Source organism: Nyctibius grandis, chromosome 7 (assembly GCF_013368605.1).
Source record: "Nyctibius grandis isolate bNycGra1 chromosome 7, bNycGra1.pri, whole genome shotgun sequence".
NCBI classification, from domain to species: Eukaryota; Metazoa; Chordata; class Aves; order Nyctibiiformes; family Nyctibiidae; genus Nyctibius; species Nyctibius grandis.
The window spans coordinates 52,405,604-52,658,224 of NC_090664.1; the positions used below are offsets into that span (position 1 = coordinate 52,405,604).

Sequence of the window (252,621 nt, forward strand, 5' to 3'; positions counted from 1 at the left end):
ATTAATTAAAAGGTTTCCATTGACCTAAAGCTTTGGGATGTGGTTGATGGGATCAAAAGATAAATTTAGCTCAGAGTTAAAGGCTGATTTTTCTCCTTCTGAAATTGGATACTATTAACTGTGGTGCCTAAAATAATCCATAAGGAGGACTTCTAGTGCTCCAGATAGTATTTTTTTCAGAAGAATGTGAGATGAAATACAGAAAGGTTGTCATATATTTGATTCATTCTAATTATTTATTTTCTTGGAGAACATTTTGTGGTGAGACTATGCCCTCTAAGTAAACCTTATGACTGTACTAGTTTTTACCCATAGATGGAGCAAGGAGCTCTCATTTCCAATGCCTCAGGGAAGGAATGGGGAAAACCCTGCAGGGTTTCAGGTTGCCACTTTCAGCTCTGCTCCCCTGAAGGCGTCCTGACTGTGGCTGATCAGTGTTAAGGCTTTTCTTCAAGCTTTAATTGGAAATTCATTTCCCTTCAGATTTTAATACGGATTTGTGACATTTAGGTAACGACTTGTAGTGAAGTGGGGTTTAGTCTGAGACAGGCTGTTGTTGAGGATCGGCAGCCGGGCACAGGCATTTCAAGTGTCGTTGGCTCAAGCTATTTCCCACCGTTACTCTTTAGGAATATCTTCCCGTAACACTCAGCACCATGCGACGGGCTGTCCTCCCTCGTGCCAGCTGCTGGAGTCTATATTTGGATTTTTCTTTGCTAAATCAATAAATTAGTCCCACAGTCTTGGACTCTCCCAGCCTTTGAACCACAGATGTAGAGAACCATCAATTACAACCTGCATCGGGATGCTACATAGCTGAGGCCACTTTCATCCTCAGATTTTCATCCATGTTCACAGTCCTCCTGCCTTCTGAACGGGCAGGTAGGTGGGATGCTGGAGGGAAAGGCCATGGGGCAGCTTTAATTTCTGTCTGTGACTAGCCTTGCCATGCAGGACAAGGGGAGCAGGCTGTGGAAGGACGGGGCTGCTTGGTCCAGTTGCACCCTGTGAGGGTGGCGTAGGCTCTTCCACCATCATCCCATAAAACCTAGGAAAGGAGCAGAGCCATTTGTCTTGCTTTCTTTTCCAGTGCTGCTGCGCAAAACCATCTAATCATAATTTTTCAAGCTTGCTTTGCCTGGAGAGGCAGGCAGGGGGACCGACACTGTTCACTTCGGTCTCATCTACACTAGAAAAATGACTTGTTGCAGACAACATGGGTCAGCACGGCTGCAGCTGAGCTGCTGCCGCACACAGCTTTGCATGGCGAAAGACCAGCCCTGTTGAGCACCGTTTCTCCTGCCAGTTACTGACATCTGCTATCAGCAGCAGATGATTTTTCTGGTTAAAATGTGCCCATGGTGATTTGTCTTAGTTTATTTGGAGATACCTTTCAATGCGCTTCGCATTTCACCTTAGTTTCTCATGGTCAGTGTTATCTGCATAGGTGGAGTACATCCAGTATGCTTTTATATTCTTTACTGCTCTTTCTAGGCAAGAAGGGTTTTTCAGACTATCTTCAAATTGCTAATGATTTACATGGAATGATGCAAAAAAAGGGAAGCTTTTCAGTCTCTAACTTTCATCTGTAGGGTATGGGACAGATCTGCGACCAGATTGATTCCCATCTTCTATCTCTTTCCTGGGGTTTAAACTATGGAACATGCTATAAATGATCAGACTTAAATAACAACCAAGTTATTATTTCTTGTGATGTATAGACAAGACGTTAGTTTTATATTTGTTCTTTTAGAGACTGCTGGTGGCATGCAGGGGAAATAGAAACTACAGTTTGAACATCTCCAAAGGTTGATGAACCCTGGTGGCCTTTCACTGCTGGTCTTCTTTCTGTCCTTTGATAAGGAGGTCTGCAGGGCAGTGCTCATGTGCAGGTGACTTTGTAGAAATGTAAGCAACAGTAAAGCTAAAGAGAGAGTTTTGAAGTCTCAAGCTGTCTTATCACAGGAAATAATTTGGAAATAACGTGTAGGGTATTTTTTCTGTGGTTGTGGGTTGGTTTTTTTTAAACCATCTGTAGTTTAAAAATCCAGGAGTACATGTAGAAGATTTTCAAACGTATTTATGTGTCCGTTTTCCATTTAGATCAATCATTTCAGAATTTGGTCCCTAAGCAAGTATTTAGTTATAAGTGCTGGAGAAATTCTGTTTGTTTTAGTAGGTTTGTTCACGTATGTAATATTAAGTTCACTGCTTTATCTGAATCTTGGTGAATGCTTGTCGTGATCCCATTGAAAATGCGTTGTGCATCTAAGCTCTTTTGATATGTGGTTAGAGTCTGAAGTATTATTAATCACTTAAGGTATCAGATCCAAGCTTTACAGATAACATGGGTTCTCAGCTTCTTAGATAAACTCCATGGAAAATGGGCTGAATAAATGTGGTAAATGTTGAATCAATCAGTTTTCTGATCTGGAATAACATGGAATGAAAGAACCTGATCACAGGGCAGAAAAATGCATGGTTTGGGGAATATAGTATCTGTAGTAGAGTAAGTAAAGTACAGTTAAATCCCAGGCTCGGTCCAGCAGCCTGTAGTTCTTTTGTAGCCCTTGTTGGATCAGTGTGAGTTTTGACTGAGCTTGGACTGAATGAAAACAATGATTTTAAGAAGAAAATAAAAAACGTCATAATGATGGTAAATTGCTGTTCATTGTGAGAGTCAATAGGGTGAGATGTTGATCACTCTCGTGTCTCAATTCATGGGCTTTGTGGAAATGAGCCTTTGCTTTATGCGGCCTTTGGGGCTGTGAAAGCATCTTGAAGGAGAGCCCTGGTGATAACCAGTGATTAGACTGAGAGGGTTTTAAAGACTTCACACGGACTCTGCTACTTGCCTGTGTGGATTACTAGATTTGTTCCCTGGTGTCACTTGTGTCTTTTGTTTTCCCATTGACTGTACAGCCAGCTGAAGAGAGCGTTCCCATTTGTATGGGAAGTAAGCATGGGCAGACACCACAGTCTCACAGCTGAGCTGGTATAAACCATCACATGAGCTTCCAGCATCTGCTTCAGCACCACATCCCTTCCAGCAGTCACTGGCAGAGTCGTGAATTGGGCAAGGAGAGCCTGTTACAGCCATTTTGATTCAGACAGGGGTTGGAGCACCTTACAGCAACTTGTGTAGTGATCATCCAGCTATGGAGTCATCATTGGCCCATTCAGTCTATACAGCAAATTTAAATGCACGTTGGTTGTCACTGGGATAAGGAGATGTGGAAAAGCAGAGAAAATATCTTCTACTATAAAGCTCTGCATGATGCCAGGTTTAGGACTTTTTTCCCCATTGCCATACTAAGTCAAATAAATATCGATCTGAATTAGGAGATCTAGCAAGAAGCCTTTTTGTACTTGCAGTTTGACAGAGGTGAAAGGGCTGTGGAAATGGTGTAATACCAACATTATGTTAACGTCACTGATCTAACAAATTCCTATGCTCCTGAATCTATGTAGTGGAGCTGAGTCTTTCCGTGCTGCTCTCCATTTGACTAAAGTAAGCTCACGTTTCCTTTCTCAAAGCAAAGGAGAACAAAGATGCCACTTTTTAAAATTAATTGGTTTAGGATTTTCTAGCCTAGTGAGTTAATTGATTTGGATTTTATAGTGCTTAAAATATTCAACACATCAGCTGGAGAAGGCTAGAAGTCATGTTCTTAGTTTAAAATAGGAGGACAGGCAAGGTCTTCTACTCATGTCAGAAAAAGAGTCTTGGGTCTAGTTTTTGGACACTGACCCGTGAATAGTTGCCATCCATCAGAACCTTTAAAGAAATTTGTTTGATAATATGTGTATCGGGAGCCACTAACTGTTATTGCAGGTGCTTTGATAGTCCAGCAAAATGTCTGACAACCTTCCCTGGCACAGTGTGGGACACACTGAATGATACTGGCTTGTATCAGCAATAGTGTGGCCAGCAGGACCAGGGAAGTGATTGTCTCCCTGTACCCGGCACTGGTGAGGCATCACCTCGAATACTGTGTTCAGTTTTGGGCCCCTCACTTCAAGAAAGACATCGAGGTGCTGGAAAGAGTCCAGAGAAGGGCAACGAAGCTGGTGAAGGGTCTGGAACACAAGTCTGATGAGGAGTGGCTGGGGGAACTGGGGTTGTTTAGCCTGGAGAAAAGGAGGCTCAGGGGAGACCTTTATTGCTGTCTACAACTACCTGAAAGGAGGTTGTAGTGAGGTGGGGGTCAGTCTCTTCTCCCACGTAAAAAGCGATAGGACAAGAGGAAATGGCCTCGGGTTGCACTAGGGAAGGTTTAGGTTGAGTATCAGGAAAAAAATTTCTTCACGGAAAGGGTTGTCAAGCATTGGAACAGGCTGCCCAGGGAAGTGGTGGAGTCACCATCCCTGGAGGTATTTAAAAGCCGTGTAGATGTGATGCTTAGGGACATGGTTTAGTGGTGGACTTGGCAGTGCTGGGTTAATGGTTGGACTTGATAATCTTAAAGGTCTTTTCCAACCAAAACGATCCTGTGATTCTAAGGACGACACCATGCGAAGGACCCAATTCAGGTTCATAAAAGGTTTTTATTACTCACAGGCACACACATGCATGTTAGCTGGAGGTCCAGATTCCCCAAAGTTTGAACTGGTTTTGGATTTGCAGGATGGGGGTTGTAAAATGCTTGGAAGCCCTATCTGTGCTGTGCCAGCTAGTGTATGAAATGGTTTGTGCTGCTAAGTGGGCATGTGTGGATGGTCCACAGAGTAAAGTGCAAAGGATGGGGCAGCAAGATGAGGATTCATGATGGGTACAGTGTGAAGCTGTGGTACGCAAAAATGTTGCAGTGAGTGTAATTGTCTCCTGAATAGTGACCTTTCTGAAGGGAAGATTTTAGTCACCTGTGCACTACTGGCAATAATCTGTAACCGGTATTCTCCACAGATTGCTTACGCTTTGGTCCACTTTCTGGATGTTAGAATTTGTTATCCAGCTAAACAGCTAAACCAGCATATCTACAGAGCATTGCTGGAAAGGTCCCAATGTCAGGAACTAACTGATTTATGACGATCCTAACACCAGCAGTGGTGGTTGACAAATGACAAACCTGAAGCCATCAGTGAGCTTACAAAGGTCTCAGTGCCTGGGATCTCTAGGATGGATCAATAGACTTAACCTCCCCTCCCACCGGGGATGGCTGATTCTAGCGTGGGCACTGAGTGTTTAATTAAATCTAAATTTTCTTATTTCAGCTTTAAAAGAAAAAAAAATGGGTTGTGGATTGTTTGGGATTTTGTGGTTGATTTTTTTTTAAATAAATTATTTTCTTTCTCTGTAGGCTTTCTGCTATACCCTTTTCTGTCACAGTTCAACTGGTTTTTGAAGACTCTATCTTTAAAAAATTCTTTTCTTAGGTTAAGGAAAATATTAATCTGTGTGTAGTTGGTATGCAAAACAAGTACTCGGGGTCTTTGATGATCAACCATCAAAACACCTCAGTTTCTTAGTTAAATTATTTTGGAGCTTGCCTCGGAGTTCCTATAAGCACATTTTATTGGTAGGCAACTGCGGCAGTTTGCAACGGGGTTTCTTTGTAGTTTGCTTCTTGCAGCATCTCCTGCTGCTTGTGGCTCTCAGAGCCTAGAATGTAAGTGCAGCTTTGAAAGCCCCACGTGGGAGTGTGACACAGGACTGCGGTGACAAGTGCGTGTGGGTGGCTACGCCAGACAGTGCTGCATGGTGTGAGCCCAAACTGCATCTCCCTGGGAGCTCCTATACAACTGTGAGACAGAGGTGCCCTCCTGTGGGCATCCTGCTGCTCCTCCGTGCTGTATGGAGGGGCTGGCATTGCCTTGCCTGCCTGGAGATGTGTTGGGTTAGGTTTTGAGCAAGATGCTAAGGACCTGTTATTATGCTTGCTTTTTTTTTTTTTTTGCTTCTAAACCCATTCAAACAGCGGGGGCTAAAAGCATCCCTCCCTCCAACATGTGTAACAACAATAATTTCAGCAGTTGTTCAGGAAACCAGCTTCTCCTCTCCTTGCCCCAGGAGGGTTTGCCATTGCCCTCAGGTCAGGATATGGCTCTCAATATCAAAACAGACATTTAATGGTGTTGACAAATGCACAGACCCTCATGCAATTCATTCCTGCTGGGGAAGGCGTGCGAAGGTAAGCCGTTAATCATATATTCATCAACAAACACCGTTATTTGGGAATCCTGAGCATTTTCTTTCAGGGTCACTGTGAATGTATCTGCTTCATAGCCTGCCCGAGCTGGGCAGAAGGTTTGGTGTCAGATTTGTTTGCTTAACCTCAGTATAAGGTTTCCATAGCTCTTCATGTTCACAGTCTTCACGGAGCTGTTTCATGGTGAGTGAACTGCGCTTGGCAACCTGAGCTGTAACTCCAACAGGATGATGCTGTTTGCAGGTACGCGGTTGCTCCAATTCCTCTCGCATGCTGACATGCGAGACATGTCCTGGAGGTGGGGGTCCTGGAGACAGAGGATAAAAAGAAGGCGGAGTTACTGAATGCCTTCTTTGCCTCTGTCTATACTGTTGGAGGCTGTCCTGAGGAGGCCTGGACCCCTGCGGCCTCAGAAGAAGTCAGGATAGAGGAGGAATCTGTCTTGGTTGATGAGGGCTGGGTCAGGGACCAATTAAGCAACCTGGACGTCCATAAATCCATGGGCCCTGATGGGATGCACCCGCGGGTGCTGAGGGAGCTGGCGGAAGTCATTGCTAGGCCACTCTCCATCATCTTTGCTAAGTCGTGGGCAACGGGAGAGGTGCCTGAGGACTGGAGGAAAGCGAATGTCACTCCAGTCTTCAAAAAGGGCAGGAAGGAGGACCCGGGTAACTATAGACCAGTCAGCCTCACCTCCATCCCTGGAAAGGTGATGGAGCAACTTGTTCTTGGTGCTGTCTCTAGGCACATCAAGGATAGGGGGATCATTAGGGGCACTCAGCATGGCTTCACCAACGGGAAGTCTTGCTCAACCAACTTGATAGCCTTTTATGAGGATGTTACCCAGTGGATAGATGATGGTAAAGCTGTGGATGTGGTCTATCTCAATTTCAGTAAAGCGTTTGACACGGTCTCCCACAGCATCCTCGCAGCTAAACTGGGGAAGTGTGGTCTGGATGATCGGGTAGTGAGGTGGATTGTAAACTGGCTGAAGGAAAGAAGCCAGAGAGTAGTGGTCAGCGGGACAGAGTCCAGTTGGAGGTCTGTGTCTAGCGGAGTTCCGCAAGGGTCGGTTCTGGGACCAGTTCTATTCAATATATTCATTAATGACTTGGATGAGGGAATAGAGTGCGCTGTCAGCAAGTTCGCTGATGACACAAAACTGGGAGGAGTGGCTGAGATGCCGGAAGGCTGCGCAGCCATTCAGAGAGACCTGGACAGGCTGGAGAGTTGGGCGGGGAGAAATTTAATGAAATATAACAAGGGCAAGTGCAGAGTCCTGCATCTGGGCAAGAACAACCCCATGTACCAGTACAAGTTGGGGGCAGACCTGTTGGAGACCAGCGTAGGGGAAAGGGACCTGGGGGTCCTAGTGGACAACAGGATGACCATGAGCCAGCAGTGTGCCCTTGTGGCCAAGAAGGCCAATGGCATCCTGGGGTGTATTAGAAGGGGTGTGGTCAGCAGGTCAAGAGAGGTTCTCCTCCCCCTCTACTCTGCCCTGGTGAGGCCGCATCTGGAATATTGTGTCCAGTTCTGGGCACCTCAGTTCAAGAAGGACAGGGAACTGCTAGAGAGAGTCCAGCGCAGAGCCACGAAGATGATTAAGGGAGTGGAACATCTCCCTTATGAGGAGAGGCTGAGGGAGCTGGGTCTCTTTAGCTTAGAGAAGAGGAGACTGAGGGGTGACCTCATTAATGTTTATAAATATGCAAAGGGCAAGTGTCATGAGGATGGAGCCAGGCTCTTCTCAGTGACATCCCTTGACAGGACAAGGGGCAATGGGTGCAAGCTGGAACACAGGAGGTTCCACTTAAATTTGAGGAAAAACTTCTTTACTGTAAGGGTGACTGAACACTGGAACAGGCTGCCCAGAGAGGTTGTGGAGTCTCCTTCTCTGGAGACATTCAAAACCCGCCTGGACGCGTTCCTGTGTGATATGGTCTAGGCAATCCTGCTCCGGCAGGGGGATTGGACTAGATGATCTTTCGAGGTCCCTTCCAATCCCTAACATTCTGTGATTCTGTGATTCTGTGATGCCCACCGTAGCACTGAGCAGCTGGAGGCCAAAACTGGCATTAATCCATGCAAAATAAAAAATCCACGTCTAAATACTGCGAAGGTCAAGACTTTCTGGAGAGGAGGTGAAAGAATTGTGCACGAACTAATGCTTAATACTGAAACAAAAGTAGCTACAGGTGGCAAGTAGTGCCCGTGTTATTTATTCTGTGTTTAGCATCTATACTAAATGCCTGCCTCCTTCGTGTTTCATAGAATCGTAAATGGTTTGGGTTGGAAGGGACCTTTAAAGGTCATCCAGTCCAACTGCCCTGCAATGAGTAGGAACATATTCAACTAGATCAGGTTGGTCAAAGCCCCATCTGACCTGACCTTGAATGTTTCCAGGGATGGGGCATCTACAGCCTCTCTGGGCAACCTGTAAAAATTAGAGTTTGCTAGAGAAGTGTTAAGCTTGGCCATGTTAGGTGCACCTTGAAGGGTTTCTGAAAGACGAGAAGCACAAACAGGGGCTGAAACATGTAGCCAGGTAATAAAAACGGGGTTTTGGCATAGGAGTCCTCAGCAGCAGTGCTTGGTTGCAATGCAGGACTGGCCTAAACTTGTTCAGGAGAGTGCACCTCAAAAATGAATCATAGTGAACATTTAGATGAGCGGTTAGCTGAATTTTTTCATCTTTTAGAAGAAAGTATTGCTCCTTCCAGTGAAGCTAATTAAAATGTGGCTTCTGCCTGTGTGAAGATCAAATTCTGCTGTATGATGTGTATTTAAACACATCTGATTTACTACATCTGACTTTCTCGAAGTGACACAGGGGAAGATTTCACCACTGGGCTCTGAACACAGTGGTACAATTTACGGACTTGGGTGCCTGACGTTAATAGCATAAATCTTTGCTGAGACACCTAAACCAGTTGACTTGGGAAAAGAAAGGACGTTCTTAACTAAAAAAAAAAAAAAAAGAAACAGAAGACAAAAGGAAACATTTTGGCTAATTTCAGCAATATTTGGTTGCCACCTCTATGAAAATGGTGAGCCATAAGGAATAGTTTCCTGTGTGGGCATCTAAGTGTTGGGTTTTGTCCTTCAAAGCCCATGGAAAGCCCTCACTGCCGATGCAATCAAAGGCACTCTCATTGACAAAAGCCTAATTATGACCCTTCCCTCCTTAAAAATGTAAATAGTAAGTAATGAGGATTATGGCCGATCTGACATCTTGTATGTTCACTGGTGTTCGCGGAAAGCTTTCAAGCAAATGTTGAGGATTAGTGCAAACCAGTTTGTACAGCTGTCTAGATCTTGTTGAACCAGAAGCCCAGTTTGCAGAAAAATATATGTATTATCAGCACATTCTTACCAGTGGTAAGGGAAGACAGGCAGGGATAGATGTTCTGAATTAAGAGAAATGGTCAAAGCCATGGCTATGGGGTAACTGACATGGACTCCGTTGCAGTAGTTAGGAACTTTTTTTTTTTTCCCTGGTTGTATTTGTTGTAGAAACAAAGACCAAGAAAGAAACTGAGATTTACAATTTTTCTTAATTACATTAATGTATTTAATTAATAGCCATCACTTTGGTATTCCTTTGTGATGGGCCATAATTCCTTCAGTTTTGCTTAGCAGAAGTGGATTTATGCGCTTGTATTATCCAGGCCGTTGGGGCGAAGACTGTGTAAAAATCATCAGGGTATGAAAATGCAAAAAAAATTACCATGTGTTATTTCTGCATGTTATGTGGAGCATCTCCATGTGACATAGTAGCACATATCCATGCAGTCAGATAAACGCTAAAAAAAAAGATTCCCCCCAATTTGGGGTGGTGGTGGGGTGGGGTGGAACTTCTGTGCAAGGAAGTTGTCATCAGGGCGGTTTCTGTCCTTGGCCCCATGGTGATGTTTCGCTTTTACCTTTAACCACAGAGTTCAGAGGTGATGAAGGGAGATGAAATCTCAGATATTTTTTTAGAGAGTAAGCCCTGTTGAGGACTCGAGGATGGTGGCTACTCTGGGATTGTTCCCAACCTTGGAGAGTGGTGCTGGAGAAGCATGTGCCATCAGAGAGGGTGAAATTCAGAGTAAGGCACCTTGTTACATGTGGCTGTGGCAGGGGCTGGAGGAGATCTGGGTGTCTGCAGCCAGCTCGGTGACCCACGAGAGTTTGTGCGGCACCGGGGGGCCACAAGTCAGAGGAGGGGGAGAGTGAAAACCCTTGGGAAACTGGCCTTAGGTCAGCTCTTTCTCCAACTGCAGTTTTTTGGCATGGGTTTTGTTAAGGCATGTCACTGCAATTAAATCGCATTAAAGTCAAACAAGCTGATGATGAACGCTGGTCAGAAGTCACGCTGCTGTTAAACTGACCCATCATTTTGGGATGAGCTTTGAGGCAGAGTGGCTGGAGCTTGGTTTGGAGTAGCCAGAAGCCACCGTGGCAATCACAGGAAGCCCCCCATATCCTCTCTGTTTGGAAAGGCGAGATATGAAGAGAGTGAACATTGTCGGTGGAGGAGCTTACAAAGCAGACAGCTGTGCTGCAGGATGGGAAACTTAAATCTGCTGCGTGCAACTGCTTCCCTGGGGAGCCCAGCTACAAAGCTTTAGCCATAGTTTGGCTCTAGTGTAGCCGAGAGAGCCAAGAGAGGGTCTGGCTGCCCTAGGTTGAGGGTCTCACCTGTGCTTGGAAAAATGACTTGCAGAGTATAATCCTCAGTATTCGCACCATCATTTTCACTCTTTTTTGCATTTTGTATTTAAGAAGAGGTTGGGAAGAGGTGAGTTTTTCTCATGCATTTGTGCGTGTTCAGTGTGAGCATTCTGGCACTGCCTCCACGCGCCAGCTTTTGCATCTTGAAACCATCCAAGTGTTCTTATGGTTCCCAGCCACAAGAGGCTTGTGGAAGGCAACAGCGAAAGGCATCACCACAAAACGAGCTTATTGAGTCATCTCCACCTTTCTTTCCATTGCATACCACTTTGTCCTTTCCAGTTTTAAAGCTGAAAAGAAGAGACGTGGTATTTTTAAGGGCTTGTTTCTGTTTCAAGCTTTCCATCTGTTTTTTGACAGCGTCAATAGTTTTTCCATGTAAATTTTTTACCAGTGGTTAAATTGCAGGATTGGGAGTGCTACGACAGAAAGGTATCTTCTCCCCACAGAGCTGTCGAAGCTGCCACAGTGTCCAAAATCTCATGTCTGCTACTGCTGTGATGAGAAGGGAAACAGAATTACGCTGTGTAGATGAACCTCACGCATTCACTGCTTTGTGGTTGGCATCAGTTGGAAGGAGTTACAAGGTTGTGGTACATGTTCTTGGTGCGTTCAAGCTTTATTTACTCTCTTGAAGTGATACTGTCATGATGTTTAGTGTTAGGATACATGGATTTTTTTTGGAGAAGCAATGCAAGGAGCAGGAGAGTGTGCCCTTTGCTTCAGCGTGGCTAAACCGAGTCATTCCCAGTGCAGAAGGGTTCTGTGGGAATGGGGCACTGGTGTTTGGGATGGGACTATAGAAAGAGAGAGTTGGCTGCTTGCTTATCCAAAGCCTATGACATTATTAAGTACATAAAGCAAGTGGCACTAAAGAAAGTATCTGAACAGCACGTCATTTCCTTTGGAAAATAACCCTGCGGGGCGCTGAACTCTGCTGCTGCAGAGCACCGGGATAACTGTGCATCATTCCTCACTTAGGAACCATGTCAGGGACCAGACTGGAAAAATAATCTGTAGTGGATTTTTTTTAATTCTCTGTCACGTAGCTGCCAGGAAAAGGAGTTTTGCGCTGTATTTTGTATATTCACTTTGGTCCTCTTTCTGTTTCTGCCTGAAGCTCGCTCTCAAGCCCTTCCAAATTCTTTACCATAAAAGATAATAAAACACAACAGCACTTCACTAAGTGGCATCCAGAACTGTTTCTTCAAACACTAAGGCACAAGTCAGATTGGGACCAAATGAGCAGTAAGGGGAAAGACTGGGGAAAATTCGCTTCCCTTCAGAGCAGCTGGATTTTTGCCATCAGTGAAAACCTGGAATCTACCCACTGTAAGGAAAAATTAGCAGGTGCTTAATAATGCTTTTTTTTTCTCAAGACTCCATGGACACCCACCAGTAATGATTTACTGTAAGCACTCCATGAAAAGCAATGTTAAATCTTGCTGCCTTCTGCTTTGGAGGTCATGGAGAGACAGCTGAGCAAACCTCGGCAGTGGCAAATGCAAAGCGTAAAACACTGCCATTGGGCCACGGTAAAGAAGGAGCCAAGTCTTAATCACATAAACAGATTCTCATATACTTTTCCCATACTATTTTATAAAGTGCTTATATAACTGAAAAGATTAACCTTGGAAAAAGAAGGCTAGAAAAATATTTTTATGGCTTCTTATTTATGGCTTTACTACGGTCAGGGAATTAGTTTGCATTTTACAAAGCCAAGAAGTGGGGGAGGAGAGAGGAGGAGGGATCTGAATAAGGAGAGATATTTGCACAGCTCTCAGAATATTCAAGAAAAACTAAAATCCCCAGGAGTTACCGCTGTCAAATGCAGACACGCAGGCAATTCCTAGGCTGGAGCGGGACTCAGTATCCAGGTGACATCGACGTTTTTTGTTAAGCTACCGCCAGCGCTGCTGACAGCTTTTGCCACTTTATGGTCACATTAGAAAAAGAAAGTGCCTGACATCACCAAAGTTCTTAGAAATTAATTTCTCCTCTGTCCAGCAGATGTGAGGGTCAGCAACACGTGGCACATGCACATCTTGCAAAAATTCAGAGGGAAAAAACCTTGGATGAGTCCATGGCCGGGAAGGTGTGTGGTTCCGTGTTTCTCTCTGAACCTGGCACTTTGTTCCCCCTGAAGTTTCTTATCCTCTGCCTTGGACACAAATAGTTACTGTGCATTAGGGAATGGATCACATTTGATTAAGCTGTTTAAAAGCAACTTCTGCCGCTGCACTGTAGGTTGCAGGATTAGAGGAGCCCCTTGCTGAGAAAGCCTCCAGCTCTTCTTTCCTAGTTCTTTTTACTTGGTGTAAAAGCCAAGTGGCTAAATGAGGTTAGGAACTTCATTAATATGCTAATAATGTTAATATATGAAGGGAAAAAGCCCTTGCATTTGCGGTCTTACAGAGGTAAGGTGGGACAGATGGATGCAGAATACGTAGAGCCCGATGGGCTCAGCACCGCAAGGCTGTAGGGACTGTGCTGCAGGGTAGGTAAAGAAAGGACACCAGTTTTCTGTGTCCACTTACTGAACTGCAAGTATTTTTGCGCTGGAAGTGTTAATACAGCAACGCTGAACCTTTTCTTGGAGCTGAGAAGTTAAAACTGTGTTGAAGAGCCAGCCTTGTTCTTTGCTGTGGACCAACGCAGGGAGCACTGAGTGCTCCCCAGGCATGGCTCCATGTTTTGTGCTCTTGGAGTTAAAGCAAAACCATCTTTCACCTTGAGAAGCGCCTTGTGGCAGTGACCAAGAAAAGGCTGGTAAGATGCACGGAGCTTCCCAATCATTAAGGTCAAGTAACAAAAACCCAGTAAAACTTGTTGCTAAACATGAAGGTGTTTAGTTTGCTGCTTGCTAAGAAGCTAAGCACATTAGGAGGAGATACAGGGGGAGCTGCTAAGCTGCAGGAAGTCCTTTGGACTCTGCTGGTGCCCCACACCTTCCCTCACATACATGATTTATACGGGCTGTGATGTGGCAGGTTTGTGTGGGCAAGGTGGGTAAAGGCCGGGGCAGGAGCATCCCTCTCTGCTTCTGGATCCCCCAGAGCTTCATGCATGACCCTGACCGGATCTTCTCCTGGTTTTGGTGAAGTACATTAATTCCTGTAGTTTAAGAGTGTGAATTTGTAGCAGGTGACTGTAAATAGGGCTGAAAGGTGCAGGGGGAATTTGAAGGGGCTGATTTAGGCTGGTGATGCTGAGGGCTGTCACTCGAAATAAAGACCAGCGGGACCTTCCTTGTCAGTGCTGCGCTTGACGCACGAGCTCATGTTATGTCTTTTAACATGTTGTGCAGGAAAAAAGCACTTGGAAATTAATATAAAGACTTCTTGAGAAGCTCAGTTTTGCTGGCAATGAGCCTGATTTTTGCTACTGAGGCCAGTGGGAGTTTGGTCTCTCGGACTAGGGGTTGATGCTCTTCACCCTGCCCTTGCATTGCCCCACTCCGGGCAATTCCTGGACACAGGGATTTTGCTGTTTGCCTTTGAACACATAGGCTTGTAATGGATGTAGGCAGCAAACAAACAGGAAGGAAAGCCAGAAACCTGTGGTCACAGTAAATATCTACTTCATCTGCTGTAGGTCTTTGTTTTCCCTGGTTGTGCAGTGGCCTGGTAGCAGAGCTGAGAGTAAAACCAAAGTCTCTAAACTCCTTACTCCACCCTATTTCAGTGTTCCTTCCTCCCCTCCTCTGCCCTATTAGTATTTTATTATGACTGGAAACAATCTACGTCGTTTACAGCAATATGTAGCTTGGAGCAATAATTTCTGTTCTTGTCTATTAGCACAGAGGTTTTAATATTTTTTTGCTGCAGTGACACACTTGCAAATAAGGTGACTGTCAGACTTACCAGACCTTACTGCTAGCTGCCAAGGTGATGACGGAGTATTTTTTTTCCACAAATATGTATTATGTAAAAATAATAAAAGCATTCGGTCTGTAGCACTGATAGGTTTTTTGCAGGCTGTTTTAGGCAACCTTGACTCCTACAGCCAGAATTGCACCAGGCTGCATTATGGAAAGCTCATAAGCTCATAGGACTGTGTTAGAAACATGCCCCTGAAAACACAGGCACCCGAGTGAAGGACTAAGGATGCAGGATGCTTTTGGGGTGGACCAAGAAATTAAAAAGTTGGGCTTTGTGCAGCTGGATATAACCAGAGCTCTGTAACCATAACACTTGAGTTTCTGCTTTGATTCTTGACGTGGAATTTAAACTGATTAATGATGTTAGAGCTACCTGGTAGAGTGCTCTCTACTTTCAGCACTGAAGCCACTGCAAGATGATGACCTTTGCCAAGATTTGGGGGTCTGATGGCACTGTACAACAAGTTCTGGTCATCTGTGATACTAGTTTAGATCATTTTCAAATGACTTTGCAAAGTACGAATAGTAGTGTGATTGGCCCAATACATTGCTAAGCTAAGTCACCACTAAAAGAGATTTCATGGTTGCAGAAGTCTCTCCTCAATTTGAGGCTTGATGTGTTTTGAGGAGGTGAACAGGGAAAGATGCTGGCTGCAAATTAAGTGTCGGCCTGAGAACTGTGTCGAGCTGGGATGTGCCTGAGCACTGGTACCTGCCCTCTGATTCACAAGGGCATCCTAAAATAACCAAGTGTTGTGCAAGGAGTTACTATGATGTTGGCAGGAGGGTTGGAACTAGATGATCTTTAAGGTCCCTTCCAACCCAAACCATTCTATGATTCTACTCTTCTTCCCCGATCTGTCTCTAGCTTTCATGCAAACCTTCCCCCCAAGGACGGAGTTGACAGCCTTTTCAGTCTCTTCCTTTATCATTAGCTGTTGTGAAAAGGGTTCAGACTATTTTTTCTCCTGCCAGGTATTGTGGGTGCACGCTGGCAGAGTTGGCTTTTCCAGGACTATTCTGTTACTGCCTTGGAGCTCCCAGGTTTCCAGCCCTTCTGTCATCTAGGCATAAAGACTCAAAAAGCTTTCTCTAGTTCATCTCTGTGTTGGTCCCACCCAGTTTCTGAGATTTTTCACACCATCTTAAATATAACAGCTCTGAACTTTAGAGTGGTGGGTGTTTTCACTTGCACGGTGAATGAACAGGGAGCTTTTTACCACCCAAGCTGGCCCACATGGTCCCTTGATTCACTCCCATCATAGGTTTGTGGCTCCCGCAGTTGCAGCAGCTTCCCAGCTGGGTGCTGTGGATGTGTCGGATGCTTTTTTCCAAGTTACCTGTCAGCTAGTTACACAAATTGGTAGAATCATCAAGAAATGGGAAATATCGGGGGTTGGATGGTTTCTAGCTCATTGTATACGTTAAAACAATACTAGTTTTCCCTTACATGTTCACTGTCTCAGTCTTTTTCCCTTCTGTACCCTGGCAGATTGCTAAGGTACCTCTGTTACCATCTCAGTAAGCTGCAAGGTCTGTCTTTCTCACTGTTCTTTCATATCTCTTAAAAAGTCAGTGAAGTTTCTTTTGCTAACAAAATTGCTATGTTCGATCTGGGTGCAAAAAATCTCAAAACAAAGAAACCCAACCCTAAAAACCAACCTGGAAAGAGAAACGAGAAAGATTTTGAATGATTTCTCTTCCAGACCTCATGTATGTGATAACAAGTGTTTCCTCCTCTATACTCCCATCTGCTCTGGCAGATCTTCTGTAATCTGGGTGACTAATTCTAGTAATCTCTTTGGAGCTGGGGCATGTGAGACAGCCACCTCACGCACATAGTGGTTTAACGCAGTGTGAACAACATGTCATGTTCTTGCAAAGGAAGGAGCAGAGCCGTCGAGTCCAACAGACCTCTGTCATCTTCTGTTCCTCACCAGCCTCGTGCCAGCCTGCTGCATGGGGACTTTAGGAAAGTCACTTTTCCCTGTGCAAAGAAGCTACAAACCATGGTACTTGCCTCCCTTCCGCTTAAGATGAAAAGGTGCTATATGAGATCTCGCTGGTGGTGGTTCCTGGGATGTTTATCTTGGGAAGTTAACAGAGCTGTTTTGCCAGTTGTTCACTTATTATGACATTAAAGTATGCAATGTACTTGGGTTTATTCCTTTGCTTACAACTAATGACATTTCAGAATCATTAATGTATGAGAAAAGCAAGGATAGAAAATGAAGGTAGATCTTGGAGGGGTTTTTGTGCGTGGTTTTTTTTTTTAATCCCTTGTATTGTTTCTTAACAACCAGATGAAGGTCTACTGTATTTGTTAGGGGTGACTTGAACAAATAGACCGAGGGAGCTGGCTGCAATGCAAAGAGGCTGTGCAAGGCATTGGATTTCAGTGCAGTCCCTGTCTGCGCACGGTGGATTCCTCCCTTTCTATTATAATCCTCTTGCTGGAGCAGTCCCACTTGTAATGACAATGCAATGTTGGGTGATCCTTTAGGAATTTCCCCTCTTGGCGTTACGCCTGTGTTTAGTTCATCGGATTGAGATCCAGTCCTGTGCGATGTCCTTAGTCATTCATGTAAACATACTGTCAGTGGCTATCTAGTAAGTAGTTAAAGCCCTTCCTATGGATACCCTGGCTAGTCACTGGGATTTTGTGAGCTTTGAGTTTGAGTTCAATCAACAATTCAGCTCACCACTGGTTTAATGCTACAAGACCCTGCTTTTACTGTCAACAAAGCAACGTTTGCAATTGTTAATGGAAAATGTCTGTTCTGTGTAAACACCTGCATTAGATACACCTATAGGTAACCTGACTGTAGGCCTCAGGCTCTCCTGCACCATCACAGCAGCTAAAAGCAGGAGAAGCACACGTATGCAAACTCCTTCATCCCTGAGCTTTGGCAGACTTGAGGTTAGGAGTTCATGAGGAATGATTCATTCCTCTGGAAGTTGCTGCTCTCTTGCAGCTGAACCAAATGAGGTCCCTCTTTCATCATGGAAGAACATTAGTGAAGTTGTTAGAGCCAGGAATGGGAAAGGCTTCTCAAGCATTAGCTAAGCATTCAGCTTTTCAAGGTGAAGTTCAGTTTTCTCTTCAGTCAGCATTTCTGTGTTGTCTCACATGTCTAATAGGATGCTGCTGGCCACTGTCTCTAATTTTCTGTGTATAATATATATAGCACATATGTCTTTATTATATCCACTGTGGCATAGGAATGGGTCATTTGTGGGATGACTGTCAACCCCAAAATTGCATTGTCAGCATTTTTTATTGTTAGGGAACACTTAAGATTATTTTCAACCAAAAATAGCACATAATAATAATACCAAGTCAAGAGAAGAGTCTCTTTGTCATCTTATTTTGTGCGCAAGCAAATTTCTTGGCTTTAGCTGCCAGATGCATCTGCGTATTGTGGGGAGCAGAGGGATATAGAACTTGAAATTACTTTGAAATCTCATCATCCCATCTAGATTTTAGGATGGCGGCATTGCTTCCAACATGCTTGTTGGTCACTAAAGTTGTATTTTTTGATAACCATGCCAGTGTGAATGTTAAAACTGCAGTAAATGTGTGTGAAGCTGTTCTACTGCTAATGCTCGTACTAGCTTCTGAATTGCAAATGTGGTGGCTATGGCTGTGCAACGAAGGGATGCTGGCTGGGTTGGTGTAGCGCTGACATCCGAGGACAGCTGAGGATTGCTGCAAACCGTTGCTAATTCAGTGAGTTTTCATCATCTCTCCAAACAAATCTCCTAAGGCAGGATCAGTGGAGTACTGTATTTCTGTAGAGTCGTGGTGCTCGGATTCTTAGTGTCCTGTACTTTGGGGGGTTCACTATGGGACAGTGATATGGCTTTCACTCTCAAGTACTGGCCATCCCTAATGTATCACTTTCTTGGAGTAACTTCTGGCTTTATTCATTTGCCATCATTCAGTTTGTGACCCATTCAGTGCTGGTTGAAAGACTTTTTCTTTAATTTAAACTGAAGGGGATATTTTGTTCAGCCCTACAATGCCCATTACAACTTTAACATCATTTAATCTATTCCAATCCTGCAAGAGAAGTAAGGAAGCGGGAAAGAAAGAAGAACAAGAGGAGGATGAAAAAGAGATTTGTGATGTTCCAGTGAATCCTATCTCCTTCTCAAGGTTTTGTGGATGGATATGGTTGAAAAACTTGATAGAAGCAAGAAGAAAGCGAAGCAAGAAGAAATGAGAAAAGCACAAGTGGAAAAATACTTCTAAAGAACTTTATTGCTTCTACTCTTTTTTTTGTAAAAGTTACTGCTGAGATGTTTTCCTTTAGCTGAGAACTTATTAAATTTTAGGAGTTGTGTTGTCACACCAGACATCCTGTACTTGTTGGATCAAATACTGTTTTGCTGTTTTTTGAGCACAGCCAGATTGCAGCGTATATAAGAACGGCTCCATTTTTCACATTATGAACTGAAATTGCTAAAGAAGTGAGTGCTGGAAACATATGCACCACAGTTTATTAGTAGGATGTGGGTAAATGATAAAATTGTAATTTGGGTAGGATCATAGTCATCAGTCCCAGCTTATTGGTCTTTTGGGGTCGGTGCTCTGAGCCTGAAATAGAGTGTTTTTCTTACTAGAAATCACCAATATGCCAACACTACCATCACCATTACTCCCATTCCTGCTGGTTCATATTACAAGCTCTGGAAAGGTAGGGTAGAAAAACATCACAAAGACGCCACGATGTAATTTATAAGTAATTTACCAAGAGTTCTGGGGAATCTACTGTGCACCTTTGGGACCGCTAAAAAGAAGTAAAATTAAACTTTCAGATTTTTCAAAACCAATTTAGAGCCAGCCTGACAGCTTCAGAGATTGAAATCTTTCTTAATGCACAGTGAAAGCAGCACGGAGTAGTATAAAAAAAGGGGATAAAACAAAAACTCATTACAGTGAAACACTTGGTTATGGTTATGGGAAGTAATTGAGCCCAGCTTGGAGTCATAAACTTGCAATTCTTTTATGGGGTGTGAGCTGGACTTGGACCAGATGGGAAAGTGGTAGTTTGTGTTTCCCTTTGAAAACGCAGGCTGCGTGCTCTGTTCAACCAGCCTGCAAATGGTGTTCGGGTAAAACAGGCTTTTTGTTATGGTGGATTGCATGACTTGTAGTCTCGAGCGAGGTTTTTTTAAAGCAAAGATCTCTTCTACATATTTATTTGTGTGTTATTTTGAAATATTTTCCAAGTTTGATATATGGTTGCAGTTAAAACTAGTCTGGTGTTGTGAGGCTTGTAAGCATGTCCCAGCACCACTGACAATGATAGAAAATGTTTAATTTTGCCAACATTGGTCTGTAGAATTGAGAAGGAAATTTAGAAAAATTCTAATTTAGGGAAATTTTTAAGGAGGACAAGGCAGAGAAATGCGATCCGTGTGGAAATGCAAACATGATGCCTGCTTTACCTTTCTAAGGGTGGATCTCAACTTCTTTGAGTAATGGCAAAAACAGAGGGAATTTTGAACAAGGAAATTCTCAGCAACGAGAAAGGGAAATATTTGGGTTTGCTGATTTGCAGTCTGAATCCAATTGAAGCGTTAATTGTCACTGGGGGGAAGCACATTCTTTTTAGCCTTCCTGTTTTGTGCTAAAAAAGCTCTTAAATTTGAAGGAGGAAAGCATTGTTTTTTCCATTTTCACACCACAATAAAACCTGATGGGACTAACTGGTCCTCATTGCCTGCCTCGCACTCTGCTCCTGCATTTGTACAGCAGGTTAAATCGCCTATTAAGAAGGCAAGTGAGGAAATGGTTCAAAACAGCAGCATTTTTTTCACCAGAGCACAGAATTTACACCTCCCTGAGACAGATGAACCAGTTTGTGTTTCAAAACTCCGAGAGCTGGGTCAGACACCCCGTGATGGCTGTGCTTGGTTAGTGCGACAGCATTTTCCATATTTCCATTTTCTGGGGACCAAATCTGAACACTCAACCCCCAATTCTACCTCGGAGAACAAATCTTCACATTGCATCCAGAGAAAGGAAGATTTTTGTTATGTTTCTGCCTGAAGAATCATGTTAAATCACTGGAGGGAGGTACAAAAGGTGCTTTTATCCTGAGAGATGGAAAACTGAAAGTCAAGAAGCATCAAGAAGAGGGAGCCCAGCCACGGATGGGCCTTTTTCAGGTTGGACTGCAGATGACTTCTGCTGTGAGACTTGTGTAGCCCTGTGAGTTAGTGAAAAAAATAGCAGAAGGAGGTTTATCTTTTCTACTTTGTGTCCTCCAGCCTCCCCTTTTTTTAAAAAAAAAGGTGGTTTAAGGGAATAGAGGGCTGGGATGAGCAGCGGAGGACATTGCTGGGTGGGTTAGGCACACAGGCAGCTGGTGGGATGAAGGCAAGAATTGGCATAAGGGAGATCTTCAGGAGATGTGGGTCCTTTTTTAGCTCTAGAGCCTTTTTTAGGCTCTGTTTTGGACTGGACACTAGGTCATTGAAGTAAAACTGTCAGAGAGACATTTGATTTGGGGCAAGGATGGTGAGGCTGGAGGCAGGTTGGCAAGTTGTCAGCATAGAGACTGTTCTAAGGCCATGAGACGGCTCAGGTCTGGCCAGCTTGGCAGATACGGCGGGACTAGGGAAGAATTTCGCACACATGCACAAATGTTTGTTTGCTCCTTCCCCCCCAAATAATTCTGAATTTTATTAAGTTGTCCAATGGTTGGTACCTCTCAGAGCAAGCCTGCGTATGGTTTTTGGAAGGGGATGGTGTTATCCTTATGCAGCTCAAGAAACATAATATGCTATAACTAATTTGTGAGACTTTAAAGTAGCTTGACAAGAGTCCATTTCATGGTTGTTTGAAAGGGATTTGTGTTTTCAATCTCCAGAACACAGATGGCCCCAAAGGAGCTCTTTGAAGCCCAGCTTTTTATTATTAGTTTTATAAGATCCTTCCACTGGAATCATTAAGAAGATGTAGTATCTGGTGTAAATGTGTTAGTATCTGTTAGACCATTAGCTGTGGGAGACAAAATGGTCATAGTCAAAGCACTTAGTGCCTTTTTTAACCAATTACTGTGAAAGTCAGTTGTTGAACAGCCTTGTTTCATTTTCTGGTAGCTCTGTGCAGAAACACTAGGGTCTTGCTGCTTTCCTTAATAAGGGGAAATGAGCCCTCCTGGTGCAATGGCCCTGCTTGAAAAGGTCATTGGCTACTATTTACCTTTGGCCTCTCTCAAAAAGGGGGCTGTTTCTGTGCTGAAGCAATACCAATTCTTATCTCATTAAAAAGGGATTTAAGTGTTTTGGTTTCTGATGACATTAAGTCATTCTCAGCAGTTCTTCAGCCACTGAAGAATGAGGAATGCTTTTCTAAGGAGGGGAAACTTGAAGTCCAGATTGCATTGGTGTTGTAGGCAGCATTTCTTGTGTCTTTGGCCAAGTAAAGACTGGAAAGGGAACTGGATAACTGTCTTCAAATATGTCGAGGGCTGCTCCAGAGCAGAAGGGAACAATCTGTTCTCCATGTGCATGGTGAAAAAGACAAGAAGCAGTAGGCTTAAACTGCAGCAAGTAAGATTCAGTTTTGCTATTGGGGAGCTGTTTTTCAAATGGGAAGGACTGCGAAAGTCATGGGTCTCATGGAAGTAGGTTGAGAACTGGCCCGTGACATGTACTTATGGGGAGAGCCAGAGCTTGTCCCACTACAACTACTGTCGTCTCAGTCATGGTGGCATTAGCATGGCAGAATGAAGGGAAGGGACAGTGAAGATGAAGCTTGCAGAGGTAAATGTGGTGGTCACACAAGGCCAGATGGGGTGTGAAGAGCTTGACACTTCCTACAACTACACTAAAACAAAGTTACACTGAGACTTTCCCCTCCCAATCCCTCAACACTTCTCATTGCTCCACCTGTTTCTTCTCTGAGCTGGGCGAACAATGAACCTCAAAGGAGGCTCTGGAGAAGGGGCTTTCATAAAGCACTGTGCTGACAGGCTGTTTTATGCAAAAGATTGCTATTTGTTGAACAGCACTGGGGTCTTCACTTGCAGAGCTGAAACAGGGCCACAAAGATGGCGGTAAAAGAAAGTAGGAGGACAAGTCAGGAGGAAAAAGGCTGGGAAGAGCCTTAAATGAATCATTGTGGTTCCTCACTTGGATCTCAGTGAGAGCCCTGTCTGGAAGGTAATTAAGTGTCTTGTTAATAATTTGATTATTTTGGTCATTAAGTGGAAGAACAAAGGTGCTCTCTGTCCTCCATGTTCTCCATAGTGGTAGCTGAGGGTGGCAGAGGAACCTGCTGTCATCTCTGCTCCTTCACTCGGGGTCTCTGAAGTCCTGGGACATCCTTGCATCGATGCCTTGGTGACAGACATCTGTCTGAGAGACCAGAGTTTGCAAGAAATCTGTGTTGATAAAGGTCTTTTCTGCAGTATTCATGGCTGTTTTTTCTTTTCCTTTCTAATGGTATTAAGTCCCAGGAGCAATCATGGGCACAAAATAAAAGGCATCCTTGTTTGGAGAGGAAAAAGGTGATATGACCTTTAATTCCTCCTAGGAAGTAGAAAGATAAGACCCTCATTACTCATACAGGGTTTGATTTTTGAAAGATCTGAGCCTCAAGTTCCAGTGATGTCCAGAGGAAGGGCTCGTGCTCTGTGACTTTAAAAAAAGCTTTTGATTTAACAGAACATTTACTGTAATCTTAAGAAGATTGTCTAAGGTAGTTTGACCATCCCTTGGTTTGTGCTTGCACCCCTTCCCAGCTGCTCAAGGTCTAGCCCATGCTGCTCAACCCTTTCCTAAAATAAACAGCTCTAAAAGTACAGACTCAGAGCCTAACATAATGCACGCCGGCCGGCTGGCATGAGCAACAGTCCTGTGAACGTTTGTCTCATTGAAAAGACCACGAGGTGGATTTCGATTGTGTTGCAAAGAGCTGCCTGGGTGCCTTTTGCTTTGCAGACAGCAAATTTGGATGGAGCAATCTAAGCAGAGCATATGGATGTGCGTAGCACGGGGAGGGCACGTCGCTAGAGAAAGTCCAGCCCATCGCTCCAGCTACAGTTTCCAGAAAGTATCAGCCTTCTTTTTATGAACTGGCAGAAGCTCGTTCCCATTAATCCATTAGTCATTAGTCGCAGAGGGCCGGGCGTTTCGGAGCTCATCGACAGGCAGCTGGACTATGCTGTCGCTGCGAAGACCCAGCACACATGAATCAAAATAGTTGGGTGATGTCATGTCACGGTGTGAGTGTGCCCGGGACGCTGGCTGCCAGGGATTGTCTGTCCAGGGGTGGTTTCCTTTTACAGCCTTTTTAAAGAGTCATCATGCCAAGCTGCACATGACAACTCCCTTCAAGAGGGCTTGTGGCTCCTTTGCATAGTTAGTATTTTTTAAATGAGGGAGCTTATCAGGCAGTTCCTGACCTTTTCCGCATGAGCTGATCTGCTGGGAAACGGTGCTTTGGTCTCCGAGGCTTCTGACGGCTGACGGATAAGAGCTCCATGGCTGCAAGCTGGGCAGACTTTGAACTTCTCCCCGTGTCTGCAGATACTTGCGGGCGAGTTACTGTATGCTGGAATTAAGACTGGAAGCGCCTGGCGTGTGCGGTTTGGCAGCCTGCTGTGGAGTGGCTCTCCACAAAGACAACAACCAAGCGCCTCGGAGCTGAACCACCAGCGAGCTGGACTTTTTTTGCAGCCGCACGGTCTTTCTAGAGCTTTATTTTCTCATACCTGGGCGTTTGGTGTAAGCAACACCTTGCCTTGCCCCTCGCGCTGCTTTTTTTTTCCTTCAGTCCTGGGCATGACCGACAGCTGCTGCCGCGCGAGTGCATGTTGCAGCTCATGAAGCGTTTTGGTAGCTTTAGAGGGATCAAGAAGAGAAAGGAGCAGTGCAAAAGCTCGGAGAGACGCCAGTCTGACCCTCGTGGCCTGTTCGGTAGGGACCCTCTGCGTTACCCATCCGAAAAGGGGGGATGTTGGTCTTTGGGAGAGGGCAGCGAGTGGGGGATAGCGAATAATTGCACAACAATTTTGTGCTTCCCAGTTTCATTGACTGAATCGTGCAGTTGTTGTGTGGAGGTTATTTCTATGTTGGTTTGTACCAGAGATGAACATCTGAGCTGACACCTGTAACACCCGTCAGATATAACCTTTAGGAAAAGAGTGATGTTGCAGGAAGGTTTACAGTAAACGCTCTGGAATACATGCAAAAGGGGCTGTTGACTAATGTTACTTTAATTGAAGAATAGTAGCTAAATGCTAAGTTAGGGCTAACACTGTATATTGAAAGATGAATTTTAAGTAGAGAAAAATTGCATATCAATCAGATAAGTAATGCATTTAAAAACATATCTTTCTGATGCTGCAGTTGCCATTGTAATTGTGTTTGAGTTGCAATTAAAGACCTTTCTCTCTTAATCAAAAGCTTTTCCTGGTCACTGAGCGTTAACTCTAGTACAAGTGCTGAGCTGTGTGTGTCGTTGTGTCTCTGTGTATCATGTAAGGATCAGCTGGCCAGGAGACAAGGGGTATTCCACAGAATCTGGCTGTTTTTCTTAAGAATAGTGGAGAAATAGAATGTTTAATGCATTTCTTATATGGACTAACGGTGGCTGTTTTACAACTCTGTGGTTCCCCGAAGACCATGAGTGCTGCGGAGCGATTCTGTCCCGTGACTAAGAGGTTTAAAACTGTTGTCACACTGAATCAGCTGGATAAGGCACCGTTTAGAGGGGCTGACTCGTACGACGGGTAGGCAAGTCTCTTTTTTACTCTCTATCAGTCAGGAGTCACTGCGTTAAATCCAGCAGAATGACGAAGGTATGAGTAGTGTTGGACCATATGGACGGTGTGGAGATGTACATACAGATTTAGTGATGGGGAGTTGCTATTGATGGCTGCCCAGAAAGCTTGTTTTTCTATTATTTAGCATTTTGCAATTTATTTAGTGGTCAGCTGTGTTGTTTTTAAGGTATCCTTCTTGTAAATGCTTCTCCTTTTGTTCCTGTTGTGTACAGTTAAGTGTTTTTAAATCTAAGGTACTGTGCCTTGTTCTGCATTCCCCTAAACCCATCTGAGGTTTTCTGCTGGAGTGGCAGTAAGGTCAAGGTGATGTGAATGAGATACGACCCATGTCTTCAGAGTTTCACAGTGTCAGCAAGATGCACAAAGACAGGTAACAGAGTTTATGCAAGAAAGGGGGAAAATTTAGATTATAGATTGCCCAGATGTAAAATTTATTCCCAGATTTCTAATTAAAAACCCTAAATTCTCACCGAGGCAGAAACCCATGTGTGATTTGTTGATTGAGTGATTAATGGCACTTTGAGCCGTTAATTCACCTTCTTCTTGTGTTTTCATCAATGAGATGGGAATAGCCCACAGCTGCAAAAGGATTTGCTGCTGGAAGCATCAAACATAGTGTTGCAAGTGTGCTTTCTCGGAGTCAAACTCTAAACCCCATCCTTATCTTCCTCCATGGAGAAAATAATTTGTTCTGCATCAAGAGTACTGGCTATATGAACTGTAATGTTTGTGACAGTTATAAAAAAAAGTTGCAAGTGTAATGTCAGAAATGCCAAAAAATGTGCTCCTCCTTATCCTCGTTCCCATTAATCCAGCTCTGTGACCCACTCCGGTGGTACACAGTGAGCATTAAGCAGAGTTTTCTGCACAGTATTTACTCTAGAGACTTTGCAGATGCCATTCGTGTAAGAGCATGACCAGGTCAGCTCCCTGCATTGCATTTCCATCACGAACAGAGCTACCAAGTCACGAGAGTGGGAAAAAGCAAACGGGATGTGGCTGGGTTATTGCCTTTGTAGGATACGCTGCCGCAGGGATTGCCTCTGCCATCCCAGCGGAGTCTGGATTCCTTTCGGGAAACAGGTTAACACTTGCAAATGTTTTTTTTTTTTTTTTCCTCAAAGGGCCTTAATTATTTTCAGGGAAATGTCAAAACAAAAGCTTTGCATTATTTGCTAGATTTAATCTGTATCTCGTAGCTATTGCACCTTACTAAACACTTTCTGAGCAGCTCTCAAGGGAACCGCCGGCGCTCAGCAGGTTTTACAATCAGTATTAGTGGTGTGCAGGAGTGTTGGTAGCACCAGATTCGGTGGCTCCTCAGGTTTGGTCATGCACTGGTACATCCCCTTCAGTTGCCATCTGTCATCAGGGATGAGAAATGAATGACGGCAATCCAACATGGGCTTTCCCACCCCACTCTCTCGGGGTGGCCGTGCTGCCATGGCAGCCTCTCTGTTGCTGAATGGGCTTCTTTTTGGAAGAAGGAGTGGAAAAAGAAAGATGAAGAAAAAGTCCTCAGATGCCCTGAAAAAGGATGCTCTGTCGCCTGGGCTAGCTGAATCCAGAATTCCTGATTTTTCTTGGCCATCTGGGAGGCGTTTTAAGTAAGAGGCCTCTGGTTGTTGTAAATAGGATTGGGCCAGCATGGCTTCTTCTCTTCCCAGGGATAGATACCATCAGGCCATTGCAAATACTTCTCAAGTAGTACTTTCTTTTGTGTATCAGTTGAGCTAAACTCCATCCTTCTTCTGCAGCGATGAAGAGGTTTGCTTACCAGTAGAGCAGTGGAGGGTGGCATTGCCAAGGATGGGCTTCTCTGTAGCTCCCTGGTTTTGGAGCCTTACAGACCTTTTATGCCAAGGGGAGACTGGAGCATCTCTCTTATGAGGAGAGGCTGAGACAGCTGGGTCTGTTTAGCCTGAAGAAGAGAAGACTGAGGGGGGATCTTATCAATGCTTACAAATACCTTAGGGGCAGGTGTCAAGAGGATGAGGCCAGACTCTTCTCAGTGGTGCCCGGTGACAGGACAAGGGGCAATGGGTACAAACTGAAACATGGGAAGTTCCATCTCAATATGAGGAGAAACTTCTTTCCTTTGAGGGTGACAGAGCACTGGAACAGGCTGCCCAGGGAGGGTGGGGAGTCTCCTTCTCTGGAATTCAAAACCTGCCTGGACACGACCCTGTGCCATGTGCTCTGGGTGAACCTGCTTTAGCAGGGGGTTGGACTAGATGATCTCCAGAGTTCCCTTCCAACCCCAACCAGTCTGTGATTCTGTGAGACATTAGTATGGCCAAACAGAAGCAGAGAGCCCACACAGAGGGGAAGGAGAAAAGCATGAACGAGTGCCAGGAGCAAATGAGAGCAGGGAGAACTGTGGGGCAAAGACAGTGAGCCCACAGCTTTGCTCCGGGAGAGGAGCAGCCAATAGAGACCTCAAAGCTTGAGCTATCCACCAAACAGCAGGGAAGCTGGTTTATGCAATATGATTTTGGCATAGCTGAGGACTGGGATTACCTCAAATTTCTCCAACCTCTGGATCACCACCGCAGAGTTTCCTCCTTCCTATCGCGTTGCTCCTTGCCTGTGCAGGGCTGCTGGCAGCTCCTCCGCCTGCCGGCTCTTGCTGTGGCCCGGTGTGTTGTAAATAGATAGGCTCTGTGGCATTTCTGAAGGGGACAACTTTTTGGCCCCAGTGAGGCTAATTGCTCTGCCCTTTAAAGGACACCATCTATTCCACGAAGGATTGAATGACACATGCAAAAGGTATAATGTCAAAAGTGTTTCTTCCCTACCCGAGCCATGAATGCCTAGCGAAGGAACTGCTCTGCAGCACGTGTGGCTGCCGTGACCCCCGACGCTGCCTTGTGCCCAGGCATTTAGCCTCAAACTGCTCATTTTGGAGGCTTTTAGCTGCATGGAAGTGCCCATGAGCTTCTCCTTGCCCGTGCTGCTCTTGGGGGATTTGTTGATGTGGATTTCAATTGGCAGGGGCTTAAGCTGAGCCCCAACAAGCCGGGTCCAAAGGGCTCCAAGCAAACCTTGGTGCTGCCCCTCAGCCCCAGATCTCTCCCACCTCAGTAACACTCACGAGGACCATTTCCCTTCCAGCTGCTGTAATTTAGGTGCAAATTAGGACTAAATTTGGAGTGAGCCTGCTGAATGAAATTGGACTCAAACCCCAATACATACACATGCAAACATGCTTCACCCCTGCCATGTAGATAAATCAGGCGGTCCTGGTGCAAAGGGCAGGGGCTTGTCCCCAAGTCGCTCCGTAACTTGCTGTAGCCACGCTGGTGGCACTCCGTGCACATGTTTTATCCCGTGTCCCTGCTAACTGCCCCAGGACAGAGGGCTGCTGAGGCTCTAGAGCGGATCTGGGAGATGCTGTATTTTAGAGTATATTTAAATACTCTACCTAAGGGAAAATGTCATCCCCTCTCAGTCAGAAAGGCATGGGGCTTCTTCCATAGCTTGCCATGGTCCTTCCCAGACCCCTGCAGCTGGGGGTGAGTGTGGATCATGTGTCAAGCAGAGAAATCATACTCTTCCATCCTGACAGCAGAGACGTGGAGTGGATGAGGGAACTGGGGTTATTTAATCTGGAGAAAAGGAGGCTGAGGGGAGACCTTATCGCTCTCTACAACTACCTGAAAGGGGGTTGTAGCGAGGTGGGTGTTGATCTCTTCTCCCAGGTAACAAGTGATACGACAAGAGGAAACGGCGTCAAGTTGTGCCGGGGAGGTTTAGATTGGATATTAGGAACAATTTCTTCACTGAAAGGGTTATCAAGCATTGGAACAGGCTGCCCAGGGAAGTGGTGGAGTCACCATCCCTGGAGGTATTTAAAAGGCAAGTAGATGTGATGCTTAGGGACATGGTTTAGTGGTGGACTTGGCAGTGCTGGGTTAATGGTTGGACCTGATGATCTTAAAGGTCCTTTCCAACCAAAACAATTCTATGATTCTATGTGGTGACTGCATCAGTGACCACCACATGGAGTTAGCATGCCCTATGGTACAGTCAGCTCAGACAGCAGTCCATGGGCAGGGACTTACACCAAACCAAAGAGCAGACAGCTCACAACCTCTCCAATTGCAAATGGAAACTCAGGGGATGCTTCGGCCTGGCTCACATCATCATTTATCAGCACAAGCAGGGTTGCAGATAGTTGCTCTGAGAAGGGACAGAAAATGTGTGGGAGGAGGATGAAGAAGCAATTGCAAAGGGATATAGGACTTGATCTCCTGCTCCTCAAGCCTGGGGAGCTACAGCTCATCTGGCGCTTTGCCCCAGAGTGGGTGATGCTGCTTGAGGATCAGAGCTGAGATATTTATTTTTTTAATTCTGGTGGGATGTTTCTGTTATGAGGCAGTGGGGGAGAAACCATGGTGAAAAAAGTTCTGGAGGAAAAAAAGAGAGTGAGGGGGTCGCTGCATGTTCCAGTGGCTGTCATAAACCGACTGAAAGAGCATAATCCTGTTGCTTCTGAAAAGCAGCTTAAAACTACCGGCGTCAGAGACTGGGCATGAGAAACTGAGACCGCTTCAGTTTGTTAATGATTTTCTCTACTGGTTTTCATGCTCTGTTGAGATGACAGTGATTTTAGAAAATGTGCAGCCCTGGCTGTTCAGTACCAATTAATCTTGTACTACAGAGCGCTCCGAGCCCTGGAAGCTGTGAAATTTCTATGGTTGGTTGGGAGGAAGAAGAAAACCAGTGATGAGCCTGATGAAATGATTGAGGCTTTTTATTTTGCCATTTTCTGCTTCCTTATAGTCACTGTGCTGCTGCTTTCTCACACATCCCAGCTTTGTGTGCAGCTTTGAAGCATTCTGAATGGGGGGGAAAGGACTGTGCCCATGAAGCAATAAAACCAGAAAGGTATTTTCAAGCAGGTATCAGTAAATTCAGATATTAATAAACCCCAGAAAACCTCCAGTGATGTGGTGGAAATTGAAACGGAGATATATTGAGCAGAGTGCTTTGCCCCGGACACTTTCCTTGCTCCCTCCCTGGTGGAGAGCCCAGCAGCATCGTTCCTCTGCAGCCCTTCATGGGCTTAAAGATGTAGACTCTTTGCTCTCACGATGAGTGACATCCAACAATGCAAATTCTCCAAGTAATTTATTTTCAAAGAAAGTTCTTTTTGTCTGAAGGGCAGGTTATACACATGAAAATACAATAGGTTCTCTTGAGGCACAAATTTACAGATTGGTGCTGCAAATGAATCTGCCCACCAACACTTCTTCCCAGTCCTGCTCCAGGCAGCTCTGGGCATCTCGTTGCAAAGTTTGCTCAAAAATACCTATATTACTATAAATGACTGAATTATTCAGCATTGACATGCTGTTGTCAGCACGTAGTAGTGCTTTAGCAGGCAATGTAGTGGGTGAGAGCAGCAGGGCCAGGCTGCCTTTTGGCAGGCTATTTTACAAACTCTGCAGGTTTTGGACAGGGAGAGCTCCCATCTGGGAGGAGTCCATGTGGTTACGGTCCTTGTTGGTGCTTGTGGGTGCAGGTATTTTTCCCCCAGACACAGCAGCAGCATAGAGACTTCAGTTTTTTACTCTCTTAAGGATACTTCCCTTTAATTCTGCTACTATTCAAATGGTGTTATTTGGAACAGTGGGATGAACGTTATTCCTGAAAGGCAGAGAAACTAAAAGCAAATCTTGGGATTGAATCTATGTAAAGCTGTGAAATGCAAGTATGAGGAGGGGTTCATTGAGGTGGAAAAGGACAAACTGAGACAGAAAGAAGCCGGGCACTGACTGTGAGTGAAAGCAGATGCAGATATTGCCTGTTTCTGAAAGCAGATGGTATTTATGTATTTATCAGAATTTCCTTTTTCCATCCTCCACTTCTGTTATCTTCAGGTAACAGGTCACTTCTGACATGTATATAAGGCTGGAGCACTATCTCTGTTACCTTGTGATATAATTAACTACCTAATTCATATTTGAGATGAAAAGAAAATAATGTAGATAAGGCTTCCATATGTGACACCTCAGTTTAATGAACTCAGCCAGGAGTGCTTTCATGATGGATGCTGGAGGGACACAACCTACATACCAAAAATCACTGGAATGATTGATTTCCATGCATCCTCTCTCATCCTTATTGCACCAGTTGGGAGTAGTGTAGGGATCATTTTTTTCCCTGCTTCTTTCACCTGTACTTTTCAAGGGCTCTGACTTTCAGAAGAATATCTGTATGAGAAGCTGTTATCCTAGACTGACTTTCTACTTGATTTGAATGTGCTAAGCTAGACCACAATTTATTTATACTCCCATGCATCTATATTACAAATCCTGTTGCCAGGCTTTAAAAGCAAATTTCAAGCCCAGATCTGTTTTCACAGCCTAAAATTCCACTTGACAGTAGCATTTAGGTAGGTGGCTATGTTTGTTTAATTAAAAATCAATGTTTTGGACTATTGACTCCTTGCTCAAAGTTTCAGTGAATTGCCCAGGAGGGCAACTTCAGAGATGTTGTTAAGGCAGTTTGTTTGTCAGGTTTATTGGATCAGCAAATCCTAGGAATTACCAGGATTCAGCTGTTTTCTACTTTCACCTTTATTCTTGTCCAACCTAAAAGCAGTTCAAGGACTTAAAAGTGCTAGGAGCGGTGAGATTTAACGCCTTGAAATTGTTTTAGCCATTTTATTGTCACTACAGAGTCACACTGAAATGTGAAGGCTTAGGTCTCAAGAGATGAAGGGCTGCCCTGTGAGATATCATTGTGTGGCTGGCAGGCTTGGCTTAGAAGTTTGAATTCTCCATGCCCGAAAGGTCATGGAAACCAGCCTTACTTGGTTTAAGGACGGAGCCCAGCGCTGCATCGCATGCTTGAACTGAAGAGTTCCCATCCTGTCCTTTTGCTGCTCCTCCTTTGATAAAGTTGGGGTGATTTAGCTGGAGGAGGGATGATCAGATTAGCTGACATTAATTAAGAGCATCCTGTTCTTTCTTCAGAGTTTTTTCCAGGCATCAGAAAACAGCTGCTTCCCAGTGCTGTGTTCTCCATGGGGTAACAAGGACCCTTTTGACATTCTCAGAGCTACAGTTACCGGATTGTTTAACAGATCCTGCCCATCTGGCACCGCGGTTTTATTTCAGCCAGTGCAAGAATTACAATAGCGTGCGCAGGATTCTTGCGACAATCCTGCCTTTCCTGGCGGGCGATGCTACTGGAGAGGAACAGATGATTTGTGACATCTCCGCTGCTTGTGTGTAGTATAATTAGAGATAATAAACAAGAATAGGGCAAGAAATCAATTTAAGAAGTATAAATGAGGGAGAAATGAGATGGAAAGTCAACTGGAGATGTGAGGGAGATGAAAAGTTCACAATGGAGAGGTTCTTGCTGCTATAGTGGCAACAAAAATCAGGTGGGCGTTCAGAGGCGAGGACTGTACCAGCCTCCTTCAGAGAAGGACTGAGTTGAAAGGATGAGAAACTGGAAGAATGTTGACATTTCCCAAGGGACATACCTGAATTTAGGGATGGTGAACACCCAGGGATCAGTATGGAGACTAGTGACATGGATGGTGGGGTGAGCCTGTACAGCAGTACACGCTGGGCACTGATGACTGACTCCCAGTGAGAAGGACTTGAGGGTTGTGGTGGATATCATCTGGAAAATGATACAAAAATGTGCTTCCATTACCAACAGGGTGAAGCACATACTGGGCTACATTAGGAGGAATAGAGCAGTACCATCAAGGGAGGTTATTATCCCCCTCCACCTGGTGCTGGTGGGGCTGCACCTGGAATAGGGTGTCCTATTGCTGGTCCCCTTGTCAGAAAAATGCGGGGAACTGGAGAGGGTTTCCCTGGAGGACTACCAAAATGTTTTGAGACCCAGAGCAGATGTTTTGGGCTTTGTGAGGAGAGGTTGAGAAAACTGGGCTTTTTTGGCCAGCAGAGAGAAGGCTAAGGGGCAATCTAATGGCAGCCTGCAACTACCCAAAGGGGAGTTTCAAAGGTGATAGAGCCAAACTCTTCTTAATAGTGGCAGATGGTAAAAAAAGGAATAAAAGATAAGAGTTTGTGGCTGAGGAGGGTCAGTCTGGATGTTAGCAAGAACTCCCTCAAGAGTCATAGGTAACCTAGAGAGGTTGTGGACTCTCTATCCTTGGAGTTTTTCAAGACTCAGCTAGCCAAAGCCATGGCTGACCTGGTCTTGCTTGATACCAGACCTGCTTTGAGTGGGAGACTGGAGAAGAGGCCTCCAGATGTCCTTTCAAACCAATATTTCTGTGATGCTCAGCTGTTCAGTTGCAAGGAAAGCTGAAGTTGCAAATATCCTAATTGTGCATCTTTTCCCACCCAATTCTCAATGCTGCCATACAACTGCTCTTCTTTTGATAAATTTTCAAGAACAGAGTGACTTCGTAGGTAGAGGCAGCTAGGGCTGCTTGTACAGCTGATTTGTATCAGCAGGCCAGTAGAAGGAGACCACTGCAAAACCCAAGACCAACACCAAAGCATTTATTGGGCCAACAAAGGCAGCGAGATGTGTGTTTCATACAAAAGGCACCCGGGCTGCCTTCTGGCCATTCCATATACATTAAGCATGATCTTGAGAGTCCTGGGCAGTTACTAATGCCCCGGCAAACCGAGCAGTGTCTGGGCACCGCCGGCCGCTGCCCCACTTTGGGTAGTGTTCATTCACCAGCTGGAGGAATTGCAGTGGGACTCAGTTTGTATCAGCTATCTGTCACTATAGCAACTCCTCACTTAACTCCCTGCACTAAAAATAGATCACCTTGATCTCAAGGAAAGAAAACCAAAGGAAATCAAAAGGGGCAGTGATAGCAGAAGCTGTAGAGTCAGCTGTTGACTGAAGGCTGGAGCATCTGAAAACTCTTATAAATAATCTATCATGTAAAACAAATATTCAAGGGGAATCTAATTCAGAAACCCCACAGTGTCAGTGGGTTTGAAGCTTTACCAAAGGGCATGCATTACTTTTTATCAGAGGGATGTGTTTGCTGTTATCACCCAGCACCCAGGGGATGCTGAAAACCATGTGGGATGTTGCTTAGATTGGTTAAGCCATGTAAGGGATCTTGTCTTTTGAGTAAGCAGATCTGCAGCTTTGTTATTAGACCTGATAGCCCTCTATGCTCCTGTATGTAAGTTATCAAAATCCCTACTCATTAATGAAATTGTTACTGGTATCTGCAGAAATCTGTGAGGGACCCAAACCTGAAAAAAGCTGAATGCTGTTAGCAAAGTCGCTGCTGTCTCATGGTGAAGTTAACGGGAGCTGAGTGTTTTGGCACCTGATGGGGACAGGGTCCTCTATAAGGAAAGTGCAAATGATACTTGATCTTATTTTTCCTCCAAACCCAGCTAGTGCTTACATCTGAAGGGAACGGAATAAATCCTTGTGAAGATAGGGCAGTAGGTGTGAAGGCAAAATAGCGACAAGATGAAAGCTTGTTAAAGAGCTACAGAATTAACTGGAAAAGCCTTTGATGGGAAAAGAACCGAATTTGCTTGAAGATGGCTCATATATCACAGGCAGTATGTGTGATGCTCAGGAAAGGGTTAAATTAGCTTCCAGAGATGGCTGGAATTAGCATCATGTTTTCAGCATTATCAGTCAGCAAGAGTTTGCTCTTGATAAAAGGTCAGATTATTTTAATGACTTTTTTGGGCTGACAATTTGCAGACATAGTTGATACTGAAATGTGTAGTCACTTAACTGCTCTTGCCCTGTATATTCTGATTCTTATTTTTATTTAGCATTATGAATTGTATTTTTTATGTTTAGTTCATCTTCCTAGAACTAAGACACGCAGCTTTTGATAGTGACATGCACCATCTCAGGAGAATATCTGGGCAGAGGGGGAGGGTGAGAGATACTGCTGACCCCCAACTCCCACCATTCTTTTCAAGCTTAAAGCATATTATTACAAGGCAAAAAAAAAAAAAAAAAAAAAGTAGAATTAGTTCTTATTACATTTTTTTTACCTTACTTGAGATCCACTGCTTTTACACCATCTGGAGATCTGACCCATATTCTTCACCTCTTCACTAGGTGCTCTTTTTAATCAGCTTTGGAGCTGTGAAGGGACTGCACTGCAAAGTAATTAGAAATCCTGAGCACATTCGCACACAGCGGGCATGGAGGTGTGAAAATAGAAATGTAGTCCTTTTAAACAGAAGAAAATCATTCATTGAAAAGGTCCAGGGATGCAAAGCCCATAGGCCTAGCCAAGACATAACTGTGGCCCTCTGACAATGTATTTTGGGGAGCAAAAGCTTCATCAACGTGCATGTTTGGCTGCCTGTCCCTAATATGCAGCCCTTAATGAGAAGGAGATGAGAGCAAATGAACCCTGGTCACTGTACATGCTCATTCAAAGACTTGTACATTCATAGCCAGCCGAGTCTCCGGGAGATGGCGATTACCACTACTGGAGGTGATAGCACTATATACACCAAAATGAAAAAAATGCCCCAAATTGCAGGAGTTATAGCCAGCAAATGGTCTGTTCAGTGCTTTTACTCCCAGCTTCATCCTGGCAGCAGATTTGGCACGGATACACAATTTGCTGTAGGAATGAGCAGAGTTCCTGGTACCAATATTCTACCTGTATGATGTTTTCATGACAGTAAACTGATTTTTACCTGACTTAGCTGTCAAGACGGTTAGAAGTGCTTCTTCTATCTCTGAAGAGACTGCTGCTTCCACTGAGCGGCAATAAAAATCTCCTTACCCCTGAGCAGGTGACAACTTTCTATTGCTGTCAGATTTGGGTTTATTTTCTTCCTAAGGATATCTTCCTTCCTAAAAGGATACCAGAGTTTTCTATCAGCCAGGTCTTTAAAACTTTATGGAGATCCTTCCTGGCAGCAGTAATAGGAAAACTAGAGACTGTGTGAAGTCTATTTGAACTTAAAACTGAAGGGTTGTAGAACAAGGGTCTTATTGTAAATCATTGCAAATTTTTTCCCAAAATAAACACCAGTCTGATACAGAGCACAAACCAAAGCAGCAAGTTCCCTACAAGAAATCTCAAGAGCATAAACTAACTTTGAGAGGTAGGAGACTAATACAGAAGAACTGTAATACTCAAGACTAATGAAACTAATCCCAACCAATGAGACTCGTAGAGAAATGATTATGTTATGGGAGTGAGCTGCCAGCTGAGGTGAAAACCTACTGCAAAAACCATGAGTGAGCAGCATTCTTTAAAATTTAATTACAAAACTGTCTGGGAGATTGAGAGATGCTGCTTCTCTGTTGAAGGGAGCTGGTGGCTGATCAGGACCTGGAATGATACGCTTGGTTCTTGCTCTCAGCTGAAAATTAGAACTATGAGGCTACATACATGGAGGGGAAAGTCAGTTTAAACTAGAAAAAAAGAATTAGACTGAAAAAATCATAACAGCGAAGGTTTTTTCCTCTGTGCAGGGATGGGGAATAGCACGAGTCTCGTTGCAGCTGAACAGCTGCCAAGGCACCTTCATGGCACTGCCTCAACCCTGGGTGACCATGGAGACATGAGTGTGCCTCTACTGCAGTCCCTACTGTGCAAAATAACTCTACAGAAGCCAACTTTAAATTAGCTAATAGCTAATTTAAAGGAGAATAGTAGCTTCCTAACTGCCCTGTAATGGAGTTCGTAATGTACTGTGCTTCCCAGGCGAGTTTTGCGGCTGTGCTGACACGGCTTATCCAAGTGTTGTGTTTAAAGGTGACTTGGATGCATCTTCTCTGCATTGCAGGCAGCGCAATTCCAGCTTGTTTTTTTCTCCCTACCTTTTTCCCCGGTAGGAGTCAGGAATCCACCAGGTTTGATCCTCTCACTGGTGTTGCAACATCTTGTAACCATCAACAGGCCACGTAGGTTTGGACTTGACTCTTCATACTTCTGAGAACAGCAGCCCAAGCTCCCCTGTTCTAGATTCCAAAATAAACACAAAAAGGAGGATTTGACCTCGAAAGGCGTTAAATACTCAGCGACGGTTGGTGCTTCTGAAAATCAAATTTAATGCCTGATGTCTTTTTACATCTTGTTTTAAGGCCTTGTCACAGACCCTTGACTATTTGGACTTGAGGACCAGCACATATTGACACACTTAGGTGGGTGAGAGGTTTTGGTTAATAACATGGGGGATTCGCTCAGTTGTAGATCTTGGAGTATCTTTACAAGATGGGCACCATTAGTATCATATTACAAATGGTAAAGTTTAGGCTATAGAAAATTAAGTGTTTTATCATAATCATAGTGTGGATGGCACTAGAATAAAGGCACCTGCTGCTTAGGTGTGAGGGTACATTACTATTTTTACTGCTTTGAAATTAATTTTCATTTAGAACACAAGAACAAATGTACCAGGTCAGGCCAGTTATCCATCCAGATCAGTCTCTTTTTATGCCAATTGCCAGTAACAGAGGTACAGGGAGGAGGATAAGAACAGAACAAGAACGTGAGAATGTTTCCCATTACACTCTCCCAGCCTCCAGCACTTTGTGGCTCACGTCCTGAGCTAAAGCTGGTGTTTAGTAGACCTTGACTGGTTTTTCTTCCATGATCTTGTGCAATTGCATTTCAAAACAAAACTTCTAGCACCTATAATGGCACCTGTTCTGCTGTGTGAGAACATAATATATCAGAAGTATTTCTTTGTATTTGTTTTGAGCCTCCCACTTGCTACTTCCATCTGATGCTCCCTTCCCTGTTTGCCATCTTCATCCCACCCCTGATTTTCCAGACCTCTGTCATATCCTTTCCCTGCAGTCATTTTTTCCTGAACTGAAGAGTTACTCCGTACCTTCGATCAAACTTATCACCCTTTTCTGCATCTTTTCTAGTTTTATTGAGTCCTCTTTGAGGTTGGTTAGTAGAAACCCATGGTCACCTATTGCAGTGTATGGCCTTCACTCGGTCTACACTTCTGTATTATGAGGCTGCCTTTCAGCACAGCCCATAACTGACCAGTTAGACACAACAAGGCCACCATTGATGGCACCCTGGGGCCTGACCAGAAGAGCTTGACCCAAAAGGATATTTTTATTCTGCAGCCCATCCGTTTGTCTATGTAGACTGTCCACTCTTAACCAGACTCCTCTGGCATGTAACCAGAAGATTTCTCTTGGCCACCCAAGTGGCTGCTTACCTGAAAAGAAGTGTGCTTGGCCTTTGTGGTGTAGTTTTCTCCTATACTGATTACAAGGAATGGGTACATGGCAAGGTGGGACATGTATATAAGGAGAAAAGCATTTCTTGGTCCACTGACAGAATTAGGAAGGTAGCTTTGTAAGAGCTGTAATAAGGATAGTCAAGAATAGTTCACTGTGTAACAGATGGGAAAATGATAAACTTGAAAAATATTATGATGGGATTTATCTATCTGGAAGATTTAACTCAATAGCTGTAGGGTTTTTTTGCTAAGAAAGGGCAGAGATCAAACTATGAAGACAAATTCAACTGTGCACACAAAAGCCTGTAGTAAAATAATTCTCTGAAAAGTGGAGTTGTGTATTTATTATTTCCTTGGCTTGTGTCTAACTATCTAATCAGTCTTTGTACATGTCAGCAGCACATCCATAATAAGAAAGTGCTGTGTGGATTGTGTGAACTGGAATTAGAGATGCGATAATCAGCCAAACCGTTGGAGACAATGTAAAGGCTGCGTGGCATTTGCATTCCTCTAGCCAAGGGAAAAAAACTTGTATGTGCAAACGGGTTGTTGGGGTTTTTTTTCTTCCTGATATGTTATAGCCATGGGCTAATTGCTCCAAGAGCAGTGCTTCCCCAACAGCATGCCACTTCACACTGGGGTGCTTCCATGCCTGGTTAGACCTGTTCCAGTACAGTGGTGACAGCTATGCTGTATTCAGTTAGTATGTGAAGTGATGTGGCAGATGATAGAGGCATGTAGATGTGTATATACCATGGAAAAAATTGCTGACATATAGGTAGGCCGACAGGTTTATGATGAAGAGACCACACCTGGGATGAGAAAACCTATTTTTCCATCTGTACAATTCTGATAACATTGATCCATCCCATCAAGATGTTGTGAAAGTAGCTAATAACTACAAAGGGAGCCTCACTTTGTGATCCTCATACTGCCTCAATGTTCTAAATTGTTATCGATTCCTTAAGTAAGCAATCTGCCTGTCGCCCGGTTGTTCTTCTGGCCAGCCTCAGGGTTTTCTGTCTAAATCCTCCTTGACTCTTATCTTCCCATATTCTGATTAGCATCACAGTTATCAAGGTATAAGGAGAGACTGAAAGCAAAAGGCTGATGTTGCAGAGGGAAGGTGTAAAGTGCTGAGCAGATAAAAGCAAGGTTAGAAGTGATGAGTAGGACAAGTTCAGCCAAGTCTGATCCTAAGTTTAATAGCAGCTCTGTGTGGCTACTATGTCTGTCCTGCCTGGAGGAGGAGGAAGGTGTGGGTAAGCCCCTGGTGTGTTGCAGTTCAGTCCCCGTGTTCAGCCCCTGCCCATACCCAGTGTCCCTTTTTGCTGCGGCAAGAAAATGAGGCAGAAATAGGTGAGAGCTGAAACGTAGAGCTTGTTCACTTTAAAGGTTTTTGTGACCAGAGCTGTTCTGACATACACCCTAGGGCAGACATAGCTTATCAAAACTATTCTTTAGCATAGACAGTTTTAAGAAGTGCCTGGAAAATAATTATCTCTGTTTATAAAACAATATTGTTGTATACATTGAGCATTCTCCTCCCAAAAGCTGTTAATCAGCTAAGTTGAGCTGGTACAAGTTTTGCATGTTTTAATCATTTGGATAACAAAAAGATAGATTTAGTGCCAGCTCACCTGCAACAGAGCAGACTTCTGTCCTGTGTTGGGTTACATGACCCAGCGCACAGACCCTCCTGCCGTGAAATGCTGTGTAAGTTCTTAGGACTACAACTTGAGAGAGGGAGATGGAAAAAATGTCCTATATGCAGGTCTAAAGGCGTATAGGACAGGTCTGCATCCCTTTTTCGGTTTCTAAAATTCAGGCTCATTACCCAGACCAACCCTACTCACTGCTTAGACCTACTAAATGCTGTCTCTAAGTGGCAGGTGTCAGAGCTCATCCCAGCTCAACTGGCACCTTGAAGAACAGGAAATACGAAGGGAGCTTCAACGCCTGCAATGTAGGAGACAGTCTGAAGAACACATAGTTAAGACACGAGAACACACTGTTCGTTGATGGATTGGAAACAGGAACTCACATGGAAATCTTGGATTTATTCCATTATCTAGCAGCAAAAGGAACGTTTCAGGACAAGAAGATGCAGGGGAAGCTGATTATGTTCTGTGCAATAATATTCTTTATCAAAGACACTGAGGAGATGCCGCCTTGTTACACAGAAATACGAGATGACAAGTATAGTAATACACTGAAAAAGTAACAAGCCTCAGCTCTGTGTTGCTTACTCGGGCGTTGTGAAGGATGAAACAAAACAGCTGAATTGTGTTCAAATGCAGTATTTTGCAGGAAAGTGATATGATGCTGCAGACTGGTTCCCTCCTTGCCCTCAGTCTCCTAGACCTTTTTGAACCTTCAGAAAAGACTTGACAAGAGAGATCTGACTGATGCGATTTTAAAATCCCTTATGAGAGGCTGTTCAGGAAAATGAGTTGTTACAAGAAGAAGAATTAGTGTAGCAGATGAAAATCGGAGTTGTCTGCACTGGTAGCTTGAGTTTCACTCCAGCTGACTCCCACTCCCATGCAAGAGTTTCTAACTTAGATTCAGAGATGCTTTAAAGCTGAGCTGCTTTGCTCTGCGGGGAGTGGGTTGCTGCTGACATTCAAACTGTAGCAGGGAGGGTGCAGCTAAATCACAGGGGTGCTACTGCTCAAGTTAGTAGGTGGTGGGTTTTTTTTGCTTTCATTCACAGGGAAGAAATCAAATATAATAAATCCTGGGTAACAGTGGCAGCGAAGACAGCCTCTACGAGAGAGGGCAAGGAGCACAAATAGTCCCTTTTCAATAGGGTAAGATGGTAACAAAGGGATGTTATGGGGCACTGCAGCAGGACTGGTGTTAGTAATAGGAGAGCTTGAAAAAGGCTACTCGATCTACACATAACAATTTTAGTGTTACTTATCCAAAACAATTTTTGCCTGAATATTCCAATTGGGAGGTTTTATTGTTGCAGTTCTAAAGGGTCTTTATGATCCATTTTCTCTATCTGCTATAATGTACCGTGGTCTGGGATAGCTATAGCATGTTCAGTCTTCATTCCACCTTTTTACAGAAGATGAGCCTGAACCACAGAGACATGAAGGAATTCAGCCAGGACGGATTCACTATCAAAACCAGAACTGAAATTTTAAATTTGCTGTTTCAAATTGCACTTCTCTGCTCAGACAAAGGGGACATTTCCACTGGCTGGCTCACCTTCGGCAGGATAGTTTGTCACAGAGTCATAGAATGGTTTGGGTTGGAAGGGACCTTAAAGATCATCTAGTTCCAACCCCCCTGCCATGGGCAGGGACACCTTCCACTAGACCAGGTTGCTCAAAGCCCCATCCAACCTGGCCTTGAACACTGCCAGGGAGGGGGCAGCCACAGCTTCTCTGGGCAACCTGTTCCAGTGTCTCACCACCCTCACAGTCAAGAATTTCTTCCTAATATCTAATCTAAATCTACCCTCTTTCAGTTTAAAACCATTCCCCTCGTCCTATCCCTACTTGCCCTTGTAAAAAGTCCCTCTCCCGCTTTCTTGTAGGCCCCCTTCAAGTACTGGAAGGCTGCTAGAAGGTCTCCCCAGAGCCTTCTCTTCTCCAGGCTGAACAACCCCAACTCTCTCAGCCTGTCTTCATAGGAGAGGTGCTTCAGCTTCTGATCATCTTCGTGGCCCTCCTCTGTACTCGCGCCAACAGCTCCATGTCCTTCTCATGTTGGGGGCCCCAGAGCTGAACGCAGTACTCCAGGTGGGGTCTCATGAGAGAGGAGTAAAGGGGCAGAATCCCCTCCCTCGACCTGCTGGCCACGCTTCTTTTGCTGCAGCCCAGGATACGGTTGGCCTTCTGGGCTGCAAGCGCACATAGTTTATGTGGAGCAAAGGCTCCTATTTAAGGTAGCGTTGCTGATTTCCCCCTTTTTGTTGTGCGCGTTTGTGTCATATAACTCATTTGCCCTACTTGTTGCTTGAGAAGACTTCTGAGGGTAGGCCAGACAAACTATATCTTCTACTTGGGTTACAAAGCATTTAACCCAGGGGATGATTTGCTCTAGGAGGCCTTCAACTGCATCAGTGTCAGTTTTCTGTCTGCATATCCAAAGACTGTATTTTGTGCTCAGTTATCTTTATCCACGTAACTGTCTTCAGGTCTCCCATCAGTATGTGTTCCACGTGGGCAGGTGCATTTGCAGACGTCTTTGCTCATTTTTCCAATTGAAATAGTTTTGTGAAGGGTAGAGGGACAAACATTGACTTCCTGCTGAGCAGTAATTTAGTGACTAGTGGTAATATTTTGGTAATTAAAAGGGTTTTTTTTAAATTTACCAAATATTTAATAATTATGTGCTTTTGTAAATAATCTTTCTAGCTTTACTCATTTGTGGAAAGGACATTCTTTCAAATAATGATGAACTACAGCATTAAATGGAGAATACCTTAGTTGGTTCATTTACTTTGTTCAGATTATTTTTGTCTCCCAACAACATTATATCGGTTCCGCTTTGTAAAACATCACACGATCTGACCCATTTGGTCCTATTAACCATAATAGGATTATGTTCATGTGGTTGGTCTGGTCCCAGGTGCTCAGCACCTTGAATGAGCATGGGAACATATATGGAAGAGGAACATATATATTCAGCAGTCCTATAACTCCAGCAAATTCACTGCGGGTATCCAGAGTTGAATTCAGATTAAACTTTTCGTGTCTGTGCAGATCTTTTCTGGAGACATTGAACACATTAGAGATTTGTGCAAGCCCGAGGTTGTTTGTCTCTGCATATTCATAAACCAGTGATCTGGCGCAGCCATACCTGGTACGTGTGTGTGTATGCACACATTCTCATACATGCACTGCAGCTTGTGTGCAGAAATAGTTACGCATACAGGAACTTCTCGTCGTTGATCAGCAGCTGAGAAAATTATGACTATTTCTGCCCATGCTGCTTTTGAGAAGGTAGAGGTGAGCACATGAGAGGAATGAGATAAACAGTAGAACTGACTTGCATGGTAATAGTTCATGTGTAAAACATTCTGCATGTGAAGGGTCAGCTCCTTGTCTCCATAAATGCGAACCTTCTCTAGATTCACATCCAGTGGTTTTACATTCCGGGTCCCTTATTGTTAGGCTCTTTCCCAGATATTCAGAGTAGAGGTTTTTCAGCATTTTGAAAAGACTGGAACATCTGGTTGTTCTAGATGCTCACCCAAATGCTTTGCTGTGTGTTGTGCTCTCGGCTGTATGGGTCTCTCCACACTCTGTTACTGAAAAGAGCTCATTTTTAGTGCTAATGCCTAATCCGCAGTCCTTGCACCAGTCTGAGGAGCTCAGCAGGAAGGACTGGAGAACCAGATGTCTTCCTGGGCCAAGGAGCCTAATAACTACAGTCCCACATGCAGCCTCTGTAAGGGATCTGAAACCTCGGAGAAGTTCTTGGGGACACTGTCCCCTACACAGCTTCTGGTGTCTCACAACACCTTCCTCCAGCTGCCCTGCAAGGACACAGGGAAGAGGACCTATCAGCCACCACTTTGCCCAGGCAGGATTTCAACCAGCTTTCCTTGTCGCTGTTAAAACATCATCGATAGTAGCTACGAAAGTTGCATTTCTTTTTTGCTCATCTCTTTCAGGAAATTTTTGAGCACTGGAGTGGATGAATCATGCAGTTAGAGAAAGATAAAGCCAAAAAATAATGAGGTCTCCCTTGAAATGAGAGCCCATCACTAACTCCAAGATGAGCTTGCATCTCTTTCGTCCTCGTAAAGGCCACCCCTACCTGGAACAGTCACTGCTGCTATCGCCTAGAAACATGTGTCTAGGACGGAAAGCATTAGCAGAAAGTCCATCTACCCCTTGTGACTTCATTGCAGTCGCCCATCTTTGACAGAGGGGTGCAGTGATTTCTGTGTATTTCACAATTAAAGGGACAACTTGGGGTCTAGATGCTCAGGACAGAAAAGCTGTCTCTGGTTGTGTTAATGGTTTCTAATCTTCCAGGTAATTTTTATGAGGGGTTTTCCCACTTTAAAGCTCCTTCTCTTTCTGAGTCCACACAAGCAAAGGGGAAAACCAGCAAGATTATTGTTGGGAAATGGGAAGAAAGTCCAGAATAAGAAAACTGAGAAAGCCTATTTCTCTGTACTAGCTTTTGGTTGTGACAGAAAGGAGAGGGGTGAGTAAGAGAAATTCAGGCAGAATGGGATTTTTGTGGGTACTGTATCCCTTTAAATGTGAGATTATATTTTGTGTTTGAGAAAACCAAATGGACACGTACAATAATCCTTAATTTTCCAGTGACAGCAGATATTGCTGAACACACGGAGAGGAAGCCAGCACATTTTTCATTCGCTTAGGTGGCCCACTCGGAGGAAATCTGATGGACTGTGTGAGCGCGCTTGTCTCTGACATGCTGTGATTACACACAGCCACCCCGCAGGTGTACAGAGTAGGCTTGAATTGAGTTACACCAGGTAACCCTGTGGCAGGGAGCTTTCAGCCAGCCACCTGCATAAATACCCCAAGGTGCTGGCAGGCTTGGTGGCTGTGTGGTTGCAGTTTTGTATCGCTCGGTTGCGGTACAGACATGCTCTTTATTGCAGTCAGCATGTTTTTTTTCTATTATGAGATTTAAATGGATGCTCAAGGAATTATGCTGCTGCGTTTCAGGTGACTAGGATTGCCATATCAGATGAGGTGGTAAGGCATATAATGCTTAGGAGAAAGGGGAAATGAAGATTTTAGGTTTTCTTCCTTGATCAGAGCTTGCTGAGTGATCTTGGATAAATCAGATAAAACCACTCCCATTGAGGTGCTGGCAGTTCACTTCCTAAAGCCCTGCGGAGATGCCAGAACAATTTTCAGTGGTACAGGGTGTCCTCAGCAACCCGTGAATCCAGTGAGCGCTCGGTGCCTTAGCCAAGTATTTAAAATAATACTATGGATTTGGGTGTCAGGTCCAAGTTTACAGTTCTTGCCTTAACCTCTCTGTTTACTCAGCTGGCAAAACCCGTGGAAGTAAGAGCTCCCTACTGCAGGGCTGCATTTGGTAAGAGCACTGAATCTTGAGGGAGAGCCTCGTTTTGCAAGAATCTCACTATATTCACCGTTACCACCAATCTTCCCTAATTTAATTTATCTAAACTATCACCATCTGATGCACATTAATATAGCATGATGATTTGAAGATTCATCGATCTGAGATGAATATGATATGCTGGTCGATGCATTGTAAATCTTTTGGAAAAGCAGCCGGTATTTGCTCTCCCATGTAAACCTTTGTTGCATCCCCAGTGAGTTTCAAATCATCCTGCAGTTCTGGGAGTGAGTCTGGAAACGCAGTGTCCTCTGCCGTAGGTATTTCCTTAGGTGGGGGCAGCTGTGCCAGAGCTCATGGACTTCATTTTACCAATGCAGTCACTGAGGGAGAGGCAGGGCATGCAGCCTGGAGTCCAAAAGTCAAAGGGGTGTTGATGCTTTCAGAAAGGAGGTGTTGGTAGCACGAGGAGTAATGCAATGTGTAACCAAACAAAAAAAGCCTACAAACCCAACCAAGAACAGGTTTTCTCCCCTAGATGACAGATTCCTGAGAGTTTTCTGAGAAGGAGTAAGGAATGTAAGGCTCCTGGAACTGGAAAGAAAGGAGCAAAAACTTTGAAAGTTGGGGGCGTTTTTTTTTTTGCTTTCTATTTCCCTGTATTCATGCTAATGAAATAATGGGCTGTGGAAGGTACATGGGTGAGTTCTCACCATCTAATCCACCTATAAAAATCTTAACTGGTCCTGTCAGTGCTCATTAGCTGACACACAGCTTCCACCATTTCAGCCTTTCATCTCCTGATAGAAGAGGTTTCCAGGTGGGGCCTCTGGGTTGGTTTCCTGTCCTGTCTTCTTCGGCACATATCGAGTGTGACTCTTCTAAAGACAGAATCAATGGGAATCAAGCTCGTGTGATGTTTGAGCGCTGGTGGGAACCTGAAATACATGAGCTATGGATCACAAACTTGTAGGCTTTCAAGCTCCTATGGTTTTATTTTATATATAAAATATATGTGATTAGGCTTTCCTGTTGTCAGGAAACTTTACTATCCCTGGCCATAACCTAGGTAACAACACACATTGCTATAGGAACCTAATGCATGCATGGAAAAGACCAACTATACTTAAGGAGGGGGAAAAAACTCAACACTGAACACAGTAGTTCAAGTTCTTTTGAACTTTAAAATATTGGGGAGTAAAAGTGGCAAACGCTGTGCAAGTCAGATTTGAACAACTTTCTTTAGAAGTTACTCTGAGGCAGGAACTGCATGAGAAGACACGTAGAGTAAGTTGCAAACTTATTTGGAGTCTTGGTCAAGTTCACTGGAAGTCTCTCTATTGATTTTTATTGGAAATTAGATCAAGGCCTTTGCTTGTGAGTGAAGTGAGAGAAGGAATCAATGAGAAACCATTTTCTCTCTCCTGAAGTACGGCTTCACTTATGAACAACAGTGATTGAACATATTAGCCTATTGCCACTTGTTCCATCCATTTTGAAGACGTGGAGCATGTATTTCGGTGTTGCTAAGATGACGTGACAGTCTGTTTTACATTTCCCCAATATTTTTCGTGTAAAATTCAAGAGGCTTCATACACATTCATGGCATCACATAGAAAGTCATAAATCACTGCTGTGTGTTAGGTAAGAAATGTCCCTGCCATTCACAAAAAGGGAAGGGGAATCAGAGGCATCAGCTTATTTGCTTGAGGAGCTGGTATCTTCTTTAATTTCCCTCCTTTTTATCACCTATACCATTATTTCAATTAAACATTTACAGGTATTTGTGATCAATGATTTTTGTGATCATAACTCATAAATACTTACTGGTTTTATGATCATATTATGTACAATGTAAGTCTGATTCTTGCTTTGGAAGTAGGTGCAAATCAGGAGTAAGCTGAGATATTTCTTTTTCATATGTGTGTATAAATAAGAAGAGAAAACAAAAGCAGTTTATGAATCAGTATTGCCAAGTCTAAATTTATTGCAACTTATTGAATCCGTAGTCTCTAATGTCCCTGGCTTCTGGAATCATGTTACTTTATAAAAGCTTTCATTTTCTTTCTTTAAAAAAAAAGGAAACAAAAAGAAAAGGGGTGTGGTGGTTTTTTTTTTTCCTTCCTTGGAATTTTATAGCCTCTTCTGGGTGCAGAGAAATACTGGGAAGACTTAATATCTCAAAAAAGAAAATGCAGATAGGAACCTTGACATTTATAGGTTTAAATACCGTGACACTTTGAGGGTTTAGCTAGTGATTTTTTGTGGCATTTGAAGCCAGTATTACTGACGAATACAATATGTACATCAAATGTTGTGTTCATTACAGTAGGACCATATGCATTAAAATAGCTACATAGTTACAACGTAATTTTGTGTGTTTAATCCTGGGACATATCAATGGAAAATCAGGCATCTAAATCAGAAGTTAGCTTCATTATCAGAGGTGCATTACCTTGACTTCACGTGCATAGCTTTAGGCATGGTACTTTGAAAATAATGGCTCTTGTTCTTGGTTGCGCAACATTCAAGCAAGGTAGCTGAGCTGCGTGGGATGCCAATAAATGAATGAGTTAAAATTGGATCGGCTTGGAAAACAGCTACGTCTAAGCCAGTGTTTTGGTAGTTCCGTTGTGGCCATATCAAGGCCACTTATAATCACAGAGCTATTGAAACACTGGGTTATATTTACATTCTAGATGAGGAACAGCTCATTGGTGTTGCTATACTGTACTGGGAGTGTGAGATGCAGCGTTTGTGCCAGTGGATCTGAACGTAACCTGAGCAAAACAAGGTATTTGGGAGTAAGTTCAGCTTGGCCACTCTATGGTGTTATGGCCAGCAGAAGCTACAGTACTCAGAAACGATGGGCTTCCCTTATGCATGTGGTGTATCCCCATAGCCTAAGAATCCAAGCCCAGATTAGTTGCATTGGCTTATTTATGTATAAATGATCCCTTGTGAATCCCAGAGGGAATTTTTTTGGAGAAGTGTTGAACAAGGGCAGCAGCTCAGTTTGGAAATCATAGAAAAATCCACCCTCAACTTGAGCAGAATGCCTGGGGAGATTTTTAGGCCTCCTCACAGGAGTGGAGATGGACCCCAGCATCCTCAGCCAGAAAGGGTAAGGTCTACATCAGAGGCAAGGCATAAAACTGGGGGACTGGAGCAGGGGGAAATTAAAATACCATACATGCTTTATTTTTGAACCATGTATGTTTTACAGATGCTAATGTAAGGAAGAAGGTTTCATGACATTTCAATAAAATTCAGACTGTCTTGTTTCTGTCTGCAGTGCAGACCTGTGCACTGCAGCTTCGTGCTCGTGCGGGAGACCTGGGGAGCCAGGCTGGCGCTTGGAGTAAGGGGGGGATCAAATGAGAATCTGTTTCATTATCCACGTGGGATGAAATTTATAGAAGATGGAAAGCAGATCAGATGTGAAATCTCCCTAAAGTGAGAAAGCTTGTTTTTAGGGGAAAAAAAAACCCAAACAAAGCCACGATTAGCCACATTACAGACTAGAGACATCCCATGTGCCACCATCCTGATAAGCATGTGCTTTTCCCGTGAATTTCTGTGCTACCTTCCATTTTACACGTTATCTCCAAGTTGGCCTCTTCTGAAGCCAAATATTTGAGCAGGGATCATCCCCATGGTGTTCGAGGGGTCCGATTAGCAACCAAAGTGCAAGCGGGGGCAGCTGAGTCAATGGCAGAGGTTGACCCCAGCAGCCTGCCAGGAAGGGGCAGCTCCGCATTCCAGCTCGGCACGGTGGGAACTCGGCCAGCCTGGGCTGCCCAGGAAAAGTCATGAATTAATGCATGTCTCTGCCGAGGAACTGGGACGTGCTGACGGCACTGCTGGGGCCTCTCGAAAAGGAAGGTAATGGACTAGTTTGTGCTTCTGCCCCCTGTTTGAAGAGCAACTTTTAACTATTGGGAGCATATAAATCACGGTTTAATAAACCGAGATGTGTAGGTTGTTATTGTGGTCTACACCTTATAGCAGATAATGCTCTATGTGTTTAATGTAAATGATACAATGGGTCTGACTCCAAAAGTGAGTGTGTAGCTCAAGGGATAAACTGCATGGGTGTTCTCGGGGGAATGAGAGATGCTGCTCTGATTAAGTCTAATGGAAGCTGATTTCTGCAGAGCCCCATATATTCTACTGCTGATGTCTTGCCTTTGTTGGGTTTTGTTTTACATTATTAATTAACCATACTGCTGCTTCCAAGCACTTGAGACCCCTTTGAAGTTGCAGTTTGATCAGTTGATATGCAGTGTGCTACAGGTATAAACAACATTATTGCATTAAACTGACACTTTAAGTAGTTCTGTGGCCAGAGAACTTACTTAGGAAGAACTTCTGAGTGCTGAATCATGACTCCACATTGCTTTAGCAAAGCCTCCACCACCGAATGTTGGCTTTGGCCTTTAAAAATGCCTGTTGTTCTGAGCAAATGTATTATCACTTTTAAGAGATAAAACATGTATTGCCACATGTTTTAAGGCAGTTGTATTGGCAAATAACTTTCTCCGTGGAACAAGGAAACTGCAGCCTGGAAGGGATCTATAGAGTGGTTAATAACCTGCTGTAGAAGAGCTCTGTCCTGAGGGTTCTGGCTATTTTTTTCTGCAAAGTGCTCAGTAGCTGGGGATGATATAGCTGCTCCATGGTACTACTGCAGAGCTGGATGGACATATTTGTATTTGATGCTGATTCTCCTGGGATCTGCAGAAATCTGGCTCTGTGCTTTGAGCCATCTGACATTCCCACACTTTGGCAAGCGCCAGCTCACGTGCAGGTGATGGTACCAGTCGCAGGGAGGGGGATGGTGAGAGCACGCTGTGCTCCTGCTTCCTCTTCCCCAGCAAATCATGGGAGCAGAAGCACCACAAGTGCCAGGATGCTCTCAGGAGAGGAGGGGAAGGAGGAGGTTTGTTAGCAGAGCCCAGAGTCTCCACGGGGATATAGGAGAACACGGCAAAGACAGCATTTTCAGCACAAATGGGCCCTGTGATCTTCATGAGGGAATGAAATCCCCCCAAGGACAGCACCTGGCTCCCAGCAAGGTCCTCGTGTCTGCTACTGATGTCATCAAAGACACTTGTTTTCTGCCAGTGCAATTGCATGATTATTTCCAAACTTAGACCTGAATTTGGGTCCTGTTCTTTGGGTGCTGGAGGAGGGATCGGCAGACGAGGAGGAGGGAGGGGGAAGAGAAGAACTGGGCAGAGTGATGCTCTGGGAAGAGTGGGAACAGTAAAGAAAAGCCTGCAGGCAGCAGGAGAGGGGACCCTTGCCCTCCTCAGCATCACTGCTCGGTGAAAGGAGGAAGGAAAGCTACCTGGGGAGCCAGAGAAAGCCCTTGGCTAAAGGTTGTAGATCTGCCTGAAATGTCTCTGTGAGAGCCCAGAGCTGAGTAAAGGAGGGATGAAGTGTCCGTGGATGGCTGTGAATATCGAGGCATTTCCTGCACCCTTCGCTTCATAGATCTTGCTGGCAGATAGTTTCCTTGTGTTCAGGCTGCATTTCTCCTGTCTTGATGTGATGTTATTGAGGTAAATCCCCTGTGTCAGCCAAACCAAATGGCTCCAAGTGCGAGAGAGGAAAGCCGACAGCTCCTTAGGGAAGGCGAGGAGGAGAGGAAGGAGATCGAGGGAAAGGACTGAGCCAGTTTTCCTTGATCACGTTGTGGCATGTGATGGGGAATCACAGGGTCCCCGGTTGCGTGTCCTCCCACCTACAGCAGCCGTCCACATGCCTGTCACACTCTGACACTGGATCTGCAGCAACCGTTGCTTCAGCTGGCTGCTGGCACGGATTTATCACCAGTGGTGTTGAAAGCAGAGCCAGAGCAAAATGTCATTAAAACTCCAGCTCTAGACATCAACAAGAGAAAAATGGGAAAGGATTTATCAGTGTGAATGAAAACAACACGGTATGTTTTTTTAAGCAGAGGTTTGGGATATTTTCTTTTGGATTTTGATTGATTTCAGGTGACAGATCAAAGGAATGAAACAAAATATAGTTAGTAATGTGTTCTGTTGTTCCTGCATGGATTTATTTCTACCCATTCCTTGCACGCTGCCATAGTACGTAGGTGTGTCGTGGCCGAGAGCACCTTCACCACTGGTAGAACACAGGACATGGGGAAGCGAGGTCATCGATTAGCGCCGTCGTGTCTCAGCAATGACAAAGTTACCTAATTATGTCCGTCAGGGATCCTTTTGCTAATGGCATGCTGCTGAGGGACTAGCACAGACTGTGCCTTGTTTACCTTGGCCATTTTAGTGGCTGAGCCCGCTCTGGTTGATATCCTCTTTGTTTCTGTAGCCCTCACCTCCTCCTGCGGCCAGCTGTGCCCGAGCCCCCTATCCAGGTCTGATTATTTTCCTTCACACTAAATAGTTTTGATTCCCTGTCAGAGCCCTTTAGTTTCATTGCGGCTTTGTTTGCTGAGATGAAGCAATGCACTCAGAGCACAGAGTAATACAAATAGTCATAATTTTGGTGAAACTGTCCCCTGGCTCCTGAACTCTCAACCTTCCTGCCCTGCCCAAGTGACTTGGCAGCAGCAGCACCGGTACACCAGCTCCTGTCTCTTCTTGGTTTAAACCTACTACGCTTCTTGCTGCTACCACACTTGAATGGAAGTAGGTGCCTTCTCCAAAATCTGTGTTTGCTAGTCTTAACCCTCTGAAGTTTCAAGTCTGTGTTAGGAGGGTGCTTTCACCCAAACCACAGGACTTTGTGGGGTGGCAGAACCTGGCACAATCTGTGCTTTGGAGCGGGGCTGAGCACTCCTTTTGCATCATCGGGATGGACAGGGCTAAGGCCAACGCTGCCAGAGATCCCACACTTGGCTTCACGTAGTGTGAATACTTTGGACATAAGCTCTGCAAGGCTAGTGGCCAGCCACGTGATGGTCCGGAGGTCACAGCTGGCCTGGGATGGTGTTCAGCTTGTACCAGCTGCAATCCAATACCGATACAGCTGAGTTGTTCCAAACTGGATCCCGTTCAAGTTCAACAGAACTTCAGGGTGATGCTTTGTGTTCAATCCTGGGCATGTAGTGATAGGACAAGGGGTAATGGTTTTAAACTGAAAGAGGGTAGATTTAGATTAGATATTAGGAAGAAATTCTTGCCGTGAGGGTGGTGAGACACTGGCCCAGGTTGCCCAGAGAAGCTGTGGATGCCCCCTCCCTGGCAGCGTTCAAGGCCAGGTTGGATGGGGCTTTGAGCAACCTGGTCTAGTGGAAGGTGTCCCTGCCCATGGCAGGGGGGTTGGAACTAGATGGTCTTTACGGTCCCTTCCAACCCAAACCATTCTATGATTCTGTGATTCTATGATCCTGCATCAAGAAAAAAGTGTCAGCTAAATGCCAGCTACCTTCCACAAAACAGTGATTGAATTGCTTTTACAGTGGTGAAGCTTTGGCAGAGTACATCTGTTTAATCAATGCAATAGTTTAAAAATAAAAAAAGCCTAGAAAAAAAACAAAAGCGTCTTGGGGCCACAGCTTTACAGTGTGATGGAACAAGTGGTCCAAATGAACTGCTGAAGCCCCCTCATGTGACAAGAGCCTGTGAGGATAAAACTTAGGGAAACATTTGGAGAGCCAGGAGCATTATTCAGTACTATCCTGTCCTCTCCTGAAATGAAAACATTGCAGAACTTCCTGATGTTCTTTGCAGTCAGTCTGTAAGCTCTTGGTTGGTAGGAGTTAATGATCATATGTTCATGCTGTCTCTGCAGTGTCATCTTCTATTTTTCTGGGGGTGTCAGGAACATAACCAGCTGTCAGAAATAATAGAGGCTCAGGAAAGCAAAGGATGTGGTTTTCTTGGCAAGTAGAGTCTCCTCGTCTTACGTCCTCTGAATCTGGACTGGAAGGACTAGACACCAGTCCTCTTTTTCGACTGGTTTTTGCAAGACCTGGCTCAGCTAATGAGCTATCAGCCATGAACCCTTATCTAGATGGCTCTTTAAAACCAGCTGGTCTTTCACCATCTGACTGATTCTTTCGTGGTGAGCAGCAGCAGATGACTCTCAGCATCAAATACAGTTTCGCCAACATTCAGTAAACTGGGATAATATATAGCAATTTGCTACTCGCAGAAGTGCCCGAAAACTTGTCACGGTCTGTTTGTGGAGGCAGGTTCCATCTAAATGGCTTTCTGAATGGGAGCCCTGGGTATCTAGGGGATATGCAGGGACTGGGGTAGTGCTCTTGTCCAGAGCTGCCCGTGCTTCGAGGAACAGGTTGCAGCACTGCCTCACTTTAACAACTGAAAACAACCAGCTTTCCAGTGCAATAGTTACTTGTTACAAGGAGAAAACAGCTCATAAGTTATTTTCAGAAATGAGGTCAAAATAATGCAGCTGGGGAGGGAAGTGACTGGCGCAGCGAGTTGGTAATGAGATACAAAGCCTTTCCCTGCTAGCTTAAATCCAACTTCAGTCAGCAGCAACTGAAATCTTTTATCATTTGACAGTTGTTCAGTGCAGCCTTTGTGGTGTTGGCTTTGCTCTGTGACGTCTGAGTCAGTACTTGCATAACCAGCACCCTGCTCGGCTGCCTGGGCATCGCACGGACCTGCACGGGGCACCAGGGCAGGGAAGCACCTGCTCCTCTTGCCGAGATCACACTTGTCCTGGGAAGAGGCCTCCTGCTCTTCCAGAGGTTTTAGGTTGAACGTACTTTGTTCCTGGTTTGAAGCCCTGAACCCTGTCTGTTTACAGCTGTGTGGGTGGACAGGGCAGTGGGGTGGAGGTTGTAGTAATCATCTGCTCTGAGTTGAAGAGCAGCACTAGAGCGGCTCTGCCAGTGCTGTTGCAGCAGCCTCACCAATTGCTCGATCTGGTCCTGGCTGGTGGAGCCATCCCTTCCCCAGGAGGTCTGGGCCAGCTCTCAGGTTCTCTCCTTGCAGCCTCCTCTGAAGCCCCTCTCCACGTCTGCCCCTGTGTGCACAGATTCTTGAGAGGTTAAGACCTTATATAAAAGGGCATAGGTGTCTTCTGTACATTTCCTTTCCTTGACCATTGTAGAATTACAGAAAACAATAGGGCAGACGGTCAGATCACTGCCCAAAGGTTGTTCTCTAATGCAGATCTTCTAGTAATGGATGTAGTTTTCTTACTGATCCACGTAGGGAAGGAGATACTGAGATCAGATATTTAAGACCTGTCCATGCTTTTCTTCTCTGGCACGTTAGCCAGTCGCAGTTGTTTCTGCTCTTTCCCCTTGTAGTATATGTAACGTTCATATCATAGACTTTGAGCTCTCAGATATTGCCTTGTCCTAGTCAGAGTGGTAGCAAACTTGGAGGAAGAGCCTCTGCAAACGTACCTGCTTGGAGATGCACTGAGCTTTTGCCTGATGCAATGGAAGCACCAAGCACTCTGTTCACCTCCTATGATTTTTGTGGCTGCTGGATTTGCTGAGCTTCTGCAGTTTGAAGTGCGCTAGTCCTCTGGGTTTGTCACTTGGCTGTCTTGTACGTGAATGGATGTGGCTCAGCCTTCCTGAAGTCTGAGGACTGAAGTGATGGCTGTGAAATCCCTGCCCTGCTCTTGAGTATGAACTTGAGTGTGAAATGAGGATAGTTGAGAGTGTCAGTGTGAACTGCCTGTCCACAGCTGATGGACCAAAGTCTCCAGGGACTTAGGGAGAGACCTGCAAAAGTGTGAGAACTGGTGTCATGGGAGGGAGAGGCAGAATGAAAGGGCAAAGGTAGATCTGCTTAAATAGATCAGATTTCCCCACTGAGTGAGGGAAATCTCTGGCATGAAGGTGTCCCCTGCTCCTCAGAGTCTGCTGTTTAGGCACTCACTCTCATCATGCTGAGTCCTTTTGGCTCCTACTGTTTTCATACTCTTTTAGCAGGATGACAGCTCTGAGGAGTAAAACAAGCCAGGAACGTGACTGCTGTCATGTGCTGGTGGCATGCTGTAATAGTGACCTGGGATGGGCTGTGGGGTGAAGCTGGGCTTGGATGACAAGGGAGGGGAAGGATTTCCTGGAGAGGAAAATTGCCTGGCCAGCCCTTTGGAAAATGTAAGCGTGCTCTGGTGAAGGGCACTTGTGCTCCTTCCTGCCAGCAGCTTGCAACACCACAGAGCTGGGTGTTGAGAGGAGGTATCAGCTGCAACCACCCTGTGTCATGCTTTTGGGGGCTGGTCTTGCAGGCACTCTGGTGAGTAGGAAAGCGGATGAGGAAGGTTTAAATCAGCCTCCAAACAGAAGGTGAAATAACAAGAAAAAAGGAAATGTGTGAGGAATTCCTCTAACTCATTCGAATAGCATCAGTCTCTAGTGGAACTGAAGTGCAGCGTTTAATATTTTAGCAGGAGGCATAGAGAGGAGAGGAGATGCTTGGTCTGCAGAAGAAGGAGGTAGATCAGGAATCAAGAAGGCATCTGTGGCTGGGAAGGTACAGGCCAACCTTGTATCGTGTAGTTGGCACAGAAATATCAGAAATGTGTGTGGTCAATATAAACACTTGGCAATAGAGATACAAAATCAGACCAGGTGTTGGTTGATCCAATCCATCACTGAAGTTTAGTCCCCTCCCATGAGTTTGAATTTTACTCATGGGCAGGTAAGAAGGATAAGATGATGGAGTTTAAGGAGACCTCCAAAATGACAGGATCATTGAGTATCCCAAGGCGAGTGTTTGTTCATTCCATGTGACGGTATTTATCCAGGTGTGTGTTTAAAGTTTCCTTTAGGCTTACGTTAACAAAGTAGGGATTCATTTCTGGCTGCACTCTTCCTTTAAGCAGGATGGGCTCAAGTGCTCATGGCTCTGTTGAGCATGTAGCATGCTTGCTAAGCATGTTTGACTCGCACAGTCGTGGCAACACCAGCATCTAAAACTTTGTAGACCTTTTAGTAACCTCGGATAGCATCTTGGGGTACCTCCTGTCTCCATCCTGGAGTTTCAAGGTATAGATGTGATATCGCTGTTCTTCAGCCTCATCTCATTGCTGGATGTCATGACAGTACTTATGTTAGTGGTAAGAATGTGGAGAATTATGGCAAGAGGACAGGGCTTCATTTGATTATTAAGCTTACCCAGCTTCTGTGCTGGGAGAAGAAAATAAGATGGTAATTGATTCCTCATATATGGGAAGCATGGACTCGCTAGTGGTAGATAAGTACATCCCAATCCAGGGCATATTTTAAATCTTTTGATATAGTTGTGGGTTTGGTACATGGCAGTGAAGCTGCCTTCTCCTGTTTTTTCTCCCTTGTGCCCTCAACCAGATCCTAGATGGACAACTCTGTTCAGAGCAATTGTTAGAAGAACTTGGGCTGTTGTTTTCTGTACACTTCAAGTGGTAGAAACCAGCAATGCCACTGTACAAAGGGATTCTGCTTTCTTCCTGGCCCCTTTCCCCCTGCCCTCATACTTGTGCCAAGACGAGCGTTCGACCTGCATTGGGAAACCAGTCCAGGTTAGAACTAACCAGAAGGACAGGGATCTGAGGTCAGTTGTAATCTAATCTACATCACTTTGAGATCTAATGGTGAAAGGCAGGAGGCGGCTGGTGCTGTGTGGATCATTTCACGGGAAGGAGAGAGTTAGTAGTCTCTGAGCAGGCTCGTGTCTAGAGAAAGCAGCCATTTACTGCACTAATGTTCAACTAAAAGCATGATCCAACACCAATGAAGGCAATGGAAATTATACTGCCAAGTGGCGTAAGGAGCAGGAGCAGGCCCATAGCAATTTATTTTCCATCAAACAAGAGCCATGAAGTCATTAGTTTTTCTTCAGGCAGCTTTGGTAGGTGTGTTGGAGAGCACTGTGCCGTCTCTGCTGTGCCATATGCGCACAAAAAGATTAATTCCCAGGTTAGCAAGACAGGAATGATGATGAGACAGAAGGCTGAGTCAGACACAGTGGGGAGAGGCAAATGCCACCGGCTGAAGCAGTGCTTGGACTCCTGTTGAATTTTGAAAAGAGCTAGAATGAGGGAGATTTTTTGTTCTTTTAATAAGAGAAGAACAGAGGGTTTGAAAAACATGCATTTCAGAAGCAAAGAAATTGCAAATTACAGCTTCATTCTAGCTACAGCTTTCCCGAGGATTTGGAGTACTTTGCAAATGTTTAATTACTCTCACCTCAGTGCCCTCGTAAGCATTGCAGAAAATAAACAGAAGTAAGCTGTGCTGCGAGACTTGCAATGCAGCGGTAACTCTGGTGCCTTTACTAGCACCTCTAGAGCGATTTTCTTCATTGTAAGAGTAGGGAAGTGAGGCTAATATAAGCTGATAAGTTAGAGAGCAGGTCCCAGCACCTGAGTCCTGAAGACTCTGCTCCGACAGCCTTACAACCTGCTCTTCCGAACCACAGAAAGCGGCCCAGGCTGAACGCTTGCCTTCGCGCCGTGTGGCCGTGGCTGTGTGCAGCGTTACAGTGTGCGTTCCCGGGGCACCAGCCCAGGAGCTTTCAAGTGTGTGCTTGTACGCAGGTGTCGCAGTGGTGTTTAAGGGCATTAGTATTCTCTCTCTTGGTTACACAGAGAGTAGATGTACTATGCAGATGAAATCACCCGCAGTGAGTTCAGTGGGGTTCTGCAGGCTCGCGTTTAGACTGTGCTTTTCATTAACTTGGACCTCTAATGACATATTTGTAAAATGTTTGGGGTTTTTTTCAGTTTCCACAGGGTGTTCCTCTGCTTTAGCATGTTACAGAAATAAGGCACGTGGTTAAGGCACCGATTTAGAGCAAGCAAGCAAAGAAAATATTTGCCTCAATTCCCTCATTTTTTAAATTTACGTAGGATGAGCATGTTATAAATCACAGGAGAGGCAACAACTTACCCTGTTCTGCAGCCCCCCAAGCAGCTGCTTTTGAAAAGCTGACATTTAGTGCAGTGATGAAGTATGAAATCCCTAAGTGTGAAATCAAGCATCAGAACAAGCAAGTAATTACTTCCAAACCTGTCTTTATATGTTGCGCATTCAACATCCCCCCTCCCACCTTTCCCTCATTAATTTTCCTCCTCTTTCCCTTTGCCTGTCAAAATGTAAACCCTTCGGGTCGGGGTCTGTGTTCTCTTCTGTTTGTGAAGCACGTTGCCCACAGTAGGTGCTACCAGAAGCAAAACCCCAAGGATGATGATGGTAACTGTGGTTCGGAAGCTTTGCTGTGCCACACCAGGGAGAGGTTGCTGGGGCAGAAAGCAGTTGTAGGAGCCTCTAGCAGAGGACAGGGTGATGGAGAGACACAGTGCTGGCCACTGAAGTGTCCCCAAAGACAGGCAGTTTGCAGCTTTCTGTAACGGCAGGGGAGCATTTAGCTCAGCTGGGCTCAAGACAGCGAAGAAAGCCGAGACAGGACAGCTGAGGTTAATGCGGAAAGAGCTGTTAAATGTTAGCTTTAGCAGCCAGCCGTCTTTGCGAAAATAGAAAACGAAAGTTATTTCATTAAAGCCTCTGAACACAAAGTCCTCTGTGAAAGTTTAAATGCCAGGTGGTGTATTAAGTAAATAAAGGAGCCCCGCTGTAGGCGTTGTTTCTCACAGGAGCCGGCTGTAACCAGCACATAGTACAAGTGACCATGTGAATCTCTGCCATGTGATGTAGTGCTGTGCCTGGCTAACATGCCGGTACGGGGCTGGGAAGTCAGAGGAGATTTTTCTTTCAGCAGTTATCGGTACGTTGATAAGGGCCAACTGTTGCACGTGGCTTATTTGCATGGATTGGCTGACGCTCGTTAGTCATCTGGTTTGGATCAGAAAAAGAAACTCGGGGTTTGCACAGATGTCATGTGTCTTTGCAGTGCAGTTTGAATGAAGAGGAGTGACTGATTTTCATTTTAGTGACTTTTTAGATTGGTATCACAGTAGTGTACAGTTAGCTTTTGTTATAACCCAGCGGTTACCCCCAGGCAGGGTTTGCAGAATGTCATATCCCACTGTCACAGAATCACAGAATCACAGAATCAGTTGGGTTGGAGGAGACCTCTGGGATCATCAAGTCCAACCTTTGACCTGACACCACTGTGTCAACTAGACCATGGCACTCAGTGCCACATCCAGTCTTTTCTTAAACACCTCCAGGGATGGTGACTCCACCACCTCCCTGGGTAGCCCATTCCAATGCCTAATAACCCTTTCTGGGAAGAAATTTTTCCTAATTTCCTGATTATGGGCAGTCCTGGCTTTGTGTACAGCAGGAGCCATTTGGAAGGTGGCGCTCCTCAACTCCTCGTGCTCTGCTGTTGGTGGCAGGATTGGAAAGTTAGCCCGGTGATTTGGAAAGTGAAAAGCTGGTATCGGGGAGCTTATTGACCCCACGCTCTGCGGGTGATGGACACACAGGAGGGTGTGCTTCTCAGAGGGGTGCATGCCCAAACCTCCTTCTTCTGCTTCTCGTGGTTCTACAGGATGTTTCCCCATCATGCTGTTACCTGATGAGGATCACTGTTAATACTTTACTCCTGTCATTGGCACCTGTGCTGGGCAAGGTACGTGTTGCCTGTGTTTCTGGCAGCGCGTGCTGGCCACAGCCATATGGTGTCTGGTAAAGTCTTGGTGCTGACTCTCTCAGTATAATTACCATGCTGAGCTAGTTGCACATGCCTGGCTCAGGCACTTATTCAGTGGCTGCCTCAACCATTACCAGGACCTCCTCATTTGTTGCCTGTCAGGCTGTCAAACAGCAGTGGGATGTGCATTTAGCTGTCTCAAAAAAACAACCAAACAAAGCCATTCTGTGCCATCAAGCTCGTGGCTGATCTCTGTTTCTGTGCTATGAATTATTTGCCCATGGTATCCTCTCCAGTATTTGCATGACAAAGGAGAAAGAGTGGCAGAAAATGGGGAGTCAGAAGCCAGGTTGGAACCTTCCTGCCAACGAGAACTAGAAAAATCCCACTGGGAGGGATGCTCTACGCCAGGATTTCTGGTCTCTGCTTGCTGTGTTCGGATCCCATGTAGCTATTGCTTTAAAAGCAACAGATTCATAATTGTAGACATGTCTGGATCCTATATACTACTTCCTACAGCCCTAAGAGCCCAAGTTCACAGCCCTTGACAGCCATCTCTCTCCTGATAACCAAGCCCCCTGGTCAACTCCTGTACTCTGACAGAAATTTGTTTGCTGATTAGAGGAAAAATTCAAGTCTGTTGAAGACAGGCAATGCAAAACCGAAAGTGAGGAAACTCATCTAGTTGTAGAGAATAACTAATAAAAACTAAGTGTGAAAACGCAGGCTCACTGTGGGGGTTTCAATCTCAAAAAGGTGCAAAGCTTGGGAGAAGGAGAGGGTAAAAACAAGCTGCTTTCACAGCAGGACCAGGGGAGCTCTGCAGGGTGGATCCCTGTGGCCGGGAGCCTGTCAGATCGATCCCACCTGATGGTGCAGAGGTGATGACTGCGTTGGTAATGTGGCCAGAACTTCTGAAACGACAAACCAACACAGAGCCGACCCCCCCCAAGGCCTGCAAAGCCCCCTTTGTCCGAGGTGCGAGGTGCAGCCTGCTGTTCCCGGGTGGTGGGTATTTGAAAGGCTGCTCTAAGGACATGAAGTACTATTTCAGTTACGTTTGTAAGCCATGCTGACATAACGTGTCAAGCCTTTCCAGATTTGTCAGGTACATTTAACAAATGTAAAATACCCAACGTATGATTCTGGGCAAGGTGGAAGATCCTCTGTCTCATCAGGAGAAATCTGCAGCAAACCCATTAAAGGATACAGCGCTGGGAAGGTGTTTCTCCTGAGCAGCCTTTCCTCATAAAGGGGCCTTGAGATGTTCAGAAGGAAGAACAATTCTCAAAACTTCACTAATTAAACTCTTCAGCTTCTGATTTTCTCAGTTTTACGAGAAGGTGTTACATTGCAGTATCGTTTAGACACGTAAATAGAGCACAAGCGGAGGAGAATGGGCTGAATCCTGGAAACTGATATGGCTTTGTCTAAGGTTTTACAAAGTGAAATAGCTTCTAAAGCAAAAGTTGGTGCTTCCAAGTTCAGGTTTTTCTGTGGCTGAAACCACTTAAGGAGTGGTTTCCTTTACTATGTTTGAACTAATATAAAGAAATTAGATTTTTACTGCAGAAGTGTACATTTCCCTGTGAAACTTTTCAGGCAGCATATGACATTTTAATGACTTAAAGGGTGTATTTTTCTCTTCCTTTGATTAATAAAAAAATCTGAAAGATGTTTTTGGAAACAAGTAAGGTTCCCATTGAATGATGTACCAGCTACATGAAAAGCCATGGAGTTGTTTCAATAGGATTGAAACAAATGTAGTTACTAACGCAGGTAGGATAGATGCTGCTCAGCCGGAACCAGGGAGCGTGGATGAAGGACTGGAGGCCTGGCTGTTACACGAGTGTCGCACTGTGATCACAGCTATAGGCTATAGGGTTCGACAGCAGAAGCTGTAGTATGAGGAGAGGCATCCTGAATTGGTGTGTAAGTGAAAATGCTAGGTATGGCAGGAAATTTCCTGGGCACTGTCTATCATATTTTTGGTACAATAACTCTTAAGATTACTTTTCAGGCTTAATTTTACTAATTTTTTTTTAACTAACAGGTATTTTACAACATTTAGTGTCAGTATCACGAGTACTATTTGAATAGAAACAGCCAGTAGCCAATTACCTGCTCATGGGTTCATAGTTTTACTGCCATTAAGCGGCATTAAACTTCATTTTACATAATTTGCATCAATTTGCTTATGTGTCAAAATTAACATGGTATTGTGTCTGAAGAGTGAATCAGCTTAATGAACAGCCGGCTCACCTCAGATTCACTTGTGCTGCTGACTACTTAAAATTCAGCAGCCGCAGCCTGCCGCCTTCTCTGTTTCACTGCCAGCTGAAGGGTGGAAATGAAAGGACAGTGTTGTCCTGGGAGGGAATCAGAAAAAACGTGTCACATGGAGCAACTGCAAATGGAAATTCTTTTTGTTTTTTTTTCCAAGAAGTTTCAGTCTAAATGATAAATGAATATATCCTTATATATAAACTTGAAAAGCGATTTTAGCAAGAGCTTTACGTGTTAGCAAAGGCATTATCTGCTTGACCAGGTACAGGATGAGAGAATACTGAAGTGTGATTCCTAGGAAGAGGTAAACTGCACAAGAGATTTATTTTTCATGGCCAGTAACTCTCACCAGTTTTAGCTACTTCATCTTAAGCGCACAAATACAAAAGTAAAGTTGGAGAGCAGGCTGCTGGCTGTATCCTTTGGGCCCTCAACGGGGGAGTGCCACTCTATGCCCAACCACCCGAAGGCAGCCTTTTGTACGGAGCAGCGGCACATCCCCGAAATCCCCGGCAGCATCATTTGTGGGCGGGTGGCTCCAAAGGCTCATGGGGGCTATTTTTCTTTCTGGAAAAGGGTTGATATAAAAGGGTGGCTTTGGCAGGAATGACTGGGCTGTGAGCATCCTTCCTCCCAGAAACCACCAGATGCATCCTGCCAGGGCCGGCATGAAATGTAGGTGACAGAACTAATTGTGGGTGTCAGCCAGGGAATGTAGGAAATGTAGGAGGGGACAGCCACCCTTCTTCCCTTGGGAGTGCGCGAATGACAACGTAGTGCTTTATCCTTTCCTGTTACATATCGGTAGAGGGCTGGTTTGGATCAGAATGCCCAAGTAGGTGGGTGGAGAACTTAATGCTGTGTAAAATAAGAGCTTTATTTAAAATAAGTAGTTGCAAATACCTAGAGAAACAAGTGAAAGTAGCAACATGCCCAGGGAAGTGGTGGAGTCACAATCCCTGGAGGTATTTAAAAGACGAGTAGATGTGGTGCTGAGGGACATGGTTTAGTGGTGGACTTGGTAGTGTCAGGTTAACGGTTGGACTTGATGATCTTAAAGGTCCTTTCCAACCAAAACGATTCTATGATTCTATGTTTATTTTTTTATGTTTGTGACCAATTAAATAGCAGTTAGTGTTGCGTGCTAACTTGGGCCAAAGTAGTGGGCTCTGCTGTACCAGCAGGACTTTCTCAGAGCTCTGGCATCCAACCTGTGATGCGTGGCTAGATCCCAGCTGAAGTTGCTCAAGTACAGGCACAGAATTGAATGTTGGGCCACCACTGTGGGCCACCAGAGACAACCCTGTCACGGGGAGAAGGCAGCTGGAGACGGCCTCATTTTGCTCAGAATTCAGGCTAGTGCTATTTAGTTCTGTTAGGATCTCACATACATATTCTGAGTAAAGTTATACTATAATACGAAAGCCATTTCTTTACATTAATGCAATTTTGCACCATGTTTTCATATATATTTATGAATATTCTTATTTGTATGCATATTCAATTAGGCAAATATCAGGAGTTATGATTCATCAATATGGAGAACACAAAGTTATCCTCTTTTTTCCCTCATTTTGGCCCCAGAAAGGAAATGTCAGAATGAATCAGAACAAAATACAACTCTTGGACTGTTGTAAAACTGGGCAGTGACAATCAGTAGAAAACAGGACACAACCTTGTGTTAGCTGGTGACACAGTAACTGATCTGCTAGACTTTTTTTTCTCTCTTTTTTATTTTTTTATCTAAAATTTTTGTCTTATGTTATGGAAAAAGGAAGAGCTATTTAGTTTCTTAACATGAAAATACCACATTTCATTATGCATTTCGTTGTCTGATGAGAGAAACATCAGCATAAGAGATAATTACTTGCCATGTTAGTTCATCTTGTTACCGGAATCAGTAGAGTTTGGAGCCAATCTCAAAGATTGCTTCTTCTCCCAAATCCTATGTAGATATTGAATTTTTTCAGCTTCATTATAGAAGACTTTAGAATTCTTGGCTAGTTTTCACTGCTTAATTGTTTTATACGTACTTTCTCCAAAATGAACTGTTTCCAACCATGGGCTATAGCTGTATCTTGTCTCTTCAATGGAATTCTTTTGTGGGAGAACAGGGCAGCTACTGCACCTACGTATAACTATCTGTTTACACCAATGCTGCCTGTTTTGATGGCAATCCAATAGGATTAAAGTTAATACAAAGTTCTGCTACTCCTGAACTGATTTTGGTCTTTAGTACAGATTTTCATTCTTTTATGTGGCAGGCTTTTTATAAGATCCTTTGTAGGGTTTAGGATGTTGAGCTGTATCACAGCAACCAAAAGTCTTTAATTTTAATAATCATAAAAATATTTAACATTTCCTATGGGATTATTCCTTCAGTCTCAGTATTGTACAAATGTACATAACATAGATACCACAATAATGCTATGCGGTAGGCTTTTAAATACCAAAGACTGAAAAGCTTAATTACATAATTTAATCAAATACCCTGCAAAATAATTATAATTTTCCCTCCACCTCTGTGCAGAAATGGAGCCACAGAAAAATTGAATTTTAAATGTATTAGGGTGTGACTCACAGTGAGTACTTTATGTTTTAAGTGCCTAGTTGAAACAGACAGTTGTGAGGCTCGGAGTGTTCCCAGTGAAGTTACTAGAGTCCCAGATCCATAAAAACTCACGCCAAGTGTCCAAGGCTGGCATCCAAAAGGAGACTCACCGCCAGCGAATGTTCTTATAAAATGGAAGCCACGCTGTCTGTCCTGGCTGTGCTGTTACACATCTATAATGAGGTGGCAATAGTTTTTGTAGGATGTAAGAGATGTTACTTCCTTGGTCTCCTTTGATCCACATCTTCCTGTGTCCTAAAGATGCCCTCTACACTTGGTAGGCCAGCCTCATTAGGACGGTGAATATGTGGTTTCCTTGTGTCTGGTAATAGCTCTTTCGGCAGAGCTTGTTGATAGTGGAAATGGTTTTTGTAGACTTGCTGAATACATTAGCGCAGAATGAACACATCCCAGCAGCAAGACTTTAGGATCTAATGGTGGTTTTCTCCCTTTCAGTGGTTTTACATTTGCATCAATTACAGCTACCATCCACCTCAAACTCCAGTCTGAGTGCTCAGGAAACATTTGTACATCCATAAAGACACAAAAGAGCAACTTCCCCAGAACTGTTTATCTAAATTTGTCTGTAAGCAAAAACTGACCAGCCAAGTTAGGTGTCCTTTTAATCCTTCAGGATGCGGAGCACTCTCCAGTCCCACTGAGATCAGCAGGAGCTGAGGACATTCAAAATACAAGGGTTATTCTTCCTGCCTCAGCCTGTGGCACGACACAAGCCAACATTTGTATGTACCTACAACACCCAGTCTCCACTGGATCTGTGGTTATTGCTGCTTGGCTGGCAGAGCTGCAGGTCTCTGTGAAATGAAATGGAAGTTCTCAGAGGGCAGCTGCAATTTTGGAAAAGGACTGAAGAGAGTGACTGAGTAGGAGGTCCTTTTTTGATTCCAGCAAAGCTAAAATGTTTAAGTGAGTGTTAGGATTTTCTTTGAAAGAAATAAATACATTACAGTGCAGCACTAAAACCACTACAAATAAAACACATTAGAGCCTAATTATTTGGCAGCTTTCTTGATGAGTGATTCTATTATCTTAAAGTTAAGTCTCTTCATATGTAAAAGCCCTCAAGAAAGGTTGTTTTCAATGAAGAATGGTGGCTAAAGAACAGTTACCTAAATTCCTTGTTAATGCCTTTAATCATAAGATGTGGTAACTTCCCCAGATATGTCAGGAGTAATAGTTTCTTCAAGTAATAGATCCCTCCCTGAGTTCTTGGATTTTTAGTCTTCTGAGTCTAGCATCTTAGTTATTACTGAGTTTTATTCTTACTTTCCGTCAATACAAACTTTTCTTTGAAAATACTGTCTGTGAGGTAAAACATGACACTGAGAGGTCATGAGTATACAGTGAGTTGTACTAATGCACTTTACCCCAGGTTGAAAGGAGGGACCAGTGGAGGCTGCACGTACACCAATGCAAAGGCTTTGAATGGGAAAAAAATCTCTGGTGCAGAAATCTCTGGTGGAGCCTTGAAAGGTCACACCGAGATGAGCTAGACATCCTGGAGATGCATTGTCGTGTCCTCAAACACTTGTTTGAATGCCTTGGGATTTTATGCTTACTAAATGCTATCTATCTTATCTGCTCTCTTTCAATGGACTTGAGTCCCCTCTGGACTAACTGACCATCTGCACAAATCTCTGGCAGTACAAGAAGTGAACCAAATTCAGAGATCATATAGGTGCCAGCAGCCCACTTAAAAATATGTAGCTCCGTTCAGCCTCACAGTTTTTATGTCTGTCCTGATTTATGCTGGCGTAAGAGAATCATCCTTTGTTTGCTGACGTACATATAGATATAACAAGAAACACAGATGTTGTAACTTGAGTTTTCTAATTGGATGTGGATGTCTGCTGGTTCTTAAATGGACAATAAATATAGCTTAAATAGTCTGTTTGATCACAATTCAGAACTGCCCTAAGAGCACAACCAAAAATACAGCTGGGGTAGATACGTGTGTCAAATAAAAACAGGATGCTCACGAGAGAAATGATCTGCTGCTGATACTGAATTTCAGCAAAAGATATGAATAAACTTTCTCCTCAAAGGCTGCTGAAAACAACTCTACTTTGTATAAAGGCGTTGCCAAGGGCCTTATAGAAAGCAGACTGAGGCTCATGGGAAATACACCCTGTTTCTTTTCGCCTCTGCTCCTAATTTTATTCTAACTGCTGGATGAGATACTGTTAAAATAATGAAAAAGAAGAAAAAGCAACCATTACAGATCTTGAGCCATTTGCCATGAGATAGCGGTAATCCTGAGACTCACAGGAGTATTAAAATGATAACAATAAAGTAATAGCAGTGCTGAGGATCATTTTAGAGATAAGCAATCAGACAGGAGGTTAATACAACACGAACCTCCAGCGCTCTCGTCTTGCCACTCTGCCTCCCTGTAAATGGATCAGACAGTTCAACCAGTTGAACGATTAAAAGAGTTTTAACGGCGAGGCGGAGCAATTGTCTTTCATATATGAGGAGGTGAGATACATACTTCTAGTCTGGGGAAATGTGATGAACAAATACAGGTTCACTGTAAAGCTGAGATTTGTCTGCTTTTCTTCTGAACTGATCTTTGGTAATTATTCTTGTTTACAGCCTCTGGCCTCTCCTCTTCTCCATCTACCCCAACCCAAGTGACCAAGCAGCCCACGTTCCCTCTTGAATCCTATAAGCATGAGCCTGAGAGACTAGAAACACGGATTCACTGTTCTTCACCTCCAGACACAGGGCAGAGATTTTCTTTGCCTCCATCTCAAAGCGCAGCCAAGCCTCCTATCATGACACCAGCTCCCTGTGCTACCTCAAAACCAGTAAGTAAAGCATGTGTCCAGTTTTCCACTGGGAGATGTCCAGGGTTGTGTGTTAACTGTTCGTTGTATTACAACCGATGGGCTAGAGCGTGTGTGTCCACACTGTGGAACAGAACAAGGACAATGTCGTGGCCTTTTACTTCAGACTTGTCTCAACTTTCCGAGTATTTGGCTGACAAGGCACTAGGAATCCAAAGGTGGTAGCTCCCCTTCTGATCTACCCAAATAGCAACTAATTTTTGCAGTACTCTCAAGCAAGTTTGGGAGTGGCTGCAGATCCCAGCATACACTCCTGAGATGCCACTTCAGAGGAGGATAAAATTTTATTTAGGACTGTCTTTTCCCTCCCATTGCAAAAGCTGATGAGAGAGCTAGCAGCCAAGGAGAACGTGTCAAAAAGAAATTCACAGTATGAGCTGCAGGGGTTTTGAGTTCCTGCTGCCTCTGGAGTCTGAGGTGACTGGGACAGCTGGTGACTAATGGCACTCATTGCTATCACACCTCCTGCCCCAGCTCAGAGAGCAGAGGAAGAAGGGCAGCATTACCAAGGTATTTATCCAGCCCCCCACATAGCAGAGGTGTCTACGTAAGACAGTTTCTTCAGCCCCTGGGAATGCATGAACTCAGCAGTTCCTGGGAATACATGAATTCCAGCCTCGGATACTCTCCACCGCACCACCCGCACTGCATGCCATTGTGCCTCCTCCCCTCTCCCTTGGCCAGCCTGACCCTCAGAGGCATTGCTGCTCTTCTCGTTTTGTGCTCCTCTGCCTTTCTGTCCCTTCTTTCTTTTTTGCATTAATTCCTTTGCATTAACTGTAGCTTTCCGTTCACCTTTCCCCTGCCTCAGGGAACTAGAGGACTCTGACCTGTCACCAGAGTTAACTACCCTGCATCTGTCTTTCCCAGCTTTTCTTCTCTTTTTTTTTTCCTCAGAATATAAAATCTTTGACATTTTCTGTATCTAGAAATCTAGAACTGTAAAGGACATAAAGGTTCATGAGATCTGTTTCCCTGTTGAACAACTACAAGTTCTGTTGAGTTCCATTTCTTAGTAATTTATTTAAAAGCAGGAAGTTTCCTCCCACTCACCCATGGGAAAGCTGTTCCAGGACCTGCATACGCTACCACAGCAGTCCCCAAACCTTTTTGCTTTTGTGTTAGGTACCTCCACAGCAGCACCAGCTGTTGTTATGCTGAAAGTGTTTAGGTACCAGATCAGTGTTCACATACTACTTTCAAGTCATTCACACACAGGCCCTGTTTTGGGGACCCCTTCTGTAATGGTTAGGAACTCTCTGATTTTTAACCTAATTTTTTTTCATGGACAGGTTATGACCATTTGCTCTTATAATTAATAGACATTTTCATTCATTGTTTGTTACATCCTCTTGTACCTGTAGCCAACCTTTGTTTTTCTAGATGAAGCAAGCCAAACTCTCCCTGCAAAATACAGGCTTTCTGTTCTGCTGCTATGCAAAAGTAAATAATTAAAATATTAAATAAAATAAATCCTACATTTATAGTTAGGGAACTCCAGCAGTAACTTTTCTCCAGCTAACTCACTGCCTTTCCATGTAAGTAGTAGTCTTGGGATACATAAATTATGAAACTCAAAGGCTTGTACGACACAAAAATATTTTTGGTAGGTTTCAGTCAGTCATATTATTTGCATATGAATGTGCTTATCTGTGTTATGCAGCTAGAGAGGAGTCTTTTGTGCCTGTTAGAACAGAAATGGGGAAACAACATAGTCTTAGCACGTTTCACTGACGGAAAGACTGAAAAGTTTGTTTTGTTTTTAATTATTTGCTGAATCGGACAACATGAAGTTGAGTAGAAGATGCCAGAATAAAGAAACAGAATTCTCTGCAAGTATTTATCAGCTGTTGTGGTTGTATATATGTACGAGAGAGAGTCTGGATGGAAATTCAACATGTTGGACTGATTATTATCTTGTTCAGAAGATACAGAAATACATAGGATGTATAGCTCCCGATTATCTTTGTTTGGTACCCTCTGTACTCATTTCTATCTGAGAACAGAGAGTGTGCAGGGCTGCCAGTGAATCATTAGGTTTTTGTTTTACTTGGGAACAAATGTCAGCAGCTTCAGATCTGTGAGGAACAAAGCCCTGGATGTTTAATTTTCAACAGAGATCAGAGAGAGAGATTTACCACGCTCTTCTAGTAGGAGAAACTCTTTGAGGAGAGAAGGGCTAAGTTCCTGCAGAAGGGCATGAATCTGCAGCTGATGGGTGTTCACTCAGGACTGTTGTGTCTTTCGATCCCCCTAAGTTATTTACCTAGCATTCCTTTACACATATGACAGCACCAGACCAACATTCTTGATTTCAAACATTTCATTTATTCTGAGCTGTGTGTTCATAAATACATGTTTTCACAATGCACGTGCCATAAACAAATCTGTAAAAGGCAAACTTGATTTCTTGTTTACTTAGATCACCATTTCGTGGCATAACAATTCCAATTATCTTAAAAACACACTATAAATTATAAGATAAATGGTTTCATAGTGGCCGTGCTGTTAGATGATCTGTTTAATGACACAGAAACTTCTGTGTTGACATCTGAAACGAGAAGATGACTCTTATCTACGGGGCTCTGTCAACTTAGATCTCATTTACTTATTACATTGTTTAACTAGTGATGATAATGTGTGAGATCCCAGATCTATTATAAATAATTCATGATTGCCATATATATTGCAGTAGCAAAGAGGAACCCTTGAACCCAGACCCGGAATTGTTATCAAAAAACCCCCACAGAACAGCAGATAACTATAAGAAGGTCCAGTATCAGAATTTGGACCTAATCTTAGCTCATTTTTGTAATTAACTGCATTTGAAACTGATCACGTACTTGTTTTAATATGTCTGAGACTGTGGTGCAGAATGGCGAAATCTGTTCAGTAAGAGAGAAGGCATGGAGGAAAGAATAAAAATATTTATTTCCCAGCAGATATAATCAAAATCTTTCATGTTTTAGTAGCACTTAGAACAGTGTATGTTTTTATGTGATTTTTAAGCCTTAAATTCTGGCAAGGGAAATAAAAAGTGGGCGACAGTTCCTCACAGAGGGAGATCCTCCTTCATCGAGTATCATCTCAACACAGTATACAAACCTAAGCAATTAACCTCATGCTAAATGAATGTCTGCGATAATCACTAAGGTCTGGATTTATCCCACCTAACTTTAGAAACCTATCTGAGCTGCTTAAGTTGGGAGTATTGTAGCTCTGGTTGTCTCTATATCCCACAGAGAGGCATTTGCAGGGGATGAATCTGATCTTCAGCGGGCTGAACAGCCTATTGTGCTGATGATAAAGGGAGTGACTCCGGGTGTTGCATTTCTAACTGAGGCACTTCTGTTAGGTGCCCAAAGCTAGATGTGATGAGGCTGTGACACACCATCGCAGCAGCTCTTACAGGCTTTCCTCTGGGCGTGTAGGTGTTCGTAGTGGTTGAGTGAGAAGGTTATAATGAGAAATTGAGCTGATAAGAGATCAAAGCTATGCCAAGATTACTGTGCTTTGCATTACATGGGGAAGGAGCAATTTGATTTTTCACAGTACAGTTCATGACTCTGTACTTTGGCCTTGTTTTGTTTGGACTGTGTAACCTTCAGGCAGTAAGTGGTAAATGATAACTCTTCTCTAATGTGACATTACTAACCACGAAAGGAATGTAGAGAGGTTGCAAATTCAATAACAAACATGTTTGCCCTGTTTCCGCTTTGCTGGTATTTTAAAGTGGAATGTAGTATGTTGAGCTTAATGTGGTTGGATCCTTTTCAGTTCATCCTTTCTTCTTCCACTGATGCATAAGACACTGTGAAAATAGCAGTATGCCCTGTTTCCTGCAAACACAAGCATTTTTGTGGTACATCATTTCCTGGCCTTTATGGGTTTACCCTTTCCCAGCATGAGAGGAGTCCAGGCCAGAGAAAGAAGATGCTAGCTCCAAACTGAGGAGTTGCCTTTGAGTTCTCTTTTGGTGAAAAACAAGCTTCCTCTGCTCAGAAGAAGTGACAAAGGCAGAACATGCTTACAAATGGCCCTTTCCATATGATTGTGTAGTTAACCACTGTTCTCCAAATAACTTCTGAGCCAAGTAATTTCTCAGAACGTTCTTAAAAAGAGGGCATCTCAGCCAGCAGGTAGTCTGAGGCTTACTCGTAAGCTTGTGTGAGCAAGTCCTGTTAAAACTGCAGATACAGCACACAGGAGGGACTGAACGAGCCCAGTCTGTATTCATTTTACACAGTCCTTGCTGCCCCAGCATATGGAAGAGAGACCTAACATACAGCTGGGACTCTCTCTTCCAGTCCCAGATACAGAGAGGGAAAGAAGATTGTTTCTGCAGCTACCTGCTTGCTAAACAGTAGCACTTCCCTGCAAGGCTATTCATGCTGTTTCTTAGCCAAAATGTAGTAAACTCAAAAACAGAGCTGTTAACTTGTTCAGCGTGAAAGGCTATTGCATCACACCCTGCTGCTGGCGAGGAGCCTGGGAACCAGGATACGTGCAGCAGGTCCTTCAGTTTGGCTCTCTCCAGAAAGCCATGCCACCTATCAGAGCTCCATATCTAGCTGGCTGACTGAAGAGATTTAAATCTGATGAAGAGAACAGAAAAGTGTGCTTTGATTCTGATGTTGTCTTAAAAAAAAAAAAAGCACAGGCTGGGGAAAAAAGGAATCCAGTCTGCAAATGTACAAGAACTCCCTATTTCAGCATTCGTGTGGTTTAAGGCAATATATTAGAGTGCCAAGACATTACTGTGATTCAGCTTTGATTTACACCACAGGAAACTGATCACAGAAATTAGAGCCAGAAAGGCTGTCATTTACCAGTGAAGAAAGCTCTTGCGGGTGGTGGTGTGTCCAGGCTAGTTCTAAGTGCTTTGATACCAGCGCCCCTTTTGGGAGATGATTCTGTTCTCTAACAGATCTTATGGGCTGTAACAAGCCATCATTGTTTAAACATTTCTCCCTGCTAGAACTGTTGCTGTCCCGGTGAAAGTGTGTTTAATTTAAAAATGGTATATATTTGTCCAGCAGTTGGCATTAACTAACTAGTTGCAAACCTAGTAAAGAAATAGCTTTTTGATGAACTACATAACAATGACATACAATATTAATGGAACAATGTTTTGAGCTCACCTTGATTTGATTTCAGTCTCCTTTGACAGAGCATCACGGTGGCTCCACTGAATTGAATACAGGCTCACAGGAGAACTATTTAAAGTGGTTGGAAAGGCCATAGTGAGATTCAGTGGGACATAAAGAATAAATTAACCAGTAAACTCACTTGGAACTGAACATTACAAAAATAGAAAGCTTCAGCTATACCACACTACTTCTTTTTAATTACAGCTCCCATTTTATTAATATTCTGTTCTCCCACTTCACCTTCTTCCTATTAGTTGTATCTTTTTGTGTCACATTTGGTATTTTCCTCTCCTTTTAGTATTTAAAATATGCAACAAACATCTTACTATCCATTTTCTACTGGTTAATTTGTTTTTTTTAAAGCTACTTATTTGGTTTAGAAGGAAACACATCCAGTCAACAACCTCCTGAAACACTGGTTTCCTAATGTATTTATATTCTGGTTGCAGTGTTCAGATTCACGGCAGTCAGTCTCAGGGTGCACGGAAATTGTACTGCATAGAGATGATTATTTCTGCCCTAAGGAAATGTGTGTCTGTGTCAGCTTGTGGCTTTTTCTGCAGCCACAGAGATAATTCAATCAACTATCTATGGATTCACTCAGTGGAGAATTTATTTTAATGGCATAAAGTCCTACAATTCCTCTTCCTCCTAGTCCTAGATCAAGAGGAGAAAGGCGAGGTGGAAAGGATGAATAGCCAGAATGCTGAGTCCAATCAATTCCCAGCTGCTTTGACAGCTCTCATAAGGCTATAAGTAGCTAAGGCAATTAAAACTAGAGCATCTATGAGTCTTTTTTAAGATACACATTGGTACCAAAATCATGACCCCAGCATCCTGAAGACAGAGTTAGTGGCTTACAGCTAAGTTACTTTGATCACCCTAAGTCCTGCACCATGCATGGTATAAAAAGGCTAAACCTAAGGATCTGGCCTCATGTGTCTATATAAATAGATATCTCTGGAATAAGTAACATGACGTAAAAGGGTGCTTTGACAGCCTGGTTTTACCCATTGAACTGACTTCTCATGGCACAGTTTGTTTCTGAATTTTAGACTTGTTAATTTAATCAGTATCCTGTTATTTCGCTAGAAGATCGGAACTTCTCGTGAGAGTAAGCTCTGTTAGCGATTAGAATCCGGATACGTACTCTCTGATTTAACGTAAAGCTGCAGCTTAATACAGGATCGCTGACAGACTCTTACCAGCTATATCTGAGCTATTTTGGAATGCAAAAATTATTTACCATCTAGGCTGTTTATTCACAAAGCAGTAGGGATTATAGACCAAAGTCTTTCCATGAGAATGGAGGAGAGATGCACAGTTTTGAACCTATTCTGTTGTACCATGCCTGCATATGTATTGGACTAGAGGGAAAATACAGCTAAGAATAAGCAAAAAATGCTTATGGGAGGGAACTCTATGAATTCCTCGCCATCTTTATCTCTCTTAGCCCTGTTTTGTCTGTATTGTATTTTTAGATACGCTGTTTTTAGTGGCCAACAGAGCTTCAAAGAATGCAAAAAGCTGGTTGATACCAAAAGGACATGGACTCCATAAAGCAGTGATACTCCTTTCTCACTTCCTCACAACATTCCCCAGTCCGTTTCTCTGACTGGATGAAATAAACTGTTGAAGTTGGGAGAAATAAGGGGGACATCACAAACAACACTCAACTTCTGTACGGCTTCTTTCCCCCAGCTTTCATATTTTTCAGTGTCACTACCTGCTTGTGCATGAGGAGAGCAATACCACTCTTTAAAAATGCAGCTTGTGCCTGTGTTTTTTTCTTTTAAGATTACAATCAAGCAAGTTTGGCCATTTGAAAGTCAGCTGCATGGGCTGCTGACTCAGAAGAGGACTAGATACCATCTTGGCAGCAGCTTGGAAAAATGTTTCCATTGTGCTGGTGAAATGAATGCAAAATATTTATTCTTTGAGCTTGTTCACAACAGCATTCTCAGCTGGAACTGAGGGTGGGGCCATGTGGAAGACATTTGTAAGAAGACAGTAATGATTTGTATGCATAATCTTATTTTACGATTAACAAAGGACAAGGCTCCTACCATATGGGGCTTATAAGCTGAAGTGTAAACCGGTGAAGTAATCAACAGAGAATAAAAGAGAAAAGGTAACGGAGGCAGAAGGTCAGCAAAAGAAGGAGAGGGGACAGAATTCAAGAGGGGAGGTTTTAATTTAGGCTTTTTGCACGTTTAAGGTTACAGGAAATTGCCAGTGATAAGGTTAATACCTTAGACTTGAAATTTTTATCTGTCATACTATTTCACTTACAACTGCACAAGCCAGGGCATCTGCGGTACGTAGAAAGTCGTCTTCCTTGTACCTCAGAACAAAAAGTTACTAATTGCTATTTTGTGGTATATAAGCACATATGATTCAAGCAGAAAAATAAACGTGATTCTTGCCCTGAGGACCTTATTGTCCAAGAGCCTGATCTAGCAAAACAGGCCAGGCAAATTCTAAAACCGTAAGAAAGCATTGGCTTAAACAGGATCGTTCCGAGGCACTGCTTCAGGTATATGCTTGCGGAATAGATTGTAAGTGTAGCCATAACACAGCTAGTAATGACGGAAGGCATTGAAGAAAGGTAACCTGAAGGTTACAGCACTGAGTGGGGTTGAGGTTGCTGTGTATTTATGTTGCTGAATCTCAGGTGCTGTTTTGTTTTGGTTAATGTCAATGTGATAAAGGCCTTGATCCAGGAAAGCACTTAAATGTGTGGTTAGTTTTAAGTATGTTGGTAGTCCTGTTGGAGTCAACAGTGCTAGAGCACTTGAAGCTATGTGCATGCCTTGTCACTTTGCTGGATCAGGGTCTTTGTACAATTTTTATCGTCTATTAAAACACAAATGACTAACACAAGTACTGAAGATGAGAAAGGAAGGTGATGGACAGACAGAGGATGGAAAAAAGAGTTGGGGAAAACATTAAAGGTTCAGAAAAGACTAAGTGAGGGAAGGAGCTTGGGAATCAAAAAAGAGAGCTCCTGGCGACAATGGAAAATAGCTAATCACTGAGTGGCAGGGAGAGCAGCAGCTGCAAGATTGCTATCTGCCTGCTGTTGTATGTTTGGCCTTTCAAGCTTTGCGTGTTGGGATTGTATTTACTTGGAAACACTCATGGTGTGTACTACCTCAGGATCCAGCTCCTTACTAAATGGAAACAGCTCTTGATGAAGACATGGCTTATGAAAGAAGATGACAGATTCCTCTCCTACCCCTTTCCCTTAAGCCTGCTGATAGTGACCACCCAAGAGTACATCCCAACAGACCTGCTGCACGCAGGGACAGGATGCTGCCAAAGCTGATTTCCTAGGAAGCACTGTGAGGAATAGTTTCCACAGAGTGTGCACAGCTTGCTTTCCTGGAATATGTCTTCAGAAAGAGACAGCAGGATGCCACTGAGCACCAGTTTGGTACAAAACGACATAATACCAACTCATCACCAAGTAATTTCTTCAATCATCCAAGATTTTACAGGTACAGAAGTTACATTTTGGAGAAAAAGATGCCTTCCTCAACCTTTCTTCTTTTCCTCATGGCCTCGAGCATTTGGCTGTTGCTGTTTTAAAGAAGAAATCTTGGAATTCAAAGAGCAGTTCAGTTGCAGAGTTTTTAAGGAAAACAAAAGTTTAGAGAGGAGACAAATACAGTGCCAGTAGCTAGGGCATGCTTTAGAGATCAGAGAGAGCTGGCTGCAACCATCTGCCATTCAGGGATCACCTGTGCGACTCTAAGTGACTTGGTCTCCCAGTGCCTCAGTTTCCCATTTATAAAAAAAAATGGGGTAACGCCTCTCTAAGTGAAAGAGATGCTCTGATAATAAGTACACAGAAATGTTCTACAGAACTCAGATATTTCTAGAACAGGAGCTGCAGGTGGCTTAAGATAAGTTAACCATAGATAGCACATGTTGTATTTAAAGTTTGTAGCAACTTTTACACTGCAGACTAAAATAATGTATAGGAAGCTAGCATGTTTTCAGAGCACAATACAGAAGTCTTCTAAAACAAGCTGTTGAATATTGAATGCAATGATTTATTTCCGTATTTTGAGAGCCTGTGATAAGCTACAACAAAAAGCCCTTGAGATGCATGTCAAGAAATCATTTCAGCTCTTTGCAGACATTTAACTACAGACTGAATCTGCATCTAAGCTTTTGTGCTTGTGAACCCAGTGTTTGCCATATCCACGCTATAAGCATCTGCTGCCCATGAATACACTTTTGTATCTGCATCTCCACAAGCTCCGCAGTAACATGAGCATGGTGGAAGGCTTGCTGGAGGTGTATCTCTGGTCCTTAGCATGGAACTAATTTGAATTTTTTTCAGTTCTGGTGCCTGGAATGCAGGGAAAAGCCTTACCAGTGTTTCCATGTCTCTTTATGATATTGTTTGTAGTCATAAAATATTTATCTCAGATACTTGATATGCTTCTTGCTTAGTACAGTCCTTCAGTCCTTCCAGACAGTGTCAAACCACAGAACCAGTATAGAGGACGATCGGGTTTCACCTGTAGTGTACCTGAAATGATGGAAGGATATAGTTAAGAGACTGTCAAAAGGGAAAGCATGCATGACAGAAGGAAGGTATCCACTGCATGTTGCTGTCATTGCAGATTTCTTTGGTGCATAACAATAAAAAACAAGCAGCACACAAAAAGTAGACCTGGAAGTAATTCAGGAAGAGGGTTAAGTTCCTCAAGCTATATAGATTCAGTGCCATCTGAAAACCAGTTTTTTTGTCAAAAAAATAATTTATTTGGAGATTACAGGTCAACCACAGGCACTGCGTTGAAGGAAGTTTATTAATATATTGGTTTGTCTACGCATAATAGTAGCTACTCTGAGATAACAGGCTTCACAAGCTTTAGTGGGGCCACTGATGGCACGCGTGCCTGGGGTTTGTCAGCTGTGGGGTGGGCTTGAAATCTAATGCAAACACACAGCCCCTGAGTGCTACGAGGTAGTCCTTCTTAGGTGCTTAATGTCCTCTTAGAACTGCACTGAAAAATACTTCATTATCTTTGCCTGTCTCTTTGAGATAGCTTTCAAATACTCCTTCTGGAGTCCTGTTAAGTATTGAGATCCTCAGTCATGAGAAGCTCTGCAAGAAAGCTATAGCTATGGCCACCTATAGCACAGCTCATTTGCTCCACGGTTCGCCTGCAGTTACCTGCTTCTTAGTGCAGCTCGTGCCGCAGAGTGCATTATTTGTTCAGTCCAGCTCTATGTAAATTTCTTGAAGAAGTTTTGTCCAGATCGTGGGTGATTCAGCTGTGAGCTGAAGGCTGTCTCTATTTTTCAGTAAACCACCCTTGTAACTCTGACCTGCATCAACCTGCTAACGTCTAGGCTCAACAGATCTGCTTCCAGCCTTTCAAAACCGCTGATGATCATGAAAATTACATTTTAACGGTAGGCTACTAATAGGTTACTAGAATTTTGCAGAGCTGAATTTACTGAAGCCTGAAATGTGGCATCAGTTAACTTCAAGCTTTGTTAGGGAAAAGGTGTTTCATTTTAAGTTTAAAAAATATCATCATTGAAAGCTGGTGTAATGTTTGCACAGTGAAGCCACTATCCATGACCAAGGCTTTGAAATATAAGACTAAGATGAAGAAAGCTAAATGGTGTACAGTAAATGTGTTTATTTAAATCAGATTTGGCTCTGAGTATTTTTTTTTAAATTTGTTATTCTCAGTGGCCTCTGTTCTGCACACTACTCATCAGTACTTTGGCCTCAATCCAGCTAAAGGACTTAAGTAAGTGCTTAACTTTAACTAACACAAATAATCCTGTATTCAATGCCACTGAATAAAGACCCATGTAAATGTGGGCTCACGCTTACTCTTATTTTCCATTCACTTTAAATTAGTGGATGCTTACCTGTTTTTTACCATTAGTATTATCTTAATCTGTTCTTTGTGGGTTTTTTAAATGTATGATTGTCACAACAAAATATCTATTGTAATCATGCTTATTACCTGATTACTGCAGCGCTCTCCTGCAATAATTTCCCCTTGCCCTCAACCATGCCCCTCAGTGTGATAAGAGGTAGGTCCTATTTCAAAGAGACTAAGGAGCACTCAAGCATATGCGTCAAAACAGCTAAAGTATATCTTTTTTGAGCATATACGATAAAAACTGAAGACAAGAACACTTAAAAACTCTGGAATAGATTAAAACAGTAAATGGCATCCCTGTGTTTGCAGAATCGGGTAGCACCCTTGTAACATCAGTATTCTTAACACACTCAGGTTAGTTCCTCACAAGTACTTAAAAACTTTTTTGAACTTTGTGTTCAAAAGGACAGAATTTAAATTGTTAGGTTGTTTGATTAATAACGTGTCACACTGATAATACTGATTCGGACTCCACCTATATTCTACATGAGTAATCTCAGGAAAGAATATTGGCCACGAAGGCTTACGCAGAGAATGCTTCTGATGATATTCTTGACTTGAAACTCTGCCTTATCTGAGTTGCAGAGTGATAGAGGATCAGACACACAGCTAGAGATTAGAGGTTATGTAAACAAATCCTGCCTCTACCACTTCTGCCTTGACTTCTCTGTAAGAATTTAGCTGGAGATCTAGACTATTCCTTGGTCTTTTACTTCCTTTGAAGTTTAGTTTTTAGAGGTGCTTAACTCTTCTGTCACTGGTAGCATTTTTTTTTTTCTCGAAGTGAGGTGCTGCAGGACACTGTTCGTGTATAAGATAGGTTCTTTGTTTCTGGTGTTCGATCAGAGGAAGATTTGTAAATCTATCCTGTTTCTCAATTAAGTCAGTGACAGAACTCACTGGGATCAAACTGCAAGTTCATTTCCATACAGAAATATTTAGGAAGGGCTCTCCACTAAAAATGTGAAATCACTCTGCACGTTCAGTTCACATGTCTTCAGGGTAAACAGATTTCAACACTCAGTACTGTAATTGCACTGAAGATTTAATAGAAATGCAAGGTGTCCATTTCATCATCTTTCCTAGTGCTGAATGCACTCCTCTATTCCTTTTTTTTTTTTTTTTTTAGGATTTGGCTACATTTGATTGTTGTTCCATTTATGTTATCCATTTAACCTACTAAAGATCCCCAACTGTGACTGCTTATCACTAATAATTAACTCTGTAAAGTAATTAATATTATAGCTACTGTTAAGTGGGAGTATACCTGCAGTGGGAGGCTAGTTACTAGTTCTAAAGTATAAAAGCAATCTATAGCTGATCTGTATTCCATGTCAAAAGACTCCTGCTTAGGACCACTGGGCAAGTTGTATTCTAATGCTACTGGGATGAAGAAAAAAAACCCTTTCAGGGTATAGTTCTTATCCAATGGCAAACTCTGAGCTGTTTCAAAATGAAACCATTAGAGCCACCTTTAACCTCACCATACAGTATTAGATACATAGAATATATGCTCTTGCTCCATCGCTTTCATACCTGCTGCAGGATAGTTGTGTCTCTAATGTATTGAGGGCTTTGCAGATCAGTGACAGAGCACCGAACTGACACCAGTAAGGATCCAGTGGAGAACATACAGTGCTGATACGGAGTGCATTTTCTGTGCCATGTTTTGTTATGGGATTTGGTTGCTGTGTTCTAAACAAATTGTAATCTCTGAGTTGTCACCACCTTCATTTATACATGCTACACATGGACATGATTATAGCATCTAATATTTCAAAAGCCTTTTAAGACTAGAGCAAATTTTATTGCATTCCTTCCAGGTACAGGAAGAAAAAACTTGAATCCAGTATTTTGTATGAGACATCCCCTTCCTTACTAGTTTGTTTGGTGCTGGAACAGAGATTCCTTAGAATAAAAGGTAGAAACTACAATTCCTGCACAGCTGCTCTGTTCACTCCGAGCTTTTCGAGATAAGGAGGACTTTGCATCTGAAGCAGGCCCAGAGCTCTTCACTGGGACTGACCGTGTTCTCTAACCACCTAACAGACCCAAGGACTGCCACCCCACCATCAGCTTCCTCACCATGCAGTTAGCGTTTTTAAATACAGAAGGGATCCAAGATGGGGTCCTAATCTGAGTGTCACTGATCCCAGTGTTCTCAGCTGTCGTAAATCACCGGTATCAGTTATCACACTCTAGCAGAAAACAAGTAGGAGTTTAATTTACAGTTTAGTGAGCAAGTGAAACCTTTGTTTTCCGATAACTTCTGTCTTTTTCCACTTCATGAACCAGACTAAATGAAACAAAAAAAAACCAGTAAGTGTTTTAAATTAATTTTGCACAGATTGCAACAAAATAAGCCTATCTATGACATACATTTGGAAAAAATCTAAATTGTTCATTGACAGCTCATCATGTTAACTACTTGAGTTGTATAGAACTGTAATTGTAGTAAGGAGCACTAGCAAATGGTGGGAAAATTACCATTTGTAATTTACTCTTGCATTCAAAATGGGTTTGCCTTGATTTGCATTTAGATGGGAATTCCTTCTTGTTGCTCTTCAATCCATTAGGTTTTATAAGGTACATAAGTAGCTTTTTTTTTTTTCTTCTGAAGTACTTCGAAGGGCATTCGGTTTTACTGCTGGACTATGAGCTGTGCCGGTGGCACTCCTCGCATATCGGTATTGTGTCACTGCCTTCATTGCTCAGAATGAAAGGAGGAGTAGAAAAGTCAGGAAAAGCTTTGAGACAGGCAGCTTTCAATTTACCTGGAAATGCCTATTTCTAAATAAAGCCCAGGTAACGTTTTTGTTGCAACGCCTGAATACGTCTGTTCCACAGAGACGTGTGATTTGCAGCAGCATTTCTTTTTTTAGGTTGTTCTTTCTATTCCTACCCAGTCATCAAAGACTAATACGTAATCTTTATTATTACTCAAACTATATTTGCTTTAGAATTTTTCTAATTTAAAATTAAGGCTACTTGGGTGGGGGGGCAGGGCAAGGCAAATTTACATTTGTATTAGCTTGTTAGTAAACTGGCTTTTGTGCAAAATACATATATAAAGACTTCTCATTGAATTCTCATACTAAGACTAAGTATATTTTTCTAAAGATTGGACAAAAGTATAAACAAAAGCAAATAAGTCTAGAAAGGACATTAAAAATTCATTTTCCCCCACAGCACAATCAACTATTATATAAATAATTCCCAACACATGTTTTTTTTAACCTGTTGCTAAAAACCTCCTGTGCCAGAGATTTTACAGTTTTTTTCAGCAAAGAATGCTGGTGCTTCACTGTTGTTACGTTTGGAAAGTTCTCCCAAAGTCCAACCTAAGACTTGCTTGCTAAAGGCTGAGTAGATAACTCCTTATCCCATAGCCAGGGGACACAGAAGATAGTTTATCACTTTCCTTCTTGCAAAACCACATCATATTTGGAGACTGTTGTTATATTTTCCTTCAGTCCTCTTTTTTTTTTTTTTCCCTAGACTAAGAAACCAGGAGGTTTTCAAGCCCTTCTTTACAGGTTATGTTTTCTGAACTCCTAGATCATTGTTGTTGCTTTTCTTTGGACTCTCTTAGTTCATTCTGGAGTTCAGTGCCCAAAACTGAATGCAGTATCCCAGCTGGCATCTAACCAGGGAATGGGTAGAACATTCTCCATGTCTTACCTGTAACACATTTGTAGATAGTGTGGGGTTTTTTTCTAAGAATCTGTCATTGTTGTCTGACATTTAGTTTCATTCTCAGGTCTTTTCCTTGCATGACTGCTGCAAGCCAATCCTTTCCCATTTTATTTTTGCATTTGATTATTGTGTAACGCGCTCTACTTACCCATATCAAAGTGCATCCTGTTTTTCAAAGCACTGCATCAATTCCCAAGATTATTTTAAGTTCTAAAGTTATCCCTAAAAGAGCAGCGTCTCTTAGCATTGAGTCATTTGAAAATGCGATCAGGTTATTCATTATTCTTTCATCATCAGTGAAAACACTGAATGATATTAGACAGAATGCAGACCTCTGTGGAATCCTCTCTTAAACCCTTCCAGTTAGATAAAGAAATCTTACTACCTTCCTTGTGAATATTGTTGTGACCTTTAGTGGTCGTTTCATCTAGACTAGCTGGCTTCCTTACATGAGTGTCATGCAAGATAGTGTCAGAAGTCCTGTTAACTCATGTTGCATCTGTTTACCACAAGACTTCTAGCCTGTTATTGAAGTGACTGAGATTGGCTTGGCATTGTTTATACATGTTGGCTGTTACTGATGATCTTTCTTTCCTCTAACTAACTACTTAAAATGGGTGTACTTGTTCTCTCATCCATCTGGGAATCAAAGTTACACTGACAAGTTTATAGTTTCTTGGCTCCCTCCCCGCCCCTTCCCTGACAGATAGCTATGCTAAGCAGAACGAACCTGACCAAAGGGAGATGTAGAGATCTAGTCAGTACAGTGACTGGAGTCCAGCATGCTTTTATCCCAAGTAGCTGTCTAAAATAGGCCACGTGAATGATGTCCTAGAAATGTTTGTTTCTCCACTGATTGCAGAAGCAGCAGCCTAAGGTAGCTCGTTCAATATGAAAAGCTACACAGTAGGTGTCTAAGCTCAGGTGAGATGAACCTCATTCAAAGCATTTTGATATAGTGAGTCTGATGACTGCCACTGAGAGATCCCTATCCCAATGGATGCATTCCTGCGAATTCAGGGAGGCAAGATGGCAGGAAACTACATCAAAAGTAATCTTCTGTGGATGTTAATTGCTGTTCATATCCCTGAATCGTCCCTACGATTGAAATACTTAGCGTGTTCCTATGAAAGTAATGGGATTCCTTCCACAGGACGTAGGACTAAAAGTACTCCTAGATTATCAGATAAGTTTTAACACATTCATTGTAAGTGGATATACAATTTACAAGACTGATTTTACTTCTACACAGTATTAGTAACTCCCTTTACCCTGTAAAGCTAAAGAAAACAGGCAGAGACAAAGTAAGCAGTTAGCTATTAAAATTTAAGTTCTAGCCTTCCCAGAAGTCCTAAAACCTCTTTTGTTTACATCCACCTTTTTATGACTTTTGCTGTTGTATCAACCTTGAGTTGTTTTACTTTGCCTCTACAGAGATTGCTGGCACCGCTGTATTAAGCTTCTGTATTAGCATTATGTTGTAGGTCTATGTTTTTTGGCCTAAGTAATGCCCCTGTAAAAACCAAATTGAAACCTAGCAAAGAAGAAATGTATTCAGGCAGTTTTGCTTTTGCATATATTTATCTTCTAAACTTTTATATATAAAATTTATTTTGCTTAGCAGTATTCAGTATACGAAGTATATACTGTCTCGTCACGTTGGGTATCTCAAACAGTCAAAATGGGTTACCTGACATGCTCCAGTAGCAAATATTTAAACCATAATCTAGACAAATCCCTTGCTTATAGTTAATAGAAACCTCCTGTGGCAGTAGAACAAAGAGTCACAATAAAGAGATATTGAAATGTTACAATATATAATATCATCTTAGTGGGAATTACAGGTCCTTTGAAAGACAGATCTTCTCCCTATCTTTAACCAATAATCCTTTTGTAAAATGGTAGGCAGAGTTTGTAGTGAGAGGTAATACCTAAGAGTGTTAAAAATATCTGCTAATTTGTCTAATGCTGTAGTAGTTCACAATGAACAAGACAGTGTTTTCACCACTGATTTAAGCAGACTTAAGAGTGGGTTGTTTCCAGAAGGCGTGGTTCCACTGTCACTCCTGCCCTTGGCACTCCTTGTGCCAGTGCTAGCTGGTACAACTGCGCAGTGAGTTGGATCAGGAACTGATCTGGATAAAAATCAATCTTTTCTTTTGGTCCGTTTGGTTTTCAGCTGCATCAGTTTCCTGTTCTGACTCACTGTGTTGCCTACAAGCCAAAAGGATCTAGAATGCAAAGCGAACACCATGATCAGCAGCTTGTTCCAAAATTGATTTAAACAAATTGTGAGACTGCAGGCAGAGTGAGGGATGGAGTTTCAGCCTTTACTTCTCAATTTCCTTTGGGGTTTTTTTGAGCAGTATGGATGGTAAAACATAGCTATAATGTTTTCATTACAAATCTCTGTTATATATTAAATTACTGCATTTTTATTATCTTGAGTTTCTCATAGTCTGGATGTAGATTCTGTCACTGTAAAACCCTGATCTTGCAGTAAGCTCTGAGGTTCACAGTGCAGTGTAGCTCATTGCATGAAACAGGCTTAACTGACAACTTAACATATCTGTGTTTTGTAGCAGGTGAAATGCAACACAGCTTTGAAGATTCAGTGTCACTTCTAGCTACAACCAACCTCAGTGTTGTGTGTCCTCATGGCTGGTGCTTACTAGATAATTATGGGGAGTAAATACTTGTTGTTTTAAAAAAAGGAAACAAAATCATTACAATTATTTCCAATCAGATATATCATCTTATTCTTCTCTTCTTTTGGCTAGCAAAAGAGGTTAAAAACTTTTATCAGTATCAAGGTACATGATAAGGAAGATAAATTATTTAGAGCTTTACAGATAGCTCCCAGGGATAATTAAAAGCTTCCAAAGCATTTTAATTAGTAGGCTGAAAATATTATAAATTAATGTGAACTGCTTTGGTATCTTCTGTGGCTGGTCAGTTTGAGTATTTGTTGAAATCACAGAAGTCTTTTAAAAAAACAACTAGGAATGAAATATTTTAGGATTTTCTTTCCAAAAGATCTTTACAGTAAAGAACTGGATATTGTTAACTTCCTCATCTATCCTTAAGTGTCCCCCAGAAACAGGCAGCTTGGGAAAAAGAAGCTGTCACCAGCAGTTAGTTTCCTCGCTTGAAACTTCTCTGGACTTGAGAAATGACAGACAGCTTTCTGTTTTCCCATAATTTTTGACTCTCTCCTCCCATCATAGCTTTAATTCCATAGAACATACTTTCCTATGTTCTATGAACATTACTGTGTTATGCTCGGTCTATTAACCTTCCTTCCTGGAAGGACTTGCTGAACTTTGGAAGCTTGAGCCTCTCCTTAGGGACCAATAGATTTTAAATGTTCTGTAATGGTTCCTGTGACTCCTTTGGAGAACCATGCATGCGTGTCTGCCCACAAGATCTGTTGCCATTGCCAAAGAAATAATCTGTTTATCCACCTCTACAGCATCCATGTCTGAACTGGTCCTGCTGGGCTTCCTAAACAGTGAATGGGGACCTATTCATTATAGTTAAGGGAGCCTAGCTATAGCTTACCACAGCTCACTGTCTAAATAAATCTAAATGATGAATCGATTTCAAATATTTCCTTGTTTCCATTGCTTCTGCTGTAGCCTGGCTTACAAGCTCAAATGCAGACTTGTAAAGCTGGGTGCAATGAATCTTGGTAAACAGAAGCCTCCCATGGTGTAAACTCCATCCCTCAGCCACTGTAACAGCAAGTGGTTTGGGCTGTCAGCATTACCTGCTCAGGTGCTTGAGGGCAAGCTCAGGGCCTTGCGCCACCTCGCACCCAGCGCGGCGGCGAACAGCTCTGAAATACCAGCCTGGAGTGACAGCGATGGTGGGGCAATCGCTTTTTTTTTGTTGTTCTTCAAGGGTGATTTTTAAAGTAGGATCACCTAGTGTAAACTGGAATTTCACTCATTAATCCCCGGGTCAAGTCCCGCCTAACTTCTGGCTGAGCTGGAGCACGGCACGAGCCGCAAGGCCGCCTCCCTCCTCCTCAGGAGGCTGCTCCCACGTTCGCCACCAGCTTTGGTGCAGGCGTCCGACTTACATGGAAGACGCCGACCTTCGGGCTAATCTTGAATTGTAACTTCTCGAACGTTTTAAATGGAAACGAGCGCGTCTGTTCCCAGAGCGGGTACCCCGGGATGGCGGCTCGGCCCAGTGCGGGAGCTCCCTGTCACACACCGGGGAAACCCCTCAGAGCACCCCCCCCCCCCCCCCCTCCGGAGGGCAGTGGAACTGTCGGCTTCCCCGCCGCTGCCTTGCAGGCGAACGCGCGGGACCATACCAACCCCTTCCCGCGGGGGGAGGGGAGGGCTTTCCTCCCCTCCGTCTCCTCTTGTACGGCTCTTGTCCAAAGCAGGCAGGAGAAGAGCCGAGCCTGCAGAGAGGCCTGCGAAAGGCGCTTGACTTGTCAGAGTTCTTGGGGCAGTAAGTGTCTCCCTCCTCTCCCTCCCTTTTGCGCACGGAAGTGGTAGTTACCTTCCCCTCCCGCTGCTGACCAACGGGCTTGACTGCAGCAAAATGGAACGTACCAATCCCTCCGCCGGAGGGGGGAGAGGGGGAGAGCCGGCGGAGAGGGGGGGCGGGAAGCGCTGTCCCGCGACACGGCGTCCGGCCTCCCCGTGCTCCTGACGGCCGCCGACGGCCGCTCCCTCCGTGCGGGGCAGAGGCGGCGCCTCGCGCCGGCACGGCCGCGGGGAGCCCGGGGGCTATAGGGTTAATGGGCTGGGCGCAGCCGTCGCGAAGGAGGGAGGAAGGGCGAGTCCCGGTTCCTCCCCCCTCAGTGTGTGCGGTGTGTGTGTGCGAGGCAGCGCACAGCGAGCCGTGCGTGTGTGCGAGGCCGAGGGGCAACCGCCGCCGCCCGGCCTCAGCGGCGTCCCGCGCTCCCTCCCCTCAGCGCTCGGCGGGAACCGCGCCAGCCGCCCCGTCAGCGCCGCCACTCCCCTCCGCCGCGCCGGGCTGTTCCGATGCCGCCGCGGGGCCGGTGAGTCCGCGCCTGGATGCTCATCTCCTTCTCCTCTCTTCCCTCCCGCAGGCGGCGGCGGCGGCAGCGGCGGCTCCGGCTCCCTCTCAGCTCCCGGCCGCCTCCGAAGGGATGCTGGAGAAACTAGAGCTCGAAGATGAAGGTAAAAATTCAAGGCAGGGGGGAGGGTCCGGCGGCGGGTCGGTGGACACCCGCACCCCCAGCGGGGTCTGGGCAGAGGGCAGGGAGCGGGGTATCCCTGACGAGGAGCCCGCCCCGGGGAGGGGGTTGTGCCATGCCCGGGCCGGCCGCGGTGCAGCCGCCAGCGCTGGCCGTGTCCTTGTAGGGCGGGTCACGACCTTCCCCTCCCCGCGGCCCGACCCCTCTGCGGTGCTTTTGTGCCGGTGGCCGCAGCCCGGCCGCGCCTGCAGCCCGCCCCGCACGCCGCCTCGGAGCCGAGGGCAGCACATGCCTGCGCCGCCCGGGCCGCGCGTGCTTCTCCGCAGCTCCAGCCAGCCGGGGTCCCTGGCGCTGAGGGGAAGGCAGCCTTCATGGCATCCCCTCCTCCCCCCTTTAAAACACTCATTCTCCTCGAATACGTCTGCGATACCAAATATAGACTTTGAGAGCGAGGTGCGAGAAATGACGGAAAGCTTTTTCAACTAAAGCTTCAACTCTTTATGGATATGCATACATCTGTTTAAAGCGGACAGCTGTAAACTAAATTTTCCTGCTGTGTCTGCTTTCTTACGTTCTTAGCAGTCCAACTCAGAGCCGCAGTTTTAACAGAGCGTGCTGTTCTTGATAGGGGAACTCCTGGCAAGTTTTTGTGTCGTGCAAGCACTAAACTGTGCTGTGGAGAAGCATGAATGTTTTGTCTCGAACTTGCACAAAGCGTTCGTTTACCTCTGAAAGATCCCTATTGAATATCTTGAGCTTTCATTTTCAGAAGGGATTAGATTAGTGGATGCAAATGTGGACGCATAGCTAATCTCTATGCTCAGTATTGTAAAGTGGCTAAGACTTCATGAGGTGTGGGGTTTTTTGTAGTTGGTAACTGCAATTGTAAAATGTAGGACAAATATTTAAGGAAAACTTTGAAAATAGTAGGCTGAGTCATTCTGTGAAAAATAATCTGAGCCGGTATGCTAATAAGCCAGCTTCGTGGTTACTAGCATGCTTTCTACAGTTGTGGGACTGATCTGAAAAAAGTAACATCTTTTATTTTAAGTTTCTGTGTGTGAGAAAAGGAAGCTCTAAAGAATTGGATTCTTTAAGCTTTTTTTTTTTTTGGAGTCCAGACAGAGTTTGAATTGCAATGAAATACTTGTACATTTGTGAATCCTGAGCATGATCAAATATGAATATTAGGTGCAAGGGATTTGTTGCTAACTAGTAGCTTTTTTTCCTCACAGTGTTTCACTGTTTTTAGTTAGGCCTTAATTTTATGCTAATAAAGAGTTAGAAAGTTACTGACGTATTTCTTTTTATATAAAGCTTGTTACTGCTGTATAGGAGATCTTAAAACCTGCTGAATCACTAATAGTTAAGCCATTCTAAAAGCTATTTTAAACTTGTTACTTCTTATAATTTTAGATATCTGAAAAGGGCACCTAGGTTAAAAAAAAAAAAACACCTCAGGTTTGACATGCCTTTGCAATTTTAACAGTGTAACATTGTATTTGCAGACACTTGCTTATGTTGAATGTGTGTGTCTTTTAAAACACGGCAATAAAATAACGTGAGTTCTTCAAAAAGTTTAATTTTAAAAAATTCTTTTTTCCTGGTTTTCAAGCTTCTGTTTAGCTTTTTCTCTCAATTCATTTAGCTTTAAAATTAAGGCTTTGTCTGTGGGTACTCAAGCTGGGTGAGTGAGAGCAGTTCAGGGATCTGTCAAAAGATAATGCCTAATAGCAAACCTGTGACCAGTTTAAAGGAGTAAGTGAATTTTCAAAGGAAGCAGTCACTTTACTAGCCTGTCAGACTTAATGAAAACCTACTTTTATGCCTAATTTTAAAGGCAAGTGGAAAGGATGTAGAGTGCTGTATTCAGAAGGTAAGATGTAAGTAAAATCAAGACTGTGAATGTCAGACCAAATCTTACTGTCCAGAACGTTTCTATATGACGAGGCATGTAGGAGTATCATAGAAAACTAAGACACAGGTGGAAATGCGGCATCTTACTTGGAGTACGTGCTTTATGACCTAAATTTTTGCACTAGTTGCTGTAGTTGTATTTGTGCTAATATTGGGGGTGGGGGAGTAAAATGACATCTGATGGTGTTCACTTTTGTTGTTGGATGGAAAGTGGTAAGTGCTCAGAAGTTGAGAAACTGCTTTGAAATCTTGATAAGATTTCATTAAGTGGCTGTAGCCACACTGTAACTGATGATCTTTTGTCAAAAAGTCTCTCCACTGGTACCTAAAATTGTGATTTAAATGAGAAATTTGAAACTTGTTTTGAAACTGCTTTTCTGACTGCCTCTACTTGTGAGTATTTCTTGCTGTCTTTCCAGTTTCTGTATCCATCAACAGTTGCCAACTATCTTGTGTATCAAATTATGCTGCAGTTTTCTTGAAACAGAGAGCTTAATAAAAAGAGCTGAAAAATAAGGCTCAATGTGTGCGCTGAATGCCATCCAGTATGCTGAAATGGATTTTTGTTTGTCATTCTCCCCAAAGGTTACACAAATGAGAATTTGAAAGCACAGAAAGCATTCATTTAATTTGGATTCTAATTAAGAGGGTTCAATTGAAAAAATGGTATGAGAAAGATTTATAGTCTAAGTAGTACTGTAATGAAATGTGCAGAGTCTAGCCTGATGATGTGATTTCTAAATAAAATGGTACTGTCAACTGAAGGGCAATTTTTTTTCATTATATACAAAGAATGTATATAAACTATTTTGTACATAATTAGTGTGGATGGTATTAGACATGATGTTATTGTTGCAGAAAGAAGTGCTGGTCATCTTTTTGGTCTGAAATGTCTTTACTTTGAATGTCTGGCTGGATTTTCTAGGATCAGTGCAACTTATTGGTGGGTCACTAGTTCTGTCTAGCATTGGCTTAATAATACCGCTGTTGTGATGTGTAAGAGCAAATCTTAGTGAGATGCTGTTAAACAGCATCAGTAGCACTACAGCAGGACAGGCTGTAGGCTGATAATGGGCACAGAGGAGAAGGACTGGATAGGCCAGTGGATATTTATTTTATTTAGGACTCCTTAAAGGACCTTTTTCCCAACAGCAATCAGAGGAGGAAAGTAAAAACTCTCATGTAAGAAGTCCAGAGTCTCTTTTTAACTGAAGGATGCTCTGTTTAAAAATAAACAGAGAACTTACTAGACTAAAAAATTCTGAACTCATCCTGCTCAGTATTCCTTTGATGGGAGTGACCTACCTATGTCTCCTCAAAAAATATGAAAGCTACCTGTTGATGGGTGTGGAGTTTCCCATTGTGGCCTGAAATAGATTAGTGCTGAGAGATCTCTCACGAATGTATATACACAATCAAAACCTGGTTATCTTCATACATATTGTGAGTTTGCTTTTTCAGCTCTAGTGTTTGTGCAGTCATGTTTCTATGTTAAGGTTGGTTCTGCTTCTGATCAGTATCAAGAGTAGTTTTGGGTTTTATCTTATGGAGGATACGATGAGCTTGGAAAAGAGCAAGGAGAAATTATTCTGAATATCTAATATGAGAAAAGGCTTTAGTTAGTGATTTACACTTACTACCTTTGATTTGTTAAGCTGGAATTACAGAAGTGGTTGTGTTCCAACAGCTACCTGTGCTGTGAGAGGAGAAACTGGGTTAGAGTAGCAAATGCATGCCTGTGAATTGTATTGATGTAATTGGTATAGTTTTAGCATGTTATTTAGGAAACTAGTTTTGTTGCAAAGTTGGCTCTCATCCATGTTAATCTCTTCCATTTGCTCAACTTAAGTAATAAAGTAGTAGCTACTGAAAGCAGAATTAACTACTTTTCTGTGGCATCTGCTAACTCGGAGTCTTTCCAAGGTATTTTCTTCAGACAGAGTTAAGTTAATTGGAGGGTTCTCCTGTATCTGTGCTCAATTCCTAGTCTGGAAAAAAGAATTTCGCAAACTGTGTGCAACGATTGTAGCATCAGCATCATCGGACTGATGCGCTTGCTCTTGGATGCTCTACTTCTCTGAACTGTCGCACAAAGCAGCGTTTAGACAGTTGTTTGACAAACAGTTTGCATTAGAGCAGAATCTCTCCCTAGTAATGCTCTGGCCTTCATCTCACTCTTCCTGTATCATCCATCTCTTCTGTCACCTGCTCGTGCTCGTTTCTGGCTGTCTCCTGAAATAGACTTTCACCAGTAATTGCCTCTCCTCTTAACTAATTGTTGTGTCTGGGGTCATTCCTTTCCTGCTCTGCAGATTTCCTTATTGTTTCTTATTAAAAGTAGTTTCTTGTTGAGCTCTTCCTGTCTGCCAGCCTCTGTCAACTGAATATGTGAATCAAGGTATGAAAACAGATGTCACTTTGGGGCCAAAAATAGAAGCAGATTGTTAATGTGCGTGCTAGATTCTGTTCAGTTCTTAAGACTGAAGGATCAAGTGCTCAGGTTAGGAGATAGTAAAGTTAAGGCATTCTTTTGCAGCTGTAATTCATTTCTATTAAACATTCATTATGTGATTGTTCAAGCTGATGCTCTCTGGAGTACAGAAACAGCATTTTGCCCACAAGATGTGCTTTGAGGTATCAGGGTACACAGTGATAGGGGATGTTTTACATGAACTTTTCCACAGTGGATTAGAATCCTAAGTGGACATGGCAAGAAATTATTAAGCAGAGATGGTAATTGGTATTAATAGACTTCATATGGTCTTAGAGTTTCGGATTATTTTCTCTTCCTCCATTAGAGTTACTTTGTGGTGTAATATAAGAGGCACAGTAGCAGATTCTAAAAAAATCTTATTCTTAGTGCTTTTTATCCTGGCTGTCTGATCTGAAGCGATACTGAACACTTGCATCTGAAACTACAGACAACTGCTTATTCCACTGCCTTTACTAAGCTTCTGTTTTCTGTCATTTCACAAGAAAGAATATCGAGGGCACAATGGGCTTTCCTGTGATGTACTTTCCAGAGTTGTTAAAGAATAACAGATCCGGAGTATTCAAATGTTCAGCTTTATTAGTTTACGCAAGAAATTACAATCAAGTGCCCCGCTGTCCTAGGCAACCTCATGTCCTTTGTCTGCCTGTTTGCTGTATAGTAACATCGTAGATTTTTTTTTTTTCTCCTGGAAGTTGCCATCTTCAACGTTGAAAGATGAAAATTATGTCTAAAATTATAAGTAATTGAAAGTATAAAACGTTAATTGAGCAGTGCAAAAGAATCTATTGGGAGTTTTGTTGTCTTAGATGAAGACTGTTCCTGCAGTACACACATACGTCTTTACCTTGTGCAAGTATTGCACATGGTTCTTCTGGTCAGCCCAGTGCTGACTATCTCCAGGCAGTCCTAACTGTTGTCCTGCTCCTACGTAAGATATGACTCTCTTATTCTTAACATGGTGTTTAGTCTTACAGTGAGGAAAGACCTGCTCTGTCTCAACTGGAAAATAATCAGTTTGTAGCAGCTGAAGCGTGCAGTCTCTCTCAGGAAACAAAACTTTTTAAGCCTTACCAATCTGGGAAGTGATGTTTTAGTGCAGAAGAAAATACAGCCCTGTTACACAGGGCGTGCTCTAAAACTCTCTGGTTTGGGTCTTGGGGGATGCAGGAGCTTCTTGATGGAAAAGCTCTCATAAAATTTTAATGCAGTCAAAACATTTATTTTCCCTAACTTGCTCTTGGAAACAGTGAAACCATTCTGGCTGAGACTTCCTAGAAAAAACTATGGAAAAATGCTTACCATGGGAATGAGTCCATGTGATTGCTTTGGCAAAGCTGCAACTGAAAACAGTTTTACAGGAAGTGTTGGGGCTGACTGTGTCCAGGTAGTGTTGCACCTGCATGATTTGCAAACATTATCTTCCAAGTGAAAGTCATTATTGGCCAGCAGCTGTCTGTGAGAGATATTAAGACAACTTGGTATTCTCCTGTGCTTGAAAGACATTACTGCATCAGGTGTATGTATACATGTTAGTGTCAGGTGGCCAATATCAGGTACTGTTTTACGATAACCTTTACTAGCCACTCTTGCTAGTGCTATCACTTTCATTTGCATCAGATGATGGACAATGTCAAGTCTGTTAATAACTTCCATGCAGAACTTCCTTGATCCAGAAGCTGTTTGGTTTGGTAGTGGTATATCAAGGTTGGTAAACAACTGCTTGATATAAGGTCGAAGGCTTTGGACAATATCATCTCAGCTTCCAAATGGCCTGAGAACCCCCTGATTTAGAGGTATTGAGTTTACAGCATTGCGTGCTTGATTAATGATGGACGTGGAAGGTGTGACAATATCAGCGCTGCCTTATAGATGACTACAAGATGCTGTTACTTGCATGTGACTGCTTTGAGTGTTAGCAGGATTGGGTAGGGCGACTAGAGTCCTTTCCTCAAGAAACTTCCTAGGTGGTAGTCTGCAATGTTCTGATAGACCTCTCCAATGCCCTGCATATACAGGGAGGATAGTATAGAAGAAACAATATTATTGTCTTGGTAGTTTGATAACCCTACCTGTTAAACGTGATCAAGTCAGTGCTCTTGGAAGACTTAGTGCCTTGGGGCATGACTGTGTAATAAGTGAGGGTGACTTGGTTTAAACTGAAGTAATGACAATGTGACAAGAATGATAGCAGGATATTTGCATAAGTTGGCTCAATTTAGCTGTTGCTAAAAAATTGTAAGAGATGTTTCTTACTAATCATCTGCAACAGATGTGACTGTCCTTTAAGACAGGACTTTTTGTAATGTGTATTGTGTTTTTGATAACTTGAGGATGGATGATCACAGGGCTTTGTTTGTGGAGTCTGTCTTTAAGGAGAGTCATTTACATCAGCAGTGCTTTTTGTTAGGAACTTGCCGTTTGGGTAGCATTTGAGCTGTCTGCAGTTACTCTGTTGATTTGAATATTTTGCCTTCCAGAACTTACTACTATACTAGCATTGCATGAGTTTGCTGAGAAGTAGGTAAGTCCAAAACATCTTCAGGCATGTAGCATTTCCAACATAAGTAGGAGAGTTGATGGTACTGCTTTGCATAACAGTTACTGCATCTTGAAACAAAATGTCCCTCTCCGTACTGAGACTGTTTGCCTTTGGATGCAGGTTGTGGTGGGCTTTACTATGGCTCTTCTATGAGTAGAGAAGACTGACTAAAGGAAAATCTGGGAGATTAGGGGAAAATCCTTCTGTGGAAGGGTTGCACCAATGACTAGTATTAGCATATAGCCAAAGCATAACTGTGTTAGAGCAAAGTTGAATTTGACTTTTAGGTGTCCAGCTTGGCATCTAGACGGAGCTTTGGAAAGCTTAAATAACCCTATCCTTCTCAGGGGGAGCCACATCTAAGAGGTTTTCGAATGTGATGTGAATATCTTCAAGGTAGCTTTTGAATACTGTTTGAATAAATATAACTTGTTTTTAGATTCTTTCCTCCTCTGCTGAATTTTATATGGATTTTGCTGTTTTATGTGAACCAGTTTGGTGAAGAATTCTGTTGCTAGTTAAAGTTTGCCAGTTTTGACTGTGGCAGAAATTAAATGGCACTCCTACCTTTTGTCTAAAAGCAGTTTTCATATGCTGTGGACCAGTGGTTTTATTTGTAATGCAATTTTTTTTTTTAGCTTTCTTTAGGGTTTTATTATTTTGCTTTTCTCTGTGTATTGTGACTGAGTATTTAGTTCTGACACTGGGCATTTTCAGAAACAGAATCAAACTTTCTTTTTTTCTACCATTCTCCTACGCTGTGGTATTCTTTGCTGCTGCTTAGTTTATTTGATGGAATTTCTACTGATGCAAAGACACAGAGGAAGAAGATATCTGATGTGCTGGAGAAGGGAGCAAACTGGTATAGACATGGAAAAGGGCCATTTATGAGACCAGGAATATGGAACTTGCATTAAAGGAGGAAACCAAAAGGCTTTGCTCATGTAGCTTAGTAAAAGGAAAGCCAAGAAGAGCTGTGATAACACCGCATGTATGAAAACATCCTCTAAGGGGTGGGAAGGGGTAAACACCAGGGAGGAAAATTGACTGAACAACATTGGCACACGAACAAATGGATATAAACTCTTCCTGTATAAGTTTTGAAATAGTATTCTAACTTCCAGGATAGTTACTATAGGAGGGAGTTTGTAGGGTAGACTTCTAATGCTTTGAATCACTTTAGGATGGCAGTGGATCATTCAGTGAGAAGGGTTGTGTGGTTCCCTTTAATAAAGACTCTGAATGCCATAGTGCAGAAGGAGAATGCTTTGCTCTGCCTTGCTTTACACAAGCAGTTGCATCCATCTCTCCTGCCATAGTCGTGCTTGAACTCCCTAGTATTTTTGAGTTAGTTCTTTAAAAAAACAAAAACCAACAACAAAACCCAAACAAACAAACAAAAAAACACCAATGGCGCTCTGTGTGGACTTCATATGAGTTCAGAGGAAGATCAGCTTTGGGTGAAGTTGCAGTTTATCTGTGGTATAGAGAATGGATCAATAGAACTTCTAAACTAGGTTCCAGAAAACCGTATCTGAATATACTGTACTGAGTGTGTGTTGGATCTCACCTACTGGAGTCAGGAAACTGCTAATTCTCTTTGTGTGTAGCTTCAAGCTATGCCTGCCATTAGGTAAATCTCTTAAGTGGTATATTGAAACAGAACACTTCCTAATCTATTAAAGTGTGCATACAGATTCATAAATTGTAATAAGAAATTGCAATAATAGCTATTTAGAAAATGTTGGCATGCATAAGGAAGGAAGGAGAAGGGGAGACTAGAGAGAAATGAAAATGTAAATACTGAATTATTAAAAGTTTCAAGTTAAGATATTGTAAGTGGTCATTCAGGATTTGAGACCAACAGTTTATTAGACCTGACAAAACTGTTTCTCCAGCAAACATAGTCCAAAGTCCTTAAAACTTAAACCCTGAGTTTAGATTGTTAGTCTTCAGAAGATCTCCTAAAGATCAGGTACTTGCCCTGTTCAGTAAGGATACGACTGTGGCCTGTGAAGATGCTGTGTACTCATTTTGGAAATGCTTGCCTTGTGAAAAGTACTTTGGTTAATCTGCTTGTTTAGGTTTGATCTTCAACTAATTCCTAAAAGACTTAAATGGCTATCTATCTCTTTTCTAAAGTGTGTGCAAACTCTGTATGTAGCAGGACTTACACTTGTTTTAAAGAAATAGCAAAAGTTCAAATTGTTTACCGATCTTCCAGTATAGATACTAAGGATACAGGCTGGTTCATTCTTGCATTAACCACATACCTTAAACCTTCCTTGAATTCAGCTCTCCAGTCTATGGCTCCTGATGTTAATATTCGGAGGCTTAATACCATTTTTAGTTTCTTGTTTTGTGGCCTGCGTCTCGAAATCTTGAAGAGCATGCCTGCATTCCAGACAGGCGACATCTTAAATTAGATCTTTGTTTGGGATGTGTAGGGAAAAATCATAGTGCTTGTTGTCAGGGGAAGATCCTGAGCATGTTTTAGAAAATTTTTCGGGTCAACTTATTCTTTATTGTGGTGAGAATCTTAGAAGCATTATTAGGTTATTAGCCTGAAGTTGCTACCTTTATTCACAGAACCACAGTGATGCAGCTTTCGTCGAAGTCCAAATCTTTAACTTTGACCTAAAGTTGATTTAAGTGATAGTGGGCTGTTGCAAAAGTATTCAGTTGGAGGTCTGATAACTGTTTACCAGTTAGTCCCTAAGGAAGGCAGCTCTTGCTTGTAAACAAATAAGTTTTTCTGCCTGCCTGGACAAGCAGCTTCAGAGTTACTATGATTAGCTCTGGAATGTGAAGTTTCTTAAGCTGCTCATCACTTTTTTGGTCAGCCTCAGATCTCACGTGATCATTTGCTTATCCACACTGCCAGTGGAGAGCTGCAGTAAAAAAGATGTGTTAACTTCTCAGCCCATTTACCCAGGACTTACTAACTCAAAAAATGAGGAACAAAATTCAGTGCAGGATTTTGAAGTGTGCTATGAATACAAGGAAGATTGAAAACACAATCTGAATCTTTATTGTTTCAGGCAGCTATTTGTATTAGTTTTCTCTTACAAGTCTTATCTGCTACTGAAGTTTAAAGAAGTGGAGATATTTAAGCCTCAAAACCAGAAAAGTGGATCTTTTGAAGTATTCTCAGGAACTGATAGCCTTTTTTGTTCTTCACTAAAGCAGGATGCACTTACACAGTTGCAGACGCTTGTCTCATTCCATGTTTAGAACCTTTAAGGAAGGAGGCTGTACAGTGTCCTAAGGTTGCTTTGTTCTGTCTAACCAGCTCCTGGAATGCCTTAATAGCTCTCTAACAGCTGTGGTGGTTTTTTTGTTTGGTTGTTATTTCATTTAAGCAAACTGTGCCTTTTCTTCACTGCTTCTGCTGTAGCAAATGAAATAACTCCCCTAATTTGCACTCATCCAACTGAGTGTTCCTTTCTGATTCTGGTATTCTCCGAAACATCATATTAATTCCAAACCACTTAGGAATTCAGTTTGAAGATATTGCGAGGTTTAAAGTTTTGCAACCATTCTAACTCTTACTGCAAACTCTTTGAAGCATGTTCTATTCCTGGTTTGAAGATTGCTAAGGAGAATACTGAATAAAATGAAGTCCCAGTCCTCTGAGACTCTCTTGCAATGTTTTCTCTGTGAAATATCAAGCTACTGGTAAAAGCTCTTCCAGAGTAACTTGCAGAAAACTAAAGACATGGTCAGAATGTCTCTTTTGTCACTGAAACCTCTTTTTCTTTCCATGTTCCTTTAATATTTCTTGGTCATGGTGATCAGGTTCAGCTTAATTTCTCAGAAATGAAGGCTTCAAACCAACCTCAGTTCTGTGAAGTTTTGTGAAAGTGGGAAGAGAGTGTTCTTCTTTAAACCTGACCTGTACAGAACAGCTGTAGCATGAACTTGCATGCCATTCTGCACTAGCTGATTTGCATAAGATGGGCCTTGCAAATGTTACAACTTTGAGAAGAGTTTGAACTGGAGCTCCTGTCTTCTTAAAAACACAGTTGTCATCCTGCCTTGCAAACCCTCTGGAAAAAAAAGACGTCTTACTAGTTTTGCTGCAGCTGGGATTGCTTGTTATGCAGCTGCCTTGTGGTGATTCTACTGTCTCTTTTCCGCATGTGGTAGTATCCAAGCTTGCTTTCAAATCACTGTCTCAAGCATACTGTGATTTTTTTATTCTTTTTTTAAATTTTTGTCCGCCCTGTTGTCTTCATCCAGTTGATCATTTTATCCTGAGTAAAAACTGATCAGACTGAACTGTTCTTGACACAACCATATTGGCTTTCTTCTTTGCTTTTGATGAGCTGCTTCTCTCGGTGCTTACAAATACACTGGTTTTAATAACTTGCTTCAATACATACCTAAGAATTCTGGCTGGGTTTGAATTTGTTTGGCTCTCCTTTTGGCTGGAATTGTATCTTCTCCTTCATGAACTTGCAGAGTTCAGGAATGCTTGTTTTTAATTAGGGTGACTCCTGTTTACACACCTAAAAACCTGCTGTCTCTGCATTAAGCAACCCCTCGTGACAAGGGGAGAAAACATCTCAATTACCTTAATGATCTAAAGTGACTGAACAGTTGCACCAACTCTAGAATTCAAAAGACATACAAAAATGAGAGCAAAAAAAGGTGTAGATGCAAGCAATCGTGAATATTTTGTTCAAAAGTGTCTTCAGCAATTATAATTCTTGAACTGAAATGTTTTAAGATGTGTTATGGTTTCTTTTAGCTTGTCACTATTATTAGAAATGATTAACCTTTTTCTGAAAACTTGAGCCACAAGACTGTGCACTTACTTCTCTATTCATTTTTATTTACCTGTTAATGTACCTAATCTCCCCTCTTATTTTGTGTTCCTCTAGACCCTCTTCCTATTTGTAGGATGAGATACAGTTAGCAGGGTAGAGCGAGCTTACTCTAATGTTGTCCCTGTGTGCTCATGCTTCTTTTAAACATCCTATTCTTCCTGTCACACCATGTATTCATGCTGTAATATGTAATTGAATTAATCTTGGATCACTGAAGAAGCTTCTGATACTGATCTCCAGATACGCTTCCTATCACTTCTTTGTATCAGAATATCTTACATCTGTAAACTTACTACGATCTTTCTTTAGGTGCCAGCTCATGCATTCCTTTAGATTGGGGTGGGAAGCATTCAATCTGCAACATCCATATCACATAGCCTGTGGCTGCATGAATAATGCTACCGTGTAACTTTAATGTGTGGTCTACCAGGATATTTTAAAGCTCTTTGCAGTTTTCAGAAAGAAAAAAAAAATCTTGTCTCTGTCACTACATCCTCTCTTTTTGGTTCCTTGCATTTGAAATCCTTTCAGCTTGTGATGGAATAGTCAGCTCCTATCACTGTCATCATATTAATTCCTATGTATTAGATTGTAAACCTGTTTGTTTTTTTCCCCTCTAAAATTGGAAGTAGTCCTTTGCTAGCCTTAGTTGCCCTCTCTGCAACAAAGTTGTGCCGAGCATGTTCTAAAAACTTAATGATGATTTATCTCCTGCCGCTTAGAGTAGGCATCCTTATAACCATCTCTTCCCACTCTTTCCATCTTTTTTTACTACTCAGTCTTAACCTGTGACTAATTACATGGGTAGTTATTTTGGTGGGGTGCGTTTTTTGCTGAGAAAAGTTTCCTCTTGAATAAACAGAATTCAAACGATACAGTACAACATCACTTCTCTTTTCTGTGCTTGCCCTTCTTAAACTGTGTTAGTATTCTTCTCCTACCAGGTCTGACATTGATTCAGCTTCTGGTGTCTTTGTTTCTTGACCACTGTTTTCAGTGTTCTTGGCTCTTCAGCAGACAGCTCAGCAGACTGAAAAGTCATGCCCTCTTACTGCATTATTCTGTGACAAAAATGCAGTTTCTTGTTCTTCTCTCTGTCTCTCTGTTCCCATGCTTTTCATGGGATATACCATGTACATTTTAATTTGTCTGTGTATCATTCAAACCGATCTAAAAAACTAACAAATTAGTCATATTTCTCTTACAGAAGGTAGGTTGAAGTAAAGCTGTTGCTCATGGTCACAGCAAGATGCTGTACGCAGTGTAGTACTGGATTCCTTTTCATAATCTGTTTCTGTCTGTCCCTTAGCTGAGGAATGCTGATAAAATCCTACCTGAACATTTGATTCCTGAAACGTTTTTCTTAAAACCCCACTTCTTCATTCAGATGCCTCCATTTCACTTAAAAGTCATGTTTCAGGGGCTGTTGGTACGCTTGTAGAGACATCTGAGGAACAGTTTGTAGTTCTTGCTCTGTAGTGTCACTGGTGCTCTTGGAGTGGATTAACTATATCCATTCTGGATGTTTTTTTGCAGATCTATGAGAGGTGTTGTGTTAATGACTTACTTGTGGGAGAGGTTATCAAGGCTATTCAGGAGCTCATTCAGTAAGTTCAGACTGGGGGTGAACAGAAACTTTATAGCCAGTTTTGGTGACAACTTTCAGATAAAAATGCAGGCAGAAGAACAATTCACAAGGTTAATGATGTCTTTTACCTATTGTATAATCTGCCAAGGGTTATCTATAACAGTAGGGAGAGAGGGTGACTCGTGCTGACTTAATTAAGTGATTAATCCCCCCAGTGTCTTCTGGCATCATTCGACATAGCTAAGCTGATCTAATGGCTAGCTGCCACAGCAAGGATGGTGTCCTTGTACTGTATAGCTTGTAGTGTAAGGGAAGGGCAGGCATAATCTGCTTGCCACGTGGCTGGATACGGGAGCTGAACAGACCTAAAACTGGCACTATCAGGGAGCTGATAACTTGTGACAAATTCAGCTTTTCCAGCCAACTTGTGGAACGGTTTTGTATGAATCCAGCAGCAGCGTGAGGGAGGGAATGGAACCACGCAGCAAGCGCAGAGGGATCAGTGGCTGCTGCTACTATGCGGTGCTGCTGCTTACGGTGCTGTGGAACCGCATCTTTAGACCTGGCCTTTGGAAAGGTAGAGTTATTCTGTATTTGCTGACAAAGGAGTGTTGGCTAGGGATGTGAAAAACTTACCTTTAAAAGTGGAGCTTAAGCCAGATGTACAAGAACAACTCTCCAATTCCTGTTTTCACTGTGATATGTTTGTCTGTTTTTTTTATTTCTATGTTAACAAAAGATTTAATTATTTTACTTGATTAAGTGATATGAGAGAATAGTGTAGAGTGTTTTTGTTGTTATAAAGCCTCTTTTAGTAAAGTTTATCAGTATAATTATGCCAGTAAGTGTAACCTAATGTATTGCTGTTGGATCAGTTCTGGAGTAAACATTGGGATGAAGTCTCTCTTGTCTCTAACTGTAACATTTTAATTCTCTGGCATCTGAAATGTGATATTCAACATATTACTTGACTTTTAAAACTAGGAGTGTGACTTGGAGTAACCTAAAGTACAGATATGTATGTGTGCAGGAACTGAAAAGAAAATTTTTTTTCCAGTAACTAGATTATTTAGTACAAGTGAGAATATCACAAAAGTACATTTCTGCTCCCTTCCCCATTTCCTTTTATCCACCATCTGAACTGGCCGAGGGGAGACGGTTATGCTGATAGTAGTCAAGCTGAAGAGTCTAGTGTTGAGTGCTGCGAGTGCTTAGCTGCTGCTGCTGTAAGAAAACTCTAAGCTTTTAAAGTTGCATAGTTTCCCAGGCCGGTTCTGATTAAAAATGAGGGGGGATGGTGGAATTATTGTGTGTATATGTGGTTTCTGTCTCCCTCTAAGTTGTTCACCTAGCTAGACAGTTAGCTGAGTATATTTTTACATACTGCTATCAGCTGTTTTTTTTCCCTGTGTTTTAGAGGGCTTTTAAAATTTGGCAGTTAACTTCATAGTAAACTTAGAAATGTCAGTCATACAAACAGTTGTTTAGGTCCATAAGAAGAGTTCTTTGTGTTCCTCAAATGTTTGAGTATTACTAGAGCTACCAGCTCTCAATCTAACCATGAGGAGCAGGGGTGCTATAGAGAGCTGCAGTGGCATGATTGTGGTCTGTGATGGAATTAACTCTTTAAAGCAGATGAGAGAAAACAGTCACTGTAGAACCCTGTGTCTTCCTTTCAAATGCTCCTGGAACCACAGACTGAACTTGAAACGTGGCGGGATACTAGAGCAGAAATACAAGGAGCGTAATATAGCTATAATGTAAAATATAATAGGAAAGGTCATGATTTTGTTTTGTTGAAATTAGGAAGCATGTATGGTCTTGTTGGGCCAGCCCAGTATGAATATAGTACAGAAATACAGCCTGTGGTTTGCACTAAATACTTCTGAGGAACTTTCTATAGGTTTTTATGTTGCAGTATTTGGAAGCTTTTCAATATGCGTTGACCATATGTGTTACTGTATGTTCCCGTTCTCCATCTGCAGGCGCTTCCTTTTTTTCCCCCTCTTCTTTTTCTTCTTTTGAAGGCCTTGAAATTCTGAGGGGAAAGCTACAGTAGAAACAGCACCCTTCATGGTGGCAAAGGTATGAGTGGAACTGAAGGTATCTGTTCAGTAGATCTCTGAGGAAATGGCTTCAGTAGTGCTGCAGAAGTTTCCCCTTCATTTATGAGGAGCATTTAGATGATAGTTCTACCTTAGAGCTCTCTAAATAGACAGTTATACTTAGTATCAAGTCCAACTGCAATCTCTGAGTCAGTATTGCTGAATAGTAAATCTGTTAAAAAAAAAAAAAAAAGGCTGTGATGTTTTTGTAAATAATACTGCCTGAAATAAAAAGTTAAAGCGTGTCTCATGTTACTGCGAAGGGTGGGAGAAAGGAAGGGAGTAAAAATCATTTGGTCTTAAGTGGATAAGATTGGGGAGTAGAGTGGCAGAAATACTTATCTTCCACTCTTTAAAGGATCCTACCAGTAGGAATAAATAAAATTCCGATGCAGAGAGAGAATTTACTCTGTAAAAGGCTGTATGACAAGGCTCTCAACTTCAGGTGTTAAACTGTCAAAGAATCTTGTAACTTTTCAGGTGACTTCTGTTTGTGCTCCATTAAAAATTGCAGAAAACAGCACTGGGGATTTGGATTTTTGCTTTCACCTGTGACTTGGGGAGAGGGGGTGTGCATGGAGAGCGTCGACATGCAAAATAACTTTCAGCTGAATCTTCAAGAAATACGCTTTTATGAGCAACCACCCACATGGAAATACACATACAGCTACTTATTAGTGGACTCTCTTCCTCCTCTGATCCTGCTCTAGATTAAGATGCCTCCTGCTGGGAATCTGCTCTGTCTGTGAGCCGAGTACCTTCCAGATCATAAGCTGTAGAAAGCTGAGGTTTGGCTGGAGGCAGTGTCCTCAGTCTTGGTCTAGACCTCAGCTAAGGTCCATCAAATGTAATTCATAAGGCTTATCTGCAACTGCCTTTGCCATGCCAGGGCAATTGTAATCTTTTATGGCCATTTCATCTTCCCACTTCTTGCAAGAGTTGTTGCAGAAGCAATACGAGAAAGGCATACGTTGGGCATCTGACCAAGGGAGAGGGAATACAGTTGACAGGATGTCAAGGACAGGTGGTGCTTAGCACAGTTGCGACTCTAGTTCAGCCTGCAAGGAGGAGAAGGACTTGATTAGGAAGCCCCTAATGATTAGGAAGCCCCTAATCTGAGAAGCTGGGCCATAGCATGTGGTCCTTCTCCTCTGTGGCCCATCAGCATGACACAGCTTAGGACATCTTAATCATTAAATTAGTGTAACGGGGGCTTCTGCAAATGAGGCTTCTTATGCAAATTTAGTTTTGGATACCTCAGTCACTTCCTCAAGCACAAGCAGAGATATTATGTCATCTCTTGTTCACATAGTACACCATTGTCATATCAACATCTGAATATGTTACTGACTTTGTGGTGAAAGAATGGTCAGTGTATCTTCATAGCTCCTGCATGTTGGGCGCATGATCTCCTGTGCACATCAGAGATGACATGCAGAGACGGAATGAGACTTTTAAGTCAGGCTGAAAGGCATCTGTTCTTGTCCACTGGAAGGGAGCACTGCTTGGCAAGTACTGGATAAGACTGCAGAAGCTTAATAATAGCCAGAAAGGATGAGCATTTATCAGAAAAACAAATAAGACTGGAACTAGAAAATAAGTAGGTAATAAAGTAGAAATATCCTAATGGAGATTAGGGTGTTTATATTTGATTATTTGTGTTTGCAGCACAGGGGTGGTTGAATACATCCAAAAGTAGTAAGTTTGTCCTCTGGAAGGTGAGAAGAACTGTAAAGAAGAGTATGCCCTGTCCACTTGTGCTGTGCAGGAAAGATGGGTGTGAGTGCACCCCTGAGATGTGCTGAGCCTTCAGCTTGAGAGACCTTTTCTCCCTTGAGCAGCTGTATATGCATAAAGCACAAACAATACCTGTACAAAGAATTAGGCTATGGCATCTGTTTAGTAATCCCAAGTAGTTGAAGGTTTTAGAATGTCTTAAGTATCCTTTCCAACGGATACTTGATGAAGTAATGTAGGACATATGAGTTAAATCAGTGCTGCTTATGTTTTGCATGTTTAGTTAGTAACTAATAAAGCAGTGCATTATACTTATTTATAGTAAAGGATCTTCTGTAGAAATAAACCTCAGTTCCAGCTGGACAATTGGATGCTTGTTCAGATCCTGCTGGAGTTTCCTAGCTATTCATATGGGTGTTCAACAGTGCTCACAGATAGCTATCTCATGCTTCTGAATGTTGTTAGTTGTAACTTTCCAGTGTCAGTCTGGGAAGCAGTTGCTTCGTGGTTCCTCTTCTGAGTTGGAAGACAACATAGGCTGAGATAGCACCTAACCTATCCCATGCACCCTAAGTGGGTGAGGATTGTTGAGGTCCAGTTGAAATTACGTGTTTGGAGAGTGGGAGTGTGTGGTGAGTGAGAGGAGAGTTTCCAGGCAGACCTTCACTGTGCTGATCAATACAGAGTTCTTAACTGTGGCTGCTGTTATCAGCCTTACCTGATTAAATCTGGCAACACATCCTACTTTGGAGTTACTGGGCTGGCTATTGTAATATATTAAAGTAGCATAATTGTTGGTAAGTTGGCAAGACTGTATTGATCAATGATGTGCTCTAAGAGTAGTGGGGTTTTTTTAGCTAAAAATAGTTGGTTGTTTTGTAGTTTATCAACTATTTGAGGTGTTCCTAGGCTTGTTTCTACCTGTAGCATACTTAATTGTACATAAAGTCACATTGTTAAGGCTACAGACTCAATAGGAAGTACAGATTCAGAATTAGAGTAGTAACTTCCCTGGCTGCGTACGCTTGTAGTAGGTTCTGGATACTTGGTGAAGGTTTTGGAGAACCTCTGTTTCAGTCAGCGTGGGGAATAGACTTGGTCTACAGGTGATTCAGAACTGTTGGACCACTGTCTTGCTTGCTGCAGCAATTGGAATGTATCTAATGAAAGAGGCAGGGGACTAAAACTGGAAGAAATTAGTTTTATCCTGTTCTGTAGGCTTACTGTTGTGGTTTTTGTAGTGCTTGGGAAAGATGTGCAGTGCAGTGTCTCTGTAATGGTCACTGTTCATGTTAGTAGCTAGTCTTATTTACTGGTGATTTAACTTACCATTTCAAGTGCAGTTCTCATTGTGTACTGTCCCATGGAAAGAGTTGAAATTAAGGTAAATAAGGACTTTGATACTGCACAGAGGGACTGCGTTTATGGTTGTAAAAGCATCTTTAACTTCCTAAAGACCACAGTTCTTGGTATGTCATCTAAATGTTCTTATAATATTGTTTTCAATGCTTAGTGTATCGTCCCCTCTCTGCTTCTAGTTTGTGTATTTAAAAAAACCAACAAAACAAAACCAAAAAACCCAACAAAAAAAACCCCACAACTCACTCTATTGCAGGGTCATTAAATTAATTTTGTACACAGTAGCTGTTTATGCTATTGCAGAAGTCAGGATGATAAGATGTTAGCGTATTATGGAGTTATAGAAAGGTTTCTCTGTTCCAAACTACCCTTTTTAACCTCTTCTGGTTATAAGTCAGTACCAGTTGCCCTTTGGGATCATCTCATAAAGGTTGCTTCCCACCAGCATCGTCCAAGTCTGTCTGCCTAGTCCTTTCCCTATCAGTTTGCTCACGTGGTTTTGTAATCTCTTATCAATTTTTCCTAGCTCCTGCTATATTTACTTCTGGTCCTGACCTTTATAGGAGCATAAATCCAACAATTTTTTTCTTCTACTTTCTCCCAGTTGGACTCTCTCTTCTGTATTCCTATGGAATGTCTATTTCACATTGCTTGTGTTTCAGTGGGGAAAAGGCTTTTTTTTAAAGAGTAATGAGAGTTGAAGATGAAGGCCTTGCTTAATACATAGAAGAGACAACCTGTATCCTAGAGCAGCCACTTGCAGAGGAGGTCCAGCTTTGATTCTGTAGAGTAGGACTAAAGAAGCTGTACTGAGCTATTGAGTGACAAATAATTTGAGCAAATGTAACAAATAAGGATTTTGAGTTTTTTAGCTTCCTAATAGGAAGTTCTTCAATGACTACTAGGTATTTCAAGGGTTTTTTCTTTGTTTTCTTTTTTCTCCAACTCTTCTAAAGTTTTTAACATCTGACCGAGTTTCTGTGCGTTACTACGGGGTCTAAAGGGTGCATATCTGATGGAGGGGTTAACCTTGACCAAGTTCTAGGTACCTGCTGTAAGGAACGGAGGGCCAAACTGCTTTAAAAACAAAAAGTTAACATGCTTGAGCAGATCTGAAGATTGTATGCATATGCATCTAAACTCTGACAAATGCAAAGTAAATTTAATTTAATATGGACTGGATTGCTTGTCCTTGCTACAGACGTGCCACACTGAAACCACTCCAGCCAAGTGGATCCTGATTTTAGAAATAACGTGTTGGATTCATGATGCTGTATGTGAAGTAGACTGAAGAGAATGGAACCAATTACATAACTTGCCTGTTGCCTGTTTAGAAAATACAAAATTACTATGTGAAAAGTAGACTGGACAGAGATGAGATTGGAGAAATATTAATTTAAGGAGCTTGAGTTAGTCAAGCCTGACACTGCTAAGGTTTCAAACCGGCTTCCTCTACATAACTAGAGTTCAGATACACATTCCAACAGTTTGCTCTTAGAAAAACAGGATTTTTTTAAATATAACTCTTCAGTATGGAAGTCCTTTCTCATCAAGGAAGAACAGTGCGTTTTGTCTTTGTTCTATTTGATTTGAAAGGAAAGATGAGTCTGAAATGCGAAGTGCAAAACTATGACTGTCTGTCCAGATCTGAAAGTGTGAATTTAAGTTTTGCTTTAGGGTTCCTTCTGCAATGGTGTTCAGTTGATTTGGCATGTTTTTTACTTTTTTTTTTAAGGTTACTTAAATAAAACAACATAATGTTTTTACTTGCAGCACTTGAAGAATCAGAAAGTGACATTTATGTGCGATTCATGAGGTCACACAAGTGTTACGACATTGTTCCAACAAGCTCTAAGCTTGTTGTTTTCGACACTACGCTACAAGTGAGTATTCTCCTTTCAGTCTGTCTTTGCTTGCAGTTCACTTTTTTTAAATGTTTCCTGAGTGTTAAATGAAATTTGATCTCTTGAAGAGAAACTCTCCCATAATGCTGTGCTTTGACTGTACAAACTTCTATTGTTTCAACTCTGTCTTTCATGTTATACTAGAGGAGGAGCTGGGGGAAGACTTTCTAGCAGAACAGAAAGAGAGGCTATAATTTGTTTTGCAGTTGGAATCACTATCTAAAAACCTTTCAGACAGCCCAAACTTATATTGGCTTCTTTGTGGGTACCAGAATTTACGTAAAGACATTTTATGTAAAGATTCTTGTGCAATAATAGTTAAAGAGTATCCAGGTGTTTTGAGCCTGTTCCCACTGTACTCGTAAGACAATTTAGGACTGAAATGGATGGCTTAATTATGCAAATTATTACATTCTCCAGAAAATTTTTGTTTTCGGTTTCTCATTTTGCTTTTAATCAGTAAATCATCTGCTAGACTCTTGGCTCTGTCTGAAGAGTTTGTTTGCCAAAAGAAGGCATTAGCTGCCTGCTATAGAAACAGGAGTAATCTGTTCTGCACTGTGGTAGAAAGCTGTGGCTTTCCTTTGTTTCCTGGATTTTGCAATTGGTGTTTTTTGGCTTGCTTTGGTTTTTTGTTTGTTTCAGTATATTTTTCCTTTTAAAGATGCTCCAGTTCTGGCTTAACTAAGCCCATGAACTAGTTTTGATCTGGAATGTACTGCTTGATTAGACTTCAACTTTCCACAGTCAGAGGCAACCATCTAATAGAGACTTAGTCCCAAAATGTTCACACTTGCATATCAGATGATCATATATAACGCAAGACTGAGTGCTGTGATCTAAAAGATGGAAAGCTTACATTGCGCAACAGGCAAAGTGATGGGATGGATCAAGATCACTGCACATGTATTAGACTATTTGTACAATGACCAACAGCATCCTTCTTGAGTTCTGCAGCATGGCTAAAAGCACTGGAGCTTCAGTTACTGCTCAGTACAAAAAAAAAGCAGCTTTGTAACATCAGCACTGGATTTTTTTGATTATTCAGGCATCTCACTAGTGAGGGTGTTTCCTTCATCTCTTGACTCTATTTAGGCTCTGAGCACACTGTGGCTTCAGTGTGTTGCCTCTGATACCTTGTCTGAGTCCTCAAAGGTAAGTATCCTATCCAGTACTAGTATTATGTTAAAACTTGAGCAGGGCTGTGGTTAAGATTCTGCCCATGTGCCAAAGAACCTTCTGCTGCTAATTGATCTGGTAGCTGAGAAGGCAATGCTGAACATAACGGTTAGTCACCAGTGTCTCATGTCAGGTTATTTCCTCTCTTACCTGGAAAGCCAGATTTCTACTTTTCATCCTCAAGCACCTTGATATCAATGGAACAGTCACTTTTATTTTCGTAGGGTTCTTCCACGTACTTTACTGGACACTGGATTTTGTAGTGAAAAGGCACCTGATGTGTGATTGGAGATGGAAAAAGGTAGCCTCTAGTCTTAGAGGAAGAGCTTTCAAGCACACAGACATCAGTCCTACAGAGTTTAAATGTTCACATTGTTGATTTTCTTTATATATTCCACTTCTTGACTGTTTTGATCATCTTTCAACTGCATCTGCTCTTGCATTTCACTGGTCACATGGACTCTGATTATGCAAGCACTGTAAGCTCTAATGAAGAGTATCTGTTACATTTAGGTGTAATACTAATGAATACTTCACCCTACTCTGTTTTGCCACATTCGTTTTTAGAAACTTATTTCTCTGTCTCTTGGAAGCTTGCTTGTTTGGGAGGTTGATTGTGTTGACTTTTTCACTGTCTCAGAGGGAAAGTGTTTTGCAGTTTTTCCTTCTGCTCAAAAGAGAGAATGACCGTCAACTCTGGACTAAAGAATTCAGACTTCTTTGACTTGAAAGGTCAAATTTGGGATGGCAGTATTAACTGACACTCTTTTCAGCTCTTCTCAAAGAGTATTAGCTTCCTTTTGATTCCAGAGGATACTTATTCTCACACTATGAGAGAATCTGTTGGGAGTTGGTACCTGCAGCTTGTTGGCATGACCCACAACCTGATGAGTTCTAAGCTTGTCAGTGGTCACCTGTGTCACTTTCCTGGATCTGTTTCACCCCTACTCAAATCAATGTTTCTCCTAATTTAAAAAACAAACAAAAAGCCTGGTGCCTTGAAAAAGTTCTCTAGAGATTTGAATTCAGGTTTTTAATAGTGCCAGAGCTAAAACAGAATATATAAGGGCTCACTTCTCGCCTCCCTTAGTGTAAACTAGTAAAAATCAATGGAAGAAGAAGAAAAAATGGAGCTGTGTTGTGTTCTAATGGCATCCTTAGACAGGCTCTGCATTGGATTTTTATTTGACTACAGTATCCCATCTCCCTCTGCTGGTCAGCAATCACAGCACATATCACATGCTTCTGCCCTGGAAAATTATTCATGAGATATTGTGGAAAGTATTTGAAAACTGTTGTTAGCTGTGGGAAAACTGGAGATGTCAACTTATATAGTGTGGCACAAGTCATACCACTGAACTAACATCTATTCATAAAAGTAAATGTTTAGTCTCAATGTCTTTGAGGGATTTAGTGTAAAGATTTGTAAGGAATATTGTTTTAACCCTGAATAAGACAGGAGATGGTATGGTGTCATTACATTGGAAACAGAAAGAAGGCCTTAAATAGCAGCAGTGGTAACTAATAAAGGGCAGGAATGGGCTGGCAGTCTCTTCAGTCCTGCTTATTTGTCAGTCATGAGGCATGGGGGCCTCTCAGTTCCAGCAGCTACCAAACGTCTTGCTGCTTCTAGTGCTAGCACACTGGTCTGCTCTTGCCTATCAAGAATACACCTGTGCAGCTGGCACCGACACTGGGCTGTTGTGAAAGCAAAGGTATCTCTCATGCTTCCGTTAGGCATCAGATCATATGGTAAGGGAGAAGTACGCTGTGCTTCAGCTGGAGAATGTGTCACTTGGCACAGACTTGAGCAACATCTATACTAAATAAATGAAATATTCTGAGCCAAGGTCTGTTTACCTGCCTGAGGCCAACTGGCACAGCTCAGTTTGCCTTAGTATAGCTTAGCTTATATTTCCCCCAAAACAGAGTATCTGCATCTAGTCTGCCTACCTGAAATGGTCCCTAGCCTGTACTGAACCCTGAGAAGTGGCAGATACTGCCTGGGAGAGTGCTAGCTGGTACAGTTCTCTTGATTTAGACTGACTGTGGAGTGTTCTTTCACCCTTTTATTTTACTAATGTAGATGTAGGCTGTAAGTATTGGCTCCTCATAAATATTTATAGAATCATATTGAACTCCAGTGGTGCGGCTTTCCTCTGCCTGTGACCCATGAATACCTCTTCTTCGTGACAAGCCCCAGCCTTTTGCTTTTCCCAGAGAAGATGCTATCTTTGCTTGCCGCACATTAAAGAAACTTTTTAAAGTCTGATCTGACCAGGAAGGGGAGTCAAGAGACAATTAAATGTTATGAGCTGTCCTGTGAAGTTTGGAAATTAGACTCTGTGGATGGTGGGGAAACTAAGCAAGTTGCAACAATGTGAAGCTCGCAGTGGATAAACGTTCTAATTTCTTGCATGTCTCCCAAGATGCAAGCAATAGGAGAACAAACACTTCACAGCCTCTTTGAGGGGGTTGGGAGGGTTGTCCCCCAAAGGGCTGCTCTGGGAATGAGCATTCCCTTATTGTTCTTCTTCATTCTAATTAGTCAATAAATGGATCTGGATTATCTTTATAATAGACTTCAGGAAAACACTGAGCTGAATGCAGATTTACTGTTTACCAGCTTGTGTCTTCAGCAAGTATCTGTGTACTCTACAATTGTTAGTGCATTTAATGTGGCAATGATCTGGGGAAATAAGGTGACATCCAGATCTGCCTTTACTTTCTGTTAGTTGGTTTTAATTTGTCTCAGGTACATACAGTGACACAGCAATCTGATCTTTTCTTTTCCTTTGAAACTTATATTAATGCTTTGAAGGAAAACAGAAACTTCAGTAATTCCTGTTTTAAATTCAAATCTTAACAAAATACAGCACGTTGTTCACGTTCTATCAGTCACATTACTCTTCTCTAGTAGCACTAACATCATCTACTAAAGTGATTCCACTTTTTTTCCTTGTTACTGCAGATGTTTGACTTTGTGATGTTTTCTTTAGAGACCCATGCATTTCCCCCCCCATCCTGAACTCTGAATTTTTAAAGGAAATGGCTCTTACCTACCTTATAGCAGTCTCTGAAGCTTAGCTCTGTAAGCTTACTTAAGGCCAGATTTTTGTCTGGCCTTCAAACAAATCTGTTACTTAATTTGTTTTGACTTTGCCCAGCCTACATAAAGATGAGGATTAGCTTATTTTGTAGTGCAGAGCAATTAACCCTCCAAGAGGAATGTAAAAGGTATAAGACAGGGACTGCCCTGCTCCATATCAAGCAGCAATCTGCAGTCCCAAGAATGGTATGTTAGCAAATGTAGTGGCTCTGTCTTGTGAAGTTTGTATAAGCTCTTGTGGGGTGAAAAGCTCTATCTAACCTTTGGCTAAATGATATGCTTGCCTGTTAAAGGTAAATTTATGTTTTAGTACTAAAACATATGTAGCTTTTGCTCATAATGACCTAGAAGCTGTTTTTAAAGTATTTGTCCAGCACTTCTTCATAAACTAATAAAAATCATGTTTATGTGGAAACAGTGATCAAAATAAGCTTTCAGAATCCTGAAGACTCTTTCCTTTTATATCCTGAAGAAATGTTGGACAATTGTGTGACTTGAAGGTTACGTTATTTAACCTTTCTGTTTAATGAAATTATCTAAGTCGGTAATGGACCAGATGTTGTTATCACTGCTGTAGGCTTTTGTCAGTAACCGTCACACGCTAGTAAGAGTTCAAATACTTCTTTTTCTACCACATAGCTAGAAAAATATTTGAAACAATATTCTGGAAATTTCTTTAGTGGTTTAACAAGCTGGAAGTAAATATAACTTCTAACTTCTGCAGAGCATGCAATGGATTCCACATTAGAAGAGTGGAAGAGGATATATATTTCTCTTCCTTGTGCTGACTCTATTCAGTAAGTGGATTTATTATTCTTGTTCCCTCCAGGTCATTCTTGACTGGGGTGTTGCCTCTCTCCAAGGTAATGAGAGAGACCAGGCTTCCAGGAAGAATGCTCTAGAATCTTTTGCTTCCAGAAACACACATCAGACTCTGGGTCTGCTGTCGCAACAGAGTTCTCACAGCTTTACAAAAGGATTGATTGTCTGTTCCTTAATGGGCTTTGAGGTTTTTAGTCTTCGAAGTTGCTAAATTTAAACTAATATACTGTCTGCATTTCTGAGGAGTGTGGACACCCCTCCTTGCTTACCCATCCCACAGAACTGTAAGAGAATAATGTAATTTAGCTTCTAACTGGCATGTGGGCTGAGGCAGTTGAGCAGGCCACATAAAAGCTCCCTTCACTGAGATCAGTGGATTCCAGCTACTGGAATCAGTAGCATAATACTGGAAGACTCTTGTGTTTTTTCAGAGCAGCTCCTGTTGCTTGTACACAACCAAGCATAGGAGCTTAATTCCTGCAGCTCTCAACCAATAGGAAGCATTCATTCTTGGATCTTGGAGGAGGATAATATCATTGTACCAATTAAGCAGAAATTTTTTGGCCTGCACAGGGTGTAGGTAAGGTGTTTGCACTTGGCCGAGTGAAAGTCATGCATCATTCTTCTTGCATTCCCTGCCCTTCCACTGCTTTTTCTGGTAAGATCTTAATCTGTGAAAGAATTTCTGTACCCTTCCCAATGGAGCTGGTCCCAGTGGCTCTGCCAATGAGGCTTACCTAATGTCTTACTCTTAGCCCATTGTGGCATGAAATCTAGCAGCAGAAATTCTGGCTTGAAGTGATTCCTCCTTCCCCCCCCCCCTCCAGAAAATAGAGCTGAGCTATTTTGTTTTTACTAGAGCGCTTAGGCTCCCCTCAAACAGCAGCTGGAAGTAACTGTCAGCAGAGTACATTACTGAGATGGAGTAACAGAATTGACTGTAATCACGGACCAGTGACTCTCTAGAAGAGGTCCTGATTAAATCAGCACATGTGTGGTGTTAGAGAAGGAGAGCCCTTAATTGTCAGCTATGGTATGGGCATATTGGCATAGACTATCAATTAAGGTCTTGGTTTGGTGTCTTTAGCTGGATTGGGACGTTTTCATGTGAACGTGATGTGGGGAAGGCTTCTGCATGTGGACATAGTACCTGCTCTCTGGAAAGAAATCTAGAAGATGTGTCTGCATGCTTTAACTTGAGGATAGGACGCTACCTGTTATTCCTGGGGTTTGGCTTGGGTCTGAAGCGTATTACTCCATCAGCTCTTAAACTTTATTAAGCACTCTATGGCCATTAGTATTGCATCATCTACCAGAAGTGGTCCCCTTCCATCTCCTGTGAATGGAAAAGAGAACTGAATTTTGATCTGGTTTCATGTAAGTATTCCAAAATTCATCCTGAGCTAGAGGAGCTGCTTGTGGATGTTTGTTGATTGGAGTTTTTCAGATGTTAAAGCAAATGTAGCCTCTCAGTTAATAACAGGTTTGTCCAATTCTTCTCTACTTAACTTGAGGGTGTGATAAGGTAAAGGAAGAAATTCTTCTCTTCAAGACCTGCTTGGCCCTTGCCCTAGGCAAAAGTCTTTATTGTTAAGTCCTTAAGTAGCCTTTTTTTTTTTTTAAAGGCATAGTCCTTCACGGAGGAAATGGTTCTACCAAATTCGTAGACCAAAGAAGAAAATAATTGGAAAATAAATTTGAATGCAATAGTCATCACACTGAGATGGCTGGTTGTAGTCTTGCACTCTGGTTAGTCCTCCAGGCAAGTCAATTTATAACAACACTGTACTATATATATGCACTACAAAAGAGGTTTTTAGCTTTTCAAAATAGCTCCTTTACCAGACTGTAGTTTTCTGTAACTTAAAAGCATGTCTGGGTTGGACATTACAGCTTTATTTGAAGAAAAAAAAATTGGAATTGCAAGTTAAGATTTAATATCCTTCCCAATGTTTTGTTGGCCACTTTTGGGGAAACATAAAGACAAAGCAGTTAATGATCCCCTAAAAAAAAAAGAGAGCAATTCCTGTGAGAACTTTAACTGTTTCCTGATAGTAGGTATCATCCCTAGATTACAAGTTAGGAGAAGTATTTTTCAGTTTCTTGATTGCTTGGAAAGCTGATGTGGAGATTCCCTGGAAAATTGGTTCACCTCCCTGAAATTTCTTTGCTTCAGATCTTGCATTTGTGAAGGATTACCTTCTTTCTCCTCAACTGAAGATGTTTAAATGTCATTGCCATCTGGGTGTGAATTGCTTCAAAGCAAAAATGCATGACGTATTCAGAGAATATTTATCTCGTACTGCTTTTGTATTATCAAGGTGATGCTCATGGGATCTGGGGGTGAATGCTGGAGTCCTTGATTCCAGTTTAGTTCACAAAAATTTTCAGGCCTTAGAAGCAAATCCTTTGAAGATGGTGCTGACAGTGTGGAAGAGGAGGGTTGCCCAAAGAGCTTTCTGTGGCAAAGTTGTATTTTCAACTTAGTATTGTGTTTTTCTTGTGTTCCCAAATACTGTATCACAAGCCAGTGTTAGGTGAAAATTGGGTGGTTGGCCTGCTCCAGTGGACCATATTGCATAACCTGGGATCCAAAGACTTTCAGTAGAAGCTGAGAGTGAATAAGGGGTAAAAGGCAGTGTGAGCACCTCCAGTCATTGTTGAAGAGTATTTTTCAGATAAGAAAATATTATAACTTGCTGGACATGAGTGGGCTTGCACCCTATTTGACACTGTGTTAGTATGACTCAAGTAGTTAGTTACCTTGTTTTGCCTCTTCGCTGGCTGCGTTGTCAAACAAGTACCCAAAACCAGTGATGAATACCTTGTATGAGAGCTGCCTTCCAGCCTCTGATTCAGGAGAAGCACTACCTGAAATCCTAGTGATGTGAGGGAGTAGCAGGGGAGACGTTATAAACCTGTCTTATTGGAGCTAGATCATCAGGTTTCCCTCTCCCTTGTACGCAGTAGTTCGGACTTTTCATTTTTTTTTAACTCTATTGTAGAGCTGCCAAGATTTGGGCAGCTAGAGAACTTGCCATGATACTTAATGAAGTATAGTCCTGTTTATGTTGGGCTAGAAACTGTTGCCCCATTCCTCACGTTTTCACATCAAAAGCGTTTGAGAGCCAGTGAGCTCATAAACACATTTAGACCAAGGGAGGAAAGTGTAGGTTGCACAGTTTTTATGTAGTACAAAGGTCACAGCAGAGGCCTGATGGTTTTCGTGTTACAACAAAGACCAGTTGTACTACTTCTGGTTTCTTACTTGGTAAGAACTATTGAAATGTTTTTAGCCTCTAAGAGAGAAGTCTTGGGATAACTTTTTCTTGTGCATTCTTACTCTAACAGTGGGAACAAAGACTGTATTCTAGAGTGACTTTGTCATATTTGCTCATATTGTGAAGATATATATGCTGTCACCCCTTGAAAATGGAAAACTTTTTCCCCTCTGCAAGGGACGCATTGAGAAGGGCACTCTGCCTTGCTGTTTCATACTTTCAGCATGGGAGTATATGGGCGTATGAGTTTAACCTTCTGCAGTACTTTTCAGCTGTTCTTACCCAATTTGCTAAGACTGAATGCCTTCCTCTTGCAAATTTATTTCAATTACATATCAAACTTTGTATTTTGTTATGCTGGGAAGGGTTATTGTTTCTTAGTGATTGCCTGAAAGCTTTGGGTTTGATACTGTGGTCCACATGTGAATTTTCTGAGGTGTGTGTTCCCTCGAAGTTTTGTAGCCCCTTAAAAATCATCATGAGGCAAGACTGGGATTTGTCAATTTATCCAGTGAAAATGACGATGAATGTTCTAGCTCACCTTTGAGCATCCATCCATCAGGAATCAGATGATAAGTGTCAAGAATCAGCTGGGTTTGGTACTGCTTTTATGGGAGTTCAGTGTTAAAAAATAACAAATGGAGCTTCTTCCTTTCTATTCTGATCTGATAAAACAGATGTGTCTTGGCATTACATCAGGGGCTTTTCAGGTAAGTAAAGCTAATGCCCTGGTGTTGGTTTATACAGTGAAAGATGAGGCAAGAGAGGTAACGCATTTATCATCTTGCCCTTGGATGCCAGCCATACCACAGAAGTTCTGGCAGATCTTTTAACACTGGTCTTTTGCATCATCCTCTTCCTTGATATCGGCAAATCTGAAGGTGTTCCGTAACTGTGTGTGTTTCTTCTGTTACCTTCCAGCTTTTCCAGGTTAACTTTGGCGTTGAGACAATGATGCTGAGTTGGGTGTCTTTCAGCACAGTAGCATTCTCTGCTCTACTCAGCACTTACCCTTTAGCACCAGAAACTGGGATTGCAACAGCAGTGATCACCCTCCATACCTTATGGGGTAGTCCTGGAAGACAAGTTTGAAACCCACTGATCAGTTAGGCGTGTAGTTACAGTTTTCATAACATAGTGTCAGGTAAAACAAGATAAAAGTGTGTGTGTGCACATGCTGAATTTTTGGAAAGAAGCTCATCCTTGGTTTTCCTTTCAGATGCTTCCCTCATCACAGATGTTTACTTCAGAGAGCATTTCCACGAGGGCTTGTGAGATTACTGGTCTGGTGTTTCATAATGAGGAGTGTCCATTTTAGTATTTCGTGTCAGTAAGGGAAAACTTTTTCTGTAATCTGGTGAAATTTTCTGTCTGCTACCACCGTTTCACGTGTTGCTGCCTGGTAATCAAGCTGTTTTGGAGCTCACTAACCATAAGGGACAAGGTTTTCCAAATACTCTATGACCTGAAAAACAGGACTTCCTGTGTATGGATGTAACTCAATCTTTCTTGGTAATGACTGTTACATTGGGAAAGGCTATGTCCTTCTTAAGACTTACAGTGGAAGTATTTGGGTGGTCTGCAGAAGCGATGACCTCCAGAAGTCCTGTCTAACCTACATTAGTCTGTTTGTTTATTTAGTGTATTCACAGTCGGTGTAATGAGTTCCTGTAGTAAGAAAAGCTTGTTCCTGTTCTGCTTGCTGTATTGTAATAGCACCTATTGTTGAGGTGATCTACGATTCATCTAGGATTTCAGTCGCTGTGTTCCTTTGCTATAATATGGCCCTTCTACTTAAGGGGCACAATGTTGGAGAAGACAAGTAGTCATATAAAGTGGGATTCCTCATCTAACTGTAAATGTCTAGACATATTATAGTCAGTGAAAGGGGAAATGGCATCTGTGGGATACAACTTAATCTCCATCTAAGGCTGGTGAGTCACGCCACAGAAATGACTGTTTCCTTCAGTTGGCTATGAAGACATGCGGTGAACGTGCAAGGTCAGCATACATGTCAGAACAGCCTCTAACTTTGAGTAGATAAATCCCATTCTTAATGGTTCATTGTGTTTGTTAGGACCACTACATGGTTAATAAGAACAAAAGAGCTTTGTTTAAAGAGTACATGGTGTTGAACAGCAACAATCTATGGGATCTGGCTGAATAACAATGGTTTTGTGAAGGTCAGGCCAGTCCAACACTCAAGATCAGAGAAAGAACAATGCTGGTGGGGTCAAGAATTAACAACGCTGTTGGAGGCCCGAAGATGGGACATGGTAGAAATCTTCAAAGGCTATAAACTATGTATAATCTGAAAGGAAGGTCCTTGTGGGTATTTTCTGCATGAACATCACTGAAACATCTAAATTTGCTGGACAGAAGCCCAGCTCCACACCCCAGTGCTTTGGCTGGCCACCAAGCAGTACTTTGGGCAACTGAAAATGGTAAACCAGAGAAACTGAAGGAAAGTGTTAGTGGAGGAGTATATGTTTGTGCTTGCAAGCAGTTTTAGCAAATAAAAATGAAGTCGTTGTTTTTTGCTTTGTAATTACCTTACTAAAGTAAGAGATCAACATTAAGAACTGATGGCATTGTTACTGTATTTAAAAGGTAACTGTATAACACTTTCTACTGTGAAACTGAAGAAAGCAATAGGAATGTCACTTAAGCTGTGGTCTAGGAGGAGAGCCTAGAGGGATGAGTTTAAGTATTTATTTATTAAACTTTAGTGATTTATTATGTCAAATGTTTAATATCCTAATACCCAAGCTGAACTTACTGTCTTTTATGAAGAATTTAAGTCTGAGCTATCGGAGTAGCTGTATCTGTTTAGCAGCCCTCAGTTTTTCCAAAAACTGTCTTTTAAAGCTAGACAAGATGGCATCTAACAGAAGATTCTTGAGATTCTTGGAGACAAATAACTTGCAAATAAATCAAAAAGAATCAGGACAAGAACTGATCCTTTGAGGAAACTTCCTTTTCCTTCTGGATTGTCTACAAGCTCATTTTCTTGCCTAGTACATCTTTGGAGTTGTCTCTCTCGGAGTATCATTTCTCAGTCTGTAATAATAGCTCAATTTTACCATCTCGCCCATCTAAACATTGTGGTAGGTGGTGTTCTTTGCTGCTACTGTGTCTGAGAAAGAAGTAGCAAGAATTTGGAGGTTGCCTGAAGTCTTGTAATTGGCTCTCCACATCCTTCTGCTGTGGGCATGCTTCTTTGCTAGGTTATCAGTTACAGACTTTGTAAACTTGCTTGAGGAGTTGCATGATCACTGTCTGGAAGAAAGCTGTTTTCCCCCCTGATTTTAATAGATTAGCTGTTACCTTATTGCTCTGATACAGCTTGAACATCTTACTCTTGTGGAAGACTTGGGACATGAGTTGACAGTGACTGTTAACTTGTGTGCTAGCTATCCTTATGGAAAGATATCAAAGGTGAAGGCTCTCAGTATCAGGCAGTTTGAGTGTACTTTCCTCTTTTTTGATGAAGAATGGTTAGAACAAACTTACTCTGCCCCAAGGTGGAGTTAGTCTGTGTGAACTCACGTCTGTCTCGTATGTGCTCCCCAAGTAGCTCACTGCTGTTAGCTTTCTCTGCATTAACTGTAAGTGTGATGCTGTTATGTGGGAAGACTTGATGTGTCTGCCTGGAGGGTTTCTTTGTGTTTTTGGTCTTCCTTATGAGTTAGTATGCTCCTGTGGTGGATTTGGTAATATTTGTTTTACCTGACTCCTCCCTGTGTCAGTGAAGTGGCTGAATACCTCTGGGACCTTTCTGTTTAACCATTTTCTAGATAATTACAACATGGTGTGTATCCTACAGTCCTATTTGTGGTCCTGGGTATTTTTTTCCCTGTATGGCTTCTTCAGTTTTAAAGCAGTTTATGGGTGGTGGTTGTTAAGCAGATCATTATTCCTGGTCATTGATGATACAGCAGAAGCATCTGCAAAGTCAGGAGGCAGCTTTGAGAACTGTCTGCTTGAGGTCAGGAGGGTAGATCTGCTTCTCATGGTCAGAGAGAAAGCAGTCGGGCTGCACGGATCGCTTTCAGAAGTCTAATCGTAAAGACTGCAGTTCATGTACTGTAGGATAACACCATGTATTTGAAACATTCTCTCCAAATTACTGAAGTGTAGGCAGAGGTGATCTGGTGCAGTTAGAAGTCTTACTGACTTTTAGAAATTTAAACTGCTGAGTCTAAATGGAGGGTCTGTCAAGTATCATGTGACACTGCCTATCATATGGATGATGGCGTTGCAAACTTCCAAGAAGGTTGTAGGTAGCAATGGCAGACTTACTTTTTATTTTTCCTACTTGTATTTTTGTTTGCTCTTACTTTTTTGGATGCTGATTCCATTGACTGTGAAGCCCTTTTATTCCTTAATCTGTTGTGGAGAGGAGCCCCTTAGCACATAATTTAAAGTAGACACTTAAGATACCACTGTGTAATTGTTTTCCTTTCAGATTGCAATCGTCAAGTGATTGCAATTGCACTTCTGTGTTATTTGGACCAAGGACCATTTTCACGGATGTAGAGATATAGATGGGCTATGTCCTAGTTTTGTGCCAGGTCAAGATCTGGACAAGAACCATCACTTCTGTACTGTGTTTTCCATCTGGAGATGTTGTTTTAGGTGTGTGGGCAGGGCAGGAACAATACGTGCTCAAGCATATCACCAAGAGATCAAGATTTTGAGGTGCAGTAGAGCATGACTGCTTCATGCTTCAGAGAACTAGTGTTCACAGGGAAGTTTTCCTTTTATTTTGAGAATGACACTGTAACCTTATAACCTCTGATTCAGAAATTGGGGAGGGTTAATTCATTAAAAATGAAAGAGTTTGGTTGCATTTCTTTAGCAGTAAAACAGGCCAGCTAGTCCTTTTAACTTTGTCATATGTAAAATAATCAAACATTCCCTTTTAATTTGTATAAATCCTGAGTCTAAAAGCTGGAGAGGAAATAAGACTTTTGTTCTTTCAAGTTAGTTTTGTTTTGGTTTTGTTTTGGTTTTTTTTAAATACAATTGTTGCTGTAGTGAACATTAACTAGAATATAGAACAATCTTCAAATGTTAAGTTGTACCTGTGAACTGGACACTTGTGATAATTCTGTCCATTACGGATTTATTTGATGTCATGATTTGGGGGATATAACTTTTATGGATAGTATCTAACAGGAATAAATTTGAGGTTAGCAAGCATACCTTTTCAGCTGTATCAGCTTACTTCTTAATCAGAGGCTTTCACATAAATGTTCACATAACAAAACAAAACCAGATCTGGTTTTGCTAAGCTTTTTTGCTAAGCTTTTTTACCATTTTAGAAGTAAAAGGCTTAAGGTTTTTGTTTGCGTGTAGTTTTTGTTCCGTTTTGAATACCAGCTACCTATTATACTGCATTTTTTTCCTACTAACTGGGGAAACCCTGCTGTTGGTGTCTGGTATGCTAAATGAAGAGCAAAGATTTGTTTAGTTGTTTATTCTTTTTGCAGGTAAAGAAAGCCTTTTTTGCCTTGGTGGCAAATGGTGTGAGAGCAGCTCCACTGTGGGAGAGTAAAAAACAGAGTTTTGTAGGTAAGTAGTTTGAACGTTATTCAGGATTACTTGAATTTCCAGGGTGCTTTACTGTTGCAGAAGGTGGTCTGGGGGTAGCCATGGCCTAACATCCTACGGATATACTGGCAAAGAGGGTTTCTTTTTCCTCCTTGCGAGGAGTGAAATGTTGCCAGCTTTCATAGGGTTGCTGTGCTTTGAGAATCATTATGATTCTTGTAGATCCTCACCTTCTGAAATTTAGTCTCTAATATGTGCGTTTCACTGTGTGTTTAAAAATAAAGGTAACGATCACAAAAAGGAAATTTGAAAATAGGAACTATAAAAAGAATTCAATGTTACAATATCCTAATATACATGCAATACAAGCATGTCTTTCTTTGCACGTTCTCAGTAAGGTGCACTGAGAAATCTTTAAATACCAGAACTAATGCTGAATGCTACAGATAGGCCCCATATTGGGAGGAAAACATTAGATGTATGTATTGCTTTTTAAAAATCATAACAATAATGTTCCAAAATTAGATCTCTGTTGCAGTTAGAAAACAGGGTCATAGTGGCTGTTAAAAATATTATTATGTGTACTTCTTGTGACCTGGAATGTAGATTGAGGATTCTTGGAAATGAATGGTAGATACTTTATAAAGCATTTGTTAAAATATTTTAAATCCAAGGGGGGAGGAGCAGTAGTTTCATGTAATACATCATAGCAATGCTGTGTGTCTTTTGTATTTCATTTCATTTTCTGTCTGTAACTAAACTCTAGTGATTTAAAGCTGACCTCTGGATTAATTTTTCCCTTCCCGATTTCTTAGTTTCTTCAGTTTAGATATAAGAGTAGTAAACAGTGGAGCAATTACATCTTCTCAAATTTAGAACTTGAAAGCTCAAAAAAGATTAATGTTTTCAGGTAACTAAACTAATCAATATTATATTACACAGTTTGGTGTTGGTGGTTAAAATGTGTATATTATGGATGTACTATCTCTTTTTTATTTTAAAAATCACATTTCAATACAGACATTGAGGATTACCGTGGAAATGATTGAAGGAAGTTCTTTAATAAGTAATATTAAAGAAAATGATTGAAGGAAGTTCTTTAATAAGTAATATTAAAGAAAATATTAAAGAAAAGTAATAATAAAGAAATGGATTATACTTTTCCTTTATTTGAGTGTGAGAGTCTGCCTGATTTGGCAAGTACATAATAAGAATGTGTCTTACTTGAAAAGAAAATGAAAGACAAGGATAGATCTCCAGCCTTTAAAGATGTTCTAAACACCCTCTTGTCTGTGCTTTTGGGGGTGGATGCAGTCTGGATTCCAGGCTTTCTTTGGATCAGAATGAAAGAAGAGTAGAAGCACAAAGGTTACAATTTTGAATTCTAATTCAGACATGTTTTTATTCTGAAGTATTGTATCAATGTGACAGTGAATATACATGGTTTTGGAATTCTACTGTTGATTAGTCCAATACAAATAGTATCTGACATGGATTTAATGTTTATTAAATTATATGTTGTGAATATAAATAGAGAAAATAGCTGGAAGTTCTATATGTTAAGTATATATCTGAAGAAATTTTTTTATCTATCACTTGTTACAGGAATGTTAACAATTACAGATTTCATTAACATACTGCATAGATACTATAAGTCTCCAATGGTAAGTATGATGTTAAGCTATACTTTAATCATTTGCCATACAGTACCGAGACTGAAATATCAAATTGAAAGATTAATGATGACTGTTATTATTATTTAAGTCTTTGGAAGCTTAGATACGTCATGGGTATACTCACTGTGGGGTTTTTTTTTTTTGAAAGAAAAGATGGCTTTGTGAGCAAGTTAATAGAATGGTATCTGGATATACCTGGGTTCAGTTCCCAGCTTTAGCCATGAAGGTCCTATGAGGTTGGGCAGGTAATGTAATCTGTCTGCTTCAGTTATACATATATAACCTGAGGAATTTCCTTAATGAATACAACCATTTATTATGTTTTGTGTGATAGTCTTTGTTCTGGATCTGAGGCTCCACTTAGTGTTGCAACTAATGAACTAGTGTTGCATTTGGGGTAAAGGACCTGGCTTAACATACTTACTAAAAACTAGATGTGATATAAAAAGTATGAAGGAAAATACTTGATTATTGATCACTGTATTTACTTGTGTTCAGGTTGTTTCAAAGCACGTATTTCAATAGTAATCAGAGCTCTATATAAATGGCAAATACAAACCAAAAAGCATTTGGGGAGGATGTCTTTAAGTTACATGAAAAAGTTCATTGTATTTAAAAATCAAGTATGTAGCTATGCATGGTTCACATGTTTATATAATCAACTTTGTCTCATAACTATGATAGAGCTGTTCCAGAAGGAGTATGTGGACTTAAGCAGAATGCTAGCTTACAGAGGCTTGGATGCTTTAAAAGGTTACTCTGTTCTTGGAGTGATGGTGTAGAATAAACAAGTTAAACTAGTTAAATATATGCAAAAATTTTAGTTACATGAGTGAGTTGCACAGTCAGTTGGAGATCTGTTGACTTCAATTAACTGTAATTTAAAATTCCCATTGGCAGTCAGTTGATGAAATTCTCTAGCTTGCATGTTCATACAAACATTTACATCCCTTTCTTGTTCGTGTCAAATCACAATTCCCCCTCTACCAATTAAAACATATGTGTTATGTTTTACTATCTAAAAAAATCAAGAACAGTTGGATGAAGCAGACATCTGATGTATTAGGCTTCTCAAAGCTCATATTAATCTTTAAAATTTATAGCAAAATTCTTGCCAGATGCCAATAGTGTGGTGCGCTGTCCTTTCTTCTTGTTAAAGAATTTGTCTTTTTCCCCTGAGGGTTTACAAGGGGTGAGGGGAGAAGCAAATGAAAAGTGATTGCACACTGGTAACTTCCTTAAAATGGTTTCCATATTGTAATGACCCTCAACCTCAATACTACCAATTTTTCCATGTAACTTTACCTAAAGGCTGACTGTTGTCACTCCTGTTTACATTGTCTAACACCCTATTCCATAGGTTGTGCTTAAAATGGCAGCAGTAAAGAGGAATAGCTGAGAAGTGGCAACATTTGACTTAAGTGATTGATGCAGTCTTCTATTTAAAAAAAAAAAAAAAAAAAAAAAAATGTTCCATCAGGGAATGCTCTAGTCTTAATAGGTAAAATTATGCTAAAAATATAGTTCTTAAGTATTTTAGTAGTTCTTTCTAAATGCATCACAACACATACAGTGTGAAACATGTTGCTGTTCATGTATTAGATAATATCTTTAAATGATCGATGAGGACCGTCCAGGTGGTTTCTCCCTATAGTGTAGTCCAAGAAGTAGGTTTAGCCTCATCTCATCAGCATCTAAAGCGGTCTTCTGTTCTTCTGATCACTTCAGTAGATCTTCTGAACTGCACTCCACCGTCTTAACTGCCTTTTTTGTCAAGTGCCCTAAAAGATTATTTAACCTACTTATGGAGGTATCTTTTATGTCAGCCAAAAATGGTACATTTGAGTACTCCGATTACAATATATCAATTTAACATTCCCTTATACTCTTCAAAGCATGCTAATTCCAGAGAGTAATCGAAGTGTAGTCTCCTTTAGCTCAAAGATAAATGTAGTAGGCTTTGTGGAGACTTCTGTCCTTCACCTATAAACTCTTCAGCTTCAGCAGTGTTTGCAGAGGTACCTGACAGAGGAGCTGTGCAAGGGATGACAGGCACCTTTGGCCTAGGCTATAGCGAGTGCAATTACTATTACAAGTGGCTGGCTTGCAGCTTTGATATCTTTAGGGAAAGGTAACCTTCACATCTGAAACGCTTTTAGAAAATCATCAGCAAGATGGAAGGAGCTACTGTAGGGACGTTATACAATCTTTTGGCAAAGAACTTTGTGAAATAGCTGCTGAACAGCAGGAAGTTGGTGATGTGACCTCATGTCTTCTTTGTTGTTCTTCTTGGTTTTTGTTTTTAAACTTCAAAGACTGGACTCTTGAGGGTGGCTTGATGTTATTTGTGATCTGATCTGGTAAGCTGCCATCAAAAGGTGCAGACTTGCTTCATCCTTTGTCCAGTATCATTTGCATGTCCTTTTTGTGAGCCAGTTAAGGAAGCTGAACTAGCAGAAGACTTAACAGTTTTGTAGCTTTTTTTGCCTGTTTGGTTCCTGGGACCAGCTGAACACAGGTCAGATGGACAACATTGCTGGCACAGCAGAAACTCTGAGAGCATGCATGGCTTAGGTGCAGTGTCCAAAAACATTTGCAGAATGTAACATTAGTAAAAGATGAAACTTGGGGCAGGGGGATATACAATATTCATTCTTCTGATTGAACTGAGCACTAAACCAAGTGCGCTTGCTTGTTTGTAATCAAGCAACAGTAAAAATTCATCTCTCAGCATTAAGAAGTCAAATGATCAGGGTAAGCTCTGTACTGCTTTGGGTGTGCAAGGAATCATCAGAAGGTTTCCTCTGACATGATTGCTTTAAGGTGACATAAATTACTGAGGAGACGCCTTTGAGTCTAAAAGAGATCTAGACTACAAACCTGGGCAGCTAAAAGACTTTCCTGTCACCTGAAATGATAGGTCCGGTAAGGTACTCTGCATTGAGCAGGATTGCACCCTTTCCTCTTGTTATTGCCAAGAAATGTTATTCTGGACTGTTCTTACTCTGTTAGATTGCCTGCAATGAAACGTAAGGAAATTATACAGATATTTGTAATATTTGTTAATGATTTGGGGTTTAAAATTAATACTTCAAGCTAAACTTTCCATCTGCCCATTGTAGGTTCAGATTTATGAATTGGAGGAGCACAAGATAGAAACCTGGAGGGGTAAGAATATTTACTACTTGGTTGATAACTTAAAACGTTCTAATATTTTTCAGTATAGTGGATTTTTAATCATAGACTTAGCTTGTCTCTCGCCACATACTTTTTAAGGAAAGCAGGAATAGTAAAAGCTTGTCCCTTGGCTCCTGCTGCTTACTTTTACTACCTGAAACAGTACGTGGTCTACAGTGATCTTGGCTATATACTACTTGGCCACTTGTTCATGATTAGTACCATCTCGCTCTTTGAGAAAGGAAAAAAAAGAAACTGGAGTATGGCAGCATGTATGGCTGTAGAGCTGATGAGTACATGTGGAATGGAAATGTACCTGAGCCAGGATGCAGAATGAATAGATGACCCCATATATTGAGTGAACTGATGAATGAGCAACAAGCTGTGCCTGAGTGAACTGCATGATGCGACTAGAGAGCCATACAACCTGCTGGGTGTGAGCAGAGGTGCTGAATGCAGGGAGGAAGCTTTATGTCAAAAATAGATGATATGCCATGAAATAATATATAGAAGAACTCTGTGCAGCAGACCCTCCCAGAAAAGGAGCTGGTAAAGAACGATTTGCTGTTGTTGCAGTGACCCCTGGTGATCAGTTTAGTCCTGCCTTTAAAACGTCTTTTTAATGGGAGTGTGGAGGAGTGTGCGTAAGTGGTAGCATATCTCAAGTAACTATATATATTGCTCTCTTTCTTCCAGTTAATTTTGTACAAATGAATTCATAAAGTGTTTTCGTTAAAAACCTGATGTTTTCATTTAAAGTGGTAACGGTCTATTAATTTTCTATACACAGAGCTTTATTTACAAGAGACATTTAAACCTTTAGTGAACATCTCCCCAGACGCAAGGTAGGATTTTGCTTTTCAGTGGGCTTAACTTGAGATAAACTAATTCCATCTCAACACTGAATTTAAGACTTCTTTATATAAAAAGAAACAATTTATATTGTAAACTAGAGTACAATAATGAAGGACTGCCTTTTAATATAATCGAGAAGCTGTGAGAGCTTTTTATTGCAAGTGGGGACTTTTTCTCATTATCCCAAATGAATTTCTAGTTTAACTTTTGTCATTTATCAGTGTAACTGTTCTGGTAAATAAACTAGACATGGATCAAAATTAATTGCCAAAAAATATGCAAAAAAGGCAACATGATGGCCCTTCAAGCTGGCCTGCAATTTATGTTTGTTTCATGAAAATCAAAAACTGTACAGAGCCTTTCAGCTGTCTAGTCCTCAGCAATCATAGTAATTGAAAGCTTACAGTACTTTTCAACGCAAGTAGCTTTGCTTGACTAAAGGAAAGACAATATCTGTGTGTTCTGTTCTGCTCTACTACTAGGTTGTGTTCCTTAAAATATAAATGACTGTCCTTCTTGATGGAATTTGAAAGAGAGAGTTTTTTAACTGCCATTATACCTTATTTACCAAAGGTAACTTGAGAGCAAGCTTTAATTGATGGCTTAACAACTTGAGTACTACTTAACCGCTGAACCAGAGAGTGAAGTTCTGATTCTTGCTTTCAGTTTGTGGAATAGGATTGCTTATGCCCTATTGAAGGCAACTGGTGAAGGGCCCTCTGGTGATTACCTTGAAGTAATTATATGCTGTATCCTCAATAGAATTGCCACTAAGTCATTAATAAGTCATTCAGTTAAGTCATAAGGAATGTATTTTGAATGGTAGCTGGTTGCAAAGAATATCATTAAGACAACAAAATAGTATAATTGTTTTCAGTCAAAGGTGCAGCAAGAGAAGTATTGCAATAAAGAAGATGCAGGGGGACATGTATAAAAGGATACAGCAAGTCAACTTGAGACCTGATCCAGAAATGGATTGGATTCTGTGACAGTCAGACTGCAGTGCTCAGGAGTAGTTAAATGCTTACTCCAGGAGTGGAGTCTACTGCAATGGTGGGAATCTTGGCTCCATGGATATCAGACGGGGGTAGTTCATCCCTGTAATGGACTCAGAACATATAGTTTATTGTGTATGGAAAGAAGCCTACTCCAGCAAGTAGGCGTTTATCAAACTTGTACTAACTTTATTACTTACTAATTTATTGCAATTGGTGGCCAGCTGTTTTATCATAGTCTTACTAGGACCAAGGGGGTGGGAGGAGAAGTGTTACTTGCAAGAAGAGCAGGCTTGCATAGGTTGCAGTATTGCTAAATTGTAGTCTGCAGTTGTCTGTAGGAACGTTTCAGATCTCCTGAGAATAACTTTTTGCCAACCCCAATGATAATTCAGTGAAATGACTAGGTACTTGTTTTGGCTTAATTGCATGTATGCACTTATCCATAAAAATACTCTTCCTAGAAAATGTTATAAAAGTTTGGGATTGAGGTGCATTAAGGGCAAGAACACTGTTTTTCACTATTTGTGTCTGAACAAAAATATCCATTCTGAGTGCAGGGATACTGTGAGCACAGCACTCACTGGAAAAACAATTTACACTTGTGCAGAAATCTTTCTGCTATTCTTTCTACCACAAAAACTCACTTTCCATCACATTTTCTTACTGGTTTTAGATGTTTGTGAGCATATTGTTGATCTTTTTTACCAGCTAGAAAAGTTAATTTGAAATCCCTTAACTTCTGCTTTCTATAACATTAAAGATAATACAAATAATTACTCATGATATGTACTTCATGGGGTTTCTAAATATGTGTATATATCACTTGACATTACTCATTGTCAGCTAGAATTCATTTTTAAAAAAATCAATGTTTTTCTCCTCAGCCTTTTTGATGCTGTATATTCATTGATCAAAAACAAAATCCACAGATTGCCAGTTATAGATCCCGTCAGTGGAAATGCACTTTATATACTTACCCATAAAAGAATCCTCAAGTTCCTCCAGCTTTTTGTAAGTATTCAAAGTTATGCTTTGCTTAACTGATTTTTCCCACCCCGCCCCCAGCAGACATCTTTAAGTAATTTAAGTCTTAGTGCAGAAACTTCTTGATAAACTTCCGTATTCATTGTGTCTGTGCATATCTTTTTTTTGATAACAGAAAATTAAAGCTTGATGTAGGACCAGTACATTACCTTTACTTTGTTTTAGTCATTTAAAGAAACCTAAACACCGAGGACTTGTCTTGGCTATTTCAGTAGCTTGCTGTCCTTTCTGGAAGATCTACTCAGCTTCAGAAGCTTGTTTAAATGGATAGAAAAATGAATTGTCTCCCAGAAACTAGATTATCATTACTCAGTGTAGTTTGTTAGTCACAGGAATGAGTAGGAGGCCAAACAAAGCAACAAGGGTTCAAAATAAGCATTCAGCATGCTGTATGTTTTGCTGTCTTCTCTCTCCAGTTTCAGTGGGAATGCCATAGCTTAGGATCAAAAGCTTTTAGTGATGGGTTACTAGAAAAATAAATGAGCAAAAAAACTTAGTTACATAGCCTTAATTTAGAGCTTGTCTGAACAGAAGTAATGCTTCTAGAACAGAGCTTGTTTTGGCTTTACATTAATCTAGTAGCAGATTGCTGTAGCAATCTGTAACAGTCGTTTGGCATCTGTAGATGAATGAGTGAATACAGATTTCCTAATGTATGTACCAATTATGGAAACATGGTAGGTGTAGAAAACTGCACTGTAAATACATTCATTCTGACTTTCCTAGATGTCAGAGATGCCAAAGCCTGCCTTTATGAAGAAGAATCTGGATGAACTTGGAATAGGAACTTACCACAACATTGCCTTCATACATCCAGACACTCCTATCATTAAAGCCTTGAATATATTTGTAGAGAGAAGGATATCGGCATTACCTGTTGTGGATGAGTCAGGTGTGTGTTGGGTCTTCTGTATACAAAAGTGTGGTAAGATAAATGGTGCTGAACCTTGGATTGATGTTAGGGGCAGGGACGGGAGAGGAGAAAGAATAAAAAAACCCTTTTTTTAAAAAAAAAGGTGGGGAGGAGAAAGGGAATATAAAGAAATATTTATCCAAGATGTAGGTTGATAGGCTTGGAACAACTTCATGGTTTGGTGGGTTGTTTAGGGTTTTCTTTCCATCTTTCCTTCTTGACCTGTCTGTTTTCTTTCTGTGTAATTGTAAGATAACAAATGAAAGCAGGAAGCAAGAAAAAATGTTGTATTTTAAGCACTTTATTAACTTCAGTTTTTCTTTTTAGGAAAAGTTGTAGATATTTATTCCAAATTTGACGTAATAGTAAGTATATCTCTTAAATTCTATTAAATATTTTATATGCAGTAAGCATTTGCAAATTAATTTGTTAATATGTCAATTTTGGCTATTTTGTTGTTCAGGCTTTGGTTAACAAACTGAATAAAACAGATTAAATTCACCCTGCACAGCATTTTTTTATTATTATTTTTTATTTAAGCTGTCCTTAGTAATACTACTTGCACACAGGCATCTACTGCTCTGGATGTTACCCAAAATTAGATCTGGCTGTACTCTTACAAAAAAAGGGCATAGGCTTTTTATGTGTGTTTCTATTTTTGAGATAGGATTTTCTTTTCCCAGCCACTGCCATTCCACAGTCTGTTTTCAAAGAGAATGCAGATTTCTCTGTGCATTCCGAGTACTTTGTACGACTTGACCTTCTCAGTGAATTAAAACTACTTGGCCCATTCGTCTGTGTGAGTCTCTGACTCCACAGTATTGTGTCTGTATTCCTTCTGGTTTAGATCTAGTTCAGGCCACTGTTTCTGGTTTTCCCGCAGGAGTTCAGCAGCATAGTCAGATTCATGCCATGATGCCAGCCTCAGAGAGCAAGGGCTCTTCTGTTCTTGTGGCCATCAGAAACTTGAAAAATAATTTAGTTTTTTTATCCCTGTCCCCTCCCAGCTGTATGCACCTGCCTTCTAATTGGAACTTCTGATAGCTACATTATTTTTTAGAGATGTAAGTGCCCAAGTTGCTTATTCTACCAGCCTGCTAGTGCTAATGAAGGATCCAGATGTCTGGAACGCTGCATAGAATGCTTTCAGAAATATGGAGAATAGTCCCAAATGGAAATACTTCAAGCTTATAAATATCTATGGCTGCAAACAGTGCTCTTAATACTGAAAATCTCATGATGCCGCTGTTCTTGCCTGTCTTCTCTAGGCATTTGTCTTCTTTGTTCTTTAGGATTCTCTACTGTGTTAAGATCTTGTTCTGCCATAAAAGCTGGTCAGGGAATAGGTAGTAGCTGTAGCGAGAGTGATCTAACATATCAAAGCCAATGAAATTTCACAGTTGGTGGGTTCAGTGTTTCAATTTATCTTGTAACTGCGTTAGACTTTGAGGCAGGACATGTTTCCTTTATTTCCCATTCTTATTCAGAAAGACACCAAACGGAAGAGGGCTCCTTATGTTTTTCACTTCTTTTCTCACTTTAAGTGATGGGGCAACAAAAATTACAGGATTTTTAGAGATGCTGGATCATTTCTTTGGAAAAATTATTTATTGAGATCAGGGGAAAAAAAAAACACACCACAAAGGCTCTAGGATATGATTGTTTGCTCCCATCTAGTAACATGGCAAAGAAAGAGTTAGGGCATCTATCGATTATTTGAGATTTTCCTCACATATACTAGTTTGCTTATTAAATAGAGGGAAAAAGATTCTATTCTTAAAGGATAATCACCTGAGGCTTCCAGTTTTTCATCAGTCTGCTTCAACCTGATCTTCAAGCTTTAAAAGAAGAAAAAAAAAAAATCTGAAATGTATAATCTAATCTTCTAATAAACATAGAATTTCCAAGATTCAATCGGTGATTTTTAACTTTAAACCATGTAGCTAATATGCTTAGTTAAATCAGTGTTTTAAGCTCTGCCTGTATATACAGCTGACTGAGTTGATAGATTTCTTTCATTTTAATAGAGTTCTGAATTCATTTTCAAGTTCTTGATGGGAAAAAACTGGGAATGGTGTGATGGTATAGAAATAGCTTTATATTACACTAGTTATTGTGTGCAGGCTGACTTCAGTTTGCAGAGGCTTTTTATGTTCTCCTAATGTCCTTCATTAGGAATTAAATGAGTTAACTAAAACTCATCGTATCTTCATGATCATCTCAAACCTATCTTTTCAGTTCAGTGTAATTCAGTCCAAAAACTTGACCAATCACAGCATATTCTAGCCAAAAATTAATTTAATTTTGTTGCTTGGTCCAGTGTTTTCATTTTAAAGGTCTGTCTTTGTTACTCCTTCAGTACACAAAATCAATAGGCCAGAATGTGCCAACATTATCAAAATACCGCTGTGGTCTTGCCTACAAAGAAAGCTTTTGCTGGTCTAGACAAAGTCCTCTTGCTACAAGCATGGTCCTGGTCTTAAAATGAAAGTTGAGAATGTCAGCTTTCAAACTTGTCTAATCTTCTTTCTTTTAGTGGTGGTGATGGGTTTTCATTTATATTATTTTTATAGCATATATATATATATGTATATATACACACACACACAAACTGTTGTCAAATGGCAGTGCCAGCACAGTCCAGGAGAGGGAGTTTGAGCCCACAAATAAAAACGGTGAAGAAAACCTTTAATTTGCTCTCTACTGAGATCTCCACTAAGATCTACTTCATAGGTGGCGTTCAGAGCAGTTGGTGTCCTCCCCTATCCTGTGAAAAACAAACAACAAATTATATATTCTTAAAGTATAGTCTGTATATTCTGAAGTTTGTAGAACTTCATCTTTACATTTTTTACTCATGGCAAAAGCAGGATGAGTGACATCAAGTCAAATACCAGACAGCAAAGTAAGGAGATTTTCCTTGGCCTAATGCATATCACAGAACAGTTTTATCAATTAACCCAGTCCGTCATATGGTGTTTAATGTAATTGCATGCTTGACTGTTTCCAGAAACTGAAGCTGAAGAGCATCTGCTTTGTTTAATATGTGACTTGGAATAGACTCAATTGACACCAGAAATGTGTATCTACTTGATGGCAAAATATTTACTTTCTCGAGCACTTTATTACTAAGTACTGAGATGTGTGATGTGCCTGCATGTTTTTTTTCAGAATCTTGCTGCTGAAAAAACATATAATAACCTAGATATCACGGTGACGCAAGCCCTACAGCACCGTTCTCAGTATTTTGAAGGTGTTGTAAAGTGTAGTATGCTGGAAACACTGGAGACCATTGTGGATAGAATAGTGAAGGCTGAGGTGAGTTCACTTTTTATTTTTCCCTTTACTATAAGTTATAAGTTGTATTACCTAGCTAATAAATAGTACAAATTTATCCTTTCTAAGTTATTTTGGTTATTTGGTGAAAGTATTTTTTTCATAACTACATGTGTTAGGTATCAGTTTGCTTTATAGACTTAGAGTATAGATGCTTATAGGGATGTGCAAAACATTGTACAGTACATCTGTAATAATACTCTGTTATTAGCATTTCTGTTTTATGACATTAACTGAACTGACTGCAAAGCCTTTTTGAAAGAATCAAGTTTCTTCCAAGCCTGCCATAAGTTCTGCAGACAAATAATTCTTTAAACTCCAGGATATAGTTAGGTTTATTGGCCTATTGTTCAGGAAGTTTAATGGGTACAATTAGTTAATGCATACAGAGACCTGCACTGCTCTCATAAAATACTGTGAAACAGGGCCAGAAAATAAATTCTTGTGAAGAAGCCTTCGCTAACTGCTCTTGTAAATAATTTATCTGTGTGCTTTCCAATCTTTCGGTGCTGTTTATCTTGTTTGTTAGTACGGGGAACTTTCTTATACACGGAGGTGAATGCGTATGTAGGTCTTCCTCCCTTGTTATGTTGCTCTGCAGAAGAAAATCAGCATTACCAGTTTCAGTTGTTTCCAAGGTGTGATGAACTCCATTTAGATGCTTTTAACTTCTTCAATTACAAGATTTTTTTTTTTAATCTTCAGGGCAGTAAGGATACATATACTCAACATGAGTAAAACTTCCACTTTGTCAATATCCCCTTAGAACCTCCATTAGGCAATTTTTACTGGTGACTTTCTGCATCTGCTTGAGCTTCTTCCTGAAATTGAATAATTTTAGCATTGCTGATATACAAATTTCAAATTTGGATAACTTTATTACTATCTTAAGAAGCTTTAGACGTTTGAGTTTTAAGAACAACTCATACCCTTTGGTTCAGTCTAAACATAGTGAGATTATATGTAAAAATGAGTCAGTCAAAACTACAAGCTATTTTTAGCTGCCGGACAAGTGCTTGATCTTACTGGAAATGAAACAGATGAAACAATTACATTGTCCATTTTCCTTTAATTCATTACACTGAGAGAAGAATAAAATTATTAAATATGTGCATATACAAAAACTAATAGCCCTATCAGAAATATCACCAACACAGTTTCATCAAAAAGAAAACGCAACAATATTTTCTCTCCCTTCCCCCCTCTTTTTCTTTCCATTCTGTGTCAAGTGGGTATGACTGTTCAAATAATTCAGAGCTCCTCTTTTGTTGTATCTGTCTAGCAACAAAGTGGTTGACCTTAACATGAATTAACACATCTGTTAAATCAAGACTGATGCAGCTTTCTTGCTATCACCTCTGTGAGAAGATGAGAAAAATTCTTTTCCCTTTCTTCACCATTATATCTGATTATTTGAACTTAAAATAGTGAAGAGAGAGAATTCACTTAGGTAAAAAGTAAACACGTAGTAAGCTCTCAACTTTTTGACAAACGCCCTTTTTAGGATCACTTCCTTACAAGCTGGTTCAGCTGTGATGTCCAGGTTATACAACTCCATGCAGCAGCAGAGGACTCCGGTGCCAGGACTGACGTTAGGGCACTCTCCGGGTTCTGCAGTGGTCTCTCACTGCTGTAGCCTGGTCTGGCCGATGAGACTCGGGATGTAGGAGGATCCACCTACTTTCCCCACGGTTAAAACAAAAGTTTTGTGGTATAAAATGTTTCCTAGAATAGATTTGTAATGATAAAATCATTATTTAAAAATACAGTCTTACTGTAGATAAATCTTTCTTCCAAGTTGTGCCCTTGTGTTTATTAACTCCACAGTGAGTTTGCACAGATAAGTTGAATCTCTTTTTCTGTCTTCATGCAAAATGAGGATTTTAAAACCAGTCTGGCACTCAGTTTCAGTCGTGTAGCACTACGAGAAAAAGTACATTAAAACCAACTTGGACATGTCAAGATACAACAAGTTTTGGTGCTGCGCCTCTCTCTGAGAAAGTATGTTTCAGAAGGAAGCCTCATTTTACTACTGTATCTTATTTTTTGAGAGGTGGGCAGAGCCTGTAAGTTGGGGAAAAGTATTTGATGTGAGTGCCACTTTTTGAGAGCAGAAGTATTTTAAAGACCTAGATCTGGGCTTAGCTGTCACTTCAAATCTGATTTTGTTGCCATGTCAGATAGCTGTGTGCTTTTTAAACATGCACCAGTCTTCATTTCTGTAGGGTAAGCATGTTTGTATTGCTGTGTGAGGTTGGTGTTGCTAACATTTTGAACCTTTTTTTTTTCCCCTACTTATCTTCATACTTCATTACTTCATGATTCTTTTTTTCTTTGCTTTAGCTATTACTAATGAGGCAAATATCTCTCAACATACTTTCCCTGCTTGCAGGTTCATCGTTTGGTGGTAGTGAATGAAGCAGATAGCATTGTGGGTATCATCTCCCTTTCTGACATCCTACAAGCTTTGGTACTCACACCAGCAGGTATGGATGTTGCCTTCTGACCTTTGCTATAAGTCATGTGGTAATGTGTACACCCTCCTGTTTTTAATTTGCTTGACAATGACAAACTTCTGATTTTCAACTTTTGTAACTGTTTGATCGTAGTTCTTACATACACTTTTCACTTCTCTTCAGGAAAAAGCTGACAAAATGTTAACTGTCAGTCTTTTGTTCAGTGAGGAATTCATGCAGAACCTTCATGAACGTCATTGCTGTCCATGTATCTTCTTTTTAGAAAAAAAGGCCTTGATTAATGTTTTAACAGGGAAAACAGGATGAAGTTGAATGTTTCATATATAGACAACATCTACAACAGGGAGCCTTCCTGAATTTCTGTACTCTGGCCAAGTGCTCCTAGTGTGGATGCAGCTGTGCTTTCCACTAGCTCTGCAAAACGACCTCTGCGGAGCCCTGCAGTTGTCCAGCTGTGCTGTGGGTTTTGGTTGGCACAGCTATGTCAGAGACGTCACCCCAGACCACCAAAATTATTTCAGTAGAAATCTCTAGGCTATTACTAAACATGATCAGGTTCCTTTTAACAGGAGTATCCAACAATAGGTTTATTTCTACTACTTTATGTTGGGGTTGGTTTGGTTTTGGTTTTGTTGGGGTTTTTAAGTTTTGCCCAAGTTACTAACCTGCTTTATGTTCTTAATTGTAACATAACTTTGACCACATAAATTACCTCAGTGTCACAACAACTAAAGCAAAGCCCTCTTTTGGCTTTGTCACGAAGACAAAAATATCTTGAGGATTACAATTTTGCCTCAAAAAATATCAGACTAAGCAAACAGAGCTGGATACGTCCTTCAAAAAAGAAAGTCTAAATGTGAGCTTAACTGGGATCTCTTACTTGCACTGAGAGATCACATGATAATGTAAAAGCCTTTCTCCTCTGTAGATTTAAAAAAAGTTAACGTAGCTTTTAAAAATAGTACGATTTCTCCTCTGAAAAGAAGTAATTGGTGATACTGCTGGAGGTGTTATGTCAGTGCATCTAGTTCCTTTTAATGACCTGGAAGAGCAATTAAGCCAGCTTTCTGTGAAAGGTATGGATGAGTATGAGAAATCAGGCCTGGGTCAAATGGGCTCACTGCCTAGAAAGAGAACAGAGGGGTGTATGTCCATCCTCAGAGGGAGATGTAAAGACAGGCAGACAGTGCCTCTCCAGGCAGAGGAGGTGATTTCCCCCATGACTGGGGGGTAGAAGGATCCAAGGAAGGTAGATATTACTATTAATGGAGCAAAGGTTAGACAGAAAAGATGAATCTGGATACTGACAAACCAAGAGCTTTGTTATACTGGAATTGCATGGACACTGAAGTTGCAACTCTGTGAGCTGATATAACAGTGGTCTGTAATTAAAAATTACAGTAATTAAAAAGGGCAGTTCTTGCTCCCATGCTCTGGGCTGTGAGCTTTGGCGTCTAGCGTGTGGCAGCACCCACACTATGAGATCCCTCTGTGAGCTGCTTTAACTCGTGGATCTAACAGGAAACTGAGCCAGCAAAAAAGCTGCAGAGTTGTGTCAGTTTGGCACACTAAGCTGGCTCACAGAAGAGTCTAGTGCTGCGTACAGGAGTTAGAGCAACAGAGGGGGCAGGGTTATGCCACCAGAAGAGATGAGGTGAGGGAAGGCATATTTTAGGAGCAGTTCCATGTTAGATTGCAGTTCCGCAGGCAATCGCCAGATTTTAGATTGGGATTTGTCTCATGAAGTGAGGATGTCTGCAATGTAGATCTAGTTTGTAGAGTCCAGAGTGTGATTTACCTCTTAAAGTGGATGCGTAAGAATGACCAGATAAATCATGCCCTAAAAGTGTCCATTTCTCTTCACAGACTAGAGAGGAAAATTTATTGACTGGCAGGAATTAAGACCAGCCTACGTTAGGGGAAAAAAAGTATCAGTTGTGATGAGAAAACTGGATGTGTTTAATGAATTTTTCAGTGGTTATACATTACAAGTAGTAACTCCGGGTTGCTGGCAAGAGATTCTTGCTCTCTAGAGTTGGATGCTGAAGCCAGACTCACTGTAGGGTTCGGTTGTTGCCCAGCATGTGGCCAGTTTGAGTACTTGGAGAAGAGGCAAGACGCTCTACAGTCCTGCTGAACAGGTCTCTCAGATCCCTACTGTAAGCAAAATCTGCCTCTGAGCCAGGAGAAATGGGTTCATCAACACTGTAGTTAAACTGAATTCTTAAATAGTTTATTCTCAAGCAGGACTTCATTTTTTGAGGCTATTATGATGATTAAGCTTGGCTTCTAAGCTGATGGACGGGTTTGGGGTGTGGCTTTTTGGTTGGGGTTTTTTAAATAAATTTTTGTGCTGGGGAGAATCTTCAAAGCCACTTTAGTAACTTCCCAGAAGAATTAATTAGACTACCTTGCCAATGAAGCTAGAAGCAATAATGGTCCCAAGGCCTTCCTCACTCTGTTTTATGTCAGCATTTAGCAGTCCTGCAGCATACGCTTTATCAATGGTGTCTGGTACTAAGACTCTGATAACGTGGTCAGACAAAGTTGCAGCATTCGGAACGAGCCGTGCTTTTTCAGAAGCCAAGTGCTATGTGCGTAAGGCAATGACGTGTGCTTTCCTCTTCTGTTAACAGGTGCCAAACAAAAGGAGAATGAAAGCGAATGACTGCTGTGAATGTATACACGTCTGTAGGAGAACTTGAACAAAGTTTCTGGGTCAAGTTTGTCTCAAGAACAGTGACTGCAATAGAACAGAGCAGGATGGTTGAGAATGTGTTTTGGGACTTAGTGATGGATGATGAGTCTATTCCCCCCAGTGATGTCACAAAAAAAAAAAGCAGCATGACAAAAGCTTATGTTAAAATGTAGGCTTGTATTTCCAAATGTCTTCAAAACATTTGCTGGAAGACTTCACCTGATGTCCTTCATTAAAATGCACTGTATTCTGAAACTTTCTCATTTTGTATTTGACAGAAGTCACTGGTCAGCAATGGATATATGTGACATAAGGCAAGTGTATGGCATATTCATATCATAGTGCCTTATGTCAGACTACAGCAATATGTCATCACTGTTGCCCATCACTGTCAAAGGAAGTATTGTGCTAAACGAGACACTGTATTTGAATGTGAAAGTCTTTAAACCTAAAACCAAATCAGTTTCAGTTCTCATTAGATTTGTCATAAAAGCTGTAATTTGAATATTGGTAGACTTCTTTAAAACTTTAATGACAGTTTTGTGTTAAATGTTGCATTCTGAACTGAGATGTAAAACAAGACTGATTTTAAAAACAGCTTTATTTATTTTTACTTTCATGACAATTTTTTACACATCCTTGGTGGATAGCTAAAATTTCACCATATCCATTAATAAACTGTTGATTGTTATACAAACAAGTGGTAGATTTTCTCATTATTTAAAACTTTGGAGTTGCAGAAGCTGTGGCCTGTCGACCAGTCCATGTTACTTGAGCTGAAGATTGCAGAAGCATGGATCACAAGTGCTCTGTACTGTTATACGAAGGCACCATGGAGGGAATGAGGTGCCAGAGAACAGTATTTTCATCTGTATTAAAGTGTAAAACAATGTTTGTACAACAAAACCGAAACTTTTTATTGTATATGATTTGTACAGAAGTGGAGGAGTGAGGAAAGCTGTGGGGTATTTGCTAATGTAAATGTACTGTAAAGTTTGAAGATGAGACTTTTATAATTGTAGATTCTTGTAGATGGAAGAAATTAAACCCTACAACATCAGTTTGGTTTTAGCAGTTCTTGCCAAGTTCTTTTTGCATGTATGGATGTACGTGCACTGTGATCAGTGTAAACTAGGTACAGAAGCATTCTTATTTTCCTTTGTCTGTAAAGGCGGCTTATGCTAATGGAATAATGCAGGCAGGACTTTTTACTGTGTTTCCAGCCTGAGTGCTGTACTGGAATAATGGCAGTAAATTGATTCATTTATTTTTCCATTTATAAACGTTGAGGTAAAAGGTTAACAGTTTTTGTGGTAGATGAGAACTTTGTATTAAGGAGAAGTGGGCAGCAGCGCTACCTGCAAATGCCACCCAGGCTGCATTGATGCAACTTTGTGAAAGCCCAGATACTGCTCCAGCACGTGCCCTGCAGCCTGCTCGAGGAGGGGGACACCAGGGAGCTGCTGAAATGCATTGCTTAGTCTCTCTCTACCTATCACTACTCTGCATGAGCATGTTCTTCAGCCCTGTGTTCAGGGTATTTCCAAAGATGATGAAGAGTTGAGCCAATGATATTGGGTTTTTGGGTTTTTTTTTAATACTTTGTGTTAAAAAATAAAGTCTTTTGGCCCTGTTCCGTGCAGACAGCTTTGGGCCTGTCTGCATAAATTAGTATGCAGAAAGCCAGAATGAATTTGCAGTTTTCAAACCACCATGTACAGGCTTTCTATTTTAACATTATTACAAGTGCTGTTGACATGTTGTGGACACAGGGCTAGCAAAATTATGGAAAGCAGCCTCCTCACGGATCCAAAACTGTGCTTAGAGAATTTCCACCCTTACTTTCTGGAATTCAGTTCTGAATTTGTGAGAAGCAGAATCGCAGTGTAACTCCCCAAGCAGGAATAAACAGCAGTGCTATCAAAAAGGCACTGCTTGTCCTGGCACAAGTACCAGTGCTGATGCAGTAAACAAAACTAAAGAAATCATGTCATTTTTAATACAGATCAGTTTACTACAAAGCTAGAAAAATGCTTGTAGCAGCATAAGGGAGGGACAGGAATAAGTAAATGGGGGTAGAGAAAGGAGGGGTGACTCAGCAGCAGTGCTGCAGGTACCAGGTTAAAGTGACAGTGCAACTAAAGCTTTGATCTAGGACTCTTCATGTGGCTTGTAGGAGGCCTCAGCCAGGAAAAAGAATGAACAAATTGCCATTAAGCTCAAGTTCTTGGAGGTTTTTCCCCCTGGCCAGGCAGCAAGCAGTACCTATAGATCTGAGACCGCAGCAGTGGCTCCAGGTGCTCCCTTGCTTTCCACAGCCAGGGCCATGCTGCAACTGGGGATGGCAGCAAAGCTTCCCCAGTGCCTGCTGAAAGCCTGTTCAGTCCTGTGGATGATCATCCGTCCTGAGGCTGCGAGACGCTGTAGAAATGGATTCTATTTAACGGGCAAGACTGTAAAACGTGATTGATTTCTGTGCTTCCCTGTGCATTTCCTTGGCCAGCAAGAGATGTCTGTGAAAGTTAATTATTCTAAAGTGCTTCTTGGCCTTGGAAGGGAGCAGATTACGTTTGGTTTTTACCTACTCTGAATGCTTCTAGCTGTTGAGGTGTAAGAAAAGACTTCAGCCCTCAATATTTTCAGTATCTAGAGATGCTGCGAACTAACTTAGGAAAATTATCCTTGGCTGACATGGATCACTTGACTGATGAAAACATTCTCCTGTTTTACTTGTGAATCCTTTCGGTTAAAAGGTCTGAGCTCTTTAGGCCCCCACAGACAGTATTTGCTGTTTACTAGGAACTGAACTGCAGTTGTTACGTATCTGAGGCCTATTCACCTTCTTTTACTAAGGAATATTATTGTTCTGGGACTGTGTGGGTAACACAGAAAGAACCAGCCTCACTTTCCGAGGCCTGAGCTCTTGTGCTCCCAGCAGACAAGAGGAACCTGACTGAAGCGGTTCCCAGACTGTGCGTTGCTTTGAGAACGCTCCTCGCCGTTCCGAGAGCACGGAGGGTAAGTCGGAGGCTTCCAGCTTTGGTCCGGCTAGAGGTGAAACCACACGCACTAATGCTGTCACACAGCAGGCTGCCCAGCTGTGCGTCCTGAGCTCTCCCATCCGTTCTATGAACTTTCACCCCTTATGCTCCTGTATTGAACACTTATTAGGGGTAATTTCCAGAGGAAAATGTCATTCTGAATGATGTAACACTACCCTTGTATCCTCAGAAAGCGTATTATGCAAAAAGAATGTGCTGCAGATGCTGCTCTTCGCTCTTAACTGCACATCTTAATTTAAATGTGGTTTTGAAAGTCACTTTCTGAGTCCCCATTTGTTATATGATGATTGCAGTCAGACCTGTTCCTGCTGAAGTGAATGGGAACGGGAGGTGACCTGTGCTTGTACATCAAACTCATTCCTTCAGAAAAAACCCAGCATCCCTGCCAGCTGCGGACCAGGACCTGCACGGCAGTAGCCTGGGATGTCAATAGCCCCTGCGGCTGGAGTTGCAGGTGCCATTTAATACTGAATTAGTTCCTTAATTGTTTTTCTACTAACATTTTGTCAGTGTTTGTAACTGAATATTGGAAAATACAATCACTGTGAAAATGCAGGAGGGAACAGGAACAAGTGTAAGATAGACCTGAAGGTACTCTGTAACCTCTGTGGGCAGCAAGGTCGATGCTGTACACGTGGAAGCGTGCCCAATGCAAACACTGGACACAATGCAAAAAACTCCTCAGGAAGGGCCTGATTTGCCAAAGGACAGAGCAGGTAATTGCTGTTATAGGAGCTGAATTTACAAGTCAGAGCTGTTCTGCATTTGGACTCTGAGCAGCAGTGTGGTCCTGAGGCTGTAGGTACTGTATTACCATAAAAATACTTGACTGTTACGTATGTTACTACATTAAATTCATCACTGTTTTTCCTCTATCACAGCAAAGCAGTTACAGGTAACCGATGAAAGACATGCTCCCTTTTCTCAGCCTCCCTCAACAGCTGTTCCTGACCCCGCTGCATGTACAGACTCTATCGGTACTTGCAGTTCTCCCTTGTGGTGTTTTCTCTTTTTCAGAAGCTAGGCCCTACCTAGGTTGTGTTGCATTCACTGATGGTGTCTGCTGTTAACTCATTTACAATAAAATTCATGTAATTTATCATCTGAACCGATACAAAGGCTACGTTTGATTTGAAGGAGTATCTGGTGAAGCGAGATATAAAGCAGGCCTGGAGTACAGCCAGTGTTTGGGTGTGTGGTGTACGGCACTTGTCCCAAAGTTCTCTGAACTCCTCTGTAGTTCACAGCACAACTTGCAAACCCTGTAGGAATGAAGAAGCTGGAGGAGGACTGTGGAATGCAAAGGCAAAGCCCGAATGCTACCACTGCTATGGAGCGCTGCACTGTGAAATCACAGCCTGAACATCACCCCTAGATTGTTTGAGGGGAGAGGACTTCAGCGAAGGGCCACCTGGTGAGTGCATGAAGCTGCTCCACCCCTAACATCTAAGCAGGAAGAGTTCAAATAAAGTGCAGTGCCCTGATGAGATGTTCCCAGCCAAAGGTGTGCTCTCCCTCTGCACCGGAGCACTCCAGGAAGAGTTTAAGATTAACCTGGGCAGGAGAAATGCAATAACAGCTTTATCACCATCCACATCATCTCATCTCTGCCTAAGCTGCTACTGCTTGAGGAGCAGTATCCCTGAGTGCTCTCAAAGGCCACTCAGCACTATAACCAAGTCCTAGAGCGTGGAGAAATGACAAAGTTCCCCGAAAGCTCTCTATTTCGAGTGTCCCAGTCAAGAGAGAGCGAAACACTTACGTGATCCTGATGGAATAAGGATGATTAGCCAATTCCTTCCAAAGAACCAGTGGAAGAAAAGAAAGTCATAGTTTTTCCTGCAAGTTTAAAAAACACGCGGGCCCAGGAAGGATGAGTTCTGTGTTCCTGCTGCAACAGAGGCTGAGCAAGCATGAAGGGTGTCCTACGGGGGGGACAACTCTTGCGATTAGAAGCAGTAAGCAAAGCAGCTGAAGGGTGCGAGCAGAAACCCTGCAGTAGTGAGCTCTCCTCAATGAGTACAGAGTGAACAAGTGCAAGTTAACAGAAACAAATAGACAAGGGTGTAAAAGGTGAGTGGGATAAGAAAGAGTAAGGGAGAAGACCTAACCAAGAAAAGTGGGGTGTCAAGGAGGGAGCAAACACAGAAACTCTCAGGAATCAAAAAATATTGGTGCTTACCACTCCCTGCTCTGAGCTTGAGTGCAAAAGAGAGAGGCTAGACATGGAGAGGGCACGCAGAATGACATCCACCACAGCCGTTGCTAACAGCACAGAACCCCCCCACTTTCTCATGAAATAACTGTCTCTTCATCATGTACCTATTCACTAAAGGCCGTCGCACCTTTTGTTTCAATTACCAGTACTTAGCCTTCAAGATCCTACAATCCAGAAGATGTAAGGTACAATCAGACCAAAAATGCAGATATGTCCTTAAAGCTTGTCTGCTTGTTCAGAAGCAAATAGCTTTTGTGTGTAGTTTTCTTTTGCTTTAGTTCCCTGCTCTCTTACCAGGTTAAAGGAATGCCAGTACATGGGAATGAATGGTTGTGATAAGGGAGGAGATGAAAACCCATCCCCCTTAACACCATCAAGCTGTTAGGTTGGTTTAGTTTCATTAATCAATTGTACCCCAGCATAACTGCATGTTAGATATATGAGTGTACCCCCCAAAAAAAGACAAGATGCACATAGCAAACATGATTTTTTACTTCTAAGTAATGTTCATTTTTCAATAAAATGTGAAACGGGTAAACGTTACCAAAAGTGTTTGCAAAGTAAGTAGCAGTATATGTGGGAAAAGGCAAGGTTCCTGTTCTTCTTGCCTTTCTCCCTCACGCTGCATCCATTCAGTGCTGGTCACCACCAGCACATGCAGCACTCGCTTTTTTCGAAGTCTAAAACTCACCACCGCACAGATCCCGTCGTTAACACTTTCCTTCCCCCCTCACCCTTCCCTTTACGTGCATTTGCCAGCACTTCGCAGACGCTCAGATCCAACGTTTATCCAGAACAACCAAATTTATCCGCGCGCAAAGGGAACGCTCCGAAGAGGCACTGAGGTGATTTTAAATAAACGCCGCAGCCCGCCGGAGTGACCCTTTCCGGGACAGGCGGCCCAGCGCCGGTCTCCTTAGAGCCCCCACGCCCTCCGAGCGCGGCCCGCGCCCGCCGGCCCCCCACCGCCCTGACAGGGCAGCCGGGCGCCGCCAACCGCCTGCAGCGCTCCGGCTCACGAAGCGACGCCTCCCACACACAGGAGCAGCGCCGGATCCCATTCACCGGCTCGTGGCGCAGCTGCCTTCCCGGGGAGGCGCCTCCGGGGCCGGGCCGGGCCGGGCCGGGCCGGGCCGGGGGGCAGCGCCCGGCCCCCCTCAGCAGCGCGGTAGCCGTTGGGCCCCGCGGCGCGGAACTCACCCCCAGCCCCTCAGGCGGCCGCGCGCCAGCGGCACTGCGCACGCGCGGCTCCCAGCCCAATCCGCGTCCCCGCTCGCCCTTGCTCGTCAGCCCCGCCCCTTTCTTTGAACGCCGTCTGTTACCGCAGCCGCCGCTCTCTGCCAATCGCCGCCCTCGCTGCCGCAGCGTCGTCCAATCGGCGGGCGAGGGGCGGGGCGGAGGGGTAAGGCATGACGCAGCGAGTTTTTCCCCTGGCGGCGCCTGGCGCCGGCTCTCGACGGCGGCGAGGTCGCCGCTCCGGCCTGTGACGCGTGACGCACAGGTACGTGAGGGGCTGGCGAGCCCGGCGGTCACGTGGGGCGGGCGCCGCCGCTGCTGCCAGGCGCCGCGGGTCCCGTGCGGTCGGCCCGCCGCTCCGCCGCCCCTGCCCCCCCTTCCCCCCCGCCGCATGTCGCTGGCGGCGCGCCACGCTCCCTGTCAGCCGCCCGCCGACCGCTGCCGCCTCCTACACCGCAGCCGCTGCCGCCGCCCTTGATGTGGTTCGGGGCCGGGCGGGGAGAAGATGCCGCCGTCCAAGTCCCGCAAGATCGCGATCCTGGGCTACCGGAGCGTGGGTGAGCGCGGGGCGCCGCCGTGAGGCGGGGTGTTGGGGGGGGTGTTGGCGGACCGTTGAGGCGGAGGTGCGGAGCCTTCCGCCCCTGCAGTACGCTCCTGCCCGTGGGGGAGCCCGGCCCGGCCCGGCGGCCCCCGCCGCATCGCCCGCCCTCGCGGCAGCAGGTGCAGCAGCAGCGGTGGGGAGGGAGGGGAAGGAGGGGAGGGCTGCCCCGCTTCCCGCCGCCGGGAGCGCGCAGCCGCCGCGACGGGCGGGCGGGCGGGCCCCGCCATGGCGGCGCCGCAGAGCGCTGCGGGCCCGGGGCTGCGGGGCCGCCGTGTCCTTAATAGGAAGTTTCACACCCCCCCTCCCCGCCGCGCTCCCGGCCGGGCCTTCCCTCACGGCCAGCGCTGCGGCGCGGCCCTGGAAAGCCGGGGCGGGGCGGGGAGTTTGGTGAGGGGGTTCCCGCCCCGCCGGCGGCTGTCGGTGTGCGGGCCCCCCCCGGCTGCTGCCCCTCCCGGGGAGGGGGGGTCACGGCAGGCGCTCTCGGCGCCGGTGGTTGCCCGCCCGTGGGACCGGTAAGGGATGTGGTGCGGAGCGGGAGCGCTGCGGTCCCGCTGGCTCGGGGAAGCTCTGATCTAACTCCCCCCAAACGCCCCTCTGTAGGATTTACAGCCCGGTTTTGAAATGCCGAGGGGAAACCGGGTTGATCTGTTGCCCATTTCTGGCTTTTTTTTTTTCCCCCTCCGTAGCGGTGCTTCGTATCCGCCTCAGCAGCGCGGCGAAGCCGGCCGTACTCATGGAGGCCGCGGGGTTGTATTGACTCTGTGGTGTCCCCAGCACGGGATCGTGTTGCTCTCGCACGGTGCTGCTGGTACAATCCAGCGCGGACTAATCTACGTGGAGGAACTTCCTGGAAGCGTCCAGCAGAAGTCTGTGGTAGCTGATAGGGGGTTTTGTTCTATAGCTGCCCACACCTGTATTCCTTTCTCCTCCTACGTTCACCATCTTTGATGGGAAAGAGTTTCAGAGGTTTCAGCATTCGGGTTCTTAAAACAGAGGGTTGAATAAGCCGTAGTACAGCTATCCCCATCGATCAAACTTAAAAGCGTAGATCAATGTTGATAATGTGCGGTTGGAAAAAAAAAAAGATGCTGCAGAGAGATACTACACTGCTGTAAAAGGGATTCTTACACTAAAGTAGTGGCTTAATCAGTAATCTATCTTTTGTTACGCACTCAGCAGAAAGAACCGTTAGAAGATTTTTTTTCAAGATCAGAAAAAGGCTAAATAAGCAGAGGTGTTTCTTAGATTTTATATGTGACTGCAGCCTGGCTTTGGGTTGGGGTGATGCTGAATTTGTATAGTCCTTAAACGGAACAGCGAGTAGTAATCAGTTTGCAGTAGTATATTTGACATCACTTGTTGCAGTCCGTTTCATTGTCTATCGTGTGTTGTGTTTTCTTTTCTCTTTTTTTCTTTGAGCGCTGGTGAAAACAAGCAATGGGCAGTGTAAGTGGGATGGAAGAATGCTTGAAATTCTGTCCCTTAGAGGTCCATGATGGGGACTGGGTGTACTGTTGAGCTCTGGTCTTTTGTCTGTTAACAATGACAAGCAGCAGTCAAAAAATCAGATGCTAGTAGGGTATATACTCAGTTGAGGAAAAACAGAAGAAATAGTGCAGTATTGGTAATCTGGTTGATGATATTTTGAGCGATAGCACTCATATGGAAAGGATTCTAGGAAGAGATGGGCAAAAAGTTACCTAACATCTGTTAAGACCTACTGCTGAACTTCTTCAACTAAAGTTTTCTGAGACTAGTGCTGTGTTAGGCTTGATGGGACAAGATCAGTTTTATTAGGACAGCTACAAGTTGTATGAACATGGAGTTAAGAGGGGGGAAAAAATCTAGTTTACTGTAGTTTTCCTTTTGTTGTCCTTGACAATTCTGTGTTGCAGCTTAGGTAGAAATCTTGCATGTTAAAATTGCAAAGTTACTGTTTTTAAATATGGGAGCATTAATTTTCTAGGCAAATACTTTTGTAGAAGTTAAAGCAGTAGAAACAGGTCATTGGGGTCTTACTTCCATCTTGTAAAGCTGTTAGAACCCAAGAAAGTTAAACTGTGAGATTTAGGTTGGGTCCTCTGCTTATCCAAGTATGCCTCCTGAAGTCTGGGAGGAGAGCGGCTTGGTTTGGCTTCGGAGAAGCTTTTGAGTAAGTCTGGCTTTGTATTATGATGGCAAGAATATTACGTGAACCCTGGGTAAGAAAGGATCTGATCTCTTCTGAGGACAAGCTTTTGGGTGGTAGAAAATGAAGAGCATTTCTTCTGGGGAAAATGCAATATTTGAGTAGAGCTAATGTTCATTAAGGTGGGGAATAACTCCAAAATCTGAAGGACTGGAAGGAAATGTTTTCTAAATTTCTTCTTATAATTAGATAACTACATTGCTTTGCCATTAACATTAATCTTGACCCTGGAATGAGGGAGGCTGACTCTGGTAAGCTGTTAAATGTTTACAGTTTTATAGGGTAGCATAAATGCTTCGGTGACCCGCTCTGTGAAGTTGCGTACTCTCCTTGTGATTTGTATGGTGTTTGAGATGAAGCTAATGAGAAAGCAGCGAGCTTTTTTTCCTCTGTCTCTTTCAGTTGCATGTTGAAATAACCAGGTTTTCATGACATATTTCAAGCAGTGAGCTGTTCCTTACAGTTGATGTTTCAACAATTTTGTGGATCTTTCAGGTTAGGAGCGTGTAGCAATGGGCAGGCACGTCCTCCACGGGGATTTGTGAAACGTAGTCTGAATCTTGTCCTGGCTTCATGCTAAGCCCTTGTTTCTTTTACTTGTATTAAATTTTATGCTTATCGCAGTGCTGTTGTCAGATAGACTAGAGGTTGGGAGTGGTATTCTGATATAATAGTTCTCGGAATAGAAAATCCAGGAGTCTGCTTGTTTGAATACACTCCCTCTATCTTTCAGCACCACCATGAAACTGGTATTCTTTGCTGATGGGAGAGATCACAGTGGAAGCCTCCTGAATTCCCAGGCAGACGTACTTTCTGAGATGCAGACAGAGTATTTGCCAGGAACTTTGGGACTTGTTTTTTGGTGAGGATGGCCAACTATGTGTGGATATAGCATGCAGGTTGTGGCATGACACTAGACAAAATCACAGAAGAATGTCTCCTTTGGGTTTTGATCAGACTTAAATCGGTCTAAGAAAGTTAAATTCCATTGTGTAAGTGTGCTTGTCTCAGTGAAGTTCTGAGAAGAAATCAGATGGGTTTCATCCCAAAATCTGATAGTTTCACAGTGGGAGGAACTTGACTTTGGTTACTGTTGTTTGATAAGTGAACAGAGTAGACCAGCTACTTGAGATTGATTCTGGAAAAAAACCTGTCTTATGCATGATGAAGCATCAAGATTTTGAAACATTACTGCCTTCACTAAAAAGAATCTTCATACTTGTGTTTTGGTTGTAATTTAATATATCCTGAATATAAGTGGAAATAATGGATTTGCATGGAAATAAATCAAGCAAGACTTAGATTTTTCTAAATCTCTTCAGAGTAACAGCCACTCTAAAAAGCAGCATATAGTTGTCCAAAATGCTTTGGTTCTTTTTTTGTTTGTAGAAGAAATATGTAAGTTCAGACTACAAATGCCTGCATCAAAGAAGAGGTTTCTTAGATCATCTTGTAAAGTAGCTTATTACTGGGGTTCTTGGTATTATTTGGAACTGATGGATTTAAGATCAGCAGGGAGGTGGTGTTTGCATCATCTGCTTCAGTCGTCGGTCACTATCTTCAGCCTGACTTGTTTTTTGTTGTTCGTATATCTCGTGCTGCTGGTATTACAGATATACTTGCAGAAACTGGAATTCTGTTTCTGAATTTTACACATTTGGACTGGTGATCTCAAAAGACTCTCCTGGCCCATTTAAATCCAGTTAGGTTAATGGTGACGTGCCTATTTTCTTCCCCAGCTAAATAGTACTTGGTGACTTTCAGGTTTATACATCAACATTTTTGTGTAGGTGGAGAGCAGTCCATACTGCAGGCAGGAGTAGTCACGGTCCATGACGGCAGCATGCGAGTAGCAAAAAAACTATGGTGGAACAAAATTATCTGCCAAGGTTAGATTATTATTGAAAGGCTTCCAGGTGGTTGTATTAAGCTAAAAAAACGCCTCTCCCCCCTCCACCTTACCTGAAAGCAAGAAAGGCAGAAAAAGCAGTACCTTTAATATACCTGTAAATAGTAAGAATAGTTGTTAGGACAAAACATAGTTAGTGGTTTTGGAAACATGAGTTATTTGACTGTTAGGAGGTCTGTGTTGTAAAATGGAGTTGAAGCTTTGCTTTTTGCTTCTGAAAGATGGCATCTGTTCGCACAGCAGTATACCACCCCAAGGAGGTGTCCCTTTGATATTGGACAGAGGGAAGTGGTAATTTTAGCAGGCAATAAATTGCCCGTGTAAATGTCAAGAGAGAAGGAATGGAGAAATTACTGCTGTCGTGTGCTGTAATTTGGTTTACAGAATTGGTTGTGTCCGCGACATTGGCAATCCTGGGATTGAACAGGAACATTGAGCGGTTCAGGATCCAGACGATACCTAAGGTTAAAATTTTGCCAAGTCCCTATTAAGTACCAAGATTATTTTCATATCACTTCCCTCGTCAGGACTGCGTTTGCTCTGCCGGGGTGCAGCAGTGCTGCTCACAGGAAGGGTAGTGGCTACCAGGGGACTGAGAGGAGGCAGGCGATGCCAGCTTTAATTGCGTTTCGGTGTGACTGGCTGCGCTGTTCGACAGTGAAAGTTGCTGCAGCACATTTGATAGCAGTAGCTGGAAGCACTAGAGGCAGCATGTTCAGCTGTAATATCAAGCCACGATGGGGTTATTTGAGGACATCGTTACAGCGTTAACTCTTAACTTGCCTACTCTGATCTCATTTAATGGTAACGCTTGCATTTTTTGCTGGTATATTTCAGTGTTTTGGTATTTCATTACTCAACTTAGAGTTAATGTCAACAGGAGAAACCAAATGAAACGTAGATCCTATAATTTATAAGCTATATAAAGCTGAAGCTCTTCATTTAGATATGCTACACTGCCTTAAGTGTAGGTTCTGGGTAAACCAACCACCTCTGCGGTACACACGGCTGCGGAAACTGAACGTAACCACGTGTGTGGGATTAGAAGAGCAGGCTAAAATGTGCTGAACTACCGATTATGATTAACTTCCTGTAGCTCTCCTGAAGGTGACATTCAAGGGCGTATTTTAAAAACTGCTCGACTTAATTGTGTATTCAAGCCAAAATCAAAACAGCTTCTCTGTGGGATGTTCATAATGCGCTCAAGCTCTGCGAATCCTGCATGAGTCAAAATTGCTTGGTGTCAACCCAAATTATCCTAAATCGGAAGCTGCAGACACGAAGCACGGTGTGTAAAAACACGAAGCTGCCCTTGTCGGTCACGGATCTGTCTCCTCAAGGACTTGAGAGGCTTCCTTTTGTTTTCCAAGGCCTATATTTAAAGTGAACGGTAAATTTGTTGTGAATTTGATACTTTGAGAAACTAAAATGTGCTTCCTGAGTTTGGGGGTGGTTGTTGCTTGAAAATTTCTGTCTTCCAATCCTGGTCAGGGCATGTGCTTTCCGATATGATTCTTGCACACTGATGGCAGCTGTCCTGCAAATGAGGGTATATGGGACGGCGAAAATAGAAGAATGTGGAGAAAGTCCATGTTACATGTTGCCTAACAGACCTCTTAACAAGATTTAAGATTATTAAGTTTATCAAAAACATATGAATGTACGCCATTAAAGATTGTATTCCCTTCTTGAGAAATACGAAGTACCGTGGGTGCTGAATTCTTTTTTTGGGGAAAAGATGCTTGTACTGAACTTGTAACAACAAAGTAAACTGAGGCAGTTTTTGAACAAAGTGCTGAAGCAGGCTTTCAGGTGCAGCTTTTCTCAGGAGGCGTCCCTGCCACTTCCTTTTTTTAATTGCCATGTAATGAAGGCAGATGCAAATGATCTATGTGGGGTGGGGCTTCCGTTGGCACAAGTCAGTGTAATCCTGCACTGTGGCTGGAAGTTACACCTCCCTGCGCCCACCTGGGTGCTGGCACTGGCATGCTGGAAGCATGGTCACCAGCTCGGGGAATTGATTTCTTTCAAAAGTAAAGCAACTGGAAGAAAAGATTTTCATATTGTTCAACTGGTCAGCTCTGCAAGTATGAGCCTGACAGAGGGAATGGAGTCAGGAGCATGAACTGTTTGGAGGAGAGCAGAGTAGGCTCTTGGTGGCCGTGCAGACTTTACTTCAGTCAGACCTGTTACGAAATCACATCTGTAAGTATTTTCCTCCACTGCTCCAGATAAGCGTGAATGCTTTTTTGTAAACTTTCAACAGCGGGCCTTTTGAACGTGAGTAGTTTTCTTGGTGGAAAAAGATAGCCTTGTAAAGGTGGTGAACTGTGCTTTAGGGAACCGTGAAGAAATCAAGTTTTTCGAGATTCTTGTTTAAATAACCTTCCGTAGTCAAATGTAATCATTTCATGCCCAATTGAGGAAAAGTAAGATGTGTGACCTGGGGTAAATCTAAACTTTGTTCTGAAATCTGCAAGTGATGCTTCAAGTGATATGATCTGGAATTTTCTGGAAACGCTTGGTAGTAAAGATGCTGCAGTGGATCAAAGCCAAAGCTCCAGACTACAATCATAGAATCATTTAGGTTAGAAAAGACCTTTAAGATCATGGAGTCCAACCATTAACCTACCACTGCCAATTCCACCACTAAACCATGTCCCTAAGCACCACATGTACACGATTTTTAAGTACTCCCAGGGATGGTGACTCCACCACTTCCCTGGGCAGCCTGTTCCAATGCTTGACAACACTTTCAGTGAAGAAACTTTTCCTGATATCCAATCTAAACCTCCCCTGGCACAACTTGAGGCCATTTCCTCTCATCCTGTCACTTGTTACTTGGGGTAAGAGACCGACCCCCACCTTGCTACAACCTGTACAACTATATAGTGAAGTGCAAGGCATTCAGAATCACTGATTGCCTCCCTACCTGGAAAACCAGTGGAAGCAAATCTAAAGGCTCTCTTGCTTTTCGGAGTAATCTTCAGTGTTTGCTAAGATAACCCTACAAAATGTTTCCTGCAAATACCGGTTGACTCCTTAACCTGTTTGACTCCCCCTTTAGTTTTAAGTATTTATCGACATGCTTACAGCATAGAGTTGATTCACAATTACTTCATCTGTTTAGATGCACTGGTTCTTCCTCAGTTTACTGTATGCACTTTGATTACTGTATACGCAAATTTTAAGTATAGTTATATGAAGGATGTGGAATGTGACGATGGTGAAAAAGGTAGTGGTATAAACAGATTATACAATTTCTCAAAAGTGCAGATTTTGGATTATCAAGCATGATGTGCCAGTCAAGATGAAGACAGGACAAGCAAAGAATAGCTTGAGCCTTGGGGGCTCCTGCAAAAGGAAAGTCTACTTGGAATTTCTTATGGGACTTCTTATGTGAATTAGAGAATTTATGACTAGAACATGAGGAGGAAAGTTATAGCAGTTTAATTTGGATGAAATCCTTACAAGTTTGTGGATAATGGCCAAAGATTAATCTCCTGAGGCATAAGACTAAGTGAACAATTTCTGAAGGCCTTTTAAGGAATGAAAGACCCTAATGTGTGACACTCGAAGACTTGTTCAGAAAAGTTGCAGTACTTTATATTAAATAGATATGAACTGAGGAAACCACGATTCTCTGATAGATTATGCTTTAAACAGTGAAATTTCCTTTCAGCTCTCTTTTAATATTACACTGAAGTCTTAAAGAACTTCTGGAATGGTTATCAGTATTCTTGCGTTTTTTAAATTACAGGAACCAGAACAGCGTGCATGACAAATCTTAGCTAGTTATTTGTATTCTGTGGAGTATTGAGTTAAATGAATTTTAATATGGAAAAAGAGGGAATATGTAAGCGGTCTTCAGTGTGTGGGTGTGAACATGTGCAAGTTTAATATGAAATTATGATATGAAAGTGTCTCTTGACAACATTGTCTCCTGAGTTAGTGGGATACATCTGTCTAGCTTCAACAGCTTGTCAGATGGTATTGCCAAAACTTCATTCAATATGTATGACCTCCTTTAAAGGTACTCTTGCTATATACAAAAGAGCTGGAATGCATAATATGTAGGAAAACTCCATTAAATTTGTCCTACAAACTGTCACAGAATCACATAATGGTTGGGGTTGGAAGGGACCTCTGGAGATCATCTAGTCCAACCCCCTGCCAAAGCAGGGGCACCCAGAGCACATTGCACAGGGTCGTGTCCAGGTGGATTTTGAGTATCTCCAGAGAAGGAGACTCCACAGCCTCCCTGAGCAGCCTGTTCCAGTGCTCTGTCACCCTCAAAGTAAAGAAGTTTTTCTTCATATTGAGATGGAATTTCCCATGTTTCAGTTTGTGCCCATTGCACCTTGTCCTGTCACTGAGTACCACTGAGAAACAGTCAAGCACTTGACTTTAATGCAGTAAAGTGTATTTTGCTTTAGGGTTGGTCCTCCATTAATAACAAATTTTTGGTGTTCTAAAATCGTTTAGCCAAAAGCATTTTTAATTAGAACTGGAAGTTTCTGCTTTGAAACGTGCATGTAGCCAAGCACCATGTTTCTTAGTTTGCTGCAGTACCACCTTCTGCATTGCTTTCTTGTAAATGTCCATATCTAATAGGTGTTCTGCTTCATCTGTATGGTTTGATGCTGGTGAATAAATTCTAAAGAAAGGTGTTAGTTGTGCTGTTTTAACTTTTTTCATGTTTGGAGAAAAAGGTTGTAAAAATTCTTGATAAACCTTTTGTGGTTGCTAAACTTAAGTCTAAAAATTGCTTAAATGTAAGGTAATCCAAGTTCTTCTGAACAGTAGTGTTAGGAAGAATAAGAAGTTGTCGGAATGTTTCCAAATCATGTTCTTTATACAGAGAGTATCAAGGAGTCTTATAGACGCCTAAACCATTTTTCTGCTTGTCCTTCCTCAACTGCAACATATGTTTTATCCCTCAGTGTGATGGTAGGACAGAGGAAGAGTTAAAGTGAAATTTCCAGAAGTGTTTCAATGACTAGGTTGTTGAAATTTCTTCTAGACGAGTGTCTTGGATGGTGTTCATAAGCCTAGCACTGGGTTGTGCTTTTGTCACAACCAACTGCTGTGAACAAGTGTAAGTTTGTGGTAGTACAGAAAAATAAGATGATGCCTTCCCTCTTTGCATTTTCAGGCAAAAAGATTGTGATCTTAAAAAGCCATTATCATATTTAATTTATAGCTAATGATGAGACTGTAGGATATATGTTTCTTTTTTTCTGAAGATGGTCATAATGAACATCCTGTTATTTTGGCATCCATCAGCTTATGTGGACATGGGCTGTACATCCCAAAGGTTGAAACGGTTTAAAGGTGGAGGTTGGTAAGGAGAAAAAGGGACAGTGTGAGAAGGAGTGTATGGACCCAAGTTTTACGGGCAGCTTATTGTGGGGAAAGTTGGGCCATGCCTCTCCAGTTCTTACGGCATGGAAATGTGGTAACCAAAAAATGAAGATACGGGTTATTTCCCAAATAGCCAGGCTAAGGAAGTAAGCAAGTTCTGAAAGTCTTTGCTGTACCTGTGGTAAATCTTGGCCCTTGACCTATTTGGCTGTAATAATTAACACTTTACCCATTTCTGCTAAGTAGATGTGATGTACTTAATTTCTTAGATACTGTTTAAAATAGACTTGAACTTAAGATCAGCTGGATTTAGCTGGATAATAATAGAGTAATAATCACTATTGCACTTTGAGAATTTTATTTGTGTTAATATGCAAAGACTTGTATAGCAGACCAATACAATGCACTGCTTTGTCTCTTGAAGGTCGGCCTGAAGCTAGGTTACCTTAAACTGTAGCGTGATATTCAACTCCTTGTCCAAGTTGTGTGGTTGTGCTAGCAGAGTGCTGGGAAGTGAAGAATCCAGCTTCTGTGGGCAAGTGCTTCCTCAGGTGCTGGACCAGGACTGACTGGAAGACACTCCACTTGTGAAAGACAGTCTAAATGGAAAAATTTGATTTCTACGAATGGAAAAATAGATTCCTACCTGAAAACTCCTAATTTCAAGTACCTTGTGAGCCAACAGATGGATACACACTGGTTGGGAAGGGAAGAAAGCCATCTGGCTGTCATGATAGGGAAGAACTTTATAGCATGCTGTAGCAAACAAGGGTTACCTATTCTATCTTCTCTGCCCTATGGCAAAACCAAGTATGTCATGTGCTATCTGACAGATCTTTGGCTTAAATTCCCTTAAAGTTTCCCAAGGCTGGGGGCTCTAATGGTTCTTCTGGTACTCTGCATGATGTTATCCTTACCTCGGAGTCTTTTTTTTCCTGATGTCTTATCCACGTCTGTCATGCTGTGATTTTGGTATGTTATTACTTTGAACCTTCCTTACTGTTAACAGATCGTCCTCTGTAGTCAGAGGCTACTCTTACGTTGATCGGGTAAGTGTGTAAATGAGGAAGGCTTGCAATCAGAGTTAGTGGGGAGGGGTTAGTGACTAACTCCAGCTCTATGAAGTGCTATGGTATGAAGGTGGCATTTAACAGGTTGTGGCTTTCTTCAGCCCTGATTAATAGAGGGGAGGAACTTCACATGCTAAGCAGAAGGAACATGGAGGATGCCTATGAAGTTAATTCAAAGAAGATCTAGCATTGAATTGGAGGGGAGGCAACAGTAACTTATCAAAAGTTGATCTGAATCTGATGAGGGGAGAGAGTTTTTGTAGAGGAAGGTACAGTTCAGGCATACTGATTTTTATGTTGGCATGGTTACGTGTAGATCCACAGCAGCCTTGTGCTAGCACAGGAGAACTGAAGCGGTCAAGGCTTAACTGTATGATCATTACTCAAGACTGTCTCAGTGTTTACCTGTGCATCTGTTGACAGAGGTGTGATGGAGTTGACCACGTCCTGCTCCACTGGTGAAAGAGAGTGTCAACATTAATCTTTGTCAGTATCCCTAAAGACCACCTTCTCTTACTTTGTGCTAAGAAGATGTCAGTGTTGTCAGGATTGGTACCGCAGTTCCTGATGCTTCATGCAGCTTTGGGAACTTCCACCAGTGTGGGTCATAGCAGGTAGATAGTGCTGTGTGCTGATGCTGAATGCCGGTAGCAGCACGCTTTCCGTGAAGGTCAGGTTTTGGCTGCCACGTGCATTGCTGGCATTTGTTGACATTGGGTTCATCAGACTTTGGACCATAAGTGGAGACACAAAGAGCCTATTACATTGTCTGACTACTTCATAGTCATGCGTACTGCTGCAGGCTGAAGCTGCCTTTTGTTGCCAAGATCTTCTAGTGATTATTATGCAGTTAGATTTATATATATGTTTAATACGTTGCAAAAGTAGCCTGCCTTTGTCGAGAAAATCAGTAATATCTTCAGGTTTTCCTACAGGTTGGCGAAGAGAGCTCTGTGGACCTCCACTCAGAGGAAGGCTCAAATTTCTTAGCTGTAGTTGCTGGATATATATCACGTTATTTGCTTGGGTGACGTTATCAAGAGAGGGGATATTACTGTTACTGTCTCGTCAGGATTTAATCAGGTACTTGCCTTCTGTCATCCTACAACAAGGAGGAGACAAATACATCTCTTACTGTTGTTCTTGCAATTCCGAGAAGATCCTTGAGGCCCTGTATGAGATGCATTTCAGTAGTACTGCCAAGAGGGTCCATTCCTCATCATTTCAGCTGCATTTCTGACAGTTTGCTTGGCGTTACAATACACTCAGGGTCAAGCTCCTAGACTGCCTTGTTAAAGTGATGCCAGGAAAATTGCACTGTCGTTTTCAGAAACTTAGCCCTCTGCTTGGTGGTGGTTGTAAGCAATGATGAGGTACGGTGGCCACAGCGTTGGCCACAGTGAATGCTATGGCTCCAGTCCTCATAAAGATCCTTACAAAGGAAGATCCTTAGGGAAGACCTTTATTTCAGTGAAACAGTACTGATGCGTTGAAAGGCTGAGGTCTTTCATCTTGATGAGGGTTCTGTGCTATTAAAGCCTTCTCTGTTATTGGTGTAGATCAGGTGGTCTAAAAACATAAGTGAGATTTGCAGTGAAAGGAAGAGGAAAGAAGAGTTTATCCTGTTTTCTAATAGAAGTGTTAAGTTTGAATTCCTGTGCACTCTGGCTTGTTCTACGACACTGTGCTTTACCGGGTGGTCAGTAGGAGCAGGGAACTTACTGTGCTGGTGTTAACTTCAGCCAGTTGTGTAGAAATGAAAAAAGGGAAAATGACGGCTGCAAACCCCCGGTGAACCTCAACAGCTGCTTTATCCCGTGTGGTGTGTGTAGAGTGGGGGCTTCATCGGCTTCTGCTGTTAAATTCAGCTCTGCTGCAAGGGCAGTTAAGGCAGTGTCTCTGCAGTGCATGGAGAGCTGGTGCTGGCAACTGCAGTCGAAAAGATCCACTTCTTGTAGTGCTCAAACCTACTAGTCCTTATATTTCTGGATTGCGGAAGAGTAGTTTAAGTTGTACACCCCAGTGATCTTTAGCATCAAGAAAGAACTGACTGGGAGTTGGGAGTTCATTCCCTTGTGTTGAGACTGAAACCTTGAGGATGGAAAAGGGGAACGCACGGAATGTGTTAAAGCAAGAGATACACGTTTTTATTTCTAATGACATAGCATTTTAAAATGATTTAATGGTGAAGCAATGACAGTTACTAAAAGTATCTTTCAAAGACACTTTATGTCGTACATGCCCAGTGATCCAAAGAAAGGTCAGGTTTATTCAGATACTTAATTAGCTGCTTGAAGTGTGTGCATAGGGAGAGAGGACTTGGCTTCTGCCCAGCAGTGGGAGTTGAATTTTGCCTCTTTAGGTGGAAATCACCTGAACTTCAGCCCTTTCCCTCAACGTGTGTCATAAACTGAAACATTAGGGTCTGATCTTTAAGCTTAATAAACTTTAAGCTCTCCCCTGGAAGTGCAGTGTATCAAGTTGTACTGCCTAACTTTTACTTTAGGAATACGTTTGCTAATTAGGCTAGCAGCACGTGCCTGGTAAGTCAAATTGCCTCTGAATTTCTACAGCCACATGAAATATTTTAGGCATGGTGCTGAGGGGAGGGAGGTGGGAAGGTGCTGCAGGGATGCACAGTTTTGTCAGGAAATATGAGGAGAATACAGTGGATGGTATTTATCTGAGCAAATATTGGTTGACTGTGTCTGGTGTGATTGTCTGAATTCCCTTTGTAGTTAGGAGAGCCCAGGATGCAGTTCCCCTGACGTACTTAAAGCATCTTGGATGCAGCCATCTATGCATGTGTACCATGGCCAGGTGAGATGTATGCCACAGAAGTTTTCTGGATTTTTTTAAGTCTTGTAACGGCTTTTCCATCTTTGACTACTGACAGTAAATGCATGGAACTAAAATTAGTTTACCTCATTAAAAGGGAAATATCTGGCAAACTGTGGCACTCTTTTCGTGCCAGCAAGGGTAACAAGCAGCGGTAACTGGACTGTGCACTAAAATAACTAAAACGTTTCTTGTGACAGTCCTTTGCTGAGATTACTGACTTCAGTGGAGACAAAGTGGACACCTGGAAGTGGCAATTAAGCTGTTGCAGGAAAGCAGTGCCATTTTTCTCTACATACTGCCTGGACATGGAATACATTGCAACAAAGTGTAGGTGAACATTGAGGGGTGAGCATTGATGCACGGTGGAGCAAGCTTGTTGTTACATACCAGGGAATAAAGCACATGCTCTCTTCTTGCTTTCCTTACAGAAAATATGATCTAGATAGCATCATTGGGACTCTTGGTTTGTGTTTTCAAGGCTCATTGCTGCCAACCTTGCAAGGGCCTGCAAATATGCTTGTGAGTTTGACCAACTGCTTTGAAATCTGAAGAAAATAAAGGAAGCCATTTGACTTCCTTTCTAAATGACTGCCTCTCAGATTTCTCCTGGCTTGCAGAGGAATACCTTTGATAAACCTCAAGAAGATTGTGCAATGCAGAAGGAAGGGAAACTGCCATGTGTCCTTTTCTCCCTGCAGGCTTGTGGCCTTGGTGTTGCAGACCATCATGTGAACCTCCTCTTCTACAGCAGAAGTGGTTCTTGCTACAATACTTGCCTTAGACTGTCAAGTATATTTTCTTATACCCTAATATAAAAATAGATCAGGAGAAGGCAGAGAACAGTTGTAGCAATGGGATAGAGTGCCACAGAAGTTGAAAAAGAACTTGTGTTGTCCTGAAACGCTGATCTGCTGTTTGGTTTGTCATTATGATTTCTTCTGTTCCTGAGGTCCATCACTACTTTACCAAAAGATGTCTCACTGATGTCCTCAGACTTTTGCTTTTACAAGATTTAAGGGCAGATCCTTTAGTCTGTCATATAATCATAGAATAGTTTGGGTTGGGAGGGACCTTTAAAGGCCAGGTAGTCCAACCCCCATGCAATGAGCAGGGACATCTTCACCTAGATGAGGTTGCTCAGAGCCCTGTCCAGCCTGACTTTGAATGTTTCCAGGGATAAGGCATCTACCACCTCGCTGGGCAACCTGTTCCAGTGTTTCACCACCCTCATTGTAAAAAATTTTTTCTTTAAATCTAGTGTAAATCTCCCCTATTTTAGTTTAAAACCATTACCCCTTGTCCTGTCCCTACAGGCCCTGCTAAAAAGTTTGTCCTTCAGAAAGCTCAGGCAGTGCTTTGAGAGTAGGAGGGCCACCAGTCTTTGTGTTGCAAATTAAGCAGGAGTATCATCTGAGTAAGTGTACCAGTTGAGCTCTGTGTGTCAGCAAGAGTGTCCTCTGTAAGCATTGGAAAAATAAGTTTTTAATCCTGGAATCATAATGTTGATGTCGCAAGGAAATTACTACGAAACGGATAAAACCTGTCGCTCAAAGTAGATGCTTATAAGTGATAATTCCTCGTGATTAAAAGTCTGATAGTAGAATTAAGTTGCATTTGAGTAAAACACAAACTGCTCATTATATCACTGTCTCCAGAATATCCACATTGACCCAGATATATTGTTTTTATAGTCATTACAATGAGTCATCAAACTACATAGCAATGGTCAGCAAAATAGCAACTACATAGCCATAATTAGTACCTAGGGGAAAAATCTTAATTAACCATAGAAAGTTGCTAATGATGAAGCCTGAGATAAGCTAGTGATGGGTTCTGAGATTATCTACTATCTTGTGAAAAGATTTTTGTCGAAGAGTGATGCTGTGATTCCCTTTACTACGCAGTTAAACCTCCGTCTGCTCCAAGAAGTTCTGTCCCTTTCTGTGCTCTGAGGACAAACAGATAATCTGCGGTGTGGAAATCCTGGTGTCTCCATTTTGTGCATCTTGGTATTCTGAATTAAGATAAAGATCCCAACATTCAAGTTCAAGTGAGTGTAGCTTTCAATAGGAAAACGTCACCTCTGTGAAGTGTTGTAAGTTGAGCAGAGCTGTGCATGAGGTATTGAAAGTTGGGTATGCAGTAAGTCTTACCTAATTTGATATGACTGACAGCATTTCATGATGAAATTTCTTGAACCCTTTTGCGACAAAGCCTAAACTAGTTTGTTCTGTAGGTAAGACTGAGTAGATCTATGTAGAGACTATCTTAGGTGAGAGGCTAGGCTTGTGGTAAGAGTGGATTAGATGGTGCCAGCTGTTAAGTGTTTAATAATTAAGCAAAGTGCATAAGCAGAAGTTTTAATGGGGAAAGATGGGTTAAAGAAACTGTGCATCTACAATTCTAACAGAACTGCATCTCTTCAGTAGTTGTTGTTTTTGACCCCGTCAAACTGTTTACTCATTGCTTGTGCAGACGATGTCGAGCATTGAGAAATTCTTCCTGTTGAGATAGACTGCCCTGTGCTGGCAGTGGCTGTCATCAGGGAGATGCCGCATTAGAGGGCAGCTGCAGAATCGAGCTTGCACAATGCCTTGCTTGTGGAGCTGTTGTTTGACTTGCTTGCTGGCCACTTGCATCATTTCCGTCTCCTGGGTTTGGGGGGAAGTTGGCTGCAGATGAGCATTTCGTCCGGGCTTTCGCTCTGCCTGTTTCAAGGAGAAGAAGGATCTGGGGAGAGGACAGCAGGCAGGTGGTGGTGTGCTGAAGAGAGGGCATGGGCTCTTCGGGGAGGCCAGCTGTTCAAGAGCCCCCCACCCAAGCTCAGTTACTCATCTTCTTGGTCAACTGCCTAGTGTTGTAAACCTTGAATTTTAAGGCTAGATTAAATACCACAGCTCTTGTCCAAGAAGTAAAAGGATGAGTAAAAGCTCGATTTGGCAATTGTTTTGCCTTTACGATTGCAATGGCATTTGAAACTGATGTGCTGTGACTGCACTAGTCAGTGTGTTTATGGGATGTTCCGCTTTATGTAGCGAGTGGTCTATTGTATGAACAGAAATACGACAGCTTTTATTTTCTTAAATGGCTTTCTGTCTGAAAACCTGTTCCTTTTCTGTTTTGACAGTGGAAAACTCACTTCTTTACCACTCTCACATAATATCATAAATAACGAATTGCATATGCAAATACCCTTTGGGTGGTTCTGGACAATTTGAGTTGAGCTTTTGGCCACCTGGGACTTGTATTCTCCACACTTACAAAACCCATTCCTACCAGCCCTTACCTTCTGTCCTGTTACTCCAGGGAGAGGGAGAGTCAGTAAACTTGGAGGATTTTGCTTACACCTCCTCTGCCATAGAGTATCTGGTGCTTTGAGTTACCATAGCAAGTACAGCTGGAAGAGTCATCCTGTTGCCCTGCCCCAGTGTTGCCCTTATTTCATTCATTTATTTTTTCCTAGTCATTTTAAGCTCTCTGATTCTAAACAGTCGAAAAGTTAAACCGTAATCTTCTCCAGTAAGATCTTGCAAATGCTTTTTCATCTTAAAATCACAGGACTCCATCAGTTTAGTGAACTGTTTCCAGCAGACTTTGCCTTGCTTCTGCTCGTGACACTTCTCCTTTTAGTCTCAACAGATGTTTATTTTCCTAACACTTGAGGACAGTGGATACACTAAAAGTACCGGTGTGGAGGATGCTACAAGGAAAAGCTTAGCAAAGTAAAAAACATTTGGAGGCTGTTCCAAATGAGGACACGTTAGAGCTGAGACGTTGTTGAGGTATGCACCCTTGAGTAATCAATTAATCAAGTCTTTGCTGCTGGTCTCGGGTGCTCTCGTCCTTTTAGGCTGAAGCGTGCTAATGGCGTATGCACATCCAGACTGCAGTGTCTTCCTGTGTCCTCCCTGCGGTGCTCAGAGATGGAGTAAGCACATTGGTAAACACAGTTGCGTGCCATTCCTTGGCCCCTGCCTCACGGACGTTATGTTTATCTTGTAATTCTCTCTGAAAATGTTGCCTGGTCTTTCTGGGGAAAGAGGAGATAGGAGCTAAATTGTCAACTTAATTTTCCGCTCTGTCCATGAGCATAGGTCAAAGGCCTGGAATAAAACCTGTGGGACAAAGTTCAAGTCAAGCTGTTTACGTGATCCTGCATGCTTCTTGGGCATGGGCTGAGACAAGGCAGTGGGGTGTTAATGACCGGGGTTTTAAATTTCCTCTGTCCCCTTTGGAAGCCGTGGTTTAGTGGGATACTGTTGCATGCACTTATCCCGAGGGGGTACATGGCTCAATCCAAGTCTGGAGAGCTTCCCTGTGGCTCATCTAGGAAAGCAGGCATCCTCTTGGGATCACAAACACATCATTACTGGAAGGCTTGTTACAAAGCTCGGAGGAATTTAGGAGGAGTGTTGGAATACTGGTTTTGTCTGGTTTTGTTTCCTCCTCTTTCACTGTTAGGAAGAAAGCAGTAATTAATACAGCTGGATGTTAACACACAGCATTTTCTGTTGGCTCCGGCTCCTTTCTAGCATTCGGTTTCCAGACTTAGCACAGACAGACGGTAGCAGTCAAGTCTTTCAGTTAGTTTAGGATCCTTCTTAGGAGGAAAAATGTTCAGTGGTGATCTGTGCTTAACTTCGCTCTTCTTATCTTGAAAATATATAACAGCCTAATATAGGAATAGTTACCTTTGTTTTAAAATGGAGTGCTTAATGTGCTGGTATTGGCAAAGAATCTGGAAGCATGAGCTCTGGGTAGCAACTTCATAACCTTACAGCTGAAGAAGAAATAGCTTGAAAGTTCATTCGCTAAGTGGTGTCCAAAATACACAGTTTCAGAAAGTTGCTGGGATGAGTAGTCTCAGTTCTAAGTCTGTCCTTACTAGGGTGATTTCAGACGTGCATGGTTGCTTCCCCCCGCTGCTGAGCCTTGCTGGAGCAACAGTTTAAAGTGCAGTGTTCTCTGTAAACTCACGCACAGTGAGTGTGACGCCTTTGGTTGTGCTGTTGGATGTATCAGAAAATGGTATCACAGAATCATCTTGGTTGGAAAGGACCTTTAAGAACGAGTCCAACCATCAACCCAATACTACCAAGTCAACCACTAAACAATATCCCTAAACGCTACATCTACTCGTCTTTTAAATACCTCCAGGGATGGTGACTCCACCACTTCCCTGGGCAGCCTGTTCCACTGCTTGATAACCCTTTCAGTGAAAAAATTTTTCCTGATATCCAAACTAAACCTCCCCTGGTGCAATTTGAGGCCATTTCCTCTCGTCCTATCACTTGTTACCTGGGAGAAGAGACCAACACCCTCCTCACTACAACCTCCTTTCAGGTACTTGTATACAACGATAAGGTCTACCCTGAGCCTCCTTTTCTTCAGACTAAACAACCCCAGTTCCCTCAGGTGCTCCTCATAAGACTTGTTCTCCAGACCCTTCACCAGCTTCGTTGCCCTTCTTTGGACTCTCTCCAAGTACTTGATTTGAGAAAAAGCAACTCTTAAAAGGTTGTGTGCTGGTTGGTCTTTTTGGGGGTTGTCTGGGTTTTTTAGCATTGTATCTTGAATAAACTGGCATGATTGATAGGAGACAGCAAAGGGATAAGCGTGGCAGAGCTGGGCGGTGATGTTAAAATAAACGAAGCAGTGAGCTGACGAAGGTTATAGCTGTTGGAAAATCCACAAATGATGATGCTTGTGTAACATTTTCTTCCTTCTTCCTGGAGAAGTAAATCCTGGAAGTGTTGCAGTTAATGAAGGAATTGACTGCACATGTAATTATAAATATGAAGCCAAACCTCCCTTGCATCACTTTCATCCTTGCGATTTTTTAGAATGTCTTTAATAAAATGACTTGCTAAGTATGCTGATAATAAACAGCCAAATGTGAACAAGTCAAGAGCCTTGTATGATGAAGCAAGAATGAAGGGGATAGAAGTGGAAAACTGTTTTTTAATATCTTCTGAAGGAATGCTTAGGAAAGAAATCTTTCTACAGCAAAGTATAAACATAGCATGGTCTAAGCATTTCAAGTGGGCAATCGCTATCCAAAGCAATGAGTTTTTGAAAGTAGTTTTACTATAAACTAGTTCATCTACAGCATTGGTTACTGATGATGTCATTAAAAAGCTTCCACTGAGTAGGATGGTCTTGGGTCAGAATTTTAACTTGAGGTCATATTTTGTTAGTGCTTCTTGCCGATGAGAAGAGTATAAAGGAACACGAAGAATGTGCTCATGTCCAAAAGCAGCTAATGCACTTGGCATTCTTTATATGAGAGTATTTGTCCAGTAAAAATAGAGTAATAGGATCTAGTAGATTCCCACATGTAGAAGATGTGCTGTAATGGAAATTGTGTTAAGACTTCAGTAATGCTTTGGAAAGTCTTCAGTTGTAGAGCTTTAAAGGTGCTTTTTATGGTCAGTGTATGTGATTCAATTTTATCCTGTAAAATCTTCCAAGACTAAATTAGTTTTCATTTTTTCAGTCCACTACTAAGTGCGACATTTTGCATTACTCTTTACCGGGGGTGTATGGTCAGATCAGCATAACTGAAGTTGGGAACCTTGTCTGCAAAAATAGCAGTTAAATTGCTTTCAAAAATAAAAATCCAATTATGCCCCCTCAATCACAGTGCTTAAAATACAGCATCCACCAGTCTGTTGTAGTGTGGCATTAAGAGGATTAATAGAAGAGGAGAAGTATACTGATCTCAAGAATTTTGAGATCATCCTTTTGTCATGGGAAAAATGTCTAATCTCCTAGTCAAACCAAATTTAGCTAATCCTATCCAAGTTCCTAGCTTTCTGTGCGATGACTGAAAATCACTTCTAGTTTTCTTTGCTTCTCAACAGGAAAACCTCGCAAGTATAGCAGTTTGTTAAATTTAGTTTTATGAGGATTGAACATTGCTACTTTTAGATATGTTTTAAACTGGAGGAGGCGCTTAAATTATGCTGTGTTAAAACAAAAGCAGAACACATGCCGAGTAGCTTTTGCACTGTTTTTTTTATATGTTCAGGAGACCCAGTTACCAGGAATAGGCACTTAATTTAAAAATAGGTCAGTTGTCATGTATAGGTAGCTTAAATGAACCATGCAAAGCTCATATTGGCTCTTATAAAAAAGTTAGTGTATCTCCTAGTAAGTGTGAAGTGCTGAGAGGCTGGAGACTTGTTTCAATGCAAATTATCTTTTCCTTGCTTTACAGGAAAATCTTCACTGACGATTCAGTTTGTGGAAGGACAGTTTGTTGATTCATACGATCCAACCATAGAGAACAGTAAGTAACTAACTGACAAGCTGTTCTTCTGTACCTAACTAACTTTTATCAGAAGCTGTTGTGATTATACATATTACATATGTGGGCATTTACATATTAACATTAAAGCACATTAATTAACTGTTAAATTTTATTAATCTTTTAAACCTGTACTTACCAAGCTTACAGTTTTGCAGCATGGAAATCAGTGTGCATATTTCTCGAAACAGCCAAACTCTCTTTTAGCACCAAATGAAGGAAAACCTAATCAATCTGGCTAAAATGCATCTCCTTGTTGTATCATATGTAATTTGTTGGACATCTGCTTCCCCTAGTGTAGTCGAGGCACTTCAAGTCAAGTATGTCATACCTATATGAAAATGTGCCACTATATACAATTATTCCAAAGTCTCAAATGTCTCATTTGATCAGTATATCCAGATGAGCACAAAGCCAGCAATACCAGTCAGGAGCAAATGACTACCTGAGGAGGTAGACATGCTGTGGCCCTGATAACATGACAATCTTTTAAATTACTTGTTTCCAACTGCTTTATAACAAGCCTGGTACACAATCAGCTTGCTGCAAATACTGGGTAACTGACTTCCAAGTGTCTTTTTTCTCTTAGCAGTTTTTTTAATATTAGTGCCTTTGTGAATAGCTAGCATAGCGGGTAAGTAGAGATGCTCAAAATGCTGCCAAGAGGAACGAGTCACTTCAGAGGCGAATTACCCGGTATTCGTTACTCTCCAACCACCTCTTTCTGAGCTAGCAGTAGTCGTAAACTACTTGAGCAACTGTGGTGCTAGGCTGAGTAACTTGATCACATTGGCTCACTTTAATCGTGGCAAACCTTGATTTCATGATCGTAACCCTGGAGTTCATGTGTTCTAATGGCATCTGACATGCAGCGGTAGCAAGCATTTTTACTGTTTCGAACTTGTGCAGTAGGATGTTAAGCCTATGTGATATTCTGGAAGCTTGAATGAAGTAATCAGCAGAACAAGGTTTCTTTTGGATATATATGGTAATAATTACAAATCAGTAGCTATCAGGATCTTTTACTCAGGATTATTTTATTGCTTAGAACTAAAATTCAAATGCTGCTTTTTGAAGAAGATCTAAATTTGTTTTAGTGAGTCAGGGTGGATAATTTGCCTCTTGACCTGAATGATCTGTTAGTTGTTATACAGACGTCATTAATACTAGCACTTTCCATCATCCCTTTTTACTTTGTTAAAATTCTAAACAAGGTTTGTTTTGAATTAAAGCTGCTAACAAAATACTGGAGATTAAATTTCTTTATTTTAAATCTTAATATCAGTTGGGTCAGGTTATTTTTCACTGTACTATATAAATGCAAAATATTTAAAGTAATCTTTTAGTTTTATGCAGGTATATGGGAATGAATAAAGCTTGAGACATGAGGTCAAAGTCTCTCCAAAATATGAAGTCTGTATCTTGTTTTAGGATTTTGACACCTTGGTACAAGGTTGGCTTGTTTCATCCTTTGCAAGCTCTTGTTGTTCACAGAAACCTGCTGTCTGTAACTGCTGTTAGTAACTCTGTAGTTGTATGTCTCACACTGGTAGCATTTCTTAACTATATGAAAATATACGCTGGGTGAATTCTGCTCTTATTTGACTCTCGTAGTCTGCACTGCTTGCTTGATCTGAATTCTAAACATTGAGCATGTCACGGCCATGAAGACTGTTGGGTGGGGGCATCTTGAAAAGGCTTAACTTTTCACTTGATTTCTTACTTGTTTCGAAAACAAACAGCATTATTCATTTAGTGGAAGTCTTGTGATCTGTGGCATGGCTGGAGGAATTTGCTCGCTGAAAGGTAGAGAATTGAAGGGCCCTTCTTGCATCAGAACACTTTGCTGGGAAGTAGGGATTGAAAACGTAAAAGATGTGCCCTGAGGTTCACAACAGTAGGAAGTCTGTCCCATCCTTAAGCCCTGTAAGGCCTCATAGGGCAGATGTTTTAAAAGTGCTTCTATGAAGAACAGAAGAGAGAACACTTTCAAACTTACCACTGACATTTGAAATATATTGATGGTATCTTTTTAAGAAACTAGTTTTGATGGGATTAGTATAAAATCATTCTTTTGACTTATCGTAGAATCATAGAATGTTAGGGGTTGGAAGAGACCTCTGGAGATCATCGAGTCCAACCCCCCTGCCAGAGCAGGACCAATCTAGGGCAGGTTACACAGGAACGCATGCAGACGGGTCTTGAAAGTCTCCAGAGAAGGAGACTCCACAACCTCTCTGGGGAGCTTGTTCCAGTGCTCTGTAACCCTTACGGTAAAGAAGTTCTTCCTCACGTTGAGGTTGAACTTCCTGTGCTCTAGCTTGCATCCATTGCCCCTTATGACTTCTGTTCTTAAGACTTACGTTCTTCATCTTTTTATAACGCTTTTTCTAAATATAAATCTTTGATCAATCCAGTCTTTTGACACTCCCAGCTGTATGTTTCTGATTCTGTGCAGGGTAATAAGACACAAAGTATGTAATCAACTCTTGTATTGTTTTCCTAGCTTGTAATTTCAAATCTGATTGACCATGCTGGCAAAAGGGGTTGAGAAGTCCAGATTCCTGTACTAGGGGCAGTGTTGGAGAATGTTGCATTTTTCCAGTGCTTTATAGGAGGTTATAAAACCTTTTCAGTTTCATCTAGTGACTGAGTCTACTTTAGTGTCACAGAACTTGGAAATGAAAAAAACACAGACTAAAGAATAGTCTGGCCTGTGTGATTTCTGTTTTGCTCCAGAAAATTGTTACTGATAATTTATTACAGTATTCTGCCAGAAAGAGTAGAAGGCTGCAGAACTGCTGGTAGCTTAATCTTTATAATTTTTGTCTTCAAATAATAAAACCTGCACAAAAAGTTGAGTCTAAAGCTAAATTGTGTAGAAGGCAAGCTATAGTTAAGCTCTTACAGGACCAAGTTGCATAGCATATAAGCCTTGAGCTAGGATATTAGGTCTTATTCCTATTGTAGTTTCATTTTCCCAGTGTAAAAATCTCTACCTTCTTTGGAAGTGGTAAAGGGAAAATAAGCTGTGTCAGGTTTCACTTAGTGTTTGTTACCAAAGTCGACACCACTGCTGCTTTTCACCCTTTCCTTTGCTTGTATTACATTAGGACCAGAAAAGTTAGTTTGTTTAAGTTAATGAGCATGTTGAATTTCATTAGTTCTGCTAAACTTGTGTATCAGGAAGAGTAACTTGTAGCTTTTTGTGGCAGCAGCGGAGGTGAGAGTTAATTGCTTAGCAAAATAGGATTTCCCTTTCTGCGTGTCCCAACAGGAGTGACACCCCGATGGGTGGCTAGTCTTGAGAGAGCCAGGTTGAGAAACTGGTGGAACGATTACTTATGGGGGTGCTGGAAAGAGAAGGAAGATCCTTGCAGAGCAGGCGTGTGTGGAGGGAGTCCCCGTGGACACTGAGCTGGATGGGCCTCTGAGGGCAGATCAGCTCAGATGAGCTAAGACCAAAACAATTTAAAATTTTCCTGGAGTAAAAACTAAAATCTTAATTTGGAACTCAGAGCAAATAGGTCAGAAGGAATATATAAAGAAGATGTGCACATAACTCTCCTCACCCCCATCTTTGCAGGGATGTCTTTGGTTATCATTAATTCAGTGACTTTGTGTTGCAGGAAAGCTGATTTGACTGCCGAGTCTCAAAAATGTGTTTCCTCCAGCTCTTCTGAGGCCTGCCTGGCTGCTTTCCGCTTTTCCCTGCGGTTTCAGAGAGCTTCTAGCACTGGGCCACAGCTCTTTTGTCTTCCTTTCTCCCCTAAACGGGCTCAGTAGCTCCCTAAGGGAATGAACAGTCTTCCCCAAGGGCTTACTACCTCCATCCCATATTTTTTTATTCATTTGAGAGTAGAAGCGTATTAGAAAGGGGGAGAGGGCCGGAGGCACCCTAGTAGTTGTGAAGGGGATACCTGTAGGTTTAGATAGGTCTGCTAGAAGCATCTTTAAGGCTAAACTTCTTCCCTGCATGTCACAGCAGCTGCACTGGAAGGGTGAAGTATGCTTCTTCCCAGGAGCTGCTGATGAGCAGCCTTCTCGAGGGGTGGAAATGAGGCTTCTGAGGAAAAATAAAAATAGCTCTGCTGCATTACACATCTGTGTGGTAAAAGATGTCCTGGCAGATTAGTGATAGGCATTGACTTTGGAATGAAGGCAAGTAGAAAGGTATGCAGAAGGTAGTAACCGAGGAACCCTTACCAGGTAGTTGTATTTAGCTACCAGCCAGTACCTCTGTGGGAATAATGTTACACCACTCTCATACCTTTACTCAGTGGCACTATTGATCTGAAAGTCTGCATTCATATGCCTGGTACTCATTTCTTAATCATAATTTCTTTTTTTTTCACAGCAGCTCTCTTTTGAGTTGCATATGGAAATAACTTCATTCATGTTAGTCTAATTGAAATATACTTGATCTTAGGTAACGATGAGCAGCAGCTGATGGAGTTGCCACATAAGTTACACTTCTGCTGAACTGTAGCAGTGTTCAGGGCTGTGCTCTGCCATGTAATTTTACCAGAACTTTCTCTGACAGCAAAATGGCTTTAGTTCTTTGCAAGGCTGCTGTTGACCGCTGCACCCTGAGCTGTACGCATAGATCTGTTCGGTGCCATGCTGTTCACTGCAGCACTAAATACTCCAGATTTCAGCAGTGCATCGGAACTAGAAACAACTGTAGGTGAAGGTGGGGATTGCAGCTTTCTTCATATAGCTTCACTCGAGTTATACGTTGCAAGCTGTAAACATGTCCTGTTCTGAGATCTGTGTGCTTCGCGGAGCTACAACAGGCTTTGTCCATGCTTCAGCTGATGAGCAGCGTTTCGCAGGTGCTCACGTTATGACTAGGGCTGCAGAGATTGTTCAGGTCTGCTGAAATCTGTCCTTGTCATACCAGCAAGAGCCATACTGTGCCGTGATCATATTATCGGTGGTTTGTCTTGCTCATGGGCACAGCAGAAGGCAACGTGTCCCAGATGGCAGGTGATGGAATTGGAACTGAAGACTTCCTCTGGATCAAGCTGACTTATGGATCACTAATCACATTTAATACAGCTGCAGGTTTTTCCCAAGATGAAATTCCCAAAATGAAATCTTCCCAAGATGAAATATTTTTTAAAAGCTTCAGCAAAGAAATGGGAGTCGTTAATTGTGACTGCGTCAAAGCAGATTTGTGTTCATGCAGTGGGCTGTTCCTAGTGCTACAAGCCTCTGCACTGAACTGACAGTTCTCCTCACCCAGTCTGTGGTGACTCCTCCACTGTTTCCCCTTCCCCTGGCTCTGTCACACTCTGGTTCCAGTACCAATGATGATGATGTCTTTGCTGGGTCTATTCTAGGCTTCTAGAATAGTCTGAAAAAGCTGCCATATGTCTCTCTTTAAATATTAACTTCATGAGGCTCTTGAAGCTGCTTTGATTGCAGAGTGCTGTGACGTATGTGAGGTGTCAAGAGACTGCAGACTGTTACTTTTAATATACCTGTTAATGCGGTACCTCTCCAGATGAGTCTGGTTTCCCTCTGATTTGAAGCAGTGATACTGTATATAGCAACGCTGCGTGTTAACATCTGTTCAAACAAGCAGTTGCTTCTGTCCCCACCGCAGTATTCAGTCAAGGCAAAAAGCTGTTGTGGGTTTTTGCTTCATAACCCTAAAATTTTGTGCAGCGATGACAACAGCATCCAGACAGTGACTTGAGAGCAGCTCGCATGCACATGTGCTAAAGCAGCTTTCTTAAGGGATGGACAGGGTAAGGTAGGAGCTCTCTTTGAGGCTTCATTTCAAAGTGCATTCATCAGTATTGTAATGGAGACTGTAAGTATGCTTTATGCTGTTTATTCAGACGCTCTGCATTAGTTTGGATTTGCTGTTTGAATTACTCCTTTTTTTAAAAAGGGTGCTTTGATTTACTAGGTGGGCTGAAACCTCCAGTTTCAGATATTTCAGCCCACTTACTCAAGATAATACTCACATTGTGGAGACTTGACAGGGCAATGAGCATTGACAGGGAGGAGGAAAGTTGGCAAACTTCAGCATGTAGGAGACCCTGTACAAAACCCAGAGGCGTAGGCTGGAGACTGCACAGCGGAATCGAGAACGTTGCAGCTTCGGGAACCTGTTGGACGATTTAAAGTACAATGAACAGGTCACTGTGGTGTTAGCTATTTCCCTGCTCATCACTGCAATGAAAGATGAAGCTTCTTAGGTCTGTTAGTATTTGGGAAAACCACTTCAACCAGAGGACAACACAAACTTTACTCAGTATATCAGTACTGTCCAGTTATTGTGTCTTGAGCGCAACGCTGAGGCCAGAGTGAAGCTCTGAAGCCAGGTTTGTGTGCTCAGTACCAGGCTGGTACATGGAGTGCTCAGTAGGACATTATTCCTGCAAGAGCTGTGACACTGTTTGCTTTTGCAGTTGCATAATACAGACACTGAGTAAGATTCCTCAGCTCGCAGTGTGTTGGCATTTCATGAATCCGAGGAAGGGAAGCAATGCTCGTCGCTTTCAGGGACTGAATGTACTTCCTGACTGAGGAGTAGATAGGCTGGTAGCAATTCTCATTATGCAGGTTTGGCATATTCATAAGTTAGACTGTGTGTGGTTTAGCCCTCAAAGAATTTTTTTGAATCCAGATCATTTACCTCATGGTATTTACATTTAGGAAATTGATTTTGCTAAACTGCTTGGACACTGAGGAAAATATCCTATAATAAGTTCAAAGTTAGCTTTGATGCCAATTGTATTTAAGTGTCTTGTGTTACCACAAATTACAGTTGCCTGGAAGTCTCTTAGAAGGAAAGGGTAAAAAGGCTTTTTGCATGTATTTCTAAGTAAGTAAAGGAGAAACTGCTGTATCCAATGTGAAAATCTTCTGAAATTTGAAATTTTGAAGTAAATTTCTGAGTTTTGTTGTCTATAATATGCTAGTTAAGAGTACAGCCACCTGATCTAGCCTTTTACTACTACTTTAAAGCCTGTAACTGAAGTTCTTTTTCTTAGTGTCTTGGTTGATGATGGCGTAGACAAGTGACTTCTGATCCCTTTCATGTTTATAATTCTGAAATGTGTGTGTATTTCTTATTTGTTCTAGCATTTACAAAACTGATCACGGTAAATGGCCAAGAATATCACCTTCAGCTTGTTGACACTGCTGGCCAAGTAAGTTATCTTTCTTTCTTTGAATCTTTCTTCAGAGTTAAGACAAGTATTCATACTCCTGTAAAGCTAAGTTGGTAGCAACCATGCACTCAAAGCTGAAGTTCAAGTTAAATGATTCTGCCTTGTCATTTAGTCACCAAAGAGCAATGTTTATGTAGTATTTTTTTAAATGGTTTTGTGGGGTTTTGGCTTTGAGTTTTTTTCTCCTGTCTATTGAACGTATGCCTAAAAAAGTGAGGAAGTAACTGCCTTAACTCCGATGTACCAAAAGTTCATAAGTAACTTGCTCGATATTTACCGACTAAACTAGCAGTCTTGCTTTAGATGGAAAATGTCACCTCACTAAGCCATGGAGAAGATTTTCATGACTTTTTTCCTGTTTAAATGTGTACTCCAGCTACACCACCGTGACTTAGATCCATGAAATAGTCATGTGGAGTAGATAGAAATGCATATAGGTAGTACTTACCGGGCTACCAATAAACTACTGCAGTTTGTTTGCCTTTTTAAGGAAGTGATGATTCACACATGCTTCTGAGCCTTCACGTAACGACGGGGAGCGCAGGAGGAGACAGTGAACGTGTGTCCTGTAGCGTGGTCAGTAGCTTCATGAAGTGCAGGTGTTCATTATATAGTGCTGCCTGGCTGAACTTGCAGTGCACATTCCATGCACAGGAGTGCTCTGTCTTTGGAAAGACTCTATATTAGGCAAAAAAACAGAACAGGGGCTGTTAAACCCCTGTATTTTTATTCTAAACTTTTTATGGCTTAAGTGTTCTTACCTTCCCTGGGTTCTGATATTATGCCTTTGTGTTTTTCCAAACTATGAATAGTGTTAAACAATCATAGTGTTGTAAAAAACAATCATAGTGTTGTAAAATACGCTGCCAGTACTTAAGACTTTAAAGCTGCAGGATACTTGCTCATAGCTGGGACACTATTCAGAAGGTTTGTAACCTTCTAGGTATGTTTGGTCGCTCTCTTTGAAGAGAACTACATGGTTTAAGAATAATCATGCTGTATTTATGTGGTGTCAGCTTGTGGTGCTAGTCAGCAACACTATATCCACTTATCTGTCAGAGGTGTCTAAAGTGATTAAAAATACAATACTTGTGACACATGCTGGGGCAAGATTGATTGATGGGGAATATCCTGCAGAGGAGAGCAGGGTTGAGATGGGCAAGCTGTGAAGTGTGAACAGCAGAGCAAGCTCCATAGGTTTCACTTTGTGCCAATATAAGTATGCTTGCCTTACATCTCAGATTGTAGTGCCGTGATAAAAATTTCTCTTTGAGGAAGAAATGGCCTTCTGGGAAGGCAGTGTAACTTCACCAGTAACATACCTCTATTGCTGAGGTTTAATTTCAGGGTTGATTTAGTATTGTACGGTATTGTAAAACCAAAATAAGTCCTTTCCCAGCCTGTGGTGATTTTCAGATTTGACTCTTGCCATGAATGACTTGAACTTTGAGTTCTGGCTCACACGGTTAGAGGGGAAAGATGATGTTGGGTTATGGAAGGTGTGGCTTGGACAGATTTCTCTGTCAAGTCTGTCTTGCTTCATGATCCATAGGGAGTCCTCATGTGTATACAGCATAGCAAGGATTATATTGTAGATTTGCTATATACTTGAAAACTTGGCTGTGACTTGAAAAGTCATAGCTACATTGTTTTATCACTTGGCAAAGTTCTTAATTTGACCCACAAGTTCCAGGAAGCATAGCAGCTTTTCTTCCTTCTCCTACCAAGCTAAAAGTTAAGTAATTAGAAACAGTTGAGGTTATGGCACTTATTTTTCCTGGTACTCCTGTCCCGTGCCGCTTTACCTTTCATGGTTATCTGTTCAGATTTGCGTAGTTCAGTTAAACAGGAGTCTTGGTACAGGATCACAGAAGAGGAGTGCAAGAGGAAATCTTAACCTAACACTGAATTCCAGCTGGGGCAATCCTGAGAAATTCCGGGTAAAGGCAAACAACTACAGAGTTGCACTTTCACCTGTTTTACACGCAGAGTAGCTCATATCCCTTCTGTGTGGACTTTAGGATTACATGGCCAACTGAAGTGGCAGTTTGGCATTTCAGTGCAGATGGGGGAGGGCTGCCCTCAGTGTGTAGCAATAAAGGCAAATAAGGGCATCTTTTGTCAAGTGTTATTCTTTCAGACTTTTTTGGGTGAATCTGTGAAGTTGATTTATAAAGGGTTTTTCCTCATTTGCCAGTTAAGGAGGTTTGATTCCTTTTGGCTGTCTAGATTTAAGCTGCGTGATTGCACTGCTCCATCTGTTCGATCATAACAATATACAGAGCGGTTGTGTGATCTTAAGCTAAAATTAACATCTTAAGCAGCATAGGTTTAGAAATTTGAGAACTCATGCGTTAAGAAGTATGGCTCTTGTCAAAATGGAAATGTTTCCTGGGAACATCTAGAACAATTTAGATTTTTAACATGGGATTCCTAGTACTTGTGTTGCATTTCCTGCAATATGTCAGTCTGGTTTATTTACCTATTTGGTCAGTTTCTTTTCTACAGGGGTAATAAATTCAGTGATTAAGTTTCTGGTGTGGGTTTTTCTTTTTTCAATTAAACGCTTGCCATATAATGTAAACTTCTAGTTGTTGTAAAGGAACTGATAACTATATTTCTTGCATCTGCAGTTGATAAGCGTTAGTTGGTGAGCCACAGTAACTCACTTCCTAACAGACCCCTTGGGTAATTTAGATGTGATCAGTGCCACTTGAAATTATGAACTGCTAAATCCTGTCGTCAGCTGTTAAAATTAGGAATTTGAAATGTATCAGTAGCAAGATAAGAGATGTAATTGCTAATTAGTGGTAGGACAGAGTGGATGTTTTGTACTAATATAAACTGATAATGAAGCAGGGTAAAAGGATTTGGGATAGCTTTAGCTGATCCATAGTCTTAGAGGGAATAAACAAAAAATCTGTAGATTAAATTTGAGCGTATACAGACTGACTCAGCTTTGTCTTAATTTGGTAAAGAGTCCACATCTGGCATTACGATGAAAAAACTTAATTCTGAAAGTACTACCAATACAAAATGGTCCTGTGCCTCATGTCTTACAAACAGACCAACTTATCTGCTGGTAACCTGCTAGCGTCGAGTTCTGAGCTGTGGCAGTAAGTAATTTTAAATACAATATTTCTTCTACAGGATGAATACTCCATATTTCCTCAGACGTACTCCATAGACATCAATGGCTACATTCTTGTTTACTCAGTCACGTCAATAAAAAGGTAATAAAACCTGTTGTGTTCTTGTGGTTTGTATATTAACCCGATATATTCTGGGTTCAGCTCCTGCCTTCTTTACATGTGTTTAATTCATTTAATCTCTGTTTCCCTTAGACGTAAAATAGAAATAAAAGTTAATGTTTTTTCAGAAATTCCCCCTCAGATCCAAATGTCACAGACACTTTGCAGACTAATATGCGAGGTACCACGTAAGAAATGAGACAGTGCTGAACTACATTGTTTTGAGATGTAAGTAGAAGTACGCAGAATGATGTCAGGAATAAGTAGAGTTCATTTCTCTAGCGTCAGATACAAAGGCAGACTTAAACATGAACCTAAGGGGTGCTGTGCACTTATGTGAAGTACCCAGTTAGTTGCTCGATCGGTCCCTCAGCCTTGTAGGTGGTTACAGCACTGAGATTTCTTTGACTTCTTGTCTTGGATTGTTCTGGTTAACCGTCAGGAATTTTCCTATAAATAGCAATATATGACTTTTGGCCTGTAGCCTCACTCTTGACATGCTCCAACAAATAATCTTACCTGAAAATTTTCCCAGAGTATCTATTTTGTCCTTGCTGTTACCTGTCCATTCTCACGTGAGGACAGAGTCCATCCTAGCTGGAGTCATTTACTTGCAAGACGCTTCTCAGCCTTTGTAAGGCTTTGTCATCTTCTGTTATTTTGTCCCTTCCTCTGGTCTTCTTGCTTTTTTTAAATACTGGTCATTCTTAAATAGATCTTCATTTTCTAATATTGTACAGCATCTTTGTTATGACAGCCAAAATAATCCTATTTTCTTAAATTTTTGTTTGAGGAAAATGATTAAGACCTTAGACCTTTGACTCTCCTCAAGTAGACGAGAAGTTGGTGCTTCCTTTCTGCTTTAAAGTAGTGCAAGTTTTTATGAGTGCTGAAGCATTCCACGTCTCTTTCTCTGAATCAGACAAAACTGGTCGTATCAAGTGCTGTTTCGTACACCATCATAAAATACAGGTAAAACAAGCTGCCTGTTGGCTCTTCTGTGCCTCTCAAAGAAAGGATATGGTCTGGTTATAAACTTCTGTTGCTTGCAAGGTGTTTAATGTTGAACAGGTTTTGGCAGTCCTTTATTCTTGGTTTTCATCTTTAGTTCTGAAGTAGTGAAGGGCAAGCACGTGTGATCTGGAGGAGATGCAACAGATGTGTGTCTGGAGATACTAAACTACCTAACTCCTCTTTTTAATCAGAGCTTCATTATTGGTGATGAATAACTTCAATGAAATAGGAGTTAGTATTCTCAACCTTAAGTAGACAATCCTCCACTTCTAAAGTGAAGAGAAAAGTGTTCATTGGTAAGTGGTACTGTGAGGACAAAAATGTCTTTGACTAAAATCAGCGTAGACCCTTGGAGGCTTCTGCAGCTTGTGCTGTTCCCTGGTTGGCAGCTAAGGGACATATTCTTTTTCAGCTACTCCAGTTGTTGCCTCATGATGTCTTGAGCTTAGAAGCCCAGATAAAGAAATGAAAATCTCTTTTCTGTGGTAGCATTCAATCAAGTAAAACAGAAACCAAATGATGGTGAAAATACTAATAGAACAAGGTATATTAAGACTGTAGGTACATAGTCTTTTCATCAGTATTTTAGTCTTGATCTGTTTATTCCAAGTTTTTTGTTTCTTCTTTTAAATTTCAAAGTATCAATGATCCTGTATTGTTCACTTCGTTATGTTCTGTGTCAAGACAGTGTCAGGCAATAGGAAATATCTTCCACAATACTCTGGTAGCTTAGATGACTTGCCCAGGCAATCAAATTACAGTCACCGTCTGTCTTGACTTTTGTCAAAGTGTGTATATTGATGTGAGTATTGATCTAGCGGGGGTGAGAGCTTTGACAGAAACTTAATAGAAATGTCTTTTTAAAATTATCATCTTCCCTGCTAACCTCCAGTGGGAAGTTTAAATGGGACTTGAGTAAAAGCTAATGCCCTACATTTTTCATATTCCCAGGCTCTCAGCAGCAAGGTTACTGGAAGGCTTTTGCTCTAGTTCAGCTTAATTAAATTCCAATTTTATATCTTGCTTGGTTCCATGATTTTGTGTAACACGTTTATCTGACAGCTAGTAATTTTTTGTTGTTGTATTTCACACATTGAGCTGTTTGCTGTAACCCTATTGCTTGTCACAGTGGTCTCCAGATCTCTTGCTGTTTCACAACTTGATTTCATTATGCTCTTTTTAGATTGGTCAATATCTGTCTTAAACTCTGCCTCTGCTCCTCCTGGCTTTATTAATTTGGAAAGCTTTCTAGAACGTTAAATTGATCTGGTCAAGCCAATTTCATTCTTGGCAGTTCTTAGCAACTTGTTTCTGTGTCAGAATTGTGTTTGAGTTTAAATAGCACTTCTCTTCTGGTTTCCACCTTTGTCTATTAACAAAGATCAGCTGTTTATTCTTAGTCTTTTTACTAAAAACGGAGCTCGTGAACTATACTAGATAAGCAGACACACAGAATTGAGAAATGAAGAGCCCGAGTTGAACAAGGAGACTTTGCAGCATTGTGCACTGGAGCCTCAGGTGAGGGCTGGCCAGGGTGCTGTGCCATGGCATGGCTGCTTCTAGCTGTGCTGGGAGCAGCAGGCCTAACAGTGGAAAGGAAAGAGTGATTGTACTGTGTTAGTGATTCAGTTGTCTTGTGGCTAGTACGCTAGATCTTTCCTGTTGCTTCAGACTAAGAAATAGTTTTGTGGTCTGTAGCAGAATTTTTTTGTAGTATTTTTATTCCTCTTTCAGTTTGCAGGGTCACCTCGTTCTATATGAGGCAAAGCTTCTCAACTTTGTCACAACCAACCTCCATTTAATTCCTTATTTTTTAAATAATTACAATAATGAAAGTCCAAGACAAGTTTTAAAGACCAGAATGTCACTAATATCTTTTCAGCATAAGCTCTTTGTAACCCTGAAGTCCTTTCATTGATTCCACTTTTTTATGTAATCTGTAGTATCGTACTTGAGTTGCTAATAGTAAGTCGTGCCAGACTAAGTCACGCTTTTGTTTGCAAAGAACTCATTTTCTTGATAGGATATACTAAAACTATTAGCTGAACATGGAGAAGTACTGTGTTCTACTCAGCCTCAAAAATTGTTGCTGGTCAGACAAATTGACCTGCTTGACAGAAGATCCGTTTTAAATATGGTAGTGTTTATTGTTCCAGAAGTGAGACCTTTTAATGATTCAAATAGCTTGAATTGTGGTTTTAGGCACCAGTTCTTTGAGAGCTCTGAGTTGGAAGTGTGTCTGAGTGCTGCTCTATTTTATGAGTTTCAATTCTAATTGAAATGCAGTGCAAGTCAAGACACTGCCTGTAGCTAACAACCTTGGAAGCTGGAGAAGTTTTGGTCACTTTTTTGGTGTCTGGTTGTGTGTCTCGTCTCTGAACCTGTGCCTCTTTCTTAAAACAAATCTGAGTTGTGCACTTCATGTACCAGCATTTTTTCCGTAGTGTAATTAGAGGAGCACAACATCTGCTCTTCAATCCTGTTTATAGCTTGTTCTCAAATGTACTAAATGTCAAATGCAGTGGATTTTGTGAGTGAGGTTTTTGGCTTCTTGGTATTTCACAGTACTGCTTCTTATCTCCTGTCATCCAAACTTCATGTACACGGTAGGTGAGCAGAAAAGTATTTGAATAACCACTGTTTCGATATCATCTTGCAGATCAGTTTACTCACTTTCCATAGAAAATTAGAATGTAGGCTTCTTTTGGCTTTCACATAAATAAAACTAAAGAATTCTATATGAACTAAGTGTTCTTAAAAAATAATGTATTCTTTCAAGATGGAGTCTGCTTAACTATATGCTTTCTCTTTGAAACTGCTTTAATTTGACATGCTCATCCAGGATTGTTGGAGTCTAGCAGTTAAATGTCTTACTGCAGATACAAACCAGATGAGAGGTGGGAGGGACTTTCAGTGATTCTGTGTTAGATGCATCGGTCCTGGGTAACATTATTTCTGCAAATATCATAAGCGGGGAGGCTATAATGTAGGCATAGGCTGGTCCTTGCTGCTTCTGGGACCATTTTGTCTGTTGTACACAAATCAGTAAGACTTTCAGCATCTTTGTAGTTCTGCCACTATACATAGAGTTAAGTTTTAAACGCAGCAGCCTACATATGCATTTAATTGCTTGTGTATTGGGTATTAAGGATAAACATTGGAGTGCATGTGTGACTTCATCCCTTTATTTTGCAGTTTTGAAGTGATAAAAGTTATCCATGGCAAGTTATTGGATATGGTGGGAAAAGTCCAGTAAGTAGTGACACTTTCATCTCATTTCATTGCAGGCATGTTACTAGTACTTTGTTCAGTATACTATAACTGTTCTGAAGTTCTGAACTTTCTTTCACAGAATACCCATTATGCTGGTTGGAAATAAAAAAGACCTGCATATGGAACGGTATGTGAACTCCAGTATGTGTGAAATGCAAGACAGCAGCCGGCATTCCTGTGGCTGCAATGCGCTAGTTCTGTTCTTGGCTTTCCGTAACTAAAATCAAATTGTAGGTTAAAATAAGGTACTGGCAAAGGAATTGTGTCCAGAATGTGAACTAGGAGCCATGAACTTTTGTTGTAATGTTGACTTTTGCTGTAAGGTTCCAGGGACGGTCATTTGACCCTTCGGGTTTTTTCAAAACAAGTAACAGAAGTGTATTTTTCACAGTAATCTGTAAAATGCCAGATCATATTACAGATTATGAAAACAAAGCAATACTTTGGACAACTGCTCTTCTGGGTCACATAGCGGTTTTACCTGGCCCAGTAGTGTATTTGACAGCAGCCAAAAGCAAATGCTTTGGATCAGACTTCACAAAACATTCCTATTACATGCATTTATGTGCTTCAGTACTCTGAGGTCTTTCCTAATGTATCACATTCCAATTCTTTTGCAAGTTATAAAGAAACATACTTTTTTTTTCTTTGATCAGGGTGATCAGCTATGAAGAAGGGAAAGCTTTAGCAGAATCCTGGAATGCAGCTTTCTTGGAATCTTCTGCTAAAGAAAATCAGGTAACGGATTTAAGATTCACTTTATTTGAATAGCAATGTAATGGAATGACTCATAGTTTCACTTAATAAAGGAAGCTAAAGTATTTGCATGTACTCTACACATATTTTGTGTAGATGGTTGGAAATAAAATGGCTGTGTGCATTCAGGTTCACATATATGAGTTTTTTGCATACATCTATAAATGGAAGGAGGAAGTGAGGAACTGAAAGTTAAGCTTCACTGAACGTAGCAGAACACTTAGTGACAAACGGAAACTTGAATCCACGTGGTGGAACAGGGTCTGTGATCTGCTGCAGTTACCTTAAATAGGAGGTCACTGTGGTTGCAGAAGAGTGAGTTGGTATAAGGGGACAAACCTTGTGTTTTTAGGTTCTGGGCAAGGCTTGGTCTCTCTAGTGTGGGCAGTAATCGTTTTGTGGGTCAATGGAGGGTGGGGAACAAACAAAAATGTTAGACTAGAGCAGAGGCTGTCAGACACTGCTGTGGTACAGCTGTAGTGAAGTTGCACAGTCTGACGCAATATAACCTGCACACATTTACACTTGCTGGTTTCCTGTCACAGAAAGAAAGTGTTTAATTACATGTTAAATAACATCTTATTCTTGGTTGCTCTAACTAACTTTCTTTAAAATGCCTCCTAAATATGTTCTGGTATTTGAATTTGTTCCTCTGGCTGTTAATAATACTTTGTCATTGATTTGACACCTTACATATCTAAGCTACAAGAGCCTCCTAGTTTGGGCTTGAAGTAATGGATTGCGGGGGAGATGTCTTTTTTTTCCCCCTCTCTTTCTATTTTTTTTTCCCTATAGGTCTCAACAGCATCAAAGCTTTTACTTTTTGAAAATACAGACATATGATAAGGTCAAAAGGACATTGTCCGGCTAGTTTTAAACAAATGAGTCCTCATGCAGAAGAAACACTTACATTGTCTCATACTTAACCTAGCATATCACATCCTTGCCCTCCTTGATACATCAGCACAATCAAAAGGGCAGTCCTGTAACTAGGACAGGACCTGTTTAAGCAGCCTGTCTTGCCCTCTCCCCAGTCCCCAAAAGCAAAGCAAATAGCTTTTGTCCGATGTCCGTTGTCAACAATTCTACAAGTTCCTTGAGTAAAGTTGGATTTTCCCTGGAAGAAAAACTTGGATTTTTTTTCCTCCAGATATGGAACACTTGGAGTTAGTTTATCAGTACTTCTGTTTCTGGCTAAGACTTGTATTAACCTTGTCAAAATTGGGCATGTTGAAAGCATGAAATTTCTCAATACCTTCTTTGTATTGCTGGAGAGCTCCAAATGCATACCCAAGGAAACTAAAATGACAGTGTAAAGAATAAACCAGTTAAAAGCATCTGATTTTCCTTCCCCCCACCCTTATTTTAAATGACTTAATACTTCTGGATTAGGCAAAGCTATTGCCTGTACTCTTTTTCTTTTGGCATATGTTCACAATGTGGAACAGCGTAGCGATTCATATCTAGCAGAATATCTTACTGATAAATTTTCTGAAGTTCGTATTGGTCTTGGTTCAAGAAAAAAAAAGTTAACTTTTTTGCATAAATATATCCACAAGCTTTTTATGATGCTTAGCGTGTCTTGCATATTAAATTGCTGAACTAGCAAAGTCCCATTGACTGCTGTGTATTTTTGTCTGTTCCTTAGTCTCAGCCTTTCTGACAGTTATGCTGCCAGCTGAAATTTATATAGCAAACTTTGTAGCCTTTAGGGAAACCAGAATGGTAATTGTATGTCAGATATTCAAAATTCTGTACAGTCCTCTACAAATCCCACAAAAAAAATCAGAAGTTGTGTTCATTCTTGGTGTCAAAGGTGTCTTACCAGGTAGGTCTTCCTCTCAGCAGGATCCTGCAGAATAGAGATCAGAGGTCGCTGTAAATTCTGTCCCTCTGGATTTAGATGCAGGTTGTTAGATGCTTGAACACAATTCTTCCTTCATGCCTCTTACATAATACACTTGGTAAACTTGTCTGGCTTCACAAGTTTGGGTCATCGTATGTCACTTCTGAGATGGGTGCCCACAGCATGTGACCATCTTTCAGGCTCTCTGGCACGCTTCCTTTGGAGGCTTGGATGAAAAGAAAGCGTGAAGGAGCCCAGAACTGGGGCAACTGCCTTAGTCTTCTCACAAACGGTTGCGGAGGAATGCTCACTGCTGAAGAGGGAGAAGATTAAGCTTTGAGAGCAAAGTGTGGAGTCTAGAGCTGTGAGGTGCTAGGGGGAACAGGAGACACCAGGCATTGTAGCATCCCTTCCTGTGCGTTAGACCAGGAGCACTTCTGAATTCATGTGGGTTTTTTTCCCTCCAAATGCTAATTTGACAGGTTCAAAACATATGATATATAGACCTCTATCAAGACAGAATATCTTCTCTTGCTTTGAAACAGTCTCTGGTTTGTGAGGGAAAGGATTTATCTTAAATTTAGTAGCAAGGTGTGGTGTCATTCTCCTGGTACCAAATGGTCACCTTACATAAGTCAACGTTACTGGAAAAAGAAGTCTGTTGGCACTTTTTGCTTGGAGGTTCGTCCAAATCATCACCTGTACCGGCTTGATACAGCAAATGTAACTTGCCTATCAAGAGTAAGTCTAAACTCCTTCCAGAATTGCTTCAGATTGTGTTTGCTTTACAGGAAGCTAATATGATGCCTAAAGGGATGAGCTGGACTGGATTGGGAATTTAGAGCTTAAGAACTTCAGCAGAGAGCTCAAACCTTCCTGGCTGGGGGGAAGCCTGTTAATCCTTTGTCTTTGAAACCTCGCCATCTGTATTTGTTGGATGTGGAGCAAAAGTATAACTATTTCAAGTGTGCTGGTCTGAAATTGGTTTGGTACGTGATGCTCTTTGCAGCAGTGAGGAGAATAGGTCTCCTTGCTCCAGAGGTTAGACCAAACTCGATCAGCTGTGGGGTCTATCCTTTATAACAGCTCTGTTTGCAAGGAACTGCTGAAACCAGAGAAGATATTCCCTATAACAGGTTCTGATAGCGAAGGCTCCTTTCCCCCTACAGGGGAGTGGGAGAGCATTGACTCAGAGTCCTAGGAGCATAGCCCTACCATACTGGACAACTAAAACAGTTCTACAGATCAGCTTCAGCAAACTGGACCTATTCTGCCAGGAGTTATCAAAAGATACCACATTCCAGAAATGGCGTGACTTTGAATAGGTGGAAATCGAGAGAGGCAAAGATCAAAGCTGCGGTGACGATAAATGGTAGTGGCTGGCAAGAGTTCTCAAGGTCAGATATATTTGAGGCTATGTACCAGCTCTTCCAGACAAGGGTGACCTGGTAGGACTTTTGGAGGAGCCTGCCTATCAGCAACACATCAGTCATCTGGGGAGATCCCTGGGTTTGAGAAGGCAATTCTGACACTTAATGGAAAAAAACCTCTTTCAGATTACTGCTGGGCTATTATTGACATATCTTCTCAAGCTGCTTAATTATTACCAGATACATTGAACTGTGTTGGCTAACTTCAGGAGCTTCGAGCCTTTCTTGTGGAAATCCCTACTTTGTTTCACCTAAGCCATAGTATCGTGCTTCATCTTAATTCTAGTACAATAAAGTGGTAACCGTTTGAAATACAACCAGAATCCAAATTGGTCTTAAACCCGGTTGAAGCTGGGAGCCAACTTTTACTGGAAGAATTCAGGTAGTAATGAGCAGCCACATTGTGTTCATGCAGTTACGCAAAATTCATTAGATAAACTTGTTTTAGAAGGGGCAAGGAAGTAGCAAAACAATTACTTCTTGCTAACACGGAGCTCTCTTAAAAAGCAGTTGCTTGGGCATTGCTTCTTTTTTCAAGAGCAACTTCATCTTCGAGCTCAGAAGATGTAGTGCTCGGTAAGTGCTTCAGAGCGGTTTGGGATCTTAGCCCCTCTCCGGGGGTCTGACATGTTAACCTGGGAGAGTGTGTTTGGACTGGCAAGGTATGGGGGGAAGAACCTCTCTTCCTTTACCTGGCTATTGTTCGAGTTCCTTTGCCCAGTGCTGTGCCAAGATAAACTAGTGGTATGAGCAGGTGAGAGTTTCCCCTTTGAAATAATAGAACAGTTGCATGGTTGAAAAATACGGCATACGAAAGGATGGCTCCGGCAGCTGTGGGCTGGATTTGGGTGTTTGCACCTTCCTGCGCTGGCTCCCGGCAGCGTGTTCCCGACTGCCTGCTCGTGCAGAGAGAATTGCACCTCCCAAGCTGGCTGTCCTTGCACCACGGGGCACATCTGCAGAAGCAGCCGAGCCTCTGGTGTCTCTTGCATGGTGCTAAGCTCTCCAGGCAGCAGGCATTGGCCAGGCTGACATCTATTCCATTTCCTCGGGGGAGAAAGGTAGAAGCAAGCCAGATGGCTTTCTGTAGGCTAGTTGTGACCCACATTCTGTAATCAGACCATATGGAGACAGATGCATGTGAAGCCTGGCTGCGTTCTTTATTCCTTGTCACAAAACACAGCTTCCTGCGCTGTTTAAAAGCGCATTCTAAAATCCTTCAGCGTGTTTGGGCTGAATTACAAATTCCTAAGCGTTAACTGCAGGACAGTGATTAAACCTTCTCAGTGAATACATATGTTCTGTGAGATGAATTAACAAGCCCTGTGAACTCCTACAGCTTAGTGTTTCGAACAGCACGTCTTTGACAGAGAATGTACAGCTGCTTGGTTGACAGAATAAGTTGTGGAGGCTTTTTAATGGGTGCTTTGAAGCAGGGGCGTAAAGAACTTGTGCATTAAAGTGAAACCATTGAAACTTTCAGCTCCTAAGTAAGGAAGCATTGGTGCAGTGTATTTGTAAATCAGTGTATCACCAAGTTTTGATTAAGGGAAAGTCTTCATTAGTGGAACCAGTTTGACAGCAACTGCAGTCCTGACCACGGTTCTCCTACAGTCTAATTTGCACAGGAAATGTGTTGTCATTACTGGACTAATGAGCCACTTCTGTCAGATTCTGTTGGGATTGCAGGGAAATTCCATTATGCGAAGGAATACTCTGTTTCCAGCTGATGAAGTATTTTAAATAGTTGCAGAGGTAGTACTGTGCACAAGCAGTAAATATGGGAAACTTTTCAATTCTGTCTAACCTTGTTAAGATTGTTTTAAGGTTGTTGTGGGGCTGCTTCAGTCAATGGGATTAATTTGGAAGTGATCCAATTAAGAATTATACCTCGTGGAGGCGGAAAAACATCTGTCAGGTCAGAACGCATAGTCATAAATCACAGGGTGCTCTTCAGCCTGCTGATTAAAACCAACAAACCCCCTTTTTATCCTCTTTCATAATGAGACTGCTTTTATATAATGAATATACTTTCCTTCTTAAGGAACGTATGCTTGGAATTTGTGGAACGGATGGCTAGAGGTTAGATAAACTTAAAATGCATGTCTGAGATGATCAGGGGACCATTTCCAAGTTGAAGGTTCACGTGCTGAAGTACTGATCATACAGTGAATGTTCAGCTTGAAAATACCGCAGAGAAGAAAAGCACTTTAGAATTGTCCTTGCCTGTAGCACAGATTTGCTCTTCTTAAATTGCTTCTAGGCAATCTCAGGTGCTGCATGTCGTAGTTGTAGCTTCTGCATATTCTGATGGAGGCTGCTGTACAGTTTTGAAACACTTAAAACTGAGTGAATCCTGAAAATACCAGATTAACAGTGTAAGGTATTTACTGCAAGTAGCATTCATGATGTTGTCCCAGGTACTTCACTCTCCCCATCTTTCAGTATCTTTAAAAACAAACCAACAGTCCCCCACTGAAAACCTGGCTATACTTCATCAAATTCTTCCACAGAATCTCCTGAATCACTCAAATGGTCTGACATCCTTTCTTAGTGTCTCTGCTTTGGCTAAACTTACCTTCATGGGAAATCATATCTTTCCGTGCGAAGATTTTTAACCTGTACTCACTAGCACCTGTGTCTCTGGGGAAGTGTGGCCCTTCGGAGCCCGCACGCTCTGTTTCATCGCCTGCAGTTTCGGTAGGGGAGAGCCTTTTCCACCAGACTGCTTTATGCTCGGTGTGGAGGGAGACTCTGTGTAGACCAAGCGGAGCTGATGGCAGAACAAGTGACTCCTCTGAGAGCACTTGCTGCCTTGCCTCCGAAGGAGCGAAGGGATCCCTGGTGCGCGTGTGGCTCACGGTTTTGCAGAGGGACTGTGGATAATCCTATATGTTCCATGCAGTAAGCTGGGGTGTTCGTGTGAGCCTGACCGTGTTAGCGATGGCTATCCTGTAGTTCAAGCTGTTTAAAATATAAAACCCCTTTCTCTCAGAAGGACTTGATCAAAAGATATTGCTTAATTATTAGACAACAGCTAGTTTGGCTCATGTTTTCCCCTTGTGTTCTTGCACCATGTCTAATACTGGTCTTACCTATGGGTAAGAGGAGAAAATCAAGACTTAAAGTAACCCTCGTACTCGGCTGTGCAAAGTCAGTGTTTAGAGCTGAAGAAACCTCCTGCCTTCTGTAATGACTTGGAATCTTAAAGATTACGTGGAGGAAATTGGTTTATTCTCTGGAGCAGCACAGCAAAATCTTCAATGCTGTCAGTCACTCAGTGCAAGCTTACTATTTAAAATAAAGCCAAATTACAGTTATTAGCTCTGTTGTGAGTATGGCTCAGTTTGTACTTGCCCTCCATGCAGTGACAGAGCACATAGCTGAGGATTGCTGGGGAGGAGGGGTTTACGCTTTTCTTCCAGAAGGTTGTGTTCAAAACTGAAATTAACACATTTTCCCTCTTTGATTTTGGAATAAGCGTTGGACGTGCGTTTATCTGTTGGTGTAGCCAGTAAAACTGCTAACGCTTTTATTATTATTATTTTGTCAGTAAGTTGGCAGTTTCTTCTTACCTACTAATCTTGTAATCTCTCTTTGCAGACTGCCGTTGATGTTTTTAAGAGGATAATTTTGGAGGCAGAAAAAATCGATGGGGCAGCTTCACAAGGGAAGTCTTCATGCTCAGTAATGTAATTCCACTGCAAAACGTGAAAACACTGGGAATACATTCTACCTGAAGAAGCAAAACTGCCCATTATCTTTAAGGATAAACTATGCTTCTTTTTTTTTTATTTTATTTTTTTTTCTTCTGTTAACCTGAAAGATAAACAGTTGGTTTGGAGCCTTTCCCTTCAGATTATGTTAAACTCTGACTCCTGTGCAAATGGCTTCACTTCCATTTTCAAATTTTAAGCAATCATATTTTCAATTTATATATTGTATTTCTTAATATTATGACCAAGAATTTTACTGGCATTAATTTTTCAGTGTAGTTTGTTGGTTAGAATAATCATCAAAATGATGCATATTGTTACACTACTATTAACTAGGCTTGGATATCAGTGTTTCTTTGTGTTAAATGTATACTTGTAAATAAAATAGCTGCAAACCTTAAATGCTCTGTTTATAATTTTTTGATGATGACTCCATATCAACTGGGGTTTTTTTGTGAAATACATTCACCTGCTGACCTCGAGGAGGCGTGAGATGCGTGGAGCCAGTGGATTGTTTGACTATTGCTTGGGAAGTTGTTTGCGAGTGATCCCAACTGTTACTGCTACTAAACTCCAGGCTGGCCACGTAGCTCAGCTGTGCTTTGGGCAAGTTTATGGAGAGGAGTGACGCCGTGGATTTGGAAGGGAAGGCTTGGGTTTTCAGTCAGACAACCCGCACTGTGTTTCCTCTGTCACTGTTAAGAGTCGCGGAGTAAAGGGTGCGCAGATCTGTCCCACGTAAGGGCCTGGCATAGACCTGCACTACAGACTGTGCACGTGGACTTGTAACGAGGAACGCTGTCAGGGTGGGGTGGCTTTATCCAGGTCACAAGCATAGACTTGCTAAGAAAACAAAAATGTCATTTAAAATAAATTGCACATCCTGAACAAATCCGTGTGGGTTGTTTATCAGGCATTTCTGTACTTTCACATCTGGATAGCCCTGGTAAGAGGTGAGGGGTCTCCTGGCACCTGGCCACTTGCAATGTCAGGGTCCCAGTGCAGCTCTGGGCAGCTTCCCCTAACCAGTTGCAATATTTGCTTGGCTTTTGGACTAGAGGCTTAACAACAAGCCTTAATCTCCTAAGTCTGGAAACAAAACTACTTCAACTGTATATTTTAAAAAAATGTGCAGTTGACCTACTTTGTATTTAAAAACAAAACCCAAACAACAACACAACCAAGCAAGGCTGATTTGGGGAACAGTTAATTAAATGAAGTGTTTCTCATGCATTTTTGTGTCCATTTGCAAACTTAATTTCTGGTAGGAGTAAAATGGAAGGGAAACTCGCAATGGTTTTGCAACCAGAAGTAGGTTTTGCATTTCAGTTTGTGCTAAAAGATACACGTTCAGCATGTGTCATCTCTTCATTTCTTGTGCACTGGTTCCCTCATATTATATAGAAAATTGTCCAAACCCACCAATTAACAGTGTATGTAGAAAAAACTCACTATTTTCTTTGGTCACCATGAGGTTAACTGGCTTCCTGGCAAAAAAAAAAGTTGCCTTTTTTTCTGCACTTAGGATATATCCCCAAGTTTCTGAAAGCTTATTTGTTATCTGAATTTTAATACCTTGTGCCAAATACAGCTTCTGTAGGTGGATGATGCTCACACGTGATAGATCGCTGAAGTTCAGAGAAGTTGCTTGTTGAGGGAAGCCAGTAGGTGCTTTGATTTCAGAACCGGACTGACCTGGGGCTGTGCAATGGGGGTAGTTTGGCTGATAGCGAAGTTGCTGAGGATTCAGAAAATGATCTGTGGGACACAGGAACAATACGCATCTGTTTAGTAGTGTCCTTCATTGCCTAATCATGAGGTGGTAGATGATTTGTGGCATGACCAGAGTCTGTGGTGTTGCATCATGGACACAATGTCACGTGGCCCACATCAAAAAGTTGAAGTTACAGAATACCAGAAACCTCAAAGACCACATTTATTCAATTTTTTTTTTTTAAATAGTGGCTGGATGTGTACTGGTGATCAATCTGAAGCCTGAAATAGCCACTGCATTGGTGCTTGAAGTGTGCCAGCTGCTAAGGCTTTACAGGGGATGGATGAGGAAATGTGCAACTTGATAGTCCTGGGATAGCCAAGGCCCTGCCTTCCAGGAGTGAGGCTTTTCAAGGAGGGCTTAAAGGCCACTGCAGGTTCTCTGGATGATTTGCAGTGGGAACTTCCAAGACTTCATGTACTCAGCACTGAGAAGCACGTACTGCTCTTGCGTTTTCTGTAACAGCTGCAGAATTGTATTCATCGATGAATGTTGTTTCCTTTGTCCTGTTGCTGGCTTGTCCAGTAAGAAATATAAATTATTCTACTCATCCAAGCCCTTCTCTGCTAACAAGATCTAAAGACCAGGCACGTGCAATAGTCTTGCGGTATTAATGTGATGTGTAGTCACGTGTGGTCAGTGAACTACTTGTGCTTTTGCTGTGCAGAGATTGCAGTTGGCTTCTCGGGATGGCACCTTTCAGTGCTTGGGGTCTAATAGAGGCCAGGGCAGCCTCGTGTTTCCTTACACCGGTTTAAGAGCTGGCACGGGTTAGGGTCTTCACCGTGACAGCCCTAAGACGGGGTGGTGGGCCATCTTGGAAGCCCTGTGTTGTGTACAGAAGCAAAGAGTATCTAGTGAACTGCTGCTTGCCTGGAATTGATGAATTTATACAGCCTTGTCTGGCTGCTGCCCTGATCCTTTGGAGGCTTCTGGAGGATTGTGTAAATGGTGCACGGATTAAAAGGTAAGTCACGGAGGAAGTAAGTTCTCTGGCCCTGGCTAGAAAAAGTTTAATACACGCTTAGTGGGGTCCAGACTTATTCTGAAGGGATGATCGTTGGCAAAGGTGAACGTGTGACGATCCTTTTCCTGTTCAGGAAATGAGCAATATTTCACTACCATGAGTGAGGTTAAAATCCCATTGACTTGTGTGGATTTAAAATGTGCTGTTCTGGAAATGATTCCTGCCTTGCTTGTGCTCCCGTCCAACTCTGCTTTGCTGCATGAATACTGAGAAACCTCTCGGTATCCTGAGCCCAAGAGCTGGAGCTGCCCATCTCCTGGCCTGCTGTGCATGGAAATGCTGAGGATGAGGAGAACAGTGGGGCAGGTGCAGCTCAGCAAGTGGAGGATGGACTGCGGGCAGCAAGTGGATATATGAGCCGCCTTTTTTCCCATTGTTTCTGTGCGTAGCAAAGCTTATCCCTGCCTGATTGACTCCACAACGAGGAAGGCTTGGAGGCAGTCTGCTTTGGGACTGTGGAGTCGTCTGCTGAATGCTTCTTCCCAGCTTCTGTGAAGGGCTGATGAACACCGCTGGAGAAGAAAAAACCTGGAGATATGTTTTTCCTGCTCCCTTGTGTCTGCAGTAGCTGTGTAGTATCTGGACCAGGCAGCCTTATGTCGTTCATCAACCAAGGCTACACGTGCATGGGCTGAAATTGGGCTTTGCTGAGGAAGTTCTTGCAGCGTTGGAGGCAACGGTGAAGACTTCAGGCTTTCCATTTTCTAGCTCCTTTCCACAGAAGTTTTTACATCCAAACTTGCACCTTGGAAGTGAACAGGGACGTGAGGCATCGCTCTTGCAGTTACCCTTCTTTCTGGCAGGGGTGAGTGTAAAACAGCCAACTGGGTCTGTCCCAGCTTGCACCGGTTTCCTTTGAAGTGCAAGATGGGCAGCAGCCTGAAATGAGAAGGGTACGTGGTGCGTATTTTGTGGTTTTACCTTCTTTAAAAGAAATGTGCCATCTTACACCTTTGCTACTACAGAATTTGTGCTGCTGCTCCGTGCAGATGTCGCGGGGGGCTCTGCAGCACGGTACGAGCGCCGTGCGGGTGGTGATGATGCGCCCGGGCTCGCTGGGCTTATCCTGCTAATTACCGCTGCTGCGCTGTAGCCTATTGAGATGGAGAAATCAACAGGTTCTAATTAGTCCTTATGTAATCAGTACTGCTCATCCTCAGAGCATTGTGCTAATACCGACTAATCTTCACAACCTCATCAAATAAGGTCAAAATTGCTCCTCTTTGACAGTGGGGGAGGAGTGAGAACCACCTTCAACTTGTTACGGGCACAGCTAAACTAGGTTTGGGTGATGGGCGTCCTCAGCATCCAGCTTTTTCTTAGGTGTCCTTAGGTTTCCCTACTGAAGCCTTTCCTTTTTGAAATAAGGTGAAAATGGGAAGGATTTCACCCAACACCCTGGGCTCTTTGATGTTTTCCAGAATGAAACCCAAGCCCCATCTCAGTCAGATGCTTGCTGTGCAATGGGCTGCACTGATACTGATCCCTAGAGAGAATATTACTGACAACAAGCTTTTGCAGATTTATTTTTTTAATATCCATCTCTGTAATGCTGCTAATAAATAGATGACTGAACCTGACCAGCAGGTCTCCAAGGTGAGGAGCTATTTTTCCTAGCAGGAACCTGGCCAGATCTGAACTGTCATTCTGTGACGGGGTTTGCTCAGGCGCAAGGAGGTTTTTTGGAGTCTCTACTCCACACGGGGCGACGCAAGGTGTTGTGTGGCAAGGGGATGGGTGGTGGGTCAGGGTGTGGGATGACCACCCTTGGTAGAGATACTGCAGAGACTCTATGTCTTGGTGCATCCATGATAGAGACTAGATGTTAAGCCCCAAAACCATCGCCTGGCAGCTGATTCCATTTCTAGCAACAGGTGATGTATTCTGCCAGTGAGGGGGTGGGATGGAAGATCCTTTCTCTGCTTGAATGTTTTGCAGCTATGTCCTGCAGTGTAACCAGCCTCCCCAGCAGCTCTGGAAGGCAGTGCGTGGTGTACCCAGGCACTGGGAATGGGTTAATCACCAGTGGAAATTAGTGCTTTGGTGACTGGTGTGAGGTGGGCTAGGTCTTAATCGAGCAACGTGGATTTAATATAGAAACTCCCCCTTGAGTCATAAGGATGGTTTCTCACTCTGACGTCTGTTGCTGCTCTGAAGTGGCCCACAAGCTGTGCTCATCCTTTTCAGCAGCCAGACGAAAAATTTTCCATAGGAAGGAGCTAGACCCAAAGGTTGTTCCATATCTGATGAGCTAGAAGTATCTCGTACTAAGGTACGTGAAGAAATCTGTGACCTTTTTTAAGCAAGGCGGCCTTTTCAAAGCCCTGAGGTACAGATGTTTCCCATGCTGGGTCTTACGCTGCTTTGCAAACAGTAAAAGCTCCTCCAGAAGCTGGCGCGTGGCCCTTCCAGAGGATGCGGTGCAACTTCTTGGCTGTTGCTCACGTAATTATTATTTGCGTGCTCAGCCTCTGCTAAGAAATATCCTGTTAGCATTAGCGAGGTCACTCCCAAAGATTCATCTCCAGGAGTCGCACCCTGCTCTCTTGAGGAAATCTCTGCGTCACAGAAGGAGCAAGTTGCGCATCTTCCTACCTTTACTTGGGTAGTTTGGCAGCATCCATCTGCCAGCACCGCCTAACACTGCAGATTATTGCGAGGCTGGTGTCTGCTGAGCTGTATGGAAAAATCACCCCCGTAAATCCTACGTAACACCCTGTGGAAAGAGTTGGTGGCATCTCACCACCGTGTTTTGAAGAACACCCAGGGCTTATTTATGCCGACAAAACCTTGCTTGCAACCCCTGGGCCTGTAATGGAGGTCACTTTGTAAGAGAACAAGAGCTGTGCCCAGATCCTGGGTGTAGGTGGGATGCGCAGAGGAGAGCAGGGTGGCAGCTGGAGCCACCACATTTATCCAGGCAGGGTGTTTTGGTCCTGGATGGTTGAGTTCTGGTGTCTAGTGTGGCTGGGTCTATCTCTGACTGGTGTTGGCACCAACAGTGTCCTGCAGCATTGAGTCCTTCCCACCCCAGTTTTGTCAGGGATGTAACTCCAGGGTTACAATGGACCTGAAATCAACCTTGGCCGTCTTGTGTGGTTGAGATGTTTGGTTTGCTCACCACTGGTTCTGGCCTGGACTTGGAGCAAAATGGCTTCGACCACCTCACTCCTCGGCCCCATGGGTGTGGGGCATTGTGGTTGGATGCAAACCTGGGCACGAGCAGGAGGCAAGGTCTGCCCCAGCATTGCGTGCCCAAAAGGTTGATAGTGGCCGCAGGCTCCTCAGGCTGCTCTTTTCCCTTGGCAGCTTGTCCATCCTTGGCAAGGAATTAAGGGCGTTTGACTAGGAATTATGATTTGCCATTCTTCAATAGTCTTTTTTTCCCATCATTTTCCTTTTTTCTAGAGATGGGCCCTTTGTTGTTTCATATCTTTAATGTGGTTTCTCAAAGAAATGAGAATAAAATTGTCACACCCTCTTTCCATCTCTCCTAAAATAGCTTTTGAACCTGCTGGACAACTTCTATCAGCCGGGCACAAGTCTCAGATAATTCAAGTTCCTGCAGATTTAATTAAAGCTCGCATCTTAGGAGAAACAGGAAAATCCCATCATGAGACAGAGCTGGAGGAAACCAGGCTTTTGTAGTTCCATAAAAACCTCCTGCGGTAATATTTGCTTTACTGGGTGCTTTAGGGCCAATTTGTCTGGGATGTTGTGGATCTTCCTCTCCAGGCACCCAACAGCTCATGGCCAATGCAAAGGGCGCACGGGCCATTACGACCCCAATGGATGGGAGAGTTGTGTCCCAAGACCAGCAATGGGATCACCTTGTCACCCTGGTGCTCCCAGCCATGACTCAGAAGAGGGACACATCTCCTCCTTCCCTCCCAGGGCACCAAGTGCAAGGCCATGGGCAAGGGCTGGTTTTGGGGACACCGCTAATGCTGCCCGCCCTGGCTGCTGCTCCTCCAAGTGGGACTTTCCATGTGCTGTTACTTTTCTCACACTGTCTGGTGACTAATTTAGCACCTAGAAAATAACACCAGCATTTCAGTGAGTGTTTGGGTAGGGTTTTTTAATTAAAATGAGGCTTTTCTTCATTATTTCCTGCCTCCCATCAGAACACGTAAATGTGAACAGCATTTCTGCGATGCTGGGGCAGGTTTACCTGCGTCAGATGAAGGATGTGTTTCTTTCCCAAACGCAACGTGCCACCTCCCTCCTTCCTCCTCCAGCACATCCCAGTCAACGTGACGTCTTCCAGCTCAGCCTACGTGTGTGCGCACACACACTTATTAACTTTTACATCTTAATTGAAAGGGCGGCGTGCGTTTAAGCCTTAATAATGATATCCTCTCTTCCCAAATGGTCTTTAATCCTGAAACGAGGCAATGAACAAAGGCATCAGAGCAGGGTTGTCGTGCGAGGCTGCTGGCACGTGTGCCCATGGGAGCGACCTGCCAAGAAATGAGTTTTTAGGGTTCGGATTCAAAGCGTGTGCCTGATGGTCTGGGCAGCGGAGTGCTGGCGAGGGAGGAGGTGATGGGGGCCCCGTGGGTGCCGAAGAGGAGGATTTGATGAGTCGGAGCTGGGTGTGAGGTTTCTTCCGGAGCTATTAAATAGTATAAAAGACAAATCAATTCAGAGAGGATGAGGTCCTTGGCTTGCGGAGGTGCCATTTAAAGAGGTTCGAAGGTTGAACAAGGAACCATTGCTGTAATGGATGGAGTGTGATGTCTTATTGGTGAGGAGTCTTCCAAGGACACTCGCTTTGGCTGCCACACTGCAATAGGAGAGAAGAAGCTGGGAAAAAAACATAAAAGGAAGTGAACCCAGTACAGAGAAACTAGGTGCTGTGCTTCAAGGTGCTGCTGTTTCCTTATTCTTGTCTGCTCTAAAAAAAGAGGATAAAAAAGAAAAAAAAAAGATAAAAAAGAGAAAAAAAGGAAAATAGGGGAGAAAAAGGGGGGAAAAAAAAGGGGGGGGCAGGAAAAAAAAGGGGGAAAGGGGGGAAAACAGGGAAAAAAGGGGGTGGTGGTGGGGGAAGTCCTTCAAAAAGGGGCAGTCAATGTGCACTGCTAATCGCCCAAAGCCCTGCCTAGCACATCTTTTGTCAGATCGTCTGCCCAAAATCAAAACCCCGGACTCAGCAGGCCCCGTCACCGGCGGTTCTGCCTACGAAGCAGGAAAGCCTAAAGCCCCCGGTTCCCACTGCTTTGTTACAAAGCCCTCGCGGCACCAGCCCCGCATCCCCCGCCCCAGCCCCGACCGCTATATAACGGGGTGTCCCACGTTTCTGTCCATCGCGGTTTTGGTCTCGGATAGCAGCCAGCAGAAAATGTCTCAATACTCAGGAAAAGTAAGTAACGACCCAACCGCTTCCCTTCCAGCCTGGGGCCGGGGAGCCCGAGCATCCTCCGGGTTGAAGGAATAGGTGAGGATAATGACCCGGAGGATGCGACAGGAGTGGTGATACTGGGAGTAAATTCGGTAGCAGGGATGGGGAGGGGGTGGCAGAAGGAACTGCGTTTCGGGAGCCGAGTTTCCTGTTTAAACATCCCGGCTGGAAATACGTGTGAGCGAGCACGAGGCGGTGAGAAGTGTCGTCAATGTGGGATGCGCTGAGTTCCCAGAAAAACAAATACGGCTCTTAGGAAAAAATGACAGCAATGCTGTGCTCCTCTTGCTGGAAAGCAGCTAAAAAAACCCCAACAAACCATCCTAAAATGATACATCTGCAAGAGATTCCCATCTGCTTGAATTGGGGGGGTCCGGCTGTGCTCCTGCTCCTCGCCATGAGCCTGTTCTCCTCCCTCCCTCCAGATCATTTTCTATGAAGGCAAATCCTTCACGGGCAGAAAGCTGGAGGTCTGCGGCAGCTGCGGCAGCTTCCTGGAGCGAGGTTTCCCCAACCGAGTCAACTCCATCTGCGTCCAGAGCGGGGCTTGGGTCTGCTTCGATCACCCCGACTTCCGAGGGCACCAGTACATCCTGGAGCACGGCGAGTACCCCGATTTCTATCGCTGGAATGGCCGCGGTGACCACATGGGCTCCTGCCGGCCTGTCGGGATGGTGAGTGGATGCTGCTGGTGCTTCGCTCTCCCAGCCAGAGCATCGGTGGGATGGAGCTGCTGTTGGGCTTTATTTCTCCTGGTCACAGGAACCCCATGAATAAATGTACTAAAAATCTATGCTCTTTAGAAATAACAGTTGTTTAGCTGTTGGAGCGAGTCCAGAGGAGGGCTGCGAAGATGATCAGAGGGCTGGAGCACCTCTGCTATGAAGACAGGCTGAGAGAGTTGGGGGTGTTCAGCCTGGAGAAGAGAAGGCTCCAGGAAGACCTTCTAGCAGCCTTCCAGTACCTGAAGGGGGCCTACAGGAAAGCTGGAGAGGGACTTTTTACAAGGCCAGGTAGTGACAGGATGAGGGGGGACCGTTTTAAACTGAAAGAGGGTAGATTTAGATTAGATATTAGGAAGAAATTCTTTCCTGTGAGGGTGGTGAGACACTGGCACAGGTTGCCCAGAGAAGCTGTGGCTGCCCCCTCCCTGGCAGTGTTCAAGGCCAGGCTGGATGGGGCTTTGAGCAACTTGGTCTAGTGGAAGGTGTCCCTGCCCATGGCAGGGGGGTTGGAACTAGTTGATCTTTAAGGTCCCTTCCAACCCAAACCATTCTGTGATTCTATGAATATGTCCCATGGTTTCCTGGGGAAGGTTTGTCCCCCCCTTGGGGTGGTCTGTGCAGGTCACAAAGCCGAGTCGTTGTTTCCCGTGCCTGCCAGTCTGGAGGAAGACACGTCGCCTTCCTCCCACAGCGTGAAACACAGTGGCTTTATCAGGATGGGATTTTCCTGGGGTTGTTCAGATGAGGTGGCGAGGTCCTGCCGGCATCACGTGTTTTTGCTTTTTAATGTGAGTTGCTATGAAATACTCACGGGGGAAGTAAGAAGGAGGGTTGTTGCCTGAGGCAAGATTGAGCGGTGGCAGCCCGGTGTCCCCACACCCCCGGAGGGCAGCAGGCAGCCCGAGGGCTTTCCCAACCGGACCCATGCGGCAGCTGGGCTGCTCCTAGAAAATCTGAGCTGAATTCTCTGCTGTTGCAAAAAAAAAAAAACCAACCCAGTAATCCGAAACAAAAACCATTTTTTTTTCCCCATACTAGTTAGCCCTCCCCTGATGAAGCTTTTAAAAACACTGCCTGGAGGGAGGTTTAATCAGGAAGATTAAAAAGTAGCAAAGAAAATTGAATCTGGGTTAGGTCTTTCCATTCGACTCTCCTATTACTCATGACCCCTGGGGCAATGATGAACCCACTTGGAGCTGGTGGGGTTTTTCGATGGCCCTAAAGCTGCTTTTTGGCACGGCAATGGGTTTGTTTCAGGTCCGTAATGTCCTTCCCAAAGCAGTGTGGGACTGGCAGCAGCTCCTCTCCATGGTCTGTACGTGGAGGGATGCTCTGCCCCAGGCCCTGGAGCCCAGCCGGCACGAGGACGTGCTCCTCCTTCCCTGGCCGGCGATTTTCCCTGCGAGGTGCCAGCAAGTGCTTCGAGGCATTTCTGCAGCGCGGATTCCCGGAGGGATGTTTGCTCAGGCACGGTGTCCGCTCGGCTGCTGCCCGCAGCTGCCGGCTGTGGGGTCTGGCATCGCAGCCCGGCCTTCTTGTGTGTTGACGTTGTTTATTTGAAAAATGCATTTAGGTATTCTTTGAATTTGGCTTTAAAATACCCTTTCAGCTCACTCTGTCCCACATACCTATGCCACAGGCTGCAGAAATCTCCCCAGAGGAATTTATATCACATCACCCTCAAGGGCTCATGCAGCAACGATGATGTGGGGAAGGTTTCTTTCTTTTCTCTTTAATTTTTTCCTTAAAGAAAGGCTGTTCCCATCAGGAACAGCAGTTATGTGTGGAACTGGAAGCAATATAAAGTAGTTTAGGGGAATAGTCTAGCATCTTGGTACACTCTGGATATATATCTGGGTTTTTTTTGCTGTATGAGTGTATGGAGAGCTGGGGCTGTAGCTGATGCTGTATTTGGAACGGAGGGTTTGTGGGCCGATGGGGGGGGATCTGCAGATGGGCGAGGGGCTACGTGTGCCTGAGCACAAGGCAACCCACGAGCGATGTGTTTGCAGGTGGATGGCAGGTACAGGAAAGTGCAGCAACGAGGGTTTTCTGGCTGCTTTTCTGGTTGGCGCGGTGTGCTGGGAGGTGGCACGAGTTTGTGAGTGCTCTGTGCATACTGGTGCTGTTGGACTGCTTTTCACATTCCCCTTCCGAAGCACCCTTCCATCTTCCTCTTTGTCTTTTAAAAGCCAGGGAAATAATTTGCTGCATTTGTTTTTGGTTGACTCGAATCCCTTTGTCCCCAGCACGGCGAGCATTACAGGATCGAAATATTTGAGAGGAGCCGTTTTAGTGGTCCCAGCATGGAGCTGACGGAAGATTGCTCCTTCCTGCAGGGACAAGGCTGGGACAAGACCTGCATCAATGCCCTCAAAGTGTACGGCGACGGCGCGTAAGTAACCGCGCGTGGCCCCGCACGCAGCCGCTGCGGTGCTCCCTGCCCTGCACCCCTTTGTGCCGGCACCGCAGGGGAGCGAGGTGGATGCAGCGTCCCCCCGTGTTGTGGGGGGGACTGATGGTGCTGGGGGGACTTGGAGAAAGCCTAAAAATGTGAGTTAAGCCATTTAAAGATGAATTTTTGTGCCTGCCAATCGAGAGCTGCTTCAAAGGGGCATGATTTTTGGTGGGTAGCAGCTAAGCACAAGCTACCGGAGCTCTGAAACCCCTTTTTAAGGTGTATGAAACAAGAAGCCTAAAACCAGCTTTTTTATCCTTCCTTTCTTCTTTTTTTTAAACATTTCTGTGCATGTTTCCAAACATCTCTTTAAAATCCACGCAGAGGCTTTTGGGGAGGGCGGATGGATGGCTCTGGGTGATGGAGATCAGGGCTTTTGCTTTGCAAGTGGCTTCATCAAGGCTTGCTGCAACACCAGCAACCTCCTCCTTGGGCAGCAAAAATGAGGCAGCAGCGTCTCACTTTAAAATTAAATTAAAATTAAACTGTGGTGGTGAGGCACAGCCACCCTGATGGGGGTTTTTGGTCATCCTCAGTGCCTCGTGAACCTGCTTTGCAGATGTGTTTCTGATGCTCAGCCCCATCCTCCTGCCCCTGCAGATGTTCCCAAAAGCCTCTGCAGGATGGCGGCTTTGCCTTTTTCTTGCTGTTGGGTGGCAATTTGCATTTTGTTGATGGTGTTGGTCCTTTTTATGGTTTTTTGCTCCAGTTGTGAGAAGGGTTGGTATCTGGCCGTCTCCCCTTTCCTCTGTCTGACAATTGCATTCTCACTGCAAGTGTGCTGGGAGCAGGGGAATGCCATAAAATCCCCCTGGAGCCAGGCAGAGGGTGGCTGGAGTGAGGCCCGGGGCAGAGGGGAGGCCCTGCAGAGGAGGCAGCGCAGAAACACTCTTCTCCACCTGTCCTGGACTGGATGTTGCACATCTCACCTGCACCTGGTGTGGGATGTTGGACTCTTTCTGGGGTCCACAGCCATTTTTTCCCAGAATAGGAAGAAGTTTATTGCCATCCAAGCTCGTGACATCCTGACAGCGAGTGTCCTGCAGGACCCTTTCTGATTCAACTGAGACCTCTACTCTTCCCCAAAAAAACAGGCTTGTGATCAGGCAGTGGTGGTTCATTAAAAGTAAGGAGCAGAGCTACCAGCTCCCAGTGGGAAGAAATAGCTGGAGCCCTCTGGGGACCCCATTAGCGCTGAGCATTGGAAGCAAAAGGCATTTGAGTACCAACACTTTAAAGCCAAGAGACAGCCTGCGGGTACTCTGGCAAGAGATTTAGGGCCAATTATTTACCACACATGTCCCTGTAGAAGAGCCTGGAGCTTGAGAAATTGGGATGCTGCCCAGAAACTTTCAAGCACTTGAATTTTTCAGATTGATCCCCCCCCTGCAAAATATATAAGGGGCACAAAGCTTGCTTTCCCTCGCACGGGAGCCTAGACTGTTTATGTTAACATTACATGACTTCTCCAAGGCTTTGAGTAGTGAGTAAAAAACAAAAAAAAAAAAAAAAAAAAGAAACAAACAAATAAAATACCGAGAGGACCGTGGTGAAGAAACTCACTGAGTTTTGTGGAGTTACATCCAGACCCTGGGAAGACAGTCATTGAAAGTGTGGGGCAGGGTCTGTAAAGGCCATTAAAAGGCTGGATGGTGCAGAGGGACCCACTGGCCCCAGGCTGCAGTAGGAGAGAGGGAAGGAGGAGATACCACCATGGCAGAGAGGTGAGACCAGGGAGGGGAAAAGGGACCCCACGGCACCACTTTTCTCTTTTGGATGGACCATATAAGCCCAGGTGACCCCAGAGGTGCAGCAGTTGTAGCTGGTGCTGGGCTCAGTGCTGGCAAAGTCCTCCCACGACTCATCCTCAATCATTTGAGGAGCGGAGGAGTTGGGGTCACTGGAGACAAGGGGAGTTTCAGCCACAGGCTGTCTCCAGCACATCCCCAGGCTGAAAGCAGGTCTGTTCTATCCTGTGCATGCTGAAAGCAGACATAAAGCAGGGTTCCCTTGAGTTCCCTGCCTGCTCCCAGTAGCGCTGAAGTCTCCCACTGCAATTTTCCCCCTTAATTCCCCCAATGCGACATCCGTCTGGTTTCTTGGTGGGGCTGAGTGTGTCTGGCACCTTCTCTACTGCCCTTTTGGGCATGGCAACTGCTACCCCACACAGCCAGAAAGGCTGATGCTGAAGCTGTTGAAGCCATGCTGAAAATGAGCTTGCTATTTTGGAACCGTTTCAAGATGTTACCACCTCCTCGGAAGCTGTTGCAGTTTGTGTGGCAAGCGGCTTTGCCCGTCCCTCGGGCAGAGGTAGCTCCAGTATGATATATGGTAGCATCTGGTATTAGATGAAGACATGTGCTTCTTGTCCTCCTTTGTGCCTCAGCCACTGCACAGAGGATTGCTTAGAAAGAACAGCTTTGAAAAGCTGTATTTTTTTTACAGTCTGGGAGAGAATACTCCAAAAAGGGCTTTTCTAAGCTACAGTGATGTAACTTGAAGGAACCAGACCAACCATTTATTGTGCTGAAGCATTTATGAGTGCTTGGTAGATGTTCTGCAGTCAGGCTGTGAAATACCAACCAGAACAGGTACCCAGATGTTGCCGCCCAATAAACGTTACCTATTTCTCGCCAGAGGCAATAGTTGCTCATGGCACTACTCGAGTCCTGCGTGGAGAATGAGTGACCTAGAGCTCTACTGAAAGCATCCCGCTCGGTTCAGGCTGAAGCTGCCGTGCTCCCCTGCTAGTTTTTTCAGCATGAGCAGCCAGTGTTGGCTTACAGGGCCTGCGCTGGTTCCATGCGAGTTTTATTCCCGTGTCCTCTGGGTTTATGTGCTAATGAAACACAGCACCGAGATGTTTGAGGGCTGCGTGCTCTGTGCCTGGATCAGCTCTCCCATGCTGGGCTTGAGGACAGGATCATCTTTTTTTTTTTTCCTAGCTTCTGACTGACTTGATTCCCTCTCCTGCTGATGGTCTCAGAGAACGTAAATTTTAGGCAATAAAGGAACAGCTAAGTAAGCCATACAAGTCTTCACTCATCACCTTGCACTGCCAATACACTTCACTCCCATCTTTCTGCTATTCCTTTTATTCTTCTTTTTTTGCAGCCTTTCTCTAAGCTGAGGGATAAGCCAGTGAGTTCTTACCACCCCACCAGGTCACACACTCCGCTTCCATCTACCCCAAGGCCTGTCCCATTCCCTCCATGCAACTGTGCAGACACATCAACCATCTGTCTGGAGAGAAACACAGAGGTCTTGGGAAAGACAGTGACTATGAGGGACTGCTCTACCCCCTGCATTATTCCCTGGGGTCCAGCAGTTGTTGAAAGATGCCCTAGAGCAGAGCAGAGCTGGAAGAACCACCATGTCCTGGTGGGCCAGCAACACCCTGTGAACATCCCTGTCCTACCACCATGCAGTATTTTTAATAACGTTAGGTATTCTCAGCAGGAGTGAGTGATTGGAGGGTGCAGAAAATAGGATCAGGAGCTCTTTTCAGGAGTGCTTGAGGGAGGGATGGTGAGCTGATGGAGAAAGAGGCCCATGATCGTCCAAAAATATGGAGAGGTGCATATAAGCTGAAGGAATGGAGTGGAAAAGGAAGCAAGCCATGCAGGCCTTAGAACAAGGCTGGGGTGTACATAGAGGAGGAGGAGAATTTTATAAATTGTTCTTAATGAAGCTGAAGAGCTGAGCATGCTCTCTGACAGCGCACATCAGGATATGTGACGGGGGACATGGCTTCAGGGCGACCTGCCATTACACTCGCGTGAGCGGCGGGCAGCCTTCTCCACACACTGCAGAGCGAGCTTCAAAGGAAAAGGCTGAGGATGCCTTTGTAATTCTGGTTTGGATATAGACTGGCTGCAAGAAGTGCCAAAGAATGAACTTGTTTGTTTGTAGGAAATGCCCAGGATCCAAATGTCTTGGCTGAGCCCATTGCAGCGATGCTGCAGAAAAGGGCTGTGCAAGCACGGGCAGCAGCGTGGGGAGGGGCACCAGGCAGGCGTGCGCTCAACGTGCCAGTCGTATCAGTGCACAGGCAGATGGGAGAAGGGACCCACCTCAGTCCCACCTGGTGTTCTCTCAGAAACACAAAATAAATCCAAGTATGTTGACGAGTCTGTAAGGTAGCTTGACTGACTACCCTAACCTTTTGCTTTTTTTAAAAAATAATCCCCGTGGGTGTCTGGTTTTACAAACAACTTTTTTCCTAAGACTCCAGTTTTTTGTCCTGGGTCAGACTGATCTGAGTTCACCATTTGTTATCTGACCCTGCAGGCCCAGCAGGCTTTGACCCACCCAGCCCTTAAAGGAGATTCTCCCTGGAAATCCCACATACAGTAGGTCCCAACCCAGATGTCACATTTGAATTCCTGGCACGAGACAGACCACAGAAACCAAATTATTTGGAAGATGATTGCATTTGTGCTCTGTTGTCACTGATAAGCCAATAGGTGGGACAAGCAGCAGAGATCCTTATAAGATCCTTTAAAAAGTTGGGAAGAGAAGAACAAGGCAGAGATGAGCAGTTCAGCAATGATGGGGTGGAAATCCGAGTGTGAAACTATCAAAGCAATGGCAAAACTTGGTTAAAAAGCATGGGAGATTTAAATAGAGGAAAGAGGTGACACTTGTGGCCAGATTAAGATCATGGCACAGTGTGTACTAAAGGAATGGAGGGAGAGAAGAGCAGCAAAATTTGTCCCTCTTGACCATCAGAATTGCTCCTGACTTGAAGACCTTCAGGTGGAGGAAGACATGCTAAAGGAACATAGCCAAGCTAGGTGAAGAAGTCGGGCATGCCCGTCACCAAGGTTGTTGAGCGTTATATCTGACTGTATTCCAAGGGAAAGTTGTAGTTAACTTTGGGCGTAAAGTGAAGATAACCAAGCCAAGTCCTGCTCTCTGTTGGAAAGCATCAAAGAGAGGCCACTGAGAATTACTAACAAAGAAAGAAATTATTAAATATGGTTCCCATCATGGCTAATGAGTCAGTTCAAAGAGGTAAAACATCCTTCAAGCATTGCACGTTTCTTCTTACAGTCCAAAACGGGTTTATGCAGGGGCTGAGGGGACTCATGTCATTCTTTAGCACTACCAAATACTATTAAATTGTTTCTGTTGCACGTGGAGAAACTCAGAGAGATCCATTCCTACAGCAATATGAAGCACAGAGCCCCTCATCCCAGGCTTCATCCCTGATGTAACCCAAAACAACTTCTTCTAAAGGCAAGGTCCCATCTGGCTGTGGGTAATTGCCAGGCTACACTGGAAACTGGGGGAAGTGCCAGCAGTTAACTCCACGGGGGGCATTTCTGTGTGCAGGATGGGACTGGGGCTGCGGAGGGACTGTCGAGCCCTGGTAGGCTGCAGTACTGAAGTCCCTAAACGTAGCCACTCAACGTGGGCACGAGGTCTCCTGAGGTGACCACATTGTTTGGATCCAAGTAACCCTACCTTTCTGCTCAGGTGGGTGCTGTATGAGGAGCCCAACTACCGAGGCCGTATGTATGTGGTAGAGCGGGGCGAGTTCAGCAACTTCAATGCGTGGCAGGCGCGCAGCGCGAGCGTCCAGTCCATCAGAAGAGTCATCAACTACTTGTAGCTGAGCTTTCATCCTACCAGCGATGGCCTGCTGAGACCAGGCATCACCCTCCTTCCCACTCACTGACCCATGGAATAAATTGTTAAACTCCAGCTTTTGGCTCTAAGTACTTTTTTCCGTCACTCGCATGAGTTCAAGAGGGAACAAACTTGCAACCTTTCTAAGCTTGATTTATGTGCTATGAATTTGCTTTTTCATTCCGTGGTGATTTATAAGGACGATGTGGAAGTGATGGGCCAGAACTGGTGGTGACAAGCAGACCCAGGAAAGTGCTCCCTGGTGTCGTTTTGGTCTGACACGTGTTCGCTCTGCCCCATCCAGGGCCACCATGCCATGGACCCAGCTGACTCCTGGTGCCTGGAGGGGGTCACATTGCCACACACGTGTGTTGTGAGCACAGGCACACAGCTGTCAGAGGGTCTGCTTGTGCCATGTGAGGACACACGTGAGGATCATGTGAGGATCATGTCAGGATCTGACCGACTTGCAGGGTCTGTCTGAGTACAACGTGCTGGTCTTGATGCAAAGGTGATAGAAAACATTCATCCCAAGTTACTTTGACCTTAGATCAGCACATATCAAAAAATATACTAAAAAAAAAAAATCCCTGAAGGCACAAAACCTGAGCAATCATCTCTTTGCTCCCTGATTCATAAGCCCTTCAGCTGACAATGACATTTTGAGGGGGCAGCAGCGAAGAAAATAGCCACAGCACTGTCACTTTCTGCACAACCCTCTTCCCATCCTTCTGCCCCTTCGGCACTCCCAGTCCATCCCAGTTCTTTTGGTGGCCCCAAACCCCAATTCTATGCTTGGCAGCCGGGATGGGAACAGCTTTGCCCATTCAGCTACAGACCGTCCACTACAGCCTGGGCGCTTCCCCTTTCATTCAGCGCCCAAAAGTCAGGCAGCCTCTTTTGTGTAAAATCATAAGCCACGTTCAGCATTAGCTGAGTGTTTCTGGCTGTTTCAGAAAGGGGTAATTTTATTCTTTTCACTCCATTATTCTATTAGCTGTTCAGGCTTGGCTGTCTGATGGATCCTGACAGGCACGGGCACGGTGCCGACAGAGCTGCAAAGCTCTGTGTTAATCCAGTGGGAAGGCTGCTGATCTAACCACTGTCCCCAGCCCTTCGAAGGGACATGAGTGAGGCTGACAGGTCCCCAGCACACTGGAGCATGAGGCGTGTGTGCCTGCAGGGCTGCTCTGCTTTGCAGGTCTGCAATGGGATCCTGCCCTTGGCAGAGTGACCAGAAGGAGCAGGGAGCTGTGCTCTGTGCTGGGGCAGGGGGCTGGTTGGTCCCGAACTGCATCGCGGTCTGACACCGGAGCCAGCTGCCATTGCATCAGTTCACACTCATCCGCCTTGTTCATCTTTCCAGTTAGAGCTTCTTGGCTCCCTGTGGCTCTCTACCAGTAACAGGACTGGGGCAATTGGTAACAACTGGGTCTGTGCCTGTGTGAGAAGGACATGTGCTGTTCCCGTGATGAAGTGGTACCGTTGGTAGAGTTGCGCTGACAGAGATTTGCCACAGATGCACATATGCCATATATACGTTACAGGGGCTATGGAAATAGAAAAGAAATCTACTTTGCGGATTCAGCAATAGTTTGGGAGATGTTTGCCTTAGCAGTGACACAAGCAATTATGTCCTCTTGTAGACAGCCTGCAGTCTGGACATCATCCTTAAATTACGTCCTCTTGTAGACAGCCTACGGTCTGGACATCATCCTCAAATTATGTACCCTTGTAGACAGCCTATGGTCTGGACGTCATCCTCTACTCGAATTCTGTCCTCTTGTAGGCAGCCTACAGTCTGGACGTCATCCTCTACTCGAATTCTGTCCTCTTGTAGGCAGCCTACAGTCTGGACGTCATCCTCTACTGAAATCGTTGCAGAAGCACTATAGTTACACCAGACCAGCTCTGGTCTGCAATGGCCATGTCCTGGGTGGCTTGTGGTGACGTGGTCCCTTGGAGCCGTAAAAATATTTAAGCATCTTTAAGGATTGCAAGGTATTTCTGTATCAGAGAAGGCAGGGAAATGATTCATTCATTGAGTGGGATGCACAAATGTACAACTTGTGCATCAACTCTTGCGTATTTCATTTTCTTTCAATTAAATGCAGCTTACGAAAGATTTTAGGAGTCCTTCCAGGATTAGCATTGTTCTTGCTTCATGAAGGCTCTAATCGGCTCCTGAGCTCAATGCACTCTATTAAAAGTTAATATCCAGTCATATGCACTGCTCTCTGTTGTGACCTTCTGGCTGTTAATCTGTTAAAAAACCCAAATGTGGTCCCAAAGAAAGAGAGGCATTGAATTGTGACTAGCTTTAAAGGAGGCTTTTCATTCATTTGAAGCACATTCAATGTCACGGTGCAGCATGAAGGATAAAGAAACAAAGGCTTTAAAATATACATGAACTGGAATCCCAGATGCTCTAAGTAGCCGGAGGACAAAAGAAAAGAAAATAAAGAACAACCAGCCACCCACATTCCCCCGAGAACAACAGCGTCAGCCCAGAAATCCCCACACCTGAGTTTCTCGACACTGGGTGCACACAGCCTGGGGAAGTGACTGTCTCACTGATGTTGGGGTCAGACTTGTGATATCACAGATATTCTGCTCTATGGCTTCCCATGTTCAGTGGTTCAACCTCCCTCCGTGCAACCCAGCCCTTAGAGGGAACCACTGACAGCCCTCCCCGTCCTTAACGGGATACGTGGGACTGTGCACGTACCCACCGATGTACAGGCTGACTCCAACATACAGCTACTGTGCGCAAGCCCGCTTCATCTGTAGGCTTCAAACTCATCGTTTGTTTATATGTTCTAGTAGATTAATATTTGTTATTGAAATTGTGGAAGTACTTAGGAGCCCCAGTTCTGGACTGAACGCTGCTTCGTGCTAGGAGTTAAAAGCACAGAAAAAGCAGTCTGGTTAATGCGTGCTGTTCCGCGGAACCCTGTGTAACCAGCTAGCGTTCAGCCACCTATAGCACATTCTACACGTCTGTAATATGCCTAGAGACTAAACACTCATCATTTATTAACATCTGATATCCCATTTATGAACTCACTCTCAATGCAAAGAACTACTCTCATGTGAACACTATTTAAAACAATCCTCTGTATGCAGAAGTCTAATATAGCTAAAAACTGGCAGTGGGGAACTGGATTCCATCTATTTTTTCTTGATTCGAAACCTAAGTCGGGTGGCCATGGGCCTAATCCAAACACTGATGCTGCAGGAACATGCATTGCGTTGGCAGCGGGGGATGTGGCTCTCCTTCTCTTCCTTTTCCCTCCCCCTCCTTGCTAAATCTGCACTTGTTTAAAGGACAGAACGTACAGATCCCATATGTTTGCTAGTGGTTAGGGTGGGTTTTTTTTTTTTTAGAAAGATTATTGACATTACTCTAGTATGAAATGGTATGATTTGTGAGTTTATAGCATATAAAATATAATTGACAAAAAAATGCCAGCTTGATGTGAAGTGGATGTGAGATTGTGCAGCCGAGCTTTGAGCTGTACGTCATTCAACTGTACGGCTGAATGAGTGCTGCTACGTGCACCGAGGAGGCAAGCAACGGATTAAGTAAATTGGGAACTACTCTACAAACTGCTAGAGATAAAACAAATATTCAAAAAATGAATAAAAGGGACAAGTTATTAATTGCAAGAGAGAGAACTAAATGAAATCAGCTCCATCTGGAGAACCAGGAAAGCCCTAATAATCAGCATTACTGGGCTTGGCCAGGCTGCTGCAGTGTAATATTCAGAATAACTTTGAATTACATCTGGCCCCAAAGTAAAAAGCTCCTGCCAGAATGCCTGCATACAAGAATGTCCTTTCTCTGTAGCTGGATAACGTGGGAATTTGATGGAATTTCTCTTTCAAATGAATCCTTGGAAGCTATCTGAGCATCTGCAGTACTTTTGCACTGCTATATTGCCCAGTACATGTATATATAGTGAAGCTATGGAGGAAACTGCCTACTGATCCACTGTTGGCGTGTTTGATGCTGTCATAGCTCAAAGGAATCTCTACTAACTGCTTACACAGAAGAAAGGGCTGCACAGCCACCTCCCTTCCCTGGGGAATTCAAGAGGCGTTATCATGCTATTGAGGCTGCCCAACGCTTCCTGTGCTCTTTTCTCTCCTCCTCCAGAGACACCTCTCCGGACCTGGTAAAAATGAATCCACTCCTTGGCATCTGCTAGAGCTGTTTTATTAGTTCTTTAAGTGGAAAGTCTTGCTCAACAGTGACCTCTTGACTGACTGCAGAAAGCAAACAAACAGCTTTAAAGGACATCTCTGACCTCTGGCACCAGGAGAGCCATGGTCACTGTTAAAGCCTAAGCAAAGAGAGGGTGAAAATGTAGAGGGAACATGTCTTCATACTCTGGGAGCATTGGCAGATATCCTGGTTCCTGTACTTCATCTGGTTTGGTTTTAGTTTTCTTTTCCCTGTTGTATTGAAGTCAAGGGAAAATTAACTTGGGTGAAAACAGGTTTGGCTTTGAAATTGTTACTATCCATGGACTCAAACTCTTGTCCAGGAGTACATCTGATATAGCTAACAAGTCCTTGAATCAGATGATATCTGCCTGATGTGGTCAGCATCTTCAGCATTGCAAATGGTGAGTTGTTTTGGTTTTTAATTTTAAATCATCTGGTTTATTGGAGAGGTTAAATCAACCTCCAGCGGCTGGGACTCATGTAGCTTGGTGTGCTCTTGTTCCAAGAGTAGCCATTCAATCAGCAGAGGAGGTGCAGTAACATCTCGCACAACTCGAGCTGTTCCCATATTTACTGGTGGCTATGAAGGAAACCAACCACACATGGAAGAAAGTGGAAAAGGACAGAAGTAAAATGTGTATTAATTTTCCGTGGAGCAACAGAACCACTGAAGAAAGAGCAAATGGGTGCACCGTGTTTTCCATGGACAGATGACCAACTTTATCTAGTTCAGCATAAGTCAGTTTGTAATTAATTCAAGCTGTCCTGGTTTAAGCATGTTAACATATGGAGGAATGTACCAGTGTACTCAGTCAAATTGTGCATGAAGCAAACATGAAATCATATTGAAATTGTTAATGTAAATTCCTTCTTTAAATATGACGGTCTGTAGCAGATTGTGGTAAATCCACACTTTGTGTAGGCATTCACACCTGCACTCACACAGTCCAAACTGCACTGAATGCTTCCTCTCTGCCAGAATGGTTTTATGTGCTCCTGCTAGGATACTCCAAGGTCTGGGATGGTGAAGGATCAGTCCCTGCTATTTCATGGAAAAACTGCATTTTAAAAAAAATTTAACTCATTGCAGCAGTTTTGGGATGCCGCCACTCATTTTGTTTAGCCTGATAAAAACTAAGATAGCTGTTTTCTCATGTGACTAGTTCTTGGTGGTCACCAGTGCCGCTCATCATCTGTGATGGGGTAAGAGAGCAGCTCCTTCCCTGCAAGACACCACACCAGGCAAGACAACCCACTCATGGTAAGCACAGGTTTATTCATGTTTTGGGAGAGGTGTTTTAAAGCTTTGACATTGCTGCCCCATGACCATGGTGCTGGGAAGGCTGGTGAATGATCCTGACTCATAGATGGGCAAGACTCTGTGGTTTCAGCTGACTTTCCCCTTGCATTTTTTTTGTGCTGTTGGAAACCAACAGCAAAAGAGTGTCCATGAAATGGACCTCTTCCTTGCATACCTTACTGAAGGTAGCCACCACCAAAACACGTCTCTCACCTGTACGTGAACCAGTGCTGTGTGCTATATGCGCCATAAGGTGAGCCCCTATGAGCACAGAACTGAGCCCCTTCTGACACGGTAACGTGCCTAAGACTATCCTATTTAGTTCTGCAGGGTAGACTGTACATGAATCCTGTTCTTTAATCAAGCTAAAGCTTTCAAGAAGACAAAGCACAATGTGGGCCAGTCCACACGCAGAGCTGACCTGCTAAACTACACGAGTGCAACAGCTGCTCCAGTCATGTAAGTGGGAAACAAAACTGCTGAGATTTGCAGAGCTTTATGTGGTTGTCATTGGTTTTCTTGGCTGGTAACTCAAGAAGAAAATAATAACATTTGAGTCATCTGAACCTACAATAATAATAATAATAATAACAGGATTCCAAAGGGTTTATTTTGTGTATCCTGCTATTATTGACTTGCCCTTTGAAATTATTTTTCTGAACACAATAGAGCTTCATTTTTTGACTGGGGGTTGGGGCCAGATTCATTTGTCATCTATCTTTTAAAAAGAGAGAGAGGGAAAAAAGCAGGCAAATACCATTTTGACTTCTGAATTTATCACTTCAGTTCAGGTTTAACTACAGAGCTGACAATCTGTGTTTCAAAGGTTTCAGACTTCTCTTCTTACAATTTATTAATAAATGATACTTAACAGTTAGCTCCCTTGACAATTAAGGATCACACATCCCACCAGAAATAGGGACTTCCATGATACTGGAAAAACTTCTGGTTACCCTGAATAATTCTTCTTTTCAGCTGCATTCAGACAATACAGGTTTGGAGACACACAAAAAAAATTCTGGTAGGAATCCAAAACCTCTGCAACAACCCCCCAGGCCTGGGATTTGTCTAATAGTTTGCTATTAAAGAGTCCTTTGGAAGTACCAGACAGAGTTTCCCTTGTTCCAGTTCTTGGGGTATTTTTTTTTCCTTTTTCTTTTTAATTGGCATTTGAATCTTTAGCACAAACTTGCTGTCAAGATGATGGAAGCTGCAGGGAGGGCATAGGTTACCAGGTTCTCAAAGCTTGCACTGATTTCTTGCAGAAGGTGTTCCTTCCCCAGCACCTCCCTAGTGGGACAGAACGACAATAGTAAGAATAGTAGTAAGAACAACAATAAAAACATTCAAATCAGTGATTTTTCCATTTGGGTCCAAATCAACCCCTTGAAAGAAGCAGCAGAGCACTTTAGCTTGTATGGAAAAGACCCAAAACTGTGTCAGGAGATGTCAGTCTCAGTCCTTTGCTGTTCTTGACTTCTGCTGGGTGCAGCAATGACAGGGAAGCTCTGATTTCCCAGCTGCAGAGCGTCCTTACCCAGCGTCGAAGGCAGGCAGTGCCAATTAGCGTGAATTAGGGCAGGCCCAGAGCTGTGCGTTGGCTCCTGCAGCCTGTCCCAGAGGGACCCTGGCTGGCTGAGGAGCCTGATGTGGAACTGGCTCATCAAGCAAGCCAGGTAGTTCAATCAAGTTTGTTTAGCCAGACTGCACCGATGACTGCAGCCAAATAGCTGGCCCACAGCACGTATATGATCCTGTATGGTTAAAAGACATTCTTCGCATTTCCGTTCCCGTTCAAGAGCTCCAAGACTGCATATTTCAGTAGCGCCTCTGCAAAGTAGCTATTGTTTTTGTCATTTCAGTGGTTTAGTTGTAAAATTCATGCTGGAGGAGGGGGGAAGGAAAAGTCCCAAAGAGCCGACCAAGGTAAATAGCATCTCCTCTGTCCTGATTCTTTCCTCCTGTTGCTTCTGTGCCACTGTAACTGCCTGGGAATCCATCTCCATGCCTTAAACATCAGCTATTCACTAACACTCTTGCAGAGCACTGGTTAGATGAAAATGGTATATCAAATTTAAGGCTGGAATTGAATCAAGGCCATTGGTTTGATCAGCTTCTCCTTTCCTTCACCAACACAGAAATCAAGAGAACAAGCACTTTTCTCATTAGCAAAGGTAATGGAGACCATAGCCAAATTTAGAGAGGAGAGAGGAAAAGTATATTCCCTAAGGTTAATAACCTTAGTTAATGTAACTGATTTGGCTTTATCAAAGTCAGTTGTAGGTAAAATCGGTCTCTGAACCTTTTGCTTCCTCGTCGCATGGCTAGGCCTAATGGGGATCTGAAGGGTTAAGAGCACAACTGCTAGTCCCCTTCGTATTTATCTGTATGACCATAAGTAAAGCATATTTTGAGCAATTGCATCCAAAATGAACAGATCTGTGAGAGGAGATGGATCACTTACAGAGCAGAACAGGAAGAGCCTGCAGCTGTCTTCCAAAGCATGGGGTGGTTATTTTCTAGGTCCTAATGCCGTTCCCAGCACATCCTGAGGCTCGAACACTTAATCAGCATGATTATCATCACACAAATGCTGCCAGAGAGTTTGATTTGCACATTTACTTTTTTACTAAATGAGTAACCTTTCCAAAACCCCATGATGTTTGAGCCTCTGTCATAATTCTTCTGCCTTTTTGGACAGCTTTCCTGCCTGCTTGGGGTTTGGCGCTTGTGTAAAGAGGTGTAATAAGAAAAGTTATTCACAGGAGAGTGTAAGATAAAGCAGGCAGCTCAGCCTGATTTAGCTAAGGCCTCATCCTCCTGGGGCTGCAGCCTGGCCACGGTGTGAGCAGATGCAGCAGCTCCTATTGCTATTTCAGGGGGAACCGTATCTGCTCAGAATAGGGGAGGGACTTTATTTGGGCGAGCAGATGTTTTGTCAAAGTGGTGTAAGCTGCAGGGAACTGTGCTGGGTCTGTGTATTTTCATTGTCCTTGGATCTCAGTGAGTGCAATGCTGCTGCCTTGCGACAGCCTTCCTTGTTGGCATGCTCAAGGCCAAATTCTCTGGGAGCCCACCCTGCCTTGGCCCCAGAAAGTCCCTGCTGGCGTGACAACAGCCCAGGCTGAGATTTATGGGGGTATCTCAGAAGCACCCTCCCTTTCACCAGCCTCAAAGCACCTCTTTGAGTGCAGTAAACAACTAACAACCAGTGAGCGACTCAGCTAACCCTCCTGGTCTTGGTTTTGTAGCACAGGCTCTCTTTGCCCCTCTTTGGAAGTGGGATGGGGAAGACCAGCTGCCCTACACCTCCAGAAGCAGTGGTGAGCCCCAGGTCACTCTGGTGCTTTATGCTCACATGTTCCTAGAGCTCCACCTCTGCCATAGGGCTCCGCAAGGCGTGTGTAAGTGTCTGTGCCTTCTTTCTTTGCCTCAACTTTCAATTTATGCTTGAATGCCACCAGAATATAGCACCGAGCCTTCTAAGGAGCCTAGGGTCTTCTCCCTCCCTTTACAGCCTTGGTTCTTGGCTTCTCTGAATCACAAAACGTCCCTTTCCCCGCAGCCAGCTCACTGCTCTTTCTCCCTTTTCTTCTCCATTTCTCTCCCTCTTTCTCTTAAATAGTTGGCAGGAGGCCCTTTCTTTCATAACTTCCAGTCATTTTTGCCAGGTGACCCTGTGAGTAATCTCCCCCAACAAATAATCAAAGGCCTGGTTAAAAGACCACTTCTGGCAGAAAGAATATTCTTCTTTTGAACCCCTTCATTATTCTCACCAGTGGGTCTCTCAGGCAAACAACACGAAATCCAGATCACCCGCATACCCAGACCAGACACAGCTCTGTGGCACACGCATGCCGTTCTTATTTCCCACCCCAGTGAACGGCTCTGGGAAGAAGTTAACCTCTTGAGGCCAGGAAAAAGGCAGCAGAAGACTTAATAGCTTCAGTGATTCACACACGATATTCCATAAAGTGGCATGGCAATTGCCTTTATTCCCCAGAGCTGCACACACCAATTACTATTTTTTTTTGGTCAAGTTTCACCCAACAGGCATTTTAAATGTCACAGTTTATATCCTAGATGAATTTCACTTGTGAGTGTTGTTGCTAAGACAGACCATATTGTGGCATCAATTTTTAATCAGGCTGTTCCCTCAAACTCAACAGGGAGTTCTGCCTGAGATCTGCTGGCGGTATAAATCAAGAAGTTGTGCTGTTAGCATTTTTTATTACTCACTTTATGCCTCTCTGTGAAAAGGAAGGAAGATAAAAGGAGAGGGAGAGAGTTTAACTGAAAAATTAAATATTGCAGCCTTTCTGATGAAATCTGTCTACTTTACACCCGTGAAAGTGCAGCATCAGCTCCTCTTGGAATTCAGTTTGTTTTTTCTCCCAGTGTTTAGATGCTTGATTTTGGTACTCCTGACATTTGCCTGGCAAGGAGCTGGATGCTTGACCCCAAAGTCTGGCATTTGGACCATGGTGAGCTGGGGAATCAGCAGATTGCTCCTCCACCATCGTCTTTCTGACCATGTCGTGCTGGTATCCGCTCCATTTTCCAGGACAAAGAACACTCCCCGAATCTCCCGGCCCCACCTAACCCTTTGCTCTGGACACGGTTCAAGTCCGCACAGAGTGTATCAGTGCATTGTTTTCGTGGGCAGCTGGAAAACCTCAGGAATGAATGGAAACAGACGGCTACAGACCAGCTAAATTGCACTCTCTCCTCCCGACAGAAAAGGACTCCAGTCAGGGTGCCTTCCTGAAACAAGAATGGGACAAACACTACTGCAAATTCGGTGGGGGAAGTAAAAAGGAGAACAGAGATGAGGAAAGATTTATTCACCAAACAAACTGTGGGGTATGCTCGGGAAGTGAAAGCAGACTGACATCCCGTTACCTTCTGTGTCATGCTGGTATCAATACATGGCATCAGGCTTCCTCGCGCTACTCCACAGCTGCCATTTTGTGCCTCCCCAGCAGCACATCAGTCACCATCTAGTCTTTGCACTCTCATTTTGCCACGGATTTCAGTAGGATTTTGCTAGGCTATGGCACTGTGGGCCCAATGCTGCTGCTGCTACAGCATGTCCCAGTTCTATTCAGCCCAACAGCAACAAGTAATAGAGACAGAACGTGCCCACTGGTGAGCCCAAACTCACACAATTAGACGTGGTGGTTGTTACAGCGCACAGTTTCCCTGAGCAAACCTATGTTAGATCAGGTAGAAGTAAAATCCAGTCCTAAGGATGAGAGTATTTGAGAAGGCAAAGCCACATATCTTGTGAGGTTCATGAGAAACGCACCTTAAAAATAACATAAAATACCAAAAAAAAGAAAAGAATAGGTGCATCATGGGAATATTTTCTCTATGAATCCAACCTGGGATGCTGCATTTGAGCAGCTCAGGCTTCAGAGGTGCTTGTTATCCTCATGGTAGGCTGAATGTTTACCCTGGTGTCCTTCTCTTTACCAAGGATTGCTGGGGCATTTGGTGGAGAAAATGAAGAAGAACAGCATGGCTGTAAGCAAGCTCTGGCAGAGGCACAGAAGAGGGCAGAAGTCATGACATCCCTTGGGGTAGTACTATTTGCTCCCACCACCAGCAACACCCATCTAAGCCCTTCCCTGCCTTTCTCAGACCTCCTGGAAAAGGTGTGCAGTTCTTGTGGTTCCTGGGTCAGAGGCAGGGGCAGTCTGGCCCTGAAAGCCTGGCACAAAGCTCAGTCAAGGCTGTAGGAGATTATTATATTTCGGTCAGTGGGTTTGGTATCAGTTGTTTGGATAACTCTCTTAGCAGCAATGAGGTGTAAGAGATCATGAATGTTCCCCCCTTACCTAAGGTAACACAGCGATTTGGCTCTGCTAACAAGGCAGACAAACAACTGAGAAATCTTCCAGAGACCAGATGTGAATGCAATTGTTAAAATACTGCCTAGGTCACTGGTTGCAACTTCAGCATTTTGAGAAATTTGTTTTTGTACCAATGTCAAAGGCACTGGGGCTCTCTGCTTGCATCAGTACAAATCTGGATTAATGCAGTTGAAGCCAGCAGAGTTGTATCCATGCAAAATCACTTAAAACGGGCTCGGAATCAGACTCAGAAAGTTACCCTTGTGTCACTTAGTAAGACGTATTTCTTTTGGCTTCCATTTAGATTTGGTCCTTAAGGAGCCTGTCATAAGAGATATATGGTCTGGGCAAGAGGCCAAGTTACCGTCTGGAAGAAACAGCAGGGCTCCCATCGAAGTAGGGAATGGGGTAAAATGAGCTTTTGACTATTATTTTGTAATTTTGTAAATATTTGTAATTTTGAATTATGCAGCAAAATTGCCACTATGCAGTGACATGATGGAAGGGCGTTGCCATCTATAGCCTGTGCGAAGGGAAACCTGTTTACAGTAATCTTTGAAACAGCTGGTGTGAGATCTTACACTTCCTGGCATGTAGCATCTTAAAAATTTCTAGGAAATTGCATCTGCTTTCTTAGCCAGAGAGATAAGATGCCTTCACAGCAGTGGTTTTAAGCCATTGATTCATCACAGCAAAAAGTTAATGCAATCCCCTCCCCACCCTCTCCGAGTTCATGGCTAAACTCCCATTGCCACCAGGGACTGACATTGGGGTTAGGTAGTAAAACCCCGTTTGTACCAACCAGCAATATTACCGTCACCTAACCACTCGCTAAGTCATTAAATACCACGTGATTTTTTCAGATCCCAGGCTTTCAGACTCCTGACCTTGATTAGGTGTAGTCCATCCACCTAGGTAAAGCAGCAGTGGACAGCAGAGATGCACATGGGTTTTGCAGACAGGTATTCTTGTTACAGCGGTATAGGAAACAGAAAACCAAATATTTTCAAAAAGAACTGTTTTGGAAATACTGCTTCAGATCTGATTAAAAAACAAAAGAACTTTTTGATGTTTACAGGAAATCAAAGAATCAAGTAGGTTGGAAGAGAACTCTGGGATCATCGAGTCCAACCTTTGACCTGACACCACTGTGTCAACTAGACCATGGCACTCAGTGCCACATCCAGTCTTTTCTTAAACACCTCCAGGGATGGTGACTCCATCACCTCCCTGGGTAGCCTGTTCCAATGCCTAATAACACTTTCTGGGAAGAAATTCTTCCTAATGTCTAACCTGAACCTCCCCTGGTGCAGCTTGAGGCTGTGTCCTCTAGTCCTGTTGCTAGTTGCCTGGGAGAAGAGGCCGACCCCCACCCCACTACAACCTCCTTCAGGTAGTCGTAGAGAGCGATAAGGTCTCCCCTCAGCCTCCTTTTCTCCAGGCTAAACAATCCCTGTTCCCTCAGCTGCTCCTCATAGGACATACCCTCTAGACCCTTCACCAGATTTGTTGCCCTTCTCTGGACTCGCTCCAGCAGTTCTAGGGTACGTGACAGTTTCCAATCATCTTTTGTTCTGTAAGGGAATTTGCTAAATGTTTATACCCAAGCTAGACCTCTGAGCACTCTGGGACATCTGAAGATGCAAAGGATCCACACTTATACGAGGAAAGGAAGAACTGCGTTGCCTGTAAAAGAGGCCAGTTGCAGAGGGGTCAGAAGGAACTGCAATGCTGACTTAAGTCATGGAGCTTGGGTCTGGAGCCTGGAAGGATAACTTCAGCTGGTGTGCAGAACTGCACATACAGGCACTCTGCCCAGAGCCTCCGAAGGCTTTTGGATGACCCTGGGAGAATGCATGAAATTCCAGAGTAGGCAGATGGGGAGGGTTTATACGCCTTCCAAAACAGTTTTTGGTGTTTCCTAATACAATTGCCAACACTACAGTTGTCTGTGTAACTCCGCATGTGCTTCTCCAGTCCTATTCCCAGTGGTGCCTCACACACTGGTGCTCTCTGGGTTAGGGTTTTGTGAAGCCTGGGTCTGCACTCCAGCTATGAACTGACACTGTTAGACATCACAGTGAGCGATGCAGGCACACACCATCCCTCCTGCGCTGCCTACATGGGCAGAGAGCCTCAGATCACAGGCTGGAAACACCATGGCGTGTTTCAACAGGTCTTCTAACCTGGGTGTCAAGAGGACTGCTCTAAAGAGCACGTGGTCCCATGTGAAGACACTACTTTGACAAGAAGACTGCAGCTGGTCTGTGGATCAAACCAACCCTTGCTTTCAAAGAGGCTCCAAGCAATATTACACACAGCCTAGATGTAACACACGGTCACAGCATTCCCCTGCACTGTGACCAGGGTGCAAAGCCCCACATGGATCCAGAGCTACATGGTGGTCTACAATAAATTTTGAGGGCTGGCAAGGTCCCACCGATATGAATTGTTAGGGAATTTCTTTGTTAAATGTTTGGCCGCAACAGCATCCTGTGGTAATGAGTTCCACAGGCTGATTACACGTTGCCTAAAAGGTATTTCCTTTCAGAATTGCGAATTATCTGGCTTCCATTGACTTGCCCTCATACTTGTGGCATCGGGCTGGGAAATCAAGACATTTTATCCTACAAAGTTATGCTGTGGCATTTTAACACAAAGCTCTGTGCCCATCTTTTAGCTGAAGTATGGCTCTGCCAGGAAAAGTTGAATGTTGCTGTTACTGGACTTACCAAAGAATGAAGGGAAGAGGAGGAGAGGGCAGCTTCTCCCTCCCTTTGAGCATCAGCACTTGCTAGGTCTGTAGAGGAGGGCCTGGTCACCTACTACTCAAGAAACTGTGCTGAGTTCTGCTCCCCCATCCTCACTTCAGAGTAAGGCTACATCTGCTCGAGTTTTGATAATTAAACCCATGTAAAATCTATCTGCCTTCACCAATGCCAACTCTTAATGCAAGTGAAGCTACTTAGATGTCAATAAAGTTTTGAACTATATCAAACCAGTAGAAGCTACATTTATATATATTTAAGCTTAAATTTTATTTACGTTGTACCTGTGTAATTGGATCGATTTTTAAATCAAATTTAACCCTACTAAGGCAATTTTCTTAGTGTGGACTAGGTTTGCTCAGTGAGGAACCTTGCCTCTGGAGACAGCATACAACATGCTTTTGAGGCTAACAGTCCTCATTGACTATAACAATGTGGTTGATTCAAAAAACCCAAGGCTGGATATCAGTGCAGGATATGCCACTATTGATCTTCTGGGCCCTTGAAAGTAGTTTTAAGAGAGTTAGTTGGCTTTTTCAGTTTTCTGAGGTGAAGAAAGAGGAGGCACTACTTGATTATCAGCAATTCTGACAGTGATTGGGGTTGACAGCCTGAAGCACAGCAATAGGATGAAAGTGAAAAGACTCTGGCAGCCAGAAAGGTCCTTCTGTAGGAATGTGGAGGAGTTGGGATGAGGGAAGGGGTTAATTCTCTAAGAAAGATAATTTGCATTGCTGCACACTTTATTCTTTTGTTTCTGGTCCCATGAGTGGAGCTCTCAGTGGGGGCATTATTGGCTCTGCTTCTTTGACAGAACAAAAGAGCCTTTGTTGTCCATCAAAGACCATTGCAATCCATCCAGATACCCAAGGCCTCAGAAGGGGGAGGTGAATGTGGAGGAGCTGCCTGTGTTCCTTCCCCCACAAACACCATCAATAACATTGAAATCAGTTGCATCATTATTGAAATATTATCAAGGGAAACGTTCTTCAGCGTTTACATCAGTGCAGATACTGATGTAAATGCTGACTTAAATAAGACATCCAGCAGGGCTGGGAGCCTACACTGTATGTCTGAAGGTCTGTCAGGTAAGTCTAAACACAAATAATTTGGGATAAAGTTGCTCATAGAGGCTTTTGCACCCAGCCATTACTGTCTTGGGGGGAATTTAAGGAGCCTCCCTGCACTGTGTTGTCTCTGGATTAGAGACGTGAGAACGGGTTGAACCTCTGGTGGAATGAAGATATGTTTTGAAGACAAAGGTCCCAATTCTTCCTACTTAATGGAACAGAATTCAGAACCTGCTGATGTTAGACCCCAGCATAGTCCATGGTGAAGGGTAGAGGCACCCGTCTCCCCTTCCAAAAGACAATGTAGCTGATCTAAACTCCACATCCTTCATTCACTCCTGGTGACTGCCAAAAGAGTTTAAACTTGGCTCCAAACTTAGTAATAGCCACTAGAGCCTGGAAATCATGTACTGTGAATCTAGCCATAAACATCTAGATGCCTTCTCAAGGTTTTATATTTATGTGGATGTTATAGGAGCAGCTCATGCATCCATGTATATACATGTCTGTATTTATGTATATAGCTAATAGAAAATTGTTGGAGAATGACAATGTATACCAGCAATCCTGAGTTTTGTACTTGTGCATCCTTGGGTGTCTGGATGAAGGAGGATTCGTTGCAGCATTTGGGCCCTGAGGAGCAGAATCAAACAGTAGTTTTGCTTTCTTCGTTGTTCTACAATTAAAAAAAAAAGAACACAAACCTAACACAGAAAAATTATCTAAAATTCAGGCAGATAAAACCAATAGAAAAATATTTTAAAAACTCAAGAAAATTAATAAATATTCATGAAAATATTCAAAAGCTCAGATGCTTTCACCAGTCACCATGGGAGGGGAATATTAATTTGAAATAATAATAAAAAACCGTGAAAAGGCTTTAGAAAAGGGAGGGAGGAACAGCACACCCTCTGCTCCCACGGGCTCCCACAGCCCATGAACTTCTGAGCTGTGGCCAAGGGCTTCCCCTCTAGCTCAGCCTCCCCTGGAGATTTAAACTGCATGTGATTAAAACGTGTCTACCTGCCTCAAACCCAACAAAACACCCCTTCCAGCTGAATTTTCCCGCGCATTCACATCACAGCAGCGTAGGAAAATAAACCGGAGTGCTAATCTATCCTACAGTCTGCCGAACAAGGACTCCGGGCAGGGGTTTGTGAGTGAGTGGATTCGACAGATGTACGAGCAGATGGTGAGGGACACTCCCTGAGAGCAGCCAATTCCCAGGCCTCCATGTCCAGAAAAACATCTTTCCACGGATAATGTGATTTTCAGAGGGAAGAAATCCAGTGCTCGTGTCTCGCACACCAAAACTTCTTGGTCATTTCTTGAAACCGCAGGGGTTGTGCAAAAATGCCTGCCTTCAGAAAAGAGCTGGCTGGTGACGATATGCCACGGTGCTCAACCTGACCCTCTCAATACCCAAATTTGCAGACCAACAGCTCTGTCTCGCAAGCTTCTCCACAGTTGCATGGCTACAACCAGCAGCCGAATAGGGATCATCTCGTGTTTGCGTTGGGTGTGACATATTAGGCCTGTTTTGCCTCTGCCAGAATGCGCTGTGCAAAATAACATATCCCGTGAAGTACCCATTTAATGCATGCATTTCTGTACGGCCCACGCACTAAAATACACCACGCCGGAGCAGGGCTGATGCCTTGTTAAATGTCTGCGAGTGCCTGGTGAACCCCTGTACTGAACATCACGGTATGAAATGGAGCTGACAGGCCGTTTCGAGGTCGGCGATTTGACACGAAAAGGTGCTTTTCTGATCAAAGGGAGTGAAGTGGGTTCTGTGATTTATCCTACCACTGCTGGCATGTTTTTAGCAGCAAATTAGCCTCAGCTGCCTACTTGTTATGGGGAGGATCCACATCAGGCCTTGCTGCTGTCTTGCTGGTGGCTATTCAGTCTCCCCATATCGCCTTTCTCTGCCTGGTGGATTTATCTTTTGTACATTTAATTATGCCACGGTGGGACAGGACCCTTTTGGCCCATGTTTCGCACAGCTCCCGAGGCAGCGGAGCCCCGCTTCGGAGCACCTCCACTCCACCACCCCAGAGCCCTTGGGCAGGCAGTTTGGGGCAGCATGACGCCAGGGGCCCCGCTGCCAGCCCTGCCCCTGGGGTACTGCGAGTGGATGGGATAAGGGGCTGCATTAACAAGAAACAGCCCCAAAAGCTTCGGGAAGGCTCAGAGCGAGAGAGGGGTTTTGGGGCTCCCGTGAGGGGGCTCCTGAAGAGAAGTTTGTCGGGAGCTGGCCTGGGGAGTGGGGCGAGAGGAGGAACAAAAGGCGATGGCTTCCCTCACAGTCAGCGTCCAGCGCGGCAGCACAAACATCTCTGTCCCCCCACGGAAAGCACCGGCCTGAGAAGGCGGGGAGGACATGGGGCTGCCTGCGGGGGAGCCGGCCGCGGGGCCGGTGCCCCCGGGGGTGCCCTGAGGCGGCGGGGCTGGGGCTGGGGCTGGGGCTGGCGCAGCCGCGGCGCGGGGCCGGCCGGCAGCCTGAGGGGGCGAAACGTGCCGCAGGAAGCGCTGCCTCCCCCCTGAGGACAAGCCCGGGGACTCCGCGGGGGGTGCGGGGTTGCTGTCGGCTTGTTTGGGTTGTTAAAGAGCCCCCAGCCGGGACAGACCCTCCCGCCTCTCAACTCTTCCCCCCTCACCGCCGGGTGACCGAAATGAGGTAAGGGGCGGCTTCAGCCCTGGCGAGGCGGGCGCCGCGAGGGGTGGGGGATGCCTCTTTCCCCCGAAAAGGGGGGGAGGCCGTCCCGGAGGGGCAGAGCTGCCGGGCACCTCCCGGGAGGACAAGGCGGGGAGCGGTAGCACCGAGGAAGCGGCGCGGGCGGGTGGGGGAGGCCGCGGCGCTTCCCGCCCCGGGGACTGGGGGGCTGCCGCGGCTGGAAGCGGCTCTAACGTGGAGGGCGAGGTAATGGAGGGAGGGCCGGCGCTGGGGGTGAGGATCCGCCCCGAGGTGGCCTGAGGGGGGCACGGCAGCGGCGGGGGCGGAGGGGAGCCCTTCCCGCCTCCCCGCGGGGTGGAGGCGGTGCGGGGGGATCCCGCTCTCAGCCCGGCGCTGGCTCCGGCCACCCCGGCGGGAGGAGGGTCCCCCCTCCCCAGAGGGTGAGTGCGGGATCGTTCGGCCGCAGACGAGTCCCGCGCCTCCAGCCGCGGCCGTGTCCGGGGCGGTGAGTAAGTGCCGAGGGCGGAGATGCCGGGGGGCCGTGTGGGAGGGATGGCGGCAGCCCGGGGCGGGGAGGGCTGGGGGCCGCTGAGGTGATCCCGCGGCGGCCGGGGGAGGGGGCAGGCGGCCCCTGGGGGCGTTGGGGGCCGCCCCAGGCTGGGCTTCCCTCTCTCGGAGGCGTCGCCTCTTCAGCGTGCCCCAAGTTAGCCTTGAAATTGCTGAAGAAGCAGCAGCGTGCCGGCAGCCTCGGAGCAGGGCTCCGGGTAGCGGTACCGCCGCCGTCCAGGCTGTGTCCTCTCCGAGGGGCTGGACGTGCCTCTGTGCCCATGGAGGAGGCGCACCGGTGAGCGTGTGGTTGAAGGGCCATCTTCCACGGTAGGGCTTCGGTTCCTGCGGAGAAAGAGGCGCTCAGTGGCTTCAGCACACCCTGACTGAGAAAGTGATGTACCCACAGGGGAGATGAAATGATTTAACGTGCCCTCCTCTTCCTCCTTTGTGCCCCTGTGCAGGAGTCTGGACTACCCTCCTGATTATTCGGAGTTGAGGTAATGGCTGAAGTTGGTCAGTGGGAGACGGCCGGAGGCCCAGAGCACGGTCTGGGGGTTGCACAGCGCCTATGATCTGACCCGCAGCCTCCGCCTTCGCTGGGACCGCCGGGATGGGGAACAGTGGCTCAGCCGTGAAGGTCTGCACAGATCACCAAGGGGGCATCAACTGGCTGAGCCTGAGCCCGGACGGGCAGCGCCTGCTCACGGGTAGCGAGGATGGCACTGCGCGGCTCTGGAGCACTGCCGACAGCCAGTGCCATGGCCACTTCCAAGGTACGAGAGCTTCTTTTCGCCCAGTTTTTAAGTCTAAAGCATGGAACAGGCCACACAGCATGTTCTGGTCTCTTTCAGGCCCTGCAGCCTGCCAGGCAGCCAAAATCGTGCTTGTTTTGTTTTGTGTTTTTTTTTGAGTATTTGTTACAGTAATGTTAAGCAGAAGCTGTTTCAACCCCAAACAGGTTACCAGCGCTACTGAATGCAGGGATCCTTTTATCTCAGTGTGGAACGTAGCAGTTGTTTAACTTATGTCTCTTTCTGGAAGCCCTGTTTTATACCCTGATGAAATACTGACTTTTTGTTATTGTGTGGCTCTTTTTTTTTTTTTTTTTTTTGTCCTTTTAATCATCTCATTTTCCAGACAACCTTTATTTAGAACCTCTTGACCTAAAAGTCTGGAAAGAAACATTATTAAATAGGCTATTTTTTTTCCCCTCACTTGACATACAGAAATGTTAATTGCTGGGCTTTTTCATTTTAAATCGATTTTGCATTTTAAACAAAATTTATTATCCTTAGACTAGCATCTCAAGAATTACAAAGAAAAGAAAAACTCTGTAGAAAGTACAGTCATGCAGGAGTCAGATGTGGACTAAAGATGTTTGTATTCTCAGTCACTCATGTTCTTTTCTCTTAATATAGAAAATAAAAAGTTCTTAAAAAGTATTAGAAATTCCAGATTTTCTTCCAAAGAAGAAATCGCATCGCCATGATTTTGTTGTTGTTTGTTTGTTTGCTTGCTTGTTTTTAACTATGGAGTATTGTCTCTTACCCACATCCTGCTGTGGTTCTGGCTTCTGGAAAACTCACTGCATTTGTTTTAGGCTTAGAAATCCCTTTAAACCACTAATTAACTTTTAACTAGAAAGAGGAACGTATTGGATAGTATTCAGAATCTGGCCTATATACTGCTAGTGTTTGGGGTAAACTCTAAATAAGGTTGGCTAGATGGTTTGGGAACTGTCAGTCGAATCAGATAATTGTATGTATTTTATATTTATGCATGCACACAGTTGTGTAAATTTGTATCGTACAAGCTATAATTACTGATAAACCTGTATCTGTAACACAGTTTCAAGCTTCCACCATAGCATAACCAACAAACTTCTGTGGTGGCTGCTTTTGACCAGACCAGCACCAGACCTTGTCTGCCACAGGGGGTTTTGGCATCCTTTGTGTGTCTTTTTATCTTTTTATACTTTCAGTATTATCTGTAGATAATACTCTGTGTGCGTATTATCGATGGTTAAAATCTGACTGACAAACTTCAGTGCAGTAACCAAGATGCTTTTTTGATCTCCTCGGAGTAGGATTACATGATGCTGTGAGAAAAATCCCAGTGGTTGAAACCTGTCCCATTTAAGCTGTTTGGCAAAAAGTTTTCACAAAAACGTGACGATGGGTATAGTTTTGCTTATAGCTCTGGTGATCTGTTTAATTTTTGGCATCTGGTGAATTTGCTTAAGAGGAAACAAGATGTATGTTTGTAACATGGATTCTGGTTCACTTTTGAATTACAACAAGGCTTTTAAACTACAGGAGTTGTAGTAAAATCTGTTTTTTGCAGTCATGAAACAAAGCGTTTTACTGGGCAGTCTGCTTTCCCTCAGTTTTTTTACCATCTCTTTATTCTACAACATGATTCTGTTTTTCTAATCTCTTTGTCCATCTGTCTCTCTTTAATCACATTTGTCCTTCTTACATTTTTTCTTTTCTCCTCAAAGAATAGTGTTATTTAAATCGCAGTAGGGCCCACTAGCTTCAACCAAAGTCTAGGGCTCTCTTGTGATAGTTACTTAAGAGGAAACAGTTCTGATCTTGAAAGCTTACAGTCTAAATAATTAAAAACAGAAGAGTGCAAGATAATACTATCCCAATGATTAGACGGGTGACAACAATTTCACACAAGAGATCTTGGACAAAGCCGAGACTTGAATCCTGAGGTGATTTTTAAATGTGGTGCATTTAGTGATACAGTAGAAAAATGACATATTTGCTTAAGGTTGTAATGCAGATTCCTCTTCGCTAGCATTACCCTGTTGTTCAGCATGAAATTTTTAGAGTAGCGGTTTTGTCTATTTTTATTGTAACTGTAGAATCCCAACATACTCTTGAATGCTGTATAAATAATTGTGCTCTTATTCTTTCTTTCTGTGTCATTTCCTTAAAGGTATACTGATATTTTGAAAATTGTGGGGTTTATTGATGTGATTAGTCATAATGGGGAAAGTATTGGCTGACTTTTTACCAGATATGTTTTTTTGATTGCATTTCATTCTGCTTGGACAATGAAACTAAACTTGCTGGTAAGTTTCATGTCGCTTCCTTTTTCATAGTTTCATGCTTTAATTTAGGGCTGTTTGTGTCCTGACAGTCAATGGGCTGGGTCGAAATGCAGCCTTTTTTTCCCAACTTCAGAAGAAGGAAGCAAAAGCATTTATTTTTTTTTTTTAAAAAGCCACTTTTTTACTGGTTTTAAACTTCACTAGTCTCACTTTAATTATATTGATATTAATTTAGCTCATTATGTTTTTGTAATACTGTTCAATCTACCTGATTGGTGGAACTGTACTGTTTTACTCTTTCACTTAATCCTTATATCAATGAAGCAGAGTTTTCTGCTGTTAATTAAAAATATTGTGTTTTATACAAATCCTTAAATGTGAAGAACATGGTGGTGCATTTAAAATTAGAGTTTTAGTCTGTCTGTTTGTTGTATTTTTCTTTTAATTAAGGTGAAGATCTCGACTACTCTGTCCTGCTTGCGTGCACAGTGGTTGAATTTATTTCCTTTGTTATTCCTAGGACATGAAAGTTACATCACCTTTTGTCACTTAGAAAATGAGGCTGCCTTCACGTGTAGTGCAGATCATACCATTCGAAAGTGGGATGTGATGACAGGTCAGTGCCTGGCCATTTACCGAGGACACACATCAATTGTTAACAGGTTGGTTCCATAGACTTCTTCCCTTGTGTTCCTGTAATCTATTATCGTGTATATTGCCATTTTACTGCAATTCTCCATTACTACACTAATAAAATGGGTTGTGTAAACCTTTGAGTTCATGCTACACGTGTTCTGTGCTGTAATGATTGGTTTTCCTAGCAACAGTGCTGACACATCCATAGCCAGCAGATAGGAGAGCAATGAAAGGCACACAGCAGGGGAATTGAATCCAGGGCTAGGAATGAAATTCCAGAAGAAATTATTCAATTGATAACAGATGCTTCTGATAAATAGATTTAAAAACATCACGTCAAGCCTTTGTGTCAGTAAGAGAGAGAAGTCAAGGCTTTTTCTGGAGTTACTGTTCCTGTTTGTGCAAATGAAGTTTAATATTAAACTGATTGTGCATGACTGATTGGCCTGTCAATTTAAAGTGCCTCTTAATAGTTGGACTAATTAATGACAAATAGAGCAGTCAAAGATTGGTATTTTTTTTTTTTTACTTTTTTTTTTTGGTGGGTGGGTGGGTTTTTTTTGTTCGTTACTAAACTCAGAACACATACGATGTGTAGCTAGATTCTGTAAATAGTTAGGAAGGCTGGCTCTGTGTTTTGGCACTGGCCTGATTTTTGCTTGAATCAGCAAACGGGAAATGTGTTCCCTATTCAGATGACTTTGTTGACAGTTTGAAAGGTTCTAGAGGACCAAACTCAGCTGACAAAGGCGACAGGTTGTGATGTTCCCTATCTCTGGTTTGTAAATACGAACTGTAGAGATTTTTCTGTTGTTATATGTTTGTGCAGCTACAACTCATTATTTTGGAGGCCCATTAAGTTGAATTCTTGAGCTGTAATCTCTGATTTGCTCTTCAGTTATGTACTGAGTGGGGTGCTCTTGCTGTACCTTTTTTGAGATGCTGGGCTAAGTGAAATTAGGTGTGTATTTTTTTCCTGCTCTCTGTCTATTTGATGATGGAAAGATGATTGTCTTTGCACACCGTCAGTTACGGTTCAGGTTCCTGGAATGGTGTTTTTTTATTTTAATTCCAAGCTATTTTCATAGGTCAGTTTATAAATAATAATTTGTAAAGAAATATTAATAAATAATTATAAAGAATTAGTTTTTTTGTGTTTTTTTTAAAAAAGAAACCCGAAACCTCTTAGCTAGTGTATGTATCTTATGAAAAGTACATAATAGTGCTGCTGGAAAAGATTTCAGAAAAAACAGATGCCCGAAGTTACAACGCTATAGTGTAAAAATGTCTGCATCAACGTACCTGAATAAGGGTGTTAATTTTAAAAGGGAAAACAGGGAAGTGTGTTGTTTTTTTTCTTTAAAAACCCAACAAAAAAGTTCATAAATAATGTATATTAAACAGTGACGCTGAATTGGGGTTATATATGTTGTGTTCATGGTACTGTTTCTAACTTCAGGGTGCTTGGCATTGAAATTGTGACAGAAAATGGTTACCTAAAGACAATGATACTGTTCATACATGCAAACTTTATTTTTTGCAGGATCCTGGTTGCGAAAGATTATCTATTTAGTGGCTCCTATGACAGGACGGCCCGCTGTTGGAGTGTGGACAAGGAGAAACAAATCCAGGAATTCCGGGGCCATCGTAACTGTGTCCTGACTCTAGCTCACTATTCCTCCAGGGATGTTCTTGAAGAAGAGGAGGAGGAAGAGGAGGAGGAGGAGAAAGTGAGCAGAGATCTCCTGGTGACAGGTAGCACAGACTGCACTGTTAAGGTCTGGTGGGTGTCCAGTGGGCGCTGTTACCAGACTCTGCTGGGACACACTGGGGCTGTTTTATGCCTTATACTTGACGCACCAAACAGGGAGCTGTTTTCTGGCAGCACGGATTATACCATTCGAACGTGGAATATTGTCACTGGTGAGCAGTTGAAAGTGTTCAAAGAGCACCAAGGATCAGTAATTTGCCTAGAGGTAAGAACAGAGGCTTCTTCAAGAGCCATTCAAAAGGGGTATCCATATCCTAACTCATGTGGGTCTCAGTTGTCTTTTCATTCATAAAGAAGCTCTTCCAAGACAAGTTATAAATGGTAAGCTTAAACATTCATGTAATAACAAAATAATAGTTCTCTGTGGTCTTGAGACAAATGCTCTTTCCCTGAAACACTTTCTGATATCCTCTTGGCTTCTGGTGGCTATCCTGGCCTAACTTCTAGCTCAGTATCTATTTAAATCCTCCTAGGTCTTGAAACTCAGGAGCAGGTTTGCTGGAAGGGCTGTTCATCTGAGTAGGATTGTGTACACAGGATCACCAGATTTTGAAGAAAAATAACCTGAGCAAGTCAACAGACATAGGGTCAGATAATTTAAAAAGGGGAGGGGAAAAAAATTCAGAGTAAACCAGATAACTTAAAAAAAAAACAAACCCAAAACCCAACCCAAAATTGTGGGTAAAAGATAATAGGAAAGCATAAAGCTGAAAGAAGTCCTGCTTTAAAAACCACACAGACATAATTTGAGAAAAGAAAGGGAGAAAGATGGCCAAGACAACAAAATGCGCAAGGAAAATGGAAAAGAGAAGTAGAGCATGGGGGAGAGAAATTGGCAGATGATGGAGGAGGGGGGGATGGAATTTAATGTGACCTGAAAAACTATACCGTTTTTCTGTTGGCAGTATTTTTTTGGTGAATGCTGCCAGGTTTGTTGATGTTGCAGAGGAGAGAAGGAGGTTGGGCAGATGAAGGAAAAGGGGAACTATCGCACAAGCACTTGTACTGTGCACTCCCTTATCCACCAGAAAATGCTAATAGTATATTTAAAGAAGGTACATGATGGTCTGTAACTTAGTTTCAGGTCAGCAAACCTTAAATGTTTATAAATGTGTGTGTCTGACTGAAGTTAATGACAATAGTTTTTCTCACTACTCTCCTTGTTTGTGTTTGTCATCCATAAGTACTTTTCCTTTACAGAGCCTACAGTATGTATTTTTAATAGCTGTTTAATAAATATTGCCTTTGTTTCTAAAGAAGGTAGTCACAGCTGACAGTAGCAGACTAAAAACCCAGTAGTACTGAAGGAATTCTATTTTCCTTCAGTTTTTGAAAGGAAAAAAAAAACACACACAAAATCGTGTTGCCCTGGAGTAATGTTTGTCTTGCTTGGGTAAATTCTCAGTGTTAAAGCTGCTTTTTATGATATTGTGGTAATGTATTTTGAGGATGCTCAAGTAAATCTGTTGCTGCTGTTGGTGTCACGCTATGTTTTCCTGTTTAATTGTAACCTTTTTCCACGGCACAGATTGGCAACAACAGAGCTTGCTTTAATTTAATTGGGTTCTTGCTAAAATTGTTACACAAAACTGGCTTGACCCTCTCCCAGAAGCTTGGGAAATTCAATTACACTCTTTGAATGCTCAAGAATGAGCAATGCTTCTCTGCTTGTGAGCACAGAGTTAAACAATGGTTTTAAACAAACAGAACTTCTTGTAGGGGAGAAGAAAAGCAAAACCAATACATCTATTTGGAAAACCTGAACAATTCAGCGTACACAAGATTACTGCTGCCAAGACTGTGTTGGCAGCAGTCCTGGCCAAATCTTCTTCTAGCTGTGAGTAACTGGTAGCCCCTCGCTTCTCTCATCACCCGTTGATGTTTGAGGCTGGAAGAGTCCAGCTGAGGTACATACTGTGCCCACAGAGAGCATTTAGTTTCTCGGCCTCTAAAACTTATCCCAGTTTAAGCAGTCACTGTACTGCTGTTGAATAGCTTTAGGCTGTCGATCTTTCCCAATTCCTCCCTCTTCCTTACTGGGTTCAACACTGGCCCTTCTGTTCTACTTGGCTGCATCTCAGCACAGCCCACATGGTATTTTCATTCTTTTAGAAAGGGGTCAATCACCAGAATCCATACAAAGATGTTACAACAGAAGGGAAACTTCCTGAATAGAGGTGTTTATTTTTTTAAATTTTTGTTTTCTTCTCAAAAAGCTTTTGGAGCCTTTTGTGCCTGGGGCTTCTTAGTGACAGTGTTGCAATCTGCGGCAGTGAGTTGGGATAGTGTTTTTCAAACCATTGGTCAGGAAGGACTTGGAGGTAGTTGTGATTTGCTCACAGTAGCCAGCAGACAGTTTTAATTGTTGACAATAGTTTGTTTTCTTCAGGGCAGAAGTGAGCTGCTAATTACACCAGATTTTCACTCCCCTGTCGTGGAGGAGCTGAGCTGGTACCAGCAATTAAAGGTAGTTACCTGTTCTCTGAGTGGTATAATGCTTTTGTGGAGAGAAGTAAGGGGAAAAAAAATAAAGGCTTATTTTCATTTTATTTATTCAAATAAAGATCCCTAAGGGAGGATGACCTTTCAAAAAGTTTGAGAAATGCTCAGTGTGATCTCTCATCCTGGACACAGATCAGGAAAAAATGTGGATATTGAGACCATATTTTCCCCAACTTTAAAAAGTACCGTTATTAACGGGAATGCCCCAGGATGTTCTAAACTGCTGCAAATTAGGTCTGGACTGTTCCAGTCGTCTCCCATTACTTTCCAGTAAATACCAATAGTGTCACTGTAGCAGTGAATGGAAATTCCTGGAGCTTATTGAAGGAGCGTTTCTGGGTAGATACGCATAAAGCACACCCATGTTTTCTGCCTTGCTTCTTGCAGTGCTGGCGTGTGAAAAGCAGAGGGGTGATGCCACAGGCATGTTCAGATTTTGAATGTTCCTCAGTTGCTCTGAGATCCTTTAGGTGGTGTTGCCAGCTTGCGTAAGTTAGAGGAACCTGAAAGCAACTCTAGTCTAGCATGGCAGAATGGAAAGCTCATAGCTTTCCCTTTTCCCATGTCCTTGGTGGTCCTGGACAGTGGAGTGAAGAGAGTGAGCTGTTCAGATATTCCCCAGGGCTTGCCCTGCTGTCCTGGGGTTAGTCTGTTGACTGTGATTTACCAGCTGAACTGACTGCATGGGATCTACTGTCAAAGTAGTTCTGCTGCAGGTACCAGCTTATTCTAATGCCACTCTTCTCTTCCTCTATCTAAATTAGACTGACAAAGGTTTTGCCAGGAGACTTTCTGTCTGCAGTGGGAATTGTGTGCATGCTAGGTGCTTTGGTGGCCTTGACTACTTCATTCTCATAGTCATTCAAGGTAACTAGCAGTGGAGCAACTAGAACTCTTCACTCTCTTTCTCGTGCAGTGCATTGATAGCTTGGCAGGCAGGGACAGCAGCTGCTTTGAGTGCTCCCTCTTCATAAAAGAGCCAATGATGAGATTTCATAGGAAGAGATGGGAAAAAGCAAGGGTGGGCTGAGTGTAATCACACAGCTCATGCTAGTTCTTCACTTGAAAATTTCAGGCCTGGCTAAAGATCAGTATTTGTAATTAATAGTCAAACATGCATTTTCATTAACATGACTGCCTGCAATAGGCTGAATAACCCCAACTTAAATGTTTACTTGTGTATGTTTTTCTAAATGTCTCCAAGGTAGCTTTGCAAACTGTTCACAAGGATTGCTTTGTCCTTTGCTGATTGTTCTGCCTCTGAGTATTTATCAAAATTGTGCTGCCAAAAGCTGGCAGAGAGAAACTATCCAGCTTGGAATTTAGCTTGGATCCTATAGCAAACATTCTTGCAAGAAAACTCCTTTCTTGCAAAAGAAGTTTTAAATGAAGAAGAGTGGGCAAGGACTTGCTTCTGGTTTTCCTGCAAAAGATCCTTTGTTTGGGCCATTCCCTTTAGTTGCCTTTTAAAGCTGACTGGAAGAAAAGCGTGCTTTGAACAAAGCTATTGCCTGAACTCCGTTTATACAGTTAACTGTTGTGATCACGGGGACAGAATTTTTTTCTTGTCACATCAGTTAAATTAAGTGCACATATTTTTTTGTAATTTGTGTTTGTATTTGTTGCATAATTCATCAGAGGATGAAGATGTGAGTTAGAGGAGTATGAATGTGTGCAACACCTGTAGAAAAGAAACATGTTTCTAGGACCATTGCTTTCCACTGCAGTAAAAAAGTTGAAAAACGTTCGCTAACAGCCAGACTAGAGAGCTCATTCTAGATGGATTCTCAGGAAAAAACCCAGTTTCTTGTCCACAGGGAGTTCGTTAGCTTGTTAAAATGAATGTGGTTTGAATGGGATCCTGAAAGTCTTAACTTGGCTGAAGGCTTACATAGTTGTAACTTGAGATTGGTCCAAGTTGGTGATTTTTAACTTAGAAGTGGCTGTGAACAGAAGACACAGCTGGCAGATTGTAGGAATACTGACCCCCGTGTGAAGAATAAGCTGGTAATGGGACATGTGGTTGCTGATATGAACTCATCATGAAGTTCCTGGGAGCCAGTCCGAGTGCAGTGACCTTCAGAAAGAGAATGTGTCCACATCTATTTGGAGAGCTGATTGCCTCTCCTTGGATGAGAGTTAAATTGTTTCTTATAGCAAAGGTTAGTTGGGAGAGCACAGTCCATTCCTGTAAGGTTGAAATACTTGCTAAACAGCTCTTTTGCAGGTATTTTTGGCATTCATACAGGTAGAAATTGTCTTAAGCTGCTGCATATATTCAGTTCAGCCAAGCTTGTGGAGCAATAGGCTTGTGATTGTCTTGAGAGACCAACCCTATATATGCCTGTTTGTTTTTTTTAATTCAAACTGTGGTGTGTCTGCGGGCCACAACAAAGGTCAGGGTTGCATAAAACTGGAGGTTTTTAGTGGTGAAACCTGTAACTACTTCAGTGTTTATAACCTGTATTTTCCTGCTGCTGTTACTTTGCTACTCAGAATCACAGAATCACAGAATCAACCAGGTTGGAAGAGACCTCAGGGATCATCGAGTCCAACCATTGCCCTGGCACCACCCTGTCAACTAGATCATGGCACTAAGTGCCATGTCCAGTCTTTTCTTAAACACATTCAGGGATGGTGACTCCACCACCTCCCTGGGCAGCCCATTCCAATGTCTAATAACCCTTTCTGAAAAGAAATTCTTCACAAGCAAGTCTGACTGAACTTTTTCATGGAATAGCACATCTCCAGTACTTTGGCCTGAGGACTAAGACAAATTTGCTCTGTTCATGTGTCTCAGTGTTTCATCTGGTTCAAAGCAAAGTCCCTCAGGATAATGAGAAAAATTAAGTCCAGAATTACAGATATCAATGCAGTGTTTTTTTGCTGTCTGGCTGTGGCTTTAGAACTGGGCATCTGACTGTCATTAGGTTTTTAATTCTTTTGAAGCTACTTGGGTTTGAAATGTCCACTCAGCTTGTTAGTATCTGAGCTGCAAATCTGTTCTGTGTTGTCTGCTCTCCTACAGGTGTCCTTGCCTTGCCATGCTTTTCCTTGTCCGGAGCTTTGTTGGGCAGTTAGCCAAAGTGAACGAAGTGCTCAAAAGCCAGCCAAGGAAAATACAGCTTTGAAAATATCACCGCTTCTCCAGGCAGTTGCAGATTAGAATATGTAAACTGTTTCTACCGATCATTTTAAAACTAAGAGTTGACAGACTTGGGTATATCTGGAAAAATCTATTGAGTGAAATTTTACATTTTTCCTTCTAAATCATAAGAAAATTAAATTCTTTAATAAGAATAGGACTGGGACATAGGGAATTGGGTAAAGGTCTGGAGACTTTGGGCTAGAAAAGCCCAGTAGTTCTGGGCCTGGGGACCTAGCCCACAAGTATTTGCTGAAAATGACTGCGCCTGGATGCCCATACACAAAAATGGGGGCCAGTCTTGGCAATGAGGAGGCTTAGCTGCCACCGAAGCTGCAGCATGATCTCGCATTTTGGTGAAGAAGTCAGTATACTGTGTCCAGCTGTATACTGGGGGGGAGAAGGGACAGATCTGCTGAGCCTAACGTGTCAGCAGGGATGTTTAACCCAAGGAACAGCAACACATTGTTTTGCCCAGTAGTCTAACAGAACTGGTGGATCTGGATTAAATGGCCTCTGAAGGCTGAGGAGATTTGAACCCATTTGGAGAGTGCTATTACTGCTGGATAGGAGAAGCCAAGCTGGTGTAAGGAGGTTAGCGAGAGTCCTAGAGGGAGAGCCAGCAGAAGGTGACCTAACTAGAAATGAGTGCTTTGGGGACCTGTCTGGAAGTGGACAGGGGAACTATGTTACACTCCCTCTTTCTTTTCAGTACAGCCATGACTTAAGAAAAATGATTACAGGAGCCAAGGACCTGTGCTGCTGGCTGACCCTAGGACCTCCACCGCTTCCACAGCAAAGGTGGCTTGTGCCCAGCCAGCATGAGGGCATTTGTACAGCATGTCCACCCTTGGCGAGTTAGAGCCAAGGCTGACATGTCTGCGCTGTTGGGGCATAGCCGCACCCTTTGGATGCAAGCTCTGAAAGAAGGCTCTGGAGTCAAAATACCGATTTGACATGGGTCAGATTGGGTTGGTGTCTCTGTCTTGCTCTTCTCAGACAGAATCCCATCTGGTTTTCATATTCTGTTGACAAGTTTCAGGGATACTGTGCCCTGCTGCTTCACAACTGCCCTGAAGCACGTAATGCTTCCTGTGCGTTGTAGAAAGGGATGGTTGCAGCCTGGCTCAGCCTCCTGAATCAGGGCTGTACTCTGGGATTTGGGTTAGGATGCTATAAATTTCAAGTCCTTTTTTGGATGGACTTCAGTTGCATTATATCATGGTTCCCCATCTATAAAATAGGAAAGTTATTTATTTTATATTAAACAGAGTATGGGGCCTGCTTGTAAGGTGCTTTGGCTAGGGGAACAGTATGTGATGATGATTATTATTATTTTTATTAAATATAGATATCTGAAGTGTTGTGGCTTAGGCTGGAATTCTAAACTAGACCTGTCTTTAGTCAGATGAAGGAGGAATCATCTCACCTAAATTGATGTAGGTGGCTACAGCTGAGAAGGTTGTCCTTGTCCGGGGGGAGAAATAGCGAGTTTTAAGGCATGATCTGTTTCAGACATCTACTTCAGGATGAGAAGAATTGTGCCCTAGACTGCAGTGATTACAAGGGGACTATCTCAGCTGTAGATATCTTCATCAATTGAGATGAGCTGATGCCTGCATCATATCACTAAAGGCAGATCTGATTTGCAACTTCAGCCTGAGCTGATAGCTCCTGATGGCTCTATCCACTAATAGCTATTTCGTGCTCTGTGTTTTAAAAATAACATGGAAATGAGAGGCTGTGTGACAGTCAGAGCCTGTATTGGGTTTTGCTGTTGCCTGTGCTGCAGGCTTAGTCTGTGGCATCTGGTAAATTCTTTAACCTGTTAGTATTTCTGTTTCCATGTAAGGCTGAGGATCCTTTGCTACTGCGCTCACCTGCTTAAACTGGTGAGGGGGAGGAAGGTGCATAAAAGTATATCATGGGGCAGCCTGGGTAGCAGAGAGGCTTTGAATTTAAAGAAGATGGTTGGTGCCCAGCCATCTCACCAGATTTCTCATTGTGCATCGGAAGCTTTTATGGCTGTTACGATCCTGGTGCTATAAATTACCTGAGTAAACCCACGTCATTTAACACATTTTTATATCTAGCAAATTAGCAAATCTAGGCAAGTTGCAGCTTTTCTGTTTCACTTCAGCATTTATACACCCACTTAAATGTAGAAATGAAGTAGCGTAACCTAATGTACTGTTAATGCAGAGTGGCATTTGCCCGAGGGAGGTTATAACTGTTTTCCCTTGCTCACTGGGTGGGTTGATGCTGCTAGCAAGGTGTCTGAAAAAGAAATGGAATGACTTGTCCAAGAACAACGCAGCAGGGTCTGAAAAGCATCCTCTTCCATTTAGCAGGTGCAACATGACAGTGCTCTTCATGCCCATTCAGGTTGAGCCTGGAAATTAAAACTCAGGTTACCTTAGAATCATAGAATCACAGAATGGTTTCGGTTGAAAGGGACCTTAAAGATCATCTAGTTCCAACCCCCCTGCCACAGGCAGGGACACCTTTCCACTAGACCAGGTTGCTCAAAGCCCCATCCAATCTGGCCTTGAACACTGCCAGGGAGGGGGCAGCCACAGCTTCTCTGGGCAACCTGGGCCAGTGTCTCACCACCCTCACAGGAAAGAATTTCTTCCTAATATCTAATCTAAATCTCCCCTCTTTCAGCTTAAAACCATTACCCCTCGTCCTATCACTACATGCCCTTGTAAAAAGTCCCTCTCCAGCTTTCCTGTAGGCCCCTTCCGGTACTGGAAGGCTTCTAGAAGGTGTCCCCAAAGCCTTCCCTTCTCCAGGCTGAACAGCCCCAACTCTCTCAGCCTGTCTTCATAGGAGAAGTGCTCCAGCCCTTCCTCAGGCTAACTGTATAGCTCTGTTTTTGTTAGTGCTGCTGGTCATTCCTTCTCTTTCCTCATTGAGATGTAGTATTAATGCCATTGCTAAAACAGCTTAAAAGTAACAGGATGTGACATTTCAAAGTACCGCTGGCTTTTCACAGTGGTATGTGTTTTACAAGCTCCTGACGTTTAGCTATGAAAACTGTTCCATGGGCCAAGTTCTGCTGGTAGGGAGTGTGGCATGCACTGCTCCAACTGGGCTGGCAGGAGCTGAGCCCAGTGATCATCTTGGTCTGCCTGCATGCATTTCTTACATGGGTTAGCATGGTCACTGTAGTGCTTTGTATCTTAAAATACCTTTTGTTTCATGGTGTTGTAACACAGCACAAATGGGGTTTTGCACAAATTTCACTTATGGTGCCTTTTGGGAATGGGGTGATTCCTTTTTGGAATGGGAGTGGAGATGGGAAAGTGTGAAAAACATTCCAACTTTACAGACACAGAGTGTGCAAAGAGTGGGGACCGAAGGTTTATAATAATCTAAGGTGGCAGAAAAACCAGACCCTGAAAAGTGACCTAAGAGCAAGACCCATGTCAAGTTGATTTGTCATTTGTTCTGCAGTTGGTTTCCTGGAGATATCTGAGAAGCATAAGGGGTTAGTGATCTGCTGGTTGTTTGAACCTTCTGACCCATGTGTCTGGAGGGCAAACACGGTGTCATTACTCCTTACGCAAATTCTGTTTCTTTGCGGGGTGTCAGGGTTCTCCCTCCTGTCTCTCCATCCTTTTGACACAGAGATAGTTGCCAGTCCATGAAACTTACCTTGAGCTACAGCCCCTGGATTGCTGTGAGAGCATGCAATGACTGCCTGCCTTCATTACAGTGCCTGGAGATGGCAGGTGTCGGGCCAGTTCCCTGCTTGGAGGAGTACGCAGTCAGAGCTGTACGTAATGACGGCTGTTAAAACCTCTCATTTGTTTTCATTAGATGGTCAAAGAATGCAAGATTTTTCTCTGCACTGTGGAGGGTTTCCCTGCTGAGCTGCCAGGCTTTGGGTGATTTGTTGCTGTATACTGGCTAGTTTTATAGTCTTGCACAGGTCAGTTATCTTCTCTCTGTCTCGGTTTCCCAGCTGCAATCCTGCCTTTTGTCATTCTCTGTCGTGTCTGTGGGGAATAAAACCCAACCTCCACCCCTGGTGAGTTCGCCCAATATGCAGGATGCCTAGTGTGGTGAGGCACCGTTCTTCTTTGGGATTTAGAGGCAGAGTTGCTCTAAACACACAGCAGAAGCCAATCTGATTGAAGATGTTTAAAAACCTCTGTAAGGATGGTTAATTATGTAATCATTCGATAAGGCAGTCTAAAAAGACTTGTGGAAGCGCAGATACGAAACAGTTTCAAGGAAGAGTTAGTGTTTCCAGATACCGGCCTTGTGCAGAGCAATCATGTTAAACCCTGGTTTATGTTGCATAGGATTTTATTTTTAATTTACTTTTTGTGTTACTCAAAATTGTGCTGAAATTTTTGTTGTAATTAAAACTTATAATCTGATAAGAGTTCTTGTCAAATATGCTTTGCAGAAACTACACTGCAGATTTTTTTCTGAGGCTGTATTAATGTAAGTAATTATGGAAGCAGGGTTAGCATTGTTCAGCTCGTTGAAATCCTGCCTGCTTGCACCAGCAGATGGGCTAAGTTTTTTATCTTCTGAAATCTGGGAGCTGTTTTTAAGGCCCAGAAGTCAATGGGAGACGTGATCGTGAAGAATGCAAGGTTGGTTTTGTTCACCATCCCTCTGTTTCAAGGTGTAGTTATTGCTCTTTGTAACAGGCTGTTGAGTTGGAAACTGTGACTTTGTGTGAGTCACTTCAGTGCAGTTCTCTCACGAACGTGCCTGAGAGACTATTGCTGATGTGTTTTTCTCTTCCCTTCAGCTAGTGAATCGGCACTTGTATTCAGGAAGCGCGGACAGGACAGTGAAGTGCTGGTTAGTAGACACTGGGGAGCGAATCCAAACGTACAAGGCTCACAAACACAGCGTTAGCACTTTGAAATACCACGCTGGGATCTGTAAGTTGCCTTTCCTATGTTCAGCAATCCCCTGTCTCCTTTTTGGTGTTTGTCCTTGATCAAAGATTGTTAATAGAAAATACTGTAATTTTGAAGGCTTGTGGAATTGTCACTTTTTTCAACTCCAGCATGTTTATGTTCACTATCAAACTTTGCTGTGCTACTCCGTGTGGGAAGCTTAAATCTTCCCTCCATTTTCCACCTCCCTCTTCTGGCAAATGAAGAGGTAGTTGCTTTATTTCTGTTACCAAGGGAAGTGGCTTAAATCCTGAGTTGTCTGTGGGTTGTTTGTGTAGCTGTGGTTTAACCTGGCCAGTATGATGTCTGTCAGTCTGCTTCTGCTGCCTACTCAGGGACAGCAAGTGCTGCTGCTGGATATGCAGCCCTGTGCCTGCCTCTGCTACCTTGTAGGTACTGTGGAATGGACTGTCCTAAACCAGAATCACATCTCAGATGCTCGCTGCATCTTTCTAACGGTTAGGCTTCCTGTTCAGGCTCTGACCATCTCTTAGGCTCATTTTCCACAAGTTCGTTTTCCCTTTTTCTATCCTCTTTATGTACTTGTTTCTCAAACCTCCTTTCTACTGTAACCAAGTATTGCTTGCCTTACCAATGCCTGGGACTCGGCTTTCCTGCTTTCAGTACTGCTGGTACATAGTGGTATCTTTCCGTAATGGTCTGTTGTTGATGTAACAGTATATTCTGACCATGAAACCCCCCTCTTTAAATCCCTCTCTTAGCTGGCTTTTCTTCTGCACGTCATCTATCCATTTCTGGGTTTGGGTTGCAAGACTGCACCTCTGTTTTTATCAGCCTGAACCTCCCTATGTGTCATCCTGGTCTTATTCTGCCACTGATGTTAGACCTGATGTGCCTTCATTTGCTTCCCAAACAAGTACTTCTCTCCTTCAGGGTAACCAGGCTGGCAATGCCTGTCGTAAACTAATCTAGAAATTTGCAGCGCTTTTCTGATTTTGATTTCTGTACTTCAGCTATGAAACCAATGTGTAACATCAAGTGAACGGTTGCTATTTGGGCCTTGATATCTCTTTTGGCAGATCATCAGTATGATGGTGATAAGTGGCTGACAAATGCAAGGTGGTACCCATGAGAAGAGAGCTGTTACCTGCACAGGCAGATTACAGTTCAATGGCACTTGTCTAGCACCATGCTTGACATGGCTGACTGACCACATTTATAACCCAGGAACTGAATTGACTTCTTAATTATGTTTGGAAACTTCACGTGTAACCAAGCCCATAGGCAGATTTGATTTTAATCAGGAAGCCTTTATTTGGTCTTCCTTTGAGCATTAGACCCACAGCGCTACTTTTGTCCATTAAAATAGTTAATTGTAATTTGCAGTTAATTTCAGCTCTCCTCACCTATATTGCAGAACTACCCAACTCTCCCCTACCTGCATGTTATAATTTCTGCTGATTTCAGCTTTTGAGGTTGGCTAGAATGCTGAAATGGAAGAGGAAAGGGTCTGAGCTTACGTTGCACCGTGAAGTTATTATTGCTCAAAGATAGAGGCAGGTGGGGCAGGGGAAATCAACCAGAAATTTTAATCCAGGATGAACACTGGCAAACAAAATACTGATTTTTTGTGTGTGTTTTCCCCCTTTTAATTACAAAAATACAAAACAAAACATTGAATTCATCAAGACTACCCAAATGCGAGATAACTGTGCTAAGCTGATGTTGGCCTGATCCAGTGAGGAATCTTCATGTCTGGGTGGGAGATGGAGAGACTGTCTCCTTCATTAATGAGACCTCCAGAGCTGGATTTTTTCAGTGTTGATCCTGCTTTTCATGCAACCAGTGTAGACTTGACCAGACTCTCTAAAACCATCATAAAGTTTAGGCTCAAACAAGAGTTTCATTATCTGATGCCACGCCCCATCAGCTCTGCGGCTTTCTCTCTCTTCCCCCTCATCCTACCACCCTGTCTCTGCTATACACATAAATTATTTTTCCATAACACTCTTTTTTTTCTTAAAATGCAAGCAATATTGCTGCATTAGTCAGACCTGTGAAGAACATCCTGATAGTGTGATAGAAGCGTTCACAGAGTTGTTTAAGATCTTGTTTTACTAAAAATACTAAAAGTGGCAAACAGGGAGAATTGTATTTTTCCACTTGAAGGGTAGGAAAAATGTCATGGAAAAATATTAGGGACTTGTTTGAATAGAATTTAGATTAATTTTAATTCTTGAAAGAGGAAATTTCCCCTTAAAATTTCATTTATATACTATGATTGCTTGCATTATTGTAATACATTGATCACTTATTTACACAGTATCTAATAGTTTTGTTTCAATTAGAATTACAAAGACGTGTTCACTGGATACCAAATGTTGGAGCTAGGGTAGCTTAAAATTCTAGCTTCACCTGGTACAGATCAGCAATGTGTGTCCATTCTCTGCCTTTCAAAACTATGGAGAAAGTACTTCAATATAAATGATGTTTGTTATGGTTTATGTCGCATTTGGACCAGTGCAAGAACACGGGAAGAATCTCAGCTGAGAAGTGGTAAATTTATGTTAGACGATCTTAATTCTGTTGCTTGCTATCTGATCAGTACCCAAAGGCTCGTTGCCCTGAAGAGTTTACAGTCTGAATAAGAAGATATAATAGAAGAATGAGACAAAAAATATATGTGTATTTCCAAAATGGCTTTATAGTGTACAGGGAGTCCAGACAGATCTGAGAACTAAGCTTTAAATCATCAGAATGTGCTTCTAGTGGCTTTCCTCAGTCTGCTTGTGTAATTAACAGCATGGGGAATATTAAAGCTGGTGCTTAATCTAATTTACTTGATGATATTATGTTGGTTATTTCTCTCCTCCAGTATGTGCAGAGTCATTTAAAATTTAATGCGGTTTATATTTTTTCATGTTGCAAAAACTCCAAAGGAACGTTTAAAACCTGTTCTCCCTCCCAAGGGTTAAGTAAAAAATAAAAATGAAGTGTTGATTTTATTTTTTTGTTGGTTGTTTGTTTCACATATGCTATATATAAGCATAGATTTAAATGCTAAATCTGGGTTAGATCAACAGCTCTGCTCTTGGAACTCAGAGGTGCAAAGAGACTTCCTAAATCTAGAGTGACAGTTCAAAAGACATAACGGATGTCTGTCGAAAGTGAAATCCTGACAGCGATAGCTAAAGTAAACTGACAGGTGCATAGTGAAAACAGCTCTTAATTGGTTCCTAAAACCAACTCTTAATTGGTTCCTACTCTCTGCATGTGTGTAATAGTATTCAGTGATTTTCATTCACTGGAAAAAAAAAATCTCTACCTTGTTTCCTGCTTTACGTCGTTGCTACTCATTTGCAGAATGGGCCGCAATGCTTTTTCAGGATTGTGTAGGCAATTAAATTTATAGTGGCCCATGTAAAATGACATTGATTTTCCACATCCAGATGTTTCTTGAAGGTGTACCCAGGAAGTACCCAGCCTCCTGCTGTTTCATTTGAAGTTAAAAAGCTGATGGCAGTAGGTAGCTTGTTCTCTCGTCTCTTGTTGTAGTCCTGAATTTACTGCTGTGATAATTTATTCACCTCTCTTTAGGAATCCAGTGCCTGACTTCTCCCAAAAAGATAAGATATCTGTTGTCTTCAGGCACTTCACTTTTGTAAAATCCTTCTATGGTAGTGGCTTTTGAAAAGACCTGAAATACAGGCAGCAGTGAATATACTGCTTTTTGCAGTTCTGAAATATTTATCTCTAGATAAACCTGAGGAGCTTGGGTTAAGTGAAGGAAAGTGAGTGTTTACGAAGACGGTTGGTAACCCTTAAAGGACACCAACGTGCTCCTTTTGGGGCATATTGCTAAGTATAAAATCTAAATATTCAACACTGCCTTACAGTTTCTGGATGCAGCAATTCTGGGGATCTGATGTGAAGATTCTGAAGTGTTGAGAAATTGTTCTTTGAACACATTAAGACACCCTGAGGAAGCCTGATGAACAGCTAAAAATCTCTGGTCATGGTTAATTTACTTAAAAAACCCCAAAACCAAAACAAACAAAACTCAAAACCACTCCCCGCCCCCACCACCACCCTTATAGCACATGTACAATATAGCACATAGAACACAAGAGTTACAGCCAGAACCCTCAAATAGTTCAGTGCCGTACTGAAATAGAGATTATAGCCTGGGCCTTGAATCACTTAAAGGCTCTCCTGCTTGCAAAGATCCTAAGCTAGAGGATTTAGCTGAAGAAATCTACCACACTGAAAGAATTTATAAAGGTTCTTTGTAAAACTGCCTACACATGCTGCTCACCTCTGAGGACGGAAGATTTAACTGTGGTATTTCAACAGAGATGGCCATACCTATTGATAGTAAGCTTATGGCTGAAAATGGGGGAAAACCCAGGATGTTTTAATGAAGCTAAGGCCAAGTTCATATCATTAGTGTGAGAGAGGGTAATGCTGTTACTGTGGTTTGCAGCTTCCCCATGCAGACACTTCTGCTGCTTGATGCTGCAGCAGAAGTGATGAAGATGCTGTAGTATGAATGGAAACCTGGCAATAGCTATGTTAAAACAAATGGAAGGCTTAGTGGAAATCGTTAAAGCCAGACTTGAGACAAATTGCCTGCTTAGAATTATTGAGGCATGTTTAGGCAGGGAAATATATGTGGAAGAGTAGAGCAGAAATAGGTATTCAAAGTGTGTGTAGAGTGAAATGTTGGTGTGTGTAGGAACTTCAGGCTTAAGGCAGTTCAGTGTTTTGAAAAATCTGAATGGAAACAAGCATGTTGGGGTCAGCGAAATGAAAATGATCTGACCTTGCCAGAACTGAGAAGAGAATCAAGCCTAAAAATGATACATCATGCTTTGTGAACTAGTTTTAGGTACGTTTTTGAACTCGTATGAACTGGCTTTACATGGCTGCTCACATCTGGCCCTGTGCTCTGTCCGTGTGGTTGCGTTGCAGTGTTCACAGGAAGTGGTGATGCCTGTGCAAGAGCTTTCAATTCCAAGAGTGGTGTCCTACAGAAGATCTTCCGAGGGCACAAGTTCATCATCAACTGCATCCAGGTCAGGAAGGGGTTTCTTTGCTGGGATTTCTCACTTTTGCTTGCTCCCTCGTTTGTTTTGTGGGAATTGGTGTGGCCAGCTGTTCTGTGTGTCTTGGGCTGGATGTTGTTCTAGGGTAAGATGAAAAGTAACAGACTTGAATATTCCTTTTGTAATTTTAGACAAACTGGATAATAATAAGGAGAAGTGAAACCACAGAATGAGTCCCCAGAGACAGTCCTGTGTCTGTGATGGGAGGTTTTTCAGGTCAGGTTAGACAAGCAACCATAAGAAATGAGACGGATGTAACTGATCCTGTGTAGGGCAGGGAAAGGACTCTGGCCTCATAAGACCCCTTCCATACAAGACACTGATGATAAGTGTTTGCAATGCTCTAGGGGGAAAAGAAGTTTCTGCCTTATCCAAACAGAATAATATACAGCATTATCCCCCTAACTCCCTGGGCATGGCACCCCTCAACAGTCTAGCAACTGCTTACCATCCTTTCTGATCTTAGTGAAGAGCTCGTGGTGACTTCCATGTGCTACCCTGTATACAGGTGTTTATATAAAGTATTGCCATCAGGATCTATTTTTTCTGAAGTTACAAAGATAACAAAGAAGCTCGGTACTGATGTCTGACCCACATCCTACCAGAGAAATAGACGAGTCTCTGCCACTGGCTTAAAAATTTTCTAAAAGTTAATTAAGTGCCTGAGAAGTTGCTTGCATATTCTCTAGGCTTAAGTGATACTGGCGTTTAAAAGTTAAAAGGGGAGGAGTTAGTAATCCTTGGTGGTGACCCAAAGACCAGTATCATGCAAGGAATCCTCGTGGGGAAAGTTTGAATCCTTGGATGTTTTGTGCATTTAAGAATCCACGTCTTGCGTCAGGATCTCAATAAAAGCTGGATGCAGGATGAGGATTTTGATTAAGAACGTGAGACACCGCAAGTATTTCTGGCAGGCTGACCATCGAAAGAAAGGAGAGAGGAGATAAAATTCATTTTGGAGTTGATCCCAAGCATACAAACTTGTAGTATGGTTGTCTTTTGTATATTTTTCTGAATTAGCAAGTGGCCAGTTGTTCTTAAACTGCAAACTCTTGGATATTGATCAATTGTTTGTGTAGCAGATGGTCACCTGGATGTATCTGGGTGATAACTGATATAATCACTCTCTGCAGCTCTTAAGTATTGACAAGACCAAAGCTTGGCCTTGTACTTTTTGTGATTTCATTTCCAAGTGTACAGGGCAAAAAATCCTGGGAAGAGAGAGGACTGAGAAGTGGCGACCTTAGTATGTTCTTAAGTATATTAATGAGGGATGAAGGATGAGGGGGCTGTGGTTGTGCGGGGCTTATGCAAGCCAGACTGCCGGTGGGATACTCGTTATTGCGGCCCACCTCTGGAGACTGCGAGCGCCCGTGGCAGACAGACTGACACAGGAAAGGGAAGATGACCAAGACGGACGGCTGGCTTCTAGGGCAGGGTGAGGACAATTGGAAACATCACCAACAGCAGCAAATGTTTCATTAAGGAAATGAAACTACAGGGTGGGAATCAAATTACTGCAGGTTTGGAATAACAACAAATTTTGACACAGGAATTGTACCTATAAGTTACTTCAAAGAAAGAAAGGAATTGAGAAGGAAAGCATGCCTGAACCCCCCTGTTGCCCATTGATGCTGATTTTGGTGCCTCCTTAAGCTTCATAGAATCACGGAATGGTTTGGGTTGGAAGGGACCTTAAAGACCATCTAGTTCCACCCCTCCTGCCGTGGGCAGGGACACCTTCCATTAGACCAGGTTGCTCAAAGACCCGTCCAACCTGGCCTTAAACACTGCCAGGGAGGGGACATCCACAACTGCTCTGGGCAACCTGTGCCAGTGTCTCACCACCCTCACAGTCAAGAATTTCTTCCTAATATCTAATCTAAGTCTCCCCTCTTCCAGTTTTAAACTGTTACGCCTCATCCTATCACTACACGCCCTTGTAAAAAGTCCCTCTCCAGCTTTCCTGTAGCCCCTTCAGGTACCAGAAGGCTGCTAGAAGGTCTCCCCAGAGCCTCCTCTTCTCTAGGCTGAACAGCCCTAACTCTCTCAGCCTGTCTCCATAGCAGAGGTGCTCCAGCACTCTGATCATCTTCGTGGCCTCCTTGGACTTGCTCCAACACCTCCATGTCCTTCGTATGTTGGGGGCCCCAGAGCTGGATGCAGCACTGCAGGTGGGGTCTCATGAGAGCAGAGAAGGGGAGAATCATCTCCCTTCATCTTCAAAACCAGCACAGAAGTTCCCAGCTACAGCCTGCTCTGACATTGAGTTTAGTTCCCCATTGCTTTTCTAGTGGGTTTAGGTTATAAATAACTTGCTGTTTATATTTTATGGCTCTGTGAAGTGGCTGAGAAATGAGTCCTGACTTGGTAATGTCTCATCCCACTTCAGCAGCTTTTGTGGTAATTTATACCGGCTCTTGCAATGAGCTGTCGGGCCTTAAGTGTTAGGATCAAGCTGTATTTGCTCTGATTTTTGACAGTTTGATTGTGCCGATTCTGAGCTGTACAGTTTGGTATTAAATGTCACCCTGTTGTTCCAGGTCCACAACGAGTTGCTCTACACAGCTTCCCACGATGGCACACTAAGGATTTGGGACATCCGGGGAATATGCAAGAGAAATAAGCGGCGTTTGAAGAAGGAGAGGTCTGCCCAGGGCAGGAGCTCTCAGAAGGGAAGTCTGTCTCGTCTCTTCAACAATAAAGTCGGCTGTATGGTACAGCAAGAAAATGGGGAGCACGAGGCCGTGGAATTAATGTGACTGTCCAGGACAGACTTTCCATCGGTGACCAAAGCTGAACCTTTTGTTTTCTGCACCACTGTGTCCATGTAAACCAGAACTTGGAAAGGGATGGGAAACGGCTTTGCTTGAACCTCTTTTTCAGGAACCAGGATTCTCTGTGACTGTCAGGTGGACTCAGGTCAGATATTGTTGCAGCAGAGGACTCCCAGCTGAGCAGTGCTGGAGTCAGGAGGGGCTGCAGTGTGCTTCAGGTGATGTACCACTGTGTGTGTGTGTGTGTGTGTGTGTAAGAACAAACTTCACTTACAACTGCTTGTTTTCAATTCCCTCTGGCACAGAGGCGTTGCACACTTCTGCCTGTCTAGTGTCTAATGAGAAATGTTTTCTCCTGTTCCTGTTGCCTGCTCACATGCCCTCTCTTTGGCCGAATGTAGAAATGAAAGGTGCTCTGCTGTATGACTACAAATTCAATTTTCACAGCTGACCTTTGGGTCAGTATTTTGCTGATCAGACCAGCTAATGCAGGATGGTATGGCTCAGCAGAAGGAGTTTAAAGCAGACTGGACACCTCTCTGGGAAGTTGGGAGTAGTAGGACAGAAATTAATTTAATTTTTTCTTTTAACAAAACATAAGCTAGAGAACAAGCTAAACCTCAGACCTTTTGTAGCAAGGTCAGCTGTTGTCCTCCTCCCAACAACTTAGTGGGTTCTTTTTTTACCTTTTACCATCTCAGACTTGAGCAAAGGAAGCATCCATGGCCTCACATGTGCCTTCTGTGCGCTGCCAGGGGTGCGTGCTTCCAACTGCCCGCTTATCCCCAGGAACAGTTCCCCAGATGGAAGCTCCTGATGGCTCCTCTGAAGGGCCTTGTCTCAGCACAGCAGGAGTTGGATGCTGTTCACTGGGCACCAGGTCTGTGGTGGTGGTTGCCCCACCTCTGGGCCGCCTGGCCCCCCTGCTTGACTGTCCTCCTTCCTTACATCCACTGGGAATGGCAAATTGCATTTTTTTCAGGGGAGAGGAGAGCAAAATGGGAAGATTTATTGGGCACTCTAGGTTTGTTCTCTTGGCTCCTTACAAGGCTGCGTCTGGCTGTGGTTTGCTAGGTTGGTAGTAGCATCAGGTAAGCAGTCAAACTCCAGAGAAGTTCTCCCATTTTTTTTCCAGGTTCATCCCTCTGATAACCACTGAGCCATGAATAAACAAGGGTTCTTCTATTTTTCTATTTGCAGATATAACTCTTTGTAGAACCAGTACAAAAATATCTAACCACATGTTTTTATTTTTATGGCTTTATTTATTCTGTACTACAGCAAGATAAAAATGCTGTAATCCTTTTTTAGAATGGACTAATAAACATGTGGCATCGACAGACAACTCACTGTCTAGTTTTTATTTTCTTCTCATTTCGAGGGGATTTGGCTGGCTGCAGATGCACAGCAGTTGTTAAGAATGGGTGGAATATGGAAAAAAAAATAAACATATACTTTTGGAAACATTTCTTGCCTTTCCCTCACTGCTGGGGCTGGAGTCAGGCGTGCCGTGGAGCTGTCCTGCCGGAAGGACAGAGCTCAGAGCCAGAGCTCAGTTTCTGAGTCAGGGGAAGGAATGACCAGCCACAAAACAAAGCCCAGTCTTAAGGGAAAGTAGAGCCACAGGTGCTGGCTCAGCACTTGCCGTGGTGGCACCAGAGACCCCTACTCTGAAACCGTAACGCTGTGTCATTGGGTGGGGTCTGTCATTGCTGCTGCCTACCCTGCCTGCCGCTCCTGCAGTGGAGCTCTGTTATCTCCAACCTGGCAGGTTTCTGCATCCAGTAGGAAACAGCATTTTAATTATGTTAAATGCCTACCCAGAGAGACTCATTTGGGAGGTCATCTGCATAGTGTAGACTTAATTCCACTCTCAACCTCTTGGTCCTGTCCTTGTAGCTCAGTACTGGCCCTGTGGGAAATATTTATGAGATGGTGGCTCTTGGTTGCTGGGGTGATGGCTTGCTATGCAGCTAATTTTATTTGTAGTTTGCTCATGAGGTCAATGCTAAGTAGGAGGCCTTTAGCAGAGATGGATGGAGTTGCACAGATGGTCTGGGCTATACTTTGTTTTGTTTAAGACTTTGCACACAGTATGTTAGACATGAGCGCTTATGTGGCTATGCAGCAGCTGCACACAGAATTGGCAAATGAATTTAATAGCCGTAGGTCTCGTAAAGAGTGGAATTAATGAGTCATTACCACTTCTGCCAGTTGCTAAACAGATCAGAGTGTCTTCAAATACATGGTCAAAATTAACGTAAAACTTTTAGCCAGTGCTTCCTGCCCTGCTGCTCATGTAAAACTGCATGCACAGTTACTCGGGCCAGTGCTGGCAGAATTACATCATCGAGGAATGGCTTCTCTGACAAGCACTGCACATTATGATGCTAATTTTAAAAATTCCCCAAGGACAAACGTTCACTTCTTAAGCTGTCGCTGCCAGCTTGGTATGCAAACCACTTCAAAGAGAAATACTGCCTTTGTAGAGCCCGGCGCTGCTTCGTGCGTGCCTGCAGGCCAGCATAAGCGACTGCCAGAACGACTGCCAGAACGCCAGTAGGTTTGGGAACCCCTCTGGCTGAAGGAAGGAATAAATTTGTGCTTTCCCACCTACCTTATTAGAACTACATCCATCCCTTTGTATGGTTTTTTTTTTTCATTTTCAGTTCTTTTGTATATTCTAGTTTTGTGCTGCATTTTGTCCAGTGGTTCCTCCGTGCTCTCCTATAGAGAAACAGGATATAATGGTTGCTGAGGCTGTTTTTTTTTCTCCTCAGAAGCTCCTATTACTGGCTTAAACCTTCTGGGAAGAGATACAAAACTACTCAAATTTTATAGCACTTGTCTTGATGCAGAAGTATGAAATACAAATAATTCCTTAACAGTGTAATCACTGCCTGCTTTTTGCTGTCCTTGGCTAAGGTAGCAGGAGAAAAAAAAAAATCCATGACTGCAGCCGATTAAGTCCATCCACTGGAACTTAGCAGTCATTTTGCTCTGCTTCCTCCACTATCATGCTCGCCCTAACAAAAGTTCAAGCCCTCTCATTTCCCCACTGCTAGATGCTGGGTACAAATACACTGTCACCAGACCGAAGGTTCATTTTCCAGCAGCTGCCGTTAAGCCTTGCTTCAAGGAGCGATCCCTGACAGTTCCCCTGTTCCCACCAGCTCCAGCCCTGCGCCTGGAGCAGACGGGGCATGAGCTCCCTCTACCGTGAGCCTGAAGTTCAGGAAAGCAAAGAAACCATTTTTAAGAAAAGCTGACAAGCAGGGGAACTACTTTTCCCCGTGGAGAGGAGTGCTTACATAGCAGAAAATGGGATGTTATTAAAAAACAAACCCAAATATTCCTCCACAATGCAGAAGCTGGGTACCACTCCTGAGGCAGCTGTTGAAC

The 252,621-nt window shown here is 43.0% G+C and overlaps 4 protein-coding genes across 5 annotated transcripts; all 4 read left to right on the forward strand.

Annotated features, from left to right (window-relative positions):
• Positions 1–23,907: 23,907 nt before the first annotated feature.
• LOC137665994 (5'-AMP-activated protein kinase subunit gamma-2-like) lies at positions 23,908–140,648 on the forward strand. Its single transcript, XM_068405529.1, has 14 exons — positions 23,908–24,684; positions 67,787–68,001; positions 87,885–87,975; positions 108,337–108,446; positions 122,354–122,435; positions 124,020–124,078; positions 127,213–127,258; positions 128,058–128,112; positions 130,005–130,131; positions 130,891–131,056; positions 131,405–131,442; positions 134,249–134,395; positions 136,806–136,899; positions 139,527–140,648. The coding sequence occupies exons 1-14, from the start codon at positions 24,579–24,581 to the stop codon at positions 139,556–139,558; spliced, it is 1,368 nt and encodes a 455-aa protein (XP_068261630.1). The 5' UTR covers positions 23,908–24,578; the 3' UTR covers positions 139,559–140,648.
• Positions 140,649–146,421: 5,773 nt separating this feature from the next.
• RHEB (Ras homolog, mTORC1 binding) lies at positions 146,422–190,264 on the forward strand. 2 transcript variants are annotated; one of them, XM_068405074.1, is made up of 8 exons: positions 146,424–146,661; positions 167,297–167,368; positions 174,488–174,555; positions 177,727–177,809; positions 182,037–182,093; positions 182,194–182,241; positions 182,771–182,852; positions 189,750–190,264. In XM_068405074.1, exons 1-8 carry the CDS (start codon positions 146,610–146,612, stop codon positions 189,840–189,842), a joined length of 555 nt encoding a protein of 184 aa, XP_068261175.1. In that variant the 5' UTR covers positions 146,424–146,609; the 3' UTR covers positions 189,843–190,264. The 2 variants fall into 2 exon arrangements, with proteins under 2 accessions (XP_068261176.1, XP_068261175.1); XM_068405075.1 differs by lacking the exon at positions 182,037–182,093 and having other exon boundaries at positions 146,422–146,661.
• A 7,740-nt stretch (positions 190,265–198,004) lies between these two features.
• Positions 198,005–206,918, forward strand: CRYGN (crystallin gamma N). The gene is made up of 4 exons (XM_068405308.1): positions 198,005–198,025; positions 198,490–198,738; positions 201,039–201,184; positions 206,729–206,918. Exons 1-4 carry the CDS (start codon positions 198,005–198,007, stop codon positions 206,862–206,864), a joined length of 552 nt encoding a protein of 183 aa, XP_068261409.1. The 3' UTR covers positions 206,865–206,918.
• An 18,944-nt stretch (positions 206,919–225,862) lies between these two features.
• WDR86 (WD repeat domain 86) lies at positions 225,863–249,453 on the forward strand. Its single transcript, XM_068405407.1, has 6 exons — positions 225,863–226,106; positions 228,915–229,056; positions 230,574–231,006; positions 241,223–241,358; positions 246,309–246,412; positions 248,986–249,453. The coding sequence occupies exons 1-6, from the start codon at positions 225,944–225,946 to the stop codon at positions 249,202–249,204; spliced, it is 1,197 nt and encodes a 398-aa protein (XP_068261508.1). The 5' UTR covers positions 225,863–225,943; the 3' UTR covers positions 249,205–249,453.
• Positions 249,454–252,621: the final 3,168 nt, after the last annotated feature.

What these genes read in the sequence shown, in the direction of transcription:
- LOC137665994 (XM_068405529.1), top strand. Translation starts at nt 24,579, where the DNA reads ATGTTGCAGCTCATGAAGCGTTTTGGTAGCTTTAGAGGGATCAAGAAG. An exon ending in CCTGTGCTACCTCAAAACCA is followed by an intron (nt 68,002 to 87,884) that starts GTAAGTAAAGCA and finishes TCCCTCCCGCAG; the next exon opens with GCGGCGGCGGCGGCAGCGGC. An exon ending in AACATCTCCCCAGACGCAAG is followed by an intron (nt 128,113 to 130,004) that starts GTAGGATTTTGC and finishes TTTTCTCCTCAG; the next exon opens with CCTTTTTGATGCTGTATATT.
- RHEB (XM_068405074.1), top strand. Translation starts at nt 146,610, where the DNA reads ATGCCGCCGTCCAAGTCCCGCAAGATCGCGATCCTGGGCTACCGGAGC. An exon ending in TCAGTCACGTCAATAAAAAG is followed by an intron (nt 177,810 to 182,036) that starts GTAATAAAACCT and finishes TTTATTTTGCAG; the next exon opens with TTTTGAAGTGATAAAAGTTA. An exon ending in CTTCTGCTAAAGAAAATCAG is followed by an intron (nt 182,853 to 189,749) that starts GTAACGGATTTA and finishes CTCTCTTTGCAG; the next exon opens with ACTGCCGTTGATGTTTTTAA.
- CRYGN (XM_068405308.1), top strand. Translation starts at nt 198,005, where the DNA reads ATGTCTCAATACTCAGGAAAA. An exon ending in TGTCTCAATACTCAGGAAAA is followed by an intron (nt 198,026 to 198,489) that starts GTAAGTAACGAC and finishes CCCTCCCTCCAG; the next exon opens with ATCATTTTCTATGAAGGCAA. An exon ending in CCTGCCGGCCTGTCGGGATG is followed by an intron (nt 198,739 to 201,038) that starts GTGAGTGGATGC and finishes CTTTGTCCCCAG; the next exon opens with CACGGCGAGCATTACAGGAT.
- WDR86 (XM_068405407.1), top strand. Translation starts at nt 225,944, where the DNA reads ATGGGGAACAGTGGCTCAGCCGTGAAGGTCTGCACAGATCACCAAGGG. An exon ending in GTGCCATGGCCACTTCCAAG is followed by an intron (nt 226,107 to 228,914) that starts GTACGAGAGCTT and finishes TGTTATTCCTAG; the next exon opens with GACATGAAAGTTACATCACC. An exon ending in GATCAGTAATTTGCCTAGAG is followed by an intron (nt 231,007 to 241,222) that starts GTAAGAACAGAG and finishes TCTTCCCTTCAG; the next exon opens with CTAGTGAATCGGCACTTGTA.